The sequence below is a fragment of the Zea mays genome, chromosome 2, assembly GCF_902167145.1.
Source record: "Zea mays cultivar B73 chromosome 2, Zm-B73-REFERENCE-NAM-5.0, whole genome shotgun sequence".
Lineage (NCBI taxonomy): Eukaryota > Viridiplantae > Streptophyta > Magnoliopsida > Poales > Poaceae > Zea > Zea mays.
Window position 1 is genome coordinate 127,441,776 of NC_050097.1, and position 288,358 is coordinate 127,730,133.

Genomic DNA, 288,358 nt, shown 5'->3' on the forward strand with positions numbered 1-288,358 from the left:
GCGAGACTTTCCCTCGTTTCTTTCTAACCAAGGTAAATTCATTATCGTATGTGGTATTCTGTGCATATTTGCTTTACTTGTTCTCTTGTATGGTGTACTGTTGGTTTCCTAATTTCAATGGATGGATGTATGTATGTTTGCACCCGCTTAGAGAACGATCCGGTTGAAGAGCCCGAGGAACTCGCAGGAGAAGCCCCTGAGCAGCAGTCGGTTGGTGGAGGCAAGTGTCCCTTGACCTATCTCTGTCCTATTCATTCTTTAATTCACCTCCCGCTTTACATATTTATACCTAAGGTTTGACTAGCTTTTGTTATCCCTATCCTTGCTTACCTATTTGGGTTGGATTATTACTGTTTAGCTTTATGCTATTGCTCAACTCTAATCAATGAACATGATGAGATTATCTATGATACGCTGTTTTCCCTTCTCTTATGATGATGTTATGCTTGTGAACTTCAAGGGGGCTCGAGCGGTTTCTCGAGTGCCTCTCCGTAAGGACCTGTTCTATGGATGACCGCCCGGGAAAACAGTGCAACCATGAGGGTAGAATGGGGTGCCCTTAGCTGAATAATTAGAGGATCCGGGGTGTAGTTCGCTTAGCCGTCGTGCCGTCAATGGGGCTCGGTGTATACGGCTCGCTCTGCCAAGGTTGATTTGTCCCTTGGGGAGGAGTGCGATACATTTAGGAAACCTAACGGGTGGCTACAGCCCCGGGGAATCTTTGTAAAGGCTACGTAGTGATGCCCTGCTGGGTCACCTTGGTAGTGATCAATGGAGAGTCATGATCTCCGGGCAGAATGGGAATCACGGCTTGTGGGTAAAGTGCACAACCTCTGCAGAGTGTTTGAAAACTGATATATCAGTCGTGCTCGCGGTTATGAGCGGCCAAGGGAGCTCCAGTGATTAGTGGTACTTGATCAGAGACATTGTGGTACAGGTGGCTATGAGATCGATGGTTTTGGTTATGACTATGGTGCTGGTAAGTGGTATTCTTTCCGTTTGGAAAGGGTACATCGGGTTAATAACTTGGGTTAATGCTAAAACTTGGCTTTCTACTAGTAAGTAATAATCTGACCAACTAAAAGCAACTGCTTGACTTATCCCCACATAAAGCTAGTCCACTACAGCCAAACAGGATACTTGCTGAGTATGTTGATGTGTACTCACCCTTGCTCTACACACCAAACCCCCCCCCCATCCCCAGGTTGTCAGCATTGCAACCACTGCTCAGGCGAAGATGAAGCTGTGGAAGGAGACTTCCAGGAGTTCCAAGACTACGACGAGTTCTAGGTGTGGGTTAGCGGCAACCCCCAGTCGGCTGCCTGTGAAGGCCGCGGTTATCTACGTTTCTTTTCTGCACTTTGATTTATTGTAAGAACTATATGGATGTCTCAGACGTATGATGTAATCGACTATTTCCCTTATTAATACTATTTTGAGCACTGTGTGATGATGTCCATGTTATGTAACTGCTGTGTACGTGAATAACTGATCCTGGCACGTACATGGTTCGCATTCGGTTTGCCTTCTAAAACCGGGTGTGACATAAGTGGTATCAAAGCCGTGCTGACTGTAGGACCGCTAGCCTAGAGTAGAATGGCTGTTCTAAGGACTATAGACCTCTGTCCCTTCCTTGACTTTGATATCCCTTCAAAAGTTGGTCATACCGACCAAACCTATGTTCTACTATATATTATACCTTGCTGAAAATCATGTTTTAATTCTAATCCTTCATTCACTTATGATTCATTATTTGCTGGTCATATTGATTCTGTTCTTACCCTTTTGCTTGCGATGTCTTTTGTAGATGGCTCGACTTAGACACACTGCACGAAAGTCAGTCATCCCCTTCTTACCCTCCCGCCTTGTTGAGCGTCCGCTTCGCCGTCCAGTGGCCGGACAGTCCAGCCACTTGGAGAGACTACACCACCGCCTGCGTGAGGAGCAGGAACGTCGACGACAGGAGCAGCAGGGCTCTTCTTTCTCGCTCCACCAGGAGATAGAGTCTGTGAGGAGCTGCTCCCCTGTGCTTCCTCTGGAGGCGCCCCCTGCACCACCACTAGGCGTCCTAGCTTCTGGAGTAGCTGCTGGAGGAGACCCAGACGACGGAGGAGGCGACGACAGCTCGAGCCACGACACCGATTTCTCTGCTAACCTTGAGCCGGAAGGATGGGTTGCTCGACCCATCACTCGCGACGCTGCTCGCGGGTGTCACTTCCACGATGCGCTCGACACCCTGCTACGTCGGGCATTTAACCGGCATACTTGGTCCGTCGAGTATCGCTGTGTGGTCTACCAGCATAGTCGCGGGGTCTACCCGGACCGCTGGGAGGCAACCTGCTTGGTGCGCTGTCCGGAGAACAGTCTCCAGGGTGCAGAGGCCTGCTCAGAGCACTATTCTATCTCTGAACGGGACTCAGCTGAGGCAGCCATGCAAGATGCTGCACGGCGTGCGCTTTCGCACTACTACTCGGTTTTCGGTGGGGCAGCTGACGGTCTTGACCTGAAGTATTACCCCCGCCGTCCATCTGGCAGCACAGGAGGCGTGATTGTCTCACCTATTGGTGAGGGCAATCCTAGGTTGAGCAGCACAGTCAACCTAGCCGCCGTGCTAAACACGGAGCTGGACCATGCATTAGACGAGCTGAGTAGGGCTCGTGCTGAGATCGCCCTGTTGCGGGCTGAGCGCGCGGAACGTCGTCACCTGGATGGTGGTTCCCCCGCTCCCGTTGGGACTCAGCACCCGTACCGCTCACCTCAGCGTGGACACCAGCCTTATGGCAATCCCGACTGCAAGACCAAGATAACTCTAGAACCATAGATCGTTAGAGTTGGATCTTGTAATTAATACGAAATATATACGTAGAAGCTTCAGTCTTAGCGTTAGTCTCGGTCTTAGTTAGTCTTAGTTAGACAGGGTAGTTTGCTATATCCTGTGCATTTATGTTTGTCATGATGAACTATGTTTGGTTTGGATCTTTGTAATGACTGTCACCAGAGTGTGGGTATCCCCTGCATTTTGGTTTGTCTATTATGTTAATAAAGTTAGTTATATAATTGGGAAACCTTTTATTCCACTTTCCTCTTTATCTGAGAAGTTGTGTGGTCTGTGTTGGAGATCAGTGAAGATGCTCATCTGTTTAGTGCTGTTGAAGAATTCTATTCTCTTTCCTTATGCTGCAAGATTTGCCAGATCAGTTCTGATGTGTGGTTGCATTCTGCAGATGTCAGAGAACAGGCGCAGAGGAGGAAGGCGTGCTCAGCAGGAGCGAGCCGCTCAACAGGAGGAGGTGCCCCAGCAGCAGCACCTGCCGCCCCCGCCCCCGATGTCCATCGAGCAGATGTTTCTGATGCAGACTCAGGCAGTTCAAGCCATCGGTCAGACTTTGGCCGCCATTCAGCAGCAGCAGCAGCAACAGCAGCAGGCCCCACCTCAACCTCAGATGCCTCAGATGCCCAGAGACAAGCGTGCTGAATTCATGAGAGGTCATCCACCAACGTTCGCTCATTCTTCTGACCCTATGGATGCTGAAGATTGGCTGCGCACTGTGGAGCGGGAGTTGCATACCGCTCAGTGCGATGACAGGGAGAAAGTTCTGTATGGTCCCCGTCTATTGAGAGGAGCAGCCCAGTCATGGTGGGAGTCTTACCTCGCCACCCATGCCCACCCTGACGCTATCACTTGGGAAGAGTTCAGAGGAAGCTTTCGTCAGTACCATGTTCCTGCAGGTCTGATGACAGTGAAGAAGGAGGAGTTCCTGGCTCTCAAACAAGGGCCATTGTCTGTCAGTGAGTACCGAGACAGATTTCTGCAGCTGTCTCGCTATGCTCCTGAAGATGTCAACACCGACGCCAAGCGGCAGTACCGTTTCCTGAGAGGCTTGGTTGACCCTCTGCAGTACCAACTGATGAATCACACCTTCCCAACATTCCAGCACCTGATTGACAGAGCAATCATGACGGAGAGAAAGCGCAAGGAGATGGAAGATCGTAAGCGCAAGATCAGTGGACCCCAGCCTGGAAGCAGCAATCGTCCTCGTTTCTCAGGCAATCAACCTCAGCAGTTCAGGCAGAACCAGCGTCCACCTCAGCAGCATCAGCAGTTCCAAAGGCAGTATCCTCAGCACCAGTACCAGAACCGTCAGAGCAATCAGTCAGGAGGTCAGTTTCAGAAGCAGAATCAACAAGCGCCTCGTCTTCTTGCCCCAGCAAACCAGCAGAACGGTCAGGCAGCACCAGCTCAGGTTGGAAACAGAGCATGTTTCCACTGTGGAGAGCAAGGCCACTGGGTGATGCAATGTCCGAAGAAGGCAGCCCAGCAGCAGTCAGGCCCCAATGCCCCAGCAAAGCAGAATGCGCCTCCGCCTGGAGCAGGCAATCGCTCTCAGCCGCGTTATAATCATGGAAGGCTGAACCACTTGGAGGCGGAAGCAGTTCAGGAGACCCCCGGCATGATAGTAGGTATGTTCCCAGTCGACTCCCATATTGCAGAAGTGTTATTTGATACCGGAGCAACGCATTCTTTCATTACTGCATCGTGGGTAGAAGCACATAATCTTCCAATTACTACCATGTCAAACCCCATTCAAATTGACTCAGCCGGTGGTAGAATTCGAGCCGATAGCATTTGTTTGAATATAAGTGTGGAAATAAGGGGGATAGCGTTTCCCGCCAACCTTATAGTAATGGGTACTCAGGGAATAGATGTCATCCTAGGGATGAATTGGCTAGATAAGTATCAGGCGGTTATCAGTTGTGATAAAAGGACAATCAAGTTGGTGTCTCCACTAGGAGAGGAAGTGGTGACTGAGTTAGTCTCGCCTGAGCCAAAGAAAGGAAGTTGTTATCAGATAGCTGTTGATAGCAGTGAAGCAGACCCAATTGAGAGTATCAAGGTTGTGTCCGAGTTCCCAGATGTGTTTCCAAAGGACTTACCGGGTATGCCACCAGAGCGGAAAGTTGAGTTTGCTATAGAGCTTCTTCCTGGAACCGCCCCTATCTTCAAGAGAGCTTACAGAATATCTGGACCAGAGTTGGATGAACTTAAGAAGCAAATTGACGAGCTGTCAGAGAAAGGTTACATTCGGCCAAGCACCTCGCCTTGGGCCGCCCCTGTCCTATTTGTGGAGAAGAAAGATGGCACCAAGAGGATGTGTATCGATTATCGAGCTTTGAATGAGGTCACGATCAAGAACAAGTATCCCTTGCCCAGAATAGAAGATCTGTTCGACCAGTTGAGAGGAGCCAGTGTGTTCTCCAAGATTGATCTGAGGTCAGGTTATCATCAGCTCAGGATCCGACCTTCGGACATTCCGAAAACGGCATTCATTTCCAAGTATGGTTTGTATGAGTTCACAGTGATGTCTTTTGGTTTGACCAATGCGCCAGCGTTCTTTATGAACTTGATGAACAGTGTATTCATGGATTATCTCGATAAGTTTGTGGTGGTATTCATTGATGACATTCTGGTTTATTCTCAAAGCGAAGAAGAGCACGCAGATCATTTGAAGATGGTATTGCAGAGATTGCGAGAGCACCAGTTGTATGCAAAGTTGAGCAAGTGTGAGTTCTGGATCAGTGAAGTCCTGTTCTTGGGTCATATAATCAACAAAGAAGGATTGGCTGTGGATCCGAAGAAAGTGGCAGACATTTTGAACTGGAAAGCGCCAACAGATGCTAGAGGAATCAAGAGCTTCATTGGAATGGCCGGATATTATCGGCGATTCATTGAAGGGTTTTCGAAGATTGCGAAACCAATGACAGCGTTGCTAGGCAACAAAGTTGAGTTCAAGTGGACCCAGAAATGTCAAGAGGCCTTTGAAGCGCTGAAGGAAAAATTGACTACAGCGCCTGTCCTAGTCTTGCCTGATGTGCACAAGCCCTTCTCGGTGTATTGCGATGCTTGTTACACAGGCTTGGGATGTGTGTTGATGCAAGAGGGAAGAGTTGTGGCTTACTCGTCCCGACAGCTGAAGGTTCATGAGAAGAATTATCCAATCCATGATCTAGAGTTGGCAGCAGTGGTTCACGCACTGAAGACATGGAGGCACTATTTGTATGGACAGAAATGCGATGTTTACACAGATCACAAGAGTCTGAAGTACATATTCACTCAGTCAGAGTTGAACATGAGGCAACGAAGATGGTTGGAGTTGATCAAAGATTATGAGTTGGAGATCCATTACCATCCAGGCAAAGCAAACGTAGTGGCAGATGCTTTGAGCAGAAAGAGTCAAGTCAATCTGATGGTCGCTCGTCCGATGCCTTATGAGTTGGCCAAGGAGTTTGACAGGTTGAGTCTTGGATTTCTGAACAATTCGCGAGGAGTCACAGTTGAGTTGGAACCTACCTTGGAGCGCGAAATCAAAGAAGCGCAGAAGAATGATGAGAAAATCAGTGAGATCCGGCGACTGATTCTAGATGGCAGAGGCAAAGATTTTCGAGAAGATGCAGAAGGCGTGATATGGTTCAAGGACCGTTTGTGTGTTCCCAATGTCCAGTCTATTCGGGAGTTGATTCTCAAGGAAGCTCATGAGACAGCCTATTCGATTCACCCTGGCAGTGAGAAGATGTATCAGGATCTGAAGAAGAAATTCTGGTGGTACGGAATGAAGAGGGAAATCGCAGAGCATGTGGCTATGTGTGATAGTTGTCGAAGAATTAAGGCAGAGCACCAGAGACCAGCTGGATTGTTGCAACCGCTGCAGGTCCCTCAGTGGAAATGGGATGAAATCGGTATGGATTTCATAGTCGGATTGCCTCGCACTCGAGCCGGCTACGATTCCATTTGGGTAGTAGTGGACCGTTTGACCAAGTCAGCCCACTTCATACCTGTCAAGACCAACTACAGCAGTGCAGTATTGGCAGAGTTGTATATGTCTCAGATCGTTTGTCTTCATGGTGTGCCAAAGAAGATAGTGTCAGACAGAGGAACGCAGTTCACCTCTCATTTCTGGCAGCAGTTGCATGAAGCCTTGGGCACGCATCTGAATTTCAGTTCAGCTTATCATCCGCAGACAGATGGCCAGACCGAAAGGACCAATCAAATTCTTGAAGATATGTTGAGAGCCTGTGCGTTGCAAGATCAGTCCGGATGGGATAAGAGATTGCCTTATGCAGAGTTTTCCTATAACAATAGTTACCAGGCCAGTTTGAAGATGTCACCATTCCAGGCACTTTATGGAAGGAGTTGTAGAACTCCGTTGCAATGGGATCAGCCTGGAGAAAAGCAAGTGTTTGGGCCAGACATTTTGCTTGAAGCCGAAGAGAACATCAAGATGGTCCGAGAGAATCTGAAGATAGCGCAATCGAGGCAGCAAAGCTATGCAGACACAAGAAGAAGAGAGCTGAGTTTCGAAGTCGGAGACTTTGTCTATCTGAAAGTGTCACCGATCAGAGGAGTCAGAAGGTTCGGAGTGAAAGGCAAGCTAGCACCCCGCTACATTGGTCCGTATCAGATTCTTGCAAGACGTGGAGAAGTGGCCTATCAGCTCAGTTTGCCCGAGAATTTGTCTGCTGTGCATGATGTCTTTCATGTGTCTCAGTTGAAGAAGTGCTTGCGTGTGCCAGAAGAGCAGTTGCCAGTGGAAGGTCTTGAAGTCCAGGAGGACTTGACCTACGTTGAGAAGCCTGTGCAAATCCTTGAGGTTGCAGACAGAGTCACCCGAAGGAAGACCATCAGAATGTGCAAAGTCAGATGGGATCACCACTCAGAGGAAGAAGCAACCTGGGAGCGTGAAGATGATCTGATGGCTAAATACCCTGAGCTCTTTGCTAGCCAACCCTGAATCTCGAGGGCGAGATTCTTTTAAGGGGGATAGGTTTGTAACGCCCTGAATTTGGGGGTAGAATTTTTTTTCTTCTTGTCTCTCACCAAATTCAGGCGTTACCCCTTTTCTTTTCTCGTTCCCTCGCTAAACCTTGATATTTTCCAAAGTTATAGCGGGGTTTGGCTTGGATTTCCCGTGTAAAGAAAAAAACCTAAATTACTTTATTTTGTGTGAAGCATCATGCCGAACCATGCATATTTTTTTGGGTGTTTGAAATGTGAAAGCATTCATCCCGAGAAAATTAGATTTTAGAAAAAAAGAAAACCTTTTTCTTTTTGTCTCCCTCCCTCTCTTTCCCATTTCGGCCCAGCCCCCCCCCTTCGGCCGGCCCAGCCGCCCCCTCCCCCCTCCCCTCCCGCGTGGGCCCCGGCCGGCCCAGCCGCGCGCGCCCCCCCTTCCCCCACTTTGGGCCCATCCGGCCCAGCCGCCCCCCCACCCTTTTCTTTTTTCCCAAAAATCCCCCCCGCGGGCCCCGCCCGTCATTCTCTCGCTCTCTCTCTCCCCAAACCCTAACCGCGCCGCCCTTGCCCTAGCGCCGCCGCCGCCGTCGCCTCTCCCCTCCCCGGCGCCGCCGCCGCGCCGCCCCCCTCCGGTGAGGCCCCCTCCTCCCCTCTCCTTCCCCCCTTCTCCCTCCTCCTCCCTCGCCCGCCCGTCCACCCGGTTCGGCCGCCCCCGCCTCGGCGTCCCGCGTCCGGCCTCCCCCGGCCGCCCCCGCACCGTCCTCGGCCGGCGCCGCCGCGCCCGCCCCGCCTCGGCCCCGGCGAGCCCGCGCCCCGACCTCCCCCGGCTCGGCCCCGCCCGCGCCGCCTCTCCCCCGGTTGCCCGCGGCCTCCCGCGCCCGGCCGCCCTCGCCCTCGTCCGCCCCGGCCCCGGCGACCCCGGCCGCCCGGCCCGTCCCCGCCCCCGGCCGCTCGGCTCGGCCGCTCCGACGAGCCCGCCCTCGCCTCGCCCGGGCGCGCCCCGCCTCGCCGCCCCGGCCGCCCCCGGCGAGCCGCCCGGCCCGTCCCCGACCCCGGCCCTTCCCCGCCCTCGCCCGTCCCCGGCGAGCTTGGCTGCCCCGCGCCGCCCCGCCTCGCCTCCGGCGAGCCCGCGCCCGGCCGCTCCGGCGAGCCCCCGCACCGTCCCGCGCTCGGCCGCGCCCCTCGGCCCCGCCCCCGGCGAGCCCCGCATCCGCGTCGGCCCCGCCTCGCTGCCCTCCGGCGAGCCGCCCTCGCCCGGCCCCGCTCGGCCCCGCCCGCGCGCCCGCCTCCCGGCGAGCTCGGCGCCCCCCCCCGGTTCAACCGCCCCGTGCCCCGGCTCGGCCGCCCGTCCCCGCGCTCGGCCTCGTCCGGCCGCGTCCTCGCTCGCTCGCGCTCGCTGGCCCCGGCGTGCTTGCCCGCCCGCCCCGCCGTGCCTTGCTCGCGTCGTGTCGGCCCCGGCGTAGCCTTGAGTTCGGCCCAGCGTGCCTATGGCGCGCGGCTTTGAGCTCGGCTAGCGCACGACCCCGACGTGCGTACGGTTAGTCCGTGGCGTGTGCGTGCGGCCTCGCGTGCGTGCCCGCGTAGTGCGCGTGCCTTGGCACGACTCGTCGTGCCTCGTCTACCCCCCTAACCCCTCGTCTACCCCCCCCCCCCCCCCGTCTCCTATATGCGCTAATCACGTCGTTTATATTAATAAGGTAGGAGTCTTAATTTGGAAATTGGTTACGATAGTTAATTTGTATATTCAATCGTCTATCTTATTCTATGTTAATCTACTAAAAGTGATCGCGTTTACAGTAGTGCATGTAGCTAATTCTTTTGTTAGAACTGATTAAAACTAGAGCACGTGACGTCTAGTCTTTCATTTACCCGTAGTGTCCCTCGAGCATAAGCCTCAACCCTTGCGAGACTTTCCCTCGTTTCTTTCTAACCAAGGTAAATTCATTATCGTATGTGGTATTCTGTGCATATTTGCTTTACTTGTTCTCTTGTATGGTGTACTGTTGGTTTCCTAATTTCAATGGATGGATGTATGTATGTTTGCACCCGCTTAGAGAACGATCCGGTTGAAGAGCCCGAGGAACTCGCAGGAGAAGCCCCTGAGCAGCAGTCGGTTGGTGGAGGCAAGTGTCCCTTGACCTATCTCTGTCCTATTCATTCTTTAATTCACCTCCCGCTTTACATATTTATACCTAAGGTTTGACTAGCTTTTGTTATCCCTATCCTTGCTTACCTATTTGGGTTGGATTATTACTGTTTAGCTTTATGCTATTGCTCAACTCTAATCAATGAACATGATGAGATTATCTATGATACGCTGTTTTCCCTTCTCTTATGATGATGTTATGCTTGTGACCTTCAAGGGGGCTCGAGCGGTTTCTCGAGTGCCTCTCCGTAAGGACCTGTTCTATGGATGACCGCCCGGGAAAACAGTGCAACCATGAGGGTAGAATGGGGTGCCCTTAGCTGAATAATTAGAGGATCCGGGGTGTAGTTCGCTTAGCCGTCGTGCCGTCAATGGGGCTCGGTGTATGCGGCTCGCTCTGCCAAGGTTGATTTGTCCCTTGGGGAGGAGTGCGGTACATTTAGGAAACCTAACGGGTGGCTACAGCCCCAGGGAATCTTTGTAAAGGCTACGTAGTGATGCCCTGCTGGGTCACCTTGGTAGTGATCAATGGAGAGTCATGATCTCCGGGCAGAATGGGAATCACGGCTTGTGGGTAAAGTGCACAACCTCTGCAGAGTGTTTGAAAACTGATATATCAGCCGTGCTCGCGGTTATGAGCGGCCAAGGGAGCTCCAGTGATTAGTGGTACTTGATCAGAGACATTGTGGTACAGGTGGCTATGAGATCGATGGTTTTGGTTATGACTATGGTGCTGGTAAGTGGTATTCTTTCCGTTTGGAAAGGGTACATCGGGTTAATAACTTGGGTTAATGCTAAAACTTGGCTTTCTACTAGTAAGTAATAATCTGACCAACTAAAAGCAACTGCTTGACTTATCCCCACATAAAGCTAGTCCACTACAGCCAAACAGGATACTTGCTGAGTATGTTGATGTGTACTCACCCTTGCTCTACACACCAAACCCCCCCCCCCCCCATCCCCAGGTTGTCAGCATTGCAACCACTGCTCAGGCGAAGATGAAGCTGTGGAAGGAGACTTCCAGGAGTTCCAAGACTACGACGAGTTCTAGGTGTGGGTTAGCGGCAACCCCTAGTCGGCTGCCTGTGAAGGCCGCGGTTATCTACGTTTCTTTTCCGCACTTTGATTTATTGTAAGAACTATATGGATGTCTCAGACGTATGATGTAATCGAATATTTCCCTTATTAATACTATTTTGAGCACTGTGTGATGATGTCCATGTTATGTAACTGCTGTGTACTTGAATAACTGATCCTGGCACGTACATGGTTCGCATTTGGTTTGCCTTCTAAAACCGGGTGTGACAATTGCCTTGGAGGAAAGATATTATTTCAGTTCTCCAGTCTTCACTTTGTACTGGAGAAATAGTAAGCACTACTCTCTCCATGAGCTCAACCGAAGGTGCTTTTATTGTTTCAAAAAATACTTCCGAGGGTAGGGGGAGCCTGTGAGCCGCTCATTTGGCTAACAAATCTGCATGCTCATTTTCACCTCTTGGAATATTTTTGACAGAAAAACCTTCGAAGGAAGCTTCCAGCCTTCGAACTGTATTCAGATATCTTTCAAGCTTCGGATCTCATGCCTTGCTACTTTTGTCCACGTGGCCAGCAATAACTTGAGAATCAGTATTTAGGATGGCCCTTCTTATTCCCATTGCCCTTAGTTTCTGAAGCCCCAATAGAAGTGCTTCGTACTCAGCAATATTATTTGTGCAACTGAAATCCAGTTTGACTGCATAACATGTTTTGACTTTTGAAGGTGCCACTAGGACAGCAGCTACTCCTGCACCGAAGGCTCCCCAAGAACCATCGCAAAACACTATCCAAGCTTCAGCATCTTTGCTTGTCCCCTCTTCGTGAGCCCTTGGCGTCCAATTAGCGATGAAATCTTCTAGCGCTTGGGATTGAATTGAAGATATGTGTATGTAGTCAATAGTGAATTCATTAAGCTCCACGGCCCATTTTCCAATCCTTCCAGTAGCTTCTCTATTCCTCATGATATCCTTCAGGGGCTATGATGAAGGAACAATTATGTGATATGCTTAAAAATAATGCCGAAGCTTCCTAGACGCCATTAACACAACATACAACACCTTCTCCAATTCTGTATAGTTTTTCTTTGATAAACTCAAAACTTTGGAGACAAATTATACTAGGACTTGCTTTTTAGCTTGTCCTTCAAGCTTCTCTTGTACAAGCGCCGCACTTACTGCAGAGTGCGAAGCTGCCACATACAATAGCAATGGAGCCCCTAGCACGGGTGGAGTTAATGTTGTTAAATCGATTAGGTATTGCTTCAGCTCTTCGAAAGCTTTTTGTTGAGTTGGGCCCATTGAAAAACTTCAGCTGACTTTAGTACTTCAAAGAATGGTAAATTTCTTTCTGCTGATCTAGATATAAATCGATTCAAAGATGCCAGTCTTCCTGTCAGCCGTTGGGCTCCCTTCTTTGTGCTTGGCGGCTCCATTCGAAGGATAGCTTTGATCTTACTTGGGTTAGCTTCGATCCCCTTCGTTGAAACTAGACAGCCAAGAAACTTGCCCTTCTTCACTCCGAAGACACATTTTTCTGGATTTAATTTCAGGCCAGCTTGCCTAAAATTAGCAAATGTTTCCTACAAATCAGTAATATGGTTTTCTTGCTTCGTGCTCTTCACTATGATATCATCAACATATGTTAATACATTTCTGCCTATCTGAGAATGAAGAACCTTGGTTGTCATCCTGCTGAAGCTTCCTCCAGCATTCTTGAGCCCCTCAGGCATCCGAAGATAACAATATGTGCCACTAGGGGTTATGAAGCTGGTCTTTGGCTCATCTTCCTTTTCATCCAGATTTGGTGGTAGCCTGAATAACAATCTAGTAGGCTCATGAGCTCTGACGAAGCTGCTGCATCTACTAGAGAATCTATTCTTGGTAATGGGGACTCATCCTTTGGACAAGCCTTATTCAGATTAGTAAAATCAATGCACATTCTCCATTTACCATTAGCCTTCTTCACCATAACAGTGTTGGCTAGCCATTCTGGGTATTTTACTTCTCTGATGACACCAGCACTGAGAAGTCTTTTTACTTCATTCCGAGCACCTTCGGCTTTATCATCAGACATTTTCCAAAACTTTTGCTTCCTGGGTCTGAAGGATGGATCGACATTGAGTGAATGTTCAATGACGTCCCTGTTGACACCACAGAGATCGTTGGCTGACCATGCAAAAACATCTTTGTTGTTGAATAAAAATCTTATCAAGGTTTTCTCCTGCTCTTCAGATAATTGGGACCCCAGCAATACCTTCTGCTCTGCTATGTCTTCACATAAAAGCATGGGCTTCGGCTGATCAGCCGAAGCAGCCTTTTCTCTTCTGTACTTATACTGTTCACAAGCTTCAGCTCCATCTATATTGTGGATTGCTTTTGAGTCTGTCCAATTTCCTTCAGCCTTTCTAGCAGCTTCCTGAATTCCATGAATAACAATAGGCCCCTGATCCGAAGGTATCTTCATGCATAGATATGCTGGATGAAGAATTGCTTCGAATGCGTTGAGTGTTCCACGACCAATGATTGCATTGTAGGGGTATTCCATGTCAACAATATCAAATACAACCTGTTCAATTCTTGTATTGTGGACAAATCCTAAGGTCACTGGCATCGTGATCTTGCCAAGTGCTACAATCTGCCTTCCTCCGAAACCACAAAGAGGGTGTGTAGCATCATGGAGCTTATCCTCTGGCTCTTGCATCTGTCTGAAGGCCTTAGCAAATATGATATCTGCTGCACTGCCTGTATCAACGAGAACATTGTGGACTAGAAATCCCTTGATGACACAAGATATAACCATAGCATCATTGTGAGGGTAATCCTTGAGCTGAAGGTCCTCTTGGGAGAAGGTTATTAGGATGTGGGACCATTTTGACTTGATGAAGGGTCCCTGCACCCCAACTTGTTGTACCCTTCTATGGGCCTCCTTCTTCTGCTTCTTGTTGGCCGGCTCTGAGCATGAACTGCCTGTTATCGGGAGCACCAGCTTCGTAGTCGAAGCAACTTCGGATTGATTGTTGAACGAAGCCATCAACTCAAAAAGTGGAAGTGAGTTCACCAGAGGTGGGCGCCAATGTTGGGGACTTGTTCTCAAATGCTATGAAATAAGAACAAGGAAACACAAAAGTTAATGATTAAAGACCTTTCATCCTTTGAAGCATTATTTCCCTTAGGATATAATGATCTTCAGACGAAGGTCATGAAGGACGTACCTTCATCATCTCAATATACAATGGAAAGTAGAATCATATGACACATAGAAAACATGAATAATCATATGATATCATTCAAGCATTTTTATTATATAATCATGAATTAACATGGATAATATTGAATTACATTTATACCTTCGGCTTGACAGAAGGTGAGAATCCGAGTGTGACGTGCGAGTGAATACAAGCCAGCGTGAACAGTACGGGGATACTGTTCATCTATTTATAGGCACAGGGCACGGCCTGTGAGATATTACATTCATGCCCTTTACAAAAGATTACAATTATGACACAGACTATCATGGATCAATCGGTCATTTCATCTTTAAGTCGGTGCAGTCCTTCGTCTTGAGACATGCCACTATGCCGAAGCTTTATGGATGATAGCTTCGGCACTGCTTTTGAGAGGATCTGCCAAAGGTGTTTCTTCTTACAGGATCTTCAGCGACGAAGCATACCCCCAACATTTTTGATTAAACTTCCTTACTATATTTTGTAGCTTATTTAGTGTACTTCAACTTTGTTAATTGGTCCAAATTATGATTTTATGTTTTTCATAGTCTTTTCACTAAATTCCCTTTTTGTGCTCAAATGGCTTACTTAGGGTAGTTCAGGGTTTTGAATATTTTTCCCAGTTGAGGTGCATGATGTGGTTATGGTATGCTTCTTGAGATGAAAAAGACATGTTTAAGTTTTTTATTTTAAATTTTGGTGCCTTTTGCTCAATTTAATTCACATGTGATAATGTTCACAATTGTGGGTGTGGAGGGAAAAATCCTGAGTAACACCTGGGGTGTTACAAATACCATTTTTTGTTCAAGTTCTGCAATGCTTATCTTCTGTGTCTAGCCATTTATTAGGTAAGATATGGTTAGAGAAAGTCTAGAATGAGGTGAGATGGATTAGGGCAAGAAAAACTTCTGTCCCGGATGGTGGATCTTAATGCTTCTGGGGATCGGTGTTGTCTCTTATCCTTCCTTGTCGAGGTTGATATTCTCCTTTCCTTCGGTCTTGGTGTTTCCATCCAGGCTAGAGACATATGGCTAAGATAGATTTCAAAAGGTAGATTGGGCAGAATCTCTATTTTGTTGTTAGGTTGAAATAGAGGAGTTATATAAATCACTAGGATCACGTAGGTCAGGTTGGTAGGTTAGAAATGACGTTTTGAAATAGATAAATTAGGCAACCTATCAAGAATATATAGGTTGTTTGTGTATGGCCGAGTTGGTCTAGGGCACCAATTTAGGTTAAACATGTGCTATAGGAGTAGGGTTTTAATTTATTCCACTAGTATTAATTAACTTGTTAAGTAACCCACATTAGATTAGGTTTAGATTAGATGGGATCTAGATTAGGTTGGCATGACTAGATTAAACTAGATAAGACCTAATTAATTGGGATTAGATCATGGTTGCTACTTTAGGATAGGATAAGTATGCTTTATTAGGACAAGATGAATCTATGAGGATGAGATAGAATTTTTTAAGATAAGATGGGTCTATTAAGCTAGATATATTTTAATGGGGAACGATCTGAGTTGTCTAGCTATGTTATAAACATATTTTTATACCTAAATATGCAGATGCATTTGTGGACATTACTCCACAACTCATCACACTCAATCAAGGAACCAAATCAAACATGTATCATAAGAACAAGCATTCAAGCGCATATATATCTATAAAAATAGTTTTGTTTTTGTTCCGGAGATTGGGCCTCCTATTCCTAAGGGTCACTTTTGGTACAGGATTTCAAAGTGCGGAATCCACTTTTGTCTTTAGAAGAGAAAAGGTAAGAATAATCAGAGTACAACAACAATGGATGAGAAAAGATTAAGGTAAGTTTAGACAGAATCAGAGTAGCAAAGGTAAGTAGATAAGGGTTGTCCAGTTCTATCTAGGTTATGTCCTATAGTCAACATTATCTGATACCACTTCTGTCACACCCGAGTTTAAGGGGCAAACCCGGGCGTGAATCAAATATGTGCTAGGATCAAGTCTCAAACATATGATGACTCGTGGTACAGAAATGAATGTCACATCTTTACTATATAATAGGAGTTCTATACAAAATAGTTAAATAATTACATCATATGAAGACAACGATCCAGCAACCATAGTTAACTGGGAGACGACGACCTAGACCTCTCACGAACTCATCGCGACATCCTTCATGCTCCTCATCCTGCGGTACCTATTCTTGACCTGGGGGGATGTGTGTACAGCAAGGGTGAGCTCACATACGTTCATCGCTCAACAAGTTATGGGGAACAATGTGCATGAGCTCACTTACAGTGGGGGCTCATGTGAAGTGTAAGGCTTACCAAAGGAGAAGGTTAAAGCTGAGCGTTGCTTTTAAAGTTGGTCAAAGTTTTATTAGCAGTTACTAAGTATAAATAAATACCAACCCAAAAAAATAAGAGATCACAATTAATAATAACACCCACAATGCAATGCATATGACAAATTAAGTTTATTTCCATAAATTACTCATGTGAGGGTCTGAGCCGCTCATGACCATGAGCATGGTTGATATACCAGTTTTACACTCTGCAGAGGTTTCACATCTTTACCCACAAGTCGTGTTACCCAATTTTCACGGGGTCATGAATCCTATACATCTCTACCTAGGAGGTGAGGCAGGGTAGCACTACGAGGCTTTTACAAAGTTCCACTAGCTTCAGAAAACTCGCTACGGTTTTTGAGAAGGGCGATATAAGAATCCCTCGTCCGAAAAGCCATCACGGCATGACTGACCTGAGAACCTCCCTATACCACAGCTCCTCTACTGCCCTTGCCCCTTTCGGGTAAGGTAGTCCTCCACTAGCTTTCCTAATTAGTCAGCCAAGGGCGTCCCATACCACCCTTGTGGTAGCACTGTTTTCCCCGGTGGTTCTCCCTGTTCCAATTAACACAATAATCTTGTCATGAACAATAATTAAATCAACAACAAAATTAGAACATGATCATAATTCAGTATTGCATTAATCCCAAAATTAGGTAGAGCAATAGCAAATCTACCTAATAGTTCATTTGTTTGTAAGGTGTGGGATAAACAATACTAGGGATACCTATTAGGTCCCATCAAATTAACCTGAGCATGTCATAGTGATTAACATAGAACATTATTAGGTACATAAAAGTGATCAAGGGCATAGCTTGCCTTAGACTTGAGATCTCAGGTACCAAGTTGGTCTTCAGATTCTCATGACCTCACCGCTATTCGTAGCAATACATACAAATAGACAAGGATCACATAAAAATAACAGTACACCAAACATGAGAACAAACAGCGTAAAAAAATATTCTACGCGATGCTACGAGAGCGTAGGTTCGAGAACCACTAAAATTAGAGTTACAGTTAAGAAGGTATGATTTTCAGAAGATTTTCATGATTGAATAATTAAAAGTAGGCCTTGGCATGATTTGATAAATCATGTGAGATATACATTAAGGATTAACTTTAATATAAGTCATATCTTAGTTAAAGATCATCTTCTATTCACATTATAATTATAAACATGTTACTTTAATTAGATAGATTAATCTACTATAAATAGCATGAACACATATCTGATTATAAAAGTATGTGATATGACACATTTAAGGCTACTACCGCGTAGGCAATTTTATTAGAAAGCTATTGCAACTTGAACGAACCAAATCGGAGTTAAAATGAACAAGATATGGATATTCCTAGGTTTTGTGCATTTTTGTATTAATTTTGTGCCTAAAAATAAACTCTAGGGGCTAATACACAAAATCTTCATTTATTTTTATTTTCTTGACACTGAAAATGGACGGCAGGTTAGTTTTTGAAAAGCACGGGGTCCTTTTTGCATTTTTTCGCACGACTGAAGGGGTATATGTTCATGTGAGTCGTTGGATCAGGGTTGGATTAGCGAGATTAAATCAAATCCTTTGTGAACCGGTATGCACTTGTGGTCGTCTAATCGTGATCCAAAGGTTCAGATCTTAAAGGGATGCGATCTAATCTTACCTGCCCGATCAGAGTTGGACGGCTACGACACGATCCACCCTATTCTAATCTCAAATGTCCATACCCGGATCCACGGCCACAACACGCTTAGCTGAAACGGTATGTTACTTCTAATCGTGACCGGATCAGTGGCCACACGATTGTCTCTCCCCCACGCCCAATCCCAACGACGGCATAGTGATCTCCCACGGCGGCGTTGCCTCGGCGAACACCTGCTCAGGTGATCGTGTGAACGAAAACGAGTGAAAAGCATTGCTGCTTGATGCGGCAGCATGGAGTTAAGGGGTCCAGGGTTTCCTACCGGGTCTGGATGTAGCAGTGGGTGCGGCCACGGTGCATGGCAGAACTATGGCACTCCATAATGTCACGGAACCTCCCAAGTCATTAGGCCCACCTACAGATGTCCTTTGTCCTAAGGACCTCAAATAGTCATGCAGGTGTGCATAATGACTCGGCAAGTTTAGTCATCTGTATCTCCATCACATCACCCAAGAGTGCTTAACCCATCACACAGACATCACACAATAGCGGAGTAAAGAGTAAGCGGAAAAGATTACAATAACATAATTTACATTCATAAGAAAAATATAGAAAGAGTGGTTATTACATATCCGGGTACTTGAGTGCGTAAACTTATTATTACATCACAGGAAGGCAAAACACCTTCCCCGAATTTAACTTAGTTTTCATCCTCCTGCTTGGGGACCACCTTGGAATAGAAACAACAGAACTCAGCCATTTCATCACCTACAACAACATGGGTTTGGAAATCCAGAGTACGGAGTGTACTTTTGCAAGTCTTACCATCAAAGGAAAAAGACTCTCAAGGGTATGCTGGCCTTTGGGAATCAAGGTAAAGCTTATAAAGATTCAAAGACTCCTTTTTGCAGAAAAGCTTACTATGAGTGGATCCTTAAAAATTCATTTTATTTATCAGGTTAAGTAGTTACCTGCATCTAGATTTCTTTCTATTCTAGATCAAGCACTTGGCCTATACTAGCCACCTTTTATCATCCCTTCATTTCACTTGATGCTACGTGTAGGGCAGTGACCATGTCTTCATGTCCGAGAAGTAACAGCGATCCGAATCGATTAATACCCACCTGGGGATCTCCAACCACATGACATATGTAGCACTTAACCCTTGCATATGTCAACTCGCACCAAGGTTTCTCAAGACCAGAATGGGTTCATGCCAACCGAGAGCACAGATACTCCACCGTCCAGCCTCTTGCCACGGAGGGTACATGCTACTCTCGCCATCTGTCCACTCTCATTGTGTGGTGGCCTTTCTGGTATTGGTCCGACCGAGGTAAAGCTTACCCATGATGAGGCATGTGGCCAGTTAAAAGGTCCTCTATCATCAAGCCTACATCGACTCGGTCCTTAAACGACTCAGACGGAGATACTACACCGAGACTTCCTTCTCGTGCATGTCACCGCCAGGTCTCGTCTTTATCATTTAAAACCCAAAGTTTGGTACCTAGCAGAGGTACTCTTTTCGGATGTTGAATCCATCATGGCTGTGATGGTTCCACCATCATCAGTCTTTTCTTTGTAAAAAATTCTCATCCCATGTGAAGCATCATCTTTTGGAAACAAAAACATTTTGTTTTCTATAGCAGACTAAGCATTATAAAACTTGTTTAAAACAGGTAAACTAAGAATGGTAACAAATGCCCAAGGAAGGAAAATGCATCAACTATTTATCGCACAATTCCTATCACCTAATGCATCATATAAGGTGATAAAGATATTAAATCAACAAGGAAAAAGGGATAATGCACCAGGGCTTGCCTTGTGTTGCAGGAGGTTCTGGTTCCACACCGTAGATGTCAAAGTAAAAGTTATTCTCCGCTGCAGGATTCTTAGTCTGGGAGACAAGCTCTTCTACTACGGTTTCTTCCTTGTGTTCTATACATGATAATACATGTACATGAATGCTTATGCTATGTCATGAGTATGCAGTTACAAAATAAAAATATAACAAGTTGCATCTTGAATAGAACTTTCCTTCATGGTACAAACTAATCACTAAGGTTTTCTAATTAGATATTCCTTAAGGATTAGTATTAAGTAATTAACCTTATGAGGCTAGTTATTGGGTTTCTGACCAAACAGTGTCCAAATCCTTTCAAACTTCACTCAAGGGCTCTAATCATTATATTAAGCTTACTTAAAAAGTTTTATGATTTTTGGAATTACTTAACTATTTCTAAAATTCTAAAAGGCTGGCTTTAAGTATCTTTAAATGCTACACAATTCCAGGTTTGGGATAAAAATCTTGGAAGTATTTTTATTAAATACTACTTGATTTTAGGAATCTAGCAAACTTAGTGTCATGATTTTATTATTTTTCTACTATTTTCTACAATTTTTTCAAGTTGGTAACAAAAAGAAAAGGAAAACTGATGAATAGCACCGGGCCGAATTCGGCCAAGCGAATCCAAGCCCACGTCGAAGTCGCGTGCGCCCGCGACCGCGCTGGCGGTTTTGCGCCGAGGTCCCTGGTGTTTCGAATATCCAGTAAAGAGTCTGTGGTACTATTTACGTGTCTTACTGACAGTTTCACCTAAGCCCTCCTACTTCTATTTCATCAAGGTGCTAGGTCCCCAACGACGGCGCGCTCGCCATCAGCCACCCATCGCTGGGACTCGCTTCAAACGGCGATGACCGTTGAATCCGAGCATCAAATCATCATCCCTGATCCAAGACGACCCTAATCCATGTACTAATTGGACTAATCTAACCCGGGATCCCCCTGTCCACAACGACGGTGGACACCGAGGATCGACAAAGTTGTTCCCATCAACCCAGCGCAGTAGCATTCAAATTGGGAGTACAATAAGCTTCAGTAACTCACTAGGACTTAAGGACGACGGTCAGGACGGTGGGTGAAGGCACAAAGCAGTGGGTCGACGGAGGGAGTGTCCACGACGGCATTCTCGGCGACGATGTGGTTTTCTAGGAGTTTTGCGGCAGTAGTATTCAATCGGCCGATACGGTAAGCAACTAGAGGCTAAAGGCATAACGAAACAAGGATTAAATGGGTATGAACAGACTCGAGTGAGGCTGGCCACGGTTGGGTTCTTCACGGCGGCAACGATGACCGTTTCCAGGAAAATCCAATGACTATGAGCTATGGTGAACGAGGGGAGGTGTTTGCGGGTGGAATGGACGCGCGACAGAGAGGCGGAGCGAGGGAAGCACTCAATTTAAAGATATGGGATGTGACTTTGTTCAATTTTGGATGAGAGTGAGACTCATTGCCACGGCGGAATGATTACCGAGACCCACCGTGGAGCTCATGCATTCAATGGTCGACGGGCACAACTCAGAGGGTGCCGGGGTCATGAGACTATGGTGAATCGAGCAGCTACGTGGCGTTTACAGAGAACGACGGCGAACTCCGCGACGACATCTACTTAGCCAAGTGGGTACAGCGAACCGACCACTGACAGGGCTCGAGTTCGTCTCGACGCCGAGATCTTTTACCCCCTGGTGTTATCCACTTCATACCACACACGATTCTTACCAGCGACGCAGATCACGGTGCAGGGTTCACCGGCGGCGGGTGCACTGCACCTGCGATCTTTTTCAGACACTACTCCTTCTGAATAGCTTGTTTACTAGTCTGACAGAGCAATTTGAGGAGCCTTGTTCTCCGATTTTCATGTGACGAACTGCTAATCCGACTGCATCAAAGTTGTTGCCCTATATACCATCTTCAACTTTGTTATAAGGTTCTTGATCAGTTACCCACTAGATCAAGCGTAATCTGGCCCCAAAGTTGACTAGAAACCACTGACAGTCTCTGTTCAGTGTAAGGCCCGACTTACAACCCAATATCTAGGGCATTTTGCTCCAATTTGTGTATAGTTCTAGGGCTCAATCCTTTAATCAAACCTGGACTACTATAGTAACTCCACAAATTTGTTGTAGTGACCCATGACAAAATCCTCATAGATCAGGAGATATTAAGGATTGAACATGGCCTGATAACATTGTCTTCACGGTTAGTCATATGGGTACTCTTTGACCTTTTTGCAATTTACCCCAATTTTCTCCACAAAACATGGAAATCCCCAAACATGAAAGTTACTTAACTTTTGTTACTCTATCACTTTGATATATACACTTTTGTCCAAAAGTGCATAGAAATTGAACTCATCCAATATGGCACTAATTAGGGTTTTAGGGTTTCAATTAGGGTTTTGAGTGTTCTAGGGTTTAAGTGGTAATTAAACTCTCTAAGTTTAGTCTTTCTTGAACATCTCTACTAACCTTTGGGATCATAATCTAGTTCTGATCTCACACATCCCAATGCTTCTAATCCTTGGGAAAATATCCTATCATAGGATCAAGGACCTCTCTAACCAAGTCCAATCATCACATCACATGTTCGTTTTGAAATTTTTAGCCTAGTGAATGCACTCTAGGTGTAAAATACATAATGAAATGTCAATGCATATGATGTCATGCCAAAGTTTTAGTTTTTGTAATACCAGGGGTGTTACATCCTTTCCCCCATAAAAGAATCTCGTCCCGAGATTTAAGGCTCTAGTGTAAGTAATGGAAAAGGAAACACATCACAACTTTATTTCATATTTTCAGAGCATGAGTGGGTGTGGGGGTTTGTTCTACCTTTACAACAATGTACATAAACATTAATGAATACAGGAAGCTAAAAACTTGGGAAAATGTTTTTCTAAGGAATCTTCAGACTCCCATTTAGCTTCTTCTTCTGTGTGTTGGTTCCACTGTACTTTGTAAAACTTGAGAGTCCTTCGAGTAATTCGGTCTTTCTAATCTAAAACTTGAATGGGATGTTCTGAATAGGTTAAGTCCGGTTCCAAATTAACATCAGCCACATAAATAGTTCGATCAGGAATCCGAAAACACTTCTTTAATTGAGATATGTGGAACACATTCTAGCCACCAAAGTCTGTACGCAACCTGCCCACATCGTTCAAGAATAGGGAACGAGCCAATGTATCGGGGTGCTAACTTTCCTTTGACCCCAAATCGACTAACACCCTTCATCGGTGATACTTTCAAGTACACATGATCCCCGACTTGAAAAATCAATGGTCGACATTTATCCGCATAATTTTTCTGCCGGGCTTGAGCTTCTCTCAAGTTATGTCTTATGCGTTGGACCTTTTCTTCTGTTTCTTTAACCAAATTAGGCCTGAAAAACCACCATTCTCCTGGTTCTGACCAATTCAAGGGTGTTCTGCATCGCCGTCCGTACAGAGCTTCAAACGGTGCCATTTTAATACTCTCTTGGTAACTGTTATTATAAGAAAATCCTACCAGCGGCAGACAATCATCCCACTTTTGTGGAAACTCCAAGACACATGCTCATAGCATATCTTCCAGGATTTTATTTACCCTTTCAGTTTGTCCGCTCGTTTGAGGATGATAGGCCGAACTGTGGAGCAATTTAGTGCCCAAAGATTTGTGCAGCTCTTCCCAAAACTTGGATACAAATTGTGGTCCTCGGTCCGACACTATCGTCTTTGGAACTCCATGCAAACTGAGAATACGAGCAATATAAAGTTCTGCATACATAACCACTGGATATTTCACCTTAACAGGGAGAAAATGAGCAGTTTTTGTAAGCCGGTCCACTATGACCCAAATATGGTCATATCCTTTAGATGTTTTGGGTAATCCCACAACAAAATCTATACTGATGTCTTCCCATTTCCAGGTTGGAATCGGCAATGATTGTAAAGGTCCAGCAGTTTTCATATGCACTGCCTTAACTCGTCTACAAATGTCACATTTCGCCACATAGCAAGCGATTTCAATCTTCATCTTAGTCCACGAGTAATGTTGTTTCAAATCTTGATACATCTTAGTACTTCTAGGGTGAATGGAATATCGACTAAGATGAGCTTCATCCAAGATTTGTTGACGGAGTTCAACATCCTTAGGCACCACTATGCGGTCTTTAAACCATAACACTCATTGGTTATCTTTTCTAAAACAAGTAGCTTTGTCGGCCTTGTGGGGGACAGATATCCCCTGGGTCCACTGGAAGGATAAAAGACCTCACGAAAGGCCCAAGGGCACAATAAATCGTAAGGTCATCCCTTCGTGGGCCTGGGGAGGAACGACCAGTGAAGCAGATTGGCATAAGGCCGGATCGGTGCAAGCCCAGACGACCCAATGACTTCGAGCAAGTAATCATAACAGTGACCCGACCTTCCCGCGCTGGAACCCCGTACAACGGAACCAAGCGAGGATGGGTCGGTGGAACTATAGGAAGATAGACTCAATTGGTTCACTATCATTTAGGCGCATACTGTTATCATATTTGCATGTAATGCCCCACGGTCGAGTATATAAGGCCTAGGGGGCACCCCTTCAGAATGATCGAACTCACTACTCAGCCATCCACCTCAACTCTCTACGTTTCCCGCACTAGAGAGCTCCCTTGTAACCAGTCACATAAAGCATTCTCGCTAGGACGTAGGGTACTACGCATTTCAAAGCGGCCCGAACCTGTAAACCATCGTCTACTGTTTCTCGTGCATCCGGCATGAACCATTGAGCTACAGTTGGTAACACCGTCCTACTCCTAAAAAACACCTTGAGGGGCAACCCCGGGTGTGCGGTCGGACCCAAAACATCGACAGCTGGCGCCAGGTAGGGGGTGTGTCACCGATTTAAGCTATCTCAATGGCCGTCACCTTCCAGCACAAGATCATCCTCCACCCCGGATCCGTGTTCTGCTTCGGAACTATCTCATCTATAGCGGATGAGGAAGGAACTCTACATCGCATCGCAGATCCGCCAAGGAGGAAGTCTCCTCCAACAACCTCCGAAAATATCAGGGTGAAGCAGGGAAAAGCGCAACCTTCAGCGCTCTGAAAAAGATTGCCTTCAGCAAGCCAGGAGCCGAGGGCCCGCTGACCCAGAGAACTCCACTATCTACCTCTCCGACGAAAGAATGGACACAAATCGCAAGGAAGAAAGAAACAAATAAAACCGGGAGGAAGCAAGTTGTTCTTTCTGTGCCTCTGCCCTCAAAGGAGAACAGAAAGAAGATCGCCATGACAGCTGCACCATTCTACCCCGATGTCCTCTTCATCGAGAGAGTGGAGTCGCCCCCCATCTCCGACGACGAACCGACTGCACCCGGAGAGGAACCTCCTCAGCAGGAATCCCGCCGATGAAGGAACCGACGCCGAAATATCCGGCGACATCACGAGGCCGGAGAGCGGGACCCGGAGCAGCCTATATCGTGAGACGAGGTCTCAGAGATAGGAGAAACTTCGGAGGAACGTGTCTTCAGGGAACGAAGGAATTCCCGACGGCGTGATCGCCGACGGGCTCAGGATATGATTGGACCTTTCAAGAAAGCTCAAGGAGGATACACTCATATACTGGTAGCAATCGACAAATTCACTAAATGGATAGAGTTCAAACCCATTGCTTCTTTAACTTCAGCTAAGGCCGCGGAATTCATACAAGACATAATATTCAGATTCGAAATACCGAATAGTATCATAACTGACCTGGGATCCAACTTCACAAGTTCAGAGTTCTTCGATTTCTGCGAACAAAAGAGCATTCAGATCAAATATGCTTCGGTGGCACACCCAAGAGCCAACGGGCAGGTTGAAAGAGCTAACGAGATGATATTGGAGGCACTCAGGAAAAAAGTCTTCGATAAAAATGAAAAGTTCGCAGGAAAGTGGATAAGGGAGTTGCCCTACGTCGTTTGGAGCCTAAGAACTCAACCTAGTCGAGCTCTGCATGGAAATACTCCTTTCTTCATGGTCTACGGTTCAGAGGCAGTACTACCTGCTGATCTCAAGTTTGGGGCACCAAGGTTGATCTTTGAAAACATAGCAGAAGCCGAGGCTACTAGGCTGGAGGATGTTGATGTACTCGAAGAAGAACGGCTGAACATGATAATTCAATCAGCACGGTACCAACAAACTCTGAGGCGCTATCACGATAAGACCATGCGACATCGATCCTTCGCAGTAGGAGATCTTGTCGTCCACCAAATTCTAACGGGGGAGGGATGGCACAAGTTGTCACCTCTATGGGAAGGACCATTCATAGTAGCAGAAGTCACTCGGCCGGGATCATATCGCCTCACTCAGATGGACGGCACGGAAATTGGGAACTAATGGAACATAGAACACCTCAGGAAGTTTTACCCCTAGCTGTATTTCAAAAGTTATTGGGACGACAATGTACTCTGTAAACTAGGAAATATATCATCAATAGAAAGGCTTCAAGAGCACTCAAATTATTCATTGTCGACCTGCATTCTTACTTAGCTCAGGGTGACCACTATACCCTACTAACGGAGCAATCGGCTTAAGTCGGCGATGACTTAAGACGGTGCAACATGCTCGCGCGTACTTAACTCAGGGTGACCACTATACCATACTAACAGAGCAATCGGCTTAAGTCGACGATGACTTAAGACGGTGCAACATGCTCGCGCTTACTTAACTCGGGGTGACCACTATACCCTACTAACGGAGCAATCATCTTAAGTCGGCAACGACTTAAGACGGTGCAACATGCTCGCACTTACTTAACTCGGGGTGACCACTATACCCTACTAACGGAGCAATCAGCTTAAGCCGGCAACGACTTAAGAAGGTGCAACATGCTCGCGCTTACTTAACTCAGGGTGACCACTATACCCTACTAACGGAGCAATCGGCTTAAGTCGGCGATGACTTAAGACGGTGCAACATGCTCGCGCTTACTTAACTCGGGGTGACCACTATACCCTACTAACGGAGCAATCAGCTTAAGTCGGCAATGACTTAAGACGGTGCAACATGCTCACGCTTACTTAACTTGGGGCGACCACTATGCCCTGTCAACGGAGCAATCGGCTTAAGTCGGCGACGACTTAAGACGGTGCAACATGCTCACGCTTACTTAACTCGGGGTGACCACTATGCCCTGCTAACGGAGCAATCGGCTTAAGTCGGCGATGACTTAAGACGATGCAACATGCTCGCGCTTGCTTAACTCGGGGTGGCCACTAAACCACACTAACGGAGCGATCAGTTTGAGTTAATACTAACTTAAGCTGGCACAGCACACTCGGCGCGCATACGGTTACTCATCCTGGGGCGGCCTCTATGTCCCATGAAGAAGTCTCGAAACCATCACGCTGCATTTTACTTCTACAAATGTAGATACTGCTGAATTCTAAACAATAGGAGAACAATAGTAGCATTCAATACTAAGAAGGTGTCCTCTAACAAAATATCCGAGCGCGTTAACCGCGCGCTCAAAGCATGCAATGTTTTTCTATTTTGCAACATTCTTCTCAGGAGCAACCGACGAAGAAGGGCGACTTGAGGAATCAGGAGCAGCGTTCACATCAGCCCTTATGTCTTCGGGGACAACCACACCAGGTCTCCTCATCAAGATCCGCCCTGCGCGAATGGCTTTATCTATAGCTCTATCGCGCTAGGCCCTAAGAGTAGCGGAAGTTTCTTCAGCAACCTTGACAGCCAACTGAGCGGTCTCTAGCTCCTGGGCGACGGATTTCTTGGAAGCACGCAGTTCCTTGATGACAGCATCTTTAGCCGATATCAACTGCCTAAGGCGAATCACGTCATCCAAGGATTCCTGCAGCTTATAACGATGATTGTCTAACTCCTCCCTGGTGAAGCGATGACTCCTCTCCAAGATGGTCAACGAGTTGCTGGAGTCACGGTATAGCCTGTCAAGATTGTCACGAGAAGTAACAAGGGCACATTTTTCTTCCTGCAAACAAGAATCAGCTTCTTCAAACGTCAAGCAAGCAATAAGAACACGGCAAAACAAAGCCCGGATTCACAGGTCACCTTTTCAGAATCGAGCTGAGCGCGGAGAGTAGAGTTTAGCATGTTAGCATCAATCAGAGAAGCAGAAACCTGGGCCAGCTCAGTCTGACTTTGGGAATACTTTTCCTCAAGATCAGAGCACCGCCGGACCAGTTCAGCCTGACTTTGAGAATGTTTTTCTTCAAGAACAGAATACTGCCGAGCCATATCTAGAGAGAAACAGTCAAGCAAAAGGGTTAAAGTAAGAAGCAGTTTAATAAAGTAGCCAAAAGGAAGCAGAAGAGCACTAACCAGCATTCGCCGCCTCTAAGTCAGAAACACGCTGCTGAAGCAGCACCGGATTCCAACGCGCCAGAGACAAAGCTCCTTCTGGAACAGAAGCACCCTGCAACTTCAGCTGACTAGCGATCCCGTCCACCAATGCCTGACATTAAGAACAGATGAGTATAATAATAGCAGTCTATCCGGTGTAAAAGTCAGACTAGGATAAACCACAATACCTGGAGGTTGGAGAAGAATGAGGGGACCCCCAAATCGTGAGAGATCAACTGATGGCTTGGCGACGAATCACCACCCGGAGCAACTTGCAACGAATCAGCAGGAACCAATTCAGTGTCATCAACAGAACCCAAAACTTTGTCGTCGGGTACGCTGGCCTCTAAAGTGACTCCTTCACCAAAGGCTTGGGCTATGACCATGCAACCAGAGTGTGGAGGAGAAGACCCTATGTGAACATCCATGGAAGTGCAAGAGGGAGAACCCGCTCGGACACCCTCGGGGGCTGGGTCATAGTTTGCACTACCCATTCGAGCCGGATCGTCTCCGGCAACACCCTCGGGGGCTGGGTGGCAGCTTGCGCTACCCATCCGAGCCGAATCATCCCCGACAACACCCTCGGGGGCTAGGTGAGCGCCAACACCATCCTTGAGGGCCGAGTTCTCTGCAGCAGCCACCTCTAAGGCTGAAGGTCCCTAAGTCACTTCCATGGGAGCAGGGCAATCCAAGTCAGCTTCCTGACCCTCAAGACCGCGCTCCAAGGTCGATGAGGCGCGGGACGCTGCCCGAGATGACCCCAACCCGGCGTCGAGCACATCAACACAAACATCCATCGCGCCACCATCTACCAGCTCTGATAACAGATCTTCTGGAACCATGTCTTCAAGAGTTTGATCAAAGTTCGCCAGAGATAATTCTTGCAGACCAATGAGGGCAGACAAGGCAGGAGAAGGAACACCACTACTTTCCCCACTAGCTACGTAACGCCGGCTGTTCTTCTAAATCAGAGGGATTTCGTCCTCTTCTTCATCATCCTCATCAACAACACATACAGCACACCCATTAGGGTCAGCGTCAGACGGGTCACACCCATTGGGATCAGCGTCAGTAAATTCAGGCACGGGCACTTCCTCAGCAGCAGGAGGAGAAGGACCAGCATCCCGATCCAAGCTAGACACTCGCCGAAGACGTCTCTTCTTCTTTTTCTGCCCATCAGCAGGAGAAGCAGGCTTATTGGCTCGGCAAGGGCGCTTCGGGCGAACATTGTCAGGCCTCTGAATATCCAAGGCTTTACTAGCTTCCGGGAGAGGCGCCACCACCGATGTTCTAGCAGGAGCGGCATCAGAAGAATCCTCGGCTAACATATCAAGCATGGCACTTATCTCTGCATCACTGGGATCCAAAGGCACCTCAAAGTGAACCTGCCGTTCATCATCAGGAATTTCTTCAAGCGAAGCAACCAAAGCACTAACTTCTTCGGCAGAGGGTCGCACTCTAAGGCCCAAACCGCCATCACCAGTAGGAGGATTTGACACGAAATGAGTAAAGGCCTTGGAAGGAGGCTGGTTCTAGGCCGAGTATGCAACAGGGGCACCAACATTTGATACCTTGCCTCTGAGTATCATTTCGAGCCGACTCACCAAGTCCACAACAGGAATTCTTCTGTTGGTGACCCGGGTGGAGTCAGCTAGGCCTCGGTACAGATAGGCCGGGTATGCCCTATCCTTCAATGGCTGAATATTCTTGAAGACAAAGTCAGCAACCACAGCCTCTGCAGTCAGACCCCTCTCCTTCAACAATCCAACTTCAGCTAGCAGAACCCTTGTCTCAGCCACATCCTGGTCTGTGGGGGATTCGGTCCAGCTCGGAGTGCGAACATCCAGTTGTCTCCCTGACCATGGGGGGAGAGAATTTCCGTGATTCTCAACGATAAACCACTCCAGGCGCCATCCTTTGATGCTGTCCTTGAGGGGGATGTCGAGATAATCAGTCTTCCTTCCGCGGCGCATCTCCAAGCTCGCGCCCCCCACCAGCTGATGCTGTCCTTCGGCCATCCTAGGGCGACAATGATACAAATATTTCCACAGTCCAAAGTGTGGCAGGATGCCAAGAAAAGCCTCACATAAATGAACAAATAGGGAGATTTGCAGAATGGAATTGGGGTTCAGATGGGTCAGATTCAAGTGATAGAAATCAAGAAGACCGTGGAAAAAGGGGGAAATCGGAAGAGCAAGACCGCGGAGAAGAAAAGGAACATAAACAATGGATTCGTGGGTGTCCTCTGTTGGAACAGTGACCCCATGGCAAATCCACCAAGAACAGAGCTCCTTCGGAGGAAGAACTCCGATGGACACGAGATGGAGAAGGTCAGACTCAGAAACAACAGACATATGGTTACCTGCGAAAGGCAACTGGCTATTGGGATCGATGGGGGGAATGACAGCAGCGGATGAACTTGATGCTTTCCGCTTGGGCGCCATCTCAATCTTGCTGGCGAGCGGAGCGGAAGCAGTATCGCACGAGCGCAAAGAAGGCTTGGATACAGAAAAGCAAGAACTAGGGCACGGAAAGCAGAGGCGCGCAACAATGCAGTACATATGGGATTTTCCCAGGCCAGATACCGTTTCCAAAAAGCGCTCAGTCATCACCCGGCGGTTATTTCTAAAACGCTGGCGTGCCATGTCATCACTCAGCTGCTATTCCTAAAAAAGCTGGCGTGCCATGTCATCACTCGGCCGTTGTTTCCAAAACGGTCGACGCGACCCGTTCTAACTCGGATGTTACCTCTAAAACGCCGACGTCACCATCAGTCACTCGGCCATTACCTCTAAAACAACGACGTTGCCGTCAGTCACTCGGCTGTTACCTCTAAAACGCCAACGTCACAATCAGTCACTCGGCTGTTACCTCTAAAACGCCGATGTTGCCATCAGTCACTCAGTGGTTACCTCTATAACGCTGATATCACCAGTAACCACTCGGTCGTTAATTCTAAAAACACCGATGTGGCCCTGCCATCATTCGGACACTACTTCAGAAGCGCCAATGTTGTCAATAGTAACTCGGCCGTCACCCCAAAAAGCAACAATGTGACCCCGAGTGACTCGACCACTACCGCCGAGGCACCAACGTCGCAGTAATCGTCAACTGACCGGGAGGCAAAGTAATTAACACAGGAGGAGACAAAATCATTCTTCATAAAATGGAAGCTACATAATTTCCAAATCAACTCGTTATGAGTTGATGACCTCCCTACTACTACATTACACTTCACTACTCTATACTACTAACTACTACTACATTATTTCATTATACTACTTCTAATCTATACTAACATTTAAAAAACCAGTGGCATCTAGCCACTGGCCTTGTTGCTACCCTTGCTGCTGCCCTTGCTGCCGCTGCCATTGCCGCCCTTGCTATCGTTGTCGCCGCCCCTGCCGCTGTCGCCGCCGCCACCACCGTCACTTCCGTCGTCGTCATCATCACCGCCATCGCCGCCGCTGCCCTCCTCGGACGAGTCTGAGGAGTCCTCCTCGTACGAGGAGTACTCCGACTCATCCGAGCCCTCGAGCCCGGAGCGCTCGACGGCCCGGATGTAGGTCCAGACCTCCGCGGCAATCCCCTAGGAGTCGTCTGAATCATCAGATGACGCCGGGGGAGAGACGGGAGCCAGAGATCCCTCGAACTCGGAGGAGAACTCCTCCTCCGAGTACTCCGAGTCACCGAAGTCCTCCGAAGGAGGAGTCGGCTCACGTTTGCGCTTGTCACCAGAGCGAGGAGAAGAACCGCTACCTTTCTTACTCTTGCCCATGGTGGCAGTGGAGGGAAGAAGAGGAGAGTAAACAGCAGCAAGGGATGTGAAAAAACCGGAGAAGCAAAGGCACTATTTATAGAAGAAGAAGGCAACCGCTCACCTCCTACCACGGCCACTGAACAGTCGCAAAAATTCAATATGCACTTCAAACCGTCAGAAGACACGTCAGGCGGCTGACGCCGCTTCACGCAACACAACACCCATTGGGACTCCAGTCAACTGCACGGGCGATATGATTACACCCGCGGTCACATCAAATTACTACTCAGAAGCAGTTTGCTAAAACACTCAGCGTACCAAGCCGTCCCTTGCCTACACCCATTGGGGGGACGCCCAGGAATTATCAGTATATTTTTCAAAACTATCACATCTGTGCAGTGCATGCAATGAATACCTCAAGACAAAAGTGAGATATCAGCAAGGATCAAAGGAAAGCCAAATATAGCCGGTGAAGTACAAGTCTGACCGACAGAAGCGACATGAAGACTAGCCAGGGGACGTCTATCGAACGTCCAATCAGTTGCAGATCAAATAAATTGCACTACCTAGCAAGATATGGGCAGATCATGAACTCGGCCTCAAAGACAAAATATACGCTAACCTCTAAAGCATAATATCAATAACATAATGCTGACCTCTAAGGCATTCAGCAAAAAGAAAGGATGATTCTCGGAAAAAGGGCATGAAATTAAGACCTTCGAGTGGATTATTTTCAAAAATCCACTCGAAGCTCGGGGGCTACACCCATTGGGCACACCTTCGGTGCACCCAATGAATCGTCATCTCAGATCAAGACAATGCTGACCTCTAAAGCATAAGGTAAGATCAAAACAAGGCTGACCTCTGACAAAGTACAAGTGGAAAATAAAAGTAATTTCTGATAATACTCGAAGTGAAGACCTTCGGGTGGATTGTCTGCAAAAATCCACTCGAAGCTCGCGGGCTACACCCATTGGGTGCACCTTTGGTGCACCCAATGAAGTTCGAAGTCCTACAATACGAAATGCTAACCTCCGAAGCATGAGTCTGAGACAGAACACCAATTTTCGAGTGATAAAAGCAGAAGGAGACAATAAGAAATCGTTTTTACCGGATTATCCAGAAAGCACTTCTTGTTACAAACAAAGACCGCAAGCTGGACCTAGGATCTTTGGGCCGATTATTTCAAAATCAACCCAAAGATCGGGGGCATGTGGGGGACAGATATCCCCTGGGTCCACTGGAAGGATAAAAGACCTCACGAAAGGCCCAAGGGCCCAATAAATCGTAAGGTCATCCCTTCGTGGGCCTGGGGAGGAACGACCAGTGAAGCAGATTGGCATAAGGCCAGATCGGTGCAAGCCCAGACGGCCCAATGACTTCGAGCAAGTAATCACAACAGTGACCCGCACTACAGGAAACACCTAAATTTTCGTGGGTCGGGATATTTTCGTCGGCCGGCCCACAAAAATACGGAAGTAATTTTCGTCAGTCCCTAGGCCGACGAAAATAAGGAGTATTTTCGTGGGCCCGTCAATATTTTTGACGGCGGGCCCACGAAAATACAGAAATTATTTTCGTCGGCCACTAGGCCGACGAAAATAATAGGTGTCTATTTTCGTCGAACTTATTTTCGGCGGCTATTTTCGTCGGCAGGCCGACGAAAATATTCTATTTTCGTCGGTTTAGGCTTATTTTCGTGGGTTTTTGGCCCACGAAAATTTAGGTGTTTCCTGTAGTGCCGACCTTCCCGCGCTGGAACCCCGTACAACGGAACCAAGCGAGGATGGGTCGGCGGAACTATAGGAAGATAGACTCAATGGGTTCACTATCATTTAGGCGCATACTGTTATCATATCTGCATGTAATGCCCCACGGTCAAGTATATAAGGCCTAGGGGGCACCCCTTCAGAACGATCGAACTCACTACTCAGCCATCCACCTCAACTCTCTACGTTTCCCGCACTAGAGAGCTCCCTTGTAACCAGTCACATAAAGCATTCTCGCCAGGACGTAGGGTATTACACATTTCAAAGCGGCCCGAACCTGTAAACCATCGTCTCCTGTTTCTCGTGCATCTGGCACAAACCATTGAGCTACAGTTGGTAACACCGTCCTACTCCTAAAAACACCTTGAGGGGCAACCCCGGGTGTGCGGTCGGACCCAAAACACCGACAGGCCTCCATTTTCTCATGGATATATTTCATACCGTTATCAATTCTTTGAGCATCAATAACCTTTTGTAGAATAATTGACTCAAGCTTCAAATGCATCAAGGTTCCTTGTTGCACTATCCCCAGATTTAATCTTTCCATTTCCTGACATAAGGTGGTGTTGGGTGATCCCACCGTGAGACAACGACAAAAGGCTTTACGAATTAAAGCTTCTGCCACCACATTAGCCTTTCCTGGGTGATAATGAATTTCTAGATCATAATCCTTGATCAGTTCGAGCCACCTTCTCTGTCTCATGTTTAACTCTGACTGGGTGAAAATGTACTTTAAACTCTTGTCATCAGTATACATATGACATACATTCCTAGTAGATAATGACGCCAAATTTTAAGGGCATGAACTACTGCGGCCAGTTCCAAATCATGTGTTGGGTAATGTTCCTCATGCCAGCGCAGCTGCCTTGAAGCATACACTATTACTCGTCCTTCTTGCATCAGAACACATCCAAGCTCAATGTCTGATGCATCACAATATACATCAAATGACTTCTCAATATCCTGTTGAGCGAAAACCGGTGCAGTGGTCATCAATATTTTCATTTGTTCAAAGGCCTCGTTGCACTTGGGAGACCATTCGAACTTAACATCATTCTTCAGTAACTCAGTAATAGGTTTACCGATCTTGGAGAAATCCGGGATAAACCTACGGTAATAACCAGCCAATCCAAGGAAACTTCTAACTTGATGCACTAAGGTAGGAGATTTCCATTCCAGAATATCCTCAACCTTGCCGGGATCAACCACAATCCCTTTAGTAGATAAAACATGTCCTAAAAATTGGATTTCCTCCAACCAGAACGCGCACTTGCTGAATTTCGCATAAAGTTGATGTTCTCTCAAGCGCTTTAAAATAATCCGCAAATGTTCTGCATGCTCTTCCTTATTCTTGGAATAGATCAAAATGTCATCAATAAAGACCACCACAAACTTGTCTAATTCGGGCACGAATACCGAATTCATTAAGTATGTAAAATGGGCTGGAGCATTTGTCAATCCAAAGGACATAACCAAATACTCAAATAACCCATACCGAGTGGTGAAAGCTATCTTGGGTATATCCTCGGGTCGAATTCTGACCTGATGATAGCCCGATCTGAGATCAATTTTAGAAAATACCCGGGCTCCAGTGAGTTGATCGAATAAAAGATCGATACAGGGAAGATGATTCTTATTTTTAATAGTCCCTTATTAAGGGGTCTATAGTCCACACATATTCGTAGGGTTTGATCCTTCTTCTTGACAAAGATGGCTGGAAAACCCCATGGTGATGAACTCAGTCTGATAAATACTTTTTCCAATAAGTCTTGTAATTGCGTATTGAGTTCTGCCAACACATTGAGAGGCATACAGTACGATCTTCTAGAAATAGGAGCCGTACCGGGTTTCAGTTCAATCACAAACTCCACATCCATCTTCGGAGGTAGTCCAGGTAAATCTTCAGGAAATACATCCGGAAACTCACACACAACTGGAATGTCTTGTATTTCTTTCACCACGGCTTCAAAAACTTGTCCAGATACTTTAACTGGGATAGATACAGGTATGGACAACTTGACTTCTTCTTGTCCATGGCTTAGCTGAATAGTCCTTTGATCAACGTTAATAATAGCCTTATTCTGGGCTAACCAATTCATACCCAAAATCACATCTACGTCTTGCCCCTTTATAACATCATATTGGTAGGGAATTCATGTCCAGATAAACTCACGGGTACGTGGAAGATTACTTCCTTAGTAAAGATTTGATCCCGAGGTGATTGAATAACAAAACCCTCCTTTGATTCAATAGTAGTTATGCAATGCTTCTTAATTAAAGTCTTGCTCATAAAAGTATGTGATGCACCAAAATCAAAAAGGATGATAGCGAGATGAGTGGCAATGGAAAACGTACCCATCATCATAGTCTCTCCTTCTGGGGTGGTAGCCACTTGAGTGTAGTAGACTCGCCTAGTTTTCCTTGTATTTTTGCGTGCATGAGTGCTGGCCAAATTTTCCTTGCCTTGAGATGGGCTCCCAGACGTCTGCTGGAAATTAGATTTATTTTGCTTTGGATAGGGGCAGTCCTTGATGAAGTGTCCAGACTTCCCATAATTGATACAGCCACTAGATGAACTGGGTAAGGCGGGGAAACGAGTACCAGGGGCACTCGGCTGATTATTTTGAGTGGGGGCATGAGTGGGACGGATAAAAACTGGTTGCTTGAAGGGATAGGCAGGTGGATGAGGAAAAGAGCAATTTGGGTTAAAAGGACGAATCACCAACCTCGACCGCTTCTCAGATCCTTAAGAGGATCCTTCACCCCCTTCACGCCCATATCTTTTTGTCTTTCTCTGCCCCAAATTCATGGCTTCCACTGAAAGCGCTGTGCTCACGGCCCTGCTATAAGTGAGGTCCAGGCAAGTGGCCATCTTTCGCTGCAGTCGATCATTTAGAGCTCTCATGAAGCAATTCTTCTTCTTCAGGTCCGTGTCAACTTGTCTATAGCATAATGGGAGAGATGGTTGAATTTGGCGAGGTATTGCATCGCCGAATCTCCTCCTTGCTTTAAGCGCACATACTCTTCAAGTTTCATTTGTAAAACACCATCTGTAATGTAGTGTTCCCTGAATGCTTGCTTGAATTCTGCCCACGTGACAAGATGTCCTTTAGGTTGTATAGTTGTAAAGTTTGCCCACCAGGTGCTGGCGGGACCTCTCAGTTGCTGGGCAGCGAACATGGGCTTCTGGGTCTCTGTACACCGAATCAATCCAGATTTCTGCTCCATAACCCGAATCCATTCGTCCGCCTCCAAAGGTTCCTCCGCTTTAACAAAAAGAGCTGGACGAGTTTCTGAAAATTCTAGGTATGTGGTGTCTTTGGGGCCTTGGGGTTGACCTCTGCCTCCTTGCTGATGAAACTGATTCCCAGCCATTTCTTGAAGGAAGCGAGTGTTATCAGCAGTGGCATTGATTAAGGCAGCGATAGCCTTAGCCAACGTGGGAGGTACAGGCGGCGGGTTCGGAGTTCCCTCCCCACCACGGGAAGTTCCTGCCCCATCTTGATCACGAGTTCTGGACGACATCTGAAGAAGAAAACATACTTGATTATTACATGCCACAAGTACACCACCTTTGTTACATTATTCCAAACTAGTACTAATAATACACACTCAACTTGTACAACTCAGCTTTCCTTATTTAAATTACATAAGGAAACAACCTACTACTGTAGTACTCTAGTTGCGTCCTTGGCTGCTCTCGCTCCATTGCCAACTTCAGGAGAACGATCATCTATGAGGTTCATGGAAGGAGGGGCTCCAAAGAGATCCAACTCCCCATAAGGTCCTCCGCCAGCTGCTCCTGATGTTCCAGCTCCCATTGCCGCAACCTCCGGTGGCACGTTCGGATGCAACTGGTCATATAGCACATGCACTTCCTCATGTAGAATGTTATTGTACGCTTGTAGATTTTCCAGGGCTACGCTTAGCTCCTCCACCTAGGCTCGGGCATTCGCCTCACAATCCCAGGCTATAGATCGTGAATTTAAAGCCCAGTCTATAGCCCTGTCTCGCTCCACAATCTCCCGCTGCAAACGGTCAATCTCTGCTAATAGCTCAGCAATACGATGGCTATCACGTGCACGCTCCCTGTTTCCATGGCGGAGTTCTGTCGTTAGTCGTTCAATTCTGACCTCTAGATCCCTTATGGGATCATTACTTCCGCTACTTCTCCCCTCATGTCGAGGAGCCAACTACTGCCGAGGCACACCTCGAGGTCTGGTCGCCTTCCGCTGGGTAGCCTTGGTACGTGCCATACCTCTATAAGAGGGGAAGATTACTTAGTATTATTTAAATATGATACATGCATGACCTACGATTATGGAATCAACCTCTCGTTGATCCCATACTTCCTACGCATAGACTATTATTTGGCACTCTATTACCCGACTTCAAAATATAACTTGCTACAAGAAAGGATCAAGATAAGAGTGAAAGAATATTCCAAGGTAAGTATTTTAAAATGTTTTGAAGTACTAAGTAATGTCCAAAGAAATAGGCTTTGCTCCGATACCAGCTGTCACGGAACCTCCTAAGGTATTAGGGCCACCTATAGATGTCCTTGTCCTGAGGACCTCAAATAGTCATGTAGGTGTGCATAATGACTCAGCAAGTTTAGTTATTTGTATCTCCATCACATCGCCCAAGAGCGCTTAACCCATCACGCAAACACCACATAGCAGCAGAGTAAGGAGTAAGCAGAAAAGATTACAATAACATAATTTACATTCATAAGAAAAATATAGAAAGAGTGGTTATTACATATCTGGGTACTTGAGTGCGTAAACTTATTATTACATCACAGGAAGGCAAAACACCTTCCCCAAATAAAACTTAGTTTTCATCCTCCTGCTTGGGAACCACCTTGGAACAGAAACTGCAGAACTCAGCCATTTCATCACCTACAACAACATGGGTTTGTGTAACACCCTAAATCCATCATAAAAAGCAAACCAATTTAAGTTATTTGTTTCCAATAGAACAAAAAAAATATTTGTGTTTTCAAATGATGGAATGGTGATAAAATTAAATCAAGTAATTTCTTGAATAGATAAAATTTTACTAATTGATCGACGCATTAATGTGAATCATAAATTTTGTTAATTTGATTTGCGAATCCAAATTTTGAATTTAATTTGGTGTGAAAAAAATCATTTTACAAAATAATAATAATTTGTTAAAATAATGTTTCCTGCAAAACAAGTATTTAGTTAATAATATTCTTGGATTTATTATGATTCTAGAAATATGTATGTGCTTATACATTAATTAAGATTTATTTCTTGGTGTGAATCTTTCCATAAAAATATAATACAATTTTATTATGAAAATATGCATTTTAAATATGTTAATAATATTAAAGATTTTATTCTGAATTTTTGGAATATATTTATTTATTATATATATATTCTGCTATTTAAAAAAACAAAAAAATAATTTCGAAATTAAAAAAAAGGAAGAAAAAAAACCACGCCCAGCCATTCCCATTTTCTCAACCCGGCTGACCACTGGTAGCCTCTCCCACTATTTGTATCACTTGCGCATGGGTCCCAGTTATCAAATCCTAGATCTATCTCCTAACGCCTCTCTCTTGCTTTGTTCGCAGGAACGTCGGCGCGCTGTCGCTCGGCTCCTGCCCATGGAGAGTCGTTCGCCCGGGTTCATGCTGCCTGCTCGTCTCCTCGTAGTGAAGCCACCTCACTGTATGTTTCCCTGCCGTGGCTCGTCCTCTTCCTCCCACTACAGTGTTTCTTCTTCTGCTCGCCATTAATGGCGATGTTTGCAACAGTTTCTCTTCCTTGCGCGATTCAATCGTCTGCCAGTCTTTCTTCTACCATTAGCAAACTTCATTAATGGTGTGATTGTTTCTTCGAATACAGTGCAGCAAATAGCATTCAAGGCGCGTGAAGTCGTTCGATTCCTCCTCCCATCATCGGCCTATTTAAGCACAACCGTCATTGCTGCGTCGTCGCTTGCCACCAACGTAGTTCCTGCTCCCGTCGCGCTATTGCGAAGCCGCGCCCACAATCGCCTCCTCGCCGTAACTGCGCACGTGCTCTGCTCTCCTCTATTACTTGCCACCAAGTTCCCTGTCAGCATCGTTGCTCTACAGTCGCTCGCAGCTCGCTGGAATTCACCGTCGCGATGTCGCCGAAGCCTCTGCTCCCTGCTGCTGTGCGCTGGGTGTCTGTTCATGTCATCGTCGTGCTTCGCTCGCCGGCCGTGATTCCCCGGCCCACGCCCAGTTCCCCGTCGTTTGTTGACTTCAGCTCGACGTTGATTACCGAGAGAACGATCAATCAATCGAGTATTGAAGAAGAACAGTGTAAAACAGAGGATTTTCTTTGGACAGGCCAAACCAGGCGACCTGCCTCCTTTTTGTGCTTTTCTATTTATTCACTGGACTACACAACGCATTACAATTACTCAACTCCAAACTTCCCACGATCTCCATACTCACGACCCTGGAAACTCGGAACACTCTCCCACGATCACAGACACTGTGTGGCACAGGACATGCCCCTGGCTCGCGCTTAACACTGACTCTACAGCAAAAAACTCCCGCCGAGAGCCTAACTGAGAAGCTGAAGTATCTAACAATCTCCCCCTACTTCTGCTTCCCATAATCCGGAATCCTAAACGACTCCAATCTTCCTGCGAATCTCCTAGAAACGCAGCCTGCTTAAAGCTTTGGTGAACGTATCTGCAAGCTGTTCATCAGTCCCAATCTGCACCAATTCAATATCACCACGTTCCACACATTCTCTGGTAAAATGATATTTCACAACAATGTGTTTGCTTCGATCATGGTGAACCGGGTTCTTTGCCAACGCAATAGCAGCCATGTTATCCATGAGAATAATTGTTGGCTTAGCAGGAATACCAACGACCTCCTCGAGTAGCTTCTGTAGCCATACTGCCTGAGCTGCCGCGGCTGCGCTCGCCATATATTCTGCTTCACATGACGATGTGGCCACTGCCTTTTGTTTCTAAGACATCCATGACATTGGACTCCCCCAAGAAAAAATATAGCACCTGTAGTACTGCGGCGATCATCAATGTCACCGGCTAAGTCACTGTCTGAATACCCAATCAATTTTAGACTGCCTCTTCCTCGACTGTACTCCATAACCTGTTGTCGCTGACAGATAACGTAAAACACGCTTCAATGCGACCTTGTGATCATGCCTTGGAGACTCCATGAACCGGCTCAGAAATCCAACACTGAAAGAGAGGTCTGGTCTTGTATGAAGCAGATATCTGAGACTACGAATTATACTTCTATATTCAGTTTTGTCAACTGCTAGAGCTTCACTTCTCTTAGATAGCTGAATTCTAGACTCCATTGGTGTTGCACATCCATTACAATTTGCCATCCCTGCTTTCTCAAGTAATTTCTTTGCATATGTTTCCTGTTTTAATTCCAGTCCTTCAGCTGTTTGGCATACTTCAATTCCGAGATAATATGACAACGATCCTAAATCTGTCATTTCAAACTCCTTCTTCATCTCCTTCTTGAATTCAGTTATCTGTGCGTCTGATTCCCCTATAATTAACATGTCATCTACATATACTCCAACAACAACTCTCTGACCACCTTTCTTTCTAGTATATAGTCCATGATCTGTTTTGCATCTTGTGAAACTAAGTTTACCTAAACTTTTGTCCAGCTTCACATTCCAAGCTCGAGGAGCCTGTCGAAATCCGTATAGAGCTTTGTGCAATTTTAGAACATTTCCTTCCTCCCCTTTTGCAGTGAACCCAGGAGGTTGTGTGACATATACCTCCTCAGCCAAATCGCCATTTAAGAATGCTGATTTCACATCCATGTGATGGATTGGCCACCCATTATGTGTTGCGACTGCCAATAGTACCCTGACAGTCACCATTCTAGCAACTAGAGCAAAAACTTCTTCAAAATCAATACCTTGCTGTTGCACATATCCCTTAGCTACCAGTCTAGCTTTGTGCTTGATCACAGCTCCTAATTCGTTACGCTTCAGCTTATACACCCATTTCAGACCTATGGCACGATGTCCTTTTGGTAAATCAACCAGTGACCATGTCTTGTTCCCTTCAATTGATGCCATCTCCTCTAACATTGCCTTTCTCCAATCAGTAACCTTCAGAGCCTTAGTCACTGAATACGGCTCCTCACCGATGGCTATCAACAATTCTTCAACAGCAAGCATTTCAGCTTGCTCTGGGACATTATCTGTTCCCAACACACTTTCCAACATACGATACCTCCGTGGCGCATCATCTTCATGGTCAGCATCAAGATCTGGGGTTTCAGTGGGAGGTGCATACTCGGTACCCATTATCCCAGGTGTGGGCACCTGCTGTTCATCCTGAACATCCCGGCCACCAGGATGAGTGGGAGGCCCAGAACGACCACTACTTGACATGCTTGGTGACGAGGACGAAGAACCCGGCTTGTCCATCAAGCGAATGGTGCTCTCGACAGGCACGAACTCAGCACCAAATGGGACATCTGTCCCAGTCTTCTCCTCATTCCAATCCCAGGCACGATCCTCTTCAAACACGACGTCATGCGACACATGTACGCGTTTTGTGCTTGGATTGCAGAAACGCCAGGCCTTGCTGCCACTTTCATACCCAATGAACACCATTTGTGTACTTCTATCTTCAAGTTTTGTTAGATGCTTGTTGCCTTGCTTAACATGTGCAACACAGCCAAATGTACGAAGATGACTCACGGTAGGTTTTGTTCCATGCCTTACCTCATATGGAGTGCTCCCATCATTTCCTTGCTCCCATCATTTCCTTGTGAGGGTGATCTATTCAGTATGTATACAGCCATTGCCACAGCCTCCCCCAGAACCAGTTAGGGAGATTCATGGCTTTTAGCATGCTCCGCGCCATTCCCATGATGGTTTGGTTTCTCCATTCCACCACTCCATTCTGCTTCGGCGTGTACGGTGCTGTCAAGTGTCTCTTGATCCCTTCACTGCATCAATGCTCGATGATAGCTTGTGCTGTGAACTCTCCGCCTCGGTCCGTACAGAAAGTTCCCACTTTTCTTCCAGCTTCCACCTCAGCTCTTGCCTGAAAGGACTTGAACGTTGACATCGCTCCCTCCTTGGAACGCAGAAGAGACACCCACATGTACCTACTCAGGTCATCCACCAAAAGAAAGAAAAACATGTTACCGCTCGGTGTCGATGGGGTCAGAGGCCCGCAAAGATCCCCATGGATCAGCTCGAGCTTGCTCGTCGCACGATAGCCTGCCTCTCCTAGGAAGGAAAGTCGACGCTGCTTCCCGGCGAGACAGCTATCACAGACATGATCAGCGTGATCAATTCGTGGCAGCCTGCGCACCATTTCTTCTTTGGCTAGACGTCTCAAGCTTCGAAAATTAAGGTGTCCAAGGCGTGCGTGCCACCTCCATGCTGCGCTGCCTCCTTGCGCAGCGAGGCAGACTGGCTTTGGAACATCGAGATCCAGCTCGTACAGCCGGTTCACCGACCGCGACACACTTGCCAGTAGCCGACGCTGAGTATCCCAGATCTTCAGACGCCCGTTCAGCATTAGAATCTTGTGTCCACCTTCTTCCAATTGTCCAAGGCTCACGATATTCGTGGTGAGCCTTGGAATGTAGTAAACTCCTATCCGAGTCTTGTGGTCACCATTCCGGCAGTGGAGAAGAATGAATCCGCGACCACAAATGGCCATGACTGAACCATCGCCGAATCGCACTGTACCTTGGACCTTCTCATTCAGCGAGGAGAACGCAGAGCGCTCACCTGTCATGTGATTTGTGGCTCCCATATCTAGGATCCACCGCGCCTCTTCCTTCACTTTGTCACCAAGCTGAATGTACAGCTTGTCCTCCCTGAGATGAACGACTTGGTGCGGCCCCAGCGAAGCCGAGGCGTCGTCGAGGTTCTCTTGTATGTCGATGACGCTGGTTCTCGCCAGTAACAAAGCTTCGTCCACCTCTTCAGTATGCACGGCGTGGGATTGCTCATCGCGCTTCTTCTTCCTGCAGTCTCGCGCCCAGTGTCTAGTATTTTTGCAATAACGACATTCGTCGTTCGCGACCATCTTTCCTCCACGACCGCTGTTGCGGCCACTATGTCTCACACCGTTTCTTCCGTGCCCGCGTCCTCGGTCACGGAAATTTCCAGACACCGACGAGCTCCCACCAAAACCTGATGGTTTATCACCTGCAATCTTCAGACGTGAAGTTATCTTGGCAATTAACTCATCCTCTGTGAGATTTAGTCGGGGCAGGGCCACTACGCGCTCCTGGGCGAGTCGCTCCTCAGCTGCCTTCAGACGCCCGATTAGCTCATCAACGGACATCTCGCTCAAGTCAAGTAGCGTCTCAATTGAAGCCGCTATCTGATCAAACCGAGATGGCAGGGCCTGCAGAAACATCCTAACAACTTCCTCCTTAGTGTATTCATCACCAAGCACCGCCAGTTCACCCGTGATGCGTGTGATCCATACACCGAAATCATCGACGCTTTCACCGTCATTGAACTTGAGGGCGTCGAAATCCCTCTTCAGTGTACTCGCCTTTGCCTTCCTGACGCGGTCGACTCCGACGCTGCGCAGTTAAAGCATCTTCCATGCATCCTGCGCCGTTGCCTTCCTAGCCACGACTCCCATCAGCTCCGGAGGAACCGCCTTGGAGAGTATCTCCAAAGCATTCAGGTCGTCGACGTAAGTCGTCGTGCCTTCACTCACCGCGTCCCACAGGTTCCTCGCCTACAGCATCACGCGCATGAGGGCCGCCTAGTCATGGTAGTTGGTCTTCGTCAAGATCGGGTAGTTCCCCGACGGATCAGCACGCTCCACAACGACGTGCTCGACCACGTGCTCATAACCGCCGCCTCCCCGATTGTCGCGCGTCCCCCAGCGTGGCGGAGGTGACCTCCCTCGTCGCTGGTGCCGCGGTGGAGTGACCGACCGGTCAAAGCGTCCTCTTGCCAGCATGCTGGTCGCCATATCCGGCTCTAATACCACTTGTTGACTTCAGCTCGACGTTGATTACCGAGGGAACGATCAATCAGTAGAGTATTGACGAAGAACAGTGAAAAACAGAGGATTTTCTTTGGACAGGCCAAACCGGGCAACCTGCCTCCTTTTTGTGCTTTTCTATTTATTCACTGGACTACACAACGCATTACAATTACTCAGCTCCAAACTTCCCACGATCTCCATACTCACGACCCTGGAAACTCGGAACACTCTCTCACGATCACACACACTGCGTGGCACAGGACATTCCCCTGGCTCGCGCTTAACACTAACTCTACAGTAGAAAACTCCCGCCGAGAGCCTAACTGAGAAGCTGAAGTATCTAACATCGTCACCCTCGTTGAAGCTACTGCTCTTGGCTGCTATGCACAATCATCATTCGTCGTCACATTCTCGACGTTTCCCCGCCATGCCGAAGCCACCTCGCCATCCACTTGCCATCGACGTTGTCCGTCCTTGCTCGTCGGTCGTTGCCCTCATGGGAGCTCCACGACGAAGCTTCACTCCTCGTGCCGTTGACATCCCACGTCTGAGACCCTGCCACCGGAGGCCTCCCGCCTCCCTGCGGTGTGCTTCCACCGACGCTTGTTCTGTTGCCGTGATAAAGGGAGAAGACGACATTTTGTGAACTAACCCCTACCGGTTACAGTTATTAGTAAGATAGCCCCTGCGACAATTTTTGTTTAATAAAATAATTATTTAGAGTGCAAATAATTTGATAACGGTGTTGTTAATTTCATAAGTTTATGCAAAATACTTTATACTATTGTTTACAATTATTCACATGTTCTTGTAAACTAATTAGAACCTTGTTTCGTACAATCGATTTATATGTAGTTTTCAAATTAGGAAATTATAGCCTTATGCTTTTATAACAAAGAAAAAAAAGAGATAATTATTTACAATGACGTATATATACAAAAATGTAAATTTATTAGCTACCCCTCCTAGTGTATCTTTATTTATGTGTAGGTCCATGTTACAGTATAAAATGTATATTAGGAACCCAATTAAATAGAAATGGACTTTTTAGTTTAATAATTATGTCATAAGAATTTTAATTAGTGTTTCTAATAGCTCACGTGATTTCATATTTTAATTTGAATTAAAGTTGTTATTCAAGAAATATTAAAGTGATCTTTTCAATAGATATCATGTTTTCATAATTTAATAATGTTCATTATTGATGTTTAATTATAGCTTTCTTAAATATAAATTCAAAATAAAAGTAACCATATGTTCCTCAATCAAAAAAATATAATTACCTTTTCGCTTGAAGTAGTTTTATATTCGAGTTCTCATAATTATACGTAATGTGCCTTACAATATTAACTTGACATATAATCTTTCTAAAAAATGTTAAATGACTTAATTGAGTGCTCATATTTTCTTAAGGATAAAGAAAAGGATAGTTTATATATTGTTGAAACATAATTTATTTAGTAATGAACTAGATCATTTGTTCCTAATTTGAAACTAAAAGATAATTAATTAATTAATTAGCCTTTCTCATAATTTATTAATTAAACTTATATCTCAATTTGTTCATAACTAGTTATATAGGCTTGATTAATCATCACATTTAGTCCATGTTATATATATCACTTAGTTTTAACTAAAGGACAAAATAAAAATAAATTAGTGTTTATGTTTATTGGGGTCTGCTTCGTCGCCGAAGGTCCTGTAAGAAGAAATACCTTCGGAAGATCAACACAGAAGCAACGCCGAAGCTACCATCCAGGAAGCTTCGGCATAGCGACACGCCTTGAGACGAAGGGTTGCACCAACTTAAAGATGAAAAGATCGATCGGCCCATGATAATCTGTGTCATGATTGTAACCAGTTATAAAGGACATGAATGTAAATCCACACAGGCTGCGCCCTGTGCCTATAAATAGATGAATAGTACCCCCATACTGTTCACGCTGACTTGTATTCGCTTGTGCGTTACGCTTGGATTTTTTGCCTTCTGTCAAGCCGAAGGTATAAATGTAATTCAATATTGTTCTTATTCATCCATGGTGATATAAGAAAGATACATTAACAATGTCATATGATTATTCATGTTATTTCTCATGTTTCATATGCTTCGTCTTTCATTAATATATACTGCGATGATGAAGGTGTGTCCTTCATGACCTTCGTCCAAAGATCATTATATCCTAAGGGAAATAATGCTTCAAAGGACGAAGGGCATTAACCATTAACCTATTTTTGTGTTGCCTTGTTCTTAATTCATAGCATTTGAGAACAAGTCCCCAACATTGGCGCCCACCTCCAGTGAACTCACTTCCACTTTTGAGCTGTTGGCTTCGTTCAACAACCAAGCCGAAGTACCTTCGACTACGAAGCTGGTGCTTCCGATAACAAGTGGCTCAGGTTCAGAGCCGGCTAACAAAAAGCAGAAGAAAGAAGCACAGAGAAGGGTACAACATGTTGGGGTGCAGGGTCCCTTCATCAAATCAAAATGGTCCCATATCCCAATCACCTTCTCCCAGGATGACCTTCAGCTCAAAGATTACCCTCACAATGATGCTATGGTCATATTTTGTGTCATCAAGGGATTTCTGGTCCATAATGTTCTGGTTGATACAGGCAGCACAACGGATATCATATTTGCTATGTCCTTCAGACAGATGCAAGAACAAGAGGATAAGATTCATGATGCTACACATCCTTTATGTGGCTTCGAGGGAAGGCAGATTATAGCACTCGGCAAAATCACAATGCCAGTAACCTTCGGATTCGTTCATAACATAAGGACTGAACAGGTCGTATTTGATATTGTTGACATGGAGTACCACTATAATGCAATCATTGGTCGTGGGACACTTAATGCTTTTGAAGAAATACTTCATCCAGCATATATATGCATGAAAATACCTTCGAAACATGGGCCCATTGCTATTCATGGGAGTCAAGAAGCTGCCAGAAAGGCTGAAGGAAACTAGACAGATTCAAAGGCAATCCATAATATAGATGGAGCTGAAGCCTGTAAACAGTATAGATACAAAAGAGAGAAGGCTGCTTCGACGAATCAGCCGAAGCCTATGCTTCTGTGTGAAGATATAACAGAACAAAAGGTACTGCTGAGGTCTCAGTTATCTGAAGAGCAGGAGAAGAATTTGCTAAGATTTTTATTCAACAACAAAGATGTCTTCGCTTGGTCAGCCAATGATCTTTGTGGTGTCAACAGAGATGTCATTAAACATTCACTCAATGTGGATCTATCTTTCAGGTCAAGAAAACAAAGGCTTCGGAAAATGTCTGTGACAAAGCTGAAGGTGCTCGGAACGAAGCAAAGAGGCTTCTTAGTGCTGGCGTTATTAGAGAGGTGAAATACCCAGAGTGGTTAGCCAACACTGTTATGGTGAAGAAGGCCAACGGTAAATGGAGAATGTGCATTGATTTTATAGATCTTAACAAGGCTTGTCCAAAGGATGAGTTCCCATTGCCAAGAATAGATTCTCTAGTAGATGCAACAGCTTCGTCAGAGCTCATGAGTCTACTAGATTGTTACTCAGGCTACCACCAAATCTGGATGAAGAAGGAAGATGAGCCGAAGACTAGCTTCATAACCCCCAGTGGAACATATTGCTATCTTTGGATGCCTGAGGGGCTTAAAAATGCTGGAGGAAGTTTCAGCAGAATGACAGCAAGAGTCCTTCATTCTCAAATAGGCAGGAATGTGTTGACTTATATTGATGATATCATAGTTAAAAGCACGAAGCAAGAAAAATCATATTGCTGACTGTCGGTGTTTTGGGTCCGACCGTACACCCGGGGTTGCCCCTCAAGGTGGTTTTAGGAGTAGGGCGGTGTCGACGACTGTAGCAAAATGGTTCGTGCCGATTGCACGAGGGACAGTGGACAAGGTTTACAGGTTCGGGCCTCTTAGAGATGCGTAACACCCTACGTCCGGGTGAGTATGCTTGGTGAACGTGGTTACAAGAGAGCTCTCTGGATTGAGAATACAGAGAGTTGGTGTGGGTGGCTACGTAATAGGGTCGATCGTTCTGAAGATGTGCCCCCTAGGCCTTATATACTCGACCGTGGGGCAATACATGTGGATATGATAACAACGTGTAGCTAAAATATAGTGAACTGCTTGAGTTTATCTCCTTGTAGTTCTGCCGACTTATCCTCGCATGGCTCCGTTGCATGGGGGCTCCAGCGCGGGAAAGTCAGATCTCTGTTGTGGTCACTCGCTCAACGTTGTGGGTCGCCCGGGTTTGCACCGATTCGGCCTCATGTCGATCTGCTTTGCTGGTTCTCTCCCCCCAGGCCCACGAAAGAATGACCTTACGATTTATTGGGCCCTTGGGCCTTTCGTGAGGTCTTTTACTCTTTTAGTGGACCCGGGGGATATCTGTCCCCCACAAGCCCCCGATCTTTGGGTTAATTTAGAGGTAATCAGCCCAAAGATCCCAGGTCCAGCTTGCAGGTGATTTGAAGAAAACGACTTCTTATTGTCTCCTCCTGCTTTGATCACTCGTAAACCGAAGCTTTGTTTCGCGCTCGTGCCTTAGAGGTCGGCATTTCAATTTGTAGGACTCTGAACCTCATTGGGTGCACCGGAGGTGCACCCAATGGGTGTATCCCCCGAGCTTCGAGTAGATTTTAGAAAATAATTTACTCGAAGGTCTTCCCCAGAAATTATTTCCATTTGTGCTCCTGCGTTTTGGTTGAGGGTCGGCCTTGTTTTTAATCTTGTCCCATGCCTTAGAAGTCGGCACTATCTTGGCTTGGAATGATAATCCATGGGGTCCACAGGAGGTGCACCCAATGGGTGTAGCCCCCGACCTTCAAATGGATTTTTGAGGACAATCGATTCGAAGGTCTTCCTTTTGTGTCTCTTTGCTGAAAATTATCCTTTCTTTTTGTAAAAATTGGCATGAAGCTATCCGCATTATGCTTTGGAGGTCAGCATTATGTCATCAATATTATGCTTCAGAGGTCAGCATGTATTTTGTCTTTAGCAGCCGAGTTCACAATCCATCCATATCTTGCTAGGTAGTGCAATTTATTTGCTCTGCGACTGATTGGACGTTTGATGGACGTTCTCTGTCTAGTCTTCACGTCGCTTCTGTCGGCCATATTTTGTACTTCACTGGCTATATTTGGCTTTCCTCTGATCCTTACTGGTATCTCATTTTTGTCTTGAGGTATTCACTGCGTGCCCTGCACAGATGTGACCATTTTGAAAAATATACCGATAATTCCTGGACGTCCCCCCCCAATGGGTGTGGGCAAGGGACGACTTGGTACGCTGAGTGTTTTAGTCGGCTGCTTCTGAGTAGTAATGTGATGTGACGGTGGGTGTAATCATATCCTCCGCGCTGTTGACTGGAGTCCCAATGGGTGTTGTGTTGCGTGAAACGGCGTTAGCTGCCTGACGCGTCTTCAGACGGGTTGGAGTGCTTATTGAATGCTTTTTGCGACTGTTCAGTGACCGCGGTTGGAGGTGAGCGGTTGCCTTCTCCTTCTATAAATAACGCCATTGTCTCTCTGGCTTTTTCACATCTCTCGCTGTTCTCTGTTGCTTCCCTTTCTTCTCTCCCTTTTGCTTCCAACATGGGCAAGAACAATAAGCGCAAGCGTGAGCCAACTCCTCCATCGGAGGAGTTTGGTGACTCGGAGTACTCAGAGGAGGAGTTCTCCTCTGAGTCTGAGGGGTCTCTGGCTCCCATCCCCCTGCGTGAGTCGTCTGACGACTCAGACGACTCCCAGGGTCTCGCGGCGGAGGTCTGGACGTACATTCGGGCCGTCGAGCGCTCCGGGCTCGAGGGCTCGGATGAGTCGGAGTACTCCTCGGATGAGGAGGACTCAGACTGCGGCGGCGAGGATGAGGACGACGACGACGACGACGACGGCGGTGGCGACGGTGACGGTGACGGCAGTGGCAAGGGCGGCGACGGCGGCAGCAAGGACGGTGATGGCGGCGGCAGCAGGGGCAGCAACCGGGGCGGCAGCAGCAGGGGCAGCACCAGGGGCGACAGCGGCGGCGGCAGCAACAGGGCCAGTGGCTAGATGCCACTGGTCTTTTAGATATTAGTATAGTATAGTTAGAATAATGTAGTAGTATTTAGTAGTGTAGAGTACTATAGCGTAGTGTAGTAGTAGTAGCAGTAGTGTAGTAGTAGTAGGGAAGTATCAACTCATAAAAATGTTGATTTGTAAGTATGTTATCTTCCCTCTAATGAAAGAATGATGTTGGCTTCTCCTTGATGATTGTCCTGCTCATTTGTGAAGCTGATTCCTTTGAGACAGTAAGTGAATAACTCGGGCATCAAACTGATGCTTTTAGAAATAGCTGCCGAGTAACTTGTAGATGGTGTCGGCGCTTTAGAGGTAACTGCTGAGTGACTGAACACAATGTCGGAGTTTTAGAGATAACTGCCGAGCGACTTGAGACGATGTCAGAGGGCGACGTCAGCGTTTTAGAGGTAACACCGAGCGACTGAATACGATATCAGCGTTTTAGAGGTAACGCCGAGCGACTGGAGGGCGACGTCAGCGTTTTAGAGGCAACGCCGAGCGACTGAACACTATATCAGCGTTTTAGAGGTAACGCCGAGTGACTGGAGGGCGACGTCAGCGTTTTTAGAGGTAACGCCGAGCGACTGAACATGATATCGGCGTTTTGGAGGCAATGTCGAGTGATTGGGAGGCGACGTCAGCATTTTAGAGGTAATGCCGAGCGACCGAACACGATATCAGCGTCTTGGAGGCAACGCCGAGTGATTGGAAAGCGACATCAGCATTTTAGAGGTAATGCCGAGCGACTGAACACGATATCAGCGTTTTAGAGGCAACGCCGAGTGATAGCAGGCCGCGCGGGCCACTTTGAGGATGATAGCCGAGTGATGAGGTGGCGCACCGGTGTTCTGGAAATAACTGTTGGGTGACCACGTGGCACGGCAGTGTTTTGGAAATAACCGTCGGGTGCTGACTGGGCACTTTTTGAAACGGTATCTGGCTCGGGAATATCCCATAAGTGCTGCGCTTTTAGCCGCCTCTGCTTTCCGTGCCCTAGTTCTTGCTTTCTTGCTTCCAAATCCCCTCTGCAATTCGCCTTCCACTCTGCTCGCCGGTAGAATCGAGATGGCGCCTAAGAGGAAAGCCTCGAGTTCGTCTGCTGTGGTGATTCCTCCAATCGACCCCAACAGCCAGTTGCCTTTCGTAGGTAACCACATGTCCGTCATTTCTGAGCCTGAACTTCTCCACCTCGTATCTATCGGGGTTCTTCCTCCACGGGAACTCTGTTCTTGGCGGATTTGCCATGGGTTTACTGTTCCAACTGAAGATACCCATGAGTCCGTTGTCTATGCCCCTTTCCTTCTCCGCGGCCTTGGCCTTCCCATTTCTCCCTTTTTCCGCGGCCTCCTTGATTTCTACCATCTTAACTTGACCCATTTGAACCCCAATTCTATCCTGCAAATCTCCATTTTCGTTCATTTATGCGAGGCCTTTCTTGGCATGCTGCCGCATTTCGGTCTGTGGAAGTACTTGTATCACTGTCGCCCTGGGATGGCCGGGGGACAACATCAATTGGTTGGGGGTGCCAGCTTGGAGATGCGCCACGGGAGGAAGACTGAGTATCTCGAGATCCCTCTCAAAGATAGTATCAAGGGATGGCACTTGGAGTGGTTCATAGTTGAGAATTACGGGAATTCTCTCCCCTCCCGGTCGGGAAGACAGCCGGATGTTCGCACCCCAAGCTGGACCGAGTCTCCCATAGATCAGAAGGTAGCTGAGGCAGGTGCATTGTTAGCTGAGGTTGGATTGCTGAAAGAGAGGGGTCTCACTGCTGAAGCTGTGGTTACTGATTTTGTTTTCAAGAATATTCAGCCATTGAAAGACAGGGCATACCCAGCTTATCTGTATCGAGGGCTAGCCGACTCAACTCGGGTTACCAACAGAAGAATTCCCTCTGCAGACTTGGTGAGCCGACTTGAGATGATCCTTAGGGGCAAAGTGTCAAATGTTGGTGCTCCAGTGGCATACTCGGCCTAGAACCTGCCTCCTCCCAAAGCCTTCACCCTTTTTGTGTCGAATCCACCTGTCACTGATGGCAGTTTGGGCCTTAGAGTACGACCCTCTCCTGAAGAAGTTAGTGCCTTGGTTGCCTCGCTTGGGGAGATTCCTGATGATGAACGGCAGGTCCATTTTGAGGTTCCCATAAACCCTAGTGATGTAGAGATAAGCGCTATGCTTGATTTGCTGGCTGAGGATTCTTCCGACGCTGCTCCTGCTGGGGCTTTGGTAGTGGCGCCCCTCCCAGAGGCTGATACAACTTTGGATACTCAGAAGCCTGTCAGTACTCGCCCGAGGCGCCCTTGCCGAGCCAATCAACCTGATCCTTCTGCTGATGAGCAGAAAAGGAAAAAGAGACGCCTTCGGCGAGTATCCAGTTTGGATCGGGATGTCGGTACCTCGGTTCCTACTGTTGAAGAAATGCCTGTGACTGAATTTGCTGATGCTGATCCCAATGGGTGTACCCAACCCGCTGCTGATCCCAATGTGGGTGCTCCATCTGTTGCTGATCCCAATGGGGGTGTTGCTTCTGTTGCTGATCCCAATGGGGGTGCTGTTTGTGTTGCCAATGTAGATGACGAGGAGGAGGAAGATGAAGTTCCTTTGACTCAGAAAAACAGTCGGCAGTTCATCGCTAGTGGTTAAAGTAGTGGAGTTCCCTCTCCTGCTTTGTCTGCTCTCATTGGTCTGCAAGAATTGTCCCTGGCCAACTTTGATCAGACTCTTGAGGATATGGTTCCAGAGGGCTTGTTATCGGAGCCAGTGGATGATGGTGTGATGGAGGTTTGCGCTGATGTGCTCGATGCTGGGTTGAGGTCATCACGTGCCTCGTCGACCTTAGAGCGCGATCTCGAGGGTCGGGAGACTGACTTGGATCGTCCTGGTCCTATGGAAGTGGATGAGGGCCTGTCGACCTTAGAGGTGGCTACTGCAGAGAACTTGGACCCCAAGGATGGTGTTGACACATGCCCAGCCCCCGAGGATGTCACCGGGGATGACTTGGCTCGGGGTGGGAAGTGTAAGCCACTGCCCAGCCCCCGAGGGTGCTGCCGGGGATGATCCGGCTCATGTGGGCAGTGCAAACTATGACCCAGCCCCCGAGGGTGCCCGAGCGGGGTCTCCCTCCTGTACTTCCATGGACGTTCATGCGGGGTCGCCTCCGCACTCTGGCTGTATGGTGGTAGCCCAAGCCTTGGACTAGGGAGTCGCTTTAGAGGGCAGCGTCCCCGCTGACTGAGTGTTGAGCTCTGTTGATGGTACCGAGCTGGTTCCTGCTGGTTTGTTGCAAGCTGCTTCGGGCGGTGGCCTTACACCTGGTTATCAATTGATCTCTCATGATTTGGGGATCCCTTCGTTCTTTTCCCACATCCAGGTACTGTGATGTATTTTAGCTTGATTTTCACATTGCATGAACTGCTGTCATTAGACTCATCTGTTCTCCTCATCAGGCTTTGGTGGATGGGATGGCTAGCCAGCTGAGGTTACAGGGTGCTTCTGTCCCAGAAGTAGCTTCGTCTCTTGCATGTTGGAATCCAGTGTCACTTCAACATCGCGTCTCTGAATTGGAGGCAACCAATGCTGGTTAGTGCTTTTTTGCTTCTCTTTGCCTTCACTGTGGACTGCTTTACATTCTGACCCCTTTTTGTTTGATTATCTCCCGCTAGGAATGACTCGGCAGATTTCAACTCTTGAGGAAAAACATTCCCGAGATCAGGCTGATTTGGTCCAGCGGTGTACCGACTTTGAGGAAAAGTACTCTCAGAGCCAAACTGAACTGGGTCAGGTCTTCGCTGCCTTGGATGACGCCAATGCACTGAGTTCTTCTCTTCATGCTCAGCTCAATTCTGAGAAGGTGATTTACAAAACTGTGCTTTGCCTTGTTGTGTTCCTATTACTTGCTTGGTTTTTGAGGGGGTTGACTTTTGCTTGCAGGAAGAAAAACGTATCCTTGCTGCTTCTCGTGACAGTCTTGACAGATTGTATCGTGATTCTAGCAACTCGCTGACCATCTTGGAGAGGAGTCACCGCTTTACTATGGAAGAATTGGACAATCAACGCTGTAAGCTGCAGGAATCCGCGGATGAAGTGACCCGTCTCAAGCAGCTGATATCAGCGAAGGACGCTACCATCAAAGAACTCCGAGCTTCCAAGAAATCCATTGTCCAGGAGTTAGAAACTGCTCGACTGGCTGCCAAGGTTGCCAAAGAAACTTTTGTTACTCTCAGAGCCCAGCGCGATAGAGCCATGGACAAGGCTATTCGGGCGGGGCGAATCTTGATGAGGAGACCCGGCGTGGTTGTTCCTGAAGATATAAGGGCTGATGTGAATGCTGCCCCTGATTCCTCGAGTCGTCCTTCCTCGTCGATCGCTCCTGAGAAAAATATCACCAAGTAGAGAAACGTTTTGCGTGCTCTGAGCGCGCGGTTAGCATGGCAGACATTTAGAGGACGTCATTTCAGTACTTAAACGACATTGTTATTCCCGTATTGTTTCAGAATTCATCAGTCTATAAATTTGCAGTAGTAAAACAATGCGCGATGGTTATGAAATTTGTTTGCAGGATATAGAAGTCATCCTTATATGAGTAATGGTAATCTCGTCAGATCGCCTTAAGTCGCTGCTGACTTAAGTCGCTTGCTTTTGTTAATAGGCGTAGTGGTCACCCTGAATTGCGTAGTCGTGAGCATGTTGCACCGGCTTAAGTCGCTACTGACTTTAGCCGATTGCTCCGTTAGTAGGGCATAGTGGTCACCCCGAGTCAAGTGAGCGTGAGCATGTCGCACCGCCTTAAGTCGTTGCCGACTTAAGCCGATTGCTCCGTTAGTAGGGCATAGTGGTCACCCCGAGTTAAGTAAGCGTGAGCATGTTGCACCGCCTTAAGTCGGCAACGACTTAAGCCGATTGCTCCGTTAGCAGGGCATAGTGGTCACCCCGAGTTAAGTAAGCGTGAGCATGTCGCACCGCCTTAAGTGGTTGCCGACTTAAGCCGATTGCTCCGTTAGCAGGGCATAGTGGTCACCCCGAGTTAAGTAAGCGTGAGCATGTCGCACCGCCTTAAGTCGTTGCCGACTTAAGCTGATTGCTCCGTTAGCAGGGCATAGTGGTCACCCCGAGTTAAGTAAGCGTGAGCATGTCGCACCGCCTTAAGTCGTTGCCGACTTAAGCCGATTGCTCCGTTAGCAGGGCATAGTGGTCACCCCGAGTTAAGTAAGAATGCAAGTCAATCGTGAACAAACTGAGTATCTTTGAAACCTCTTTTTTATTGATGACATATTTCCACTTTACAGAGTACATCGTCGTTCCGATAGCTTTTTGAAATACAGCTAGGGATAAAACTTCCTGAGGTGTTCTATGTTCTAGGAGTTCCCGACTTCTGTGCCATCCATCTGAGTGAGACGATATGATCCTGGCCGGTTGACTTCTGCTACTATGAAGGGTCCTTCCCATAAGGGTGATAACTTGTGCCATCCCTCCCCCGTCAGAATTCGGCGGAGGACGAGATCTCCTACTGAGAAGGATCGCTGTCGCACAGCCTTGTCGTGATAGCGCCTTAGAGTCTGCTGGTACCGTGCTGATTGGATTACCGCATTCAGCCGTTCTTCTTCAAGTACATCAATGTCCTCCAGCCTGGTGGCCTCGACTTCTGCTATGTTTTCGAAGATCAACCTTGGCGCCCCGAACTTGAGATCAGCGGGCAGCACTGCCTCCGACCCATAGACCATGAAGAAAGGAGTATTTCCATGCAGAGCTCGGCTAGGTTGGGTTCTTAGGCTCCAAACGACATAGGGCAACTCCCTTATCCACTTTCCTGCGAATTTTTCATTCTTATCGAAGACCTTTTTCCTGAGTGCCTCTAGTATCATCCCGTTAGCTCGCTCAACCTGCCCGTTGGCTCTTGGGTGTGCTATAGATGCATACTTGATCTGAATGCTCTTTTGCTCGCAGAAGTCGAAGAACTCTGAACTTGTGAAGTTGGATCCTAAGTCAGTTATGATGTTGTTTGGTATCCCGAATCTGAATATTATGTCTTGTATGAATTCCACGGCCTTAGCAGAGGTTAAAGAAGCAATGGGCTTGAACTCTATCCATTTAGTGAATTTGTCGATTGCTACCAATACATGAGTGTATCCTCCTTGAGCTTTCTTGAAAGGTCCAATCATATCCAGTCCCCAGCATGCGAAAGGCCAAGTTACTGGTATGGTCTGCAATTGATGTGCTGGCAGATGTTGTTGCTTTGACAAGTATTGGCAAGCTTCGCACCTCTGAACTAACTCTGCTGCATCATTCTTTGCTGTTGGCCAATAGAATCCTAACCTGAGGACCTTCCCGACTAGTGTTCTGGAGGCTGCATGTATTCCACATTGCCCAGCATGGACCTCCTCCAGAAGTTGCTTCCCAGCAGATGAGGGAATGCACTTCATGAGGACGCCCGATGCACCCCTTCTTTACAATGTCTCCCCAATGAGTGTGTAGTGAGCCGACTGTCTGGCAATGCGCTCGGCTGAGTTCTTGTCATCTGGTTCTTCTTCATTCTTTATGTACTTGATAATTGGCCTTCTCCAGTCATCAGAGTCTGACTCAGGTTGACCTATAATGTTGCACTCTTCTGCTTGATCCACTGAGATGCTTGGCTGTAGTATTTCTTGCACAAAGACTCCAGATGGGACTCGAGTTTGACTGGATCCTAGCTTGGACAATACATCGGCTGCTGTGTTCCGATCTCTTTCTACGTGATGAAATTCCAGACCCTCAAATTTATCTTCCAGCTTTCGGACGGCAGTGCAGTATTTTCCCATTGAATCGCTTGAACAATTCCACTCTTTGTTTATCTGGCTAATGACTACTAGAGAGTCTCCGTATACCATCAATCTCTTGATGCCCAATGATATGGCGATGTTCAATCCGTGGATCAGAGCTTCATACTCGGCTGCATTGTTGGAGGCCGAAAACAGCAACTTGAGGGCATATTTGAGGTGCTCGCCTCCAGGTGCGGTGAAGAGAATCCCTGCTCCTGCTCCCTGCAGCTTCAGCGAGCCGTCAAAATACATTCGCCATACTTCTGCAGTCTCTTGGTTATCTGGTACTTGCTGTTTAGTCCACTCTGATACGAAATCAACCAGTGCTTGAGTTTTGATGGCAGTGCGAGGTCAGAACTCGATGTCATGAGATCCCAGCTCGCAAGCCCACTTGGCTATTCGGCCAATGGCCTCCTTGTTATGAAGAATATCCCCTATTGGAAAACCAGTGACTACTATGACTTTGTGGTCATCAAAGTAGTGACGTAGCTTGCGGGCAGTTAGAAGTACTGCATATAATAGCTTCTGAACTTGAGGATACTTTTTCTTAGAGGGGCCTAGAACTTCACTGATGAAGTAAACAGGATGTTGCACTGGGTAGGCATGTCCTTCTTCTGCTCGCTCGACTACCAACGCGGTGCTTACCACGTGAGTCGTGCAAGAGATATACAGTAGCAGATCTTCAGCTGGTTGAGTTGACGTAGCTCGTCGGGGTGGCTTCAGTACTAGTGGTGTTGTCAAGAATTTCTTCAGTGCATCTAGAGCCTCCTGTGCTTCTGAAGTCCACTGAAACTTATCCACCTTCTTGAGTAGCTTGTAAAACGGCAAACCTTTTTCCCCCAGCCTGGATATAAATCTGCTCAGAACTGCCATACATCCAGTGAGTCGCTGAACCTTCTTTTGTGATCGAGGTGCTTCCATCTTCATGATAGCTTCAATCTTATCTGGATTAGCCTCAATTCCCCGGTGGCTGACGATAAACCCGAGTAACTTTCCTGCGGGTACCCCGAAAACACATTTTTCAGGATTAAGCTTCCATCTATACCGTCTCAGACTGTTGAAAACCAGCTGTAAGTCTTCGATGAAGTTCTCCGAATTCTCTGTTTTGATTACCACATCATCTACGTAGGCCTCCACACGCTTGCCCCAGTGATCGGCTAAGCACGTTTGGATGGCTCTCTGATAAGTCGCTCCAGCGTTTTTGAGGCTGAACGACATGGAGGTGTAACAGAAAGCACCAAACGGAGTGATGAACGCTGTTTTTTCCTCGTCTTCCTTCGCCAAACTAATCTGATGGTATCCGGAATAGCAATCCAAGAAAGACAGCACAGAACATCCAGTGGTGGAGTCCACCACCTGATCTATCCTTGGGAGCCCGAAGGGATCCTTCGGATAGTGTTTGTTGAGATCAGTATAGTCGACGCACATGCGCCAATCCACTTTATTCTTTTTGAGTACAAGAACAGGGTTGGCTAACCACTCGGGGTGTAACACTTCTCTAATAAATCCGGCCGCGACCAAACGAGCTAACTCGGCGCGAATGGCCTCTCTTTTGTCGGGCGTGAAACGACGTAGCATTTGCCGAATCGGCCTTGCCTGGGGATAGACCTTCAGTTTGTGCTCGACCAGTTCTCTTGGGACTCCCGGCATATCCGCAGGTTGCCATGCGAATACATCTCGGTTATCTTGCAGAAACTGGACGAGCGCGCTTTCCTATTTGTCGTTCAAGCTAGAGCTAATGATGGCAGTCTTGCGTTCATCAGTGAACCCCAGGTTGATCCTCTTGGTTTCTTCAGTCGGTCGCATAGAGGTCGCGGCCTGAGCTTCGTTTGCTGGTACTGCGAGGTCCTCCTCAGGCTTAGAGTTCGCCTGTGCTGAAGAGACCGTCGACGGCTTGGTGGTGAGGGCTGCTTGGATGGCCACTCGGAAACACTCTGCGGCGCCTTGGAAGTCGGCGCGCACAGTTATGATTCCTTGCGGTCCTGGCATCTTCAGTATCATGTATGTGTAATGTGGAATGGCCATGAATTTGGCCAATCTCGGCCTCCCGATGATGGCGTTGTACCCTCAGTCGAAGTTCGCCACTTCGAACCTCAGGAACTCGGTTCTGTAGTTCTCCAGAGTTCCAAAGGTGACAGGCATGTAGATGTGGCCCAGCGGGTATTCCCCTTCCGTCGGCATGATGCCGAAGAAAGGAGTGTCCGACTCGTGGAGCTCTTTGAGGTGAACTCCCAAGTCTTGGAGTGTCCGGGGGAAGGTGACGTTGATGCTGCTCCCCCCGTCCACTAGCACCTTCTTCACCCGGCTCTCTTGGATCACCGGATCGACGAGGAGCGGGTATTTGCCTGGATGGTCGAAGTTGAGCCATTGATCTTCCCGAGTGAAGGTGATCGGGTGCTCCGACCACCGGTATGGGGCGGGAGGACCGGTGGTCGCCACCAGTATCTGGCGGTCGTTGAGCTTTTGTTGCCTTTTGTTCTCCTGCGACCCGTGTCCACCGAAAATGACGTTGACCTCCCTATCAACGCGCGGGAAAGCTCCTCCTCCTCCCTCCTCCTGCTGATGGGGTTGTCGTGGTTCATCTGGTCCTCCCCTCGGCGGAGGAGGAGGTAGAGGTTGGAAGGGTCGGCCGTGCCCGACGGAGTGCTTGAAGTCCCAGTAGTTACGAAGAGTGTGGCGCATGTCTTTGTGGTACGGGCACTGGGCATCGAGGATGTCGTCCAGCGTGCGCTCGCTTCCACGAGGTCCTCCTTGGGCGCGAGAGGCAGGTGGTCCGGCGGCGTGTACTTCTTCGCGAGGCCTCTTCTCCCATCGTTTGTCGGGTTGCTGGTTCGCGTCGCGTCGTGGTGCTGCCGGTGCGGGCTTTGCCCCTCCGATGAGGTCCTGGGCCCGCTCGTCAGCGGTGATGCAGAGGTCGGCTTCCTGGAACAGCTCCTCGGAGGTAGTCGGCGCCTTCTATAGTATGGCTCGGACGAAAGCCGAGTCATTGGATCCTCTGTAGAAGTCCTCGATCACGGCCGCCTCCGTGACCTCGGGGATACGATTTCTCATGGTCTGGAACCTTTTGAGGTACGACCGAAGAGTTTCGTCCCCCCGGCGCTTGATGGATTTGAGGTCCCATGGTTGCGCCAGTTTGTCGGAGAGGGACTAGAAATTGGCGGTGAAGCGTCGACTGAAATCGCCCCAGTCGTCGATGCAGTGTCGGGGTAGATGTCGCAGCCATTGCAGCGCGTCTTGCCCAAGGACAATGGGTAAGTACTCGGTCATCACGTCTTCGAACACCCCGACAGCTCGAGCAGCGGTGGTGTAGACGGCTAGCCAACCCCCTGGATCCTGCTTAGGTTCATATTTGTCGACATTGGATACCTTGAAGTTGGGAGGCCATTGGATGGCCCTAAGGCGTGGAGTAAGAGCAGACACTCCGCATGTGTCCTCCTGTCGTCGGGGATGATGTCTGTCCCGGGGAGGGGAGTAATTGTTGTGGTTCCTCGACCGTCCCCGGGTGGTACCGCCAGTTGAGGCCGTTGCCGACATAGTTCTGGTGGCCTGGCTCCGAGCTGGGATGCCATGATCCCTGTCGTACTCCTCCCGGCGGCGGATCTCGTTCTCATGCCGCCGTTCACGCGAAGCATTGATGGAGCTTCGCGCGTCTCGACGACTGTTGATGGCGTGTCGTAGATCGTTCGACGGGTGAGCAAGCGGTAGAAGATGGTTGGCCGCCTGGGTGAACAGTTGTCGGTAGCCCTCGGCGTCGGGAGTCCGAGGGAGTCCATCGGCTATCCGAGCTAGTACTCCTCCGACTTCGCTCGGCGTGTTCATGGCTCGGGCGAAGTCGGGGTTCAGGTTGCGCCCGAAGAATGGATTCTCCCGGTGTTGCCTTGCGTCTTGCTCGGCTTGTTCCTGAGCTCATCGGCGATCACGTCGTCGGGAGTTCCTTCGTTCTCTGAAGACGCGTTCTTCCGGAGTTTCTCCTATCTCCGAGACCTCGTCTCGCGAGACAGGTTGCTCCGGATCCCGTTCTCCGGCCGCGTGGTGTCGTCGAACGTTCCTGCGCCGGTTCCTCCGTCGGCGGGATTCTCGTTGAGGCGGTTCTTCTCCGGGTGCGGTCGGCTCGTCGTCGGAGACGGTGGGTGACTCCGCTCTCCCGATGAAGAGGACGTCGGGATAGAACGGTACTGCTATCGTGGCGACCTTCTTTATGTTCTCCTTTGAGGGCGGAGGAACGGAAAGAACAACTTGCTTCCCCTTGGTTTCCTTTTTCCTCGCGATCTGTGTCCATTCTTTTGTCGGGGAAGTAGACAGTGGAGTTCTCCGGGTCAGCGGGCCCTCGGCCCCCGACTTTCCGGAGACGATCTTTTTCCGGAGAGCTGGAGGTTGCGCTTCTCCGGCATTTTCGGAGTTTGTTGGAGAAGACTTCTTTTCCGGCGGATCCACAATGCGGTGTAGAGTTCCCTCTTCATCTGCTACGGATGAGATTGTTCCGAAGTAGAATATGGATCCGGGACGAAGGGTGATTTTGCTGTAGAAGGTGACGGCCATTGAGCTAGCTTGGATCGTCGACACACCCCCTACCTGGCGCGCCAGCTGTCGGTGTTTTGGGTCCGACCGCACACCCGGGGTTGCCCCTCAAGGTGTTTTTAGGAGTAGGGCGGTGTCGACGACTGTAGCAAAATGGTTCATGCCGATTGCACGAGGGACAGTGGACAAGGTTTACAGGTTCGGGCCGCTTAGAGATGCGTAACACCCTACGTCCTGGTGAGTATTCTTGGTGAACGTGGTTACAAGAGAGCTCTCTGGATTGAGAATACAGAGAGTTGGTGTGGGTGGCTACGTAATAGCGTCGATCGTTCTGAAGGGGTGCCCCCTAGGCCTTATATACTCGACTGTGGGGCAATACATGTGGATATGATAACAACGTGTAGCTAAAATATAGTGAACTGCTTGAGTTTATCTCCTTGTAGTTCTGCCGACTTATCCTCGCATGGCTCCGTTGCATGGGGGCTCCAGTGCGGGAAAGTCGGATCTCTATTGTGGTCACTCGCTCGACGTTGTGGGTCGCCCGGGTTTGCACCGATCCGGCCTCATGTCGATCTGCTTTGCTGGTTGTCTCCCCCCAGGGCCCAGGCCCACGAAAGAATGACCTTACGATTTATTGGGCCCTTGGGCCTTTCGTGAGGTCTTTTACTCTTTTAGTGGACCCGGGGGATATCTATCCCCCACACTGACTTGCAAGAGACATTCGCCAATTTCAGGCAAGCTGGTTTGAAAATAAATCCAGAAAAGTGTGTTTTTGGTGTAAAGAAGGGCAAGTTCCTTGGTTGTCTAGTATCAACAAAGGGAATTGAAGCTAACCCAAGCAAGATTGAAGTTATCATTCGGATGGAACCGCCAAGTACAAAGAAAGGGGCTCAATGGCTGGCAGGCAGATTAGCATCATTAAACAGATTTATATCCAGATCAGCAGAAAGGAATTTGTCATTCTTTGAAATACTGAAGTCAGCCAAAGTCTTTCAATGGGGCCCGGCTCAGCAAAAAGCCTTCGAAGAATTGAAGCAATATTTGATTGATTTAACAACATTAACTCCACCTTTGCGAGGGGCTCCATTGCTCTTATATGTTGCAGCTTCGCATTCTGTAGTAAGTGCGGCACTTGTGCAGGAGAAGCTAGATGGCCAAGTCAAAAAGCAAGCTCCAGTGTACTTCGTCTCCAAAGTTTTAAGTCTGTCCAAGAAAAATTATACAGAATTGGAGAAGGTGCTATATGTTGTGTTAATGGCCTCCAGAAAGCTTCGACATTATTTTCAAGCATATAGCATAATTGTTCCTTCATCATAGCCTCTGAAGGACATTATGAGGAACAGAGAAGCTACTGGAAGGATTGTGAAATGGATTGCAGAACTTAATGAATTCACCATTGACTATATGCATAGATCCTCAATTCAGTCCTAGGCCGAAGCTTGGACGGTGTTCATTGCTGATTGGACGCCAGGGGCTCAGGAAGAAGAAATAAACAAAGACGCCGAAGCTTGGACGGTGTTCTACGATGGATCCTGGGGAACCTTCGGTGCAGGAGCGGCTACTGTCCTAGTGGCACCTTCGAAAGTCAGAACATGTTATGCAGCCAAGCTTGACTTTAGTTGCACAAATAATATTGCTGAGTATGAAGCACTTCTATTGGGGCTTCGAAAGTTAAGGGCAATGGGAATAAGAAGGGCCATCCTGAAAATTGATTCTCAAGTCATTTCTGGTCATGTAGTCAAAAGTAGCAAGGCAAGAGATCCGAAGCTTGAAAAATATCTCGATACAGTTTGAAGGTTGGAGGCTTCTTTCGAAGGTTTTTCTGTCAAGAATATTCCAAAAGGTGAAAATGAGCATGCAGATCTGCTAGCCAAATCAGCGTCTCAGGGGCTTCCTTTACCTTCAGAAGTATTTTTTGAAACAATAAAGGCACCTTCGGTTGAACTCATGGAGAGAGCAGTGCTTGCCATTTCTCCAGTACATAGTGAAGATTGGAGGACTGGAATTATATCTTTCCTCCAAGGTAATTGCCTTTCAGATGACAAAGCTTATAATAAGAGGATGGAGGCAAGGACAAGACCGTATGAGATAATAGAAGGGGAATTATACAAACATGGAGTTTGTTCTCCAGTTCTCAAGTGTTTATCAAGAGCTAAAGGTGTTGAATTAATGAAGGAGATACATGCAGATCTATGTGGATCTCATATTGGGTCTAGGCCACTGCTAGGAAAAGTGTTTAGACAAGGATTCTACTGGCCGAAGGCAGCTTCAGATGCAGCAGAGTTAGTTCAAAAATGTGCAAAATACCAGAAACAACCTTCATCTCTCACTCAGTTAATACAGCCCACCTGGTTGTTGCAAAGACGGGGCCTGGATTTGCTAGACTGACTTCCACTAGCGCAAGGCAATTTGAGATATGTTGTGGTGGCCGTAGAATATTTTTCTAAGTGGATTGAAGCAAAGCCTTTGGCAACAATAACTTCGGTTACAGTCCAGAAATTCTTCTGGCAGAATATTGTTTGCCGCTTCGACGTGCCGAAGGCTATAACTGTGGACAATGGAACACAGTTTGATGCCCAAACTTTCAAGGATTTCTGTGATCAGATTGGCACGAAGATTCATTTTGCATCAGTTAGGCACCTGGAGTCAAACGGGCTGGTCGAAAGAGCAAATGAAATTATAATGACAGGAATAATGAAGCTAATCTTCAATCAGCCAGAGGAAAGTGGCCAGATGAGTTGATTAAAGTGGTGTGGAGCCACAAAACAACCATATCAAGATCAACAGGTTTTACACCGTTCAAATTATTATTTGGCGATGAAGCTATAACCCCAGAAGAAGCTAAAGCGGGGTCAATAAGAATAGCAGCTTCGGCAGAAGACGAAGCTGATTATCACGTGGCAAAAGATACTATAGAAGGGACCAGACTTCAGGCTATGAAGAATATCAATAAATATCAAGCCAAAACAATAAAATGGCCCGATAGAAAAGTTTGGTTGAAAAATATTAAGCCAGGGCATTTGGTGCTTCGGAGAGTGGCTAATCCGGACACAGTAGGCAAATTACAGCCGAAGTGGAAAGGACCTTTTCTGGTGGTATCTTCGTTAAGGCCCGGTTCTTACAGATTGAAGGATATGGACGACAACGATATTCCTAGAACTTGGAATGCGGATGAGCTTCGACGATATTATGTGTAATATGATGTAATCTTTTTTCATTTTTTCCTATGGCACCCTTTTCCTTTCCAAAGGGGGAGAAAGGTTTTTAATGGGGCCATAGCTTGTAATTTTTCTTTTCTTATTCATCTCTACAAAAGCAAAAGCCCCTAAAAAATGTAAAATATAAAATCTGAGCATGCACCATCGAGTGCAGAAAAAGGAAAAAAACCAGGGAGAAGCTCAAAAGTCGTCCCTAAGGGGATGCAGAGCATGACGAATCTACAAAAAGTCGTTCCCAAGGGAGTGCAGTGTAAGTTTTCTGCTCAAAAGTCGTTCCTAAGGGAATGCAGAGCCAAATACCACCGAAATATAAGGCGAAGAAGTTCAAAAGACGTTCCAAAGAGGATGTAGAACTTATACCACCGAAATAGAAGGCGAAGAAGTTCAAAAGACGTTCATAAGGGGATACAGAACTTACACCGAAAAGTCAATGGTGAACACCGAAAATTAAACGGTGAACAAGACTCCAAAGTCGTTCCCAAGGGGATGTAGTCTGGGTGTGGCTTCGTAAGCTTGTGTTTGGACATTCATTTGCACATTACATTACATCACATCTTTCATTGCATTCATACACATTCATTTAGACATTCGTAGGATCATCATCATCATATCATAGTGTACAGATAGTTGCTTCGGCTCTAATGACAAGGCTTCGACGAGTACAAAAGAAGCAAATTTACGCTTCATTGTGTACGAAAAGAAAGGAAGGTGTTTTTCGCCTTCGGCTCAAAAAATACAAGTTTCGTCCACATCAAAGCAGTTCATACATGAATGGAAAGGTAAAAATATATTACAAGGTATGGACAAATTTATAGAGTAGTGTTTGATTCCTAAATTCCAATATCTTTTACAAGGTTAATTCAAAAATTTCTCTAGAGCTTTTTCGCAGTAGTGTCTTCAGCTTCATCACTATCCGCCAAGCTTCGGATCATTGCTCTTCGGCTTCGGCATCCTGTACATAACAAAGCGGTATAAGGTAAACACAAATCTCAAGGACAAGGTAAGCAATAGGTACAAGTGTATTACCGGCTTGAGATGACTTCGAGCTTCGTCACCAGCTAAGTCTCGCCCACCCTTCATCCAGATTTGAGTTATGAATCTATTTCCAATGCTTTGGGCTAGACTAGGGATGTCAGTTAAATCCGCTGGTGACGGGCTGAAGTTTGGCCTATTCACGATCTTCCCATGCGTACAACCAGTCTTCATAAAAGCAACAGCTGTGCCCCGAGAAGCTAGCAGGGCACAGAATTCACTGTGCCCAGCTATAACTTCGTCAAATGCATCAACTTCGCCCTCAATATGTTCGAAGGTACCTGGCAGGTCTTCAACTGAAGGTTCAAATTTTTCAGAACTGGCTCCAACTGAGTTGAAGACCTGCTTCAGCCATTGCACACACCGGTTACCGAAGCTTAGGCATTTGTCTTGAAGCTCTTTCAAGCATTTTTGCAAATTTGAACTCTTTTCGACTTCGGCTTTAAGCTTCGTATCGAGATTCTTCTTTTCTTGCTCGAAGTTTTCTGATTTCAGGAGGAGTTCACTGTTTAATCTGGCAATCTCGGCTTGGGCCTCTGCCAGTGAACCCTCCATCGTTTGAAGAACAAAATCTTTCTTTTCAAGAGCAGCTTCATGATCTTTAATTTTGCTTTCCAAGCCTTCAATTATAACCTCATTTTTCTTATCTTTGAGGTCCTGTTGCATCCTCAATGCTTTACTTAGTAGCATACTCTGTGCAAAATAACCTTCATCAGCAATCACCTTCATCGTAAAACAATGAAAAGCTGAAGGAAAAAATTTTACCTTGAAATTAGAATAGAATAAACTACCGACGATATGCTGTCGTCGATAGCGACTGATGTCAGCTTCAAGCTTCGGGAAACCAACACTCTTCGACAGAGTACTGATAACCGTCGCTCCAGTTCAATCTCGGATGCATCCTAGACTTTCTTCGTTAATGCCGCCGAAGAGTAACGCTCCTAGCTGGTAGCCACAGGATATAACATAATCCCGCAGCTCCTCTTTCTCAGCCTTAGATAACTCTTGACCAAATATGTTTTGAAAATTGAAGTCTTTTTCCTCCGAAATATCTTCGGCAATCTCCTTCCCTTTTCCAGGCACTATGGCTAGGGTTTCTTCAGCAGCTGCAGCAACTTCTTCTGCGGCCATATCCAAGAGTATTCTATCAATATCAGATAATGTGCTCTCCAGATTTGTCGCTTCGGCCATTGTAGCTTCGGCAGTTGTAGCTTTGGTGGGAGCAGCTTCGGTAGCTGTAGCAACTTCGGCAGCTAGTGTTATTTTTGACACTGAGGCCGGCGGTGGCGTTTCTTCAATTGCTTGCATAACAGTAACAATCCTTTGTTTTTTCGCCCAACCGCCTTCTTCGCTGCCGAAGGCTCGTCCTACTTCTGTAAAAGCTTTGTTAGTTCTAGCCCCAGGGGACTTAGCAGCTTGATAGGTAAGGATTCGGTCATTACCTTTAAAATTTCTTCCACTTCGGTAGCAGAAGGTGTCGAAGGAGCTCCCTCTTCTATCTCAGCCATCTTCGGCTCTGGAGTTGTTGTTTTCCTCTTCTTCGAGGTTGTCACCTTCGGCTCAGGACTAGACTTTTTCTTTTTCAAATTTTTTTCATCTTCTTGTATCATCCTAGCAGCCTGTCTATTCATAACACTAACAACCCTTTTTCGCTTTGACCCTTAGGCACCCTTGCTTAATCCTTCATAGTCAGGGTATTCAAAGTTCAGCGCATCCATTACTCGATTCAGCCTTCGCTTCGGTCGGGTGCCGAAGGCCGCAGTCATCAGTTGATCTTCTTTTTTAGTATAGTTGCCCAAAATCTCATTGCATATAGCCTCAATTACTTCTAGCCACTCTTGGCAAGGCTCTTTGAATTGTTTCTTGAACTTGAAATGATAGGGCAGTCGAACAAGTTCATTCTTTTTCTTTTCTCCTTTCAGCATCAGCATATTCCATTCACTCAACGTCGGAAATACCCCATAGGCTAAGAATTCTTGCACCAGATCTCTAGTGTCGATCTGCTTAGTCACAACTCTAAATTCTGCCACAACCTGTTGGCATGGTGACCCTGACGACATACGTCTCAGTACTAACGTCTTCAGCTTCTCCCTTTTCTTCTCATCAGCTTTAACATAGAACCACTCACTTTTCCAGCCAGTTGGCCACTTGGTGTGGTAGCTTAGCACCGAGGCCTTCATATCCTTGCGGTAAGCGAAGTTGTAACAGCCAAAATTCTCATGAAGCCCATCCTCTCTAGCCTTCGTATGATAATGTAGCTCATGTACTCGGCAGAAGGCTTCAGCATTTGGATCCATTGACTGGCTTCAAAGTGCCCAAATGAAGATGCTGAGCCTAATGATAGCATTAGGAGTCAGCTGATGAAGATAAATTTCATAATTATTCAAAACTTCCCCAATCATCTCATGAAGCGGAAACCACAATCCAGCTTTGAAAAAGCTTTTGAAAACCACCACTTCGTCATCTTTTGGCTCTGGGATGGTTTCTTCTGCGACAAAACAAAGAAGCTTCTTCTCTGTCTCCCCGAAGTAACCGAGCTTCATCATCGTCGGCACATCAGCCTTAGAGACAGTAGATTTTTCAAAATCTAAGTGGCTGGGTTTTGATGGGACTAGAGTGTTGTAGTCTTCCTCTTCATCAGCATTTTCTACCTCAATATCAGCTTCTTCAGCCTTAGCTGTATGTACATCTTCGTCAACAGTCCCCTCTGTCACAACCAATCCAGATTGCTTCATAACTTTGGAAATCGGGGCTGTTTCGGTAGCTTCGGCCTCCTCTCCGTCACGGGTCACTCTAGCAGTTGAACGTACTCTGGCCATCAGGTGTTGGATTTCTTGCAATTCTTACGAATGTTGATGATTTTTATAGTTTTGACGAAGCTCCCTATTATGCCGAAGCTAAATAAAAATGATGCTTTGCTTGAGAATGCGATGAGAAAGCATCGGCTATGGTTAAATTTTTCAGCAGCACAACAGTGCAATGGCAATGAATGCTGTGATAACTTCACACCTACCCGTCTGTTTATATAGTGCTACAGGTGTGAAGGTGAATCGTCAAGTCGCCCGCGCCCGCCCAATAGTCACCCGCACCCACTGAACGGTGGACCATGACGCATGGGAGATGAATCGCTAGATCGCGTGTACCCGCCGCATGGTGGGGCCACCTCGCGCTCATAATATTTTAATCGTTTCTCGGCAACGAGCTCAAGGAAGGTGTTTTTCGACCTTCGGCATTCCGAAGCCTAGGACAATTTTTCACGGATCAAGCTCGTTACGAAAAATGATCTAGCACCGCGAAGGGGCTACTGTTGGGGGTCTGCTTCGTCATCGAAGGTCCTGTAAGAAGAAATACCTTCGAAAGATCAACACAGAAGCAACACCGAAGCTACCATCCAGTGAGATTCGGCATAGTGACACGCCTTGAGACGAAGGGTTGCACCGACTTAAAGATGAAAAGACCGATCGGCCCATGATAATCTGTGTCATGATTGTAACCAGTTATAAAGGACATGAATGTAAATCCACACAAGTTGCGCCCTGTGCCTATAAATAGATGAACAGTACCCCCATACTGTTCATGTTGACTTGTATTCGCTTGTGTGTCACGCTTGGATTTTTTGCCTTCTGTCAAGCCGAAGGTATAAATGTAATTTAATATTGTTCTTATTCATCAATGGTGATATAATAAAGATACATTAACAATGTCATATGATTATTCATGTTATTTCTCATGTTTCATATGCTTCGTCTTTCATTAATATATACTGCGATGATGAAGGTGTGTCCTTCATGACCTTCGTCCGAAGATCGTTATATCCTAAGGGAAATAATACTTCAAAGGACGAAGGGCATTAACCATTAACCAATTTTTGTGTTGCCTTGTTCTTAATTCATAGCATTTGAGAACAAGTCCCCAACAATGTTCTTTATATAATTAAAATGTTAGTTTATATATTGACCTTGAATATAGCCTTCTTAATAATAGTATAAGTTATAATCTTGTGAACACATAACCTTACATATATAACATATATCTTTTTTTAAAAGGATAAAAAGGTTTAATAAAGTTATAATGTGATTTATCATCTTATGAACCCTTAGTCTTAGACATACCAATATGGCTTTAATAAAAGATTAATATGGTAGACCTAATATTTGTATATTTATAATTAAGATATTTTCAAGCTTAGGTCTTGTTTTGTAAAATATGACCAAACCATTTCGAAAGAGCGCATTTTTGTTATAATCATGGCTTGTGATGTTTTCGAATAGCGAATGCTCTTTTCGTTATGCTTTCTTTTAATTTTGTCTATGGTGAATGTTGTATGTTATTGAGTGGTGTTTGTTTCTTATTTTTTGTTATGTGATATTTAGATGTTGATCTAGTAGTTGAGAATCAAGATTCAATTTTGAAGAAGAACCTCAAGTTTTCTACAAGCAAGGCAAGTTGACTTCCCCCTCTGCATTTTCTGTCTGATCCCATACAATACATTTAATAAAGTTTACATTCATGATATGCAAAATTTGATGGGTTACCTATTCAAATACACCTAACCTTTCCAACCTTATTCCTTGATCAAACCTGGGTATTGTACTTTACTTTAGTAGCTATGTTATTGCTACAACTTTAACTTTATGCAGTCACTCCTGTTTATGATATTAATGTTCCAAATAGTAAGTTTACATTATTGTTGTTAATCCGATGATTAAACAAGATCATATGATTTAATTGGAACATGGAGTGACCACCTAGGAAAACAGTGCTACCATGAGGGTGGTATGGGGCGCCCTTGGCTAAATAACTAGGGAAGTCTTATGTTGGGTGTTTGTCTTGGTCGACTGGAACAGGGGCATCTTCCAAGCGCTTATATTTCTGGCTTAGGCAGATTGGATACGGGCATAGTTCCCAAGCTTTACCCTGCAGACTGGACTATAAGTTGGGTTACGTCAGATGTGCTCTATGCAGTTTGACCATTTTCAACATCTGCATATTGAGGACTCTAGGTAAAAGTCACGTAGTGAGACCCTAGCCAGACACCTGGGAAGTGAATACGGGACTTGCAAACCTAGACTAAAAGTGAATCGCGACTCATGGGTAAAGATGTGCCACCTCTGCAGAGTGTAAAACTGATACATCATCCATGCTCATGGTTATGAGCAGCTTGTACCCTCACATGATAATTGAACTTGAAGATGAAAATAAATCATGGTTGTTGGGTGCCTTCGTCTTCTAAAGGTCCTCAAAAACATGATTTAACAATGTTTCCCGAGTGTAATATATGAATAGGTGCCTTCGGACATGGATCAAAACCACGCAGTATGAAAAGCACGAACAATATGAAGGTTGACGCAGCGCCGAAGCTACACACAAGGGAGCTTCGGCATAACGGCAAAAAAGGGAACCGACTTAAAATGGAAAAGGCTATTTAGACCTCGGTGGACTACCTTAAAGTCATTAGCAAATGTGAAGGGCATGGATGTAATTTGACACGGGCTGTGTCCTGTGCCTATAAATAGATGAACAGTACCCCTGTATTGTTCACGCTGACTTGTACTCGTTTTTGTGTCACGCTTGCACTTTCATTTTCTATCAAGTCGTAGGTACAAATGTAATTCAATATTGTCATTATTCATTTGTTCATTTATGATTATATAATAAGAAATGTGTATGATGATGTTATATGTTTGTTCACATTATCTCTTATGTTTTACATGTTTCATCCGCCCTTGATATGTTTATATATATAAATATATCCTGAGATTATGAATGTATGTCCTTCATGACCTTCGTCCGAAGATCATTATATCCTTAGGGAAATAATGTTCCGAAGGACGAAGGGCATTAACAAATGATCTGTTTCTGTGTTGCCTGGTTATCAATTTATAGCATTTGAGAACAAGTCCCCAAAATTGGCGCCCACCTCCGGTGAACCCTTTTTCGACCACCTTTGGCAAGCACTGACCTTCGTCATGCCGCCGAAGAAAGCTTCAGCGCCAGGGGCTGCCGCACTACAGCCGATGGATCCAAATCAAGAGACCCTTTCTCTTCGAGAGGCCCGAAGCCAGAAGAGGAAGGCCACTAGCCCAACACTCCAGGAGGAGTTGGACCAAGAAATCAGAAACATGGAGATAATCCATCAGCAAGTACAAAGGAAGAAGGAGAAGATGGCCCGACTGGCTGATCTTCAAAGGCACATTGACGAAGCCACTGAGGAAGTATGTCATCTTGCTCAAGACGAACAAGATCGAAGGCCTCAACACAGGGAGCTTCATCAAGAAGGCCTATTCAATGAGGATGCATGGTATGATGATTTTAATCATGATACCTTTACCTTTGATGATGCTTCTCCTTTGGCAGCAGAACTGCAGGCTATCCCATGGCCTCCATCATACAAGCCACCTCAGCTCCCTATGTATGATGGGCATTCGGATCCAAAGCAGTTTTTGATGAGTTATGAAGCAACCATATCTTCATATGGAGGCAATGCAGCTGTCATAGCCAAATCTTTCGTCATGGCAGTTCGGAATGTGGCCCAAACATGGTATTCTTCTCTTCGGCCAGGGACTATTACTTCGTGGCAGAAGCTCAAGGATATGCTACTAACAAGCTTTCAAGGCTTTCAGATGAAGCCGGTCACAGCTCAGGTCGTGTTTCAATGCACGCAAGACCATGAGGAGTATCTTCAGGCGTATATCCAAAGGTTCTTGCGTCTCAGAGCACAGGCGCCTACAGTGCCCAATGAAATTATCATTGAGGCCATGATCAAGGGGCTTCGTCCAGGACCTACTGCCCAGTATTTCGCCAGGAAGCCTCCACAGACTCTAGAGAAGCTGCTCCAAAAGATGGATGAGTACATCAGGGCTGACAATGATTTCCGCTAAAGAAGGGAGGAAGCTTACAGGTTCTCTGAGATGACCAGGGGCTTCGAAGGAAGAATCCACCCGAGGCATGTCAGGTCAATTCATAACTCCACTCAGAATGATGACAGAGGAAGTCAGCTGCAGAGGCCGCAGTATTCTTCACAATCTTTGGGGCAGCAACAAAGCTCCTTTCGGCCACCAGCTCAAAGAGGCAGAGGCGCCAGGGGCTTCAGAGGAAGATATTGGGACCAACCCAGGAAGATTTACTGTCTATTTTGTGGTGAAGACAAGGGCCATACTACAAGAATGTGCCAAATTACCATCCAAAAGCAGAAGGAGATCACAGAAGCCGAAGCCCGGCAAAGTCAACCGAAGCAGGTCCTACACACTGCTTCGTGTCACTCACCTTACATACCAGAATATGTAGGTAATCATCCTGCAGCTTCTGTTGCTTCGGCTAGTCAGCCACAGGCTTCTTGGCCACAGCTTCCACCTCCACCGCCACTACAACCTTCCTATTCACGAGGTCAGCAGCCAGAAGGGAGCCATCAGACTCATCAGCAGCGAGATCTCAGGGAGGAATCCGAAGCTCGCACAGTCAATAGTACTGTGCCAGAGTCAAAACACATCTATTGAGAGATATCCTACCTCTGAAGCATTTTTACATTCATTGTCATTTTCTTTTAATAAGGAACAATTGATGTAAATCTAGTCTTCTTGTCACTTTTAATTTCTTTTAATAGCTTTGTTCTTGTCATAATGAAATATATCTTTCCTACAGACTTACGAAGCTCAAAAACTGCCGAAGCTCAAAAGTTGTTCCTTAGGGAATGCAGAGCTAAAAATTGCATTGCAAGTTTTACCGAAGCTACAAAAGTCGTTCCTAAGGAGCGCAGCGTAAGTTTGCCGAAGCTACAAAAGTCGTTCCCAAGGGAGCATAGTGTAAGTGTTCTGCTCAAAAGTCGTTCCAAAGGGAATGCAGAGCCAAATACCGCCGAAATATAAGGCGAAGCGCGAAAAGTCAACGTGAATACCACCGAAATAGAAGGCGAAGAAGTTCAAAAGACGTTCCTAAGGGGATGCAGAACTTACACCGAAAAATAAGCGGTGAAGCCGAAAATAACGGCAAAGAGATTTTTTGATGGTTCCTAAGGGAACGCAAATATTGTGTTTTAGCGTGGGTATGTGTCTTCAGCATTAGCATCATTCTTTGCATCATATCATCGCATCATATCACATAGCATTACATCATACATCATATCACATAAATGACATCAAATGGAAATGAGGCCGATCTTCGGAGAATGCTTTACAAAAAATGGAAGGATGCCAAGGCACAAAGTAGCCTGAGAATTACAGCTTCATCAGTTCTGATGTGGAAAGAGGAATCTCTTGTTTACGAAATATTGATGATTTTACAAAATGTGGATGATTCTTACGAGGCATAAAAACTCTTCTTTACGAAGCATGAAAAGAAGGGAAGGTGTTTTTTCGCCGAAGGCTCAAAAATGGTATGTACATAAAGTTTCATGCATCGCAAAGAACTGAATTACAAACGATTCGTATATTACATTCAAATCTATAAGTACTAAATATTACAAACATAGTTCAGCAAATGTTACATTAATATTCTAGAAATGTTTTTACAATAGCTACTCTTCTTCCTTTAGAACTTTTTTTGCAGCTTCGGTTAGCAGTTTGGTAACAACTTCGTCTACAATAGCTTCGGCCATATTAATAATTTCTATTGCTTTCTTTGTCTCTGGGTTGGCCAGTGGGTCGAATGGCTCTAGGGGAGGAGATAGTTCAGCTGCGGTAGAAGACACAAATTAGTTCGAAGTCACAAAAATAAACAACAAAGCTAAAAGCCATTAAGTAATACCTATCCGTCTTTCGAGTTCCGCAGCTTTTTCAGCTTCTTTCGTTGCTGCTCGAGCGTCATGAATATCTTTTTCGCTCTTCTTCATTATTTCATGAGCCATCCCTCGGCCACCATTTTCCCAGATATCAGTGAAAATTTTTCTACCTATTGAACTCGCTTAGGCCGAGGGGTCCTTCGTATCGTCGACGGAGAAGGCAGCTTCGGCCTGGGCCAAGGTTTTAACATGTTCACAACCTGCCTTCTCCAAAACGGTTGCAACCCCCTCGCACCAGAGAATGCACACACGTCCCCGCTGTCACTCAAAATATCCTCAAAAGCTTCGGCTTCATTACTAATCCACTCCATGACGCCCTCAGGGTCGCCCCGTATGAAGTTGTCTTTGCTTGAGCAGGCGCCCACGTTGGCGAAGCTAGTCTTTATCTTTTTTACGCATTCCACAGATTTTTCAAAACATCTTTCTGTTGATGCGCGAAGCTCTACAACTGTTTTTTCAAAATAATTTTTCCAGTACTCACTGGCATCTCGATCAGCTTCGGCAACAGCGTATTTTAATTTGGCCTCAGCTAATTGTATCCGAAGATCTTCAATTTCGCTCTTTTGGGCCTCAGCTTGAACTTTGGAACTAGCCTCATCTTCTTTTATCTTGTTTACCAATGAAATTAATATTTTATCCTTTTCAAGGCCTTCGTTCCTTAGTTCAATAACCTCTGAACGAAGGTTGTTTAGAGCCATTGTGCACCCTTCATCTTCGATATTTTTCTGTGCCCTGAGGGCATTGCTAAGGATCAAGCCCTGCAAAAGGAGTATAGTATTAAGTATAAACAAGTGAAATAATTCATTTTTAAATACAAAAATTGATTTTCGCACCTTTATGCTATTATATGCCAAACTGTCGGCCAATTCATCCTTCGACAGTATTGAGAGGCCATCTTCTAACGTTGGGAACCCGAAGCTCCTACCCATCTCCCGGCAAACAGATATCTCTTTGCTATCCAGGAGACAGTACAAAAAATCTTCTTCTCCGCTACCGTTAAACACTAATGCCCCCTTCGGATATTTCAGCTTCTAGGCATAGTGTTGAGCTTTTCGTTCTTCTTCTCTAGAGAGTCTCTTTCCTAAAGCATGACGAATGATATATTCAATACTTTCTTTTAAAGCTTCGGGAGCAGGAGCAACAGCTTTTTCAGGCAAAGTCTGTTCTATAGCCTCTTTCTCCGCTGCCTTCTCTTCAATTTCCGAGGGTTTTTTCTTAGCAAGCTCTGAAGGCCCACCTTCGGCACTAGCCTGGCTCATTGCAGCTCCGACTTCGGTCAGTTTTGTTTTAGCTTCGATCTGCATTTTCGAAGCCTCGGCAATTTTCTTGAAGGAATAGAGCTTGAAGTCTTTACTGATTCTAAAACATCTAGTACACTTGCCATCCTTTTTCTTTTAGGAGTTGCCGCAAGACCTTTTTGTGCCTTCGGCACTGTCACTTCTGCCGAAGGGCTTAAAACTTCTACTATTTTTGTTCCTTCGATTCTTGGCTCCTCAGTTTTATCAGTCTTCGGCTTAGCTAACTCGGCTGAGGGTACCTTCGGCATTACAGCCGGCTCTTCAATCTTTTGCGTGGGAGGAGTAGGTTCTTTCGCTTCAGTAGCTGAAGAAGTTTCCCCGCCAAACTCAGGCACTATGGCCGGTTCAATATAGCGTGGTCGGTGGGTAAGGACCTTCAACTTTTTACTCTTCGGCGCAGGCTCGCTTGGAGCAGCCGAAGCAACAACCTTTCCAGAAGTTGCACCCTTTCTTTTCTGCCCCTGTGGCGGGTAGCGATAGTCAGGGTACACAAATCCAATAGCATCAAAAACCCTATTTAATCTTTTCTTTTTTGGCTCCCGAAGGCCGCAGATAGTGCATTATCTTCGGACTTGGAATATGCTCCAAGTAGCTCATCGCTAGTATTTTCAATACACTTCAGCGAGTCATCATTTGGTTCGACAAACTTGTCCCCAAACCTGAAGGTGTATTTCAATCGAACCAGGTCGCCTTCGCTTGGGTCAGTGATGGTTTCTTTTAGCATTTCCCAGCTATCTATAAGTGGCCATATCTTGTAAGCTATATGTTCTTGAAGTAAGTCTCTTGTCCCAATAAAAGAGCAAACTATGCTGAAGGCCCTTCTGTAGGCTTCGGCTGCCTCGTCAATCTCTACCTTCGGTTTCCGGAGGCCAAAGCGGGACCAGATGGGACGCACGATGATCTCTTTAATGTCTTCTCTCGCCTTTAAATCATTTTTTACATAGAACCACTCCGTCATCTAGGCTCCGGGCCATTTCTTTCGAAACACTGGCACTGGGTAACTTGCGCCGGAGCGAGCAACGAAGCTATAGCAACTGAAATTGTTATGATATTGTTCTTTACCCCAGGCCTTCGTCTCATACGAAAGTTCATGCATACTGCAAAAACATCTTGCACTTGGCTCTAGACCTTGACTTCTCACATCCCAGACGAAGATCCCCATTCTAATAATTGCTTCAGGAGTGATCTGGTGAAGGAAAATCTGGTATGTCTTTAAAACTTCAACCACAAATCTGCTCAACGGGAACCGAAGTCTAGCTTTGAAGAAGCTTCGGAAGATCACAACTTCGTTTTCTTCGGGAGCAGGAATGACCCTATCTACGTTAGCCCTCACAATAGACATATCTCGAAAATACCTTCCTCTCATATTATCAAGATGACTCTGTTTGATAGTTGATTTCCCGAAACTGCATGACTTGGTCGCCAGGGCCGATCTTCAGAGTCTTCTCCTCCACTCTCCACATCATAGATGTCGCTATCATCAGTATCTTCAGACAAGCCTTCCAGTATATCTTTGGTAATCTTCTCTGTATTTGTTTTTGCTATTGACTCAACAAATCCAGCAGTCTTCTCCTTAAGAAGCTTCTCCTCTTCGGTTAGCTTCGTCTCAGCAATTGTCTTCTTGTCTTGAGACATCTTCTCTTCGGAAATGATGAAAACGTGTCCTTCAAACCGAAGCTCAAAAACTTGAGAACTATCAAGCGCTAGTAAGCACAGGTTATAAAATTGAGAAAATAAGGCAAATGGCACAAGCAGTGTATCAAGTGCAGTCGATGTGAGTTCCTATTTATACGCCCAGTGCGCTCCAAGTTGGAGGGCCCCGTCTGTCATTGACTGTTGCTATTCTAGCAAAGGGAAGGTGTTTTTTCGGACCTTCGGCTTAGAGCCTTCGTCCATGTTGCAATATGAATTCGTCATTCTAACAAATTAATATTGCGAGGGGCTACTGTTGGAGGCCTTCGTCTTCCGAAGGTCCTCAAAAACATGATTTAACAATGTTTTCCGAGTGTAATATATGAACAGGTGCCTTCGGACTCGAATCAGAACCACGTAGTATGAAAAGCACGAACAATACGAAGGTTGACGTAGCGCCGAAGCTACGCGCAAGGGAGCTTCGGCATAACGGCAAAAAAGGGAACCGACTTAAAAGGGAAAGGGCTATTTAGACCTCGGTGGACTACCTTAAAGTCATTAGCAAATGTGAAGGGCATGGATGTAATTTTACACGGACTGTGTCCTGTGCCTATAAATAGATGAACAGTACCCCCATATTGTTCACGCTGACTTGTACTCGTTTTTGCGTCACGCTTGCACTTTCATTTTCTGTCAAGTCAAAGGTACAAATGTAATTCAATATTGTCATTATTCATTTGTTCATTTATGATTATATAATAAGAAATGTGTATGATGATGTTATATGTTTGTTCACATTATCTCTTATGTTTTACATGTTTCATCGCCCTTGATATGTTTATATATATATATATATGCTGAGATTATGAAGGTATGTCTTTCATGACCTTCGTCCGAAGATCATTATATCCTTAGGGAAATAATGTTCCGAAGGATGAAGGGCATTAACAAATGATCTATTTCTATGTTGCCTTGTTCTCAATTTATAGCATTTGAGAACAAGTCCCCAACAATGGTCCTTTATGGTTCAAGTGGTTCTGAGCATATGCTGGTGATTATTTATGTTGATGATATATATATGTTGAAGATTATCGCGTATGCTTAAATGGGCTTAGTATATACTTATACCTAGTAATCAGGTGTTGATAATAAAATATTGACCAACTAAAATGCTAACCGCATTAAACTTTAGCCTTACCTTGTTACCTTGCATCTTCACCCCACTTGCTGAGCCCTGACTATAAGTGAGCTCACCCTTGCTTAATTTTGATCAGAAGTTTGCAGATGAAGATATGATGGTGAACTTGATGGATGCTAGTTTAGTGATACCAGGGATGTTAGTCTAGTGATACCCCGGTCATCTTCCTGTGGAAGAATGTCCATGTTTTGCTATACTTTGATGAATAAAGGTTAAGACATTACGTCTACTCAACGTGTAATATGTTAACATAATCTTTATTTACACTTTTATGCATTGTTCTTTTGATATATTACACTTGTGACGTCAACATATGTGTGAAAATAGATCCCGGCACACATATGTTATGCATTCGGTTTTGCCCATAAAATCGGGTGTGACAGTTTAGAAACCTGAGTAGGGAGTGTACTTTCGCAAGTCTTACCCGTCAAATAAAAAAGCTCTCAAGGATATGTTGGCCTTTGGGAATCAAGGTAAAGCTTATCAACATTCAAAGACTCCTTTTTGCAGAAGCTTACTATGAGTGGATCCTTAAAAATTCATTTTATTTATCACGTTAAGTAGTTACCTGCATCTAGATTTCTTTCTATTCTAGATCAAGCACTTGCCTATACTAGCCATCTTTTATCATCCCTTCAGTTCACTTGATGCTACGTGTAAGGTAGTGACCAAGCCTTCATGTCTGAGAAGTAACGGCGATCTGAATCGATTAACACCCAGCTGGGGATCTCCAACCACACGACATATGTAGCACTTAACCCTTGCATATGTCAACTCGCACCCGGGTTTCTCAAGACCAGAATGGGTTCACGCCAACCGAGAGCACAGATACTCCACCGTCCAGCCTCTTGCCAATGAGGGTACACGCTACTCTCGCCATCTCTCCACTCCCATTGCGTGGTGGCCTTTCTAGTATTGGTCCGACCGAGGTAAAGCTTACCCATGATGAGGAATGTGGCCAGTTAAAAGGTCCTCGATCATCAAGCCTACATCGGCTCAGTCCTTAAACGACTCAGATAGAGACACTACACCGAGACTTCCTTCTCGTGCAAGTCACCCGCTCGGTCTCGTCTTTATCATTTAAAACCCAAAGTTTGGTACCTAGCAGAGGTACTCTTTTCGGATGTTGAATCCATCATGGCCACGATGGATCCACCATCATCAGTCTTTTCTTTGTAAAAATTCTCATCCCATGTGAAGCATCATCTTTTGCAAACAAAAACCTTTTGTTTTCTATAGCATACTAAGCATTAGAAAACTTGTTTAAAACAGGTAAACAATGAATGGTAACAAATTTCCAAGGAAGGAAAATGCATCAACTATTTATCACACAATTCCTATCTTATAATGCATCATATAAGGTGATAAAGATTTTAAAGCAACAAGGAAAAATGGATAATGCACCGGGGCTTGCCTTGTGTTGCAGGAGGTTCTAGTTCCACACCGCAGATGTCGAAGTAAAAGTTGTTCTCCGCTGGAGGATTCCGAGTCTGGGAGAAAACCTCTTCTTCTACTACGGTTTCTTCCTCGTGTTCTATACATAATAATACATGTACATGAATGCTTATGCTATGTCAAGAGTATGTAGTTACAAACTAAAAATATAACAAGTTTCATCTTGAATACAACTTTCCTTCATGGTACAAACTAATCACTAAGGTTTTCTAATTAAATATTCCTTTAGGATTAGTATTAAGTAATTAACCCTATGAGGCTAGTTATTGGGTTTCTGAGCAAACAATGTCCAAATCCTTTCAAACTTCACTTAGAGGCTCTAATCATCATATTAAGCTTACTTAAAAAGTTCTATGATTTTACTAAACTATTTCTAAAATTCTGAAAGGCTTGGTTTAAGTATCTTTAAATGCTACACAATTCCAAGTTTGGGATAAAAATCTTGGAAGTATTTTTATTAAATACTACTTGATTTTAGGAATCTAGCAAAATTAGTCTCATGATTTTTTTAATTTTCTACTATTTTCTACAAATTTCCCAAGTTGGTAACAAAAAGAAAAGGACAACTGATGAACAACACCGTGCTGAATTCGGCCCCGCGAATCCAAGCCCACGCCGAAGTCGCCCGCGACCGCGCTGGCGGTTTTGCGCCAAGGTCCCTCGTGTTTTGAATATCCAGTAAAGAGTCCATGATACTATTTACATGTCTCACTAACAGTTTCACCTAAGCCCTCCTACTTCTATTTCTTCATGGTGCTAGGTCCCTGACGATGGCACGCTCGTCGTCGGCCACCCCTCGCTGGGACCCGCTTCAAAAAGTGATGACCGTAGAATCCAAGCATGAAATAATCATCCCTGATCCAAGACGACCCTAATCCATGTACTAATTGGGTAAATCTAACCCGAGATCCCCCCTGTCCACAACGACGGTGAACACCGAGGATCGACAAAGCTATTCCCGTGGACCCAGCGTGGTAGCGTTCAAATTAGGAGTACGATAAGCTTCAGTAACTCATCATGACTCAAGGACGAAGGTCAGGAAGACGAGTGAAGGGACAGAGTAGTGGGTCGTCGGAGGGAGTGTCCACGGCATCGTTCTCCGCGACGATGTTGTGTTCTAGGAGTTCTGCGGCAGTAGTATTCAATCGGCGGCACAATAAGCAACTAGAGGTTAAAGGCATACCGAAACAAGGATTAAATGGGTATGAACTGACCCGAGTGAGGCTAGCCATGGTTGGGTTCTTCACGGTAGCAATGATGACCGTTTCCGAGAAAATCCGATGGCTATGAGCTATGGTGAACGAGGGGAGGTGTTTGCGGGTGGAATGGATGCGCGACAGAGAGGCGGAGCGAGGGACACACTCAATTTAAAGAGATGGGATGCGACTTGGTTCAGTTTTGGATGAGAGTGAGACTCATTGCCCCGACGGAATGATTACCGAGACCTACCATGGAGCTCATGCATTCACCGGTCGACGGGCACGACTCAGAGGGTGCCACAGTCATGAGACTACAATGAATCGAGCAGCTACATGGCGTTTACAGAGAATGATGGTGAGCTCCGCGGCGACATCTACTTTGGCAAGTGGGTATGACGAACCGACCGGTGACAGGGCCTGAGTTCATCTCGACGCCGAGATCTTTTACCCCCTGGTGTTATCCACTTCATACCACGCATGAATCTTACCTGCGACACGGATCACGACGCGGGATTCACTAGCCGTAGGTGCACTGCACCTACGATCTTTTTTAGACACTGTGCCTTCTGAATAGCTCCTTTACCAGCCTTATAGAGCAATTTGAGGAGATTTGTTGCCCTATATACCAGCTTCAACTTTGTTATAAGGTTCTTGATCATTACCAACTAGATCAAGCGTAATCCGGCCCCAAAGTTGACCAGAAACCAATAACAGTCTCTGTTCAGTGTAAGGCCCGACTGACATCCCGATTTCTAGGGCATTTTTCTCCAATTTATGTACAGTTCTAGGGCTCAATCCTTTAATCAAACTTGGACTACTATAGTAACTCTACAAATTTGTTGTTGTGACCCATGACAAAATCCACATAGATCAGGAGATAGTAAGGCTTGAACTTGGCTTGATAACACTGTCTTCAGGGTTAGGCATATGGGTACTATTTGACCTTTTTGCAATTTACCCCAATTTGCTCCACAAAACTTGGAAATCCCCAAACATGAAAGTTACTTAAATTTTGTTACTCTATCACTTTGATATATACACTTTTGTCCAAAAGTGCATAGAAATTTAAATCATCCAATAGGGCACTAATTAGGGTTTCAATTAGGGTTTTGAGTATTCTAGGGTTTAAGTGGTACTTAAACAATCTAAGTTTAGTCTTTCTTAAACATCTCTACTAACCTTTGGGATCATACTCTAGTTCTGATCTCACACATCCCAATGCTTCTAATCCTTGGGAAAATACCCTATCCTAGGATCAAGGACCTCTCTAACCAAGTCCAATCATCACATCACATGTTTGTTTTGAAATTTTTAGCCTAGTGAATGCACTCTTGGTGTAACATACATAATGAAATGTCAATTCATATGATGTCATGCCAAAGTTTTAGTTCTTGTAATACCAGGGGAGTTACACATAATTCCGGCGAGCGATTTCGATCGCTCACGACCGTGATTCCTCTTGAAGACATGATGAGCATCACCCACGATGGTCGAGGAGTGCAGAGCACAACGCGGTTGGGATATTGGCCCCACACGTCGGCACCACACGTTGGCGCTAGTGTTTCCCCCATGGGCTGTGTGGTTTGGTTGGGCCAACTGGTAATTGAGCCGCGCAGCAGCAGGGGAGAAGTGGAGTCACTGGGCTGGGAGAAGGAGACGGCCCAGATGCAGGTTATTCCTTTTTCTCTTTTTTTATTTTATATTTCCTATTTTGTTTTCAAATTCAAGTTTCAAATTCAAACCAATGTTAACTTCGAATATACATCAGCAAAAACTCCAACAGGTATGCAAATATATAACTTTATTTATTTACTTGTTTTTTAGAAATGTTCTTATAGAGCATAATATAAAAGAATAATTAAATCTCTCTGTTTTTTAATATCAATGTCTAGTATTCAAATATGACCATGTTGTAATCCAAAGCTGTAACACCCTGAATTTGGGGTATAAAATTTCTTCTCTAAATGCCTACCAAATTCAGGTGTTACCCATTGTCTCTCTCTCTCTCGAGTCTCTCTCTCTCTTCCTTTTGAGTAGAATTAGGTTAATTTAGTGAGGGGTTTATTATTTATTTTGTCAAACTTATGTGAGTCATGAATTGTTGCATCATGTTGAGCCCAAAATATTCTTTGAATTGATGCACATGTTTGATTTGGTTTGAATTTGAAACTTGGTTTGAATTTGAATTGAAAACCCTAGAGAAAACAAAATGAAAAGCAATTAGAAATTCGGAGAAAAAGGGAAACCTCAATTCAGCCGAGCTGGCCCAGCCAGGCCGCACGCGCTTGCGTCGCTTGACAGGTGGACCACACCTGCCAGTAACCGCCTGCGTTCGCACACGCGCGCTCTCTCTCCCTCTCTCCCTTCCTCTGCACAGTGGGGCCAATGTGTCGACGCCAGTCGCCCTCGCCCTCGCGCCCGTGTTCTCTCTCTGCCTCATGGGCCCAACCTGCCAGCACACTGAGTTGTTCCTTCCTCACGCTCGCTTTCCCTCGCTGCGCCGTGGGGCCTACCTATTAGTTCTGCCTTCCCCGCGAACTACCATGGACCAGCGCGCATGCACGCCGAGAACCCCGGCCACGTCGCCTGCCCACGTACCACAACTCCCTTTTGAGCACCGCCCGCACCCGCACTCTCTCCCCTGCCTCATTTCGTGCAAGCTCACCCTCTCTCATGCTCTGCTCTCACCTCTCGCGCTTGCCGGAGTTGCGCCGCCACGCTGCCGACCGTCCAACCCGCTAGAAGCTGCGACAAGCCGTCCTGAGCACTGTCCTGAGGTGAGACATCTGTTCCCGTGCTTGGTTTTCCTTATTCACGCCTGACCATAGCCAATTTGGCCTTGCCGGAGTTTGGCCGCGCCCGCGCAGTGACTAGCCCTGCCCTATGTCCCTGCTTTGGTCCGTACTGTTCCCCACACCCTGCTGGAACTAGTCCAGGCCTTAGCGCGCCCTAAACCCCCTCCCCTTGGCTGGGATTCCTCGCCAGAGTTGCCAGATCCCCTCGGAGCACCTCCCCTTCGTCGTTCTCCGGTCTCCGGTCCTGTTCTTGCGGCCTGAAGCGTGCCAGTGAGTTCGCTAGACCTTCTTCACCTGTTCAAGCCCTTACCGGCGACCCTAGACCCCCGGCGACCATGTCTACCTCACCTTCGACGACCTCACCGCCGCGGAGGGAGGAACGCCGGTCACCAAGCGGTCAAACTCCCCACGCACCCTATCGCAACCGTCTGTCCCTGATCCAACGGTTCAGATCTGTGGATATCGATTCGCGTCCACGCGCTCTACCCCAAGGCCCCACCTGTCAGTGCCTGTGCCCCCTAGCGCAGGGCCCGGCTGGTCAGCCTGCCTCCCTCCCCAGTCACTGGCACCCTTGGCTCGCTTGTTAGTGCTTGCCTGCTCGCCCCCGCTTGCACTCGCGCTCAGATCTAATCCTGGCCGTTGTTCCACAATCGTGCGGTCGCGTTTAGTCGATACCCCTTCGTGTGTGATTTTGTTAAAGAAACCCTCAACCTTTTAGTAATCAACCCACCGTCCCTGGTTTTCGCGCGCAGGCCCCTGTAATCTTGTAGATTGAACCCTGGACTTTTGTTTAATCACAGATTTAGGCCTAATTTTGTATTTTTAAACTTCAAAACTTGTTTATTTCATATCTTTTGCATATGAACTCCAAATTGAGTGATTCAAATTGCAAAATGTTCATAGAATTATTCTCTGTTAAAATAAATAAGGATCATTCACTGTCTATGCATTATAATTTTATGCCTAGGTTGTAGGTTAGTTTATGTGATAATTTATTTGTTTAATAAGATAAAAAAAAGGAAACCCTAGTGGTAAATAGATATTTAACCTTATGAGATTAATAATATGTAGTATATGGATTTATCCCTGATTTAACTTTTATGTCTCATTAAAATGAGTAGAATGAGATTATGTAATCATGGAGATAGACAACACTTAGAGAATAACAAACTACTAAATGTGATTAGTTCACTCTATAACCTAAACTCCTTTATGAGTTTATACTTTTCCTTTCGAGATGTGTTCCATTGTTTGTACATGATTGGTGTGCTGTTCATTTGTCATTTTTCAAATGTATTGAATGTATGATCACTTTATTTAGACGACGAGCATCCCGTGGTTCCTGAGTGTGTTGCTGAAGATCTTCCTGAGCAACAAAATGGTGAAGGCAAGTGTCCTCTGACCTATTATGTCCTACTTACTTTATAATTCACCGTCCCGCATTACTTTATGGTAACCTAAGGATTGACTAGTCTGTATTTACCTTATCCTTGTTTACCTTTTGGGTTATTATGGTTAGTTTATGCTATTGCTTTAACTTAATCAACGAACATGATGTGAATACTTATGATAAGATGATGTTATCCTGATGATGATCTTGTGATATTTTAGGGGACTCAGGCCATTTTCCTGAGTACCTCTCTGTAAGGACCTGTTCGTTGAGTGACCACCCGGGATAACAGTGCAACCATGAGGGTGGAATGGGACGCCCTTATCTGAATAATTAGATGAACCTAGGGGTGTAGTTGGCTTTGTCGGAGGGCCGTCAATGGGGGCTAGGGCGTAGTGCTCGCTCTGCCAAGGGGGGCATGCAGAGGTTCATTCGATTTGGTTTTGTTAGTCACTCACCTTGGGGAGATTGTCACACCCGGTTCTAGGGGCAAAACCAAATGCATAGCATATGTGTGCCAAGATCCATTTTCCACACATATGTTGACGTCACAAGTGTAATATATCAAAAGACAATACAATAAATGCGTAAAGAGAGTAGAGTAGTTTTTATTACAACATCCAGATAATAGTATCTTAAACAGTATCATCAAAGTATAGCGGAAATAACATGGGTAATCTCCCACAAGAAGATGACCGTCACATCGTTAGACTCAGTATTCATCGAAATCTCCATCAAGGTCTTCTTCATCACCCTCTGATCAAAATATTAGCAAGGGTGAGCTAGCTTATGGTCGAGGTTTAGCAAGTGGGGGTAAATTAATGCAAGTTTAACAAGGTAAGGCTAAGGTTAAGCGATAAGCATTTTAGTTGGTCAATATTTTATTAGCAACACTTGTCTTACTAATAAAAGTGTGTCCCAAATATCCCAATTAATCAAAGGCATAAGATTATATCAAAAACAATTAAGTGAAATCACTTAAGGAAACTAATTGTGAATCATCGGATCACGATTTATTCTCCATCTTTATGTTCAATTATCATGTGAGGGTCCAGGTTGCTCTTAACCGTGAGCACGACTGACATATCAGTTTTACACTCTGTAGAGGTGGTACAACTTTACCCACAAGACATGTATCCCATCTAGCCTGGTTGTACAAACCCTTAAACACTGCCGAGGTGAATGGCTAGGGAACCACTATGAGGTTTTCACAAAATACACTTAATAAAAAGCAACCTGCTAAGGTTTCCAAGTCGGTGTGGAGGTCCTCTGGGCAAGGTACCTTAGCCAAGAATACGTCCCCATGTTAACATAAGCTGCCGCCACTACCGCTCCCCCTCTTGCCCATATTTCAGGTAAGGTTGCTATGTACTAAGCATATAAAGCTAATTACCAAAGCTAGAGCCATGATAGCACTCGTGGTTGCACTGTTATCCTGGATGGTCACTCCATGTTCCACTTAATATGAAATAATCTTGTTTAACCATCGGGTTAACACCATAATACAAATTTCATTTCTGGAACATTAATATCAATAATGAGTGACATCATGATTATTAAGTTGAGCGGTAGCACAAATTTGCAAAGCATAGTATTTTCCCAGGGTAATCAAGGAATAAAGTTGGTAAATCTAGGAAATCCTTAATTAGGCAAATCCCATCAAATTATGCAATATATCCAAAAAGTAATCATTATTATATGCATTAATTGGGTACAAATAGAATATGGAGAAGGAGAATCCACATGCCTTGCTCGAAAGTGTCCTGTGGGTCGTCCTCGAACAGGTTTGGTTCGTCTACCCCACAGTCAACTTCTAGCATCGATTTGCGTATCGTACATACAAAAAGAATATGTACGATAAACATACACCATTACAGGAGTAATTATTCACCATTACATACACATTCATACATCACACAATTATCCTCATAAATATGTCTTAAAGAGTAAATACTTATTAATCCATTATGACCATTACTTGAATCAATATTGGTGAAAATATGAGTAGGTGGCTATAACACTAGTTTTATCTAGTATAATATGTATTAACAATCTTTATGGAAAATAAATGCTAATTATTTTCTTTATTACTAATAATAGACTTTTAAGTTTTATCCCTTTTATTTCTAAATAGAAATTATGCCTATAGCCAAAAATTGTTTATTTATGATTCTTCTAACATTAGTATTCTAAGAATTAATGTAAATCACTAATTGGACTTTTAATAACATATTCATGGTTATTATGACATAAACAAATATTTTACTAATTCTAATTAATTTAGTGCTATACTTATGAACACATGTATTCTGACTAATAAAAATCTATTTTCATCTGACCGAAAACATGTGGTCTAGTATTTTCTTCTACTTCTTCATATAAATAAATTTACACTTAAAATACTACTAACAATTATCATTCCATATGCTAGAGCGAAGTTTAATTTGTAAACGTTTCTAGTATGGAAATCACCGAGGTAGTGAATAGTGACATTATTCATTTTTAAAATTATAAAATCATACACATGTCCAAAATATTGTTGTGGGGTTTGATTATGGCTACACGTATACATCGGAATCTCTTTTCGATAATCTCTAAACTGGAAATCTCGAAATTAATTTAATTTACAAACCAGGGAGTAAATCGCAAAATTGCCTTCTTCTACCTTGGGAGCTCTTGCTGAAACGCAGGGAACTCGACGAGTAGGGAGCACGGCGGGTCGGTCGTGGCAAGGGAGTAGGGCAGGGGCGGTTTCGGCGTCGGGGTGGCCGGGGTCGGGCGCGGTGAGGTCCGGCCGGGGTGCCGTGCGGATGGCGAGCTTGGATGGTGGAGCTCCGGCGACAGCGAACGATGGCGTGGGCGCGGTCTACGGCGAGTTCGAGGGCAAGGAGAGCGAGAGAGAGAGGGCGAGCTCGGGGAGGGAGAGAGAGGGAGAGGCTCGGCTTTTATAGAGAGGAGAGGGGAGAGGAGAGGGCGCCAGGGGGAGAGAAAATGGCCGGCAAGGAACTCCATTGATGGCCATCAATGGAGGTCTTCATTGAGGGAAAGAGAAGGGGAAACGCGGGGAGAAGGAGAAGGGGCGGTCGACGGTTTCCGGCTCCGTGGCCGAACGAACGCGGCAGGGGTGGCACGATGGCGGGCCCGCGGGCCCGGCGAAGGGCGAGCGGCGCGGCTTCCTGGTGGCGGCGGCTAGGAAGGGGAAAGGGGAGGAGGGAGAAGGGGGCCTAGTGGTGCCCACCTGGCGGTGAGGGGGCGGGAGGGGAATAGGGCGGCGGCGGCGGCTTGGCTCGGCTGGGCCGCAATGGGCCGAAATGGACGGTTAGGTTAGGGTTTGCTGTTTTTTCCTTTTTTTTCTTTTCTATTTAAAAATGTAAATAAATATTTTTAAATAATTCAAAAAATCATAATAACTATATCAAAATTATTTATAACTAAAATATTTATTTTTGGACCAATAATTCTATATTATTTAATTTGATTTTCATTAAGAAGGAATTTCTACTAAACATCCAAAATCAAACATGAACAAACCAAAAATTATTCTAGATGCAAATAGAAATAAATCCTTAGAAATAAAATTTATTACCATAATTATCATTAATAAACTGAATGCATTATTTTTAGTTGATGGTTTTTATAGTGTTACAAACCTAACCCTCTTAAAAGAATCTCGTCCTCGAGATTAAGGAACTTCCGAGAATAACTGGGGGAATTCTGCCTTGAGTTCATCTTCTCTTTCCCAAGTGGCCTCATCTTCTAAATGATGACTCCACTAAACTTTGCACATGTTAATAACTTTACTCTGAGTAATCCTACGAGATGTTTCTAGAATTCTGATAGGGTACTCCGAATAAGTCAAATCCTCATTAACATTCAGTTCTTCCATAGGTAACTGTTCCTCCGGTACTCTTAAGCATTTCTTGAGTTGTTACACGTGAAATACGTCATGCACATCTGACAAACTATCGGGTAGTTCCAACTGATATGCTACTTCTCCTTTTCTTTCCAAAATTTTGAATGGGCCAATGTAGCGAGGTGATAATTTTCCCTTAACCTTAAATATTTTCATGCCTCTCATTGGTGAAACTTTAAGGTATACGAAGTCTCCTACTTCGAATATCAACTCTCTTCTTCTATTATCAGCATAGCTTTTCTGTCTCGATTGTGCCGTATTCAGATTCTCTATGATAATCTGCACTTGTTTTTCTGCATCTTGGAGAATTTCTGGACCAAATACTTTACTTTCTCCGGCCTGATTCCAATAAAGTGGTGTTCTACACTTTCGTCCATAAAGCGCTTCAAATGGTGCCATTTTTAGACTTGCCTAGTAACTATTGTTATACAAGAACTCTGCATAAGGCAAACTTCTATCCTAGCTTCTACCATGCTTTAGAGCGCAAGCTCTTAGCATATCTTCCAACACTTGGTTTGTTCTTTCCGTTTGCCCATCCGTTTGCGGATGGTAAGCTGAACTAAAGTTTAGCTTGGCATCCATGGACTCATGTAGTCTTTTCCAAAAGCACGAGGTAAATTGGGTTCCTCGATCCGATACGATCTTCTTTGGTACTCCATGCAGACAAACAATCCTCGACATGTATAATTCTGCTAACTGGGCTCCTGAGTAAGTCGTCTTCATAGGTATAAAGTGTGCCACTTTAGTCAACCTGTCTACTATGACCCATATTGAAGCATAGCCATCCTGAGTACGTGGTAGTCCAACTATGAAATCCATACCAATTTCTTCCCATTTCCATTCCGGTACTCTGAGAGGTTGTAGCAATCCTGCTGGTCTTTGGTGTTCGGCTTTAACTCGCTGACACATGTCGCACAGTGCAACATGAGTAGCCACATCTCTTTTCAAACTGTACCACCAATACTTTTCTTTTAGATCCTGGTACATCTTTGTGCTTCCAGGGTGAATAGAGTATGCCGAATCATGAGCTTCTCTCAAAATAAGTTGGCATAGGTGTTCAATTTCTGGTACACAAGTTCTCTTTTTAAACCATACTGTGCCTTGTTCATCTTCCATGAAATCTGGGGCTTTACCCAAACTTATCAGAGTTTTAATTTCCTTAATTTTCTCATCATATCCCTGTCCTTTATGAATCTTTTGTTCCAAAGTAGATTCAACTTCCATAACTGTTGCTTCCATATTATTGAGCATACCAAGGTTGAGTTGTTCCATTTCCCAGCAGAACTCCTGTGACATCAAATGAGTAGTGATGTTGTTCACTTGTCCTTTACGGCTCAAAGCATCAGCCACTACATTTGCTTTTCTTAGGTGATATTGTATTTCCAAATCATAATCTTTGATCAACTCAAGCCATCTTCTCTGTCTTAGGTTGAGTTCTTTCTGAGTGAATCTGTATTTCAAGCTTTTGTGTTCCGTGAAGATTTTGCACTTGTTTCCAATCATATAGTGTCTCCAAATCTTCAAAGCATGCACTATGGCAGCTAGTTCCAAATCATCCGTAGGATAATTCTTCTCATGCTTTCTGAACTTCCTTGAGGAATAAGCTATTACTTTTCCTTCTTGCATTAGCACACATCCAAGTCCAAGGTGTGATGCATCACAATACACATCAAATCCTTTATGAATGTCTTGCATTACCAATATTGGTGCAGTGGTTAACCTTTTCTTGAGTTCCTCAAAACATTTCTGGCATGCTTCATCCCACTTAAACTCTTTACCTTTCTCCAGTAGTGAGGTAAGAGGTTTCACTAACTTGGAAAACCTTCAATAAATCTTCTGTAGTATCCTGCCAATCCAAGAAAATTTCTGATCTTGGACGCATCCTTCTGTTGCTTCCAATTTTGGATTTCGCTTATCTTTCCCGGATCTACTTTAATTCCACCATCGGTAACAATATGTCCTAGGAAAGCAACTTCCTTTAGCCAAAAATCACACTTCAAGAACTTTGGATACAATTGGTTGTCACGAAGCTTTTGTAGGACTAGTCTTAGATGATCTTCATGTGTTTCTTCATTCAGAGAGTATACCAGTATATCGTCAATGAATACGACCACAAACTGATCCAGATATTCCATGAATACTTTATTCATCAAGTTCATAAAGTATGCTGGTGCATTAGTTAGTCCAAACGACATGACCAAAAACTCATATAACCCATATCTCGTAGTGAATGCTGTCTTGGGTACATCTTCCGCTCAAATCTTTAGCTGATGATATCCTGACCTTAGATCTATCTTCGAGAATATCTTATCTCCTTTCATCTGATCAACAATCCGAGGTAAAGGGTATTTATTCTTAATTGTTACTTCAATCAAACTTCTATAATCAACACACATTCTTCTCGAACCATATTTCTTGCTCACAAATAAAACTGGGGCTCCCCAAGGGGATGAACTTGGGCGAATGAAACCTTTTTCTAGTAATTCCTCTATTTGTTTCTTCAGTTCAACTAAATCTTTGACATCCATTCTATAAGGTTTTTTCGAGATAGGTGCAGTTCCGGGTAATAATTCAATAGAAAACTCTATATCACGATCAGGTGGCATACCTGGTAATTCCTCCGAAAATACGTCTGGGTATTCACACAGTACCTTGATATTTTCCAGGGGCTTTTCTTTCAAGTGATTTACCATTGTCTCTCCTTCTGCATTTGTTGACATGTCTGTGCTAACTTGGATTCTTTCACCTTGTGGACTTGTTAACATAATTGTTCCTTTGGCACATTGTATCACTCCATCACAACTTTTCAACCAGTCACATCCAAGAATCACATCAATACCATTAGATCCTAGGACCACTAGGTTGACTAGAAAATCTATTCCTTGAATCTTGAGATTAACATGGAGGCATGAGTGTGTGGCCTTTATATCACCTCCTGATGAACTAATATGTAACATCTTCTTAAGAGGGTACTTTGGTATGTTATGTTTTCCATGAATGACTCAGTTATAAATGAATGCGATGCTCCAGAGTCAAATAAAACTGAAGCAGGTATGGAGTTGATAAGAAACATACCATACACCATGTCGGCATCCTCAGGAATTGATTCTGCTGTCACGTGATTAACCCTTCCTCTATTCTAGTTCTGCGGCGTTTTGTTCTACGCAGATCCACGAGCGGGTGTGTTCTGGTCAGTTCTCTGACTGCTGTTCTTCTCGGGTGTCTGTTGGTTGCGCCTTGGGCAGTTGTTAGCATAGTAGCCAAGTTCGCCGCACTTGAAACAACCTTTGGGTTCGACTGGTGTGTTGTTGTTGCTTTTGGCCTGTGTGTTTACGGCGCTTCCTTGACGAGTTTGCGAATTACCACCAGACCTTTGGTTGGTCTGAGAGTTATTCCTCTGATGGTTCTGAGTTTGATTGCTTCTCTGACCTTGTTGTCTAGAGCGTTGTATTTGATAGTTGTTTCCACCCTGATTTCCAGAGCAAAACTGAGAACCCTTCGAGTTGTTCTAGCGAGTATTTCTGCTAGACTGACCTTGAAACTTCCTTTTATGATTAGACATTTCCCTTCCTTTGCTCTCAAGGCCAATTGCCTTGTTCAGCAGAGTCTGGAAGTTGGGGAATGTGTGACTCTGTAGCTGATAGTTTAGCGGTCCAATCAACCCTTCCAAGAAACGCTCTTGACGCTTCTCGTCAGTATCCACTTCGTCCAGTGCGTATCGAGAAAGTTGGGTGAAACGATCCCGATACTCACTAACGGCCATACTCCCTTGAGTGAGGGAAAGGAACTCCTTCTTGAGTTTCATTATTTCCGAGGGAATATGATGAGCGTGAAAGTTCACTTGGAACTCCTGCCAGATTATAGTATCCGCATTTGCATGGGCCACTATAAAAGCATCCCACCAGTCAGACACGGAGCCTTCGAGTCTTTCGGAAGCATATAAGACCTTCTCCCGGTCATTACACTGGGTGATGTCTAACTTCTTCCCAATGACCTTTAGCCAGTCATCGACATCTAAGGGATCAACCGCATGAGAGAAAGTAGGCGGGTGATGGCTCATAAAATCTCGATGCTTGTCTCTAGCCTGGGGTACATTCTGTTGTTGCTGCTGGTTCTGTTGGTTTTTGTTGGGGGCCTTCGTCCTCCGAAGGTCCTCAAAAACATGATTTGACAATGTTTTCCGAGTGGATTATGTGAACAGGTATTTTCGGATCCAGAATTATGAATATGGAGCACGGCCAGGACGAAGCCTGAACCAGACGAAGGTCGAGTGTAGCCGAAGCTGTGCGCAGGGAAGCTTCGGCGCGATGGCAGAAGGGGGAACCGACTTAAAGATGAAAAGACTTCGGGGGCCTCGACAGATTTCCATAAGCTGTTAACAAATGTAATGGACATGGATGTAATTTTACGTGGGCTGCGTCCCGCGTCTATAAATAGATGAACAGTACTCCCGTACTGTTCACGCTGACTCGGCATTTGCTTTTGCGTCACGCTTATACTTTCTACCTTCTCTCAGGACCGAAGGTACATTTGTAATTTGAAATCATTTCTATTTTTCCATGTTAATAAAATAGAAATGATTCTGCGATGATGCTTATATTATATTTCATGTTTTATATACGTCCTTCGTCATTATCTGTCATGTTTGCGAAGGTATTTCTCTTATGACCTTCGTCCCAGACTCATTATTTCCCGAAGGGGACATAATGCTTCGAAGGACGAAGGACTTTAACACTTAACACTTTTTATGTTGCCTTGTTCTTAACTCTTAGCATTTGAGAACAAGTCCCCAACATTGGCGCCCACCTCCGGTGAACTCACTTCCACTTCGAGTCTTCGTGAACACCCTCGGAAGCTATAGACCTTCGCTATGGCGCCGAAGAAAGCTTCAGCGGCTGGGGCTGCAGCACTACAACCGCTGGACCACAACCAGGAGACCGTCTCTCTTCGGGAGGCCAGAAGCCAGAAGAGAAAAGCTGTTAGCCCGACGCTTGAGGAAGAAGAGCTAGACCAAGAAATCAGAGAGATGGAGATGCTACATCAACAAGTGCAGAGAAAGAAGGAGAAGATGGCCCGCCTAGCTGAGTTGCAAAGGCAAATTGACGAAGCTTCTGAGGAAGTTCGCCATCTCACTCACGATGAGCAGAACAGAAGGCCTCATCAGAAAGACCTCCATCAGGAGGGCTTTGTCAACGAAGACGACTGGTATGATAATTTCCATCAGGGAAATTTTGTTTTTGATAACGCTTCTCCTCTGTCTGCTGAACTGCAGGCTACACCTTGGCCCCCATCCTATAAGCCACCCCAGCTCCCCATGTTTGACGGCCACTCCGACCCGAAGCAATTCTTGATGAGCTACGAAGCAACAGTGTCTTCGTACGGGGGCAACGCTGCAATCATGGCGAAGTCTTTCGTCATGGCTGTCAGGAATGTTGCTCAGACCTGGTATTCCTCCCTTCGGCCAGGAACAATCACTTCATGGCAGAAGCTGAAGGATATGTTACTGACCAGCTTTCAAGGATTTCAAACGAAGCCGGTTACAGCTCAAGCCCTCTTCCAGTGTATTCAGGATCACGAAGAATACCTTCAGGCGTATGTCCGAAGGTTCTTACGATTGAGGGCGCAGGCACCAACGGTGCCCAATGAAATCGTTATCGAAGCCATGATCAAGGGGCTCCGTCCTGGACCTGCAGCTCAATACTTTGCTCGGAAGCCTCCTCAGACCTTGGAGAAATTGCTCCAAAAGATGGATGAGTACATTCGTGCTGACAATGACTTTCGCCAAAGAAGGGAGGAGGCCTTCAGATTTTCTGAGATGACCAGGGGCTTCGGAGGAAGATACTACCCGAGGCATGTCCGTTCCATTCACAACACTCAGAATGATGATAAGGGGAGTCAGCAAAACAGGCCGCAGTGCTCTTCACAGGCTTCGGGGCAACAACAAACTTTCTTTCGGCCACCAGCTCCAAGAGGCAGAGGAGCCAGGGGCTTCGGCGGAAGATTCGGAGATCAGCCAAGGAGACTGTTTTGCCTATTCTGTGGAGAGGGCAAGGGCCACACCACTAGGACGTGCCATGTTACAATCCAGAAGCAAAAGGAACTAGCCGAAGCTACATCTCAACAAGCTCAGTCGAAGCAGGTTATGCATACTGCTTCGTTTCATCCGCCTTATGTCCCACAATACATAGACAACCACCCTGCGGCTTCTGTAGCTTCGGCAAGTCAACCTCAAGCTTCCTGGCAGCAGCTTCCGCCTCCACCTCCATTGCAGCAAGGTCAACAGCCAGAAGGGAGTCAATACGCTCCACATCAGAGGGACTTCAGAGAACAGTCCGAAGCTCGCACAGTCAATAGCACTGTGCCAGAGTCAAAGCACATTTATTGACATATCCTACCTTTGATAGCAGTCTTTTCTATTCAGTTTTATTTTCTGTGAAGCAAAAAACGTTGATAGTTTTCATGTAATAATTTCGTTGTTTCCCACGAGGAAAATCTATTTGCTCCACAGGCCTAAGTTGCTGAAGCCTACAACTTTTTCCGTTACCAAGGAGGACCTTCGGATTAAAAATCCTTCGGAGTAACAGAAAGTCGTTCTAAGGAACGCAGAGTAAGTTTATGAAGTCACAAAAAGCCGTTCCAAAGGGAGCGCAGTGTAAGTTTTCTGCTCAGAAGTCGTTCCTAAAGGAATGCAGAGCCTACAGCGAAAAGTCAACGCTGATACCGCCTAAGTAAAAGGCGAAGAAGCTCCTAAGGGAGGCTTACAGCGAAAAGTCAACGCTGATACCGCCTAAGTAAAAGGCGAAGAAGCTCCTAAGGGAGGCTTACAGCGAAAAGTCAACGCTGATACCGTCTAAGTAAAAGACGAAGAAGCTCCAAAGACGTTCCCAAGGGAATGCAGAGCTTACGAATATATTTTATGTGTATCTCCGGAACAAATGTCACATGCATAACATAACATCATCACATCATTTTGCATAGCATAAGCATCATACATCATATTGCATTTGGCAAGAGAAGGAGATACTCTCAACCTTCGAAAGGATGCTTTGAGAAAATGACATCGAAATTGTACAGTTTCGGAATACAGCTTCGGAGAATATTTTTACGAAACATGGGCGAGCTTTATCAGATCAATATCGAAGTTGTATAGCTTCGGAGTATAGCTTCGAAGAATGTTTTGACGAAGCATGGATGTGATTCATCAGAATAATTTTAACGGAGAATGTCTTCTTCACGAAGCATGAAAAGAAGGGAAGGTGTTTTTTCGCCAAAGGCTCAAAAATGGTATGTATTTAATGTTTCATGCATCGTAAAGAATTCAATAATGAAAGGAGATTTGTATATTACATTCAAATGCACAAAGTCTTACATAGATTACACTTTAAATGATTTTTCCAAATAGCATCTAATCTTCTCTCAATACTTCTTCGGCGGCCTCATTTAGAAGTTGGTCAACAACCTTGCCCAAGATAGTTTCGGCCATTTGTTTAATTTCTTCGTCGACATTTGATTCAGCAGTTTCTGAGGGAAGAGAACATTTCTCCATTACTTTTGCAAACCTTGAGCAAACTTTGGAATAAAAATTACAACACAATAAGAGCGATTAATTGGTACCTAATTGCCTTTCGGGCTCTGTACTCCTTTCGGCAGCTTCTGCCACTTTTCTGGCGTCATGAATGCCTTTTTCGCTCCTTTGGATGATCTCTTGCGCCATTCCTCGGCCGCCGTCGTTCCAGATATCAGTAAAAAATTTGCCACCAACCACGCTTGCTTCGGCCGAGGGGTCCTTGACGTCTTCGGAAGATAAGGTAGCTTCGGATTGAGCTAAAAATTTTACATGCCCGCAACCTTTCTTCTCTAAGACAGAAGCAATTCCTCTGGCGCCCGAAAAAGCGCATATGTCGCCACGACTGTTCAGAATCTCTTCGAAGGCCTCTGCTTCGTGGCTAATCCATTCCAGCGGACCTTCGGGATTGCCTCGAGAGAAATTCTCTTCGCTGGAAAAGGCGCCTACGCTGGCAAAGCTGGATTTAATTTTATTCACACATTCTACAGATTTGACATAGCATTTCCTCTGAGATGTGCGAAGCTCCTTAACTTTTGATTCCAATTTGCTGACCATAAAATCACTAAGTTCTCGTTTCGTTTCCTCAAGCGCGCGCTCTTCTTTAGCTCTAGCCAGCTGTTTCTGAAGATCTTTAATCTCGCGTTTTTGAGCTTCGGCCTGGGCCTTTGAAGCAGCTTCGTCTTTTTTCACTTTATCTACCAGTATAAGCAGAATTTTATCTTTTTCCAAAGCTTCGTTTCTCAGTCTGATAACTTCGGAGCGTAAATTATTAAACGCAATTTCATAGCTTTCATCTTCGGCGCTCTTTTGGGCTCTTAGTGCGTTGCTTAGGATCAGGCCCTATACGGAAAAGAATTCATATAAGAAAAAAGGAACGAGTTGCGTAAAAATAAGGGGGTTTTTCAAGTGTTTAATTCCTATACCTTCAGGCTGTTGTACGCAAGACTGTCTGCGAGATCTTCTTTCGTCATGGCGCTTAATCCAGATTCAAGCTTCGGGAAACCAATACTTCTGGCCATTTCTCGGCAGACAGATAGCTCTTTGTTGTCAGGCAGGCAGTATAAGAAGTCATCTTCATTCGTTCCATTGAATATTACTGCCCCCTTCGGATATTTTAGTTCCTTTGCATAATGGATGGCTTCATGAGTTTCTTCTTCAGATAGCTTCTTCCCCGAAGCATGTCGTATCATGTAATCACGCATGCTGGCAGGTGCTTCGGGGATGGCGGTGTCAGTTTCTTCAACTAATACTGGTTCTGGAATTTTTATTGCTTCGGCTTCAAAAGGTTGCTCCTTGTAGGGCTCTGAAGGCCCAGCTTCAGCTTCAGCTTGTTGAGCCGAAGCTTCAGTAGAAGCTTCAGCAACTTCAACACTCTTTTTTGGAATTATGCTTGAAGACTTAATTGTCTCCAAGACGTCTAGTACATTTACCATTCTTTTCCTTTTTGGGGTCACTGATGGCCCCTTTTGGTTTTTTGCTGTTTCAATATTTACTGCAGGACTCAAAACTTCTAATGTTTTTTCCTTAGTCGGCTTTTTCGCTTCTTCCATTTTTTCTGTGGATGGTGCTTCGGCCATCTCTGCAGTTTCTGGCAGCAAGGTTGGCTGTTCAGCTTCGGTGGCCGAAGAAGCTTTTCCGGTGAACTCAGGCACCGAAGCTGGTTCAATATAACGCGGCCGATGCGTAAGAACCTTTATCTTTTTCCTTTTCGGTTCTGGCTCGCTAGGAGCAGCTGCAGCTTCTTCTTTTGCAGAGATTGTGTTTTTTCTTTTCTGCCTTCGAATGGGATATCAGTAATCAGGGTAGACAAACCCAATGGCATCAAATACCCGATTCAGTCTCTTCTTTTTTCGGCCTCCGAAGGCTGCTGACATTGCATTATCTTCAGCCTTCGAGTAGGTCCCGAGTAGCTCATCACTTAAATTGTCAATGCTTTTCAACCACTCATCATCTGGCTCAATAAATTTATCTCCAAATTTAAAAGTGTACTTAAACCTGACAAGTCCACCTTCGTCGGCCTCTTTAATGGTTTCTTGTGGCATTTCCCATTTCTCAGCAAGCGGCCACACCCTGAAGGCGATATGTTCTTGTACTAAGTCTCTTGTTCCTATAAAAGAACAGACAACGCCGAAGGCTCTTTGGCACTCTTCGGCGGCTTCGTTCATTTCAACCTTCGGCCACCGAAGGCCGAAGCTTTGCCAAATAGGACGCATAATTATACCTTTGATGTCTTCTCGTGCTGATAAATCATTCTTCACATAAAACCATTCTGTCATCCAATCCCCGGGCCATCTCTTCCGAAAGGTTGGTACGGGACAGCTTGCCCCGGACCGAGAAACGAAGCTGTAGCAGCCAAAGTTGTTATGGTACTGTTCCTTGCCCCAAGGCTTTGTTTCATATAATAATTCATGAACATTACAGAAGCTTCTTGCGTCAGGCTTCAGACCTTGGCTCCTCGCGGCCCACACGAAGATATTTAGCCTTATAATTGCCTCGGGAGTAAGTTGATGAAGATAGACTTCGAAGATTTTCAACACCTCCACGACGAAGCTGCTCAAGGGGAATCGCAATCCAGCTTTCAAAAAGCTTCGGTACACCACAACTTCATTTTCTTCAGGGTGTGGACAAGTTTTTTCCCCTTCGTCCGCCCTCACAATGGACAGATCCCGGAAATACCTTCCTCTCATATTAACAAGATGATTCTCTTTGATAGATGATTTACCATAAACTGAATGGCTTGGTCGCCAGGGGCGATCTTCGGAGTCCTCGCCATTACTGTCTATATCATAACTTTCACTGTCACCAGTATCTTCAGACAGCCCCTCCAGAATTTCCTTGGTAACCTTTTCTGTGTTGGACTTCGACATCGCTATAAGAAACCCTAGGTTCTTCTCTTCATCAAGATTCAGCTTCATCTCAGCAGCAGCCTTCTTAGCAGCTTCAGACATCTTCGGAAGCGCTAAAAAACTGTTTTTAAAAGCCGAAGCTTCAAAGCTAAGAGACCAGCAAATCTTAGTGCGCAAGAGCTAAAAATTTTAGTGGGCCGAAGCAGAGGGCAAGTGTGCGTACCAAATCAGTTCGCGATGTGATCTTATTTATACGCCTAGGGCGTTGGAAATTGAAAGGCCCCGCTTGTCAGTAGATGTTGCTATTCTAGCAAAGGGAAGGTGTTTTTTCGGACCTTCGGCTCAAGGCCTTCGTCCATATCGCAATCTGAATTTATTATTTACAAATTAATATTGCGAGGGGCTACTGTTGGGGGCCTTCGTCCTCCGAAGGTCCTCAAAAACATGATTTGACAATGTTTTCCGAGTGGATTATGTGAACAGGTATTTTCGGATCCAGAATTATGAATATGGAGCACGGCCAGGACGAAGCCTGAACCAGACGAAGGTCGAGTGTAGCCGAAGCTGTGCGCAGGGAAGCTTCGGCGCGATGGCAGAAGGGGGAACCGACTTAAAGATGAAAAGACTTCGGGGGCCTCGACAGATTTCCATAAGCTGTTAACAAATGTAATGGACATGGATGTAATTTTACGTGGGCTGCGTCCCGCGTCTATAAATAGATGAACAGTACTCCCGTACTGTTCACGCTGACTCGGCATTTGCTTTTGCGTCACGCTTATACTTTCTACCTTCTCTCAGGACCGAAGGTACATTTGTAATTTGAAATCATTTCTATTTTTCCATGTTAATAAAATAGAAATGATTCTGCGATGATGCTTATATTATATTTCATGTTTTATATACGTCCTTCGTCATTATCTGTCATGTTTGCGAAGGTATTTCTCTTATGACCTTCGTCCCAGACTCATTATTTCCCGAAGGGGACATAATGCTTCGAAGGACGAAGGACTTTAACACTTAACACTTTTTATGTTGCCTTGTTCTTAACTCTTAGCATTTGAGAACAAGTCCCCAACAGTTTTGCTGAATCTATTGCACAGATGCAGTGAGTCCCTGCAGAAGCTGCATTTGAGCTGCGATAAACTGCTCCATATTGCGGTTCGGTGGCGGTGGTGGCAACTGCTGACCACGCTGGTTTCTGTTGTTCCTGGGACCTGAGCGAGCGTTCACCATCTGGTTGGTTAGAAAGTGCAATTCTTAGGTAAGTGAGGAGTAGGAAAGATTCTAGACGGAAATAGCTTATTATCAAAGTTAAGTTTGTTTTTTATATGCTCTTATGGCCATCATTCCATAAGACCATTGCACTCAAGCAAAAATCCAAATCAAACATTGCAACCAACACCATCACATGGTTGTTATTATTATAAGCATAAATTATAAAAGAGGTGTTCATCATCTGGCGCTAAAACTATCTTATTACTATTATAACTTAAAAATTTAAAGCAGCCTGGTGATGGATCCTGGTTCCCCATAGCGAATCCTCTTACGGGGAGGGGACAACGCCATGGCGGGGACTTGGGCTTCAGGGGGATCCCTTCCTTGTAGCTGAGCTTCTAGGGCTGCAATCCTGGCGTGGGCATCTTCCAGCTCCAAGTGCACCCTAGAGATATCCAGGGTGGCACTGTCCAGGTTGTTGTTAAGACCTGCCACTACACCAGCTAGGGTGTTGAGGCGATCTTCTCCAACTCCACCTGGAACGATGCTGGTCTGGCTCCCTCCACTCAGACGCAGAGGAAGATGCTTGTATTTCGTGTCACGTAGCTGCTGTCGGTAGGTGTGGCTGAGGGACCACAGAGTCCGCCTAGCAGCATCGCTGACCGAAGCAGCATAGGTGGATAGCGGTGTTAGGGACTCATGAGCTGATAGAGTCCTGAATCCTTTATCCCCTGCATCCATCACCCTGACATGAATGCGAGTGATGTAGCAAGCCCGAGGAGGCTCGCACACTCGCCTTGTCTCCTACAAGGGTCGGACGTAGGTTCCCAACGCATGCAGAACGTCTTGTAGCAGGTTAGGGAAGTGCCCTGTCTAGAACATTGATGTATAATGTTAGGTGATCGGCCCAAACCCCATAAAGTAATCCTGCTGAACACCATTGGCTTCTTCGTTGACGTTCTCCTCATCATCTTCGTCGTCGTCGTCATCTTCATCCTCGTCCCTAGAGTCGTTCGGGTCGTCGCCTCGAGGATTAGGGGCTTGAACTGTTGGTGTAGGCGGTGCTGAAGCTGACGATCTAGCTGTGAAGGCCAGTGACTCTACCAACGGCGTGGGTGTCACACCCAGTTTTAGAAGGCAAACCGAATGCGAACCATGTACGTGCCAGGATCAGCAATTCACGTACATAGCAGTTACATAACTGGACATCATCACACAGTGCTCAAATAATAATATAAAAGGGGAAATAATAGTCGATTACATCATAATGTCTAAGACATCCACATAGTCTTTAACAATAATCAAAGTGCGAAAACGAAACGTACATACACGCGGCCTTCATAGGCAGCCGACTAGGGGTTGACGCTAACCCACGCCTAAAACTCATCGTAATCCTGGAACTCCTGGAAGTCTTCCTCCACAGCTTCGTCTTCTCTTGAGCAGTGGTTGCAACGCGGACAACCTGGGGAAAAGGGGGGGTTTGGTGTGTAGAGCAAGGGTGAGTACACATCAACATACTCAGCAAATGTCCTGTTTGGCTATAGTGGACTAGCTTTATGTGGGGGTAAGTCAAGCAGTTGCTTTTAGTTGGTCAAATTATTATTACTAGTAGAGAGAGCCAGATTTTAGTATTAACCAAGTTGTTAACCCAAAAGTACCCTTTCCAAACGGAAAGAATACCACTTACCATTACTGTCGGCGTTTCGAGACCGGGGGGTCCCTGGGCCGACGAGTGAAATGTCGCCGTGTGCCCCAGCCCAGATGGGTCGGCGCGAGACAGAGCGCGAAGGGGGGAAAAGGCAGCCGGAGCGAGAGAGAGAGGTGGAAATCCCGCGGCCTTCGTGTTTGTCCCGCGCCCAGGTCGGGTGCGCTTGCAGTAGGGGGTTTCAAGCGTCCACGCGGGAGAGGGAGCGAGCGGCCTTGCGCGTGCGCCTGTCCCGTCCTCTTCCCCGCGCGGCCAACCTTCTGTAAGAGGGCCCTGGTCCTTCCTTTTATAGGCGTAAGGAGAGGATCCAGGTGTACAATGGGGGGTGTAGCAGAGTGCTAACGTGTCTAGCGGAGGAGAGCTAGCGCCCTAAGTACATGCCATCGTGGTAGTCGGAGAGGTTTTGGCACCCAGTTCGTGTGGTGTCGTGGCCGTCGGAGGAGCGCTGGAGCCTGGCGGAAGGACAGCTGTCGGGGCTGTTGAGTCCTTGCTTCCGTAAGGGGGCTGAGAGCCGCCGTCGTCATAGAGCGTGCGGGGTGCCATCATTACTTGTCTGGCGGAGCGAGCCAGATGGGACGCCGGTCTTGTTCCCCGTAGCCTGAGTCAGCTTGTGGTAGGGTAATGATTGCGCCTCCTGTTGACGTGGTCGGTCCGCGCCCTAGGTTGGGCGATTTGGAGGCTCCTCCGAGGTCGAGCTCGAGTCTGTCTTCCGTGGCCGAGGTCGAGTCCAAGCCCCTGGGTCGGGCGAGGCGGAGACCATCGGCTGAAGCTAGAGCTGAGTCTGAGCCCTGGGGTCGGGCGAAGCGGAGTTCGTCGTCTTCCGGGGCTGAGCCCTAGTCCGAGCCCTGGGGTCGGGCGGATCGGAGTTTGCCGTCTTCCGGGGCTGAGCCCAAGTCCGAGCCCTGGGTCGGGCGGAGTTCGCCGTCTTCCGGGGCTGAGCCCGAGTCCGAGCCCTGGGGTCGGGCGGATCAGAGTTCGCCGTCTTCCGGGGCTGAGCCCAAGTCCGAGCCCTGGGTCGGGCAGAGCGGAGTTCGCCGTCTTCCGGGGCTGAGCCCAAGTCTGAGCCCTAGGGTCGGGTGGATCGGAGTTCGCCGTCTTCCGGGGCTGAGCCCGAGTCCGAGCCCTGGGTCGGGCAGAGCAGAGTTCGTCGTCTTCCGAGGCTGAGCCCGAGTCCGAGCCCTGGGTCGGGCGGAGTGGAGTTTCCTATGGTGCTTGAGGCCGGGCCTGACTGCCTGTCAGCCTCACTCTGTCGAGTGGCACAGCAGTCGGAGCGGCGCAGGCGGCGCTGTCCTTCTGTCAGGCCGGTCAGTGGAGCGGCGAAGTGACTGCGGTCACTTCGGCTCTGTCGACTGGAGGACGTGTGTCAGGATAAAGGTGTCAGGCCGCCTTTGCATTAAGTGCTCCTGCGATTTGGTCGGTTGGCGTGGCGATTTGGCCAGGGTTGCTTCTTGGCGAAGACTGGGCCTCGAGCGAGCCGGGAGTTTGTTCGTCGCTGGAGTGGGGCCTTAGGCGAGACGGAGATACTCCGGGGTCGGCTCCCCTTGCCCGAGGCTGGGCTCGGGCGAGGCGTGATCGAGTCCCTTGAATGGACCGATCCCTGGCTTAATCGCACCCATCAGGCCTTTGCAGCTTTGTGCTGATGGGGGTTACCAGCTGAGAATTAGGAGCCTTGAGGGTACCCCTAATTATGGTCCCCGACAATTACCATAGTCAATACCAAAACCACCATTCTCATCGCCACCTGTAATCCGAACATCTCTGATCAAGTATCACTAATCAATGGAGCTCCCTTGGCCGCTCATAACCGCGAGCACGGCAGATATATCAGTTTCATAACACTCTGCAGACGTTGCACACTTTACCCACAAGCCGTGATTCCCTTTCTGCCCGGAGATCATGACTCTCCATTGATCACTACCAAGGTGACCCAGCAGGGTATCACTACGTAGCCTTTACAAAGATTCCTCGGGGCTGTAGCCGCCCGTTAGGTTTCCTAAATGCACCGCTCTCCTCCCCAAAGGGCGAACCAACCTTGACAGAGCGAGCCGCATACACCGAGCTCCATTAGCGGCACGACGGCGAAGCAAACTACACCCCGGTTCCTCTAATTATTCAGCTAAGGGCGTCCCATTCCACCCTCATGGTTGCACTATTTTTCCGGGCGATCATCCAACGAAAAGGTCCTTACGGAGAGGTACTCGAGAAACTGCTCGAGTCCCCTTAAATGCCACAAGTATATTATCATAATAAAGAAGGGAAATAGCGTATCATTGATAAATCTCATCATGTTCATTAATTAATGTGAAGCACTAGCATGAAGCTAAACTAGAATAATCCAACCCAAATAGGTAAGCAAGGACATGGATAACAAAAGCTAGTCAATCCTTAAGTATAAACTGTGTAAATGCGGAAAGTGAATTAAGGAATGTATAGGACATAAGTGGGTCAAGGGACACTTGCCTCCACCAACCAGCTACTGCACAGGGTCTTCTCCTACGAGTTCTTCGGACTCCGCAACCAAACCATTATCTATGCAAGCGCAAACATACATCCATCTCTTTGAATTAGGAAATAAACAGTACACCATACAAGAGAGCAGATAAACTGAGTATGCATAAGATATGACATATGATTTGCATTCGCAATTGCTAGAAAGAGAAAAAGAAAGGTCTCGCAGTGGTTAAAGTTATAGTCGAAGCGTATTACGTGTAGGCGTGGAATTAATCATTACTTCATCTAGCTCTACCTAGTCATACTAACAACTATTAATCACATGCACTAATAGAGTTACAACTATTTCCAATTGGTCGACATTAAACAAAATCGATGATTAACTATGTGAGATAATTAATGTATCAATTTTAAGTAGAGGGGCAACTACATAAAATAAACGACACGTTCCATGCGCATATAATACACGGGGGGGTAGACGGGCACATCTAGGGGTAGACGGGCACGTCTAGGGGCGTGGCGGGGCGCTACGCGTCGCGCTGAGAGCACGGCGAGCCGCGCCAAGACACCGGGCACACCACGCGAGCACGCGCGCGCGCAAGGCCGCACTAACGCGCCGCGAACGAGCCACACCGGGGCCGAGCCACGCGCACACCGCGCTGGTCGCCGCGAGCAAGGCAGCGGGGCCGCGCGGGACCGAGCTGGACCACGCGAACAGCGGTGCCACGCTGGGGGCCAGCCACGTTGCGCGGGGAGGGGCGGGCGAGCCAAGGAAGGCCGCCGCGGGCAGGGGCGGGCGAGCCAAGGAAGGCCGCCGCGGGCAGGGGCGGGCCGACCGGGGCCGCTGCGCCACGCCGGGCGAGCGAGTCAGGGCGGGCGCGCCGGGGCTGGGTGGGGCGAGCGCGCCGGGACCCGCGTGCCGAGGCAAGCGGGCGCGCCTGGGAGGGCGAGGGTGAGCGTGTCGGGCGGGATGGGGCGGGCGCGGGTGAGGGCGAGCGCGCCGCGCCGAGGGGTGTCGAGGCCGGGCCACGCCAAGGCCGGGGCAAGCCGCGCGGGGAGGGCGCGCGCCATGGCCGCGCCAAGGGGGCCAGGGCCGGGGAAGAAGAGGGGGTGAGGGAGAGGAGGGAGAGAGGCTCACCGCAGGGGACGAGGACGGCGTCGAGGGGGATCCCGGTTCATGACGAGGTGGACGAGGAGGGGGAACGAGCTGCACAGGGGAGAGGGAGACGTGCACGAGGGGTAGAGGAGAGAGAGAGAGAGAGGCGGTTTAGGGAGGGGGTGGGGTGACGGGTGGGCCCCACCAGGGGGTGGCGGCGGCGGTGGTTCCAACCGTCCGCACGCTACACACGGGAGGGACGCGAGGGGGGCGCTGGGGCGGCTGGGCCGCGCGCCAGCCGGCCCAAGGCGGGGTGGGCTGCGTGGGGGGGCTTGGGTGGGCCGCGCGAGCCCAAGAAGGAGAGAGGGGGAAGCCATGGCTGGGTCGCGCGCCTGGCTGGGCCGAGGGGGAGGGGAGCTGGCTGGGCCGCGCCATGGAGCCGGCCCAAGAGGGGGGGGTCTTCTATTTTCCTTTTTAGCTATAAACTTCAATCCAAAAATACTTTTCACAACTCACTCAACCTAAAGCAAGAAAATCATGATCCGGCATGATGCAACAACTGAGGAAAATATTTCTAGGGTTTACTTACACAAGGTCTTGAGCTAAATCTCACTGGAATCTTTGAAAAAGAACAAGGCATAGCAAGAAGAAATAGAAAGAGGAAAGGTAACGCCTGAATTTGGTGAGTGCTGGAGAAAAAAAATTCAACTCTCAAATCCGGGGCGTTACAAACCTATCCCTCTTAAGAGAATCTCGCCCTCGAGATTCAAGGTTGGCTAGCAAAGAGCTCAGGATATTTAGCCATCAGATCATCTTCACGCTCCCAAGTTGCTTCTTCTTTGGAGTGATGACCCCATCTGACTTTGCACATTCTGATAGTCTTCCTTCGGGTGACTCTGTCTGTAGTCTCAATAATTTGGGTTGGCTTCTCAATATAGGTCAAGTCTTCTTGGACTTCAAGACCCTCCACTGGCAACTGCTCTTCTGGCACACGCAGGCATTTCTTCAACTGAGACACATGAAAGACATCATGCACGGCAGACAAATTTTCTGGTAGACTGAGCTAATAGGCCACTTCTCCGCGCCTTACGAGAATCTGATACGGACCAATATAGCGGGGTGCTAGCTTGCCTTAGACTCCAAATCTTCTGACTCCTCTGATAGGCGATACCTTCAAATAGACAAAATCTCCAACTTCGAAACTCGGCTCTCTTCTTCTTGTGTCTGCATAACTTCGCTGCCTTGATTGCGCTATCTTCAGGTTCTCCCGAACCATCTTGATGTTCTCTTCAGCTTCAAGCAAAATGTCTGGCCCAAACACTTGCTTTTCTCCAGGCTGATCCCATTGCAACGGAGTTCTACAACTCCTTCCATAAAGTGCCTGAAATGGTGACATCTTCAAGCTGGCCTGGTAACTGTTGTTATAGGAGAATTCTGCATAAGGTAATCTCTTGTCCCATCTGGACTAATCTTGCAACGCATAGGTTCTCAACATGTCTTCAAGGATTTGATTAGTTCTTTCAGTCTGACCATCTGTCTACGGATGATAAGCTGAACTGAAATTCAGATGGGTGCCCAAGGCTTCAGGCAACTGCTGCCAGAAATTAGAGGTGCAATGTGTTCCTCTGTCTGACACTATCTTATTTGGTACACCATGAAGACAAACGATCTGGGACATGTACAACTCTGCCAATACTGCACTGCTATAGTTGGTCTTGATAAGTATGAAGTGGGCTGACTTGGTTAAGCGATCCACCGAACCACTACCCAAATGGAATCATAGCCAACTCGAGTGCGAGGCAATCCGACTATGAAATCCATACCGATTTCATCACATTTCCACTAGGGAATTCGCAACGGTTGCAACAACCCAGCTGGTCTCTGATGCTCTGCCTTGATCCGTCAACAGCTATCACACATAGCCACATGCTCCGTGATTTCCCTCTTCATTCCATACCACCAAAACTTTTTCTTCAGATCTTGATACATCTTCTCACTTCCAGGGTGTATCGAAAAAGCTGTCTCATGAGCTTCCTTGTGGATCAATTCCCGAATAGACTAGACATTGGGAACACACAAGCGGTCTTTGAACCATACCACACCTTCTGCATCTTCCCAAAAATCTTTGCCTCTTCCTTCTAGAATCAGCTACCGGATTTCACTGATCTTCTCATCATTCTTCTATGCTTCTTTGATTTCTCGCTCTAGGGTTGGCTCTAAATCAACTGTTACTCCTCGCATATTGTTCAGAAATCCAAGACCCAACCTGTCAAACTCTTTGGCCAACTCATAAGGCATCGGACGAGTGACCATCATATTGACTTGACTCTTCCTGCTCAAAGCATCTGCCACTATGTTCGCTTTGCCTGGGTGGTAATGAATCTCCAATTCATAGTCTTTGATCAACTCTAACCATCTTCGTTGCCTCATATTCAGCTCCGACTGAGTGAATATGTACTTCAGACTCTTGTGGTCTGTGTAAACATCACATTTCTGCCCATACAGATAGTACCTCCATGTCTTCAGTGTGTGAACCACTGCTGCCAACTCTAGGTCATGTATTGGGTAATTCTTCTCATGAACCTTCAGCTGTTGGGACGAGTAAGCCATAACTCTTCCCTCTTGCATCAACACGCATCCCAAACCAGTGTAACAAGCATCGCAATACACCGAGGAGGGCTTGTGCACATCAGGCAAGACTAAGACAGGTGTTGTAGTCAACTTCTCTTTCAGCGCTTCAAAGGACTCTTAGCATTTCTGGGTCCACTTGGACTCAACTTTTTGCCTAGCAAAGCTGTCATTGGTTTCGCAATCTTCGAAAACCCTTCAATGAATCGCCGATAATATCCGGCCATTCCAATGAAGCTCTTGATTCCTCGAGCATCTGTTGGCGCTTTCCAGTCCAGAATGTCTGCCATTTTCTTTGGATCCACAACCAATCCATCTTTGTTAATTATGTGACCCAAGAACATGACTTCATCAATCCAGAAATCGCACTTTCTCAACTTTGCGTATAGCTGGTGCTCTCGCAATCTCTGCAAGACCATTCTCAAATGATCCTTATGCTCTTCTTCGCTTTGAGAATATATAAGAATGTCATCAATGAATACCACCACAAATTTATGGAGATAATCCATGAATACATTGTTCATCAGATTCATGAAGAAGGCTGGTGCATTCATTAGGCCAAAAGACATAACAGTGAACTCATCCAATCCATACTTAGTAATGAATGTCGTCTTCGGAATGTCGGAGGGTCAGATCCTGAGCTGATGATAACCTGACCTCAGATCTATCTTTGAGAACACGCTGGCTCCTCTCAACTGGTCGAACAGATCTTCTATTCTGCGCAAGGGGTACTTGTTCTTTATCGTGACATCATTTAGAGCTTGATAATCGATGCGCATCCTTCTGGTGCCATCTTTCTTCTCCACAAATAGGACAGGGGCGACCCAAGGCGAGGTGCTTGGCCTTATATAACCTTTCTCTGACAGCTCATCGATCTGCTTCTTGAGTTCAACCAACTCTAGTCCAGATACCCTGTAGGCTCTTTTAGAGATGGGGGCGGTTCTAGGAAGAAGCTCTATGGATAACTCAACTTTTCGCTCGGGTGGCATGCCTGGTAGGTCCTTTGGGAACACATCTGGGAACTCGGACACAACTTTGATAGTCTCAAGTGGATCTGCTTCACTGCTATCAATAGCCATCTGATAACAACTCCCTTTCCTTGGCTCAGGCGGGACTAACTCGATCACCACTTCCTCTCCTAGTGGGGACATCAACTTGATTGTCCTCTTATCACAACTGATAACTGCCTGATACTTATCTAGCCAATTCATCCCTAGGATGACATCTATTCCCTGAGTACCCATTACTATGAGATTAGCGGGAAACACTATCCCCCTTATTTCCACACTTACATTCAAGCAAATGCTATCGGCTCGAATTCTACCACCAGCTGAATCAATTTGAATGGGTGTTTACAAGGTAGTTATTGGAAGATTATGTGCTTCTACCCATGATGTAGTAATAAATGAATGTGTTGCTCTAGTATCAAATAACACTTCTGCAATATGGGAGTCGACTCGAAACATACCTACTATCATGCCGAGGGTTTCCTGAACTGCTTTAGCCTCCAAGTGATTTAGTCTCCCATGGTTGTAGCGTGGCTGAGAGCGGTTGCCTGCTCCAGGCTGAGACACATTCTGCTTTGCTGGGGCACTAGGGCGTGACTGCTGCTAGGCTGCCTTCTTTGGACATTGCATCACCCAATGGCCTTGCTCTCCACAGTGGAAACATGCTCTGCTTCCGCCTTGAGCTGATGCTGCTTGACTGTTCTGTTGGGTTGCTGGGGCAGGAAGACGAGGTGCCTACTGATTCTGCCTCTGGAATTGACCTCCTCCTGACTCATTGTTTTGGCGATTTTGCTGTTGGTGCTGGGGGTACTGCCTTTGAAACTGCTGCTGCTGAGGTGGGTACCGGTTCTGTCTAAACTGCTGAGGTGGGTTGCCTAAGAAACGAGGGCGATTGCTGCTTCTAGACTGAGGTCCATTGATCTTACGCTTGCTATCCTCCATCTCTTTGCGCTTCCTCTCTGTCATGATCGCTCTGTCGATCAGGTGCTGAAACATGGGGAAGGTGTGATTTATCAGTTGATACTGCAGAGGGTCGACCAAGCCTCTTAGAAAATGATACTGCCTCTTGGCGTCGATGTTGACATCTTCAGGAGCATTGCGAGACAGCTGCAGAAACCTGTCTTGGTACTCACTAACTGACATAGGCCCTTGCTTGAGTGCCAGGAACTCCTCCTTCTTCACTGTCATCAGACCTGCAGGAACATGGTACTGACGGAAGCTATCTCTGAATTCTTCCGAGGTGATGGCGTCGGGGTTGGCATGGGTGGCGAGATAGGACTCCCACCAAGATTGAGCTGCTCCTCTCAATAGATGGGGACCATATAGAACTTTCTCCCTGTCGTCGCACTGGGCGGTGTGCAACTCCCACTCCACAGTACGCAGCCAATCTTCAGCATCCGTGGGGTCAGAAGAGCGAGCGAAAACTGGAGGATGACCTGTCATGAATTCAGCACGCTTGTCTCTGGGCATCTGAGGCTGAGGTGGTGGCTGCTGCTGCTACTGAATGGTGGCCAGAGTCTGACCGATGGCTTGAACTACTTGAGTCTGCATTAGTAACATTTGCTCGATGGTCATCGGGGGCGGTGGTGGCAGCTGCTGACGGGGTGCCTCATCCTGCGGGACTGCCTGCTCCTGCTGAGCACGCCTTCCTCCTCTGCGCCTATTTTCTGACATCTGCAGAATGCAATCACACATCAGAACTGATCTTGCAACTTGTAGCATGAGAAAAGAGTATAGAATCCTTCCACAATACTGAACCGATAAACATCTTCGCTGACTTCCAACATAGGCAAACACAACTTCTCAGATAAAGAGGAAAGTGGAATAAAAAGGATTCCCAACTAGATAGCTAACTCCATTAATATTTAACAGGTAAACCAAGGTACATGGGATGCCCACACTCTGGTGACAGTCATTACAAAGATCCAAATCCAACATAGTTCATCATGACAAACATAAGAGCATAGGATATGCAAACTACCCTGTCTAACTAAGACTAACTAAAAGTAAGACTGAGGCTAAGACTAAGACTAAAACTTCTATATTTAAGCATTTATTACAAGACCCAACACTGACGATCTATGGTTCTAAATTTATCTTGGTCCTATAGTTGGGGTTGCCATAAGCCTGGTGTCCACGTCGAGGTGAGTGGTACGGGTGCTGAGTCCCGATGGGAGCGGGGAAGGCATCCTCCAGGTAACGATGCTCCGCGTGCTTAGCCCATAGCTGGGCGATCTCAGCACGAGCCCTACTCAGCTCATCTAATGCATGGTCCAGTTCTGTGTTTAGCACGGCGGCTAGGTTCACTGTGCTGCTCAACCTAGGATTGTCCTCACCAACAGGTGAGACAATCATGCCTCCTGTGCTGCCAGATGGATGGCGGGGGTAATACTTTAGGTTGAGACCATCCGCTACCCCGCCGAGCACTGAGCAGTAGTGCGAAAGCGCACGTCGTGCGGCATCTTGCATGGCCGCCTTAGCTGAGTCCCGCTCAGAGATGGAATAGTGCTCTGAGCAGACCTCTGCACCCCGGAGACTATTCTCCGAACGGCGCACCAAGCAGGTCACCTCCCAACGGTCCGGGTAAACCCCACGATTGTGCTAGAAGACCACACAGCAATACTCGATGGACCAAGTACACCGGTCGAGTGCCTGGCGTAGCTGGGTGTCGAGCACGACGTGGAAGTGACACCCGCGAGCAGTGTCGCGAGTGATGGGTCGGGCAACCCATCCTTCCGGCTCCTAGTCGGCTAAAAGGTCGGTGCTGAAGCTCGAGCTGCTATCGCCGCCTCCGTCATCTGGGTCTCCTCCAGCAGCTACTCTAGCGGCTAGGGCGCTCAGTGGTGGTGCAGGGGGCGCCTCCAGTGGGAGCACAGGGGAGCAGCTCCTCGCGGACTCTATCTCCTGCTGAAGCGAGAAAGAGGAGCCATGCTGCTCCAACTCCTGTCGTCGACGCTCCTGCTCCTCGTGCAGGAGGTGGTGCAGCCTCTCCAAGTGGCTAGACTGACCAGTCACTGGACGGCGAAGCGGACGCTCAGCAAGACGAGAGGGCAAGAAGGGGATGACTGACTTCCGGGCAGTGTGTCTAAGACGAGCCATCTACAAAAGACACCGTAAGCATAAGAGTGAGAACAGAACTAATATGACCAGCAAGTAAACCATAAATAAATGAGGAATTAGAATAAACAAAAGATTTTTAGCAAGGTATAATATATAGTAGAACATAGGTTTGGTCGATATGACCAACTTTTGAAGGGATACCAAAGTCAAGGTGAGAATAGGGGTCTATAATCCTTAGAATGACCATTCTACTCTAGGTTAGCGGTCCTACAGTCAGGACGACTTTGATACCACCTATGTCACACCCGGTTTTAGAAGGCAAACCGAATGCGAACCATGTACGTGCCAGGATCAGCAATTCACGTACATAGTTGTTACATAACTGGACATCATCACACAGTGCTCAAATAATAATATAAAAGGGGAAATAATAGTCGATTACATCATAATGTCTGAGACAACCACATAGTCTTTAACAATAATCAAAGTGCGAAAACGAAACGTAGATACACGCGGCCTTCACAGGCAGCCGACTGGGGGTTGTCGCTAACCCACGCCTAAAACTCGTCGTAATCCTGGAACTCCTAGAAGTCTTTCTCCATGGCTTTGTCTTCTCCTGAGCAGTGGTTGCAACGCGGACAACCTGGGGAAAAGGGGGGTTTGGTGTGTAGAGCAAGGGTGAGTACACATCAACATACTCAGCAAATGTCCTGTTTGGCTGTAGTGGACTAGCTTTATGTGGGGGTAAGTCAAGCAGTTGCTTTTAGTTGGTCAGATTATTATTACTAGTAGAGAGAGCCAGATTTTAGTATTAACCCAAGTTGTTAACCCAAAAGTACCCTTTCCAAACGGAAAGAATACCACTTACCATTACTAGTCAATACCAAAACCACCATTCTCATTGCCACCTGTAATCCGAACATCTCTAATCATGTATCACTAATCAATGGGGCTCCCTTGGCCGCTCATAACCGCGAGCACAACTGATATATCAGTTTCATAACACTCTGCAGAGGTTGCGCACTTTACCCACAAGCCGTGATTCCCTTTCTGCCCGGAGATCATGACTCTCCATTGATCACTACCAAGGTGACCCAGCAGGGTATCACTACGTAGCCTTTACAAAGATTCCCCAGGGCTGTAGCCGCCCGTTAAGTTTCCTAAATGCACCGCACTCCTCCCCAAGGGGCAAACCAACCTTGGCACAGCGAGCCGCATACATCGATCCCCATTAACGGCACGACGGCGAAGCGAACTACACCTCGGTTCCTCTAATTATTCAGCTAAGGGTGTCCTATTCCACCCTCATGGTTGCACTGCTTTTCCGGGTGGTCATCCAACGAACAGTCCTTACGGAGAGGTACTCGAGAAACCACTCGAGTCCCCTTAAATGCCACAAGTATATTATCATAATAAAGAAGGGAAACAACATATCATTGATAAATCTCATCATGTTCATTGATTAATGTGAAGCACTAGCATGAACCTAAACTAGAATAATCCAACCCAAATAGGTAAGCAAGAACATGGATAACAAAAGCTAGTCAATCATTAAGTATAAACTGTGTAAATGCGGAAAGTGAATTAAGGAATGTATAGGACATAAGTGGGTCAAGGGACACTTGCCTCCACCAACCAGCTGCTGCTCATGGTCTTCTCCTGCGAGTTCTTCGGACTCCGCAACCGGACCGTTATCTATGCGAGCGCAAACATACATCCATCTCTTTGAATTAGGAAATAAACAGTATACCATACAAGAGAGTAAATAAACTGAGTATGCATATGATATGACATACGATTTGCATTCGCAATTGCTAGAAAGAGAAAAAGAAAGGTCTCGCAGTGGTTAATGTTATAGTCGAAACGTATTACATGTAGGTGTGTAATTAATCATTACTTCATCTAGCTCTACCTAGTCATACTAACAAGTATTAATCACATGCACTAATAGAGTTACAACTATTTCCAATTGGTCGACATTAAACAAAGTCGATGATTAACTATGTGAGATAATTAACGTGATCAATTTTAAGTAGAGGGACAACTACATAAAATAAACGACATGTTCCATGCGCATATAATACACGGGGGGTAGACGCGCACGTCTAGGGGTATACGGGCACATCTAGGGCCGTGGCGGGGCGCTACGCGTCGCGCCGAGAGCACGACGAGCTGCGCCAAGACATCGGGTGCACCACGCGAGCACGCGCGCGCGCAAGGCCGCACTGACGCGCCGCGAACGAGCCACACCGGGGCCGAACCACGTGCACGCCGCGCTGTGCGCTGCGAGCAAGGCAGCGGGGCCGCGCCGGGCAGGACGCCACGGCCGGGTTGTGCCATGCCGGGGGCCGCGCCGCCGCGGACGTGCGCGCCGCGAGCGGGGAGGGGCGGGCGAGCCGGGGAAGGCCGTCGTGGGCAGGGGCGGGCCGGCCAGGGCCGCTGTGCCGCACTGGGCGAGCGAGCCGGGGCCGCCGCGCCGGGGCTGGGCAGGACGAGCGTGCCGGGACGGGGCCACGGCCGCGCGCCGAGGCAGGCGGGCGCACAGGGGAGGGCGAGGGCGAGCGCGCCGGGACGGGGCGGGCGGGCCGCGCCGAGGCCGGGGCAAGCCGCGCGGGGAGGGCGCGCGCCATGGCCGCGGCAAGGGGGCCAGGGCCGGGGAAGAAGGGAAGAAAAGGGGGGGGGGGCGGGGGAGAGGAGGGAGAGAGGCTCACCGCGGGGGGCAAGGACGGCGTCGAGGGGGCGATCCCTGTCGGCGACGAGGTGGAGGAGGAGGGGGAACGAGCTGCATGGGGGAGAGGGAGATGTGCGCGAGGGGTAGAGGAGAGAGAGGCGGTTTGGGGAGGGGGTGGGGCTGACAGGTGGGCCCCACCAGGGGGTGGCGGCGGCGGCGGTTCCAACCGTCCACGCGTAGCATGAGGGAGGAACGCGGGGGGGGGGGGGGGACTGGGGCGGCTGGGCCACGCGGGGGGGGGCCTTGGCTGGGCCGCGCGCCAGCCCAAGAAGGAGAGGGGGGGAAAGCCGCGGTTGGGCTGCGTGCCTAGCTGGGCCAAGGGGGAGGGGAGCTGGCTAGGCCGTGCCAGGGAGCCGACCCAAGAGGGGGGTCTTCTATTTTCCTTTTTAGCTATAAACTTCAATCCAAAAATACTTTTCACAACTCACTCAACCACAAGCAAGAAAATCATGATCCGGCATGATGCAACAACTGAGGAAAGTATTTCTAGGGTTTACTCGCACAAGGTCTTGAGCTAAATCTCGCTGGAATCTTTGAAAAAGAACAAGGCATAGCAAGAAGAAAAAGAAAGAGGAAAGGTAACGCCTGAATTTGGTGAGTGCTGGAGAAAAAAATTCAACTCTCAAATTCGGGGCGTTATAGTGGGCGTAAGCAGAAGTTCCTCCGAGCTGTCCTCCAAGATGACTCCATGCTCCACTCGAATGCGAGGGAGATCCACAGGAATTTCCTCAACTACCACTGGGTAAACAAGAACTTGCCGTGGCGGAGGGGCATAGTTGACGTTGACTCGGGTGGTTTGAAGAGTGCGAACCATCTACAAGAGAAATTGTCAACTCAGTTGAATTTTTAAAGAGGTGAGGCTAATAAAATAATTTTATAAGAACGAAATTAGCAAGTTTTGGACAAACTAGGATTTCCATTTCTAACTAGTCTAACGACCTAGGGTCAGCATAGCTTTGATACCACTTCTGTCACACCCGGTTTTGGGGGCAAAACCGAATGCATAGCATATGTGTGCCAAGATCCATTTTCCACACATATGTTGACGTCACAAGTGTAATATATCAAAAGACAATGCAATAAAGGCGTAAAGGGAGTAGAGTAGTCTTTATTACAACATCTAGATAATAGTATCTTAAACAGTATCATCAAAGTCTAGCGAAAATAACATGGGTAATCTCCCACAGGAAGATGACAGGCGCATCGTTAGACTCAGTATTCATTGAAATCTCCATCAAGGTCTTCTTCATCACCCTCTGATCAAAATATTAGCAAGGGTGAGCTCACTTATGGTTGGGGCTCAGCAAGTGGGGGAAAATTAATGCAAGTTTAACAAGGTAAGGCTAAGGTTAAGCGGTAAGCATTTTAGTTGGTCAATATTTTATTAGCAACACATGTCTTACTAATAAAAGTGTGTCCCAAATATCCCAATTAATCAAAGGCATAAGATTATATCAAAAACACTTAAATGAAATCACTTAAGCAAACCAATTGTGAATCATCGGATCACGATTTATTCTCCATCTTTATGTTCAATTATCTTGTGAGGGTCCAGGTTGCTCTTAACAGTGAGCACGGCTGACATATCAGTTTTACAATCTGCAGAGGTGGTACAACTTTACCCACAAGACGTGTATCCCACCTAGCCTAGGTTGTACGGACCATTAAACACTACCGAGGTGAATGGCTAGGGATCCACTATGAGGTTTTCACAAAATACACTTAATACAAAGCAACCTGCTAAGGTTTCCAAGTCGGTGTGGAGGCCCTCTGGGCGAGCTACCTTAGCCAAGAATACGTCCCCATGTTAACATGAGCTGCCACCACTGCCGCTCCCCCTCTTGCCCATATTTCAGGTAAGCTTGCTAGGTACTAAGCATATAAAGCTAATTACCAAAGCCAGAGCCATGATAGCACTCGTGGTTGCACTGTTATCCTGGGTGGTCACTCCATGTTCCACTTAATATGAAATAATCTTGTTTAACCATCGGGTTAACACCATAATAAAAATTTTATTTCCAGAACATTAATATCAATAATGAGTGGCATCATAATTATCAAGTTTAGCGGTAGCACAAATTTGCAAAGCATAGTATTTTCGCAGGGTAATCAAGGAATAAAGTTGGTAAATCTAGGAAATCCTTAATTAGGCAAATCCCATCAAATTATGCAATATATCCAAAAAGTAAACATTATTATATGCATTAATTTGGTACAAATAGAATATGTAGAGGGAGAATCCACTTGCCTTGCTCGAAAGTGTCCTGTGGGTCGTCCTCGAACGGGTTTGGTTCGTCTACCCCACAGTCAACTTCTAGCATCAAATTGCGTATCGTACATACAAAAATAATATGTACACCAAATAATAAACATACACCATTACAAGAGTAATCATTCACCATTACATACACATTCATACATCACACAATTATCCTCATAAATACGTCTTAAAGTGTAAATACATATTAATCCATTATGACCATTACTGTGAATCAATATTGGTGAAAATATGAGTAGGTGGCTATAACACTAGTTTTATCTAGTATAATATGTATTAACAATCTTTATACTTTATTACTAATAATAGACTTTTAAGTTTTATCCCTTTTATTTCTAAATAGAAATTATGCCTATAGCTAAAAATTGTTTATTTATGATTCTTCTAACATTAATATTCTAAGAATTAATGTAAATCACTAATTGGACTTTTAATAATATATTCATGGTTATTATGACATAAAGAAGTATTTTACTAATTCTAATTTAATTTAGTTCTATACTTATGAACACATGTATTCTGACTAGTAAAAATATATTTTCATCTGACCGAAAACACGTGGTCTAGTATTTTCTTCTACTTCTTCATATCAATAAATTTATACTTAAAATACTACTAACAATTATCGTTCCATATGCTAGAGCGATGTTTAATTTGTAAACGTTGTTTATACTACTAGCGGTGGCGGCTGGGAAGGGGAAAGGGGAGGGAGAAGGGGGCCCAGTGGGGCCCACCTAGCAGTGAGGGGGTGGGAGGGGAATAGGGCAGCGGCTTGGCTCGGCTGGGCCGCAATGGGCCGAAATGGATAGTTAGATTAGGGTTTGCTGTTTTTTCCTTTTTTTGTTTTCTATTTAAAAATGTAAAAATATTTTTAAATACTTCAAAAAATCATAATAATTATACCAAAATTATTTATAACTAAAATATTTATTTTTTTGACCAATAATTCTATATTATTTAATTTGATTTTCATTAAGAAGGAATTTCTACTAAACATACATAATCAAACATGAACAAACAAAAATTTATTCTAGATGCAAAAAGAAATCAATCCTTAGAAAGAAAATTTATTACTATAATTATCATTAATAAACTAAATGCATTTTTTCTAGTTGATGGTTTTTATAGTGTTACAGAGATGTACTGCGTTTGTACGACTAGCGAAACCTAATGAGCAACTATGCACAAGGGGAGTCTTTGTAAAGGCTACGTAGTGAGACCCTGCGAGATCACCTTGGTAGTGATCAAAGGGGAGTCATGATCTCTGGGCAGAATAGGAATCACGACTCGTGGGTAAAGTGTGCAACCTCTGCAGAGTGTTAGAAACTGGTATATCAGCCGAGCTCACGGTTAAGAGCAGCCTTGGGATCCTCTTTGATTAGAAGAACTTTGGATACTTTTATGATGATGGTTATAATTATGATCTCTGGTATTCCCTCTTGGAGGGAGTACTTTTGGGTAATAACTGGGTTTATTACTAAAATTTGACAATACTATTAGTAATAAATACTTGACCAACTAAAGCAACTACTTAACCTTAACTCCACATACAGCTAGTCCACTTTAGCCAAATGGGACATTTGCTAAGTACGTTGACGTGTACTCAACCTTGCTTTAAAAAGCACCCCACCCCAGGTTGTCCCCACTGTATTCAGTACTCAGGAGGAGATGCTGGCAACATGGAAGACTTTGAGGAGTTTCAAGACTATGACGAGTTCTAGTTATCTTAGTGGCAAACCCCCAATCAGCTGCCTGTGAAGGCCTTATCTACTACGTTTTGTATTCCGCACTTTGATGATATTAATGACTATGTTATAGACTCTGTTGATGTCTTGGACATCTTGATGTAATAAAGTACCTTTCTGCTACTTAATTTGAGCAATGTGTGATGATGTCCAATTATGTAATCGTTGTGTACGTGAGTTTCTGATCCTGGAATGTACATGGTTCGCATTCGGTTTGCCTTCCAAAACTGGGTGTGACAAAAGCATGCCATTATTATCTTACTTATCATGTTATTTTATTATTACTATTACTTTAAGGTAACACAATCCCTATTAAAAATATTTTTTAATTGCAATCGTTTTGGGTGAATCTTCCTAAATCCCAATATAGGATTTTGAGGTTACAAAGACCTACTGGAGAAGGGGTTTATCAGACCAAGTTCTTTGCCATGGGGTTGTCCAACCATTTTTGCGAAGAAGAAAAACCAAAATCTACGGATGTGTGCGGACTATCTACCCCTTAATGAGATTACCATTAAGAATTAATTACCACCTTCCCAGGATCGATCTTTTATTCAATCAGCTTACTGGAGCCCGAGTATTTTCTAAGATTGATCTTAGGTCAGGCTATCATCAGATAAGGATTTGACCAGAAGATATACCTAAGACGACCTTTACCACTCGATATGGACTATTCGAGTATCTGGTTATGTCCTTTGGGTTAACAAATGCCCTAGCCCATTTCACGTATTTGAAGAATTCGATGTTCATGCTAGAATTGGACAAGTTCGTAGTGGTCTTTATTGATGATATTTTAATCTACTCCAAGAATAGAGAGGAGCATGCAGAGCGTCTCTGGATTGTCTTAACACGCTTAATGGAACATCAACTTTATGCTAAGCTTAGCAAGTGCACGTTTTGGTTGGAGGAAATCCAATTCTTGGGGCATTTCCTATCAGCTAAAGGAATTGAGGTTGACCCCAGCAAAGTCAAGGATATTTTGGAATGGAAATCTCCTACCATAGTTCATCAAGTTACAAGCTTTCTTTGACTAGCTAGCTATTACCGTAGGTTTATCCCATATTTTTGCATGATTGTTAAACCTATTATAGAGTTGCTAAAGAATGATGTTAAGTTTAATTGGTCTCACAAATGTAATGAGGCCTTTGAGTAGCTGAAGAAATTGTTGCCTACTGCACCGATCTTGGCTCAACAGGACATTGAGAAGTCGTTTGACGTATACTGTGATGCATCAGGCATTGGCCTTGGATGTGCTTTGTTGCAAGAAGGTCGAGTTATAGCTTATGCCTCAAGACAACTACGTCGACACGAGGAGCATTACCTGACGCATGATTTGGAATTGGCAGTTGTAGTGCATTGTGGTAGAACCTCCCAAGTTATCAGGCCCACATGCAATTGTCCCTGTCTCAAAGACCTCAGACGGTTGTACATGTACACCAGGTAACTTAAAAGGATCCGTTCGAGTTTCCCTAGGACCCCAGATAAACCACTTACAACCAAGATCGCAGGATTAAGTAAACACAAATCATACACCAACATTTGCAGCGGAATTTATTTATGACAAAAGTTACAAATTACATTAAGATTTCATTATACAAGATCGGAGTGATTGTAAAGTAAATCCAAAGTATTTCACTTTGAATGATGTATAATTTTCATAAGTTTGAAATACATGCTAGCTTAAGTGATCATCCTCAATAAGAAGTATAGAAGAGCTACTTAGACCTATAAGAAGGTCGTGCCCACTGTCGCTTAGCACCATCCACAGCAGCACAAATCTAGTGCCTGCAACAACATGGGTTCAAAAACCTTGAGTACGAAAGTGTACTTTTGCAAGTCTTACTCATCTAAGGAAAGACTCTCAAGGATATGCTGGCTTTTGGAAATCAAGGTAAAGCTTATCAAGATTCAGTGACTCTTTTGCAGAAAAACTTAGTAGGAGTGGATCCTTAAGCCATCTTTTAATTAGCAAATTAAGTTCTTTCCTAATTCAAGATTTACCTAATCTAGATCAATCACTTGTGCTAATTCAGCTTCCTTTACCAAAACCCTTGTTCCACTTGTTAACTACAGTGCAGGGCAGTGACCAAGTCTTCATATCCGAGAAGTAATGGCGATTCGAATCTATTAATACCCAGCTGGGGATCTCCAACCACACGACATATGTAGCCCTTAACCCTTGCATATGTCAACTCACACCCAAGTTTCTCAAGACTAGAATGGGTTCACGCTAATTGAGAGCACAGATACTCCACCGTCCAGCCTCTTGCCACAGAGGGTACATGCTACTCTCGCCATCTCTCCACTCCTATCGCGTGGTAGCCTTTCTGGTATTGGTCTGACAGAGGCAAAGCTTACCTATGATGAGGCTTGTGGCCAGTTAAAAGGTCCTCAATCATCAAGCCTACATCGACTCGGTCCTTAAACAACTCAGACGGAGACACTACACTGTGACTCCCTTCTTGTGTAAGTCACCCGCCCGTTCTCGATTTTAACTTGTTTCCCAAAACTTGGTACCTGTTAGAGATACTCTTTTCAGATGTTGAACCCATCACGCCCGTGATGGATTCACCATCATAAGTCTTTTCTTTGTAAAAATCCTCATCTCGTGTGAAGCATCACCTTTTTCAAACAAAACATTTTGTTTTCTAAGCAAGGCTAAGCATCATAAAAATATTTTTCATAAACGAGGTATCAAGGAATGTTAATCAATTTTCCAAGGAAGGAAATGCAACAATTATTTAGCACACAACTCCTATCACCTAATGCATCATATAAGGTGATAAAGATTTTAAAACAACAAGGAAATGGGTAAATGCACCGGGGCTTGCCTGGGATAAACACTACGTTAGTGTTTTTAGACAACGATCACTTGTCGGAATCCTGGCAATTGTTTAGACCCTCCGTCTTCAAGTTGGCCCGACTAACGACATCGTCTTGCGGAGATGTCCACTCTCTGCATCATCTTGGGGGATAACTTGGCTCTGATCCTCTACTCCACGTGGCCAACTAGTGTACCTAATGAGATGCATGGTGCACATGTTTCAATATCAAGAGAAATAGCACAAGATGTTACAATGCTACATCGAAGTGGATTAAACAGTTAACAACAAGGCACCACAAACAATCATAAGCTAGCACTAGATACTAACTCACTAAGTACAACAGTCACACCTTTACAGTTCACGAGATCTAACGTAACATCACGAAATATTAAACTATGCATAAGTTCTATATTTTTTAAGCTAGCACATATATCAAAATATTACCAAAATCTAGGTTCATCAATCTAGAACACTAAAAACTCGAATTAAGAATAGAAGTAACTTAACTAATATTTCTACACTATTCACCCAAACTAACTTGCATATCTTATCAATTAATTAAAACATCTACTATATTTAGTAAGAAAAGCATCATCAAACATTATTCTTAGATCTAATGGACAATTCATTATCAACTAGTAGTCTTGTAAAATTGCATTCTGACCACTTTAAATACCTAAAGCACTTGTACAACTCTTTTGTCATTCATATCGCAGATTTTAGTGGAAACAAACTTATCAATGTGGCTCGATTCTAAATACTCGGAAGCACAAGTAACATCTAACCATGACATTTAATCGACCACTACATATAGGATATAAAGACGACTAAAACAGTCTATCGGCTTCACTATATAAATACATTTAGTGTGTCACTATATAAATACATTTAGCACAATCAACAATATCAGGACTTAACAGCTAATCGCTTAGAATACTAAATCTATCCTCCGTGATATTAATTAAACTACACACCGCAAAAACGCGACATTTTAACAAAATTCTAATACAACCACAATGCACATGCTGCAAATAAGATAATCGTTGGCTAATATTTATATAACCAATTCAAGCATCGAACTGATAGCAGAACGCTTCTTCATAAATTGACTCTTAACTTTAAACTTCACCAAGCAAATACCTCTATTTTGTAAATATACTGACACCCACACTGCATAAACGAGGCATTTCAACATCTAATACAACTATATTAGACTTACACCACAACAAAAGAATCATCGCAGCCAACACACTTCTATCTAATCTGTTCATCAAACCAACTAACAAAATAATCAACCAGCTCACCATATTACAGGCCCACTCAGATTTCGCAAGAACTACGACGATAACCAGTTCAAGCATATCATCAAACACCTAACAAGCGTCGATTAGGATCTTGAGTGCCTACACTATCTAGCCATCTATGCCAGTCGCATACTACTACACCCACGCACCATCATAAGAAAAACACGGATCACTAAGGCCTTGTTCGGCTGGGCTGGAATTGGCCTGTATGATGATCGAATCCACAGGTGTTATCCATGGCTGGATTAAATACAAGCCCAAAAAAAATACCTGTTCGTTTAGCCCACGCCTGTTTGCAAACTAGGCCCAATACCCACGAAAAAACTCAATACCGGCCTGGAATCAGTCCACGACTCCACAGCCGTGGAACCCTATCCCGGCCATGGTGTAGAAGCGACGGCGGCGCGTGATCTGGAGGAAGTGACGACGGCGACGCAAGGGCTCTTCCGCCATCGGTCGCCCTCTTCGTCGGCGAACTTTTCTCCTATGAGTTCGTCCTTTCCTTTGTTCTCTTCTCCTCTTCCAAATCTGTGCAAATCTGGCTGGACGGATCTAGCTCCAGCCGCACCATGGTCGAGCGAGCCTGCTCCTCGCATGGTTGTTGGCTACATATATTTCCCCACAAAGCTTTTGTTGTTTGTAGTTGGCGCCATGGTCGAGCGAGCCTGCTCCTCGCATGGATGAACTGATCCTTATTTCCAAGTCAAGTCTGCCCACTCCGGCGACATGGCTGCTGCTGCCCAAAAGCTAGACGCACACATGAACTGATCCTTTACTCCTGTTGCCCAAAAGCTAGATGCGCACATGCTCTCTGCCCAAAAGTTGGACGCACACATGCTCCCCTGACAGCGCCCCACCCTTCACTTTACTCCCTTGTTCTCATGTTAGTTCATGTTAGTTGATGCCGCATTCTTTATTTAACTGAAACTAGTTCTCATGGATTATGATCATAAATCTTCTATGCATTTTGCAGTACTACAGTCTCCCAATCTTCTGTTCTGTACATTGTGTATTTCATTGCAGTGCAGAAGCAAAAATAAAAAGACTGATTTGTATGCATTGTTTTGCTGGTAGAGACAACATTAGTTCCTTTGTTTATTGTAAGCAGTATTGTTGCTTTTGCAAGGCTCTAAACTTTTCTACAGTATATTCTCCCTATTTTTATCTAGCCACAGGTTGTGTGTTTATGCACGTCATGTCATGCTATGTTGTTTATTTGTGACGTGCATTTCTCTTTTAATATGAAAATAGTACTTCAGTTCCACTTATTCAAAAATATTACTAATTTGAATATTCTACCTTTTCTTTGTAGATTGTACCTGCACCGGTTAGAGTTGGAGAAGACCAACCCCCACCGTCTTGGGACCCGGTACCATCCCCGAGAGGTACTTTTTGGGACCTGGTACCCCCATTTTTTGCAATGAGTATGGGGTTAATGGAGCACATTAGGAAGAGAAGACAGGAGGATGATGATGATATGATGATGTTATTCCTTCCTGCATTACATTTGCTGCATTCTAGTTCTCTTAAAGGGAGGAGAGTTAAGAAACGACGACACACATCCAAGCTAAGTGGCGAGGAGCATGTTTTAGAGTTGCTTGAAGGGCATGTCAAGAACTGTCGAGTAGCATTCAGAATGGAACCTGGAATTTTTAGAGCCCTAGCCAGCTATCTTAGGAAGGAAAGGTTGGTACGTGACACAAGGATAAAAGTTGAGGAATCATGTTGAAAGGACTTTGGGGGTTGTGAAGAAGCGCTTTCCCATTCTAAAAGCTGCCACATTTCACAAAATAAGGAATCAAGTGAAAATACCAGTAGCAGCTACTGTACTTCACAATATTATTCGGTCACTCAAAGGGGATGAGGAATGGTTAGATAATCAACCAGATAATATCTCGCCACAAAACTTTGTTGATCTACCGCATGGCGATCAAGGCAACGATCAAGTAAATGTCCAAGGAAATAATCTTAGAGATGCAATAGCACAAGAAATGTGGAATGATTACCAAGTGCATAGAAATTAGTTTGGAATATTAGCCCTCATGTATTCTGGCACATCTATTAGCCCTCATGTATTCTGGTTTAGTTTGGAATAGACCATATGTTGCTCTATTTTCAGCTAACTGTTTTCAGCTAACTGTTTTCAGCTAACTGTTTTCAGCTAACTGTTTTCAGCTAACTATTTTCAGCTAACTGTTTTCAGCTAACTGTTTTTAGCTAACTGTTTTCAGCTACCTGTTTTAAGCATAGAAATTTCAGCTAACTATTTCTCATTGTGTTATATAATATTAATTAACATGTTTGGAAGGGGTTCTCCATGAATCAACATGCTCTTATCAAAAAGTGCAACAAAGAAGCCTTCTCCTAAAGCTGTTGATCCAAGAAAACATGGAGGTTCTCCAAAAGGTATGCAACTAGACTTAAGAGATATTAAGCGCCTCTTGGAATTCTACAACTAATGTTTCTTCCTTGTCTTGTGTAGAGAAATTAAGAGCCTCTTGGAACTCAACTCTAGAGAAGACTCTTGTGGACCTGTTGCATGAGCACAAGATAGCTGATTATAGGGGTCAAAATGGATGGACAACAGAAGCATGGAACAAAATTGTCAAGGAATTTCATCAGAGGGAACAATATGTCTATTTCACAAAGACACAAATACAAGATAAGGAAAGAGAATTGAAAAGGGACTATAGGTTGCTAAAGGATGCAAAGAATCAAAGTGGAGCTCATTTTGATGAGAAGACAGGGAGGATTACGGCTGACCCAGCTTTATGGAAAAATATACTGACTTCTCATCCTAAGGCTAAAAAGTTCCGCAACAAGTCTTTTCCTCTATATGAGGCCTTGGGGGAGCTTTATGATGGTTAGTCTCATTACAACGTCCATTTTTCCAATATGTTATGTTGTCTACCCTTTTTAGTAAAACTTAATTGTGCAGGGCAAACAGCTGAAGGGACCTACAACTACACCTCCACCCAACTTCCCGATCTTACTCAAGTAGGAAATAGAGATGAGTTTCTCAACATACAACATGAACAAGATGAAGTGGAAGAAACCTTGCCGGCACATGAAGAAGATGATGTCCATGTTGTTGAGGCAGGAGATGCAACAGGTGAAAGGCATGATCCGGTGCCGCAGAGAAGGACTACTGCTACAAGAGGGAACAATGAAGAAACAAGGACAAAGAGGCATAAAAAGGGCGATAACCTAGAAGGAATAATGGGAAGATACATTGACATGAGAATGAAGCAAGCTGAGGAAGAAGACACACAACTAGCAAAAGAGAGGGAGGAAAAGGAAGTGAGTCAAGCTGCAGACTTCTCAATCAAGAAGTGCATATCCATTATTGGTACAATGGAAGTTACAAAGGAGGAAAAAGCGAAAGCCTACAATGTCTTCAAGGACCTTGACAACAGGCAAATTTTCTTGAGTGCATGCGATGATGATGTCGAGTCTGCACTGATTTGGCTGAGAAACGAGATGGCTTAGCTGGTATGCTCTCGTCCTTTCCCTCTTCTCTTCCCACTAACTTTTTGAGGCTTGCATCTCTTCCTAGGTTGACTACTAGCCTGCAAGCATCCTTGGGCATTTCCTTCTGCTATGCAGTCACTAGCTAGATGCTTGAACATTTCCTATTTTCTCTTAAAATCTATTTGAACACCATAATAATAATGAATTGCTTATGGTTTATTTGAGCATTTCCTATTTTCCCTTATGATTTATTTCCTATTTTCCTATTTTAGTTGCAAACAAAGCACAATTCTTTCGTGAACTGCTTTCTTTTTAGATTATTAGACATGTTTGTCATTTCCCTATCAATCTTGGGCTATGAGCAAATATGTGATTTAACTCGAAAATACCAATATGGTCTAGCATGTTTATGTTTGATATGAAATTATTAAAATGCGTGGAGAAATTCTAGCGTTTAACAGTTGCATTCCCTTGCAGGTGGAGTCCTCTGAATTGCTTGTTGGATAGACAGTATGTTATATTGTTCAAATGAAACATTAGCTATCTCCCTTTGGTTTGTTCTTAATCTAAATGCACACACTCTATTGTAATGTAATAAGAGACAATGAGTGGCCAACTTCTGATTTTGATGCTTCAAATTTCATCCGCTTCACAGACCTAATACGATGGGCACTGATCTTTTTATATGCATGCAACAAATTAATGTATCCATGTGGTGTAACCAAACAATGGAAAATTAGCCATGTATTAAATTCCAGCTGTAATTGAAACACACATGGTTTAAGTGACATGGGATGGATTCACTCAATCCCACCGTGTATTGGATTCCAATATGTATTAAATACTAGCGTGTCGAACAAGGCCTAACATGGATTTATATGACGTCGATCACAATCTATTTTCCGAACATCATACCTGTTGTCCTGACCGCTGACGTCGGCCGCATGGTTGCTGACGTGAAGCCGTTCTGGCGCCATGGGGACAAGCAGATGTGAGATCACGGCGTGAGGGCAGAGTCAAGCAAGAAGAGATGCGTCCGTAGTGCAGCCCGATAAGCTCGTCGGCGTGGAGACGAGCTAGCGACAACGGCTAGCCCGACCACGGAAAGGTGAGGGGATGCGACAACCACGGCCATCGGCCCACGCGATGGAGTTAGGCTCATGGCCTGGCGCGCGAGCACTAGCACGGTGGCAAGGACGCCAGTGAGGAGTAGTGAGGCACGACGGGGCATCATGGCAAGGAATAGCGGTCCGGTAAGGTGATGAAGGTGGCGCGCTAGGCTGGGATAGACAGAGACGAGCTCGAGATAGAGCTCACAGCGGCCGGCGGCACACCGGCATAAAACACCACGGCGGTCGGAGATGCTTCAGATGGCTGTGGCCATGGAGTTGAGAAAGAATAATGCCGGGCAGGAGATGGAGATACTGGAGGTTGAAGACGCCTGGGCGCATAGAGCGCGGGCCAAGCGACACAAGCAAGGGAGATGTGTGCGCCAAGGAACAGCGATGGAGAGCTCGACGACGGGCAGCTGAAGCACTCACGTTCAGGGAAAAACGCGATGACAGGAAGAGGGCACGAGCACGGCGTCGACACATGGACAAACGTGCGGCATGGGGCAGGCAAAGCTAGCGCGCTAGTGCTAGGGATGATGGCCGAGATGGAAAGGCTGGGAGATGAGCACCTGCGCTTAGGGCTGGACAAAATACTCGTGGCTCATGAGCTCACTCGACTCGTGGCCAGCTCGGTTCGGCTCGACTCGGCTCGTTTCAATTTTATCACGAGCTGAACTAACATCTCAGCTCAGTTCGTTAACGAGCTTGACATGAGCTCGAGTCAGCTCGTTAGTTCGAATGAGCTAGCATTTATCTGTATAACAAAGTCTATACTTATATTGGATAAATTAATAAGTGATGAACTATGTGAGTTTAGGGTTTAAATGATGTGATATATAAAATTATGAGTATTGTTAGTCTTTTATAGTGTTAAATTAGTATGAAGTTAACTAGCAATTGATTATATTGATGTATATATATATTTGTATTATTTTTTGTTGTGTCTTGTGAGCTAAACGAGCCAGCTCGAGCTTGCAAACGAGCCGAACTGGTTCTCTAGATCGGTTTCTTAACAAGTCGAGCCGAGTCAGCTCAAGAAACGAGATTTTTTCCAAAGAAAAGTGCATGCTCAGTATAGCAACGGAGGGAGGAAGACGTGAATGAATTTTCCAGCAAAATATCCATACTCGCATAAGAGAGAAAGATATTTTTTCCATTTTATTTTCCTATTCTTTCTTTTATTTTAACACAAACGTGTGCATATATCCGAGCTCCACGGTAAGTTTTAAGAAATTTTTAATGGGCCAGATTTAAACGTTATCGTGATAGTTTAGATTGTATTTAATTAATCTGAAACTAAACAAAAATCCGCTCGCTACCCGAACAGTTGGATCAGAGCGTAAAACAAACAGACCAAACCAAGGAACATCAGCTTTGATATTTAGATGGGGTTTGATTTAGTTAAAATCAGATGAAAATTTATCTATTCTCCGAACACCATTGATTTCTTTGCTGAGGACAACACACTGGAAAAAGAAACCCAATTATTACTCTTGCACACGTTTTTCTTGGCAATGTGCGCATTCCAGATTGCATAAATCAAGCGTATCTGAAATTCATCTTCGCAAAACCGAGCGGCTTAACGACTCAGGTCCCGGCGTCTTATACGACAATTTAATTTCTAGTTACAAAATCTTTTCACTTCAGACAGAAGTCGCGAGAGTAGGTCGAGCTTCTAAATTCGTATTCGCTTTAGATGAGCAACTCAATCGGCATAGGATTCACCGCATCATGAGATGGGTAAATCCCAAACTCCGAAGGATCTTTCGGATAACCGTGATAACAAAGATGAATATGATATATAGAGCTTGATTTTTACTTGATATATTCTGCTTAAATCCATATTCACTGTTGAACGTGCAATAACACCTAGGGTGTTACATATGCATGCCCTTAAAATCTAGCGTCATTATCTGCTGCGAAATGTATGTCATATATATACTGGTCATAAGAGTCTAAAGTACATTTTTACCCAGTCAAAGTTGAGCATGAGACAAAGAAGATGGCTCGAGCTAATCAAGGATTATGATCTAGAGATTCATTATCATCCGGGAAAAGCTAATGTAGTGGCTGATGCCTTAAGTCGTAAAGCGTCTTGCCATAGCCTTACTGTGAGGTTCCCTACCACTACCTTATGCCAGGAAATGGAAAGACTAAATTTGGGTATAGTACAACAAGGGACTTTGATGCAGCTAAAGCTTGATTATATCCTTCAATAGAGGATTGTAGATGCTCACAAGATTGATAAGGGTATGAAGGATATTCAAGAGAAAATGGAAGTTGGTAAAGCCACTTGTTTCAGGAAGGATGACCAAGGGGTGCTATGGTTTAAAGACCGTATAGTGGTGTCTAAGGATGTTGAACTTTGTCAACAGATCTTGGATGAAGCCCATCTCAGTCGGTACTCTATTCATCCCAGAAGTACAAAGATGTACCAATATTTGAAACAACATTATTGGTGGACTAAAAAGAAGATAGAAATTGCCTGTTATGTGGCAAAGTGCGACACTTGTCAACGAGTGAAGGCAGTGCACATGAAGACTGCTGGACCCCTACAATCATTACATTTCCCAACATTGAAATGGGATGACATAAGCATGGATTTTGTTATCGGATTACCCCAAACATCCAAAGGATATGATTCTATTTGGGTTATAGTGGATCGGCTTACAAAGACAGCTCATTTTCTTCCAATCAAAACATATTATCTAGTTCTTACATATGCTCAATTATATGTTGCTCGTATTTTGAGTTTGCAAGGAGTGCCAAGGACAATAGTGCCGGACCGAGGACCACCATTTGTATCCAAATTTTGGGAAGAGTTACACAAGTCTTTGGGTACTAAATTGCTCCATAGTTCGGCCTATCATCCCCAGTGTCACACCCGGGTTTTAGGGGTCCAAAACCCGAGCGCAAAATAATCACCAAGTGTCGTAGGATCAAGTCTCACACATATGATGACTCATGGTACAGAAACAAATGTCACATCATTTATATATAATGGAGTTCTGTACAAAATAGTTAAATAATTACATCATGCGAAGACAACGATCCAGCAACACAAATTTGGCTGGGAGACGACGGCCTAGACCATTCACGAACTCATCACATCATCTTTCGTGCACGTCATCCTGTGGTACCTGTTCTTGACCTGGGGGATGTGAGTACAGCAAGGGTGAGCTCACATACGTTCATTGCTCAACAAGTTGTGGGGAATAATGTGCATGAACTCACCAAAGGTGGGAGCTCATGTGAAGTGTAAGGCTTACCAAAGGAGATGGTTAAAGCTAAGCATTGCTTTTAGAGTTGGTCAAAATTTTATTAGCAGTTACTAAGTATAAGTAGATACCAACCAAAATAAGTAAGAGATCAAATTAATAACAACACCCACAATGCAATGCATTTGACGAATTAAGTTTAGTTCCATAGATTAATCATGCGAGAGTCCTGAGCTGCTCATGACCGCGAGCACGAAAAATAAACTAGTTTTACACTCTGCAGAGGTTGCGCCCTTTACCCACAAGTCATGTATCCCGTCTAGCCAGGGTTAGCTAGACCCTTAGACACTTCTGAGGTGAATGGCTAGGGATCCACTATGAGGTCTTTACAAAGTTCCACTAGCTTCCGAAAACCCGCTACGGTTTCTAAGAAGGGCAATATAGGAATCCCTCGTCCGAAAAGCCATCGCAGCATGATCGACCCGAGGACCTCCCTATACGCAGCTCCTCTACCGCCCTTGCCCCTTTCGGGTAAGGTAGTCCTCCACTAGCTTTCCTAATTAGTCAGCCAAGGGCATCCCATTCCACCCTTGTGGTAGCACGGATATCTCAAGTTAAGCACCATGTTCTAATTAACACAATGATCTTGTCATGAACAATAATTAAAACAACAGTATAACTGGAACATGATCATAATGTAATATTAATCCCAAAACCAGGTACAACAATAGCAAAAGTACCTAAAAGTTCAGTAGTAAATAAGGTGTAGGATAAACAAGTCTAGAGAAACCTTTTAGGTCCCATCAGATTAACCTGAGCATGTCACCGTGATTAACAGAAACATTATTGGGTAAAGAAAAGTGATCAAGGGCACAACTTGTCTTGGACTTGAGATCCCCAGGTACCAATTTGGTCTTCAAGATTCTCGTAACCTCGCTGCTAGTCGTAGCAATACAAACAAACATGGTATGGGCAAAATTAACATCACACCAAACATAAGAACAAACTTCATAATAATGTTCTATGCATCCAAACGAGATTCTAGGTTCGAGAACCACTAAATTTGGAGTTACGGTTAACGAGTTATGATTTTCTGAAGATTTAAATGTATGGTACAAAAGAAATTAAAGTGCATAATTTTAACTTATGTTTCATAACAAAATAAAATTACTAGATGATAAAAAATATTATTATGAATCTAATGCAACTGGAATGGATCAAAAAGGAGTTAAAATGGATTAAATATGAATTAAACAAGTTTCTAGAATTATTTTTATACTAAAAATCATTTTCTTTATTAAATTTACTCATTTTTCTTTAATCCTTGCACTGTGGGCATTAATTCCCGAAAACATAGGGGCTAAGGCATAATTTTCTGGGTTTGGTTGCAATTTGTTTTGACTTGTGAAGGACGGCGGGTTCATTTAGCATAAAGCCATTGCGAAAGGGTACCAATCTATATTAGTCGTTGGATTGCACAGATGGCCAGGATTAGATCTGGCCCATTATGAACCAGCGAGCGCCCTAAACCGCACGATCACGATTCAATGTCCTAGATCCGTAGTGGCGAAAGGGTATGTGCGCTAAACGGAACCGTCCAAACCGCGATCAATGGTTGATAGCTCGCCCTACATTCCCATTCTCCCCACAGTCAGCCCGTGGTGGCGCTCGGTGCCTCCGTGGTGGCGAGCTTGCTGGCGACGGCCAAAATGGCCCGTTGGCGAACAAACTCCCCACCCAAGACAACCTAAACAGCGTGCACACAATGGCGAACACAGTGAGGTGGCTTACCGAGCAGGCAGAACTATGGCGGAAGCAAGCCACGGGGAGGTGCGGGAGAGAGATTGGGCGCAAGCTCCAGCGAGGAATTCCCGGACTCCCCCGCCTGTGGAGTAACTCGTATGCGGGGCTACACCTTCCACTTGGCACAGTGACGCTTCTAGGACAACCTTAGAGCTCCGAACGGTGCGGTATGTCGATGGCGAGCAAGGGGGTGGCGCGTGGCGTCGATGTCACTCACCACAACGGCAATTACAGTTCCAAGCGGCTCTTAGGTGCTAGAATTGGGTGCATCAGGGAGCGCGAGAACTCGATATTTATACACCCAGGCCAGAGAACGGTACAGCGAGATCCGTGCAACCCACGGAATCCCACGGTTCCGAGTCCGTCGCTGCGCAGGGAGGAAGAAGATCGAGCTAAGCAACGGGGCCCACCTGGCGGTGATGGCGCGCGGCATAGTGATGTCTGCTGGCGCACGGGCCCCACACACCAGTGAACGCGGCGCCTAGGCTTTTCTAGCTGGGCCGCGAGAGGGGACAAGTGAGGTGGGCCGACAGTGCTGCCACTACCCAATACGAGTGCTTTTCCATTTTTCTCTTTTTGTTCTTTTATTTTCCATTCTCTTTTCAATTCAAATTTGAATTCAAATCTGTTCTAAATTTAAGTTCAAGTCTAATGCACAAATGGAACACCAACCTGATGTGCAATAAATATATTAATCTATGTAGTTACTTTATTTATTATTATTATTTTATTTTAGGTAATGCTTTCAACATGAAATACACACCACATTTATTTCGATATAATATTATTTTGGGTGTGTAGTCAAATTAAAGGTATATTCTAAAGTTCATATCCCTTTGTTTTGATAGAAAACTTTTTCCAATGTCTAATCTTCATTCTGTTATGATTTAGCTAATATTATTCTATTATGAGCGTTTATCTTATAAAAGGGGGGATTCTAAAGTTCAATCACTTATCAAGGGCACTTATTTTGATGATTATATTTATTATTATTATTATTTTCTAAAGGATTTCCTTAACTCATAGGTTAAGATTTTGGGTGTTATACCCAAACAAGTGGGCAAACATAAAGCGTGAATAAATTTTTGGAAGTTATGTTGCAAGCGTGTGTTTTGGAATTTCCGAAAAAGTGGGACGACTCTCTGCCTCTCGCAGAATTTTCCTACAATAACAGCTATCAAGAGAGTATCAAAATGGCACCATTTGAAGCTCTATATGGTCGATGATGTAGGACACCCTTGAACTGGTCAGAGCTAGGAGACTGATGATTTTTCAGACCTGATTTGGTCAAAGAAACAGAAAAAAAAGGTTCAGCACATGTGGCACAACTTAAGAGAAGCTCAAGCACATCAGAAGAACTATGCAGATAAACGACACCGACCATTAATCTTTCAAGTTGGGGATTACGTGTACTTAAAAGTATCACCAATGAAGGGAGTTAATCATTTCAGAGTTAAAGGAAAGTTAGCATCCTGATACATTGGTCCATTCACTGTTCTCGAACGATGTGGGCATGTTGCGTACAAACTTTGACTACCAGAGTCATTATCTGATGTGCACAATGTGTTCCACGTATCACAACTGAAGAAGTGTCTTCGAGTCCCCGATCAAACCATAGATATATCAGAAGTTAATTTGGAAAAGGATCATGTTACTCAAAAAAGGACACTCAAGTTCTATAAGATATAGTGAAACCAACATACGGAAGAGGAGGCTACTTGGGAATCTAAAGGTTTTTTACAAAAGCATTTTCCTAAGTTTCAAGCTTTTGTAACCTTTAAGGTTTGTGTACTTTGTTGTAAAGCTAAAGCAGACCCACACACCCACCCCTGCCTTGTAAGAGAAATTAGGAAATAAAGTTGTGACACATTTATTTTTCCATTACTTACCTAGGAGCCTTAAATCTCAGGACGAGATTCTTTTATGGGGGGAAGGATGTAACACCTCTAGTGTTACAAGAACTAAAACTTTGGCATGACATCATATGCACTAGCATTACATTGTGTATGATATACTTAGAATGCATTCACTAGGCTAAAACTTCAAAGCAAAATATTTGATGTGATGCTTGAGGGATGGTATGATGTGGTATAGGGAATTCTTAACCCTAGGTTGGAGTGTCTCTCTCCAAGGACTAGAAGCATGTGACTTTATGTGGTGGACACTAAAGAGTGATCTTAACAAGTTGGTAGAAATGTTCAAGAAATACTACCTTAGAGAGATTAAGCAATTAATGTACCCTAGGACACTCAAAACCCTAACTTGGAGCCCAAATCCCTAATTAGTGCCTTATAGAGTGATTTCATATTTTATGCACTTTTTGCCAAAAGTGTATATCAAAGTGATAGAGCAACAAAAACTAAGCAACTTTTATATTTGGAGATTTTCAAGTTTTGTGGTGAAACTTGGAGTAATTTGCAAAAAGTCCATAAGCATCTCTACTCTCAGTGTAGATGTGCTAACTTTGGGCTCTTGCATTTCTTGAACCATGAGGAGTTTGCTATAAGTCACCATAACAAAGTTGTAGAGCTACTATAGTAGTACAAATTTGATAAAGTGACTTAGCCCTAAAACTATACGGAACCTAGTGTAAAATGTTCCCAAAGTCGGGTTGTCAGTCGAAGGGATACTCTGAACCTAGACTGACGTGGCACTAGTCCGACTTTGGAGTCAAATTAAGGATGATCCAATGAGGTTAAGCCCATGATCTCTGTGGCAAAGTTGAATATGTTATATAGGAGAACAAATTTGCTGAAGACAGAGGGGTATGTTGCGATTGGGAAATGGAAGTAAATTGCCCCCAAACTTGCTCTGTTAGACGGGTGAACGAGTGATGGCATGGTACAATACCTAAAAAAGATCATAGAAGCAGTGCGCCTCGCCGCCGATCCCCATGTCGTGATTCGCGCTCGCCGGTAAAGATCGTGCTAAGCTCGGCGTGGATAAACGTTGGCGTGAAAAGATGGGGGAGGTGAATGTGGTCTCTAACACCGGCTCGACGACTGTGATTCACTTGCTCCGCAACGTGGCCGAGCGGCCAATAGCGTCATGGCTGTCATTGATCCCAGTCATGCCATGCCATAGGCTAATTCACCACGTACCCGAGACGGTGGTGAGCAGTAAGTAAGCATTCCCGAGCCATTGCGCCTTTGCGTGTCACAACGACTGACCTCAGTGAAAAATCTGAGCGTTGCCGTGGGCACTTCTGTCCCAAATTAGCGAAGCAAGCGATCAATCCTTTTAAATTGAGTGCCCTCCCTGCTCCGCCCTCTTGTTACGCACCTAGCGCACCACTTCTCACCTCAGATCATCAACCATAGCTCGTGAATTCCAGATTTCCCTAGAATCGGCCGGAACGACGTCATGAGACATCTCGTCGTGGCTAGCCTTTCCTAGGTCAGCTTGTGTCCCTCTAGTTCTCAGTTTAGTACCTCTTTGACCCCTAGATGATCCCGGTCTTGGTCAATTGAACGGTACCGTGCTATAGCTCTTAGAACACGATGTTGACACAAGGAACGCCGCCGTTGACACTGCTCACGTCGACCGACCACTCCGAATTGTCTCTGTCCAAATTCACATAAGCACCATAGCCTTAGTAGGTCACTGCTTCTTTTCGAGTCATTTGATTGAACGCTACCGGCTCATGTAACCCAGAACGGGCTCGCTGGAGTCCTTGTTCTGCCATTGTCGCGGACAGACACATGTTAGTGGCAAGTTAGTCAAATTAGTCCATAGGATGTGCTCGGATAGCTTTAGAGATGGAGCTTTTGTACTCGCTACCGCCAGAATAGGTCGCCGGCGATGGGAACCCACGACTCCGGCCAGGGGTTCGACCGGAGCGGCGTTGAGGATTTGGAGCCATGAAGAAATAGAAATAGGATGACTTTTGTGTAGTTGTTAGTGAAACATATGAATAGTGCCCCAGGATTATTTTCTAGTTATTCAAATGCCTAGGGGCCTCCGCGCAAATCAGCGAGCGCGGGTGTGGGCGCAGCCGCGCACGTAGTTTTCTGCGTGGACTTAGGCCTTTTGGGCTGAATTCGACCCAATATTATTCATGTTTTATTTTTTTCTTTTTATTGCTTGCTTGCAAAATCTGTAGAAAATGGTAGGCAAATGGTAAAAATATGAGACCAATTTTGTTAGACTCCTAAAATCAAGTAGCATTTAATAAAAATATTTCCAAGATTTTTATTTCAAACTCTAAATTATGTAGTATTTAAAGGTACTTAAATACGGCTTCTCAAAATTTTAGAAATATTTTAGTAATCCCAAAAATCATAAAATTTTATGCGTAAACTTAAAATGTTGGTTATAAATTTTGCATGAAGTCTAAATTGGTTTGGACACTATTTGTCTAGAAAATCAGTAAACGGTCTAATGGGGTAACCATTTTAATACCAAAGGAATTAGAGGTATTTTTGTAAATAAAAATTTAACTTAGTACACTTACCTTCACTTGTTAGCCTAAAAATGTTAGTAAGTTAATCTTAGAAGGGGTATCTAGCTAGGAAGTCTTTATAGATGATAAGCACCGTGAAGGAAAGTTGTATTCAAGACACAACTTAGTATCTTTTGTTATACAGTTGCATATCCATGACATAGCATAAGCATTCATATAGCTGTATTGTTACGTATAGAACATGAATAAGAGTACATAGTAGAAGAAGAGATTGTTTCTCAGACCAAGAATCCTCCAGTGGAAAATAACTTTTACTTCGACATCTGTGGCGAGGAAGCAGAAACTCCTACAACATAAGGCAAGCCCCGATGCATTTACCTTTCCTTGTATTTTAAAGTTTCACCAACTTTGAATGATGCATTAGGTGATAGGAATTGTGTGATAAACTATTGATGCATTTCCTTCTTTGAGAAATTGAATACCATTCCTTGTTGTTGATCACTCGTTTTCGATCGCCATACATTATCAAAAACAAGGCAACACAGTATTAAAGAGATATATAACCTTCGTCATGAAGGAGTTAACCCTTTGGGGTAACCCCTTCAGTAATGAAGGTAAGTATTGAATGTATAAATGAACGTATAAGTACAAAAGAGTTCAGATATGATAACTCAATCAAGATATCTTCCAGATATATTCCTCTTATCTCAAATTAACTTTACAAGTGTACCTTTGGTAGTTGCAGGAAGAGTTACAACAAATATGCCATGGGGAGAGAATTACACAACAATTACATCGTCCGTAAAAAAGGTACTTTATGAAGGGCACTGTTCATCTACTTATAGTGAGTCGTACAGCTTCGTACGATATTACATTCATGCCCTCATAGATTACACACAAAGTTTACAAATATCACAGGAACAACATTGTCTTTTGACTTAGCAACTTGGATAACACCTTGTCCTTGTATCGGCTTCCTGTGTCGTTGTGACGAAACTAACTTCGTTATGCTTCCACCGTTCTGCGTTGAAGCTACTCTAATTCCGAAGCTCTTGTAACACTTAGTAATATGCTGATAAAAAATGGTTAGTCGTGTTTTTGAGGACCTTCAGAAGACGAAGGCCCCCAACAATATCCCCTCGTATTATTAGTTTGTTTCTTTGTAACAAATTCAAACTGCAAAACGAACTAAGGCCTTTAGCCGAAGGTCCAAAAAAACACCTTCCCTTCGCTAGAATAGCGAAACCTTCTGAACCATGCGGGTCACTTTGTAGTAGTGCTTTGCATATATATATATATATATATATATATATATATATATATATATGAGGGTTGTGATAAAATATGTTTTCGTGCTATCAAGGTTCTGTTGGCTTTGTTGTTTAGCTTGCTACCACTGTAACCGCGACTGTTTTCGAGCTTCGGCCTTTTGTTTTAACCAAAGCTGAGACGACCGAAGACAAGAGGAGTGAGGACCCCGCACTGGCTGGGTTTTACGAATCCATGGAGAAGACTAATATTGAAAAGATAACCAATGAGATTCTAGATGGATTATCTAAAGATTCTGAGGGCAGCGATGACCTTGATTTCAAGAGTGGTGCAGAGGACGCCGAAGATCGGCCATGGAGGCCGAGCCATATTTTTTTTTGGAAAATCCACTATTAAGAAAGGGCATATTGAAGCAATGAAGGGCAAATATTTCCATGATATATCCATAGTGAGGGCTGGAGGAGAGAACTTTGTTCCTATTCCTGAAGCAGACAAAGTGGTAGTATTCAAAAGTTTTATGAAGGCTGGCCTTCACTTTCCCTTGCATAAAATGCTAGTTGGAGTGCTAAAGAGATTCGAAATATACCTTCATCATCTTACTCCCGAAGCTTTGATTAAAGTTGGAGTTTTTATTTGGGCAATGAGGAGCCAAGGGCTGGAACCAGACGACGTCTGCTTCTGCAATATACACGAATTATCCTGCCAGACGAAGGCAGTTGGGAAGGAACAATATCATAGCAACTTTGGCTGTTACTCCTTCGTATATCGTTCCGACACGAGATGCCCTATTCCAATATTTCGGAAAAAGTGGCCAGGGTCCTAGATGAAGCAGTGGTTCTATGTTAAGAATGATTTAGTTGAGAGGAAGGATGTGAAGGATGTAATTCAACGACCTATACAATCACGCTTCGACATCAGAAGGCCTTTGATCGTGAATAGCGAAAAGGCTCAAGCATGCCTGGTGGCCTTCAACACTGTGTGTAGCTACATTGGTACTAGAGACTTGGTCCAAGAGCACATAGCCTTCAAAGTGTGGCCCCTTGTAACGAATGGGAGATGCCGAAGGAGATGACTGCTAGCTCAAGCGAAGGTGGCCTATGTTACCTGAACTATACCTATCGCTATAGAAGTCAATTTGGTGAGCCAGATGATGAATGGCTTGATGCTATTGAAGCGACTAGTGAGGAGTTGTTGGGGGCTTATACAAAGGCTGAAGATGAAGCCATGAACACTGCCTTTGGTGCTCGCGGAAAAAGAAGGTTGAATAGAGTGTTTGATGTTATTGGGTTTGTCTATCCTGACTACTGCTTTCTCGCACGGAAGCAGAGGATAAAAAGGAAAATTGAAGAGACGACTTCCTCCACCGCGTCGAAGCCAAAGAAGACAAAAATTCTAACCCACCGGCCGAAGTCATACTTTTTAGAAATGGCTGTAAAACTACCTCCTACAGGGACTTCAAAGATAGAAGTTGCCAAAGCAGCTGAAGTGACCCTCCCAGCTTTGAAGGTAATACTTTTTCATTGATTTGAATCAAAAACACTTCTGGTCTAATGTTACTTTTGCAATTGTTGAGCGTGAGATGAAAAGAATCGAGGCAACTGGGGTGAGTGCCCCACCACCCATTCATTTGGGATTAGCTTCGGAAAAGAGCCATGGGCAAGAACAGCTGAAGGTACAAGCGCTATCAAAGATAGCAACCGCTCCAGCGGGAACTCCTAGGAAAGGAAAAAAGAATGGCCAATGTGCATGAAGCAATTTTGAGGCCCTTAAAGGTAACGACCTACGCCGCTGAAGGTCTTTGTCACACCCGGGTTTCGGGGGCTCCAAGACCCGGGCGCGAGATAATCACCATGTGAGCTATGACCAAGTCTTACACATATGATGACTCATGGTACAGAAACGAATATCACATCTTTATTATATAATCGGAGTTTTGTACAAAACAAATAAATAATTACATCATATGAAGACAACGATCCAGCAACCCAAAGTTGACTGGGAGACGACGGCCTAGACCACTCACGAACTCATCGTATCATCCTTCATGCGCGTAATCCTGCGGTACCTGTTCTTGACCTGTGGGGGGTGTGAGACAACAAGGGTGAGCTCACATACGTTCATCGCTCTACAAGTTGTGGGGAATAATGTGAATGAACTCACCAAAGGTGGGAGCTCATGTGAAGTGTAAGGCTGACCAAAGAGGATGGTTGAAGCCGAGCATTGCTTTTAAAGTTGGTCAAAATTTTATTAGCAATTACTAAGTATAAGTAGATACCAACCCAAATAAGTAGTAGATCAAAATTGATAACAACACCCACAATGCAATGCATATGACAAATTGAATTTAATTCCATAATTTAATCATGTGAGGGTCCGAGCTGCTCATGACCGTGAGCACGGCTGATATACCAGTTTTACACTTTGCAGAGGTTGTGCATCTTTACCCACAAGTCATGATACCCATCTGCCAAGGAATCGCGACTTCCCATACACCTATATAAAGGAAGCGAGGCAGGGTAACACAACAAGGCCTTTACAAAGTTCCACTAGCTTCAGAAAACCCACTACAGTTTCTAGGACGTCCAATGCAGGGACCCCTCGCCTGACCGCCATCACAGCAAAATCAACCCAAGGGCCTCCCTACACTGACCACTCCCCTACTGCCCTTGCCCCTTTTGGGTAAGGTAGTCCTCCACTAGCTTTCCTAATTAGTCAGCCAAGGGCGCCCCATACCACCCTTGTGGTAGCACTGTTTTCCCGGGTGGCCAGTCCATGTTCCAATTAACATAATGATCTTATCATGAACAGTAAATAACAAACTGATAATAAAAGTATGATCATGAATAATGTGTATCTCCAAACCCAAAACCACATAAAGCAATAGCAAGTACTACCCAAAAATTTAGTGGTAAACAAGGTATAAAGATAGCCACACTAGGGTAACCTATTGGGGTCCCATCAAAATTAACCTATGCAGATCATTATGATTAAGAAAAACATTATTGGGTAAAAAGAAATGTTCAAGGGCACAACTTGCCTGGGACTTGCGATTCTAGGTACCAGGATGATCTTCAGATGACTCGTAACCTCGCTCCTAGTCGTAGCAATACAAACAAACATGGTATAGGAAAAATTAAAATCACACCAAACATAAGAACAAACTGCATAATAATAATCTACGCGTCGCTACGGGATCGTGGGTTCGCGAGCTACTAAGATCGGAGTTACAATTAAGGAGTTATGGAAGATCTATGTGATTTAGATATTAAACTATATTATAAATTGATTAGTATATGCCATATGAGAGAAATATTCTATAAATAATTAACTCAACTTTAATCATGATTATAACTTGATTAGAAATCATATTTTAATCAGATTATAATTATAGATATGTTATCTTTAATTGGCAAGCTTAACCCACTAAACATAGATTAATCAATATCCATTTATAAGAATGTGTTATGATGAAACTAATGTTGTTATTGCATAGACAATGTTTTTACGAGGCTAACAAAACTTGAACGAATCCAATCGGAATTAAAATGAACAACATATGAATTTTCTAATATTTGAGAATTACTGTATACATGAAAATTGATTTCCATATTTTCTTTTATTATTGTCCGAACCATATTACCGTGGATATTATTTCTTAGGACTTCAGGGTCTATTCCGCAAAAATCTGGACCTAATAGATTGTAATGGTCTTATGCCTTTGGTGGATGGCGAGTTAGTTATGGAATTCTGTGGGGGCTCTTTTGAAAGATGGCTATGGCGAAGGGGTACACAGAGATTCTAGCCGTCGGATGAAAAATCTGGGATCCAGATTAGATCGCATCTCACTGAACTGACATGCGATCAAAACCGTCCGATCGACGACCGACGCACTGGATTTTAAAATGCTGGGATCTATTCCCTACCAGTCAAACCTAGATCGTCGGTCGAGATGACCCCATGCCAAAATTGATACGCAGATCAAATCTTAGGCGTACACCTTCGATCCAATGGTCCCTGATCATCAACCCATCCATCCCCTACACACGATAGAACCGTCGCCCAACCAACGGCGGGGCCATCACTGGAGGGTCTTAACTAAGGCTCTGATGCTCCAAACTCCAACCCAATCGGCCCTAAATGAAGTGGTGACAAAAGCGAGTTCGGGAAAGCGACCATTACCGAGAATAGAGTGGAGGCGAGACTCACCCACGGTGTGATACGTCCTGAGTGAACTCCTCAAACTCCGACGAGGAATCAGTGGTGTATCCGTCAATCTCCCTACGCCATTGTGCCGCCGACACAACCGCCCGGCTCAGGCGACCCCCTCGGCTATATTTTTCATCGCGAGATGCCTGGTGCATGGGATCCATAGCGACGACGCGGACTACGCTCTGCCCCACCCCGATGTTGCGCTTCTAGTGGCGATTTAGGCCTAAAAGTCAGGTGGCTAAGCTCGAGGGATGTAGCGGAGAAGCAAGTGCTTAAATACCCGATCGAGGAGGGGAGGAGGGATCGAACCGTACCGGCCATTCGCAGTCCTTCAAGGAAAACTCGACGAGTTTGTTACAAGGGAGGAGACGAAGCTAGCAAGCCAAGCCCACACATCAGCGACATCGAGTATACGCGGGCGAGTCTAAAGGCGGGGCCCACCAGCCAGTGGCACCTTCATCACTGGGCTGGCAGACGTGCAAGACTGGGTCGACACACAAAGGATAAAGGGAAAAGGGATGGGCCTCGTGGTGCATATCAGCCCAACAACCAACTTTTTTCTTTTTCTTTTTTCCTTTATTCTATTTTGAATTCCTTTCTCCATTTCCAATTTCAAAACTTGAATTTGAGTTTAAATTCTTACCTTGAATTTTTAGGCTTCCAAATGTCCAATACCATCCTAATTGTGAATATAAACTCTACAATTTTTTAATAATATTTATTATTAATTCTCCCTCCCTTTTCCAATTGTAGAAGCAACAAGTTACTATTACTATTTGTCCTCTCATCTTCTATTTTATAGTTCCATTGATAATTTGAGGTCAATTTTATGTTTTTAATAAAACATATCACAACAAAGTTATCATCAAGAGATCAACCTTTTCTTTATCTATTCATTAGTTACTTAACTAATTTAATATTGTTGTTTGAATATGAGGGGGAAGAGGCCTAATAGAATTTCAAAGGTCTTCAAAAATTTTCACAACATTATTATATATTTTTATTCTTTATTTTATGATATATATTTTTTCTCCTACCAATTTTTTTAGGTCTTACAAATCCTACCCCCTTAACAGAAATCTCGTCCTCAAGATTAGTAAGAGGAAGGGATGTATCTCTTTTTGTCTCAAAACATATGTACAAACTAAAACCTTGTCATGATGCATAACTCATTAGCAAAGCATAGGGTCAAATAGACCTTATTATTACTCCTAAAATAGTAAAATCCTAACTACTAACTAAAGTATTATTTAGGTCTTACAAATAGTACTCTAAATATATATATATATATATATATATGTTTATGTTAGGGGCCTTCTTCCTCTGAAGGTCCTAAAAAACGTGACTGACTATATGTTTTTAGTATGATATGGATCATTACAGGGAGGCTTCGGCTTTGGGATGAAGGATTTCTCTTATAACAGGATAAAGATGTAACCCGAAGGTGATAAGAATGGGCAATGAAGTTGTAGCCGAGGAGCGTCGGTTTTGATGAGATGACAAAGGTCAAGTATGATGATGACTAAAAAAGGACAAAGTCTATTCAGTCCCTAATATTCTGTGTTATAATAATAGATGAATGTAAAGGAAATAAATGTAATTTTACCAGGGCTGCGTCCCGTGCCTATAAATAGATGAACAGTAACAACGTACTGATTTGTAATCGCTCCCGCATTCACGCCTTCGAGCAAGGCGAAGGTACCAATCTAATATTAATACCATTGAATATTCATTTATGCTTTATGGAATACAAATATAAATGAATTAATAAGATCTAGTCTTCATCTTTGTGCCTTCGTATTCTTATTCGTGTACTAAATAATGAAGGCAAATCTCTCTTGATCTTCGTCTGATGAGTATTATCTCCACGTGGAGATAATACTTCGGAAGACGAAGATCCTTAATCTTTAACAATTGTGTTGCCTCGTTCTTGATTCATAGCATTTGAGAACAAGTGACCAACGGTTTATATAATTGTATTTATTCTAATTTTGTTGTTCATTGCCTTCTTCACGAACTTCTTCATCTTCAACGAGCACTTCTTCTTGGTTTTTAGGTTCACCAGGTTCAGCTTCTACTTCTGCATGGTTGACCTGCCCCCGATTGACGGATGAGGGTTGACTCTTGCCTCCCGAGGCTTGACCCTGCTTCATCGGAGCCAGAGTAGTATAAGCATCCCTATTGGGATAGTAGTTGGCATAGTGTCCAAACTGTCCACACTTGAAGCATGATCTGTTGGTGGATGTATTAGGAGCAACAGGTCCTGCTGGGGTGCTTGCTTAAGGAGGAGCAGTTTGTGTCTGTTGAGTTTGTTGCCCGGGACTGCCACGAGCAGGTGTACTTTGGGTAGTAGCATAACAGGGACGGAAACTACTTCGAGCCTGTCCCTAGTTGGCAGCCCTTCTCTTTTCTCCAAACTCAAACCTCTTATTTTCCACAGCAATGGCTTTGTCTAGTAGTCTTTGGGAGGACGGGAAGGTATGCGATACCAGTTGGTATTGTAGCGGTCCAATCAAACCTTCCAGAAAGAGTTCCTGCTTCTTCTCATCATCCTCAACATCCCTAGGAGCATATCAAGATAGCTGGATAAATTTGTCTCTATATTCGCTCATTGACATACTTCTCTGCTTAAGGGATAGAAACTCCTTCCTCTTAATCTTCATAAGTCCAGCAGGAATATGGTAATTCCTGAATTGAGTGGAGAATTCTGCCCAGGTAATTGTGTTGACAGCAGTGTGAGCAGCGCAATATGCATCCCACCAATCCACAGCGGGGCCGGTAAGGCGACCCGATGCATATAGCACCTTCTATCTGTCTGAGCACTAAGCTATGTTGAGCATCTTGTCCACAGACTTTAGCCAGTCATCTGCTTGTAGTGGGTCCGCTGAGTTGGAGAATGTCGGTGGTTTGTGGCTCATAAACTCCCGGTGCTTATCCCTGGGTGGAGCTGGTGGTGATGGAGGTGGTTGTTGTTGTCTTTTCAGTCGTTCTTGCCTCATCTCTTGACGCATTTCCAGCCGTTCCTGACGCATTTCCTGGCGTTCTTGCCTCATTTGAGCTTGCATTTCATTCATCGTGTTCGCCATCTGTGTAGCATCTGCATCTGTGCGACAACCACTGGATCTGTTCCGGTCGGTGGAGGATTCAGAGGATTCATTTCTAGTTGTGGTTGTCTAACAATCCTCTTGCTATGGTGGTTAGTAGGTAGAGCGATACCGCCTCCCTTCCTGGTATTGACCATCTGGGTTAGAGACATATGGTAAGACAGTTTTGCAAGGGAAATTACTTAATAGGCAACCAGATCGGCTAATACTTGGGCATAAATGGAAGGTTCTTTGGCAGGGCTTTGATCTGTTGTTTTATGTTAATATTGGGATATGTAGGCTTACAAGGTGAATGTCCAAAGGTAAGATAGAATCTGTCGAGATGAGATAGATATGAGATACTAGTTGTATTCTAATGGAGAGATAATATAGGTTGTCTAACTATTTTATAAACATTTTTTGCCTAGGTGTATATGCAGATGCAATTGTGGACATTACTCCACAACTCGTCACACTCAATCAAAGATCCAAATCAGACAAGTATCATAAGAACAAACATTCAAGTGCATAGATACCTAGAAAAAATAGTTTTGTTTTTGTTCCTAAGATGAGGTCTCCTATTCCTAAAAGTCACTTTAGGTGCAGGATTTCAAAGTGTGAAATCCACCTTTGTCTTTAGAAGTGAAAAGGTAAGAGTAATCAGAGTAAAGCAGCAGTGGATGAGAAAAGATTATGAAAAATTTAGAAAGAATCAGAGTAGCAAAGGTAAGTAGATAATGGTTGTCCAGTTCTATCTAGGTTTCGTCCTATAGTCAACATTCCTCTGATACCACTTCTGTCACACCCGGGTTTCGAGGGCACCAAGACCTTGGCGCGAGATAATCACCATGTGTGCTATGACCAAGTCCTACACATCTGATGACTCATGGTACAGAAACAAATGTCACATCTTTATTATATAATCAGAGTTCTGTACAAAATAAATAAATAATTACATCATATGAAGACAACAATCCAACAACCCACAGTTGACTAGGAGACGACGGCTTAGACCACTCACGAACTCATCGTAGCATCCTTCATGTGTCTCATCATGCGGTACCTATTCTTGACCTATAGGGGGTGTGAGACAGCAAGGGTGAGCTCAAATACGTTCATCGTTCAACAAGTTGTGGGGAATAATGTGCATGAACTCACCAAAGGTGGGAGCTCATGTGAAGTGTACGACTTACCAAAGAGGATGGTTGAAACTGAGCATTGCTTTTAAAGTTGGTCAAAATTTTATTAGCAATTACTAAGTATAAGTAGATACCAACCCAAATAAGTAGTAGATCAAAATTGATAACAATACCCACAATGCGATGCATATGACAAATTAAATTTAATTCCATAATTTAATCATGTGAGGGTCCGAGCCGCTCATGACCGGGAGCACGGCAGATATACCAATTTTACACGCTGTAGAGGTTGCACATCTTTATCCACAAGTCATGTCACTCATCTACCAAGGGATCGCGACTTCCCATACACCTCTACCGAGGAAGCGAGGCAAGGTAACACTACGAGGCCTTTACAAAGTTCCACTAGTGTCGGCGTTTCGACCCCGGGGGGTCCCTGGTCCGACGAGTAAAATTGTTGCTGCGTGTCCCAGCCCAGATGGGTCGGCGCGAGATGGAACACAAGGGGGGAGAAGAACCGTGGCTCGTGTTATCCTGCGCCCAGGGCGGATGCGCTTGTAGTAGGGGGTTACAAGCATTCGCGAGGGAGAGAGAGAGCCTGTTCGTTGGCCCGTCCTCCCTCGCGACCACCCTCCCGTTTGAGGGCCCTGGACCTTCCTTTTATAGATGTAAGGAGAGGGTCCAGGTATACAATGGGGGTGTAGCAATATGCTAATGTGTCCGGTAGACAGGAGCCAGAGCCCTATGTACATGCCAACGTGGCTGTCGGAGAGGTGCTAGAGCCCTGTGCATGCGGTGTCATGGCCGTCGGAGGAGCGCTTGAGCCCTGTAGAAGCACAGCTATTGGGGCTGCCGGGACCTTGCTGACGTCTCCTTGCTTCCGTAGGGGGCTTGAGAACCGCCATCGTCATGGGCGCACGCGGGGTGCCATCATTACTTGTTTACCGGGGCGAGCCAGATGGGACGCCGATCTTGTTCCCCGTAGCCTGAGCTAGCTAGGGGTAGGGTAATGATGTACCCCCTGTGGCGTGGTTGGTCCGAGCCTAAGGTCGGGCGAGGCAGAGACTCCTCCTAAGGCTGAGGCCGGGGTGGGGTGAGGACGTGATTCCTTCTAAGGTCAGGGCCGAGGCTGAGACCTGGGGTCGGGCGAGGCGGAGACCATCCTCCGGGGCCGAGGTTGAGGCTGAGCCCTGGGGTCGGGCGAGGTGGAGATCGTCTTCCGAGGCCGAGGCGGGGGCCGAGCCCTGAGGTCGGGCGAGGCGGAGACCTCCTTCTGAGACCGAGGCCCAAGGTCGAGCGAGGTGGAGCTTCCTGTTGCGCCTGAGGCTGGACTTAGCTATTGTCAGCCTCACCCTAGCGGGTGGCACAACAGTCGGAGCGGGGCAGGCAGCGCTGTTTTCCTGTCAGGTCAGTCAATGGAAGGGCGAAGTGACTGCGGTCACTTCGGCCCTGCCGACTGAGGAACGTGCGTCAGGATAAGGTGTCAGGCGATCCTTGCATTGAATGCTCCTGCGATACGGTCGGTTGGCGAGGTGATCTGGCCAAGGTTGCTTCACTGTGAAGCCTGCCCGAGCTTGGCCTCGGGCGAGTCAAGGGTGCGCCCGTTGCTTGAGGAGGCCCTCGGGCGAGGCGTGAATTCGCCTGGGACTACTGTTCCTGCTCGAGGCTGGGCTCGGGCGAGGTGAGATCGCATCCCTTGAGTAGACGGAGCCTTGACCTGAATTGCGCCGATCAGTCTCTGCAGCTTGTGCTGATGGTGATTACCAGTCGAGTTTAGGAGTGTTGGGGGTACCCCTAATTATGGTACCCGACAGTAGCCCCCGAGCCTCAAAGGGAGTGTTGGTACTCGCTTGGAGGCTTTGTCGCACTTTTTTGCAAGGGGACCGGCCTAACTTGGTTACATTTTGTTTCGGTGGGTGCGCGCGAGCGCACCCGCCGGGTGTAGTTCCCGAGGCCTCGGAGGAGTGGTTTGACTCCTCTAAGGGCTTAACGCCTTTCGTGATGCCTTGGCCGGTCTGGTTGCTCCCTCGTGCGATCTGATGGTAGCCCGGGTGCATGGTCGGGTTCCAAGTTTTCAGGCTGGTCTGTTGACGCTGTCAACGGTTTGGCCGTAGCTAGGTTTGCGAGAGCAGCCCCGAGCCTCTGCATGGAGCGAGAGGACGATCAAGGACTGACTCGACTTTTATCATACGCCCCTTCGTCGCCTTTCCGCAAGGAGGAGGGGGGGAAAGCGCCATGTTGCCCTCGGAGGGCGCCGAACATGGTGTCTCCAGTGAGTTGCTAACGGGTGATCCGAGTGGATGCCCGTGCCCCGTTCGATGAGGGTCAGCTAGTGGCCCAGAGGCGCGCTCCAAAAGTACCTGCAGGTGATTTGCCGGACCCGGTCCCGTTCGATAGGGTCCGAGGGCTCGATGCCTCCCTCTGGTGGGATTCCGTTACAAAATCGCTCCTGCTGGTCTCAGAAATGTCCTAGGGTACCTCGGGAGCGTAGCCCAAGCCTCGGCCATGTATCGGACGTACCCAGAGTCATCCCTCGCTCTGCGTGCTCTGGGGCGACTGTCGAACCCTTCGAGGGGCCAGCCTTCGAACCCCTGATCAGTAGTGGGCGCGGAGCCCGAGTGCTCTGAGGCGGCTGTCGAACCCTTCCGAGGGGCCAGCCTTCGAACCTCTGATCAGTAATGAGCCTGAAGCCCGAGTGCTCTGGGGCGGCTGTCGAACCCTTCCGAGGGGCCAGCCTTCGAACCCCTTATCAGTAGGAGGGCTCGGGGCCCGCTTCCTTCGCGGAGAAGGATCCCTTTCAAAATATCCCCTTTCCTAGTCCCTGTAGCAAGAGAGAGAAAGGGGAAGAGGAAAAGGATATGAATTTAATCGGTGTGGCGCACCTTTTTTGACGCGGTCATCATGGCGGAGGTGAAACGTCGCCCGCTTCGCCTGCCAAAGGCGTCGTTTGCCCTGCCGCGGAGTTAATGCGACGGGACGAGTGGTTCGCGGGGCGGTTGTTGCGCGAGCCATTCGAGGGACGGAACACGGGCGCATCGTCTTCACGCCGTGGGAGAGGGCTCCCCTGCTGCTCTAGGAGGGGACATGAGCCTGCAGATGATTTGACTGCTGCTTCCGCTCGCCTACTACCGCCATTACTGCCGGCCCACTTTTGGCCGTATCGACCATCGCGCCTTCTCCCGCGGCTGACTGACCCGTGACCGATGTGCTCGGTTGGCACTGTTGGGCCATGCACAGGGTTGCCTTGAGTCTCGGCACCGGTTCCGCAGTCGAGAAGGCGCGACATTGGCGCAAGTGGCGGTGCAGTTTTTCGCTCGTAGTAACCGGCGCGTCGGTTACATGACGTGTGGACCTGGGCCTCCATGCTGGATGTGTCGAAGTCGAAGGGGTGCGTCCTCGTGGTGCAGGTGCATGCCACCTGCATGGCGGTCCGCCCTTTCAACCGCTAGTTTCGGCGAGGATGGAGGAGTGCTTGTAACCGCGGGGCGGTTACACGCTCCGCGCGCGGCGGTTTGGCTTCTTCTGTTCCGGGCCAGCTCGCATGATGTGTGGGACCCAGCCCCCGTGTCATAGGGGGAGGGCCCTAGAGCACGTCGGTGAAGACTTAGTCCATGACGCCTGAGGACGCGAGTGGGGAGAGCTGCCTTTAAAAAGGGATTGATCCCCCGGGCGGTAGCCATGCCTTCGCACTCCCCTCATGCATTGCGCCCCTCCTCCTTGCGAGCCCTCGGATGGGGAGCACCCGCGTTGCATTCGTCTTGCTGCTGTTGGAGGAGCGCAACCTTGCGGAGGTTGGCACCCTTCAGCCATCGTTCGGCTTCAAGGATTTTCATCAGGCAGCCCGGCTGCATTCCCCCACCAATGGTCACGCAGGATGGTGACCACCGGTTCGATGGTGGGGAGAAGCAAGCCGGGCTGCGGCCTCTGCCCCGCCCTCAGCTTCAAGGATCTTCATCATCCTTGCTGCGGCGGGGGGCGAGCTGAGCCGGAGCTCTACCTCCCGCACGGGTCGGCGGGCCACCTCTTCCTTCAGCATTCAGGGGAGAGGGCGCTCATTGGCCTAGCGGAGGGGCGGACTTCGACAACGCGGGGCCGGTCGGCCGCAAGCGTCGTTAGTTCTAGCGTGCCTGGCTCGCTGGCTCAGCTGGCTCTAGCGCTGCTTCCGGTGCCACCTCCCACCGCTGGGGCGGAGCGCGGCTGCCCGCCCACCGTACGGGCGCACCGGGGGACCGTCCAAGACGTCGCACGCCGCTAGGGTGGCGTTCGTGTTCTTGGATTGTCTTGTCCTCGCTCCGGCACGACGCCTCCGCACGGAGGTCGGTGCCTGCCCGTCCGCGAGGACTTGAGTGGGGATCTGCCGGCGCAGGCTGGGGGCCACTCGCGGACAGACCTCTGTCTCTTTGGCTTTGACGGCTTGTCCTCGCCCCTCGTGTGGGGACGTGGGCGAGGGCCCTCCCACAACAGCATTTGCCTTGAGGTCATCGCTGCTGCTGTTTAGCCGCCTGAGACGAAGGTCGTTGTCGCTGCTGCTGCAGAGGTCGCCGGCGAGCCACACGGAGTTTGTCATCCCGCAGGCCCTCCGATGTGGAGGTTATTCGTACCCACGGGAGTGGAACCGGAGTTCCATTTGTAATGGCACCTTGAGTGCCGGTGTACGTTCATTGTGGCTGTCGGGGCCTGAACATCTGTGTATTTGGGCGTAATACCGTGTTTCTTCCTCATTTTGAGCACTAGGACTCGTCTGTCGGCTAGCTGAACCACTTAACCGAGTGTGAGTTGCCCTGTGCGGAAGGTGACGAGTGAGGTATCCGTATCCCGGAGGCGTAGGAGTCCCTCGGCTCGGTCGGCCTTACCACTCAAGGCTTCTCTTGCTCAGTTACGGAACCCTCGGCTGCTCTGTGATGAGCCGGAGCCGGGGGCAGCGGTGTCAGCATGGACAGAGGCGGAGTCGGCTTGAAAAGGGGCTTCGTCGGCCCAGAAGCAGGTGGCTTCCCAGGCCGAGGAGGTGCAGCAGCGGCGGCCGGAGCCTGGCCGGGTCATCCGTGAGCGAGACCATCTTCGGAGTCACGCTGCCGAGGCCGTGAGCCGGGCTGATGTCCTCAGGGGACAGCTGGCTGAGGCTACGAAGCGGCCAGCCGAGCCGTCTGCTCGGGCCGGGATCCTGGAGGAGACCCTGGCTGCGATGGCCCAGGCGCGGTGTTGACATCTTCCTTCGAGGTGGAGATCCTTCCACCCGTGTTGCCGTCCGAGGCCGGGCCAGATCCCGCCGAAGGTGGAAACAACGCCGAGGGTGCTGCTGTTCCTTCTATCGATGTCTGAACCTGCAGGAACAGTTTGTCTATAGTATGCGTATGTTTTTTGCGGCTGCTGAGGCCCAAACATATTATCGTCGTGTTGTAGAGCTGCGTTTTCTTTCCTCTTGTTTCGAGCATCAGGACTTGTTTGTTGGTAGCAGAATCACTTATCCAAGCGAGAGTTACTTATCACGGAAGGTGATGAGTGAGGTATCCGTATCCCAGAGGCGTAGGAGTCCCTCGGCTCGGTCGGCCTTGCTGCTTACGTGTACTCTTACTCGTCCGCAGGATTCTGTTATCGATATAGTCAAGAAGGCACGAAAAATCGTTCTGCCAGAAAGGTTTTTGAGCGTTAAGACTTGTTCGGCAGCAGAATCGCTTATCGAGCAAGAGTTACTTATCGCGGAAGGTGATGAGTGAAGTATCCGTATCCCAGAGGCGTAGGAGTCCCTCGGCTCGGTCAGCCTCGCCGCTTACGTGTAATCCGTCGTTTTCAGGACCCCGCTATCAAAGCAATCGAAAAGCGCGAAAGATGTTCTGGCAGAAAGATTTTTTCCGAGGAAAATTTTGACGCAGAGGGGGTTCCCCCTTCTAGCCCCCGAGGGAAGGTCGGGCTTTGCCGAGGCAAGGCTGACCCTTCCTTGACGGTTAGACTTTATTTGTGTATGTAAAGAGAACGAAGTATATGAACGACTTGAAAACATCTTAAGGGTAAAAGAGACGTAGCTGTCGGATGTTCCAAGCGTTGTTGTAGACCTCGCCTTGACTGTTGGCCAGCTTGTATGTTCCGGGCTTCAAAATCTTGGCGATGATGAACGACCCTTCCCAGGGAGGAGTGAGCTTGTGGCGCCCTTGGGTGTCTTGCTGTAGCCGAATGTAAAGCCCAAAATTGGTATAAAAAAATAATAAAATGAATAAATAAATAAATTTATAACAAGGTGTTTTGGGGATTCCTTGAATTCCTTTTTATTTCTCTTTGCATACTCAACTAATGGCATTAAAATTATGCAAATAAAATAAATAAATAAATATGCATTTCATCCTGAACTCTTTTGGTTTTTATAATCACTTTAAGTTTGAAATTTTGAAACCAGATTTAAATTTATAAAAAGAAACTAGAAAACAAAATAGAAAAGAAATAAAAAAAAGAAAGTAGATCACCTGCGCCTTGGACCCAAATCTCCAGTCGGCCCAGGTAGCCATCCCTGCCCGCGAGCGCCCCCTTGGTCAGACTCCAGGCGCGCGGCCCATCTCTACGCCTTCTCTTTCTTTCCTTTTTTCTGAGCAGCTGGCACGTGGGACCCAATCGCCATCCGGTCTTCTTCTTCCCCGCGAAGATAGAGCGGCACGAACAAACCTCACCGGTTCTCCAGGATCTGCGCTGACCTTGGGCCTGATGGAAGGTTCTTCCCCGTTTTCTCGTGACAAGAGCTGGGAGTCCGCGACCGCCTCCACCATATCCGCTGGAGAACTCCTCTAGATCGAAAGGATCTGTTTTCTGTTGAGGGCCATGACCTCCGTGGACTCCGCTACGGGTGCATCCATGGCGCTGACCGCAACAACCGACGCGGAATTCCGAGCAGACTGGCCGATTCTTGCGGGCGCACCTTGCTGTCGTGGCAATAAAAAGGGTCGCCGCGCTGGGTCCCCTCCGTTTCAACCAGAGACCTGCACCGTCACCTAAACCCAGTGCGCACCGAGAGAGAGAGAGAGAGAGAAACAAAGAAGAGTGCACCGCCATAGGTAAAGACCCCGGCCATACGCAGCTGCGAATCAAGGCCACTGTGGGCGCCGGGCGGACCTCGACGTGGTCTTCCTCAGTTGGGCGTGTTGCAGCCTGTTGGGGACTTGTTCTCAGATGCTATGAATTAAGAACAAGGCAACATAAAATGTTAAATGTTAACGTCCTTCGTCCATGAAACATTATTCCCTTGAGGATAATGGGCCCTGGACGAAGGTTGATGAGAATATAGTTACGAAGTTCAAGTCTTCGTAATAAAATTTCAGTAAATTGTATAAAATAACATAAAATAAAGGGTACGAAAGGGTAAATAAATCGTAGATGAATTATATTATATTTATTTAATAGATTGAATTATTGAATACAATAATACCTCTGCCTTGGCAAAGGTTGGTTCCCGAAAGATGCGATTGCAACCACTAGAATGCGTGAACAGTAAAGGAATACTGTTCACTTTTTATAGGCACAGGACGCAGCCTGTGAGGAATTACAAGTATGCCCCTTATAAAAGCTTACAACATTGACTCAGACCTTTATGGACTAAAAGGTCATTCTATCTTTAAGTCGGTTTGTAATACCGAAGCTTCACGAAGAGGAACCTTCGGCCATCTTATACAAACAGCTTCAGCCGAAGACCGCTTCTTCCTATAAGACCTTCGGCGACGAAGCATAGACCCAACAGTAGCCCCTTTCGCGGTGCTAGATCATTTTTCGTAACGAGCTTGATCCGTGAAAAAAGTCTCTTAAGCTTCGGAGCGCCGAAGGTCTAAAAAACACCTTCCCTGAGCTCGTTGTCGAGAAACGATTCAATTTCCCAGCGTGTAGCGGCCCCACCTTGCAGAGTTACTGTTCGGTCTCTGCGGTCCACCACGCAGCGAGTGCGAGCGGGTGTCCGCCTGGTGTAAAAATCCTGGCGCTTCGCCTTCTTACCTGCAGTACTATATAAACAGACGAGTAGGTGTGAAGTTACCACAACATTCATTGCTATTTGCACTGTTTTGCTGCCAAAATTTTTAACCGTCGCCGAAGCTTGTCTGTCGGAATCGAACGAAGCTCCTGTTTGAAGCCTGCTTCGTCAGAAAAAACTTCGGAAGAAGAAAGTATTAAATTTCCACAAATTCATAATTAAATGGCCAGAGTGCGTTCTACCGCCAGGGTTGAGCGTGAGGGGGACGAAACTGAAGCTTCGGAGACTGTTCCCATCTCCGAAGCCATGCAACGATCCGGGCTAGTGACTTCGGAAAAGATTCCTAGTGATGATGCAGAACAAGCAATCGCTAAAGCAGAAGAAGAAGATATTGAGGAAACTGATCCCGAAGATGATTATCGCATTGCCATGCCAAGCAAACCCAGCCACTTGGATTTCGGGAAATCTACTGTTTCGAAGGCTGATCTCTCCAAGATGGTGAAGTCGGGCTTTTTTACTGAAAATCAGAAGAAGCTATTACGCTTCGGGGGAGAAGAGACTACCCCAAAGCCGGAGAAGGATGAAATTGTTATTTTCAAGAGCTTTCTAAAGGCTGGATTAAGATTCCCCCTGCATGGGATTATTGCAGAGGTACTGAAGAGGTTCGGTATCTATTTTCACCAGCTTACCCCTAACGCTATCGTTAGGCTTAGTGTTTATATCTGGGCACTCCGAAGCCAAGCAGTGGAGCCATTTGCGGACAGCTTTTGCCGGGTTCACGAGTTGCATTATCAGACGAAGGCTACAAAGGATGGATTACACGACAATTTTGGTTGCTATAACTTCGCCTATCGGAAAACCACAAAGTTTCCTGTAATCAGCTACCGAAGCAAATGGGCAGCAGGCTGGAAGTCAGAGTGGTTCTATGTCAAGGTTGATGATGATAAGGAAAAGCTTGTGCAAAGTCCACTCGAACTAATCTTTGGAGAAACCCGACCTCGCTGCAACATGACACCCGAAGGTCCAACACAACAAGCAATGAATGAATTCAGAATTATTGCAGAGCATATCAGCACAAGGGACCTGGTTCAGGAGTTTTTGGCTTTTAAAGTTTTTCCCAGTTTGAAAGAATGGGAAATGCCGAAGCTAAAGGGGGAAAAGAAAGAAGGTGAACTTGTACGTTTACCTTACTATTTCAAGTTTAAAAAGTACTTTAAAGCACCATGCCAAGAGTGGCTAGATACAATTGAAGTAATGTGCAATGAAATACTTGGCAATTATTCCAAAAAAGAAGATCAATTGATGACCGCAGCCTTCGGCACCCGTCCGAAGCGAAGGCTAAATCGAGTGCTGGACGCCTTGGGTTTTGAATACCCTGATTATGAAAATCTGAACAAAGGTGCCGGAGGCCAGAAAAGGAAAAGGACAACCGAAGCCTCAAATGAAGATGAAAAAGAGACACCAAAGAAGAAAATTCCAAAGAAGAGGAAAGCGTCTTCTCCGAAACGAAAAATATCCGACGAAGAAAAATCTCCCGCATCACCCTCTGCCACTGATGTGGAAGCAATTTTGAAGGTAATGACTGAATCCCTGCCTGCGAAGCTAAGTCCATTGGGGCCTCAACTGACAAAATTTTTTCAGAAGGAAAAGGAGCCCGAAAAAATGAAGAAAACGACTAAAGTAAAGAGACAGAGGATCATCGGTGTGACAGAGGTAATTGACAAGACACCGCCAAGAGCTTCAGCTCAAAAAACACCAAAGGCTGCGGAAGGGACAGATATTGAAATTACACCTTCGGAGGTCGCGGCTGCCGAAGCTGCCTCAGCTGAAGATTTGAACCTGGAGAGCACAATCGAACATATTGACAGAATACTGCTAGATATGGCTGCAGAAGAAGCTACCACCGCCGCCGAAGAGGCCGTGACCGCAGCGTCGGGGAAAGGGAAGGAAATTGCTGATGAAGCTTCAGAAAACGAAGCTTTCATGTTCCAGAATTTAGTTGGAGAAAAACTGTCAAAAGCTGAAATAGAAGAGCTTAGAGAGTATGCCAAATCCTGCGGATACAAACCTGGAGCACTCCTCTTCGGAGGCATTGATGATGAAAAATTAGATTGTATTCGAGATCAAACTGGAGCCAAAGTTATCGGTACTCTGTCAAAGAGTATCGGTTTTCCGAAGCTAGAAACAGACATCAGCCGCTACCGACGACAACATATCGTTGGTAGTTTATTTTATTCCAATTTCAAGGTTAACTACTTTTCCCTTAACTTTTATTGTTTCTAATAATGAAAACATGTCTGACGAAGGTTGTTTTTGTGCAGAGTATGCTGTTGAGCAAAGCCTTGAAAATGCAGCAAGATTTTGAAGATAAGAAGCACGAAGTTATAATTGAAAATTTGGAAAGCAAAATAAAGGAGCAATCAGATGCTATCGAGAAAACGAACTTTGAGCTCCAGGCAACCGAAGGTTTATTGGCGGAAGCTGAAGCAAAAATAACAGAACTGAACACGAAGCTTCTCCGCCAATCTGAGCAGTTCGAACGAGAAAAGCATGATCTAAATGCAAAACTTGAAGCCGAAGCTCAACAGAATTCAGATTTGAGAAAACTATTGACGAGCCTTCAAGAAAAATGTTTGGAATTTAGCAACAAATGCATTCAACGATTAAGAAAAATTTTCCACTCAGTTGGAGCCAGCAGTGAAAAATTCACCCCCTCAGCTGAAGATCTACCGAAGACCTTCGAACACATTGAGGGTGAGATTGACGAGCTCGACGAAGTCATAGCTGGGCACGGTGACTTCTGTGCCTGGGTGGCTTCTCGGGGCACTGCTGCAGCTTTCCTGAAAGCTGGCTGCGATCATGGAAAGATTGTCAATAGGCCAAATTTCACTTTATCACCATCAATCCTAGATGACATTCCTGATCTTGCCCGAAGTATCTCAAATAGATTTGTAAAAATGATATGGACAAAAGGTGGGCGAGAAAAGGCTAGAGACGAAGCTCGGAGTCATCTTGAACCAGTAAGAAACCATACCTTGTGCTTACCTCTTCCTGCAAGCTCGATTTTGACTTACAACAACCTTATTCATGTAGGATGACGAAGCCGAAGCCGATGATTAAAAAATGACGCCGAAGCTGAAGCTCCTTGGAGATTAAATAGTAGACTGTAGACAGTACTTGAGAAACTTTTGAGATAATTTTTGTAAATGTAACTAAAACTTGTCTTTAATGAACTCTGTTCATACCTTGTAATATATCCTTATCCTTCCATTGATGTATGAGAAGTGCTTTGTTGTGGACGAAATTTTCTTTTTTGAGCCGAAGGCAAAAAAAAACACCTTCCCTTCTTTTCGTACGCAGCGAAGCATAGAAAACAACATTTCCCTTCTTTCCGAAGCTCTCCTTTTTGTACACGAAGCTCTTTCTTCCTTTTTTTTCTTTTTGCCGAAGCAAGCACTTATGCTATGATGATGATTGTCCTACATATGCCTGGATGGATGTTTATGAATGCAAATGCTATGATGTAATGTGATGTGCAAATGAATGTCCAAACGCGTATCCGAAGCCATACTCATAGCCATTATTTCCTTAGAGACAATCACACATCAGCTCTGCATTCCCTTAGGAACGACTTTGGAGCTTCTTCGCCTTTTACTTTCGGCGGAATCAGCGTTAACTTTTCGCTGTAAGCTCTGCATTCCCTTAGGAACGACTTTGGAGCTTCTTCGCCTTTTACTTTTGGCGGAATCAGCGTTGACTTTTCGCTGTAAGCTCTGCATTCCCTTAGGAACGACTTTGGAGCTTCTTCGCTTTTTACTTTTCGGCACTCGATGGTGCGTTCTCAGCTTTTACATTTACATTCCTTGGGGGATTTTGCTCTTATAGAACTAAAAAAGGAAATTACATATGATGGCCCCATTAAAAACCTTTCTCCCCCTTTAGAAAGGAAAAGGGTGCCATAAAAAAGAAAAAACATAAAAAATTACATCAAGTTACACATAATATCGCCGAAGCTCATCCGCATTCCAAGATCTAGGAATGTCGTTGCCATCCATATCCTTCAATCTGTATGAACTGGGTCTTGACGAAGATGCTACTAAGAAAGGTCCGTCCCATTTCAGCTGCAACTTGCCCACTGTGTCTGGGTTGGCCACTCTCCGAAGCACCAAATGTCCTGGCTCAATATTCTTTAGCCGAACTTTTCTATCTCGCCACTTGATTGTTTCGGCTTGATATTTATTGATACTCTCCACAGCTTGAAGCCTGATCCCTTCTAAAGCATCTTTTTCCACAGAATAAGTATCTTCAGAACCTGATTCTGCCGAAGCTACTACTCTTATTGATCCAGTTTTTGCTTCCTCCGGAGTTATTGCTTCGTCATCGAATAATAACTTGAATGGAATAAAGCCTGTAGACCTTGATGTTGTTGTGTTGTGGCTCCACACCACTTTGGTTAACTGATCTGGCCACTTTCCCCTGGGTTGATTGAAGATTAACTTCATTATTCCTGTCATTATAATGCCGTTGGCTCTTTCAACGAGCCCATTTGACTCCAGATGTCTGACTGATGCAAAATGGATCTTCGTACCAATTTGCTCACAGAAATCTCTGAAAGCTTCGGAGTCGAACTGTGTTCCATTATCCACAGTGATGGCCTTTGGTACTCCGAAACGACAAACAATATTCTGCCAGAAAAACTTTTGAATGGTGGCCGAAGTTATTGTGGCTAAAGGCTTTGCCTCAATCCATTTGGAAAAATATTCCACAGCCACTACAACATATCTTAAGTTCCCTTGGGCCGGTGGTAGTGGACCTAACAAGTCAAGGCCCCACCTTTGCAATGGCCAGATGGGTTGTATGAGTTGTGTCAAGGATGAAGGTTGTTTTTGATCTCTTACACATTTCTGACAACCTTCGCATTTTTGAACTAATTCCGCTGCATCCGAAGCTGCCTTCGGCCAATAAAACCCTTGACGGAAAACTTTTCCAAGTAACGGCCTAGATCCAATGTGAGATCCACACAGGCCTGCATGTATTTCTTTCATCAACTCTATGCCTTCGGTTCTAGATAAACACTTGAGTAGCGGAGCACAAACTCCATGCTTGTACAACTCCCCTTCTATCATGACATATGGACGAGCTCTTGCCTCTATCCTTCTGTTATAAGTTTCGTCATCTGAAAGGAATTTTCCCTGAAGGTAAGAGATGATCTCAGTTCTCCAATCTTCGCTATAAACAGGAGATATATTGAGAACTGCTCTTTCAAGGAGTTCTACCGAAGGTGCTTTTATTGTTTCAAAAAACACATCTGAAGGTAAGGGCAGCCCCTGTGCTGCTGACTTAGCTAGCAAATCAGCATGCTCATTTTGTCCTCGAGGGATATTTTTGACAGAAAATCCTTCGAAGGAAGCTTCAACTCTTCGAACCATATCCAGATATTTTTCAAGCTTCGGATCTTTAGCCTTGCAACTTTTGTCAATATGACCCGAAACAACCTGGGAATCAGTTTTAAGTATGGCCTTTCTGATTCCCATTGCTTTTAGCTTCCGAAGACCCAGAAGCAGGGCTTCGTACTCGGCAATGTTATTTGTGCAACTAAAATCAAGTTTTGCCGCATAGCGAGTTTTAACTTTGGAAGGTGAAACCAACACAGCAGCCGCTCCCGCTCCGAAGGTTCCCCAAGACCCATCGCAAAACACTGTCCATGCTTCGGCGTCTTTATTTGTTTCTTCCTCCTGAGCCCCTGGCGTCCAGTCAGCAATGAAGTCTGCTAACGCCTGGGACTGAATCGAAGATCTATGAACATATTCAATACAAAATTCGTTGAGCTCTGCAGCCCATTTTCCAATCCTTCCAGTAGCTTCTCGGTTCCTCATAATATCCTTCAGAGGTTGTGATGAAGGAACAATTATGTTGTAAGCTTGAAAATAGTGCCGAAGCTTCCTGGATGCCATCAAAACAGCATATAACACCTTCTCTAATTCTGTGTAATTTTTCTTTGATATACTAAGAACTTCAGATACAAAATACACTGGGACCTGCTTCCTGACTTGGCCATCAAGCTTCTCCTGGACAAGTGCTGCACTTACCGCTGAGTGCGAAGCTGCCACATATAATAACAAAGGAGCCCCTGGCGTAGGTGGAGTTAGTGTTGTTAGATCTATCAAATACTGTTTCAGCTCTTCAAAGGCCTTCTGCTGGATTGGTCCCCATTGAAAGACTTCGGCTGACTTCAGCACTTCGAAGAATGGTAAATTTCTCTCTGCTGATCTGGATATGAATCTATTGAGAGATGCCAACCTCCCTGTCAATCTTTGAGCCCCCTTTTTTGTAGTTGGTGGCTCCATCCGAAGTATAGCTTCAATTTTACTTGGATTAGCTTCAATTCCCTTTGTTGAAACCAAGCATCCAAGAAATTTCCCCTTCTTTACTCCGAAGACGCATTTTTCTGGATTCAACTTTAAGCCAGCTTGTCTGAAACTGGCGAAGGTCTCCTGCAAATCAGCAATATGATTCTCCTGTTTCGTGCTTTTTACAATGATGTCAACAACATAAGTTAGCACATTCCTGCCTATCTGAGACTGGAGAACCTTCGCAGTCATTCTGCTGAAACTTCCTCCAGCGTTTTTGAGCCCCTCAGGCATCCGAAGATAGCAATATGTGCCACTTGGGGTTATGAAGCTAGTCTTCGGCTCATCTTCCTTCTTCATCCAGATTTGGTGATAGCCTGAGTAACAATCTAGCAGACTCATGAGCTCTGAAGAAGCTGCTGCATCAACTAAAGAGTCTATCCTTGGCAATGGGAATTCGTCCTTCGGACAAGCCTTGTTGAGATCTGTAAAATCGATGCACATTCGCCACTTGCCATTGACCCTTTTTACCATAACAGTGTTAGCTAGCCATTCTGGGTACTTTACTTCTCTGATAACTCCTGCACTGAGGAGTCTTTTGACTTCGTTACGAGCACCTTCGGCCTTATCATCTGACATTTTCCGAAGCCTCTGCTTTCTGGGTCTGAAGGATGGATCAACATTGAGCGAGTGCTCAATAACATCCCTATTAACTCCGCAGAGATCATTGGCTGACCATGCAAAAACATCTTTGTTGTTGAACAAAAACCTTATCAAGGTTTTCTCTTGTTCTTCGGATAATTGAGAGCCCAACAACACCTTCTGCTCTGCTATGTCCTCACATAAGAGCATGGGCTTCGGCTGATCTGCTGAAGCCGCTTTCTCCCTTCTGAATTTGTATTGTTCACAAGCTTCAGCTCCATCTATGTTATGGATTGCTTTTGAGTCAGTCCAGTTTCCTTCGGCCCTTCTGGCAGCTTCCTGACTTCCATGAATAGCGATGGGTCCTTGATCCGAAGGTATCTTCATGCAGAGATAAGCAGGATGAAGAATTGCCTCGAAAGGATTGAGGGTGCCACGACCAATAATTGCATTATAAGGGTATTCCATGTCAACAATGTCAAACACAACTTGCTCAGTTCTAGTATTGTTGATGAACCCAAAGGTCACTGACATGGTGATCTTGCCCAGTGCTACAATCTGTCTTCCTCCGAAGCCACAGAGAGGATGTGTAGCATCATGAATCTTATCTTCTGGCTCTTGCATTTGTCTGAAGGCCTTAGCAAATATGATATCAGCTGCACTACCTGTGTCAACCAAGACATTGTGGACCAGAAATCCTTTGATAACACAAGAGATAACCATGGCATCGTTGTGTGGGTAATCCTTGAGCTGAAGGTCCTCTTGGGAGAAGGTAATAGGAATGTGAGACCATCTTGACTTGATGAAGGGTCCTCGCACCCCAACATGATGTACCCTTCTCTGTGCTTCTTTCTTCTGTTTCTTGTTGGCTGGCTCTGAGGACGAACCACCTGTAATCGGGAGCACCAGCTTCGGGTCCGAAGCAGCTCCAGCTTGATCATTGAACGAAGCCATCAGCTCAAAAAGTGGAAGTGAGTTCACCGGAGGTGGGCGCCAATGTTGGAGACTTGTTCTCAGATGCTATGAATTAAGAACAAGGCAACATAAAATGTTAAATGTTAACGTCCTTCGTCCATGAAACATTATTCCCTTGAGGATAATGGGCCCTGGACGAAGGTTGATGAGAATATAATTACGAAGTTCAAGTCTTCGTAATAAAATTTCAGTAAATTGTATAAAATAACATAAAATAAAGGGTACGAAAGGGTAAATAAATCATAGACGAATTATATTATATTTATTTAATACATTGAATTATTGAATACAATAATACCTCTGCCTTGGCAAAGGTTGGTTCCCGAAAGATGCGATTGCAACCACTAGAATGCGTGAACAGTAAAGGAATACTGTTCACTTTTTATAGGCACAGGACGCAGCCTGTGAGGAATTACAAGTATGCCCCTTATAAAAGCTTACAACATTGACTCAGACCTTTATGGACTAAAAGGTCATTCTATCTTTAAGTCGGTTTGTAATACCGAAGCTTCACGAAGAGGAACCTTCGGCCATCTTATACAAACAGCTTCAGCCGAAGACCGCTTCTTCCTATAAGACCTTCGGCGACGAAGCATAGACCCAACACAGCCGGAGCAGGTGCGGGGCGTGTCGTGCGCGGCGGCCGGACCTCGCCGCGGTCGACGTTTCGTCGCAACATCGGCTAGCGCCATTTCAGGTTTGAATCCCTCTTCCGAGTTCGCACTCGACTCTAGACCGCGTAGCACCTGAGTTTGTGGAGTCTGGGACATGGAAACAACGCTGGGGCGTGGGCTGGTGAGACCTCAGCCACGGGCGATGGCCGTCCGCCGTGGCCGGTCGTCGGAGTGGCGCACGTACGCCTGTGCCGAAAGTAGACGATAGGCTCGGGGCCATTGGATCCGGCTTGTACGGCCAGGATCAGATTGCGCCCTTGGTATTTCCCTACCGCATAGATGTAGATCAACGGTCAAGATTGAGCGCAGGATAACTCTTCGGCCTAAGTGGCCATAGCCGTAAATCTAGAATCCAAGGGTCGCGTGTTGATCTCAGTGAGTCAGAATTGGAGCCGTTGATCTCTGATCGGAGGCTCAGAATCACACATACCGATTCGTTTTGGGTACATCTAATCTGGGCCCTCGGTTTTGATCGAACGGCCCAAATCTCTCTATACCCCTTCGCCCTGGCCTATTTGCTAAAGAGACCCCGTAATCTTTATAAATTAACCCGCCATCCACCGCGGGGTAGATCTGTGTCTTGGGACTTTTTGCGCATTAACCCCTGGACTTTCCTGTAATTGAGGCCCAGTCCAGAGAATTATAAAATCTAGAAAAAGGAATTAGAAAATGATTTTTATGCAAAAATAAATGCTAGAATTTGTTTAATTCATAGAAAATGCATATTTAGTCCAAATTAATTCATTCCAATTCCTATAATTTTATAAAATCATTGCTTATCATTTGGTACCATTGTTTTGACATAAAAGTCACATTAAAATTGTTATCTTAATTAATTTTGTACTAAGCACATAGAATCTTTGGAAAATCCATAACTTAAAATCTATAACTCCAAAATTAATAATTTCTGTTCCTCTGATCTTATTTCAATGTGTAGATTATTAATATGTATTTTGCATATATGTTTGGTGTAATGTTAATTTGGCCTATACAATGTTTGTCTGTATTGCTACGACTAGCAGTGAGGTCACAAGTCATCTGAAGATAATCCTGGTACCTGGAATCTCAAGTCCCAGGCAAGTTGTGCCCTTGATCACTTATTTTACCCAGTCATGTTCTGATTAATCATAATGATCTGCATAGGTTAATTTTGATGGGACCCAATAGGTTACCCTAGTTTGATTATCTTTATACCTTGTTTACCACTGAACTTTTTGGGTAGTACTTGCTAGTGCTTTATGTGGTTTTGGGTATGAAGATACATTTTATTCATGATTATACTTTTATTATCAGTTGTTATTTACTGTTCATGATAAGATCATTATGTTAATTGGAACATGGAGAACCACCCAGGAAAACAGTGCTACCACAAGGGTTTATGGACGCCCTTGGCTGATTAATTAGGAAAGCTAGTGGAGGACTACCTTACCCGAAAGGGGCAAGGGCAGTAGGGGAGTGGTCAGTGTAGGGAGGCCCTCGGGAGGATTTTGCTGCGATGGCGGTCCTGCAAGGGATTCCTGCATTGGAGCTTCCTATAAACTGTAGCGGGTTTTCTGAAGCTAGTGGAACTTTGTAAAGGCCTCGTAGTGTTACCCTGCCTCGCCTCCTCGGTAGAGGTGTATGGGAAGTCGCGATCCCTTGGCAGATGGGTAACATGACTTGTGGGTAAAGATGCGCAACCTCTGCAGAGTGTAAAACTGGTATACTAGCCGTGCTCACGGTCATGAGCGGCTCGGACACTCACATGATTAAATTATGGAACTTAAATTCAATTTGTCATATGCATTGCATTGCAGGTGATGTTGTTACTTTTGTTCTACTACTTAATTGGGTTGGTATTTACTTATACTTAGTAATTGCTAATAAAATTTTGACCAACTTTAAAAGCAATGCTCAGCTCTAACCATCCTCTTTGGTAAGCCTTACACTTCACGTGAGCTCCCACCTTTGGCGAGTTCATGCACATTATTCCCCACAACTTGTTGAGCGATGAACGTATGTGAGCTCACTCTTGCTGTCTCACACACCCCCACAGGTCAAGAACAGGTACCACAGGATGAGGCGCGTGGAGGATGCTGCGATGAGTTCGTGAGAGGTCTAGGTCGTCGTCTCCCAGTCAACTTTGGGTTGCTGGACCGTTGTCTCCTTATAATGTAATTATTTATTTTGATATAGAACTCCTGTTATATAGTAAAGATGTGACATTCGATCTTGTGCCATGATTCATCATATGTGTGAGACTTGGTCCCAGCACACCTGGTGATTATGTTCGCGCCCGGGTCTTGGTGCCCCCGAAATCCGGGTGTGACACCGAAGTACCAAGTCCCCCACCTGGAGGTCTCGGGGCTGAACCCCTCGGGCGTGGTAGCGTCGCAGAGACTGTTGATATCGTGCCGAGTGTAGTAAGGCCATGTCCCGAGCCTCTTCTAGCTGGTCCAGTGAGTCTTCTCGGCTGGTCTGATTGCTTTGGTCGTCGTACGCCCTTGTCCTCGGGGAACCGTATTCTAAGTCTGTGGGCAAGACATCCTCGGCCCCATAGACTAGAAAGAACGGCGAGAAACCCGTGGCTCGGCTTGGCGTCGTCCTCAGACTTTAGACCACCGAGGGTAGTTCCTTCAACAATCGCTTGCCGAACTTGTTGAGGTCGTTGTAGATCCTCGGTTTTAGTCCCTGCAGAAGCATACTGTTGGCACGCTCTACCTGCCCATTCGTCATGGGGTGAGCTACGGCGACCCAGTCCACACGAATGTGGTGGTCCTCGCAGAAGTCTAGGAACTTCCTGCCAGTGAACTGGGTGCCATTGTCGGTGATGATGAAGTTTGGGACCCCGAAGCGATGGATGATGTTGGTGAAGAATGCCACCGCCTGCTCGGACCGGATGCTGGTTAGGGGTCGGACCTCGATCCACTTGGAGAATTTGTCGATGGCGAACAACAGGTGCGTGAAGCCCCCAGGTCCCTTCTGCAAGGGATCGACGAGGTCCAGACCCCACACAGCAAACGACCAGGTGATGGGTATTGTTTGCAGGACCTGAGCGGGCAGGTGCGTCTACCTTGCGTAGAATTGACACCCTTGGCAGGAGCGTACAATCCTAGTGGCGTCAGCCACCGCGGTCGGCCAGTAGAAACCTTGTCGGAAGGCGTTTCCAACGAGGGCTCGAGGTGCTGCATGGTGACCGCAAGCCCCCGAGTGTATTTCTTGCAATAGCTCCTGACCTTCGGCAATGGATATGCATCGTTGGAGGATGCCTGAGGGGCTGCGGTGGTAGAGCTCCTTTTCTTCACCCAGTAAGACGAACGACTTGGCGCGCCGCGCCAGTCACCGAGCTTCGGCTTTGTCGAGGGGTAGCTCTCCTTGGTGGAGATATTGCAGGTATGGGGTCTGCCAGTTTCGATTAGGCGTGACCCCATTCCGCTCTTCCTCGACGCGCAGTGCCTCACCCTCGGCGGCCGAGGATGCCTCAGGCTGGGCCGAGGCTTCCTCGGGCTCGGGCGTGTCGTCGGTCTTGACGGAGGGTTGATGTATGTCTCGGGAGAAGACGTCCGGGGGAACCGTTGTCCGCCCCGAGGCTATTTTAGTCAGCTCATCCGCAGTCTCGTTGCACCATTGAGCGACGTGGTTGAGCTCGAGCCCGTAGAATTTGTCTTACAGGCACCAAACCTCGTCGCAGTAAGCCTCCATCTTCGGGTCGCGGCAGTGGGAGTTTTTCATGACTTGGTCAATGACAAGCTGCGAGTTGCCACGAGCGTCGAGGCGCCGAACCCCTAGCTCGATGGCGATGCGCAACCCGTTAACCAGAGCCTCGTACTCGGCCACGTTGTTTGACACCGGGAAATGGAGGCGCAGCACGTAGCGGAGGTGCTTCCCGAGGGGTGAGATGAAGAGCAGGCCCGCACCTGCTCCTGTTTTCATCAGCAACCCATCGAAATACATGGTCCAGAGTTCCGGTTGGATCGGAGCTGTTGGTAGCTAGGTGTCGACCCATTAAGCCACGAAGTCCGCCAAGACTTGGGACTTGATGGCCTTCCGAGGAGCGAACGAGATTGTCTCGCCCATGATCTCCACCGCCCACTTTGCTATCCTACCCGAGGCTTCTCGGCACTGGATGATCTCCCCCAGGGGGAAGGATGACACCACAGTCACCGGATGAGACTCGAAGTAGTGTCGCAACTTTCGTCGCGTCAGAATTACCGCGTACAATAGCTTCTGAATTTGCGGGTAGCGGATCTTGGTCTCGGATAGCACTTCACTGATGAAGTAGACTGGCCTCTGGACGAGCAATGCATGCCCTTCTTCTCGTCTCTCGACCACGATTGCGGCGCTGACCACCTGAGTGGTTGCGGCTACGTAGATCAAGAGGGCTTCTCCTACAACGGGGGGCACCAAGATGGGCGCGCTTGTAAGGAGCGCCTTTAAGTTTCCGAGGGCTTCCTCGGCCTCGGGGGTCCAAGCGAAGCGCTCGGTCTTCCTTAAGAGGCGGTACAAGGGTAGGCCTCTTTTGCCGAGGCGCGAGATGAAGCGGCTCAGAGCCGCAAGGCATCCCATGACCCATTGTACTCCTTTCGAGTCTTTGATAGGCCCCATGTTGGTGATGGCCGCGATTTTCTCCGGGTTGGCCTCGATGCCCCGCTCGGAGACGATGAATCCCATGAGCATGCCTCGGGGGACTCCGAAGACACACTTCTCGGGATTGAGTTTCACGCCCTTCGCCTTCAGACACTTGAATGTCATTTCAAGGTCAGAGAGGAGGTCGGAGGCTTTCCTTGTCTTGACTACGATGTCATCGACGTAAGCCTCAACCGTTCGGCCGATGTGCTCTCTGAACACGTGGTTCATGCACCTTTGGTATGTCGCACATGCATTCCTCAAACCAAATGGCATAGTAATATAGCAGTACATGCTAAAAGGTGTGATGAAAGAAGTCGCGAGCTGGTCGGACTCTTTCATCTTGATTTGGTGATAACCTGAGTAGGCATCGAGGAATGACAGGGTTTCGCACCCAGCAGTGGAATCCACGATTTGATCGATGCGAGGCAGAGGGTAGGGAACCTTCGGACATGCTTTGTTTAGACCAGTGTAGTCTACACACATCCTACATTTCCCCCCTTTCTTTTTCACAAGCATAGGGTTGGCTAGCCATTCGGGATGGAATAACTCTTTGATGAACCCTGCAGCCATCAGCTTGTGGATCTCCTCGCCTATGGCTCTACGCTTTTCTTCGTCGAATCGACGCAGAGGCTTCTTCACGGGTCGGGCTCCAGCTCGGATATCCAGCGAGTGCTCGGCGACATCCCTCGGTATGCCGGGCATGTCCGAGGGACTCCATGCAAACACCTCGGCGTTCGCGTGGAGAAAGTCGACGAGCACTGCTTCCTATTTGGGGTTGAGCTCGGAGCCGATCCGGACTTGCTTGCAGGCGTCATTGCTGGGGTCGAGGGGGACGGACTTAACCGCCTCCGCTGGTTCGAAGTTGCTGGCGTGGCGCTTCGCATCAGGCACCTCCTTGGAGAGGCACTCCAGGTTGGCGATGAGGGCCTCGGATTCGGCGAGGGCCTCAGCGTACTCCACGCACTCCACGTCGCATTCGTACGCGTGTCGATACGTGGATCCGACAGTGATGACCCCGTTGGGGCCCGGCATCTTGAGCTTGAGGTAGGTGTAGTTGGGGACGGCCATGAACTTGGCGTAGCATGGTCTCCCCAGCACTGCATGGTAGGTTCCTCGGAACCCGACCACCTCGAACGTGGGGGTTTCCTTTCAGAAGTTGGAGGGAGTCCTAAAGCAGACGGGCAGATCGAGTTGTCCAAGGGGCTAGACGTGCTTTCCGGGGATGATCCCGTGAAAGGGCGCCGCGCCAGCCCGGATCGTGGACAGATCAATTTGCCAGAGCCCGAGGGTCTCGGCGTAGATGATGTTGAGGCTGCTGCCTCCGTCCATGAGGACCTTGGTGAGCCTGACGTTGCCGATGACGGGGTCGATGACGATCGGGTACTTTCCTGGGCTCGGCACGCGGTCGGGGTGGTCGCCTTGGTCGAAAGTGATGGGCTTGTCAGACCAGTCTAGGTAGACTGGCGCCGCCACCTTCACCGAGCAGACCTCCCGGCGCTCCTACTTGCGGTGCCGAGCCGAGGCGTTCGCCACTTGCCCACCGTAGATCATGAAACAGTCGTGGACCTCGGGGAACTCTTCTGCCTTGTCGCCCTCCTTCTTGTCGTTGTCCTGGCCTTTGCCACCTTCCGCCGGGGGCCCGGCCTTATGGAAGTAGCGCCGAAGCATGACGCATTCCTCAAGGGTGTGCTTGACGGGACCCTGGTGATAGGTACACGACTCCTTGAGCATCTTATCGAACAGGTTGGCCCCTCCGGGAGGCTTCCGATGGTTCCTGTGCTCAGCGGCGGCGACAAGATCTGCGTCGGCGGCGTCGTGTTTCGCTTGCGACTTCTTCTTGGCCTTCTTCTTCGTGCCGCGCTGGGCGAACGCCTTGGGGACGTCTTCCTGCTGGTGTCCCTGAGGCTGCTTGTCCTTCTGGAAGATGGCTTCGACCGCCTCCTGACCAGAGGCGAACTTGGTGGCGATGTCCATCAACTCGCTCACCTTGGTGGGAGTCTTGTGACCTAGCTTGCTCACCAGGTCACGACAAGTGGTGCCGGCGAGGAACGCCCCGATGACATCCGAGTCGGTGATGTTGGGCAGCTCGGTGCGCTGCTTCGAAAATCGCCGGATGTAGTCTCGCAGGGATTCCCCTGGCTGCTGGCGGCAGCTTCGGAAATCCCAAGAGTTCCCAGGGCGCACGTATGTGCCCTGGAAGTTTCCAGCGAAGGCTTTGACCAGGTCGTCCCAGTTGGAGATCTGCGCAGGAGGCAGAAGCTCCAGCCAGGCTCGGGCGGCGTCGAAGAGGCATAGGGGAAGGTTGCGGATGATGAGGTTGTCATCGTCCGTTCCACCCAACTGGTAGGCCAGCCGGTAGTCCGCAAGCCACAGTTTTGGCCTTGTTTCCCCCGAGTACTTAGTGATGGTAGTCGGGGCTCGGAACCGGGTCGGGAACGCGCCCGTCGTATGGCCCGGCTGAAAGCTTGCGGACTAGGTGGTTCGGGCGAGGGGCTCCGATCCTCCCCGCTGTTGTAGCGTCCCCCATGCCTGGAGTGGTAGCCTCGGATCACCTTCTTATCGAGGCGGGCTCGACGGTCACGGTGGTGGTGCTCGTTGCCGAGGCGATCCGGGGCTGCAGGCGTTGCGTCCCGCGTGCGCCCGGTGTGGACCGAGGCTTCCTGCATGAATCGGAAAGTCGCTGCGCGATGCTCCAGGGGGCAGCCTTGCCTTCGGGAGGCAGAGCTCTCGGCCCGTCGGACCGCGGCATCCTCCAGGAGATTCTTGAGCTCTCCCTGGATACGCCGCCCCTCGGTGGTGGATGGCTCCGGCATCGCTCGGAGTAGTATTGCCGCTGCAGCCAGATTCTGGCCGACCCCGTTGGAGGCCGAGGGCAGCCTTGCCCTGGCATCGTCGGTGATACGGTGTTGGATGCCCCGGGCCTGTTGACGCGCTTCTCCGGCAAGTGCTCGGCCTGCCTACTCCTGCTCGATGTTTTGTCGGAGCTGCACAAGTTGTCCTGCTTCCTCGTCGAGTTTGGCCTGCATCTCGCGGATTTGCTCGAGCTGTGTGTCCTGACCCCCCACAGGGACTGGGACCATAGCTAGCTCCCGCAGGATGTCAACGCGAGGCGCAGGCCTAGGGGGATCGTCGTCCTCCGGCATTCCAAGGTGGGGTTGCCTTCGTCGAGACCCCCTAGATCGACGTGGAAACATTCACGACTTGGGCCACAACCCTCGTTGTCAAGGCTATGGCCATCATCAGAGCAATCGGAGAAGCAGTAGTCACATGCGGTCATGAAGTCCCGCATGGCACTAGGAGCACGGAGCCTGGAGAAATCCCAACCAGAGTCGGGCACGTCTTCTTCCTCGGAACCTGGGGGCCCATAGGTCGAGACGGCCGTCAGTCGGTCCCAGGTTGACCACATATGGTACCCCAGAAGGTTAGGATATGCCTTTATGAAAGCGCTCACCGAAGCGAGGTCGCTTGGTGGATCAAAGCTGAATCTAAAAGGCACAGGGTGGAAAACGGACGGTACCTCTTGATCAACGGACGGTGACGAAGTCGCATAGGGGACGGACTGCACCGTTATCTCTGGTACGAGGCCAACGCCCAGCAAGTCCTCCGCGAGGGTGCTGGCATCATCTGTCCGCTTGGGGTTGGCACGTTGCGGGAAAACGACACTCGCCGTCGTCCCGGGCGCGAGGTCAACGCCTAACATGTCCCCCGCTGGGGTGTCGACGCCGTCGACTCGCTCGACGGCCGGCGAGGTGCCGCCTCCTGCTTGGCCACGGTTGCCCCGCCTCCTCCTCCTGCAGCGAGGAAGGTGGCGGGATAGACCCGGATGCTGCTCTTCCGCCATGGGGGAAGACGTCGTCGATTCCGCCGCCGCCGGGCGGGCTGACGGCCGCCGTTGTCGCTGTCGCGCTGCGGAGGAAGGAGTACCATGTCGTAGTTGCCGTCGAGGAACATGAACTCGAGACTCCTGAAACGGAGCAGCGTCCCAGGCTGAAGAGGTTGCTAGAGACTACCCATCTGGAGCTCGACGGGAAGTTGTTCGTCAACACGCAGCAGGCCCCTACATGGCGCGCCAACTGTCGGCATTTCGACCCCGGGGGGTCCCTGGACTGATGAGTAAAATTGTCGCTGCGTGTCCCAGCCCAGATGGGTCGGCACGAGATGGAACACAAGGGGGAGAAGAACCACGGCTCGTGTTATCCTGCGCCCAGGGCGGATGCGCTTGCAGTAGGGGGTTACAAGCGTTCGTGAGGGAGAGAGAGAGAGCCTGTTCGTTGGCCCATCCTCCCGCGCGACCACCCTCCCGTATGAGGGTCGTGGACCTTCCTTTTATAGATGTAAGGAGAGGGTCCAGGTGTACAATGGGGGTGTAGCAATATGCTAACGTGTCCGGTAGAGAGGAGCCAGAGCCCTATGTACATGCCAACGTGGCTGTCAGAGAGGTGCTAGAGCCCTATGCATGCGGTGTTGTGGCCGTCGGAGGAGCGCTTGAGCCCTGTAGAAGCACAGCTGTCGGGGCTGCCGGGACCTTGCTGACGTCTCCTTGCTTCCGTAGGGGGCTTGAGAACCGCCATCGTCATGGGCGCACGCGGGGTGCCATCATTACTTGTTTACCGGGGCGAGCCAGATGGGACGCTGGTCTTGTTCCCCGTAGCCTGAGCTAGCTAGGGGTAGGGTAATGATGTACCCCCTGTGGCGTGGTCGGTCCGAGCCCAAGGTCAGGCGAGGCGGAGACTCCTCCTAAGGCCGAGGCTGGGGTGGGGTGAGGACGCGATTCCTTCTGAGGTCAGGGCCGAGGCCGAGCCCTAGGGTCGGGCGAGGCGGAGACCATCCTCCGGGGCCGAGGTTGAGGCCGAGCCCTGGGGTCGGGCGAGGCGGATACCGTCTTCCGAGGCCGAGGCAAGGGCCGAGACCTGAGGTCGAGCGAGGCAGAGACCTCCTTCTGAGACAGAGGCCCAAGGTCGGGCGAGGCGGAGCTTCCTGTTGCGCCTGAGGCTGGACTTAGCTGTTGTCAGCCTCACCCTGGCGGGTGGCACAGCAGTCGGAGCGGGGCAGGCGGCGCTGTTTTCCTGTCAGGTCAGTCAGTGGAAGGGCGAAGTGACTGTGGTCACTTCGGCCCTGTCGACTGAGGAACGTGCGTCAGGATAAGGTGTCAGGCGATCCTTGCATTGAATGCTCCTGCGATACGGTCGGTTGGCGAGGCGATCTGGCCAAGGTTGCTTCACTGCGAAGCCTGCCCGAGCTGGGCCTCGGGCGAGTCGAGGGTGCGCCCGTTGCTTGAGGAGGCCCTCGGGCGAGGCATGAATTCGCCTGGGACTACTGTTCCTGCCCGAGGCTGGGCTCGAGCGAGGTGAGATCGCGTCCCTTGAGTAGACAGAGCCTTGACCTGAATTGCGCCGATCAGTCTCTGCAACTTGTGCTGATGGTGATTACCAGCCGAGTTTAGGACTGTTGGGGGTACCCCTAATTATGGTACCCGATAAGTAGCTTCAGAAAACCCGCTATAGTTTCTAGGAAGCTCCAATGCAGAGACACCTCGCTTGACCGCCATCGCAGCAAAAGCAACCCAAGGGCCTCCCTACATTGACCACTCCCCTACTGCCCTTGCCCCTTTTGGGTAAGGTAGTCCTCCACTAGCTTTCCTAATTAGTCAGCCAAGGGCGTCCCATACCACCCTTGTGGTAGCACTGTTTTCCCGGGTGGTCGCTCCATGTTCAAATTAACATAATGATCTTATCATGAACAGTAAATAACAAACTGATAATAAAAGTATGATCATGAATAATGTGTATCTCCATACCCAAAACCACATAAAAGCAATAGCAAATACTACCCAAAAATTCCGTGGTAAACAAGGTATAAAGATAGCCAAACTAGGGTAACCTATTGGGGTCCCATCAAAATTAACCTATGCAGATCATTATGATTAATAAGAACATTATTGGGTAAAAAGAAGTGTTCAAGGCACAACTTTCCTGGGACTTGAGACTCCAGGTGCCAGGATGATCTTCAGATGACTCGTAACCTCGCTACTAGTTGTAGCAATACAAACAAACATGATATAGGCAAAATTAACATCACACCAAACATAAGAACAAACCGTATAACAATAATCTACGCATTGCTACGAGCTCGTGGGTTCACGAGCAAGACCAGAGTTACGGTTAAGGAGTTATGGAAGATCTTTGTGATTTAGATATTAAACTATATTATAAATTGATTAGTATATGCCATATGAGAGAAATATTCTATAAATAATTAACTCAACTTTAATCTTGATTATAACTTGATTAGAAATCATAATTTAATCAGATTATAATTATAGATAGGTTATCTTTAATTGGCAAGCTTAACCCACTAAACATAGATTAATCAATATCCATTTATAAGAATATGTATTATGATAAAACTAATGTTGTTATTGCATAGACAATGTTTTTACGAGGCTAACAAAACATGAACGTATCCAATCAGAGTAAAAATGAACAACATATGAATTTTCTAAGATTTGAGAATTACTTTATACTTGAAAATCGATTTCCATATTTTATTTTATTATTTTTTGAATCATATATACCACGGATATTATTTCTTAGGACTTCAAGGTCTATTCCGCAAAAATCTGGACCTAATCGTAATGGTCTTATGCCTTTGGTGGATGGCGCCATGGCGGGTTAGTTATGGAATTCTGCGGGGGCTCTTTTGAAGATAGCTATGGCAAAGGGGTACGCAGAGATTCTAGCTATCGGATCAAAAATCTGGGATCTAGATTAGATCACATCTCACCGAACCGACACGCGATCAAAACCGTCTGATCGACGACAACAAATTGGATTTTAAATTGCTGGGATCTAATCCCTATCGGTCAAACCCAGATCGTTGGTCGAGATGACCCCATGTCAAAATTGATACGCAGATCAAATCTCAGGCGTACACCTTCGATCGAACGGTCCCTGATCGTCGACCCATCCATCCCCTACACCCGACGGCCGCCGCCCAACCCACGGTGGAGCCATCACCGGAAGGTCTGAACTAAGGCTCCGGTGCTCCAAACTCCAACCCAATCGGCCCTAAATGACGCGGTGACAAAAGCGAGTTCGGGCAAGCGACCATTACCGAGAATAGAGTGGAGGCGAGACTCACCCACGCGCGATACGGCCCGAGCGAACTCCTCAAACTCCGGTGAGGAATCAGTGGTGTATCCGTCAATCTCCCTACACCACCGTGCCGCCGACACAAGCACCTGGCTCAGAGAAACCCTCCTTGGCTAAATATTTCCTCACGAGACACTTGGTGCGTGGGATCCACAGTGACGGCGCGGACTCCACTCCGCCCTGCCCTGATGTTGTGCTTCTAGCGGCGATTTAGGCATAAAAGTCAGGTGGCTGAGCTCGAGGGATGTAGCGGAGAAGCAAGTGCTTAAATACCCGAGCGAGGAGGGGAGGAGGGATCGGACCATACCGGCCATCCGCAATCCTCCGAGGAAAACTCGGCGAGTTCGTTACAGGGGAGGAGACGAAGCTGGCAAGCCGAGCCCACACATCAGCGACATTGAGTACACGCGGGCGAGTCCAGAGGCGGGGCCCACCGGCCAGTGGCGCCTTCCCCCGCTGGGCTGGCGTACGTGCAAGAATGGGCCGGCGCACGAAGGATAAAGGGAAAAGGGATGGGCCGTGTGGTGCATATCATCCCAACAACCAACTTTTCTCTTTTTCTTTTTTTTTCTTTATTCTATTTGTAATTCCTTTCTCCATTTCCAATTTCAAAACTTGAATTCGAGTTTAAATCCTTACCATGAATTTTCAAGCTTCCAAATGTCTAATATCATCCTAATTGTGAATATAAACTCTACAAATTTTTAATAATATTTATTATTAATTCTCCCTCCCTTTTCCAATTCTAGAAGCAACAAGTTACTATTACTATTTCTACTCTCATCTTCTATGCATAGGGCAATCTAAAATATGCCGTCGTCGGAGTTGAATACTTCACTTAATGGTTAGAGGCAAAGGTCATCTCTGTCATATTAACTCGTCGGCCAACCTAGCGGCAACTGGGGTTATGTAATCCTCATGGGCCACTCTGCAAAGCCAACAAAATTTAATTAACTCTCGTCGGCCAACCTAGCCAAAATGGGGTTATGTAATCCCCATGGGCGACTCTGCAAAGCCAACAAAATTAAATTACCTCTCGTCGTTTGCCAGGCAGGCTGACGGGAGTTAATTTAATTAATTTCCCTGGATAGTTTGATCGACACAGATTACTTAACTTCAATCCGTTTGGTCAAAAGCCGGCGGAAATATTTCAGATTATTGTTGTGTAGTATCTTTTGCATAGTTGTCCAGATTTAAAACCGACACTAGTCTCAATACCGGTTTTAAATCAATCGGAATAAAGGTTGTTACGCCAGAGCCCCATTCCCCAATAGTGTGAGCTAGCTCCGAGCTCTCCATGAACCGAGGTAAATTAAACCATATATCAGATCGTGTGCAATACGATATAATTTCATCGTCAAGAACTGTGCATCTACCTAGATATTATTGTTGCGTAGAATTAGAGTGGTCCAATGACTCCAAAGGTAAGCACTGTACATGTGACCTATATGGATAGCTCCATTTCTCCACGGCACCACTGGCAAAATTTGGTGTTTCCTATGAGCATCATTAACAGGCTCCACATATTCGTCTGGATTTTTGGCATGTGCCTTTGCTAGCTAGCTACATACAAGTCAATTCATTATCTGGGTGGTAAACCTCCTCGATCGTACGTGCGTGGATTCCATATATGCAGTCTCTCTTATCTCTATCTATATATATATACCCTCCATGCGCAAGAGAACAGGGATCATTTCGATTCTCACTGCATGCATGCACGGTGTGAGATGGTACTGCAACGACGATAGATGAGCTAGGTAGTTAACCTATCTAGTAATAACAAGGCGTAATGAGGTGGTGGAGATGAGGTAGGAGTAGGCTAAGACGACCTCGAGTGCAGGGCGGATGTAAGGTATTGTTTGGTTTGGTATGACTAGAGTTTAGTTACTCTAGAGTTTAGTTACTTTTGGTCTCTAAAGAAGTAAATATGGCGACTAAATAAAGTGACTAAATTTTAGTTCTTCAGTCACAAAGGGATGACTAAAAGGGACTAAAGTAGGATTTTTAGCTCACTCGCTCTCTCCTCTTTCTTTTATAACAGACAACCAACCACTTATTAATAGGAGTAATACAGTCGTCGTTCGCACCAATTAATACTCTTTAGTTAGGTTTAGTCACTGAAACTAAATAGAACATTATTTTAGTCACTAAAGTTTATACTAAAGTTTAATCTGGTGACCACGAGACATAATAGTGGCAAGAGAAGAGAAAAAGGGAACGGAGAAAGAACTAGAGGAGCTCGCTGCAATCAAAATCATAAATGAGAGAAGACCGGTTGAAGGAGAGGCAGAGAAAGGAACGTGGAGAGGCCATGTGGGCAAACCCTGTCACATAGGAAACCGTGGAGCAAAACCAAAATTTCCATGTGAATGAGGCTCCGCTCATCGTTTGTAGTAGTTTCTAGTTAGATACTGCTATTAGGCGAAGTTGACACTGTCTACTGTTTTTATTACTATATATACAGTAGTATCAAACCAACGTAAACTAATTCGCCCCGATCGAGTCTAGCTAATTAAGAGCTGCATGCATGCATGTGTGTAGAAACCATAATTACCGCCGGCCTACGGGTCCGCGCGCATGCGCATGACGACCCTGCTCGCGGTCGCGGCACAGCACAGCACACGGTTCCGTGTGAAGCTACGGCACATCGAGATTGCGATGGCGATGCGGTTGGCTTGGCTGCTATTTTCTGCACGTGGTCCATGATGCATCTTGGAACCAACGCGGAATAATCTCATTTCTCTATTCCGGGCAACGTCAAACATGATGGAACCTTTCGTTCGTTGCTCGCTCAGCTCACGTGGCCTCATGCTTTCTCTCCCTCCCTCCTGCTTGTTGGTCATGTTTCCTTCCACCGTGTGGCCGGTTCCATGATGTGATTTAATTTGTATATAGGATCCTATAATAGAACACGTTGGATCGGAGTCGTCGTCGTCTACTAGATAGAGCTTGCGATACAGTACTTTATATTCATCATGCTTTTGCCTTGATCAGCAAACTCGTTACGTCTTCTCTAAGTTCATCGATCTTACACCCATATGATCCATCCGATTCACGATGTGGACAATATATATTTATTTTTATATATATTAATATATACGAGTAGATAGATACATACAAACTGAGTGTTTGTGAACAGAAATAAATAGCTTGGTGTATATACATGCGAGCGAGGGCGTATAGCTGCAAATATGTATCCTCCTGTGTATCTCTTTCATATGATCATGATCGACATGGTACAAAAGTGTACACTGTTGTCTGCAATCTACGCAGCTAATAAAACAGTACGTGGTCCTCATGAATTTCATAGCTAGTAGTAATAACGAAGCAGTTTTCATATAGTAGTAGTAACTAAATAAATAATCCTGGTTTTAATTTGTCGTACTACTTACATGAGGAGGCCGGGTATAATACTCAATTCCCAGACGACGCAGCAGAGGCAACGTGTTCCCCTGATCTGCTCCTCACCGTCACGTTGAGCCCGTCCCCCATGTGTGCCGTCATCAGGGGCAGGAACACCGGCACACGCCCCTCGTCCACGGGGACGAGCTCGAACCGCCGGAGCACGGTGCTGGCCACGAACTTCATCTGCACGAAGGCCATCTCCTTGCCGAGGCACGTCCGCGGCCCCGCCTGGAACACCGGGTACTTGAACGGCGACAAGCCGGCCACCGCGGCGGGTGGCGCTGGCGCCGCGTTCTCCTCCGGAATAATGGACAGCCAGCGCCGCAGGCTGAACTCGCCGGCATCAGCGCCCCAGATGGACTCCATCCGCCCCATCCCGTACTGGAAGTAGGTGACGCGGTCGCCGCGCTCCACGCGGGTGCCGTCGGGCAGCACGTCGCCCGCCGCCGCGTGCTTCGAGTCCCACGCCACCGGCGGGTACAGCCGCATCGTCTCGCACAGCGCCGCGTGGAGCGCGCGCATCTTGCCCTGCCCGCCGGCGGCGGCGTGGCTCGCGCCGCCGCCTGTGATCTCCCGCAGGACCTCGCGCTCCACGTCGCGGTGGCGGGTGAGCAGCCAGAAGAACCAGGTCAGCGCCGACGACGTGGTGTCCCGGCCGGCCATGATGAAGCTGATGACCATGTCGCGGATCGCCTCGTCCGGGTACCCGCATTCGATCATCCGCGACAGCAGGTCGCTCCTCCGTCCGTCGCCGCCGTTGACCCGCAGCCCGCACTCCTTCTTGCGGATGTGGATGAGGTCCATGACGGCCTCGTGGATGACCGCGATCTCCTCGCGCAGCTGCCGCTCCGAGCCCACGTCCAGCGCGCGCTTCGCCTTCCACACGGCGGCCACGGGCGCCGCGCCGCGCCTGGCGATGATCCCCGCCGCCGCGTCGAACGCCGCGGCCAGCCTCGGCGCCGGCAATGCAGGGTCCAGGCACCCGGGGTCAACGCCCAGCGACACGCGGCAGATGACGTCGAACGAGAAGCGCCGGAGCAGGTCCTGCATGTCCACGACGTCGCCGCGCGCAGCCGCCAGGCCCAGGGCGGGCACAAGGCGCTCCCGCGCCTCGTCCTCGAGCACGGCGAACTCCAGCTCCCGGAGCGCGCGCGCCGAGAACTCGTGGCTCACCAGCTTCCGCTGCGCGTACCACAGCTCGCCGTCGACGTTGAAGATGCCGGTGCCCAGCAGGTCGCCGAGGATGTCGGTGAAGGGCTTCCCCTTGGGGTAGTTGCCGAAGTTGCTCTTGAGAATATGCTCAACGTTCACGGGGTTCGCGGTCACCACGGTGCGCCGGGCGCCCAGCCGGTCCACCACGATCGTCTGCGTCGGCGACGCCGCCAGCAGCTCAGTGTACCAGTCCAGCAGCCGCCACCGGTTCTTGTAGAAGTCGACCAGGCACCCAATCACGGGGTAGCTCCTGGGGCCGTTGCCATGGCTCCAGCCGGACCTGAATCGAACGCTGTACAAGAGGAGGAGGCAGCATGCCGCTAACCACAGCATGTAACAGATCATGGTGTGTGCTTGCGACAAGAATTCTAGTGAGGGGCCGGGGTTGGAGGAGGCAGGCAGAGAACACCTACCAAGAGAAAGCATGGGAGAGACAGTGCACACTGTTCTGCGATATCTATAAGCGTGGGATATATGAGGGGCCAGGCCGGTGCGAGGTCGGCAGGGTCGCCATTGGAGGTCCATGCCTCCATGGGGGCGTCCTTGTTAATGCCCACGTTTTAGTAGAGGGGCAGGAGAGCGCCAGATAGGTGGGGGAAGCCAGGCCAGGTCTCCACTTGTTTGTCTGGCTGGGGATTGTGCGGAGGTCTTTGCCTATGTCATCGCCGTTTGGACCGGCTGTTTGCTCTTTTGGAAATCGGTTTCACAAATAATTGCTCGTATATAGTTGATATCGACTTTGATTTGTGTTGTACCCGGCCGGGCTGCTTGGATTGGACTCGAGATGGAGAGAGTTTTATTTTTTTTGAATTGCGAGGTTTAAATGTTAGGCATAGCTTGAAATGTTAAACCATATCCCAAGATAAAATTATGTACAGCGGATCGGATGACTTATTACTACTCTGTTTTAAAATTATAAGATGTTTTGCAATTTCTAAATTTATAATGCAGTCTTATGTATTTACACGTTATGTGCAAATACATAACAAAACATTGTTTATCCACAATCTTTTTCGCTCGTCCTTAGTCTTCTACTCTTCTGCCTAGTCTCGCTACGAGGAGTTTTCTCTCTCCTCCCCTCTTTTACATCTTACATTTTGTTGAATTGCGACAGCTAGTCCTTGATTTTCAAGAAAGTCCACAAAATCATTTATTCGAAATTTTCTCTTCTAGAAAGAAAATCAAGTGACGATGACCAGGCGGGCTCCCGCCACCTTAAGAGCTGGTACAAGAAAATTGAAAGAGTTTTATGAAGGAGAAAATCTGTTACTATTCAATTTCAAATAACAATAGATTTTCTTCGAAATGGACCGTTCAATTCTATTGTCTCCAAACCAATCTTAAGACTTAGGACGTGTTTGGTTTCTAGAGACTAATTTTTAGTCCACTATTTTATTATATTTAGTCTCTAAATTGTCAATTACGGAAACAAAAAATCTATTTTAGTTTCTGTATTTGACAATTTATGAACTAAAATTGAATAAAATGGTGAGATTAAAAATTAGTCCCTAAAAACGAAACAACCTCTAAAATTAATTCTAGGGTGTTGGGAACCAATGCAGGTGTATGGTTTGCCTAGGTGACATTTGATTACTTTGGATTTTGAGCAGAAATAGTATTTGGCTCAGTTCCAAATTTGGTAAAAAAAATCAAGCTAAGATGCCAATCAATTTAATTAGTTGGAAAGCCAATATGTGTAGTGTTGGAAAGCCAATATGTAGGGTAGGAAACAATGACATCTAAGAGAGGGTGTATTAGTGAAAGGAAAACCAGGTTAACCTTTTCCTACAATTAATTTTGGTGGTTGAATGTCCAACACAAACATATGTACTAATTAGTTTGCTCTAGAATTAATGTATTACACGTGCATAAGGTTCAACACAAACCAATAAATATTCAAGTTAGGGACCCAATTCAAAAGGAGCAAAAAGGACTTGAGTGTGCTGTGGACTGGCGCAGGTGCACCAGGGCCGTACAGGATCCAAGCAGCCACTCTCGGAAAAACACATGCGCGCTCCGCTATAATTCACTGGACTGTCCGGTGTGCCACCGGACTGTCCGGTGAGCCAGCGGGGTAACGGGTACCTGCACGCAACGGTCGACTCTGACAGCGCTACAGTGTCGCGGCAGAAGTCAGAGCAGCGAGTCAGAGGGGCACCGGACTGTCCGGTGCACCACCAGACAAAGGTGTCAACGGTCAACTACTCCAGAACCCTAACGGTTGGGTGACGTGGCGGCGCACCGGACAGTGCACAGTGCATGTCCGGTGCCGCACCGGACTGTCTGGTGCACCCATCGACAGCAGCCTCCCCAGCGGCTACTTTGGTGGTTGGGGGCTATAAATACCCCCCAACCACCACAACTCCAAGTATCCAAGGTTTCTGAGTATCACATTCAATACAAGAGCTCTAGCATTCACTCCTAGACACAATTCAAAAGATCAAAGCCTCTCCAAGTCCCAAATTCATCTCAAACACTTAGTGACTTGAGAGAGAGAATTTATGTTCTTTTGAGCTCTTGCTTCTTGGATTGCCTTTCATCTTTTCTTTCTCTTATTCTCAAGTGCTTTGTAAGCGAGGCAAGAGACCCCAAGTGTGTGGTGGTCCTTGCGGGGTCTTAGTGACCCGTGAGATTAAGGAAGAAGGCTCACTCGGTCTAAGTGACCGTTTGAGAGAGGGAAAGGGTTGGAATAAACCCGGTCTTTGTGACCTCCTCAACGGGGACTAAGTTCTTTGGAACCGAACCTCGGTAAAACAAATCACCGTGTTCACTCGCCTTATTTCTTGGTTGATTTGTTTTCCCTCTCTTTGCGACTTGAGCTTAACTCTAACACTAACCCCCGACCTTAGTGCGTGTTTAAGTTTATAAATTTCAGGTTTCGTCTATTCACCCCCTCTAGGCGTCTTTGAATTGGTATCAGAGCCCGGTGCTTCATTAGAGTCTAACAACTCGAAGTGATGTCGGGAGATCACGCCAAGAGGGAGATTATGACCGGCGAAAAGACTGCAAGCTCGGGGAGGACTCTTTCGAGAGAGTTCGGCAACAAGAACAAGGAGGAATTCTCTTCCTCCATCAAGTCACTTCGGAGAGGTGACAAGAAGAAGGAGATGAAGAAAGTGGTCTACTACGAGACCGACTCTTCGTCACCCTCCACATCGAGCTCTGAGTCATCCGTCGCTTCTAAGCGCCATGAGCGCAAGAAGTATAGTAAGATGCCCCTATGCTATCCCCGCATTTCTAAACGCGCTCCATTACTTTCCATTCCCTTCGGCAAACCACCATATTTTGATGGTGAAGATTATTGTATGTAGAGTGATAAAATGAGGCATCACCTAACCTCACTCCATGAAAGCATATGGGACATAGTTGAATTTGGAGCGCGGGTACCACAGATGGGGGACAAGGATTATGACTCGAACGAGGCCGCCCAAATTAGGCACTTTAACTCCCAAGCCACGTCTATACTCCTCGCCTCCTTGTCGAGAGGAGTATAACAAGGTGCAAGGATTAAAGACCGCCAAGGAAATTTGGGATGTCCTCAAAACAGCGCACGAAGGGGACGAGGTGACCAAGATCACCAATCGCGAGACGATCGAGGGGGAGCTCGGTCGATTCGTCCTCAACAAAGGAGAAGAGCCGCAAGCTATGTACAACCGGCTCAAGACAATGGTGAACCAAGTGCGCAACCTCGGGAGCACCAAGTGGGATGACCATGAAATGGTCAAGGTTATTCTAAGATCCCTTGTTTTTCGTAATCCTACTCAAGTTCAATTAATACGTGGGGATCCTAGATATAAACTAATGTCTCCCGAGGAAATGATTGGGAAGTTTGTGTGCTTTGAGCTAATGATCAAAGACTCCAAACACATCGTCAACTTGGAGCAAGGCGCCACCTCTACACCGGCGGTGCAACCCGTCGCATTCAAAGCGATGGAAGAAAAGAAGGAGGATTCTATATCTAGTAGGCTTCCAATCGACGCCTCCAAGCTCGACAACGAGGAGATGGCGCTCATCATAAAGAGCTTCCGCCAAATCCTCAAGCAAAGGAGGGGGAAGAACTACAAGTCCCACTCCAAGAAGGTTTGCTACCGGTGTGGTAAGTCCGGTCACTTTATAGCTAAATGTCCTATTTCTAGTGAAAGTGACAGGGATGACGACAAGAAGGAGAAGAAGAAAGAAAAGAAGAGGTATTACAAGAAGAAGGGCAGCGATGCCCACATATGTCGGGAATGGGACTCCGATGAGAGCTCCACCGACTCCTCCTCCAATGAGGACGCCGCCAACATCACCGTCAACAAAGGCCTCCTCTTCCCCAATGTCGGCCACAAATGTCTTATGGCTAAGGACGGCAAGAAAAAGAAGGTACAATCTAGAACCACCCCCAAATATACAACATCTAGTGATGAGGGTAGCTCGAGTGATAGTGAAGACAATTTAATGTCTCTTTTTGTCAACCTTAGCATGGACTAAAAGAAGAAAATAAATGAGTTAATAGAAGCTATTAATGAGAAGGATGAACTCTTGGATAGCCAAGAGGACTTCCTAATTAAAGAGAATAAAAAATTTGTTAAATTGAAAAATGCTTATGCTCAGGAAGTAGAGAAATGTGAAAATTTATTTAAGGAGCTTAGCATTTGTCATGATTCAATTTTTAGCCTTAGAAATGAAAATGCAAGCTTAATTTCTAAGGTTAAAGATTTAATGTTTGCAATGATTCTGTTTCCAGTCTTAGAGATGAGAATGCTATTTTAAATGCTAAGATTGAGGAATTAAATATATGCAAACCCTCTACATCTACTGTCGAACATGTTTCCATTTGCACTAGATGTAGAGATGTTAATACACCTTGCCATGATTAAGAAACAAAATGATCACATAGCTCAATTAAATGCTAAAATTGCCGAGCATGAACTTGAAAATGAAAAGTTTAAGTTTGCTAGAAGCATGCTCTATAATGGGAGACGCCCTGGCATTAAGGATGACATTGGTTTCCAGTAGGGAAGCAATGTCAAGCTTAATGCCCCTAAGAGATTGTCTAACTTTGTGAAGGGCAAAGCTCCCATGGTTCAGGATAATGAAGGCTACATTTTATATCCTGTTAATTATCCTGAGCACAAAATTAGGAGAATTCATGCTATGAAACCTCACACTATTTCTCATCATGCATTTATGTATAAAAATGAGGCTTCTAGCTCTAGGCATTCTACACATGTTAAAATGCCTAAAAAGAAAACTCCTGCTGCATCAAATGAGCATAACATTCCATTTAAGACTTTTGATGCATCATATGTTCTAACTAACAAATCAGGCAAAGTAGTTGCCAAATATGTTGGGGGAAAACACAAGAGATCCAAAACTTGTGTTTGGGTACCCAAGGTGCTTGTTTCTAATGTGAAAGGACCCAAGACCGTTTGGGTACCTAAGAACATGGCCTAAAATTGTTTTGTAGGTTTATGCATCCAGTGGTTCAAGTTGGATAATCTATAGCGGGTGCACAAACCACATGACATGGGAGAAAAGAATGTTCTCCTCCTATGAGAAAAACGAAGATCCCCAACGAGCTATCATATTCGGGGATGGAAATCAAGGTTTGGTTAAAGGTTTGGGTAAAATAGCTATATCTCCTGACCATTCCATTTCCAATGTTTTTCTTGTAGATTCTTCAGATTACAATTTGTTTTCTATTTCTCAATAATGTAAAATGGGCTACAACTGTCTATTTACAGATATAGGTGTCACTGTCTTTAGAAGAAGTGATGATTCAATAGCATTTAAGGGAGTGTTAGAGGGTCAGCTATATTTAGTTGATTTTAATGAAAACAAAGCTGAACTTAACACTTGCTTAATTGCTAAGACTAATATGGGTTGGCTCTGGCATCGCCAACTAACCCATGTTGGGATGAAGAATCATCATAAGCTTCTAAAGGGAGAGCACATTTTAGGACTAACCAATGTTCATTTTGAGAAAAACAGGGTTTGTAGCGCATGCCAAGCTAGAAAGCAAGTTGGTGTCCATCATCCACACAAGAACATCATGATGACTGACAGTCCACTCGAGTTACTCCACATGGATTTATTTAGACCGATAGCTTACATAAGCATCCGCGAGAGTAAGTACTGACTAGTTATTGTGGATGATTATTCTCGCTTCACTTGGGTGTTCTTTTTGCAGGAAAAATCACAAACCCAAGATACATTACAGGGATTCTTGAGATGGGCTCAAAACGAGTTCGGATTAAGGGTCAAAAAGATAAGAAGCGACAATGGGACGGAGTTCAAGAATTCTCAAATTGAAGGCTTTCTTGAGGATGAGGGAATCAAACATGAGTTCTCTTCTCCCTACACACCTCAACAAAATGGTATAGTGGAAAGGAAGAATAGAACTCTACTGGACATGGCAAGAACCATGCTTGATGAGTACAACACACCGAACCGGTTTTGGGCCGAGGCGATTAACACCGCCTGCTACTCCATCAACCGGTTATATCTTCACCGAATCCTCAAGAAGACATCATACGAACTCCTCACTGGTAAAAAGCCCAATGTTTCATATTTTATATTCTTTGGGAGTAAATGCTTTATTCTTATTAAAAGAGGTAGAAAATCTAAATTTGCTCCTAAGGTTGTAGAAGGCTTTTTACTTGGTTATGACTCAAACACAAGGGCATATAGAGTCTTCAACAAATCCACTAGATTAGTTGAAGTTTCTTGTGACATTGTGTTTGATGAGACTAATGGCTCCCAAGTGGAGCAAGTTGATCTTGATGAGCTACATGATGAAGAGGCTCCAAGCGTCGTGCTAAGGAACATGTCCATTGGGGATGTGTGTCCTAAGGAATCCGAAGAGCCCACACAAGCACAAGATCAACCGTCATCTTCCAACCAAGCATCTCCACCAACTCAAGATGAGGATCAGGCTCAAGATGATGAAAATGAAGATCAAGAGGATGAGCCACCTCAAGAGGAGGACAATGATCAAGGCGGAGATGAAGTTAATGAAGACAAGGAAGATGATCAAGAAATTCAGGGTCAAAGACCACCACACCCAAGAGTCCACCAAGCAATTCAACGAGATCACCTCGTCAACTCCATCCTTGGTGACATTCATAAGGGGGTAACCACTAGATCTCGAGTTGCACATTTCTGTGAGCATTACACTTTTGTTTCCTCTATTGAGCCATACAGGGTAGAGGATGCACTAAGAGATCCGGATTGGGTGCTGGCAATGCAAGAGGAACTCAACAACTTCATGAGGAATGAGGTATGGCATTTAGTTCCACGTCCTAATCAAAATGTTCTAGGTACCTAGTGGGTATTCCGTAACAAGCAAGATGAGCATGGTGTGGTGACAAGAAACAAAGCCCGACTTGTGGCCAAAGGTTATTCACAAGTCGAAGGTTTGGATTTCGATGAAACTTATGCACCCGTAGCTAGGCTTGAGTAACTTCATATATTACTTACCTATGCTACTTACCATGGCTTTAAGCTCTATCAAATGGACGTGAAAAGTGCATTCCTCAATGGACCAATCAAGGAAGAGGTCTATGTTGAGCAACCTCCCGGCTTTGAAGATAGTGAGTATCCTAACCATGTCTATAAACTCTCAAAGGCGCTTTATGGCTCAAGCAAGCCCCAAGAGCATGGTATAAATGCATGGGAGATTTTCTTATCACTAATGGGTTCAAAGTCGGCAAAGCCGATCCTACTCTCTTTACTAAAACTGTTGCAAAAGATTTGTTTGTATGCCAAATTTATTTTGATGATATTATTTTTGGGTCTACTAACAAATCAACTTCTGAAGAGTTTAGTACGATAATGATACAGAAATTTGAGATGTCTATGATGGGGGAGTTGAAGTATTTTCTAGGATTTCAAATCAAGCAACTCCAAGATGGCACCTTCATCAGCCAAACAAAGTACATTCAAGACATACTTAAGAAGTTTGGGATGAAGGATGGCAAACCCATCAAGACACCCATGGGAACCAATGGGCATCTCAAACTCGACACGGGAGGTAAATCTGTAGATCAAAAGGTATACCGGTCGATGATAGGATCTTTACTCTATTTATGTGCATCTCGACCGGATATTATGCTTTCTGTATGCATGTGTTCAAGATTTAGGCCGATCATAAGGAAATTCACCTGAGGGACATGAAGACAATCATGAGATACTTAGTCTACACTCCTAAGTTTGGGCTTTGGTACCCCAATGGATCCACTTTTGATTTAATAGGCTATTTTGATGCCAATTGGGCAGGGTGTAAAATTGATAGGAAGAGCGCATCAGGGACTTGTCAGTTTCTGGGGAGATCCCTGGTGTCATGGGCTTCAAAGAAACAAAACTCCATAGCTCCTTCCACCGCCGAAGCCGAGTACATTGCCGCAGGCCATTGTTGTGCACAATTACTTTAGATGAGGCAAACCCTCAGGGACTATGGCTACAAATTGACCAAAGTCCCTCTCCTATGTGATAATGAGAGTGCAATCCGCATGGCGGATAATCCCGTTGAACACAGCCGCGCTAAGCACATAGACATTCGGTATCACTTTCTGAGGGATCGCCAACAAAAGGGAGATATCGAAATTTCTTATGTTAATACCCAAAACCAATTAGCCAATATCTTTACCAAGCCATTAGATGGAAAACCTTTAGAAAACTTAGGAATGAGCTAAATATACTCGATTCTCAGAACTTTGATTGAAACATTGCACACATAGCTCATTTATATACCTTTGATCATGTCTCTTTCGTTTTGTTACAAATGCATATTTCTTATTATTCTTGTACCAAAGATACGACTAATGTGCTTTCAAGTGTATTTCTATACTAAGTCGTAGATTGAAAGGGAAATGGAGTATTCGGCGAAAACAAGGCTTCCACTCCACTCTAACGGTATCATTTACCCTTCGGCGTTACTCCACACACCCTCAATTGGTATAATCCTTCACTCTTATTTACTTGTACCAATGGGGAGAAAGTAACAAGGGCTCTCCAAGTCTCCATTTTTGGTGATTAATGCCAAAGGGGGAGAAAGTATTAAGCCCAAAGCAAAAGGACCGCACCACCATTTCAATTTTTTCAAAAAAATTAAAGTTTTAATTGATGATTTTTGCATTGGTATCCTCACAATGGAAATCTCTTGAATTGGTATCTTTAAAGATAGATTTTCAAAATTGGTACAATCAATCCTCTATTAGCATCTTTAGAAATTCATTTTTAAATTCGTATCTATTTTAAAACCTTCTTGAAAGCTAAGAGGAGAATTTCATTCAGGGGGAGTTTTATTTAGTCAAAGGAAAAACATTTGAAACAGGGGGAGAAATTTCAAATCTTGAAAATGCTTCTTGCAATCTTATTCATATACCTTTGACTATTTGCAAAAGACTTTGAAAACATTTTACAAAGGGATTTGCAAAAACAAAACAAGTGGTGCAAATGAAATGTTAAAGAAAAGAAAAGCAATCCATTCATATCTAGTGAAATATTCAATTGGTTTAATTCCAAGTAACCTATGCACTTACCATATGCAAACTAGTTCATTTCTGCACTTTATATATTTGTTTTGGTCTGTGTTGGAATCAATCACCAAAAAGGGGGAGATTGATAGGGAAATAGGGTTAACCTTTTTCTACAATTAATTTTGGTGGTTGAATGTCCATCACAAACATATGGATTAACTAGTTTGCTCTAGAATTCTTGTATTACAGGTACATAAGGTTCAACACAAACCAATAAATATTCAAGTTAGGGAACCAATTCAAAAGGACCAAAAAGGACTTGAGTGTGCTGTGGACTGGCGCACCGTATTGTCCGGTGCACCAGGGCCGTACAAGATCCAAGCAGCCACTCTCGGGAAAACACAGGCGTGCTCCGCTATAATTCACCGTACTGTCTGTTGTGCCACCGGACTATCCGGTGAGCCAACGGCGTAACGGCTACCTGTGTGCAACGGTCGACTCTGACAGCTCTACAGTGTCGCGGCAGAAGTTAGAGCAGCGAGTCAGAGGGGCACCAGACTGTCCGGGGGAAAAGAAGACAAAGGCGCGAACGGTCAACTGCTCAAGAACCCTAACAGTTGGGTGACGTGGAGGCGCACCGGACAGTGCACAGTGCCATGTCCAGTGGCGCACCGGACTGTCCAGTGCGCCCATCGACAGCAGCCTACCTAATGGCTACTTTGGTGGTTGGGGGCTATAAATACCCCCAACCACCACAACTCCAAGTATCCAAGATTTCTGAATATCACATTCAATACAAGAGCTCTAGCATTCACTCCTAGACACAATTCAAAAGATCAAAGCATCTCCAAGTCCCAAATTCATCTCAAACACATAGTGACTTGAGAGAGAGAATTTGTGTTCTTTTGAGCTCTTGCTTCTTGGATTGCCTTTCTTCTTTTCTTTCTCTTATTCTCAAGTGCTTTGTAAGCGAGGCAAGAGACACCAAGTGTGTGGTGGTCCTTGCGGGGTCTTAGTGACCCGTGAGATTAAGGAAGAAGGCTCACTCGGTCTAAGTGACCGTTTGAGAGAGGGAAAGGGTTGGAATAGAACCGAACATCGGTAAAACAAATCACTGTGTTCACTCGCCTTATTTCTTGGTTGATTTGTTTTCCCTCTATTTGCGACTTGAGCTTAACTCTAACGCTAACCCCCGACCTTAGTGTGTGTTTAAGTTTATAAATTTCAGGTTTCGCCTATTCACCCCCCCTCTAGGCGTGTTTCAATTAGGACTTCTAAAACTTCTTTCTAAACAAGGCCATAAATAAATCCCTAGAAGAAAACATATGCAAATAACTTAACTAGATTGTGCAAACTAGGTTTTGTCTATGTGTTGCTATCTCTACCGCAAATAGGAGTTATGCAACCTAAGTTACAATCCTATATATTCTACACTAACAATAGTAAAGATTGTAACTTAAGTAGAGAAAGTAAATGCGAAAGATTAAAGAGCTAGTAGAGAAAGCAAACTCTCAAGGATGACGTTTGTATTTTTACCGATGTATCTAGAACCACGCAGGGTCCAGACTAATCCTCGTTGGTGCCTCTATGCAAAGGGTAGCCCACGCGAGGCCAAGCACCACGGTCGAGTAACTCCGTAGAGAGCCACAAGCCTTCTCCACGTGCAAGTGGTGCTCCACTTTCGGCTCGGACGCTCCCCACCGTCTCCACTATCGAGCTTCCGACCGAAACGTCATGGACCTCGTTTCCTCCGGTACACGGTGGCCATTGTGACATAAACTCGGTCGTCACAGTCTAGCAAGACTCTCGCCCACTCGGTACAATATTACAACGACTCACACTAGAGCCGATGGGTTTTGTGGGTTTTTCTAAACTCACTCAACTAACTAGGAACAACATATAGTAAGCACATATGTGGTCTAACTAACCTAAGCACTTCGCAAAGCATCTACGCTAATCACCGAGTGATTCTATTAAGCACTTGGGTGTTTGAGCACTTGGAAATGTCTATAACATGTGTTGGTATGTTGCTTGGGCTCCCACACCTTCAAATGGTCGGTTGGGTGAAGTATATATAGGCTCCAACTCAAAACTAGACATTGTAGAAAAGCTAGTGCTCTCTACGGCACACGGGACAGCCGGTGGTAGGCACCAGACAGTCCGGTGCCTTGTCCAGTGCCACATAGCTGTTGGATTTGACTGTTGCCACGTGTCAGTCTTGCACCGGACAGTCCGTTGATTCAACTGACAGTCCGGTGGCTCTACTCCACAGTGCCACTAGAACTAGTTGTTGGGCTACTATTCCCTGGTGCACCAGACAGTCCGTTGTTCTCAGCCGGACGGTCCATGAGTGGCTACACTCTGTTCAAGCCTTGTACTTTTCTTGATACTTGTTGATCTTTACTTATGGCCTTCATAATGTCTTCTTTTGAGGTGTTGCTTCCTCAATGCTTTAGTCCAAGTCACTTTAGCATCCCTTGAACTACAATAGCAAACACATTAGTCCATAGGTTATGTTGATCATCAAACACCAAAATCATTTAGTCCAATGGGCCAAGGTCCATTTTTCTAACAATCTCCACGTTTTTAGTGATTGATGACTACACAACCAAAGCAAGCAAATATAACAAATATTTTGATGAAAATATGCAATCTACTTGCTAGGATGCATAAATGTCCCCACAATGTGAGATTATGGACTTAAGCCCCCCCTAACTCCATAATCCACATTCTTCCTATTTTAGACCCAAAATACTTGCAGAACCGAAACCACTTGTAAGTTCTTGATTATAAATTTTTAAATTTGGTGGTGTTTGGTATTTGATATATTTTGAATTGCTTTGGTCCCTAAAACTTCTCACCCTTTGGAATCAAACACCGAAAAGGAAGACATTAAAAGCATATATGAAGTAATTAAAAGACTTGCCCTCTAAAAGGATTACTCCCCCTAAAAGAGTATTATCTCCTTTTGAAGGAATATTCTCCCCTTTGTATGAAGGAAGACATACTCCCCATGTCGGAGATCCTCTTTTTAGGAAAAGCACATGAAAACGAGAGGAAACAAGAAATCATTGAATAGACTAACTCCCCCTATGCATAGGTAAAAGGTATATTTTAACAACATATGCAACATGGGAAGCATAAGATATGAAATATAGTCTAATAAAAATCTTGAGGAGACATGTAAATGATACCGATAGTGGAATGAAACCACTTGCAGAACATGAAAATACTTGTGGTCTTGCAGTGGAAGTTTATTGTCTATCTCCGGAGACTCCATTTTCCTTCAATGAGACTACTACACATATAGTAGACTTGGAAACAGGTGTTAGTCTCAAAGACTTAGATTATAGAGTAACCTCCTCCTGAGGATGTGCATACAAGTTTTGAATACTTGTAAAAGGCATACACTTCGATTTTGAGAACAAGAGGGGCAAATTTTCTATAATCCGAGCTGTTGGTCACTTGTTCTCAAATGTTGTGAGTCAAGAACAAGACCACACAATGGTTAAGCATTAAGAACCTTCGTCCTCTGAAGAATTGCCTCCTCTCGGATATAATGATCATGGCACGAAGGTCATGAAGGACATGCCTCCATCATTTCATGGATAAATAAGAATACATAAAGTTGAAGAATATAATTCATTGGTTCATTCACATTTATATTTCGTAATATACACATGAATACTAACAAAGTTTATATTACATTGATACTTTCAGCTTGCTCGAAGGTGCTGACGTGTGAGTGATTACAATGCAGCATGAATAGTAAAGTGCTACTGTTCATCTATTAATAGGCCCGGGACGCAGCCCGGGTAAAAGTACATTTATGTCCTTGACATTTACTTGTGACCATAACATAAATCATTAAGGGCTAGCTGGTCTTTTTCCCTTCCAGTCAACATCATGTTTGGTCTTCATCACCATTTTAAGCTGAAGCTATTACTCTTCGGATATACCTTCAACGTCCATTCTTATCATCTTCGGGTTACATCTTCACATCGTATGCCTTTGCCAAGGGAGAATACTTCCATCCTGAAGCCCAAGCTCCCCATAATAATCCATATCATGCTGAAAACATATGGTTAGTCATGTTTTTGAGGACCTTCGGAAGAGGAAGGCCTCCAACAGTAGCCCCTCACAGTGTTAATTTGTTTCTTTGTAACAAATTCAAACTGCGACGTGAACGAAGGCCTTTAGCCGAAGGTCCGAAAACACCTTCCCTTCGCTAGAATAGCGAATCATTCTAAATCGTGGGACTCACCGAGCTATGGGGCTCTGAGTATATATATAGAAGGTTGTGTCGTGAATATTTTTTGTGCCATCTAGATGTTTGCACTATGATTGCCATCTTAGCCATCTCTTTTGCAAGCTCGATTGACCTTTGAGCTTCGGCATTTGCCGCAACCATCATCCGAATGGTTGAGGACAAGAAGATTACATACCCCACAATGTCTGGGTTTTACGAAGCTATGGGTAAGAGCAACACAGAAAAGATCACCAATAAGATGCTGGCTGGGTTGTCTGAGGATTCCAGCGATAGCGATAGTTTTGACGTGGAGAGCGGGAATGAAGATGTCGAAGATTGGCCATGGAGGCCAAGCCATGTTGTTTTTGGGAAGTCAACTATCAAACAAGGGCAAGTCGAAGCGATGAAGGGCAAATATTTTCATGATATTTCTATAGTGAGGGTTGGGGGGGAAGCACCATTCCCCTTCCCAAAGTTGACGAAGTGGTGGTCTTTAAGAGTTTCATGAAAGCTGGGTTTCGCTTTCCACTCCACAAGATGTTGGTTGATTTTCTAAAGACATTCGAGATATATATATATATCTTCATCAACTTACCCCCGAAGCTCTTATCAAAGTTGGGGTTTTTATATGGGCTATGAGGAGTCAAGTACTAGAGCCAGATGCTAGGTGCTTCTGCAATATTCACGAGTTATCTTACCAGACGAAGGCAATTGGAAAAGAACAATACCATAACAACTTCTGCTGTTATAGCTTCGTGCCCCGCTCTTAGGCAAATTATCCTCTGCCTACATTTCGAAAGAAGTGGTTGAGCTCTTGGATGAAGCAATTGTTTTACATGAAGAATGATTTGAATTAGAGGGAGGATGTGGGGGCATCATTCAACATCCCATATGGTCACATTTCGGCATTAGGAGGCCATCAATCGCAATTGGGAATGAAGTGCAAGCGTGCCTAATGGCTTTCAACACCGTATGTACCTACATTGGTACCAGAGATTTAGTTCAAGAACACATCGCTTTCAAAGTATGGCCTCTTGCAAACGAATGGGAATGTTAAAGGAAGCTGCCACTAGCTCCAATCAGGGTGGCTTGGTTTATCTTAAGTACACCTTCCGGTATAGAAGTCAATTTTACGAGCCAAATGATGATTGGCTAGGCGCTATAGAGGCAACGAGTGATGAGCTACTTGGAGCCTACTCGAGGACAAAAGATGAAGCCATGATAGTTGCCTTTGGCGCTCGAGGGAAAAGGAGGCTGAATAGGGTTTTCGATGTTATTGGTTTTGTTTACCCTGATTACTGTTTTTCTATCCGAAGGCAAGGGGGAAAAGGAAAGTTGCTGCTTCAACCTCTTCTAGTGCGCTGAAGGCAAAGAGGGCCAAGGTCTTGACATGTAGGCTAAAGCCTATTGGGACAGTCGAGGTGCCGAAGCTTATTGAAAGTGCAGAGGGTGCCCCCTCAGCCACAGGAACAGCTCATGCGATGTCAATCGAAGCTAGTACAGGCCCGATAAAAGAACCGGAATCAGAAAAGGCAGTAGATTAGCCAAAGGTGTTGAGCCCTCCAGTTGTAACAGGGCTGTCGAAGCCATTGAGCATTACAACGGCGACTCCAAGGAAAGAAGAATGTCTAGTGTTTTAGATGTTGTTTTGGAATCCGTGAAAGCGCTAGTTTCTGCTTTTGCCGAAGCATCTAGTGAGAAATCTGAAAATGCAAGAGAAGCGATTACTGCAAGCACGACTACTGTTCTTGTCGAAGCCGAAACTTCGAAAGTTGTGCCAATAGGGCTGGTGGAAGAGAGTGTTCCTGAAAAATCTAAATCTCCTGCTCCCGAAGCACCTCCCCATGGTGACATGGAATACATTGTTCGACACGCTTTGGGAAAGTAGCTATCATTAGATCAAATTGCCAAAATACAACACTATGCCAAGGACCTGAAATACCCCCAAGGGTCCTTGGTATACGGAGGGGATGACGAAGACGACTTCCTCTACTGGCTGCCTAACAGTAAGGAGGTCAATGTTTGTCGTGAGATGATGAATAACATGGGATTTCCGAAGCTCGAGCTTGGTTTGTCCACTATGACAAAGGATCAGCTTGCGGACAACCTTGCTTAGAAGTTTGAATGAAGTAATAATTAAGAACAAATACCCGTTACCTCAGATTGAAGATTTGTTTGATCAGATGAGAGGATCTAAAGTATTCTCAAAAATAGATTTAAGATCAGGCTATCATCAGTTGAAGATTCGAACTAAAGACGTACCTAAGACAAAATTCACTACAAGATATGGATTATATGAGTTTTTGTTTATGTCATTCGGATTAACCAATTCACTGGCTTATTTTATGAACTTGATGAATAAAGTATTCATGGAGTATCTTGACCAGTTTGTGGTTGTATTTATCGACAACATACTAGTATACTCTCAGAATGAAGAAACACATGAAGATCATCTCAGACTAGTTCTGCAGAAGCTTCGTGACAATCAGTTATATGCAAAATTCTCAAAGTGTGTTTTTTGGCTGAAGGAAGTCGCTTTCCTAGGTCATATTATCATAGATGTAGGAATCAAGGTAGACCCCGGTAAAACAAGTGAAATATTAAATTGGAAGCAACCAATCGATGTGTCCAAGATCAGGAGTTTTCTTGGGTTAGCAGGATACTACAGAAGATTCATTGAAGGCTTCTCCAAAATAGTGAAACCCCTTACTTCACTGCTGGAGAAATGTAAAGAATATAAGTGGAATGAATCATGTCAGAAATGTTTTGACGAATTAAAGAAAAAGCTAACCACTGCACCAGTTTTGATAACGCCTGATATTCACGAAGGATTTGATGTGTATTGCGATGCATCACACCTAGGACTTGGATGTGTGTTAATGCAAGAAGGAAAAGTAATAGCTTATGCCTTAAGATAGTTGCGGAAGCATGAAAAGAATTATCCTACGCATGATTTGGAATTAGCTGTCGTACTGCACGCTTTGAAGATTTGGAGGCACTACATGATTGGGAATAAGTGCAAAATCTTCACAGATCACAAAAGCTTGAAATACATATTCACGCAGAAAGAACTCAACCTGAGACAATAAAGATGGCTTGAGTTAATTAAGGATTATGATCTAGATATACAGTATCACCCTGGAAAAGCAAATGTAGTGGCAGATGATTTGAGCTGTAAGGGTCAACTGAACATTATTACTACCTACTTGATGCCACAAGAATTATGTTGGGAAATGGAACAACTCAACCTTGGTATGCTTAATAATATGGAATCCACAGTTATGGAAGTGGAATCTACTCTGGAACAGGAGATTCATAAAGGACAAGAATCTTATGAGAAAATCAAAGAAATTAAAGCACATATTAATTTGGGAAAGACCTCCGATTTCACAGAAGATGAACAAGACACAATATGGTTTAAAAAGAGAATATGTGTACCAGAAATCGAGCACCTACGCCAACTTATTTTAAGAGAAGCTCATAATTCGGCTTATTCTATTCACCTAGAAGTACTAAGATGTACCAGGACCTAAAGAAAAATTTTGGTGGTTTTGAAAAGAGATGTTGCTACTTATGTTGCACTATTTGATGTGTGTCAACGAGCAAAGGCAGAACATCAAAGACCAGTAGGTTTGCTACAATCTCTCAAAGTACCTGAATGGAAATGGGAAGAAATCGGTATGTATTTCATAGTTGGATTACCCCGTACTCGTGATGGTTATGATTCCATATGGGTTATTGTTGATAGGTTGACTAAAGTTGCACACTTTATAGTTATGAAGACAACTTACTCGGGAACCGAGTTAGTAGAACATACATGTCAAGGATTGTTTGTCTGCATGGAGTTAGCTTACCATCCGCAAACAGATGGACAAACAGAGAGAAGAAATCAAGTGCTAGAAGATATGTTAAAAGCTTGTGCTCTATAAAACATGGTAGAAGTTGGGATAAGAGTTTGCCCTATGTAGAATTCTCATACAAGAATATTTACCAAGCAAGTCTAAAGATGGCACCATTTGAAGCACTCTATGGACGGAAATGCAGAACACCTTTATATTGGAATCAAACGGGAGAAAGTCGAGTATTTGGTCTAGAAATTCTCCAAGAAGCAGAAAAGCAAGTGCAGATTATCAGAGAAAATCTAAAAACAACACAGTCAAGGCAGAAAAGCTATGTTGACAATAGAAGAAGAGAATTGCTCTTTGAAGTTGGAGACTTCGTATATCTTAAGGTTTCACCAATGAGAGGAATGAAAAGATTTAAGGTTAAAGGCAAATTATCTCCTCCTTATATCCGTCCATTTAAAATTTTGGAAAGAAAAGTTGAAGTAACATATCAGTTGGAGCAACCCAACAGGTTATCGGACCTACATGACGCATTTCATGTATCACAACTTAAGAAATGCTTAAGAGTACCGGTGGAACAATTACCTATGGAAGAACTCAACCTTAATGAGGATTTGACATATTCGGAGTATCCTATCAGAATTTTGGAGACATCTCACAAAATTACTCGAAGTAAAGTTATCAACATGTGCAAAGTTCAGTGGAGTCATCATTCAGAAGATGAGGCCACATGGGAAAGAGAAGATGAACTCAGAGCAGAATTCCCCCAGCTATTCTCAGAAGTTCCTTAATCTTGAGGACGAGATTCTTTTAAGGGGGTAGGTTTGTAACACCTTAAAACCATCAACTAAAAATAATGCATTTAAATTATTAGTAGTGAGTATAATAAAGAATTTTTTAAAATCAAGTGTTTGATCTTATTTACCTTCAGAAGATTTTTTGCATGCTCATAACTGTTTGATGGTTGTTTTTATAAAATTCTTTTATATTGAGAAACCAATTTATTAAAATAAGAACTTTGGTCCAAAAATAAATTCTTTAATGAAAAATATTGTTGGTATAATTATTATGAATTTTTAGAAATATTTAAAAATATATTTATTTATATTTTTGGGATATAAGGATAAAAGAAAAAGAAAAATAAGGGAAACCCCGAGCCTCTGCGCCCGACCCCTCACCTCCCTGCCCTGCAAACCGCCGGCTCTTCCTCTCCCCACTCATTTCACCCATCAATGGAGCTGCCATCTCTTCCTCTTCCCCATTCACTCTCCCCTTCTGTAACTTCCGCCATCAATGGAGTCATGGAGCCGCCACAACCCTTCTCCTCCCTGGCGCCCTCTCACCTCCCTCCTCCCCTCTATAAAAGGCAGCCAAGCCCCTCTCTCCCTCCCTTTCCCAAGCTCTCTCCCTCACCTCACCTCTCTCTCCCTCGCGAAACCGGCCGCCGGAGCTCGCCGTGCCCGGCCGCGCCGTGCTCACGTCGCGCCGAGCCCTCGCCCGAGCTCTTATCACCCTCAACCGCATTCGCCCGAGCCCCGATGCCCTCGGCTGCGCCTCGCCCGAGCCCTGATGAGCCCCACCGAGCCTCGTCCTCGCTCGCCCGAGCCTCTCTTGTCCGATTTGAACGAGCCTCTCTCATCCGCCCCGGCCAAGCCACAGCTGTGCCGACCGCGCCCCACCTCGCCGCCGTCTGTCATCGCAAGGTTAAAATAACACAGATATTTTATTAATTTTTGAAATCACGTTTGAGTTAGTTTATGAATTATGTAATTATTGTTGTAATATTGGAATGTTGTGAAATGGAATTCATGTGTATGCGAATTATTGGGTAGATATATATGCGTGAATTATTATTAGTCATGTATTTTATTGACAATGATTTTAGAATATTGGAGTAGAAAGAAGTATGGCAAAATTTGATAGACATGTGTTAGTAGTAAAAATACTAGATAGATGATTTCATAATTCTGTTTACGATGAATTTTAGAGTTTACCTAGAAGTTATAATCAAAGGTTCATTTAGGCTCACTAAATAAATAATGGAAACTCCTTAACACAGAATTAGTAAGGGGTGTAGAATTCATCATAATGCAAGAATTGTAGGTTAATCAGTGGTCTAATTTATTATTAAATGTTTTGACCTCTGATTATTATAATAATGTCTTCTTTTAGAAAGAAAGGGTAAAACTAAAAGGATATCATTATTCATAATAAAAATAATTAGTTGGTAATTTATATCTGTAGAATTGCTTAAGTCATTACATCTAAGCTATGTTAGGTAAAATACTTTCATAGTCGCATGTCCATATAAGTTTCACCAGTGACAATCCAAAGTAGAGATTTTAGTGGATTAATAAAACAAATATGAATTAAGTTTTATTTTAGGCACTATTTATAGGTATAGTTTGTGTGGTATATGATTGTTCATGTAATGGTGAATGTTACCCATGTAATGGTGTATGTTTACTTTTATATGTACGATATGCAAATCTATATTAGAAGCCGACTGTGTGGTAGAAGAACCAAACACGTTCAAAGACAACCCGCAGGACACGTGTGAGCAAGGCAAGTGGATTCTCCCTTTGCATTTCTATTTGTACCCAAGTAGTGCATATAATAATGTTTACTTTTCGAATATTTACATAATTTGATGGGATTTTCCTAAATAGAATTTCCTAGAAATACCAACCCTATTTCTTGATTACCCTAGGATAAATATTATGCTTAGCAATTTGTGCTACTGCTCAACTTGATAATTATGATATCACTCTTTCAATGATACGACTGTTTCAGAAATGAAATTTGTTTTATGATGTTAACCCGTTGGTTAAACAAGATCATTTCATTCTAAATGGAACATGGAGTGACCACCTAGGATAACAGTGCAACCACGAGTGTTATAATGGCTCTAGCTTTGGCAATTAGCTCTATAGACTTAGTGCTTAGCAACCCTACCTGAAAGATGGGCAAGAGGGGGCGGCAGTGGTTTGGTGGCAGCTCATGTTAACATGGGCTGGTAGTCTTGGCTAAGTTACCTTGCCTAGAGGGTTATCAATACTGACGTGGAAACCTTAGCGAGTGGCTTTGTACTAAGGATATTTTGTGAAAGCCTCATAATGGATCCCTAGCCATTCACCTCGGCAGTGTTTACAGGTCCGCACAACCTAGGCTAGATGGGGTACATAGCTTGTGGGTAAAGTTGTACCACCTCTGTAGAGTGTAAAACTGATATGTCAGCATGCTCATCGTTAAGAGCAACTTGGACCCTCACATGATAATTGAACTTAAAGATGGAAAATAAATCGTGATCCGATGATTCATAAATGATTTGCTTAAGTGGTTTCACTTAAGTGTTTTTGAGATATACTCATGTACTTATGTTTAATTGGGAATTTTGGGATACACTTACAATTAGTAAGTCAGGCGTTGTTAATAAAATATTGACCAACTAAAATGTTTACCGCTTAACCATAGCCTACCTTGTTAACCTTGCATTACTACTCCCACTTTCTGAGCCCCGACCATAAGTGAGCTCACGCCTTGCTAATATTTTGATCAGAGGGTGATGAAGAAGACTTTGTCAAAGATGTTGACGAGTACTAAGTCTAATGATGCGCCAGTCATCTTCCTATGGAAGAGCATCCATGTTTTGTCTATTGTACTTTGATGATGATACTATTTAAGACACTTATGTCTAGATGATGTAATAAAGTTAGTATACTCTCTTTACGCCTTTATTGCAATGTCTTTTGATATATTACACTTGTGACGTCAACATATGTGTGGAAAACGGATCATGGCACACAAATGCTATGCATTCGGTTTTGCCCCCAAAACCGAGTGTGACAAGATGCATGGGCGGTATTGGATTGCCGACGGGGCAATCGACTCGTCGTTCACTCCCACTCTGTCTCAGGTGCGAGCAAGGAGCACGAGCTCGAGCCCAGCCATATGACCTTGGCTAGTGCTTCTGTAATTCATCATTCCTTGAGTTATATACTTTATTTTTGAGTTATTATAACATTGGGTTGAAATATTATAGGCCCAACTAGAAGAAGAGAGGAGGGAACGATAGGAGATGGAGGCAAGGATGGTGGAGATGTTCCGGTACATGCAGAGCCTTCGCGCCGCATAGGGTGTTGCTCCAGCACCTCCGCTGTTCCCTACAGTTGACCCTGCTCAGTTCCATACTCCTGTGAGTATCAAAATTCTAGCATTGTATGATATATATTTATTTGGTATTCACATGCAATCTCTTCTCTATGCAGAGACAATCTGGGGCAGCATCCAACAACCTTCATGGATCGTCCAGCCCATCGCCACACCAGTCCAGCCGCCCACCTCGCTAATGATCTCTTAGCTTAGTTGTGATTGTGAGACTTGTGTGATAAACTTGTCCTAAACTTATGTTTGAGATTTGGTAATACTTTGTTGGTGAAACTTGGTAGGAACATAGACTTGTTTGTGAAAAACTTGTTAGATTTTTTGTTTTTGTGAAATATGTGGTCTCTATTATGTATGTGATGATTATGTGATACTTGTGATGTATATGTGATGATTATATGATATATGTGATGTATATGTGATATATCTTTTGTTTGTTTGGATGGAATAGAAAAAACAAATAAAAAGGGGTATACTGGTCACTTTGCCGAGTGTAATACTCGACAAAGTACCTCTTTGCTGAGTGTCAAGGTCATAGTACTTGGCAAAGAAGCACACATGGGCACCAGTAAAGCTCTTTGCCGAGTGATGTGGCCTTGTTGGCAAAGAAGCAAGCTTTGCTGAGTGCCTCCTAGTGCACTCGAGAAAGGAACTGACAAAGGGGCCCGCTGGCGATCTCTTTGCCGAGTGCTAGTCCGGCTGACACTCGGCAAAGAGGGAGTCTTTGCCAAATACTACCTAATATGCTCGGTGAAGGACCTGGTAAAGGGGCCCACAGAGAGCTTCTTTGCCGAGTGCTCAATAAAAAGTACTCGGCAAAGAAGCCGTTGCCGATGTACAGTTCGACGAGCTTTCTTTGCCGAGTGTTTTCCAGGCTTTGCCGAGTGCTTCAGACACTCGACAAAGAAGCTAATTCAGGTAGTGTACCCTATATATATCATATTCATGTCACATTAGCATCATATTATGATTTATAATTTACATATAATATGAAAATAATACTTTAAATGTTTTATAGTTCACTACATTTTAATCAGAAATCTCAGTCACGTTGTATAATCCTCTTAATTATAGTTGCTCCTTGTTTTGATCTTGTCATCCCCGCCAAGTTGCTCTTGTGGTTCAAGCATGTTCTGTTTTGATGCACATATTGATACATGACCAAGGAACATATGTCTGCTATTGTTCTCATTATGCACATGTCATCGATCCATCTCTTTTTGAACCATCTTTGTGAATTCATTAGTACCCTATAGCTGAGGGTGAATTTCTTAGACTCTCTAAGGTACTCGGTAGTATAGAATCTACAAAATATTGTCTCGTAGGTTTTTAGGCAATATACAATATAATACACAACAAATCGAAACAAATAAAGAGCATGCACAATATAATACCACATACAACTCGATACACACCAAAAAGTTATGGTTGATGACTCTATTGGTGGCCATACTTTGTCTTATTCTTGTCACTTCTTAAGTATAAAGGATTTGAGATGCTTGATCTACTTCTTGTATGCATTGTAAGAAACTAATGGAAGTCAACCACAAATTCAATATGATTATTGGTGTAAAAAATAAGTATTGTCGCTTACAAGTTCAATACATTCCCAAAGTTCTTGTATGACTATTTTGGTAATCCAAAGATTCCAATACTACGCAATTCCGTGATGAGCATAAATTATAAATACAATCTATTGACCACTGCTACCTAGGATGCAACATTTATATAGTACAAGATTCAAAATGTGAAATATAAAATGGGTAACCCTATGGTAACTAAATAAATGTTTGAACGAGTCTGACTTATCAGAAGTAGTAGGGGCAAGTAGACACCCATGTTCCTTGGTAGACATTATTTATGTATAAACAAAAATTGCCACTTGATATTTATGACTCTTGGTTGGAGATTTTCTAAGTTGTTGTCTCTATTCTATGTTCACATCCTTAACCATATAGCATTGTTTAACAACTTGAAACTGGTGATGCATCTCATGGCTTATGGATCCGAAGATGAGCCCCCAAATGAGGCCCCACTCACGAGAGCCCAAGGTCTCCACATCACAATAGTTCCTCCTTCCAGGAGCTCGACGGTCGCTGGATCATCCCAAGCCTGCTGGACCTGCTCTAGCAGGCCTGAAGGTGATATATTTGTGTCCTAATCTAAAAAATATATACAATTATAGAGGTATAATTGTTGACAACAATTATTTTAATGCAATATTTCCAAATCATGAGATTATTGGGCTCCAAGTGTTTAGGTCACTAAATAGTACCAATGACCAAGTGCTTTCTGTGAGCTAGTTCTTCACCACTCTAGCATGATAAACCTCTCATGACCGTGTACATGTCCTAAGCTAATGCACCCACCACCTCTCTAAGTGATCATCACACTTTGATTGCCACCAAACTATCTACGTGATCCCTATCACCAAGAGTAATAAGCACAAACTCTCACTTGAATTTCTCAAGACTAATGAGAATAGGTGTACACTAATTACTCTTGTTTGCACTAATGAGACTCTTAAGTACTTCACTATGTAATGGCTCATTATCTCACAATATATGGGTTGCTTTGACTATTAAATGGGGTAAGAGCTAGTGTGTTAGTTTGTTGGTGGGGTATTTATATCCCACAACAAGCGAGCACACCATTTCTACAAACTCAGGATGAGTTTGTGAAACCAAACCATAGGGTCAAACTAGACACAATAGTAATTATTGTACTCTCTGTTAGAACAAGATGTTTAAAACATAGCCTTATGCACATGCTCTAATGCCTACTATCAGACCAGTCTGACACCCACTAGAACATCTCTAGTTACTTTTTAGCGTTTGTTGCACCAATCCACTTTGGTCCAATGGGTCAAGTATTTATAGGGTTCGATGACCCTATAGCCAAAACCCTAGCTAAACTATGCAATTGCTGAGTCTGACACACTCCTCAAACTATCGAGTTTGATCACATATACGGTCAGACCCAACACATTGGTTCGATGAGATACTACTCATAAGGTCTGACAATAGGACACTCATGGGATGTCTAGGTGGAGGTGTCAGACCGATCCACTATGCTTAGGGTCTGATGCCTTGATAACTCTTCTAACATGTCCAAATTTGAAGCTTCGGAATAGGGTTTTGTTCCTTAATTATTTTGGGTTGCTCCTAAGCCACCTAGAGCTAAAGACAACTACTATGCACCATATCAAATTCATTAGATTTCTCTAGGTCAAGCTACTAGTCCATACCCCCTTTATAGTATAGTTAAAGGAAAATCAAAGTCCTATACTATTCCTAGTGTCTCTCAACTCCAATCGACACTTAGAACTAGTCCATCCTTAACCTTGTCTTTCATCCTTTCAAAAACCGCAATCAAATGCATAACTAGGGGCATAAGAGCCATATTTCGCCTAAATAATTCTCCATCATTGTGACCTAACTCAAGTTTTCCTCTTCATAATACACGTTAGTCATAATAATCATATTTTAGCATTAACCACCAAGACACTTGAGGGCCAAGATGCTTTCTGTCTCCCAATTGATGACAACACTATCTCAAGTGATGAGTAAGGTTTTTGAAAGACTTTGTATGAACTAAGTTTAAGCATAATATGTTAAGATCAGTCATATAATAAAAAATGTCTATAATCATATACCATGTAAACTTTTGAAACTTAGCTCATCTAGGTGACAAGTTAGGCTTGTTGTTTAAGTTAATGATTATAAGCTTGGATTCTATGACATGTTATAGAACATGAATTTGAAACACGAGTCTATGTTACTATGCATATTAATCAACAAGCATAAGAGTTTTAAAATGCAGGATACACATTACTCATTGAGTATTTTATGCAGCAAGTATAACAAAGTATTAACCTCTAGTGTATCAAAGCATTAATGACAAGTGCATTAAATAATTTCAGTTTACCTTTTATCAAAGTATGAAATCAATACCCGATATATTTTATCAAAGCACTTTGTCCAAAATAGATATAAATCTAAGTGAATTTGAGGATCAAAGGTTCATAGAAAGACAAATGTCTCAAAGGATGTATATCACACAACATAAGAGTATCAAAGCATAATAAAGTTATGATAGGCAAACATATCATATAGACAAACTCTAAAAGTATAATATAGACTTCCCTCACTCCTAATCTCCCCCATACTCAAATAGTTTTGCTCCCCTTTAGCATCAAGTACCAAAACCTAAGGGAAAAACTTAAGGCTAAAGCAATGGAGAAGACACATGTGTCAGTAGCTATGGCACATGTAAGTTAGCTTGAACTAATGAATGTGTGGTGTATCATGGAGTCACTTTCTATTCGAGGCTAAACAAGGGGTAGTAGGGGTTGAATAAGTGGTTAGAGTGGTGTTCTCTAAAACTATTGCAAGAGTAATGAAAGCATCTATTCCCCTAGTTGTTTTTAGTAATTAATGACATCATAAGATTATTGTGACTAACGTATGTTTTGCAGACTACATGATAAGTTAATTCACAATGTCCTCTAGTAGGGGAAAATCTTCTCTCATCTAGTTGCCATAATGTCCTCTAGTGGACAAACTCTATGTGCTCACAAGGAGATCCCACTATGTCATGGTTGAATGGAATTCCTCATGCATCATAGTGTACGAACCCTTAGAAACTCTAGGATCCCTCTTGGTCAGGAAACACTACTCCCACAGACAAACTATAGATCCTATACCCTTAGTATACTAGTAGCACTTGAGGTCAAAGTGAAATGATCAAGACCTACTACCCTCTATGTGTCTTAGTCTTGCATCATGGGGTGTGAGTGGTATTCTAGCATAAGTGGACCAACATATGGTGGGTGGTTTTGTCTGCTTTATCTCTACCTAAGGTGGCTCATCTACCACGTATATGATGTTAATAGAGCCTGATATGTCACTAAAACCTCTCTTGTGGGTTTTGGTGGTTTGGATGACAACACAATTAAAGGACTGATAGGTGTGTTAAGTGTTGAACATGTGCTTAGTATAAAGCTTGTAAAGTTTAACACAAGTGTTGAAAACTGATGGTCCAAAGGTTAAGTTGATTATGGTTGTGGACATCATGAGTGAAGAAGAAAATTGCTTAAGTGAGTCTCGTTGTTCATACATTGGAGACAGTTGCTCAAGCCAAGGATGGTAGCAAGAAGAGCTTCAAGGTACATAGTGCATGGGACAAGGTCAAGGAGGCCGAGGAACCCAAAGCTAGAGGTGAAGAAGAAGACTTGCAAAGTCAAAGCTGATCGAGGTTAGAAGAGCTATGGTGCATCGAAGATCACTACTTAAAGACACGACTTACAACTAATGAGGTAACACTATAATAATGTGGTGTTAGTCATAAGGCTCAAGATCAAGCTCAAATTGTAGAGCAAGATCACTAGAACGAGGAGTGCTAAAGCCAGAGCCTAGAAGCAACCCAAAAGAGCTAAGTTCATTCTGACTATTAGTTTGGGTTATTCCTGTGTTTGGATATGTTATGTGGACCTTCATAGGATGTTGGAGCTCATAAATGGCAAACTAGATCAAGTCATGGAGATTTGGAGTTTTGGAGTCCAACATCGAGCTCAAACAGGACAAAAGAAGCAAAACTGTGAAGAAGGATAAGTATGCAGGTTTGAGTGTTCAGATATGTTGCATACACCTTCTACTATGCATATGGCACGTTGGTTTTGCTCTCTAACCGTGTTTATAGGGAAAGTGTCATCTGGAGCTCTGTTTGAGGTGAAACAGAGAAGCTAGGGCAAGATTTGAAAAAAGGTAATCTTCTGGGACTCACTCAATTGGATTATACTCTAAATGTGTTTGTCTAAATCATAGGAAGGTCTTCCTAAGAGTTGAAATCAAGTGGTGGAGAAAAGGAGGAAAAAGCGAGTTTGTGCTGTTGTGTGTATAGGACCGAATAGTCCGGGGCACATCACCGGAAAGTCCGGTGCCCCCGCAACTGGGGCAACTTTTCAACAACTTCTATTTGGAAAGGGCAATGGCTAGGGGCTCTCTTGGGGCTATAAAAGGGACCCCTAGGCGCCCATTTGGAAAAAACAAGTGCAGCAAACAAGTCCATACATCAAGTGATCATATTCTTTCTCTCCCTCTCTTGTGTATTTCTCTAGTTTGTGTAGAGGCGTAGTTATAAACCATTAGAAAGAGACGGGGGGAGTGCTGTGAGAGCAAGAGCAAGATCTTGAGCGTTGTTACTTTGCCGGAGTGCTATCAAAAAGATTATAAGCAACCGCGACATCATTGTAACTAACAAGTGATATAGTGGAAGGCTCTATCTGTCACATTGAAAGATCTAAGCAAATAGAGGAAGGAGTTGAAATAGACTCTAAGACATGGTGTGGCTAACTCTAATAAGGACTAGGCAAGCATTTTAGGCTTGGCCGAACCACGGGATAAATATATGTGTCTGCATGCAAAACTCTGTGTTGTGTGTTGTGTTTCTATCTTGTTTGCTTTTAATACTTGCACTTCAATACTTACCTGTGGTATAAACTGTCTTTGAAGTGCAGTATATTTTGAGACAGGAACTTGATTTCTGCTGCAACCTATCGGAAGTGTCTTACACTCCACTGCGATCCAATCTTTGAGTAAAGTAAGAATTTCCAATTTTAAGTGATAATTTTTATTCGCCTATTCATCCCCCTCTAGGCGACTTCCAGATCCTGTTCCTGGGCATAGAGAACTTTCAATTGGTCTGTCTTTATTTATAATGCTTTCATGTATATTGATCCTGATTTGAGATAGATTTTTAGTAGAAGTATTTTTCACTCTGATATTAGTAAAAATCCTTCTAAGGAAAAACTAAGATGTTTATCTCTCAATCACCATGCTTGCAACATCTTCATTGACTCTCTGTCTAGAAATGCTTATTTTTCCATCATGAGTAGTGATAGTGATTTATTTGTTGATGCTCATGATCTATGGACTAGAATTAAGTTGAAAATTTTTAAGTCCACATGCACTGCTTCTGCTCCCTCCATTGCTTGTGCTACTAACTTATCCAAGGGAGAAGAACAAGAACGATGCAACCAAACAATGAATCCATCTCACCCATAGGTTTGTCTCCCACTAGTGTTGGGGAGTTGTTCTCAAATGCTATGAATTAGGAACAAGGCAACACAAAATGTTAAAGGTTAATGCCCTTCATCCTTCGAAGCATTATTTCCCTTAGGATATAACGATCTTCAGACGAAGGTCATGAAGGACGAACCTTCATCATCGCAGTATACGTTAATGAAAGGAGAAGCATGTGAAATATAAGAGACAACATGAATAATAATATACCATTATTAATTCAACTTTATTATATTATCATGTATAAAAAGGAATAATATAGGATTACATTTGTACCTTTGGCTTGACAGAAGGAAAATGTACAAGCGTGACACACGAGCGAGTACAAGTCAGCGTGAACAGTACGAGGGTACTGTTCATCTATTTATAGGCACAGAGCGCAGCCTGTGTAAAATTACATTTATACCCTTCATGTTTACTATTGACATTAGGACAATCTATCGAGGACTAGATAGGCTTTTTCTCTTTAAGTCGGTTCCTTTTCTGCTACTGAGCCGAAGCTTCCTTGCACGTAGCTTCGGTGCTGGTTTGACGTTCGTCCTGACCATGCTTTTCATATTGTGAACAGCTTCATCCCGAGTCCGAGGGTTCCTGTACATATATTATACTTGGGAAACATTGTTAATCATATTTTTGAGGACCTTTGGAAGATGAAGGCCCCCAACAGTAGCCCCTCGCAGTATTAATTTGTTAAGATAACGAATTCAAACTGCGACATGGACGAAGGCCTTAAGCCGAAGGTCCAAAAAACACCTTCCCCTTGCTAGAATAGCAATAAACAATGACAGATGGGGCCCTCCACTTTGCAGCGCGCTGGGCGTATAAATAAGAACTCACACCAGCTGAATTTGATACGCTGTTTGTGCCATTTGCATTATTTTCTCAATTTTATAGCCCTTGTTCACTAGCGCTTGCTAGTTTTTCAAGCTGTCTGAGCTTCGGTTTAAAAGACGCGTTTTCACCATTTCTGAAGAAAAAATGTCTCAAGACAAGAAGGTTGCTGCTGAGACGAAGCTGTCTAAAGAGGAAGAGTTGTTTGAGGAGAAGAAAATTGTTGATACTTATATTGCTGGATTTGTCGAGTCGATTACAAAAACAAATACAGAGAAGATTACTAAAGAGATATTGGAAGGCTTATCTGAAGATACTGGTGACAACGATAGCTATGATGTGGAAAGCGGAGACGAAGATTCTGAGGATCGGCCCTAGAGGCCAAGTCATTCAATCTTCGGAAAATCGACCATCAAACAGAGTCATCTTGAAAACATGAGAGGAAGGTACTTTCGGGATATGTCTATCGTGAGAGATGGCGGAGACAACAATGTCCCTGCCCCTGAGGAGAACGAAGTTGTGATTTTTTGAAGCTTCTTCAAAGCTGGGCTTCGGTTCCCTTTGAGTAAATTTGTAGTTGAGGTGCTGAAGACCTATCAAATCTTCCTTCATCAGATCACACCCGAAGCCATAATAAGGATGGGGATTTTTGTCTGGGCAGTGAAAAGTCAAGGGCTAGAGCCAAGCGCCAAGTGCTTCAACAGTATGCACGAACTTCTATATGAGACGAAGGCCATGGGTAAAGAACAGTACCACAACAACTTCGGTTGTTATGGATTTATCGCTCGCCCCAACGCAAGCCACCCGGTGCCAACATTTCGAAAGAGATGGCCCGGAGCTTGGAAGAAGAATGGTTTTATGTAAAGAATGATTTGAAAGCGAGGGAAGACCTTAAGGAAGTCATTATGCGCCCCATCTGGTCTCGCTTCAGCCTCCGAAGGCCGAAGGTCGAAATTGATGACGCCGCCAAAGCGTGTCAAAAGGCCTTCAGTACTGTTTGCTCCTTCATTGGCACAAGAGATTTAATTCAAGAACATATAGCCTTCAGAGTATGGCCGCTTGTAGAGAGTTGGGAAATACCGAAGGAGACCATCACTAACTCTAGCGAAGGTGATTTGGTCCGGCTAAAGTATACATTTAGGTTTGGGGATAAGTTCGATGAACCAAACGACGACTCGCTAAAGTGTATCGAAGCTACAAGTGATGAACTGCTTGGAGCATATTCCAAGGCAGAAGATAATGCACTGTCCGCAGCCTTCGGAGGTCGGGGAAAAAGAGACTGAACAGAGTTTTTGACGCCATTGGCTTTGTTTACCCCGACTACCGCTATCCGCGCGGGGACAGGGGAAAAAGAGGAAAGCTGCTACTTCGGACACCCCAGTTGGGCCTGTGCCAAAGCGAAAAAAGTTGAAGGTTCTGACTCACCGGCCGCGTTACATCGAACCGGATGTGATTCCTGAATTTGGCGAAGGGGCCTCTTCGGCTGCCGAAACAAAAGAAACTATTCCGCCTGCGCAGAACACTGGAGAGCTGGCCATAATGCCGAAGTTACTTTCAGTTAAGCTAGTTGAGGCGATGGCTGATAAAGCTGAGGGGTCAAAAATTGGAGAAATAACAAAAATGCCAGAAATTTTGAGCCCTTCAGTAGAGGCAATAGTGCCGAAGGCACAAAAGAGTCTGCCACAACTCCTAAGAGGAGAAGGATGGCAAATGTGCTAGATGTTGTGTTAGAAACAACAAAAACCTTGAGTTCTATTCCTTCAAGAAAAATTGCTGAAGCTTCGAAAGCGCAACCCGAAGCTGAAACAAAGCAGGTAGAAGTCGAAGCTGCAACAATTCAAGCTGAAACCGAAGCTGGGCCTTCAGAGCCCTCCAGGACAGAGCCTATCGTAGTTGAAGAAAAGGTGGTAGAGCAAATTGCGTCTGAAAAGGTTGAAGCTCCTGCTACCGAAGCTTCAAAAGAAAGCATTGATTACATCATTCGTCATGCTTTGGGGAAGAGACTTTCTCAAGAAGAAAAGCTAGAAGCACTACACTATGCCCAAAAATTAAAATACCCGAAGGGGACATTAGTGTTTAATGGCAGTGGGGAAGAAGATTTTTTGTACTGTCTCCCGGATAATAAAGAGATATCCGTCTACCGGGAGATAGGTAGAAGCATCAGATTCCCGAAGCTGGAAGATGGCCTTTCAATCTTATCGAAGGATGAGCTTGCTGACAGCTTGGCGTATAATAGCATAAAGGTATAAGAGTTACATTTGAATTTAAAAATGGGGTATTTTATTTGTCATACTTATTCTTTCCTTCACTTGCAGGGCCTGATTCTTAGTAATGCCCCCAGGCACAGAAAAATATTAAAGATGAAGGATATACGATGGCTCTGAACAATCTTCGTTCAGAGGTAATCGAATTAAGGAACGAAGGTCTTGAAAAAGACAAAATCTTGATTTCATTGGTAAACAAAGTGAAAGAAGATGAAGCTAGTTTCAAGGCTCAAGCCAAAATCCAAAAGAATGAAATCGAAGACCTTCAGAAACAGTTGGAAGAAGCCAAAGAAAAATGCGCTCTCACAGAAGCTAACCGGGAGATTAGTGAATACTGGAAAAACCATTTAGAGAAAATAGTTGAAGAACTTCGCGCATCCAAGGAAAGATGCTTTGAAAAATCTTTGGGTTGCATGGAGAAAATAAAGGCTAGCTTCGCCAACGTGGGTGCCTATTCTAACGAAGATAATTTCATACGAGGCGACCCTGAAGGTGTTATCGAATGGATAAGTGGAGAGGACAAAGCTTTCGAAGAAATTCTAAGTGATCGCGGGGATGTCTACGCGTTCTCCGGTGCAAGGGGAATTTCAGCCATCCTGGAGAAGGCGGGATGCGACCATGTCAAGACTCTGGCCCAAGCCAAAGCTGCCTTCTCCGTGGATGATACAAAGGATCCCTCAGCTGAAGCAAGTTTAATGGGCGAGAAATTTTATAATGACATCTGGGTGAATGGTGGCCGAGAGATGGCCCACGAAATTATGAAGAAAAGTGAAAAAGACATCCATGACGCTCGAGTACAAGCAAAACAAGCTGAAGAAGCTGCAGAGCGCGAGAAACGCATAGGTATTGTTTCGCGGCTTTTAGCTTCGACATTTGTTTTTGTGGCTTCAGACTGATTAATTTTTCCACTGTAGCTGAATTATCTCCGCCACCGGAACCGTTCGATCCCCTGGCCGATCCAGAAATGAAGGAAGCACTAGAGATCATTAATATGGCTGAATCTATTGTTGATGAAGTCGTCAATAAATTGCTGAATGAAGTTGCGGAGAAGATCCTAAAAGAAGACTAGCACTTTTTGAATAAACATTTTTTAAATGGTCGATGTGGCTTTGTTGTAACAAGACTGTAATATTCGATGTACATATCTTTGAATCTAATATGTAAATTATTTGTAATTCACTTCTTTGCGATGCATGAAACTTTATATACATACCGTTTTTGAGCCTTCGACGAAAAAACACCTTCCCTTCTTTTCATGCTTCGTAAAGAAAAAGATCTGTGCTTCGTGAAAATATCCATACTTCGTAAAGACATCCATGCTTCATAAAAATATCCATACTTCATAAAAACATCCATGCTTCGTAAACAAGGGATCCCTTCTTTTGCAACAGAGCTGATGAAACTGTATTTCTCAGCTTACTTTGTGCCTTAGCACATTTTCATTTTTTTTGCAAAGCATTCTCCGAAAATCGAGTTGGTATTCAATTCGTGTCATTGGTGCGATATGATGTATGATGTGATGCCATGCGGGATGATGTGATGATATGATGCAAAAAAATGATGCTAATGCCGAAGACACACACCCACACTGAAACACACAATCTCTGTGTCCCCTTAGGAACGATTGGTATCTCTTTGCCGTTTATTTTTTGGCTTCACCGCTTATTTTTCGGTGTAAGTTCTGCATCCCCTTAGGAACGTCTTTTGAACTTCTTCGCCTTCTATTTCGGCGGTACAAGTACTGCATCCCCTTAGGAATGTCTTTTGAACTTCTTCGCCTTATATTTCGGCGGTATTTGGCTCTGCATTTCTTTTGGAACGACTTTTGAGCAAAAAAAACTTACACTGCGCTCTCTTAGGAACGACTTTTTGTAGCTTCAGCAGAACTTACACTGCGCTCCCTCAGGAACGACTTTTTGTAGCTTCAGCAATTTTTAGCTCTGCATTGCCTTAGGAATGACTTTTGAGCTTCGCAAGTCCGTGAAGAAGATATATTTCATTCTGATAAAAGTGAAACTATTACATGGAATTAAAACTAGATTTACATTGCTTGTTCCTTATTGGAAAACAAAATAACATAGAACATAAAAGTATTTCAGGGGTAGGATGTCGCTCAATAAATGTGCTCTGATTCTGGCACAGTACTGTTGACTGTGCTAGCTTCGGATTCCTCCCTGAACTCCCGTTGCTGTTGGGTGTGGTGGCGCCCTTCTGACTGCTGGCTTCGGGAATAGGTCGGTTGCAGTGGTGGTGGTGGTGGGAGCTGTGGCCAGGAAGCCTGTGAATGACTAGCTGAAGCAACAGAAGCTGCAGGATGATTGCCCACATATTCTGGTATGTAGGGAGAGTGGCACGAAGCAGTGTGCAAGACCTGCTTCGGCTGATTCTGCCAAGCTTCGGCTTTCGCGATCTCCTTTTGCTTCTGAATGGTGATTTGGCACATTCTTCTAGTATGGCCCTTGTTCTCACCATAGAATAAGCAATAAATCTTCCTAGGCTGATCCCCATATTTTCCTCCGAAGCCCCTGGCGCCTCTGCCCCTTGGAGCTGGCGACCTGAAAGAGCTTTGTTGTTACCCCGAAGATTGTGAGGTGTATTGTGGCCTCTGAAGCTGGCTTCCTTTGTCATCATTCTGGCTGGAATTGTGGATTGACCTGACATGCCTCAGATGAATTCTTCCTCCGAAGCCCCTGGTCATCTCCGAGAATCTGTAAGCTTCTTCCCTTCTTTGCCGGAAGTCATTGTCAGCCCGAATGTATTCATCCATCTTTTGAAGCAGCTTCTCCAGAGTTTGTGGGGGCTTCCTGACGAAGTACTGAGCTGTGGGTCCTGCCCGGAGACCCTTAATCATGGCCTCAATGACAATTTCATTGAGCACTGTGGGCGCTTGTGCCCTCAGTCGCAAGAACCTTCAGACATATGCTTGGAGGTATTCCTCATAGTCTTGCGTGCACTGGAACAAGGCCTGAGCTATGACTGGCTTCATCTGAAAGCCTTGGAAACTAGTCACCAACATGTCCTTGAGCTTTTTCCACGACGTAACTGTCCCTGGCCGAACGGAAGAATACCATGTCTGGGCCACGTTCCGGACTGCCATGACGAAGGACTTAGCCATGACAGCTGCATTGCCTCCGTATGAGGATATTGTTGCCTCATAGCTCATAAAAAATTGTTTTGGGTCTGAGTGCCCATTGTACATGGGTAGTTGAGGTGGCTTGTAGGATTGTGGCCATGGGATAGCCTACAGTTCTGCTGCCAAGGGAGAAGCATCATCAAAAGTAAAGGTATCATGATTAAAATCATCATACCATCCATCTTCGTTGAATAAGCCTTCCTAACGAAGCTCCTTGTGATGGGGCCTTTGGTCTTGTTCATCTTGAGCGAGATGACACACTTCTTCAGTAGCTTCGTCGATCTTTCTTTGAAGATCGGCCAGCCGAGCCATCTTCTCCTTCTTCCTTTGCACTTGTTGATGGATGATCTCCATGTCCCTGATCTCTTGGTCCAACTTATCCTCCTGGAGTGTTGGACTGGTGGCTTTTCTCTTCTGACTTCGAGCTTCTCGGAGAGAGAGAGAGAGAGAGTTTCCTAGTTTTGTCCAGTGGATGTAGTGCAGCAGCCCCTGGCGCTAAAGCTTTCTTCAGCGGCATGACGAAGGCCAGGGCTTGCCGAAGGTGGTCGAATGAGTTCACCAGAGGTGGGCGCCAATGTGGGGGACTTGTTCTCAAATGCTATGAATTAAGAACAAGGCAACACAAAATGTTAAAGGTTAATGCTCTTCGTCCTTCGAAGCATTATTTCCCTTAGGATATAACGATCTTCAGACGAAGGTCATGAAGGACGAACCTTCATCATCGCAGTATACGTTAATGAAAGGAGAAGCGTGTGAAATATAAGAGACAACATGAATAATCATATATCATTATTAATTCAACTTTATTATATTATCATGGATAAACAGGAATAATATAGGATTACATTTGTACCTTCGGCTTGACAGAAGGAAAAGGTACAAGCGTGACGCACGAGCGCTGTTCATCTATTTATAGGCACATGGCGCAGCCTGTGTAAAATTACATTTATGCCCTTCATGTTTACTATTGACATTAGGACAATCTATCGAGGACTAGATATGCTTTTCCTCTTTAAGTCGGTTCCTTTTCTGCTACTGAGCCGAAGCTTCCTTGCGTGTAGCTTCGGAGCTGGTTCGACCTTCGTCCTGACCATGCTTTTCATATTGTGAACAGCTTCATCCCGAGTCCGAGGGTTCATGTACATATATTATACTTGGGAAACATTGTTAATCATGTTTTTGAGGACCTTCGGAAGATGAAGGCCCCCAACAACTAGTTATAAATGTCATATTGCTAACAATGATAGTGGAGACGAAAGCGATGATGAGGAGGAACATGATGATAGCGAGGATGAATCTACATCGTCATAAGGTACATTTTCCTAGATTTCTTCCGCTAATGATGATGGCAGGGAAAATGAGACCAATCTCAACAAAGGAGACATGATGATACCGATGCTGTGGGAGAAGAGGAAATTCAGTAGTTCTATGCCAATCTCAACAAAGGAGACAAGATGATCTTGATGAAATTGTTGAGAAGAAATAAAGAACAAGGCGAGTCACTTCTTAGGCTGGAGGAAATACTGATGAAGACAAACAACCGTCTAGAGAAGACAACCAAATAACATGAGGAGCTAAGGCGCTCTCATGATGATCTAGTCCAACGCTATGATTCAGTTTTAATTGAGCAAAGAAATAATGATTATGCTTTATCTTGTGTTGCTCAATTTAAAATGGAAAATGCCATGCTTAAGAGTCAAGTAGATTGCTAAACCTTGAGAAACTTGCTCTTAATGAAAAATATGATACATTATCTTGCTCTCTTGATAATCTTTTAGATAGTCATACCATGCTTAATGTTGCTCATGAGGTTGTTATTGATAGTTTAATTTCATATGAACCTCATTCTTGCTCATATGTGAATCTAGATAATATGTTGTCATATGCTAACCCCTGCTACTCAAAGAAAGGCCAACCTTTTATTGAACAACAAGTTGTAGGATTAAAATAAAAGTTGCTTGGGAACAAGAAAATGAGACAACTAAGGAGAAGATGTCATGCTCATCCTCCTCAAGATATCCAAGGACGCATGGTGAAGAAGCTTGAGAAATGCGAAATTGCAGCAAGCATCAAACTCCATAAGAAGAAAGTTCCTAAAGCAATAAATAAAGAAAACAACATGAATAAGGAAAAAAAGTAAAGATTCAATTAGTCATGTTGTTTGCGCTAACAATTCCTCTATGTCCTCCAAGCACAAAAAGGCAAGCAGCAAAAGGAGATGCTTCAAGTGCAAGGAGCTAGGCCACTTCATTGCGTCTTGTCCACACAAAGACAAGGAGGAAAGGATGAGGAGATGCTTTGGATACAACAATGATACCATGTGGTCCCTTCATGCCTGCTCATGAAGAATCAAGGACGTGCATCCCCCACGATGACCCTCACCAAAAACAAGAATGAACAACATCATACCAAGCTGAGCGACGTTTCTACTACAAGTGTGGTGAACAAGGTCATCTATGTAAGGTATGTAAAAGGGTAAGGTTCCTAAGCAAACAAATTCATCTCGTTCTTATTCGCTTAGGAGATCCAAATCATACACTTGTGCTAGACCCATGCTCAGATCACCTAGAACTAGAAAAAATGCTTTTTGAGTACCCAAGGCACTTTTAAATAATCTCTATGGACCGATCCCGAGATGGGTACCAAACTATGCCAACTAGACCATACAGGTGCCCTGGGATGGAGTAGAGACCTTGGGAGAGCTTAAGAAAATTAATTTGAACTCTCATACTTAAGCTGTCAATTTTATTATCTAATTATTGACCCAAGGTTTAATTATTGTGTACTACTAATCCCTTATTCATCTCGAGTAAATAAGATGTACATGTCTATAATCTTTATTAGTGAATCAAGCAAAGGACTTTGATGAAAATCTACAACTTGCTCTCCAAAGGACAATAACGTTGTATCTTAAGTGCATTATTTTCAATTGGTATGCTCTTAAGTTGGCTTGTCTTGCTTGATCTATCCTTGGTGTAATTAAGTTTTTGAGATTGCTTGAGATTGCTTTTGAGATTATTTTCAATATGAGAATCATGCTTGATTAATCATGGTTGTGTGCTTTATAGCTTATTTCTCTTGAATCTTTAAATGGGTAGCTTTTCATTTGATATATCTATCTGCCATGATTAGCTCCTTTAGTCTATATGGCTAAACCTATATCTCTTTGTATAAATCATGTTGTGTTGTTTTGATAATGATCTATGTGCAAGCATGATAGTGTTGTTTAGTCCATCTTCACATAATTTTGTTGTCTTGGTACTTTGTATGTACCAAAATAAGAAATCCTTGTTTGTGTCGCTAATGCACTCCTTTGAGCTATATCAATGTGTTCTTAAGGAAGGAGATGTATGAACAAGCAAAATGAGCCCTCAATTGGTGATAACAGCTACTCTCACTCCATACTACCTAGAAGAATTGATCTCATGGCATTCAGGTAAAAGGCAAAGGTATGGAAATGGAATTGTGCAAATTCATTCAATATCTTGAAATTCCATTGATTGTGATTATGGCTGGTTTCTTGCCTTTCAATTTGTAGTATCATGGATTAGGATCTTGGGGTTTTAATGTGGTATTTTCTTTCTATAGGTGTACCTAAGAAATTTCTTTTTAATCATAGTGTGCCAAGATTCTATGCTTAGATGTTGTTCTTTCAATGTATGATCATGCCTTTTTCAATTAGTATATCTGTTTGCCATGATCATCATGTGTGTAGCATGCCTAGGTTGCTTTTAAAGTGTTATATCTCTTGAAGCATGCTTTGTTTCCACTAGGGATTGGTTGAATTATGTCATTTTTTCAATTGGTATCTTTTTTGATGCAATCGATATATTATATCTAGACCAAGGTATGTTATGATCCCCTCTAGTTCTAAGGATGCTAGAATGTGGAGGGTGCAAGTCATTCAAAGACTTGATGCACATCTTTAGGGGCAGCACACATAACTTATGTCTTTTGAAACTAACTATTTCTTATGTGATCCTATATAGTCTTAAGGTGAAAAAAAGAAGATGAGAAAGATATGATAATTCTTGATAAAAGTTTTACATTACTTTATCCTAAAGTAAATAAGTAATTTCATTATTTTATTTAACTTTTAATCACACATTCAAAATAATATCCTTCTAAAGGAAATAATGTGTGTACTCCATAATTGAAGCATTTGACTAAATAAATATTTAATATACAAAAAACGACTTGCTTCTCGTGCTGGAGTTTTTTTTGTGCATATGATAGATGTAACACCCCGTCCAATCCCTGCACCAGCGGTACTTACTCTTGGCAGCTCTCTAGGATCATATATTGTCGCCACAGACCAACACTTTATCCTCACTCATGCGCACCCGAGAAAACTTCCCGGTCGGCTACCCATCCCAAATTGCTCCAAACCAAGCACGCTTAACTTGGAGGTTCTTTTGAGATAGGCTTCCGAAAAAGAAGATACACCTTGTTGGTATGGATACACTATTAATTCTATTAAGCCTTGGGCCAGGATATCCCATCCCAGGGGCAAGGATATCACAATCCACCCCCCTTAGAAGACAGACGTCCTCGTCGGTCAACCCCAATCCAGGAACCTCCCCTCTTAGCCACGTCTGTGTGTCTAGTGTCGTCATAAGCCATGCCATGTGACCACTCCGGGCCCACATGCGTCATGCGCCATATACCCGAACCCCCTAGCCCACACACACCTGTGAAACCTCGAGGGTTGGCTCTGATACCACTTGTAACACCTCGTCCAATCCCTGGACTGGCGATAATTACTCCTGTTAGCTCGCTAGGATCATATATTGTCCCCACAGACCAACACAAGTCTTTTGTGCGCACTTTGTCCTCACTCATGCGCACCCAAGAAAACTTCCCAGTCGATCACCCATCTCAAATTGCTCCAAGCCAAGAACGCTTAACTTGGAGGTTATTTCGAGATAGGCTTCCAAAAAAGAAGATGCACCTTGTTGGTATGGATACAATATTAATTCTATTAAGCCTTAGGCCAGGATATCCCATCCCAGGGGCCAGGATATCACAATAGAAATGAAACCCACATTGGGATTTGGAAACTGAACTAGAAAATGAAAAAACTAAATAGAAACACAAATGCAAAAGGAAAAGGAGAAATGAGAGCTACGTACGGCCCAAACTCTCTAGCGTGCAAGCCCACATCTTACTTTTTTATTTCTTTATTATTTAACCGGTTGCCTATGTCACCATGACATCATGGATGATGTCACCCTAGCTCAATGACATGTGGGACCATTGGGAGGAGCTTTGTTCTTCCTCCAGTACGTGCGTAACGATCGCTCGTTTTTGTTAATTCGCCAAACTGGCTTGTACGCCTTTCTTCCGCGATCGTCGTGAGTAGTAACCAACCAACCACGAGCCCGCTGGCATAACCTCCATCCCTGATTGCTACTCCTTGTACACCGGGAAAATTTAGTGGTTCTTGAGCTAGAGTCTAGCAGTTATAAATTTATATTAAGTTAAATCACAAAATTAATTGTTAGTAATAAAAATAACCCAAAAACTTAGATAACTCATATCTCCTTCGTTTTAGCTCCGATTTGACATGTTCAAGTTGTGTTAGACTCGTATTAATATTTCTTACACTTTAATAACCTTTTCTTTATGATGTAATATGTTCTAAAAAAATAACTAACTAATTTGTTTGACCTATGTTCATTGGATTATCTTTTCTAATTAAAGCTAAAGTAATATTCTAATGTGGTCTATAATTATAATCTGACTAAAATATGATCTCTAAATAAGTTATAACTTAGATTGAAGTGGAATTTGTTATTTATTTGGAATATATTTATTCACATGGTTTATATTAATCAAAATAACATAGTTTTATTATTTAATCACCTAACACTTCGAAAAACTATATCTTTTTAACCGTATCTCCGATTTTAGTGGTTCTTGAACCTATGATCTCGTAGCGGCGCGTAGAATATTGTTATGTACTTTGTTCTCATACTTTGGTGCAATGTTATCATAGCCATTATTTGTTTTTTTTGTATGTATTGCTACAAGTAGTAGCGAGGTCACGAGAAACCCGAAGACCAACTTGGTGAAGTACCTAGAATCTCAAGTATAATGCAAGTTGTGCCCTTGATCACTCTTCTTTATCCAATAATGTTCTTGTTAATCACTTTGACATGCTCAGTTAATTTGATGGGACCTAATAGGTTACCCTAGTTTTGTTTACCTGACACCTTGCAAACAAATGAACTATTGGGTAGGCTTGCTATTGCTCTACATGGTTTTGGAATTAACGTTATATCTAAATTTGATCATGTTCCATTAGTACTGTTGGTTTATTTATTGTTCATGATAAGATTATCATGTTGATTGGACCATGGAGCGACCACCCAGGAAAACAGTGCTACCACAAGGGTTGAAATCTTGGGTCTGACTGTCTTTTTAGCTTTTCGAACGAGGGATTACTACATCGCCTTCGGCCCAGAATCCATAGCAGGTTCTCTCCTCTAGTGAAACTTTGTAAATGCCTCGTAGTGGATCTCTAGCCATTCACCTTGGGAGTGTCTAAGGGTCTTTCAAACACTAGCTAAACGGGAAACACGTTGTTGGTCACTTGTTCTCAAATGCTGTGAGTCAAGAACAAGGCAACACAATTTTTAATTATAACAGACCTTCGTCCTCCGAAGTATTATCTCCTCATGGGTATAATACTCATCAGACGAAGGTCGAGAAGGACATACCTTCACCATTTACTATATGAATAAGAATGCAAAAGGATGTAAACAATAATTGTATCTCATTGATTTATCTATATTTGCATCCCTCAAAACATGTATGAATATTAACAGATTCTATATTACATTGACACCTTCGGCTTGCTCGAAGGTGAGGATGCAAGAGAGTGATTACAATCCAGCGTGAATAGTACGGTGCTACTATTCACGTATTTATAGGCACGGGACGCAGGCCGAGTAAAAGTACATTTATGTCCTTGTCATTCGTCTACAATTATAATACGAAACATTAAGGACTAAATAGTCTTTATCCTTTTGGACATTGCTGTATTTGGTCTTCGTCATCAACCCGAGCCAAAGTCCTTTTGACTATACCTTCGTCGCCCATTTTTGTCACGTTCGGGTTACACCTCTACTCTTGTCATAGGAGAAGATCTCAATTCCAAAGCTGAAGCTTCCTACAATAATCTATGTCATGCTGAAGGCATATGGTCAGTTACGTTTTTGAGGACCTTCAGAGAAGGAAAGCCCCCAACACACGTCTTGTGGTTAAAGATGTGCAACTCTACAGAGTGTAAAACTAGTATATCAGTCGTGCTCACGGTAATGAGCGGCTCGGACCCTCACATGAGTAACTTATGAAATTAAACTTAATCTATCAGTTGCATGGCATTGTGGGATATATTATTAATTGTGATCTCTTATTGGATTGGGATGGTATCTACTTATACTTAGTAACTGCTAATAAAATTTTGACAAACTTATTAAAAGCAACACTCAGCCTTAACCATTCTCTTTGGTAAGCCTTGCACTTCACATGAACTCCCACCATAAGTAAGCTCATACATTATTTCCCACAACTAGTTGAGCGATGAACATATGTGAGCTCACCCTTTCTGTACTGACCCCAATAGGTCAAGATCAGGTACCGTGAGATAAGGAGCATGAAGGATGCCGCGATGAGTTCATGAGAGATCTAGGTCGTCGTCTCCTAGTCAACTATGGTTGTGGAGGATCGTTGTCATCATATGATGTAATTATTTAGCTATTTTGTACAGAACCTCATTATATAATATAGATGTGACATTCATTTATGTACCATGAGTCATCATATGTGTGATACATGAACCTAGCACACATTTGATTAGCACCAGGTTTTCCCTTAAATCTGGGTGTGACACTACAACGAGGACTAGTCAAGCATTCAGACTTGGCCGAACCTCAAGATAAATATCTATATCTGTGTGCTCTGCTCTGTGTTGTGTGATGTCTTTTTATATTGTTTGCTTTTAATACTTGCACTTCAATACTTACTTATGGTATTAGATGTCTTTGAAGTGCAGGATATTTTTGAGACATGAACTTCGTTTCTGCTGCAACCTACTCAAAGTGTCTTTCACTCCACTACTATCCATTCTTCGAGTACAGTAAGATTTTCCAATTTTGAATGATAATTTTTATTCGCCTATTCACCCCCCTCTAGGCGACATCTAGATCTTGTTCCCGAGCAAAGGGAACTTTCACTCACCTCACTAAGCTGCCTCTATTGTCTATGCCACCTCTAAGGCTTTCTAATCCTCTCTATTCACAAGCTTTTGCTTGAGAGAAATTCTCATGTATATAGCTTTGCTATTCTCACAAGCAAAGGGCGACGATGCCCTCTTGTCTATGTCATTGTTTCTTGGGCCACCATCGACATTGTTTATCATAGCCATAGATATCACAAGCAATACTGACTGAACAACCCGCAATATCTATCAAACACTATCCTTATCATAGAAAACTACCACCAACACTTGTGAGGCCTTGACCTCAATTCATACTCGAAGCATAGCTTTGAGTTGACTAACCAAATGTCACAACCCACTATCACTACCAACACGAGGTATAGAGAATAGAATAGAAATATTAATAACCAACATATTTTCTATGAAGGGAAAATTGTGATGGAATCAATCGGGTTAGGATGAGTGAGAATTGAGGCTTGAACTACTTGAAATGGTGGTCATAAGAATTTATCAAAACACTCAACATGCTATCTAGGAGTCCACAAATATTAAGGAAACTCCTCAAAAGATTAAGGAAGAGTTTAGAAGAAACATTCTTTAGGGCAAAACATCTAATAGGTTTTGGACAAAGAGGTCACTAGAGGGCCAAACCCTATAATCAAAAGGGATATTTTAAATGGAGCTTTGAGGAGTGGAAGAAGTTGTAGATAGATGGTGGACGGTTGTCATCGGCTTCTGGTAGGACCGTGAAAATAATGGCTAGCGACAAGCATATGAAGGGAGAAGGATTGGTAGTGCGCTGGGAGGCAAAATCATGGGTGCAACCAGAGATGAGGACAAAGAAATGTTCTAAGGTGACAACCCAACACTAAGTCGAACAGCGAATACAATCATGTGAATTGGTCATCGGATAGCCCGATGAGGCGCCATCTAACCATAGAGTAGGGTCGGACGTGTACATAATAAACTCCTAGGAGCACCTTCATACAATCGGACTGGTCTGATGCGCACCATCGAGGTAACTTTTTAGAGGGTCTGACAAACCTATCATAAAACCCTAGCTAAAACAGTTTCACTATTTGTTTCAAAACATGTTCTTGGACCAATCCAACATAACCCTAGAATTCTTAAGTCATATCTCATGGATCATTGGAACTAACACACTAATCCGATGAGATATAATTCATAGGGTCTGGTGATCGTTGGAACTAACACACTGTTAGGCTATCTATGTGGAGGCATCGAATCGATCCACTATGGTTCGACAACCTAGAAACACATGGTCTAATGCCTCAAAACTCATTTTATTATTTCCATTTTTGAAACTTTGGATTTGGGTTTTGATCGTTACTTATTTTGGACTTCTCCTAAGCCACCAAGAGTTAAAGACAACTAGTCTACACCACACTAATCTAATTAGACTTATCTAGGTCAAGCTACTAGTTCATAATATCTTTCATATTATGGTCAAAGGAAAGGCAAAGTCCTAGACTACTCCAAGTGTCACTCAACTCCAATCAACACTTGGAACTAGTCCAGCCTTAACCTTTTCTTTTATTCATTTAGAACTCAGAGTAAAATCCATAATCAGGGATATAAGACTCATACTTTATTCAAACAACACTTTATTGTTGTGACCTAACACCAATTTATGTATGCAAAACACATGTTAGTCATAATTTTCATTAATCACCAAAGAACTTGAGGTCCTATATGCTTTCACTTGGCAATAATGAAGTCTTCATTATATTCAACTCATTCATCATGAGAAGTGAAAATAAGTTTGATTTTAACATAAAATGAAGTAAGAAGTGATAATGCAAGCGAGTTTAGAAACTTAAAAATGGATGAGATTTGTGGAAAGACAATCTCTCTTTTCATACCAAGTTCTTACAAGTGCTTTTACGAAGTAGAATAGTAGATAGTACAACCAATGTTTTGATTAGATATCTATGAGGGAGTGGCACCAAGTTGCAAGGTTATTTTTCTGTACTAATTTGATGCTTTTAATTGCAAAGTAGATTGGATATAAATTAATCCAATAAATATTTATTTAAATAGATAAAACCTTTAACATTGTAAAACTAAATAACACTGCTATGAATCCAATGAAACTTAAATAGGGTACTTGCATCATGGTCATCCAAGAAGAAACATTTTGTTGCACTATAGAAGATTACATAGCCCGCTAGGACTCTAACAATTATACTAAATCTTAGGCATAACACATGACTCCACAGTAGACTTAAACCAACACTATGTAGGCATGGTGACCATGCCTACTACATGTCATGGCCTTCATAGCCATGATTAGCGGGTCTAGTTAATCACCATCAAAGGGAGGTAAATAAAGTTTTTATTCATTTTCTTGCAGATGTAGTACTACAACATGCAAGAACAAATGATGGCATTAGTTTCTTGCTAAAGTAATGATGAAATGGATCGAAACATGCAAATAAGTTACAGGGCAATAAAGGTGACTTGGGCTTTAATAAGGTCACTACATGGTACCAGCTTATGCATGTCATGGGAATATACAATGATTTTGGCATCATTTCCCAACTTAAGCTCTTCACTCAGGATACATATAATGAAGGAGTGTAGACATGCTTCTCATTAGAGCTTCTGAATTTTATGGTTACACCATTGATCGCCCATTGCACCATGGCGCACAACTGTTTTCCATGATTATGTGGTAGTCATGACACATCAACCCGAAAAACTTATCGGCCTTCACATTCACAAATCTTCTAAAGCCCACCGAGTAACCTTCAGGGAACATTAGGTTTTTCATCCACCTCATCAATTCTTTCTTCTTTTTAGGTTTCAAACTATAAGGAGCACATGGCTTCTTCTCTCTTTCTCCCAGCTCCACAGGTGGTTGACTACAAATTAAGGCTAAGTATTTTCTAGACAAAAGGGTTGTCTTTTTTCACGGATATTTAAGTAAGTGCTGATAAGGCATTCACCAATACTTTGTTCCTGGTGCATGATGTCAATGTTGTGCATTAGAATCAAGGCTTTCACATAAGAGAGATCCCATAGTCTAAATTTGTGAGTCCAATTATGCTCAGTTTCAAAACCTTCAAATCGATTTTTACGTTCATTTAGTTTCAAATCATTAGACTCGCAATAATCTCTAGACCACTAAGATGCTTGGGTGGTCTCCTCAGAATCATGCCCTTTCTGAAAGTATTTCTTTAGAACCTAAACGGATGATCCTAAGGCAAAAAGCATCTATGACAATCAAAGTTAGAGATCTTTCCACCAAACTTAAGTCAGAAACAAACATTGTCTTCAACACATATCAGACATGTAAAAATTGCATGACAACTTCATCCAGAAAATATACCATAAGCCAGAAAATCATGACTCGACCACAAATACGTAGCTCTCATGTTGAACTTCTATTTCTTATAACAATCGTATGCTTTGACTCCATCCCACAAAAGTTTCAAGTCTTTGACCAGGGGTCTCATCATTATATTGATCTTTATTCCAGAATGATCTAGATCGGGTATTACAAGACATAAGAAAAATCAAAACTAATGCAAAGAGGTGGCATAAGGTTGTATGGAATAGCAAACACGGGCCAACATGAGTACGATGACACATTTAGATTGAAATGCGAGAAACCATCTATTACCAAACCGATGTGTACATTTCTTGCTTCGCTACCAAAGCTGGAATCGAAGGCATCTATCGGAGAGGAAATCTCCAGCCGGGTGGTGGAGTGCACCCGCCCTAAATCCTAAGATGAGGAGGGGCCTAAGCATTTTGCTTGTTAGTTGGAAACTGGGAGGAAACACAAGAACACACAAGGATTTAGATTGGTTCGGGCCGCCGAAGCGTAACACCCTACTCCACTGTGTGATGTATTTCTTGAGAGCTTGTATGAACTTGTGAGCGTCTGAGTGAGCCTAAGATTGGATGCCCCTTGTAACGTTGCATGCCTCCCCCTTTTATAGCTAAAAGGGGGCATGTACAAAAGGACTCTGAACCCCGACACGTGGGCTCAGAGACATAATGGATGGGATAACCGGAGCAACTAATGCCGGTCACCTTGCACCATCTCCCTGTGCCCCGACATCCGCCGCTCGAGTAGAATTGGCGTGCTGCAGAAGGTTCCTCAGTATCGTTTAAGTCATGATGACCACTTCACGCGTGCAGCGGTGTGGGCGTACTGCCCGTTGCCTGATTGGACAAGCACGCCGCCTGGTCTGGTCGCCGCATGCCATCAGAGTGGACGGGGCGCATTAAATGCCGAGTCGGCACATCGCCTGCCCGCAGGGCGGTCAGGCGGCGCACGATCTCCAAAATAAATGCAGAGATCGCGTGGCCCCGAGGCCTTACGCCAGGCTCTGCTCTCCGTCTTACGTCACAGGCCGCAGGCCACGTGGCAGCACCGGGTCCTCGCCTGAGTGGGGAGCGCAGGCATGCCTGACAAGACCCAAACAAGTGTTTGTGCCAGACCCTTGTACGCCTTTGACTTAGGACAGGGTGTTCCTTGCCCCGAGGTCTTGTCATGGGAGGTTCGGACCTCACTTAGGGGGGTCCGAGTCCGGGTCCTGCTGAGGCCCCGGTTAGGTATGCTGGGGTCCGGCATTCTCTCATGGGGGTCCGGATCCACTGATGATATTACCGTATATGTTATCTACTCCGAGGTCACCTGGTGGCCTCAGAGTTGCCCACGTGGTGGGGTAAGGCACGGTTTACCGCGCCTTCTTACTATAGTAAGGGGTACCCTGTCCCAGGGTAGTGATAGTGGCCCCTGGGCCCGCCTCAGGGGAGGTTACAAGCCTGTAGGTGGGGCCAAAGCCTGGTTGGCATGCCATTTTCGGGCACTTGCCGACGTAACCGTCGCCAATCCATCTTCTGTCATGCCGCTTGCCACGTCTGCCCCCGTAGTTGGCAAGTACGTGGCCCCCGCTCCCGCCGGTTTCGTCGGGGTGCGCGTGGGGCGTCTTATTGCTGCCGCCTAAAAAATATCTTCCAGCGGCCCCTAGGCGACATGCGGTCGTGCGTGACGGTTCGCTTCCGAGAGGACGGCCCATCTTCCATACACTCGGAGGCTGGTTCTCCAGGTGTGTGTCATGTGGACCTAGGCCCCCATGTCGGGGACTAGGTCACTGCGAGTACTAAGTGCGCGCTGGATGGGGTTGGGACGCGCGCGCGGGAGAGCCCTCTTTGGGAAAAGGGGACTCATTCCGCGGCCAGCAGTTTCGCATCCGCACTTTTTTTAAGTACCACGTCCTGTCTCCTCTGAGTCCTCTGCGCTTCTGTTGCACTCGCATTCCTCTGCTTTTCGCCGCCGTAGCAGCCATGGCTTCACTGGTTCATCCCGAGCGTTACCAGATCGAGAGAAGGCTCGACACGGTGCACTGCCTACTCGGATGGAGCGCACCGTCGCACGCCCGGAGGATCCGGGCCGGTGCTTCCCCCCTTGGCGATCTCACCGCTGGGGAATTTGTGCTCTTTGTCTCCTACATCTCGTGCGGGCCGGCGTTGCCGATCTCCCCCTTCTTCATGTTACTGTTGGAGGAATTCGGTCTCTAGCTGCAGCACCTCACACCCCACTCCATCCTTCAGGCAGCCATCTTTGCTCACCTGTGCGAGATGTTCGTGGGGGTGGCACCATGCACCTCTCTCTTCCGCCACTTTTTCGTGCTGGTGAAGTTCGGGAAGGCTAAGGACCATCTCGGTGCGTATTACTACCAGACAAGGGCGGATTCGGCCGGTGCCTATATCTCCTCCCTCATCGGCGCGAGTTGGGAAAACTGGCGGGCCGAATGGGTGTTCGCTAGTACAGAGGCTAGCGACCGCCTCACACTTCCGAGTGACGGGCCAAGGCTGGAGAGGAAGCAATGGAGAGCTAAGTCATCGTTGGTGCCGGAGTTCGAGTCCGTGTTGGGCAGGATCGAGTCTCTGGCGACCGGTGGTCTGACGTCAATGCATGTGGTCAGCGATATTTTGCAGCGCCGGATCGCGCCGCTGTAGGCGAGGGCACGCTTGAGCTGCTGGTTCACTGGCTCGAATGACCTCGGTCGGATCCAACGTGGGCCAGGCACCGACCTGTCATGGGAGGAGCTAGAGCTCCTAGTGAAGGGGATCACTGGTGAGCCCTTCGTTGCTGAGTCCTTGATTCCTCCCGAGGGCATTCCTCCGCTTTGCGACGACCAATGGTTGAGGGCAGCGATCTTGGGCTAGCTGCCAACCCTTGACGAGAGAGGCGTAGCGGTTTGCTAGACCGGCGGTCGGGACCCCCACCGCGGGATTCAGATCCCTAGTGTACTGGACGGAGGTTCTCGGCCCGCCGATGCCGGCTCCAGAGCTCCCCCGGCAACTCTCAGCCCCTCTGACAAGGGCAAGGGAGCCGCGAGCAGTTCTTCCGCTCCGGGTGGTTCCGGGAGGTCGGAGGGAGAGAGGCGGCACCGACTGCGTCGTGCCGACAGATCTTTTGTCGCAGATCCGTCCCTTGATTCGAGCCTCCCTCAGAAGCGCTAGAAGACAGCTGGCGGGATCGGGGAGGCTGGCTCCCTAGCTCAGGGCTTGCAGAGGCGCGCCAGTCCTCCACCAGCACCACCATCAGTCCCGCCGTCATCGCCGCCACCATCATCTGGCCTGCCGCCGCCACAGGGGCCGCAACATCAACAACAACAGCAGCAAGGGCAGCGGACGCCCTGCTTCCAAGGTCATTGGAAAGTCTAGGGCCCCAAGTAAGTGTACCCCTTCTCATTTCCCTCATTGGTCTAGTTACCATGTTGATGGATATTAACCCGTCCCTTGCTTGTCAGGGCCTCTTCTTCCTCTGCCTCCAAAGTCACTCCCACTGGCGAGTCTGGCTCCTAGCAGCAGGTGTCTGCTGGCTTTGATGCCGGTGACCTGCCTCCGACTGCCACTGTTGAGGCGGTGCCATCGGGCCCCCAGGCTCCGCCTGCCACTGTCGATGTGACGCCGCCATGCCTCCAGGTTCCGGCTGCTGTCGTGGTAGCGCCGTCGAGCCTCTAGGTTCTGGCTGGCATTGCCGAGGCAGTGTCGTCGGGTCCCCAGGCTCCCGCCGGGGGTCTAGTAGCAGCGCCGCCGGGCCCCGAGGTTCCGGCTGGCATTACCGAGGCAGTGCCATTGGGACCCCAGGTTCCAGCTAGGAGTCCAGTAGCTGTAGCACTACCAATGGCTATGGCAGACCCAACGGCGGCGGCGACATCGAATATACCTTCGGCAATGGCGGAACCCATGTGGGGCGTGCCCGATTCCATCCCACCGCCCGTTCTGGAGGAGCCAGAGGTCGTTCTTGGGCGGCGGCTCCAGACCGGCGCCATGCTAGAAACAGCGCCGCCTCCCCTCCCTCAGGTGCTGTCCCGCGCTCGTCAGGCTCTCTGGGAGACTGAGGCGGTGATCCTCCGGGAGTGGGAGGCGCTCAAGACTGAGCACCAGCGCCTTGGCGATTGACACACCCAGTTGGAGGAACGTACCAAAGCCGCATCCTGTCAATTTGCTTCGGAGCGGTCTGAGCTTGAGCAGGGGCGTAAGGACCTCAAGGAGGACCTGGAGGAGGTGATCAAGCGGAAACGGAAAGCAACCCGGGAGGAGGGGATGCTGGTCAAGAAGAAAGAGCGCTTGGACCAACGGGAGGTGGTCATCACAGAGTTTCATGAGAAGTTGAAAAATGCAATGCTGGAGAAGCAGCGGGATAAGCAGACCGCGACCGAGGTGGCACTGCAGAAGCTGCAACAGGAGCTTGATGACAAGGCTGGCAAAATCTCTCTTGCCGAGGAAAACCTTAAGGCGAAGGATGCCTCCCTAGAGGAGCGGGCGACGAATCTCATCCAACAGGAGAAGGACCTCGCCTGGAGGGAGGAGATGTGGGAAAGGCGGGACAAGTTGCTGGCCGAGCACGAGCTCGAGGAGGAGGAGAAGGAGAAGAACTTGGAGGAGCGGGTCCGCTGGTTCATGGCAGCGCAGGCGGCGCAGGTAGCCTAGATGGCGCAGGCGGCTCTGGTTTCTCAGGCGGTAGAGACAATGAAGAAGACGCTAGAGGATCTTCAGGCGGAGCATCGCATCGGGGTCTAGCGTATCACCGCATGAGCCGACGAGGCGAGCTCGGCTCAGGTGCCGCTAGGGGTGAGCCCCATCCCAGTGTTGAAGGAGTCGGTGTCCATTTCCGACGCGCTCCCGGTGCTGGATTCCGCTACTGACCGCCTCCGATGCCTGGATCAGATCCTTGGCGCCCGCTTGGAGGCTGAGGACAGCAGACTCTATCGGGTGGTGATAGAATACATCCTGACGTGCTTCCGGAGCCACGACCCGACCATCTCCTTGGGACCGGTGATTGCCGGTCCGGTGGCCGATACCGAAGACGCCGCCCGGGAGAGTGTGCAGGACGCTGTAGACGTGGTGGCCAAGCGTTTCCAGTGAGATCCCACTGATGAGTAGTCGGATCTGTGGAAAGAAAGCAAGGATTTTGCTGAGAGTGGCTTATCATAATCTGGTTTTGTAAGATACATTTAAGTATTTCTTGCCATGCAACATTATAACTTATCTGTATGCTACTTTCCTTTTGCTATGTGTGTTGTTGTCAACTTCTTCCCTGGTACTTGGCCCCTATGGGATGTGGTCTCGACTTGTCGAGGCTGGATGCCAGTAAACTTAAGAAGGAGTTGGTGACCTGGCCCCTAGCGGGATCCGGACCTGCACACAGTCTTAGCTAGGGAGTTTCAGTAGTGCACCCATCTGACCCATTAGCTGGCATCCTTCATCCTTTGACTTATGTAACATGACCTGTAGGGCCTGGACTGGGGGCCGACCCGTGTGTCTGGACCCCCGGGGTTACGGCTTCCAATTACTAGGGTACTCGTGGCATGGCGATGGAGTGCGTAGGCTCACGGTACGGGACCGGGCTAAGCAGTCATGCAGCTCCGATCCTCCCCATGAGATGTGTGCCCTTTCTTTGGAGCCGTACCTTGGGTTTTTGGACCTACAAGACTTATAGTTCCGGGTACTAGGACACCCGCCATGGGGTGGTGGGGTGAGTGGGCTTAGGGTACTGGACCAAGCTAAGCGGCCACACGGCCCCGGACCTCCCCGTGGGCGATTATCCATTCTGTTGGACTGGCCCCAAGCTACACGGCCTGGCTATTCAATCCAGATGCGATATACCAGTAATAGAGGGAATCCGAGTGGGTGGGTTAGATAAAAATAATGGTTGCAAGATTGAACAGGATAGGACCACCATAAAGTAAATCTGGGGGTGGGATGAATTTTCTCTTCATAGCTTCATGAGCGTAAACCGACAGACCTAGTTTGTAAGGGCGGGCCTTACCGGGCTGGCGTACATATGTGTGCTACCTAGCTACAAAGGAAGAAAACTATATCCCCCAACTTTTCTTTTATGGGAAGAACTTACGGAGGTGTTCTATGTTCCAAGGGTTGGGCAGAGACTCTCCTTCGGTTGTGGCGAGGCGGACGCATCCGGGTGGACTTACTTCTGTGACTTTGAAGGGTCCTTCCCAGCTGGGGGAGAGTTTATGGATCCCTTCTCGGTTCTGTACTCGCCTTAGGACTAGGTCCCCGACCCTGAGCTCTCTACTATGCACAAACTATTGGTGGTAACGCCTGAGCGCTTGGTTGTACCGTGCATTTCTGATGGCTGCCCACCACCTACACTCGTCGACGAAGTCCATGTCTTCACGCCATAGTTGTCCCTGCATAGATTCCTCGAAGGCTTGGACCCGAGGGGAGCCCATGATGATTTCCGGGGGGAGACAGGCTTCGGCCCCGTATACCAGGAAGAACAGGGTCTCGCCGGTGGCCCGGCTGGGTGTTGTCCGGTTCCCCCATAGGACGGAGGAGAGTTCACTGACCCAATTCGCACCATGCTTCTTCAAGGAGTCATAGGTGCGCGTTTTGAGTCCCCTGAGGATCTCTGCATTTGCCCTCTCTGCTTGGCCATTGCTTCTGGGGTGGGCCATGGATGCAAAGCAGAGCTGGGTGCCAATGCCCTCACAATATTCCTGGAAGATCCGACTTGTAAATTGGGTTCCGTTGTCCGTAATGATATGGTTTGGGACCCCAAATCTACAGACAATGGACTTGAGGAAGGCGACAGCGGCACCCTGGGTGATGTTGACCACAGGGGTGGCCTCTGGCCATTTGGTGAACTTGTGGACGACGATGAAGAGGTACTGGTACCCGCCAACAGCCCTGGGAAATGGTCCTAGGATATCCACCCCCCATACGGCGAATGGCCAAGAGGGTGGAATCATCTGCAGCGCCTGAGCTAGTGTGTGTATTTGTTTTGTGTGGAACTGACACGCTTTGCAGGACTTTACCATCTCAGCTGCATCCTAGAGAGCGGTTGGCCAGTAGAAGCCATGCCGGAAGGCCTTGCCGACCAATGTGCGGGATGATGAATGACGTTCGCACTCTCCTCCATGGATCTCCGTGAGCAAACCATGACCCTCCACCTGGGTAATGCATTGCATGTGAATGCCGTTGGCGCCGCGGCGGTAGAGATCCCCTTCCACCACCGTGTAACGCTTAGCCAACCGCACTATGCGCTCTACGGACGCATGGTCTTTAGGAAGGATATTTTCCTTCAGGTAGTCCCGGATCTCAGAGATTCATGCATCGGGACCACTCTGAGATATTGGCTGCGGCGCTAAGGGGCTGGCAGGCCCCCTGTAGTGCACACAGTCTTTGGTGGGTACTAGGACGCCACCAGGACCGCTAGCTTTGAGGTGCTAGTCTCGCCCCCTTCGCCTAGTTTGGCAGGTTGGGCGGTGGGTCTCAGCAGCCGTCTTTCGAAGACGCCCTTGGGCACGGGTGCCCAAGTTGATGCCTTCACAGAGAGGTCATCTGCCGCTGAGTTGTCGGCCCGAGGAACATGTTGTAGTTCCAGGGCCATGAAGTCTTTCTCTAGTTTCCTTACGTGAAGAAGGTAGGGTGCGAGCCTGGGCTCATTGCTGCTACACTCTCCGCGCACTTGCTTGATGATCAGCTGGAAGTCTCTCTTCACTAGGAGCTAGCGGATCCCCAAGGATAGGGCCGTCGATAAGCCGAAGATCAGTGCCTCATAATCTGCCATGTTGTTGGTGGCCTTGAACTCAAGGTGCACCATGTACTTCACTTGATCTCCGCTTGGATCAATGAGGATCACTCCAGCCCCGCCAACTTGCTAGCGGGCAGATCCATCGAAGTAGAGCATCCAGTGGGGCTCGGTGAAGACTGGTCCCCTAGGTTCCACAGGCGTGGGGTCCAAATCAGGGCCCAGACCCTTAGGGACGCTTGCGGGGGGCGTCCACTCTACGATGAAGTCAGCCAGGACCTGACTCTTGATGGCGTGGCGTGGTCGGAAATCTAGCTGGAACTCAGCGAGTTCCGCATCCCACTTAGCGATGTTGCCTGTGGCGTTGGAGTTGTGTAGGATGGTCCTTAACGGGAAGGATGTCACCACCACAATCCTGTGCGCTTGGAAATAATGGCACAGCTTCCTGGATGCGACAAGCACATCATAGAGGAGTTTGTGCGTCTCAAGGTACCTGGTTTTAGCCTCATGAAGAACCTCACTGACGTAGTAGACTGGCCTTTGAATGGTTTGGACCCCCGCAGTCAGTCTCGAGCCCCTAGGTTCCTGGCTTTCTGGTGCCGGTCTCTCGACGACCAACACCATGCTTACTGCTTCTACGACCGCCGTGATGTATAAATATAGCGGCTCCTCTGGTTCCGGAGCTACCAATATTGGTAAGGACACCAAGTGCTGCTTCAGCTCCTGGAAGGCTTGTTCCGCCTCTTCGGTCCAAGAGAAAGACCCGGTATTCCGTAGCAGCTTAAAGAAAGGCAACGCTCTCTCAGCCAACCTTGAAATGAAGCGGCTCAGGGCGGCTAGCGATCCTATAAGCTTCTGGACGTCCTTGACTTGGGCTGGGGGCCTCATTGCCTCGATTGCTCTGATCTTCTCCGTGTTCACTTCAATGCCTCAGTACGAAACCAGGAATCCAAGCAACTTCCCGGCGGAAATGCCAAAAACACATTTGTCCAGGTTCAGCTTCGTGCGGGTGACCCACAGCTTGTCGAAGACTAGGGTTAAGTCTTCCACTAGGGTCGACCCTCTCTTAGTCTTGACCATGATGTCATCGACGTAGACCTCTACTTTGTCCCTAATTAGGTCCCCGAAAGTCTCACTCATCGCCCGCACAAAGGTTGGCAGGGCGTTTTTCAGACCGTACGACATTACAACATAGCAGTACAGCCCATCCACTGTTACGAAAGTAGTATGCTTTCTATCTTCCCTAGACATCTGGATTTGGTGGAAACCAGAGTAAGCGTCTAGGAATGATAACAGATCGCACTCGGAGGTAGAATCTACGATTTGGTCTATACGTGGCAGTGGATACGGGTCCTTGGGACAGGCCTTATTTAGGCTGGTGTAGTCGATACACATCCGAAGTTTTCCATTCGCTTTGGGGACGATGACTGGGTTGGCCAGCCATATTGGATGATGAACCTCTTCGATGAAGCCAGCGTCCAGCAGTTTCTGGACCTCCTTTCGTATGAAGTCCTGTCGCTCAACAGACTGTATGCGAGGCTTCTGGCTCACTGGCTTGGCGTCGGGGTTAATCTTCAGGCAGTGCTCGATCACCTCCCTGGGGATCCCAGGCATCTGCGACGGCTCCCATGCGAATACGTCGGCAATTGCCTAGAGGAAAGCGATGAGCGCGAGTTCCTATTTCTTGTCCAGATCACCCGCAATGCGAGTGGTCTGGGTGGAGTCCGCAGCGAGCCGGATGGCGTTGACGGGGACACCATCCATTCTAGATGGTTGTACCTTTGGCGCCTTGAGGGGCGCCTTGGTGTCGGAGTCGAGGGGTCCCTCCTTCCATCGTCTGGGCGAGCAGTCTCTGCCGCCATGTCTTGCAACTTCTCTACGGCTGCAAGTGCGGCGACACGGTCACCTTGCACGGTGAGGACCCCGGATGGGGATGGTATCTTGAGGACCAAATACCCGTAATGGGCAATGGCCATGAACCGGTACAGGGCCGGCCTGCCAATGATGGCATTGAAGGGGAGGTTGACTTCCGCCACGTCAAAGACAATGTTCTCTGTGCGGAAGTTCTCCTCAGTTCCAAATGTAACCGGGAGTGCGATGCTCCCCAGGGGATACACCGGCTGCGGGCCCTCTCCGGAGAATGGGCGTGAGGGTCCCAGACGGGATCCCAGGATCTGCAGCTACTTAAACGCAGCATGGCTGATGACGTTGAGGCCTACTCCACCGTCAATCAGCACATGGTGCAGTCACATGTTGGCGATGACAGGAGCAGTGATGAGTGGCAATATGCCGACCCCTGCCATGTTGTCAGGGCAGTCGGGTGCCCCAAAGGAGATGGTGGTGCTCCTCCATCGTTGGTGGGGGCAGCCTTCAGGACCCCTAGAGTTACCGATAGGAACTCATGGTGTAGGGACTTGACATTCCTGTGGGAGGTCAGCTCCCAGCTCCCGTTGTACATGACGTACAATTTCTTGCAGCAGTCGTTGTCATCCCCGGAGTCGGAATCTTCAGTGAGGACGTCCTTGAGGTCCTCCTCGGGTGATTGATACCATAGTTCTCGTTCTCCCGTGGCTACTTCACCGTGGTGATCGTTGGGATGCACGGGGCACGAGCTGCTATTGCCTCCCTGTGGTCGGGGGCGCTTATTGCGCTCGCCCCGCCCCCTAGCCGTGGCTGCGACAGTCGGGTGGCAAACTGCGGCCTCTTATAGCCGCGGTTCTTCTTCTTTTTTTGTCGTCCTGGGAGATGGCACCCGAGCCACCCGACTGGGCAGCCCCGGTTTGTGGGGCCGAGTGCCATGCACGACCCTCGGCGGCTCTGGCGCATTTGTCGGCCAGAGCGAAGAGTGTGGGGACAGTTTCCACGTCGTGCGTGGCCAACTTCTCCAACATCTTCTCATCACGTACTCCCTGACAGAAAGCCGTGATGATGGAAGCATCGGAAATGCGAGGTATAGTACCTCGCACCTTAGTGAAGCGGGAGATGAACGTCCGGAGAGTCTCCCCGGGCTCCTGCCTCACCGCATGGAGGTGAGCCTCCACACCATGCTGCTGGTAAGTACTGGCGAAGTTCGCTACGAACCGCGCGTAGAGTTCTTCCCAGGAGTAGATCGACCCTGGGGTGAGGTTCATGAGCCAAGTCCGGGCTGGTCCAGTCAAAGCGACATGAAAATATGTTGCCATCATAGCGGTGTTTCCACCTGCTGCCGTGATGGCGGTGACGTACACCTATAGGAACTCCGACGGATTTGACGTTTCATCGTACTTTTCTGGCAGATGTGGCCTGAACTTGGGCGGCAAAGACGCTGCGCGGAGATGCTCCGCGAGAGCGACGCAGCCCACGCCAGCCAGGGGGACACACACTTGGGACCGGGTGCCCATTGGTGTCCGCGGTGCTGCCGCAGCGAAGTCTTGATCGAGGTTGCGGCCCTCGATGTTTTGGTGGCGCTCGTGCGCCCTTTCCAAAGAGATCCGGGCATCCTCTCCCGCGCGTCTGCGGTTGAGCTCGGCCGGAAGGTCGTTGGTCTGTGCGCCCCTTACTGAGGGCGAGCGCACAGATGCCGACGCCTCATGCTGGCGCCGAGATGACCGTGGCCTTGACCTGGTTGAGGTAGAATGCGCCATGCCGAGCAGTCGGTCGACGTCGTCCCGCCACTACTTCATAGCCCCTGGTGAGGCTGTGGAGCTTGGAGGGTGACGCAGCAACTCCCTGGCTGCTGACAATGCTCTCGGAGCCGCCCTCGACGGAGTCCGGGAGGTCTGCGCAGTCATATGCTGCCGTGCAACATGCACAGCAGCGACGCCCGGCATTGGGCGGTTGGAAACCTGTGGCGTGGAAGAAACAGCTTCTTCTTCCACCAGAAAATCCGTGGAAATCTCGGCGCGGTGTTCAACGATTTGCACCATCATGCCGAGCGAGGAAATAAGCAAAAACCTAATGCCTAGCCCCCTACCTGGCGCGCCAAATGTCGGAGAGGAAATCTCCGGCCGGGTGGCGGAGTGCACCCGCCCTAAATCCTAAGATGAGGAGGGGCCTAAGCGTTTTGCTTGTTAGTTGGAAACTGGGAGGAAACACAAGAACACACAAGGATTTAGAGTGGTTCGGGCCGCCGAAGCATAACACCCTACTCCACTGTGTGATGTATTGCTTGAGAGCTTGTATGAACTTGTGAGCCTCTGAGTGAGCCTAAGATTGGATGCCCCTTGTAACGTCGCATGCCTCCCCCTTTTATAGCTGAAAGGGGGGCATGTACAAAAGGACTCTGAACCCCAACATGTGGGCTCAAAGACATAACGGATGGGATAACCGGAGCAACTAATGTCGGTCAACTTGCACCATCTCCCTGTGCCCCGACATCCGCCGCTCGAGTAGAATTGGCATGCTGCAGAAGGTTCCTCGGTATCATTTAAGTCATGATGACCACTGCGCGCGAGCAGCGGTGTGGGTGTACTGCCCGTTGCCTGATTGGACAGGCACGTCGCCTGGTCTGGTCGCCGCCTGCCATCAGAGTGGACGGGGCGCATTAAATGCCAAGTCGACACATCGCCTGCCGGCAGGGCGGTCAGGCGGCACACGATCTCCGCAATAAATGCAGAGATCATGTGGCCCCAAGGCCTTACGCCAGGCTCTGCTCTCCGTATTACGTCATAGGCCGCAGGCCACGTGGCAGCACCGGGTCCCCGCCTGAGTGGGAAGCACAGGCGTGCCTGACAAAACCCAGACAAGTGTCTGTGCCGGACCCCTGTACGCCTTTGACTCAGGCCAGGGTGTTCCTTGCCCTAAGGTCTTGTCGTGGGCGGTCCAGACCTCACTTAGGGGGGTCCGGGTCCCGCTGAGGCCCCGGTTAGGTATGCTGGTGTCCAGCATTCTCTCACGGGGGTCCAGATCCACTGATGATATTACGGTATATGTTACCTACTCCGAGGTCACCTGGTGGCCTCGAAGTTGTCCACGTGGTGGGGTAAGGCGCGGTTTACCGCTCCTTCTTACTATAGTAAGGGGTACCCCTGTCCTAGGGTACTAACAGCATCTATTTCCTTCCATGCATATGTATCAGCTGGGTGTACCATCACATCAGGATTGTCACATACACCTTTTTTGTGCCATCTCATGTATCTAACTGTATTTTTCGAGATAAACGAATGTTAGAACCGAGGTACAAGAGGCATGTAATGAAGATTCTTACATGCTACCTTGATCGTTATAGTCACACCATCATCGTTTACAACCTCTACAAATCTTGTCTCACCACATATTGCACACTTCGTCTCATTTACATTCTCTTTCCAAAAAAGCATACAATATATGTCACAGACATCAATTTTTCGTAGTGCATACCAAGACCTGGGAGCAACTTCTTTGACTGGTACATGTCTTTGGGAATCTTGTAATTCTTTGGAAGAACATCACTAATCAAGTTCACAAGCTCCTTGTAGTAGTTGTTTGAGAATGCAAGCTTGGACTTAATAGACATAAGCTGAGTCACAAATACAAGGACAATCACTTTCATGTGCTCGTGCAAGGGCTCTTTGGAAACCTTAAGGAGCTTGAAGAATGTTAGAACCTCAGCCTTAGGAGGATCCTGAGAATCAGGGGTCGAGGTGGATTCTCAGAATGATCAGGTAGAAGCTCATGTCGTATTTCGTCAAGCATCTCTTAGTTAGATAGATTGCGAGGAGGTGGGTCCTCACTGTGGTGCACCCACACCTCATAGCCAGACATATAGCCGTTCTTACAAAGATCTATCGACATATAGTCTGCGTGTCAAGGAAATAAATGTTCCGACACTTGCTACAAGGGCACCTAATGCTAGTTCCGGTTTCCGACCTAGCAAAAGCGCGGTTAAGAAATGTGTTGGTCTTGGCGTCCCACTCACTTGATAAAGACCCTCTCTTCTTTGAACCATCATATATTCATCGATGATCCACCACCATAATAGATGTGAAATCTTAACATAGTTAAGTAATTCACAAACCATTGGTTATTACGAAGAAATCATGCCCCTACATCTATAGGAAAGGATAGGTCCTACCCACCGAAAAGTGACTGACGAAATACATATTTATTACAAGGCATGAGCTCAAGCAAAATTTTGATAGCATAACCTCGTTGTTCTCCATTTACTTGCGTTAAAATGGTGCAACGAAAAACATAAGGGTTATGCTACTGAAATTACGCACGAGCACATGCCTTCTCATAAATACGGGCCCTGTTAGTCACTCCGAGGCTTTCCAATAAAGGGACAATTATAGAGCAACAAATCTCACATGCATCGCATGCGAGGTATGTCGGTACGAATGGGTGGCGCATAAGCCCCATTCCGTTTGTTAACACTACAATACATGCGTTTACTCTACAATAGATTCTGTTTGTTAACACACTACCATACATGCATTTACGTTACAATCATCAATGTGATTACATAATAAACTTTAATTTCCAATTTTAAATAAACCACTGATAGAATATTTTAAACTAAATAACATTATTTCATGTGAAAATAATATTAAATAACAATATTTTCCGAGGGTTTAATAAATATCCTCGGAAATTAAAAATTTAACTTGACTAAGCACCTCTAAATGAACTAAAACAATATAAATAAATTGAATAATCAATTTCTGTCCATTAGAAATAACTCACTACACAAATTTTAACATACTAAACAATTATGTGTACGTAAAAAACTACAATAAATCAACGCTTACATACAATTCCACAAATAGTGTGATTAGCGGAACCGCGATGTCAGACCACAGGCACGTCGGGTGGCGACGGTGGGCAAGGGCGCGAGGTGTGCGGTCGCGGATGCTTGGGTGCACGGAGATGTCACAGGTGCGGTGATTGACGGTGTGGATGGCATTGGTGCAGCGATCGATGAGGTGTGTGGAGACAACATGGATGACGAGGGCGCGGGAGTGGTGTCCGAGCATCGTTGGGGAGCCTGCGTGCAAGGTGGAGGTGGCGGCGTTGGGTAGGCGGCAATGGCGGTGCGATACAGTGGCACGACGAGAGGGAGCGGAGAGAGAGAAAATAGGCATGTCGGAGAAAGTGAAGTGAAACGGTGTCCGAACGTCATTTCCTTATAATGGATTATGCCCGACGGTGTGTCTAACCGACGTCGGACGTAAGGTTTATATCCGACGGTTTGTGTGACAACCGTCCAATTTTGCATAATGTCTGATGACCCTAAGAAGGATATTATTGTTATTTTTGACGGACCCCTGAGGCCGACGAAAATATAGGTGTTGTCGGAATGTCGTCTTTTTCATGTTGTCGTGTAACTATTTGTCTTTTGATCTTTGAACTTTCTGACTACCCATTGACCTCTTGTTGCACCATGGGGTTGGTTTATGATCCTTCACCTGCATTACACATCATGCAGCGAGTGAATGTTGTGATCCTGTTGGGGGCCTTCCTCTTCCAAAGGTCCTCAAAAACATGACTAACCATATGTTTTCAGCATGATATGGATTATTATAGGGAGCTTCGGCTTCAAGATGGAAGTTTTCTTTCATGGTAAAGGTATATGATGTGAAGATATAATCCAAAGATGATAAGAATGGACGCCAAAGCTATAGCCAAAGAGTAATAGCTTTGGCTTAGAATGGTGATGAAGACCAAACATGATGCTGTCTGGAAGGGAAAAAGACGAGCTTGTCCTTAATGATTTATGTTATGGTCATAAGTAAATGTCAAGGACATGAATGTACTTTTACCCAGGCTGCATCCTGTGTCTATCAATAGATGAACAGTAGCACCGTACTGTTCATGATGGATTGTAATCACTCTCGCATCAGCACCTTCGAACAAACCGAAGCATTTGAGAACAAGTGACCAACATTGGCGCCCACCTCTGGTGAACTCACTTCCACAACCTTCGGTAAGCATTCACCTTCGTCAAGCTGCCGAAGAAGGCAATAGCACCAGGGGCTGCCCTGCAGCCATTGGATACCAAACAAGAGACACTCTTGCTGAGAAAAGCTCGGAGCCAGAAAAGGAAGAATACCAGGCCAACACCACAGGAAGAGGAGTTGGACCAGGAAATTAGAGACCTGGAAGCCAAACATCAACAAGTGCAGAGGAAAAGAGAGAAGATGCTTCGGCTAGCCGACCTTCAGAGGAAGATCGACGAAGCTGCTGAAGAAATGTGTCACGTCACCCAAGATGACCAAAGACGAAGGCCTCAACAGAGAGAGCTTCATCAATAAAGTCCAATCAATGATGATGAATGGTATGATGACTTTCATCATGGTAACTTCGCTTTTGATGATGCTTCGCCCCTAGCAGCAGAGTTGCAGGCTACCCCATGGCCACCAACTTACAAGCCACCATAGCTTCCCATGTATAATGGACATTTGGATCTGAAGTAGTTTCTCATGAGTTACGAAGCAACCATATCTTTATATGGTGGCAACACGGCTGTCATGGCGAAATCCTTCGTCATGGCGGTCAGGAGTGTAGCTCAGATGTGGTATTCTTCCCTTTGCCCGGGAACAATCGCGTCATGGCAAAAGCTGAAGGGCATGCTGGTAACTAGCTTCTAGGGTTTTCAGACGAAGCCAGTAACTGCCCAAGCCTAGTTCCAGTGTACGCAAGACCATGAAGAGTACTTGCAGGCATATGTCCGAAGATTTCTGCGACTCAGAGCCTAGGTGCCAATAGTGCCAAATGAGATTGTCATAGAAGCTATGATCAAGGGGCTCCGGCCAGGATCGATAGCGCAGTATTTTGCTAGGAAGCCACCACAAACTCTGGAAAAGCTCCTCCAGAAGACGGATGCATACATCCGAGCTGACAATGATTTTCGCCAGAGAAGGGAGGAGGCTCACAGGTATTCTAAGATGACTAGGGGCTTTGGAGGAAGATTCCACCCCAAGCATGTCAGAACAATCCACAATCCTGGCACAAATGATGACAGGGAAACCACACTCAAGGCAGCCAACAAAGCTCACAATCTTTATGAATGCAACAAACCTTTTACAGGCCACCAGCTCCAAGAGGCAGAGGAGGAAGAAGCTTCGGAGGAAGGTTCAGCACTCAACCCAGGAGATTGTTCTGCTTATTCTATGGGAGGATAAGGGACACACAATAAGGACGTGCCAAGTCACGATCTAAAAGCAAAAGGAGATAGCTAAAGTTGAAGCATGGCAGAATCAGTCGAAGCAGGTGCTGCATACTGCTTCATGTTATTCGCCATATATCCCTGAGTATGTGGACAACCAGCAACCCAGGACATCAGTTGCTTCGGTAAGTCATTCTCAAGATGCATGGGCTCAGTTACCACCACCACCATTGGCACCTACCTTGGTTCATAATCAGTAGCCAGAAGGACATCGCCAAGGGCAACAATAGCACGACACTCGAGAGGAGTCTGAAGCCCGCACAGTCAACAACACTATGCCTGAATCGAGACATATTTACTAAAGCAACACAGGGGCTCGACCAGAAAGTTTCCAAGTTCAATGTATTTTTACTTTTTTGTATTTAAATTTTCCCTTTCGGAGACAATATAAGAAGATTTAACCTTCGGCCTATTGTAATAAATCTGTGGTTACACCATCGAGTGTAACAAGGGTGACAAAAGCTCCAAAGTCGTTCCTTAGGGGATGCAGAGCTAAAATACCACCTAAGTGAAAGGTGAAGAAGCTCCAAAGTCGTTCCTAAGGGGATGCAGAGCTAAAATACCACCTAAGTTGTAAGGCCCAAAATTTGTATAAAAATAAAAATAATAAAAAATAAATATATGAAGAAATAAAATAGAAAATTCAGGTATCTCAAATTACACTTGAGTATTGAGAATTGAGGACAGAATCTTGAAAACCAAGAACTATTTTAGAAAAGGAGTAACAGAAAATTTTTCTATTCAACTAAATGATTATGCATTTGATAAAATGATGCACCATAAGCAATTATTTACATGAATATTTAATTTTGAAGTAACTTTAATTTCTATCCCACAATCAAAATACTATTTTCCTAAAAAGAAAGAAATAATAGGAGTGTGTTTCAAATTTCTAACATCTATCAAATAAATAATTAAAATAAACATATATCTATTGCATCATGTTGGAGTTTATTTATGTGTGTATTTAACAATAATAATAATAAAGTTAGTAGAAATACATTAATGTTCACATTTGGATTTAAGACCTAGTTTACAAATTAGAATTTGGAGAAGGAAAAGGAAAAAGCTATACAAATTGGATACACTATATATATATATATATATATATATATATGAATTAAATTTTGGTTCGTACTATTATTAGAATATAAACATTTAACCCAAGTGTGAACTCCAAAGACATGAATTTAAATTTGAAACCTAAATTTGAAAAGGGAAGAAAAGAGGAAAGAAAAGAAAAGAAAAAGAATACACCCTATAATAAATAAAGATATATATATATATACACACGAATAATTATATCTATTTATGTTGGCATTTATATTTTTAAACTTAGTTTTTCTGTGGAATTCACCAACAAATTTGAATTTAATTACTAGAGTTTGAAATTTGGAAAGAATTGCAAACCAGGAAATATAAATGAAAAGGAAAGAATTTTTTTTAAAAAAAGAAAAAGGGGCGTGTGGGCCCAAACATGCGCACGTCGGCCCACCTATCCGCTTTCTCTGCGCACACCCGGCCCAGACACCACCCACCACCGGCCACCGTGCCTACTTCATGGACAACTAACAGGTGGGGCCAAGTAGTCGGCGCCTCCCAAACCACTTCATGCATGTCGCTGCGAATGACATGTGGCCCCCGCCGGTCAGTTCAGTCTTCCCCCTTTTCGCAGGCGATCTGTTGCAACACCTCCGCGCGGAGCGGCCGAGGAAGCTAGTGATGGTGTCTGCCGCGCCTTGGGATAAAGTTGTGGCCCTTGGCTTTTCGCCTTACGCCTCCTAGATCAACCACCCTCAGGATTAGCCGCCATCAGCCCTCTCAGTCGCGGGCGGCTTCGGGACCGATTCGCCAGGGACGACTGCCGTTGGTGTTACCTGGCTACCGTCGGCGAGGCTTTATTGCGGATCAAGGGACCTACTAGGTGCGCCAAGATCCAAACCAAGACACCCACGCACGCGAAGATTACCTACGGCGCCGAGGAATTTCTCACCAGCGCGCTGCTCCACCGCGGAATCCACCCCAGCATGGACTGGATATTCTTCACGGCAAACTACGGTAATAACCCCCCTGTAGGCTCAACATGTTCTACTCTCATTGTCGCACAGTCGGGGTGGAGGATTCGGGCTTTAGCACAACAGGAGTAGCTCGCCGGATATCTTAGCGCCGCCGTGGGCCGCAATGCTCCGTGGCGAGAGCTCATCACGGTTCCATAGTTGGTATGGATGCCACGATTGGGTTCGCCTGGGTTCCTTCTTGAGTGGTACCTACCCAACTGTGTGTGGGCTCGCAAGATGGCCGGACGATGGGCGATGCTGCGTCCTCCGCCGCGGGGTCAGGGCGGCGTCGCCGTCTTGTTCAGCCGGGGTAAGGGAAAAGGCGTGGACCGTTGATTCAGGGGTGTGCAGCCACGATTAGATATTGTGCATAGCCTTTGCCTCGTTAAATCGTGACCACCGATCTGTAGGTCAAGGGCTTGGGTTGGATCTGGGCGTGGGGTGTTGCAGTCCATGGACCTCGGATCCAAGGGCCTGAAGTGTGTGCCGCTTCATTAACAGGTGTGACTTAATCCAAGGCATACAGATCTAATCCTACGGCTAGGATCCAAGGATACCCCTTCGCGGTGTCTATTTTTCTAAAGAGCTCCTCCGTTTCTAGCATATGAACCCGCAATCCACTTACTGTGTAAAGTAATTACACACAGGCCCTGGAACATTGTAAGCAAGCCCTGTGTTTATCTGTTTTTATGAGCTCGGTCCACAGAATTTAGAAAATTGATTATAGAAATTGATTTTTAACTCAAGAATAATTCTAGAAACTTGTAAAATGCATATAAAATTCATTTTAACTTCTTTTTGACTCATTCTAGTTCCTATAATTTTGTAAGATTATTGTTTATCATCTAGTACCATTGTTTTGACATGAAAGCCCAATTAAAATTGATCTCTTAATTAATCTTGTATCAAATACATAAAACCTTTGGAAATTCATAATTTCCCCGTTTTAATTCCAAATTGATCCATTCCAGTGGCAATAATTTTGTTTTAATATTGTTTATCACCTAGTAACTCTGCTTACCCATGATACTTGAACTAAAATTATCCACATGAGTTATGCTACTCCAAGTACTTGATAACTTTAGAAATTCATAATTAAATAACCATACCTCTGAATTTAGTGATTCTAGTTCCTACAATCTCGTTACACAGCGTAGATTGTTATTATGCAGTCTGTTCTTATGTTTGGTGTGATGTTAATTTTGTCTATACCATGTTTGTTTGTATTGCTACGACTAGCAGTGAGGTCACCCAAATCTGAGGATCATCTTGGTACCTGAAATCTCAAGTGTAAGGCAAGTTGTGCCCTTGACCACTTCTATTACCCAATAATGTTATTTATTATCACTATTCAATGCATAGGTTTAATTTTGATGGGACCCAATAGGTCACCCTAGTCTGTTTATCCTTTTTACCTTGTTTACCCCTGAATCATTTGGTTAGTTTGTTATTGCTTTATATGGTTTTGGGTTAAATATTACATTATGTCCATGTTCCAATTATTCTGTTATTTTATTTATGTTCATGTTAAGATAATCATATTTTTTTTTAATTGGAACATGGAGCTTAACTTGAGAAACACGTGCCACCACAATGGTGGAATGGGACACCCTTGGTTGACTAATTAGGAAAACTAGTGGAAGACTACCTTACCCAAAAGGGGCAAGGGCAGTAGGGGAGTTGCATGCAGGGAGGTTCTCGGGTTGATTTTGCTGCGATGGCGGTTAGACGAGGGATTCTTGCTGCGATGGCGGTTAGACGAGGGTTTTCGGAATCTAGTGGAACTTTGTAAAGGCCTCGTAGTGTTACCCTGCCTCGCTTCCTTGGTAGAGGTGTATGGGATTCATGACCCCTTGGTAGATGGGTAACATGACTTATGGGTACAGGGTACAACCTCTGCAGATTGTAAAACTGGTATACTAGCCGAGCTCACGATCATGAGCGTCTCAGGACTCTCGCATGATTAAATTATGGAACTAAATTCAATTTGTCATATGCATTGCGTGGGATTATTTATTAATTTTGTTCTATTATTCTTATTATGGTTTGGTATTTACTTACATTTAGTAACTGCTAATAAAATTTGACCAACTTATTAAAAGCAATGCTCAGCTTTAACCCCTATTGTTGATCAGCCTTACACATCACATGAACTCCCACCTTTGGAGAGTTCATGCACATTATTCCCCACAACTTGTTGAGCGATGAACATGTGTGAGATCACCCTTGTTGTCTCACACCCCACCCCCACAGGAGAAAAACAGGTGGTTTAAGAGGAGCCACACGGCGAGGAGTTTGACTTGATCTAGGTGGCGTCTTCCAGTTGACTTTATGGCGCCAAGGATGGAGTTAGTTCATTTTATATTTATCTTTTATTTTGTAAGACTTCCACTATGTAATAAGTACTCTAATTATATTGTGACATTTATCTCTATACACTCTGTTATTATATGTGTTGTCTTCTTTGGCACATATATGAGATGCACCTGGCTTTGTCCCTTAAATCCGGGTGTGAAAGATGTGGTGTCAGAGGAATGTTGACTGTAGGACAAAACCTAGATAGAACTGGACAACCATTGTCTACTTACCTTTGCTACTCTGATTCTTTCTAAACTTTTCTTAATCTTTTCTCATCTATTTCCGCTTTACTCTGATTATTCTTACCTTTTTCGTTCTAAAGACAAAAGTGGATTTCACACTTTGAAATCATGTGCCTAAAGTGACTTTTAGGAATATGAGACCTACTCTTAGGAATAAAAAACAAAACTATTTTTATAGATATCTATATGCTTGACTGCTTGTCCTTATGATACTTGTTTGATTTGGATCTTTGATTGAGTGTGATGAGTTGTGGAGTAATGTCCACAATTACACCTGTTTATACATATAGACATAAATAGAATTTATAAGATAACTAAACAACCTAGTTTATCCTCCATTAAAGTGTATCTATTTTAAATAGGTCTCTCTTAAATTAAAGGATTCTAGCTTATCCTAATAGGTCCATATTATGTTAAAACAATTATCCTCATAAATTGTTTATAAGATACACTAGACCAACTAAGAGTACCCCCACTAGAATATATCAAATAGATCCATCTTATCTTGAAAGGTTCTCCCTTATCTTAATAGATCCATCTTATCTCGATAAGATTCTATCCTATCCTAATAGATCTAACTAATCTCAAAAGATTCTATCTTATTCTTAGAGACTCTGGTCCTAATAAGCATACTTATCCCCACCACTTTGCTTATCTCATAATAGTGTAACAAACATGATCTATTCTAAAATAAATTAAGTAGATCTTATTTAGTCTAATCTGATTACACCAATTTAATTCTGATCCCATCTAATCTGATCAGATCTAAGTTATATTTGTGTGACTAAAACCACTTGATTTATCCCACCATGATCATGATCTAACCCAAATTAATTAGATCTTATCTAGTTGAAACTAGTCATACCTAGATCTGATCTAATGTGATAGATTAATCTAACCTAACGAAAGCTAAAGTGGAGCTAATCTAATGTAAGTTGCTTAACAAGAAGGATAATACTGATGAAATAAATGAGACTCTACTCCTATAAACTATGTTTTAACTTAAGAACGACAGACCAACTTGGCCTTCTGCAACTACCTTAACCACTAGATAGCTGCATATTCCCTCTATCCTAACCTAACAGAGAATCTAACTTACAAATGTCATATGATCTGTCATATTTCAAAAGGTTCTAACATGTCCTAATTGTTGGGGACTTGTTCTCAAATGCTATGAGTCAAGAACAAGGCAACACAGAGAATGTTAAACATTAAAGTCCTTCATCCTTTGAAGCATTATTTCCCTTGGGAGATGTTGGGACTTGTTCTCAAATGCTATGAATCAAGAACAAGGCAACATAAAATGTTAAATATCAAAGCCCTTCGTCCTTCAAATCATTATTTCCCTTCGGGTATAACGAATTTAGGACGAAGGTCATGAAGGACATACCCTCATGATTATGATAAAATATGGAGAACATTCAAACAAAGTATAGAAAGTAACATAATTACTATAAACATTATTATTAATGTATTTCCATTCATATTACTTATGTAAACAACGATAAACTACAAATGTACCTTCGGCTTGAAGGAAAAAGAATACAGGCGTGGCGCAAAAGTGAATGCCATGTCAGCGTGACCAGTACGGGAATACTGTTCACCTATTTATAGGCATGGGTCACAGCCCATGCAAAATTACATTAATGCCCTTTACATTTATCAATAACTCTATAGTAATTCTTCGAGGTCTAATCTGGCTTTTCATCTTTAAGTCGGTTTCCCTTTTCGCCGTTATGCCGAAGCTCTTCTGCGCATAGCTTCGTGATCGTCTTATCCTTCGTCGAGATTGTCGTCCCAGTTAAGCTTCGTCTTAACCATGCTTTTGTATACTCGCAACTTGACTTCAAAGGTACCTGTTCACATATTTCTTTTGGAAAACATGGTCAAATTACGTTTTTGAGGACCTTCGGAAGCCGAAGGCCCCCAACAGTAGCCCCTCGCAATATTAATTTGCTGTAAAGATAAATTTATATTGCGATATGGACGAAGGCTATGGGCCGAAGGTTCGAAAAAACACCTTCCTTTTGCTAGAATAGCAACAGTCATTGACAAGCGGGACCCTCCGGTTCTCGACATAATGGGTGTATAAATAGGGGCTCACCACAAGTTATTTGGCACGCTCTCTTGCCATCTGTTTTACTTGCTCAAATAGCTTTATGCCCACAAATATTTGGTTGCCTCCCTAGTTTTAAGCTTCGGAAGCGAGAGGCAGGAATTCCGAAGGGATGTCTGAAGAGAAGAAAGTTGCTGTCGAGATGAAGCTGAGCCTTTCTAAGGAGAAAAATCTGGGCTTCATTGAATCAATAGCAAAAACAAATACAGAGAAAATTACTAGGGAGATTTTGGAAGGCTTATCTGAAGATACTGGTGAAAGTGATAGTTATGATGCAGACAGTGGGGGTGAGGATTCCGAAGATCGACCATGGCGACCAAGCCATTCAGTCTTCGGAAAATCAACTATTGGGCAAAGTCACCTTGAAAACATGAGGGGAAGATATTTTCGAGATATGTCCATCGTGAGGGCAGATGACGGAGAGAAGACTGTGCCGACTCCCGAAGATAATGAAGTCGTGATCTTCCGAAGCTTTTTTAAAGCTGGGCTACGATTCCATATAAGCAGGTTTGTGGTAGAAGTTCTAAAAATATATCAGGTTTAGCTTCATCAACTTACCCCTGAAGCAATAATAAGAATGGGAATCTTCGTCTGGGCTGTGAAGAGCAAGGGCCTAGAGCCAAGTGCGAAAAACTTTTGCAATATACATGAGTTATTATATGAGACGAAGCCCTGGGGTAAAGAGCAATATCATAACAACTTTGGTTGCTACAGCTTCGGTGCTCGCTCTGGATCAAGCTGTCCCGTGCCAACCTTTCGGAAGAGGTGGCCTGGAGAATGGATGAATGAATGGTTCTATGTAAAAAATGATTTGAAGGTTCGAGAAGATATTAAGGATATCATCATGTGCCCTATCTGGCAGCGCTTCGGACTCCGGAAACCGAAGGTAGAAATGGATGAAGCAGCCAAAGAATGCCAACGGGCCTTCGGCGTAGTCTGCTCTTTTATTGGGACAAGGGATTTAATACAAGAACACATTGCCTTCAGAGTGTGGCCTCTTGCAGATAACTGGGAAATGCCAAAAGAAACTGTTAAAGAAACTGACGAAGGTGGGCTAGTCAGGCTGAAGTATACATTCAAGTACGGAGACAAGTTCGTTGAACCAGATGATGATTGGTTAAAGAGCATTGAGACTGTAAGTGATGAATTGCTTGGGTATATTCGAAGGCTGAAGACACTGCATTGTCAGCGGCCTTCGGAGGCCGAAAAAAGAAAAGACTCAACCGAGTATTTGATGCAATCGGGTTTGTCTACCCCGACTACCGCTATCCAGTGCGGGGGCAAAAAAGAAAAGGCACAACTTCTGCGAAAGAAACTGCTTCAGCCGCTCCTAGCGAGCCAGCGCCGAAGAGAAAAAGGGTAAAGGTTCTCACACACCGGCCACGCTATATTGAACCAGCCACGGTGCCTGAGTTTGCCAGTGAGACCCCTTCGGCCACCGAAGCTAAAGAGCCAACCCTGCTGCCAGAAGTCAAAGAGTTGGCCGAAGTGCCAGCGACAGAAAAGATGGAAGAACCAAAGACGGAAGAAGTGAAAGCATCAGCTGAGGGAGTTAAAATATCAGAAATTTTAAGTCCTTCAGAAGAAATTGAAGCAGCAAAAATTAAAAAGGGGCCAACAGTGACCCCGAAAAGAAAAAGAATGGTTAATGTGTTAGATGTTTTGGAAACAATTAAATTTTCAAGCATAACTCCAAAGAAGACTGCTGAAACTTCTAAAGCGTCCGCTGAAGTATCTGTTGCTGAAGCTCCGAAGCAACAGACTGGAGTTGAAACCAGGCCTTCAGAGCAAACCAAGGTAATACCTTTGGAAACAGAAGAAACGAAAATTGCAAAGGCAACCGAAAAAATGAAAATGTCAGAGCCAATTTTGGTTGAAGAAATTGATACCGCTGCCCCCGAAGCATCTTCCAAAATATACGATTATATCGTGCGACATGCTTCGGGGAAAAAATTATCCGAAGAAGTTTTTGAAGCTAATCACTATGCCAAAGAATTGAAATATCCGAAGGGGGCACTAGTGTTCAATGGGACGAACGAAGAAGATTTCCTATACTGCCTCCCAGACAACAAAGAATTGTCCGTCTGCCGGGAGATGGCTAGAAGTATGGGGTTTCCGAAGCTTGAAGCTGGATTATGCGCTATGACGAAGGACGATCTTGCGGATAGTCTTGCGTACAATAGCCTGAAGGTATGAGAACTGCGCGTTTGGAAATTTTATAATTCGCAACTCATTCTTTTATTCTTATACCAACTCTTTTACATATAGGGTTTAATACTAAGCAACACGTTGAGAGCGCAAAAGAATGCCGAAGACGAGAGCTATGAAATTGCTTTCAACAACCTACGATTAGAGGTTATTAAACTGAGAAACGAAGCTCTGGAAAAGGATAAAATTTTGCTTACATTGGTGGACAAGGTAAAAGAGGACGAAGCTGCCTCAAAGGCCCAGGCTGAAGCCCAAAAACGCGAAATTAAAGATCTTCAGAAACAGCTAGCTAGAGCTAAAGAAGAACGTATACTTGAAGAGACAAAACGAGAGCTTAGTGATCAATGGGCCAATCATTTAGAAATAAGTGTTAAAGAGCTTCGTGCATCCCAGAGAAAATGCTATGTTAAATCCATAGAGTGCGTTAAGAAGATAAAATCCAGCTTCGCCAACGTTGGCGCATTCTCTAGTGAAGAGAATTTCTCAAGAGGCAATCCCGAAGGTCCAATGGAATGGATCAGTCACGAAGCAGAGGCCTTCGAGGAAATCCTGAATAGCCACGGTGACATATGTGCTTTTTCGGGTGCTAGAGGAATTGCTACTGTTTTGGAGAGGAAAGGTTGCGAGCATGTAAAATTCTTAGCGCAGTCCGAAGCTACTTTGTCCTCGGAAGACATTAAAGACCCCTCAGCCGAAGCAAGCATGGTCGGCGGAAAATTCTTCACCGATATCTGGGACAACGGCGGCCGAGAAATGGCGCAAGAAATTATTCAAAAGAGTGAAAAAGGCATCCACGATGCTAGAAAAGTGACAGAAGCTGCCGAGAAAAGTACAGAGCCCGAAGGGCAAAAAGGTATTAATTAGTGGTTTCTATTATGTTGTAATTTTTAATTCCAGACTTTGTTCACGGTTTGTAATAGTGATATAGCCGTATCTTCTCTTCCCTCAGAACCTGCTGAGGCATCTCCGGGCCCCCACCCGAAGGGGGACGATGAAATTAGAAAAATGGCCGAAGCCATTATGGACAAGGTTGTCGACCAGCTACTGAACGAAGCTGCAGAAATAGTTCTTAAGGAGGATTAAACGCTATTGTAGAAACATTTGGAACGTAACATGTGTAATACATTGTAACTTTGAATGTAATATATAATCTATTTATAGTTTAATTCTTTACGATGCATGAAATTTTGCATACATACCATTTTTTGAGCCTTCGGCGAAAAAACACCTTCCCTTCTTTTCATGCTTCGTGAAGAAAATCTTTTCTATATCACAAAAAATTGCATACTTCTCTGATGAAGAATATCCAAGCTTCGTGAAATATTCTCCGAAGCTATAAAAAAGTTTTATGTTGCCTCTCTAATGAAGCTACACTTCGTCTCGATTTATCTTGTGCCTTAGCACGATTTTCTCTTTTCCAAAATATTCTCCGAAGATCAACACTGTATCCCTTTCTTGTTCCACATGCAATATGTTGTATGATGCTTATGTTATGCAAAAATGATGTGATGATGTTATGTTATGCAAAATGATATTTGTGTCGCAGATACATGTCCCTGTAATAGAGCACACACACTTTTTATATCAGCGCTGACTTTTCGCTGTAAGCCTCCCTTAGGAGCTTCTTCGCCTTTTACTTTCAGCGGAATCAGCGTTTATTTTTCGCTGTAAGCCTCCCTTTGGAGCTTCTTCGCCTTTTACTTTCAGCGGAATCAACGTTTATTTTTCGCTGTAAGTGTCACACCCGGTTTTAGAAGGCAAACCGAATGCGAACCATGTACGTGCCAGGATCAGTTATTCACGTACACAGCAGTTACATAACATGGACATCATCACACAGTGCTCAAAATAGTATAAAAATGGAAATAATAGTCGATTACATCATACGTCTGAGACGTCCATATAGTCCTTACAATAAATCAAAGTGCGGAAAAGAAACGTAGATAACCGCGGCCTTCACAGGCAGCCGACTGGGGGTTGCCGCTAACCCACACCTAGAACTCGTCGAAGTCTTGGAACTCCTGGAAGTCTCCTTCCACAGCTTCATCTTCGCCTGAGCAGTGGTTGCAATGCTGACAACCTGGGGATGGGGGGGTTTGGTGTGTAGAGCAAGGGTGAGTACACATCAACATACTCAGCAAGTATCCTGTTTGGCTGTAGTGGACTAGCTGTATGTGGGGATAAGTCAAGCAGTTGCTTTTAGTTGGTCAGATTATTACTTACTAGTAGAAAGCCAAGTTTTAGCATTAACCCAAGTTATTAACCCGATGTACCCTTTCCAAACGGAAAGAATACCACTTACCAGCACCATAGTCATAACCAAAACCATCAATCTCATAACCACTTGTACCAAAGTATCTCTGATCAAGCACCACTAATCATTGGAGCTCCCTTGGCCGCTCATAACCGCGAGCACGGCTGATATATCAGTTTTCAAACACTCTGCAGAGGTTGTGCACTTTACCCACAAGCCGTGATTCCCATTCTGCCCGGAGATCATGACTCTCCATTGATCACTACCAAGGTGACCCAGCAGGGCATCACTACGTAGCCTTTACAAAGATTCCCCGGGGCTGTAGCCACCCGTTAGGTTTCCTAAATGCACCGCACTCCTCCCCAAGGGGCGAACCCAAACTTGGCAGAGCGAGCCGCATACACCGAGCCCCATTGACGGCACGACGGCTAAGTGAACTACACCCCGGATCCTCTAATTATTCAGCTAAGGGCATCCCATTCCACCCTCATGGTTGCACTGTTTTCCCGGGCGGTCATCCATAGAACAGGTCCTTACGGAGAGGCAATCGAGAAACCGCTCGAGCCCCCTTGATGACCACAAGTACCACATCATAATAAGAGAAGGGAAAACAACGTATCATAGATAATCTCATCATGTTCATTGATTAGAGTTTGAGCAATAGCATAAAACTAAACAATAATAATCCAACCCAGATAGGTAGACAAGGACATGGATAACAAAAGCTAGTCAATCCTTAGGTATAAATGTGTAATGCGGGAGGTGAATTAAATAATGAATAGGACAGAGATAGGTCAAAGGACACTTGCCTCCACCAACCGACTACTGCTCAGGGGCTTCTCCTGCGAGTTCCTCGGGCTCTTCAACCGGATCGTTCTCTATGCGAGCGCAAACACACATATATCCACACATTTAATACAAAAGAACAGTGCACCATACAATAGAATGCAATAAGTAAACAGACGTTCCACGCGGGCTCGCGAGTACGGTTAAGAGAGAAAGAGGAAAAGACAGTCGAGAAACGATCACGTTACATGATTATAAATTAACCACTCGCTTAATGGAAGGAAATTTAATGTAGACACTATGTTTAGCGTAAAGTAAAGTCATGTTTCATGTCTAATTATTATAAGCAGGTGGAGATAAATAAAAGGGTGGTCACGCAGCGAGACGCGCGACAAAGCTCTCTAAAACAAATTAAGAAGTTAACGACTCGTCGCGCGACCGGGCACGCAACGAGACACTTCGCCTTAGTTATGAGGAGACGTTAAGCGTCGCGCGACGAAGCGCACGACGGCATACGTCGACTAAACTGAGTCCAAAGTGGAACGTCGCGTGAATACACACGCGGCGTTACACCTTAAACAACCTGAAACAAAAATGGATGGTCGCGCGACGAAGCGCACGACGCAACACAAGATAGAATCTGAAATTAGACAAATCCGTCGCGCGGCGAAGCGCGCGACGCAACACGCTAATTAACAAATAATCACCGCGAGCGCGGGCGAGCGGGGATACGGTCGGGCGAGGCCGGGACGGGGGCAGGGCGACCGGGCCGGGGCCGGGGCGGTTGAACCGGCTAGGGGGGCGGTTGAACCGGCCAGGGGCGGCCGAGCTCGCCGGGAGGCGGGCGGCCGAGCCAGGGGCGGGCGCGCGCGGGCGAGCGTGGCTCGCCGCGCCGCGGGTGGGGCAGGGGGCGCGCCGAGCGCCGCCGGGGGCCGGGGCGGGGCCGAGCGCCGCCGGGGGCCGGGGCAGGGCAGGGGGCGGGGCCGAGCGGGGGCCGCGCCGCCGCGCCGAGGAGGCCGGGTGGGGGCCGCGCCGAGGGGGCCGAGCGGGGGTCGCGCGCGGGCAGGGGGAGAGGGAGGGCGCGCGCGGGGGGAAGAAGAGGAGGGAGAGAGAGAGAGAAGGGAAGGGGAGGGGAGCTCACCTCGGGGTCCAAAATCCGGTGATCGCCGTCTCCAAATCCTAGGGCACCACGGGGGGAGAGAGGTGGAAGAGGGAGAGGAGAGGTTGTTGCGCGGGAGATCCAAATGAGAGAGAGAGAGGGGAGGGGGGCGCATGGGGGATTTGGGCGCCAGGGGCGCGCCGGCCGGGGCGGGCCGGGCCGGCTGGGCTGGGCTGGACTAGATTGGGCCGGGCCACTTCGCGGATCGAAAACCCACAACGTGCACGACCACTAAACGGAATTAAATCGCGAACCGAAATCCGGAACGGAACGAGACGAACACTCAACATCAGACAAAGAAATGTGCTTCGGCATGATGCAACACCCATGACACTTAGGTTTTGGTTTATACATGACATGGACACCTGCCGCTATACTGGTTTGAAATTGGGAAGAAGGAGCAAACGGGGAAAGAGAAAAGAGAGTAACGCCCGAATTTGGTGAGAGAAAAGAAGAAAAAATTCTACCCCCAAATTCAGGGCGTTACAAACCTATCCCCCTTAAAAGAATCTCGCCCTCGAGATTCAGGGTTGGCTAGCAAAGAGCTCAGGGTATTTAGCTATCAGATCATCTTCACGCTCCCAGGTTGCTTCTTCCTCAGAGTGATGATTCCATTTGACTTTGCACATTCTGATGGTCTTCCTTCGGATGACTCTGTCTGCAACCTCAAGGATTTGCACTGGCTTCTCAACATAGGTCAAGTCCTCCTAGACTTCAAGACCTTCCACTGGCAACTGCTCTTCTGGCACACGCAAGCACTTCTTCAACTGAGACACATGAAAGACATCATGCACAGCTGACAAATTCTCTGGCAGACTGAGCTGATAGGCCACTTCTCCACGTCTTGCAAGAATCTGATACGGACCAATGTAGCGGGGTGCTAGCTTGCCTTTCACTCCGAATCTTCGGACTCCTCTGATCGGTGACACTTTCAGATAGACAAAGTCTCTGACCTCGAAACTCAGCTCTCTTCTTCTTGTGTCTGCATAGCTTCGCTGCCTCGATTGCGCTATCTTCAGATTCTCTCGGACCATCTTGATGTTCTCTTCGGCTTCAAGAAAAATGTCTAGCCCAAACACTTGCTTTTCTCCAGGTTGATCCCATTGCAATGGAGTTCTACAACTCCTTCCATAAAGCGCCTGAAATGGTGACATCTTCAAACTGGCCTGGTAACTGTTGTTATAGGAAAACTCCGCATAAGGCAATCTCTTATCCCATCCGGACTGATCTTGCAACGCACAGGCTCTCAACATATCTTCAAGAATTTGATTGGTCCTTTCGGTCTGGCCATCTGTCTGCGGATGATAAGCTGAACTGAAATTCAGATGCGTGCCCAAAGCTTCATGCAACTGCTGCCAGAAATGAGAGGTGAACTGCGTTCCTCTGTCTGACACTATCTTCTTTGGCACACCATGAAGACAAACGATCCGAGACATATACAATTCTGCCAATACTGCACTGCTGTAGTTGGTCTTGACAGGTATGAAGTGGGCTGACTTGGTCAAGCGGTCCACTACTACCCAGATGGAATCGTAGCCGGCTCGAGTGCGAGGCAATCCGACTATGAAATCCATACCAATTTCATCCCATTTCCACTGAGGGATCTGCAACGGTTGCAACAATCCAGCAGGTCTCTGGTGCTCTGCCTTAATTCTTCGGCAACTATCGCACATAGCCACATGCTCTGCGATTTCCCTCTTCATTCCGTACCACCAGAATTTCTTCTTCAGATCCTGATACATCTTCTCACTGCCAGGGTGAATCGAATAGGCTGTCTCATGAGCTTCCTTGAGAATCAACTCCCGAATGGACTGGACATTGGGAACGCACAAGCGGTCTTTGAACCATATCACGCCTTCTGTATCTTCTCGAAAATCCTTGCCTTTGCCTTCTAGAATCAGTTGCCGGATCTCACTGATTTTCTCATCATTCTTCTGCGCTTCTTTGATTTCGCGCTCTAAGGTAGGTTCCAACTCAACTGTGACTCCTCGCGAATTGTTCAAAAATTCGAGACTCAACCTGTCGAACTCTTTGGCCAACTCATAAGGCATCGGACGAGCGACCATCAGATTGACTTGACTTTTTCTGCTCAAAGCATCTGCCACTACGTTCGCTTTGCCTAGATGGTAATGAATCTCCAACTCGTAATCTTTGATCAACTCTAACCATCTTCGTTGCCTCATGTTCAACTCTGACTGGGTGAATATGTACTTCAGACTCTTGTGATCTGTGTAAACATCGCATTTCTGTCCATACACGTAGTGCCTCCATGTCTTCAGTGCGTGAACCACTGCTGCCAACTCTAGATCATGGATTGGGTAATTCTTCTCATGAACCTTCAGCTGTCGGGACGAGTAAGCCACAACTCTTCCCTCTTGCATCAACACACATCCCAAACCTGTGTAACAAGCATCGCAATACACCGAGAAGGGCTTGTGCACATCAGGCAAGACTAGGACAGGCGCTGTAGTCAACTTCTCTTTCAGCGCTTCAAAGGTCTCTTGACATTTCTGGGTCCACTTGAACTCAACTTTGTTGCCTAGCAACGCTGTCATTGGTTTCGCAATCTTCGAAAACCCTTCAATGAATCGCCGATAGTATCTGGCCATTCCAATGAAACTCTTGATTCCTCGAGCATCTGTTGGCGCTTTCCAGTTCAGAATGTCTGCCACTTTCTTCGGATCCACAGCCAATCATTCTTTGTTGATTATGTGACCCAAGAATAGGACTTCATTGATCCAGAATTCACATTTGCTCAACTTTGCATACAACTGGTGCTCTCGCAATCTCTGCAACACCATCTTCAAATGATCTGCATGCTCTTCTTCGCTTTGAGAGTAAACCAGAATGTCATCAATGAATACCACCACAAACTTATCAAGGTAATCCATGAATACACTGTTCATCAAGTTCATGAAGAACGCTGGTGCATTGGTCAAACCAAAAGACATCACTGTGAACTCATACAACCCATACTTGGAAATGAATGCCGTCTTCGGAATGTCCGAAGGTCGGATCCTGAGCTGATGATAACCTGACCTCAGATCAATCTTGGAGAACACACTGGCTCCTCTCAACTGGTCGAACAGATCTTCTATTCTGGGCAAGGGATACTTGTTCTTGATCGTGACCTCATTCAAAGCTCGATAATCGATGCACATCCTCTTGGTGCCATCTTTCTTTTCCACGAACAAGACAGGGGCGGCCCAAGGCGAGGTGCTTGGCCGAATGTAACCTTTCTCTGACAGCTCATCAATTTGCTTTTTAAGCTCAACCAACTCTGGTCCAGATATTCTGTAAGCTCTCTTGAAGATAGGGGCGGTTCCAGGAAGAAACTCTATGGCAAACTCAACTTTCCGCTCTGGTGGCATACCCGGTAAGTCCTTTGGAAACACATCTGGGAACTCAGACACAACCCTGATACTCTCAATTGGGTCTGCTTCACTGCTATCAACAGCTAGCTGATAACAACTTCATTTCTTTGGCTCAGGCGGGACTAACTCGGTCACCACTTCCTCTCCTAGTGGGGACACCAACTTGATTGTCCTTTTATCACAACTGATAACTGCCTGATACTTATCTAGCCAATTCATCCCTAGGATGACATCTATTCCCTGAGTACCCATTACTATAAGGTTGGCGGGAAACGCTATCCCCCTTATTTCCACACTTATATTCAAACAAATGCTATCGGCTCGAATTCTACCACCGGCTGAGTCAATTTGAATGGGGGTTGACATGGTAGTAATTGGAAGATTATGTGCTTCTACCCATGATGCAGTAATGAAAGAATGCGTTGCTCCAGTATCAAATAACACCTCTGCAATATGGGAGTCGACTGGGAACATACCTACTATCATGCCGGGGGTCTCCTAAACTGCTTCAGCCTCCAAGTGGTTCAGCCTTCCATGATTATAGCGCGGCTGAGAGCGATTGCCTGCTCCAGGCTGAGGCACATTCTGCTTTGCTGGGGCATTGGGGCCTGACTGCTGCTGGGCTGCCTTCTTCGGACATTGCATCACCCAGTGGCCTTGCTCTCCACAGTGGAAACATGCTCTGTTTCCAACCTGAGCTGGTGCTGCCTAATTGTTCTGCTGGGCTGTTGGGGCAGGAAGACGAGGTGCCTACTGATTCTGCCTCTGAAACTGACCTCCTGACTGATTGCTTTGATGGTTCTGGTACTGGTGCTGAGGATACTGCCTTTGGAACTGCTGATGCTGCTGAGGTGGACGCTGGTTCTACCTGAACTGCTGAGGTTGATTGCCTGAGAAACAAGGACGATTGCTGCTTCCAGGCGGGGGTCCACTGATCTTGCGTTTACGATCCTCCATCTCCTTACGCTTCCTCTCTGTCATGATTGCTCTGTCAATCAGGTGCTGGAATGTCGGGAAGGTGTGATTCATCAGTTGGTACTGCAGAGGGTCAACCAAGCCTCTCAGGAAACGGTACTGTCGCTTAGCGTCGGTGTTGACATCTTCAGGAGCATAGCGAGACAACTGCAGAAACCTGTCCCGGTACTCACTGATAGACAATGGCCCTTGCTTGAGAGCCAGGAACTCCTCCTTCTTCACAGTCATCAGACCTGCGGGAACATGGTACTGACGAAAGCTACCTCTCAACTCTTCCCAGGTGATGGCGTCAGGGTGGGCATGGGTGGCGAGGTAAGACTCCCACCATCATTGGGCTGCTCCTCTCAACAGACGGGGACCATACAGGACTTTCTCCCTGTCATCGCACTGAGCGGTATGCAACTCCCGCTCCACAGTGCGCAGCTAGTCTTCAGCATCCATGGGGTCAGAAGAGTGAGCGAACGTTGGTGGATGACCTCTCATGAATTCAGCACGCTTGTCTCTGGGCATCTGAGGCTGAGGTGGGGCCTGCTGCTGCTGCTGCTGCTGAATGGCGGCCAAAGTCTGACCGATGGCTTGAACTGCCTGAGTCTGCATCAGAAACATCTACTCGATGGACATCGGGGGCGGGGGCGGCAGGTGCTGCTGCTGGGGCACCTCCTCCTGTTGAGCGGCTCGCTCCTGCTGAGCACGCCTTCCTCCTCTGCGCCTGTTCTCTGACATCTGCAGAATGCAGCCACACATCAGAACTGATCTGGCAAATCTTGCAGCATAAGAAAAGAGAATAGAATTCTTCAACAGCACTGAACAGATGAGCATCTTCACTTGTCTCCAACACAGACCACACAGCTTCTCAGATAAAGAGGAAAGTGGAATAGAAGGTTTCCCAACTATATAACTAACTCCATTAACATAATAGGTAAACCAAAATGCAGGGGATACCCACATTCTGGTGACAGTCATTACAAAGATCCAAACCAAACATAGTTCATCATGACAAACATATATGCACAGGATATAGCAAACTACCCTGTCTAACTAAGACTAACTAAGACCGAGACTAACGCTAAGACTGTAGCTTCTATGTATATATTTCGTATTAATTACAAGATCCAACTCTAACGATCTATGGTTCTAGAGTTATCTTGGTCTTGCAGTCGGGGTGACCATAAGACTGGTGTCCACGCTGAGGTGAGCGGTACGGGTGCTGAGTCCCGACGGGAGCGGGGGAACCATCATCCAGGTGACGACGTTCCGCGCGCTGAGCCCGCAGCAGGGCGATCTCAGCACGAGCCCTACTCAACTCGTCTAATGCATGGTCCAGCTCCGTGTTTAGCACGGCGGCTAGGTTGACTGTGCTGCTCAACCTAGGATTGCCCTCACCAACAGGTTAGACAATCACGCCTCCTGTGCTGCCAGATGGACGGCGGGGGTAATACTTCAGGTCAAGGCCGTCAGCTACCCCACCGAAAACCGAGCAGTAGTGCGAAAGCGCACGCCGTGCAGCATCTTGCATGGCTGCCTCAGCTGAGTCCCGCTCAGAGATAGAATAGTGCTCTGAGCAGGCCTCCGCACCTTGGAGACTGTTCTCCGGACGGCGCACCAAAGCAGGTTGCCTCCCAGCGGTCCGGGTAGACCCCGCGACTGTGCTGGTAGACCACACAGCGATACTCGATGGACCAAGTATGCCGGTTAAGTGCCCGACATAGCAGGGTGTCGAGCGCATCGTGGAAGTGACACCCGCGAGCAGCGTCGCGAGTGATGGGTCGAGCAACCCATCCTTCCGGCTCAGGGTTAGCAGAGAAGTCGGTGTCGTGGCTCGAGCTGTCGTCGCCACCTCCGTCGTCTGGGTCTCCTCCAGCAGCTACTCCAGAAGCTGGGGCGCCCAGTGGTGGTGCAGGGGGCGCCTCCAGAGGAAGCACAGGGGAGCAGCTCCTCACGGACTCTATCTCATGGTGGAGCGAGAAGGAAGAGCCCTGCTGCTCCTGTCGTCGATGTTCCTGCTCCTCATGCAGGCGGTGGTGCAGTCTCTCCAAGTGGCTAGACTGTCCGGCCACGGGACGGCGAAGCGGACGCTCAGCAAGGCGGGAGGGTAAGAAGGGGATGACAGACTTTCGTGCAGTGTGTCTAAGTCGAGCCATCTACAAAAGACATCGCAAGCAAAAGGGTGAGAACAGAATTAATATGACCAGCGAATAATGAATCATAAGTAAGTGAAGGATTAGAATAAAACATGATTTTCAGCAAGGTATAATATATAGTAGAACATAGGTGTGGTCGGTATGACCAACTTTTGAAGGGATATCAAAGTCAAGGCAGGGATAGAGGTCTATAGTCCTTAGAACGACCATTCTACTCTAGGTTAGCGGTCCTACAGTCATCACGGCTTTGATACCACCTATGTCACACCTGGTTTTAGAAGGCAAACCGAATGCGAACCATGTACGTGCCAGGATCAGTTATTCACGTACACAGCAGTTACATAACATGGACATCATCACACAGTGCTCAAAATAGTATTAAAAGGGAAATAATAGTCGATTACATCATACGTCTGAGACGTCCATATAGTCCTTACAATAAATCAAAGTGCGGAAAAGAAACTTAGATAACCGCGGCCTTCACATGCAGCCGACTGGGGGTTGCCGCTAACCCACACCTAGAACTCGTCGAAGTCTTGGAACTCCTGGAAGTCTCCTTCCACAGCTTCATCTTCGCCTGAGCAGTGGTTGCAATGCTGACAACCTGGGGATGGGGGGGTTTGGTGTGTAGAGCAAGGGTGAGCACACATCAACATACTCAGCAAGTATCCTGTTTGGCTGTAGTGGACTAGCTGTATGTGGGGATAAGTCAAGCAGTTGCTTTTAGTTGGTCAGATTATTACTTACTAGTAGAAAGCCAAGTTTTAGCATTAACCCAAGTTATTAACCCGATGTACCCTTTCCAAACGGAAAGAATACCACTTACCAGCACCATAGTCATAACCAAAACCATCAATCTGATAACCACCTGTACCAAAGTATCTCTGATCAAGCACCACTAATCACTGGAGCTCCCTTGGCCGCTCATAACCGCGAGCACGGCTGATATATCAGTTTTCAAACACTCTGCAGAGGTTGTGCACTTTACCCACAAGCCGTGATTCCCATTCTGCCCGGAGATCATGACTCTCCATTGATCACTACCAAGGTGACCCAGCAGGGCATCACTACGTAGCCTTTACAAAGATTCCCCGGGGCTGTAGCCACTCGTTAGGTTTCCTAAATGCACCGCACTCCTCCCCAAGGGGCGAACCCAAACTTGGCAGAGCGAGCCGCATACACCGAGCCCCATTGACGGCACGACGGCTAAGTGAACTACACCCCGGATCCTCTAATTATTCAGCTAAGGGCATCCCATTCCACCCTCATGGTTGCACTGTTTTCCCGGGCGGTCATCCATAGAACAGGTCCTTACGGAGAGGCACTCGAGAAACCGCTTGAGCCCCCTTGATGACCACAAGTACCACATCATAATAAGAGAAGGGAAAACAGCGTATCATAGATAATCTCATCATGTTCATTGATTAGAGTTTGAGCAATAGCATAAAACTAAACAATAATAATCCAACCCAGATAGGTAGACAAGGACATGGATAACAAAAGCTAGTCAATCCTTAGGTATAAATGTGTAATGCGGGAGGTGAATTAAATAATGAATAGGACAGAGATAGGTCAAAGGACACTTGCCTCCACCAACCGACTGCTGCTCAGGGGCTTCTCCTGCGAGTTCCTCGGGCTCTTCAACCGGATCGTTCTCTATGCGAGCGCAAACACACATATATCCACACATTTAATACAAAAGAACAGTGCACCATACAATAGAATGCAATAAGTAAACAGACGTTCCACGCGGGCTCGCGAGTACGGTTAAGAGAGAAAGAGGAAAAGACAGTCGAGAAACGATCACGTTACATGATTATAAATTAACCACTCGCTTAATGGAAGGAAATTTAATGTAGACACTATGTTTAGCGTAAAGTAAAGTCATGTTTCATGTCTAATTATTATAAGCAGGTGGAGATAAATAAAAGGGTGGTCGCACGGCGAGACGCGCGACAAAGCTCTCTAAAACAAATTAAGAAGTTAACGACTCGTCGCGCGACCGGGCACGCAACGAGACACTTCGCCTTAGTTATGAGGAGACGTTAAGCGTCGCGCGACGAAGCGCACGACGGCATACGTCGACTAAACTGAGTCCAAAGTGGAACGTCGCGTGAATACACACGCCGCGTTACACCTTAAACAACCTGAAACAAAAATGGATCGTTGCGCGACGAAGCGCACGACGCAACACAAGATAGAATCTGAAATTAGACAAATCCGTCGCGCGGCGAAGCGTGCGACGCAACACGCTAATTAACAAATAATCACCGCGAGCGCGGGCGAGCGGGGATACGGTCGGGCGAGGCCGGGACGGGGGCAGGGCGACCGGGCCGGGGCCGGGGCGGTTGAACCGGCCAGGGGCGGCCGAGCTCGCCGGGAGGCGGGAGGCCGAGCCAGGGGCGGGCGCGCGCGGGCGAGCGGGGCTCGCCGCGCCGCGGGTGGGGCAGGGGGCGGGCCGAGCGCCGCCGGGGGCCGGGGCGGGGCAGGGGGCGGGGCCGAGCGCCGGCGGGGCCGAGCGCCGCCGGGGGCCGGGGCAGGGCAGGGGGCGGGGCCGAGCGCCGCCGGGGGCCGGGGCGGGGCAGGGGGCGGGGCCGAGCGCTGCCGGGGGCCGAGCGCCGCCGGGGGCCGCGCCGCCGCGCCGAGGGGGCCGAGCAGGGGCCGCGCCGCCGCGCCGCCACGCCGAGGAGGCCGGGCGGGAGCCGCGCCGAGGGGGCCGAGCGGGGGTCGCGCGCGGGCAGGGGGAGAGGGAGGGCGCGCGCGGGGGGAAGAAGAGGAGGGAGAGAGAGAGAAGGGAAGGGGAGGGGAGCTCACCTCGGGGTCCAAAATCCGGTGATCGCCGTCTCCAAATCCTAGGGCACCACGGGGGGAGAGAGGTGGAAGAGGGAGAGGAGAGGTTGTTGCGCGGGAGATCCAAATGAGAGAGAGAGAGGGGAGGGGGCGCATGGGGGGTTTGGGCGCCAGGGGCGCGCAGGCCGGGGCGGGCCGGGCCGGCTGGGCTGGGCTGGACTAGGTTGGGCCGGGCCACTTCGCGGATCGAAAACCCACGACGTGCACGACCACTAAACGGAATTAAATCGCGAACCGAAATCCGGAACGGATCGAGACGAACACTCAACATCAGACAAAGAAATGTGCTTCGGCATGATGCAACACCCATGACACTTAGGTTTTGGTTTATACATGACACGGACACCTGCCGCTATACTGGTTGGAAATTGGGAAGAAGGAGCAAACGGGGAAAGAGAAAAGAGAGTAACGCCCGAATTTGGTGAGAGAAAAGAAGAAAAAATTCTACCCCCAAATTCAGGGCGTTACAGTAAGCCTCCCTTAGGAGCTTCTTCGCCTTTTACTTTCAACGGAATCAGCGTTTATTTTTTGCTGTAGGTTCAGAAAACTTACACTGCGCTCCTTAGGAACGACTTTTCACTGTTTTGAACAATTTGCACTGTGTCCGTTAGAACAAATTTTTGATAATATAAAGGTCCTTCATGCCACCATAAATTTGTATGCTTCGGCAACTCAAGCCTATGGAAAGGACATATTTTTATTATGGTAAAAGACGAAAGTGTTACAAGAAATTGAAAAACGATAAAAGACACTTAAACTTCTCATAATTGTTCCTTATTAACAAAAAGGTAATACTGAATGTAAAAATGCGAAAAAACTGCTGTTGAGGTAGGATATTTATCAATAAATGTGCTTCAACTCTGGCACAGTGCTATTGACTGTTCGAGCTTCGGACTCCTCTCTGAAGTCTCTCTGAAGGTGATTGTGCTGACTCCCTTCTGGCTGCTGTCCTCGCTGCGTCGGCGGTGGTGGTGGAGGCTACTGCCAAGATGCTTGGGGTTGGCTTGCCGAAGCAACAGAAGCTGCAGGATGGTTGCCTACATATTCTGGAATATAAGGCGAATGATACGAAGCAGTATGCATGACCTGCTTCGGCTGACTTTGTTGCGCAGCTGCTTCTGCTATCTCCTTCTGCTTCTGGATGGTAACGTGGCACATCCTGGTGGTATGGCCCTTGTCTTCACCACAGAATAGGCAATAAATTTTTCTTGGCTGATCTCCAAACCTTTCCCCGAAGCCCCTGGCGCCTCTGCCCCTTGGCGCTGGCGGCCAAAAAGAACTTTGCTGCTGCCCCGAAGCTTGTGAAGAGTATTGTGGCCTTTGCTGCTGGTTCCCTCGATCATCACTTTGAGTAGAGTTATGAATTGACCTAACGTGCCTCGGGTGAAATCTTCCTTCGAAGCCCCTGGTCATTTCAGAGAACCTGAATGCTTCCTCCCTTCTTTGGCGGAAGTCATTGTCAGCTCGAATATATTCGTCCATCTTCTGGAGCAGCTTCTCCAAAGTTTGTGGTGGCTTCCTGGCAAAGTATTGCGCTGAAGGTCCCGGCCGAAGCCCCTTAATCATGGCCTCAATGACAATTTCATTGGGCACTGTTGGTGCCTGTGCCCTCAGACGCAGAAACCTTCGGACATAGGCCTGGAGGTATTCTTCGTGGTCCTAGGTACACTGAAATAGAGCTTGAGCAGTGACTGGCTTCGTCTGAAACCCTTGGAAGCTAGTTATCAACATATCCTTCAACTTCTGCCAAGAAGTGATTGTCCCTGGCCGAAGAGAAGAGTACCAGGTCTGAGCAACGCTCTTGACGGCCATGACAAAAGATTTTGCCATGACTGCAGTATTGCCACCATACGAAGATATGGTTGCTTCATAGCTCATCAAGAATTGCTTCGGGTCTGAATGACCGTCATACATGGGGAGCTGGGGTGGCTTGTAAGACTGGGGCCATGGTGTAGCCTACAATTCTGTTGAGAGAGGAGAAGCATCATCGAAAGCAAAATTTCCATGATGGAAATCTTCATACCAGTCGTCCTTGTTGTGAAAGCCTTCCTGATGGAGCTCTCTGCGTGGAGGCCTTCGGCTCTGGTCATCTTGAACAAGATGACGAACCTCTTCGGAAGCTTCGTCTATCTGTCTCTGAAGGTCAGCTAGACGAGCCATCTTCTCCTTCTTGCGTTGCACCTGTTGCTGAAGGATCTCCTGATCCAAGTCATCTTCCGGAGGTGTTGGACTAACAGCCTTCCTCTTCTGGCTTCGGGCCTCTCTGAGAGAAAGGACATCCTGATTGGGATCCAGCGGATGTAAAGTACCAGCCCCTGTCGCTGAAGCTTTTTTCGGTGGCATGACGAAGGTGATGCTTGCCAAAAGTGTTCAAGACTCAAAAAATGGAAGTGAGTTCACCGGAGGTGGGCGCCAATGTTGGGGACTTGTTCTCAAATGCTATGAATCAAGAACAAGGCAACATAAAATGTTAAATATCAAAGCCCTTCGTCCTTCAAATCATTATTTCCCTTCGGGTATAACGAATTTAGGACGAAGGTCATGAAGGACATACCCTCATGATTATGATAAAATATGGAGAACATTCAAACAAAGTATAGAAAGTAACATAATTACTATAAACATTATTATTAATGTATTTCCATTCATATTACTTATGTAAACAACGATAAACTACAAATGTACCTTCGGCTTGAAGGAAAAAGAATACAGGCGTGGCGCAAAAGTGAATGCCAAGTCAGCGTGACCAGTACGGGAATACTGTTCACCTATTTATAGGCACGGGTCGCAGCCCATGCAAAATTACATTAATGCCCTTTACATTTATCAATAACTCTATAGTAATTCTTCGAGGTCTAATCTGGCTTTTCATCTTTAAGTCGGTTTCCCTTTCCGCCGTTATGCCGAAGCTCTTTTGCGCATAGCTTCGTGATCGTCTTATCCTTCGTCGAGATTGCCGTCCCAGTTAAGCTTCGTCTTAACCATGCTTTTGTATACTCGCAACTTGACTTCGAAGGTACCTATTCACATATTTCTTTTGGAAAACATGGTCAAATTACGTTTTTGAGGACCTTCGGAAGCCGAAGGCCCCCAACAGAAGATAATGATTTTGCTTACTCAACTTTTAGCTCTTTGTGCACCAACACTTGCTTGGCTTTTTAGGTTTTTTAAGCTTCGGCTTTGAGAGCAGTTTTTTAGCATTTCCGAAGATGTCTGAAGATAAAAAAGCTGTTGCTGAAACGAAGCTGAGCCTTTCTGAGGAGAAGAATCTTGGCTTTCTTGAGTCAATAGCAAAGATGAATACAGAGAAGATTACAAGGGAGATTTTAGAAGGTTTATCTAAAGATACTGGTGATAGTGACAGTTATGATGTGGAAAGCGGCGGGGAAGACTCCGAAGATCGACCCTGGCGACCAAGCCATGCAGTTTTTGGAAAATCAAATATTAAACAGAGCCATCTTGACAATATGAGGGGGAGATATTTTCGGGATATGTCTATTGTGAGAGCTGACAACGGAGACAAGACTTGCCCTACTCCCGAAGAAAATGAAGTCGTGATCTTCCGAAGCTTCTTGAAGGTTGGGCTTCGGTTCCCACTAAGCAGTTTCGTGGTTGAGGTTTTGAAGATATTCCATATTTTTCTTCACCAGATCACTCCCGAAGCCATTATAAGGATGGGAGTCTTCGTATGGGCTATGAGGAGTCAGGGCTTGGAGCCAAATGCTAAAAGTTTCTGTAGTATGCACAAACTTTTATATGAGACGAAACCCTGGGGTAAAGAGCAGTATCACAACAACTTTGGTTGCTATAGCTTCATTGCCCACTTTGGGTCAAGCTGCCCTGTGCCGACCTTCCGGAAGCGATGGCTCGGGGATTGGATGAAGGAATGGTTCTATGTGAAAAATGATTTAAAGGCATGAGAGGATATTAAGGAGATTATCATGCGCCCTATCTGGCAACGCTTCGACCTCCGGAAGCCGAAGGTGGAAATTGATGAAGCAGTCGAAGAATGCCGAAAGGCCTTCGGCATAGTTTGCTCCTTCATCGGGACAAGGGACTTAGTTCAAGAGCATGTGGCTTATAGGATATGGCCATTGGTAGCCAACTGGGAGATGCCAAAGGAAACTATCAACAACCCCCACGAAGGTGGTTTGGTTCGACTAAAATACACCTTTAGATTTGGAGACCAGTTTGACGAGCCAGACGATGATTGGCTGAAGAGTGTCGAAGCTACAAGTGATGAACTGCTTGGGCCGTACTCCAAAACAGAAGATAATGCACTATCAGCGGCCTTCGGAAGCCGGAAAAAGAAAAGACTCAACAGAGTTTTCGATGCTATTGGGTTCATGTACCCTGACTATCGCTACCCGTTACGGGGGCAAAAAAGAAAAGGTGCAACTTCCAGTAAAGATGATGCTTCAGCTGCTCCAAGCGAGCCTGCGCCGAAGAGGAAAAAGGTGAAGGTCCTTACTCACCGACCGCGCTTTATTGAACCGGCCATAGTGCCCGAGTTTGTCGGTGAGACCTCTTCGGCTGCTAAAGCCAAAGAACCTGCGCTTGCGCAAAAAACTGAAGAGCTGACTGCAACGCCGAAGGTTGAAAAAATTGAAGAGCCGAGAGCTGAAGGGACAAGAACATCAGAAATTTTAAGTCCTTCGGCAGGAGTTGAAGTGCCAAAAACCCAGAAAGGTCTAGCAGTGACCCCCAAAAGAAAAAGGATGGTTAATGTTCTAGATGTACTGGAGACAATAAATTCTTCAAGCTCTACTCCGAGGAAAATTGTCGAAACTCCAAAAACGCAAATTGAGACAACAGCCTCTGAAGCCGAAGCTACAAAGCGCCAGGCTGAGACCGAAGCTGGGCCTTCAGAGCCCGCCAAGGAGAAATCCTTGGAAACCAGAGAAAAAGAAACAGAAGCGGTAGAGCAAATTTTGGCTGAAAAAACTGCCACTGCCACCCCCAAAGCATTTTCCGAAGCTCTCAATTATATTTTACGACATGCTTCGGGGAAAAAGTTGACTGAAAAAGAAAAACGAGAAGCTCAGTTCTATGCCAAAAAATTGAAATATCCAAAGGGGGCATTGATTTTCAACGGCAGCGGAGAAGAACACTTCTTGTATTGTCTCCCAGACAGCAAGGAGATTTCTGTTTGCCGGGAGATGAGCAAAAGCTTCGGATTCCCGACACTAGAGGACGGGCTCTCGGTGCTATCAAAAGATGAATTGGCCGACAGCTTAGCATACAATAGCTTAAAGGTGAGAAAATGAATTTTACTGAAAAGCAAAATTTTTCCATTTGCTTATACTTAATACCGTATTCCTTTTTCAGGGCCTTATTCTTAGCAACGCCCTCAGGGCGCAAAAAAGCGCTGAAGACGAGGGATGTACCATGGCCTTGAACAACCTTCGTTCCGAAGTAATCGAACTAAGGAACGAAGGTCTTGAGAAAGATAAAATATTAAACTCATTGCTAAATAAAATAAAAGAAGACGAAGCTACTTCCAAAGCCCAAGCTGTAGCCCAGAAGTGTGAAATTGAAGATCTTCAGAAACAGCTGGCTGAAGCGAAGTTAAAGTGTGCAATTGCCAAAGCTGACCGAGACACCAGTAACTATTGGAAAAATTATTGGGAGAAGACAGTTGTAGAACTTCGGTCTTCAAAAGAGAAATGCTACGAAAAATCCATAGAATGTGTGCAAAAAATAAAATCTAGCTTCGCGAATGTTGGCGCATTCTCTAGCGAGGACAATTTCGTATGGGGCGATCCTGAAGGCCCAATTGATTGGATCAGCAACGAAGCTGAAGCCATTGAAGAAGTTTTGAGTGGTCGCGGGGATGTCTGCGCCTTCTCAGGTGCCAGGGGAATCGTGGCTATTTTGGAGAAATCAGGCTGTGATCACATGAAAGCTTTGGCTCAAACCGAAGCCGCCTTATCTATTGAAGATACAAAAGACCCCTCGGCCGAAGCAAGCTTAGTTGGCGGGAAATTCTTTACTGACATCTGGGAGAATGGCGGTCGAGAGATGGCGCACGAGATAATAAAAAAGAGTGAAAAAGATTCTCATGATGCAAAAGAAGCGACGAAGGCAGCCGAGAAAGCTACGAAACTTGAAAAGCGGATAGGTATTGCTTAATAACTTTTAACTTTATGTTTTATTTTTGTGACTTCGGACTTATTTATGTTTTCTATCGCAGCTGAGCTATCTCCTTCCCCAGAGCCCTTCGAGCCAACGGCCGACCCAGAAGCAAAGAGAGAGGAAGAAATCACTAAAATGGCCGAAGCTATTTTGGATGAAGCTATTTCTCGACTGTTAAACGAAGTTGCGGAAGTAGTTTTAAAAGAAGAATAGTTGTTATTGTAAAAACATTTGGAATGTAATATTTGCTGAACAAAGTGTGTAGTATTTTTATAATTTTGAATGTAATATATAAGCTGCTTGCAACTTAATTCTTTACGATGCATGAAACTTTACGTACATACCGTTTTTGAACCTTCGGCGAAAAAACACCTTCCCTTCTTTTCATGCTTCGTGAAGAATATCCATATTTCATAAAAACATCCAATCTCCGTAAAGACATTATGCTTCGGAAGCAATAGATCTCCTTTTCATATTAGAGTTGACGAAGCTGTACTTCTTCAAAACTTATTTTGTGCCTTGGCACTGCTTCTTCGAAACAATCTCCGAAGATCAACATTGTGTCCCCTTCTTATGCCATTGATGCAATATGATGTATGATGTTATGCTATGCAAATGATGTGATGATGTTATGCTATGCAAAATGATATTTGTGCCAAAGATACACACACATTTCCACAGTAGAGCACACAATCTTTTTGCCGTTTATTTTTTGGCTTCACCGCTTATTTTTCGGTGTATCAGCGCTGACTTTTCGCTGTAAGCCTCCCTTAGGAGCTTCTTCGCCTTTTACTTCGGCGGTATTCGTGTTGAGTTTTCGCGCTTCGCCTTATACTTAGGCAGAATCAGCGTTTATTTTTCGCTGTAAGCTCTGCATTCCCTATGGAACAACTTTTGAGCAGAAAACTTACGCTGCGTTCCCTTAGGAACGACTTTTTGTAACTTTGGCAAACTTACGCTGCATTCCGTAGAACGACTTTTTTGTAGCTTCGGAGATACTTTCTGTAGCCACGAGCTCTTAAGAACGAGTTTTCATGCTTCGACAACTTTTTGGATTCCATAAGTCTGTGGAAAAGATATATTTTCACTATGGCAAAAACGAAGCTATTACAAGAAATTGAAAACGACAAGAAAAACTTAAGCTTTCAATGATTGTTCCTTATTAAAAAGAAAAATGATAATGAATGCAAGAACTATTTCAGCAGTAGGATACCTTCTAGTAGATGTGCTTCGACTCTGGTACAGTACTATTGACTGTGCGAGCTTCGGACTCCTCTCTGAAGTCTCGTTGCTGATGAGTGTGTTGGCTCCCTTCTGGCTGCTGGCCTCGTTGTATTGGTGGTGGAGGTGGAAGTTGTTGCCAAGATGCCTGAGATTGGCTTGCCGAAGCAACAGAAGCTGTAGAATGGTTACCCACATACTCTAGAATGTACAGTGAGTGGTACGAAGCAGTATGCATAACTTGATTCGGCTGGCTCTGTTGGGCTGCAGCTTCTGCTATCTCTTTCTGTTTCTGGATGGTGACATGGCACATCCTGGTAGTATGGCCCTTGTCCTCACCGCAGAATAGGTAATAAATTTTCCTGGGCTGATCCCCAAACCTTCCTCCGAAGCCCCTGGCGCCTCTGCCCCTTGGAGCTGGGGGCCGAGGATAGCTCTGTTGCTGCCCGAAGCCTGGGAGGAATATTGCGGCCTCTGTTGCTGACTTCCCCTGTCGTCATTCTGAGTGGAATGAATTGATCTGACATTCCTAGGGGGGACTCTCCCTCCGAAGCCCCTGGTCAGTTCGGAGAACCTGTAAGATTCCTCCCTTCTTTGACGAAAGTCATTATCAGCGCGGATGTATTCATCCATCTTCGAAAGCAATTTTTCCAAGGTCTGAGGGGGTTTCCTGGCGAAGTATTGGGCCGAAGGTCCTGGCTGAAGCCCCTTGATCATGGCCTCAATGACAATCTCATTGGGCATTGTTGGCGCTTGTGCCCTCAAATGCAAGAACCTTCGAACATATGCCTGAAGGTATTCCTCGTGATCCTGCGTGCACTGGAACAAAGCTTGAGCAGTAACCGGCTTCGTCTGAAACCCTTGGAAACTAGTGATCAGCATGTCCTTCAGCTTCTGCCATGATGTGATTGTTCCTGGCTGAAGAGAGGAGTACGAGGTTTGTGCAACATTTTTGACTGCCATAACGAAGGATTTCGCCATGAATGCAGTATTGCCACCATATGAAGATATGGTTGCTTCGTAGCTCATCAGAAATTGCTTCGGATCTGAGTGTCCGTCATACATGGGGAGCTGAGGTGGTTTGTAAGACGGGGGCCAAGGTGTAGCCTGCAGCTCTGCTGACAGAGGAGAAGCATCATCAAAGGCAAAATTTCCATGATGGAAATCCTCATACCAGTCATCTTCGTTGACGAAGCCCTCTTGGTGAAGCTCTCTGTGCTGGGGCCTTCGGTTTTGTTCATCTTGAGCAAGATGACGAACCTCTTCATAGGCTTTGTCAATCTGCCTTTGCAGGTCAGCTAGCCAAGCCATCTTTTCCTTCTTCCTTTGCACTTGCTGATGAAGCATTTCCATATTCCTGATCTCTTGGTCCAAATCGTCCTCCTGAGGCGTTGGACTGGTGGCTTTCCTCTTCTGGCTTCGGGCCTCCCGAAGAGAAAGGGTCTCCTGGTTCGGGTCCAGCGGCTGCAAAGCGGCAGTCCCTGTTGCTGAAGCTTTCTTTGGCGGCATGCCGAAGGTCGATGCTTGCCGAAAGTGGTCGAAAAGGGTTCACCGGAGGTGGGCGCCAATGTTGGGGACTTGTTCTCAAATGCTATGAGTCAAGAACAAGGCAACACAGAGAATGTTAAACATTAAAGTCCTTCGTCCTTTGAAGCATTATTTCCCTTGGGAGATAATGATTTTCGGACGAAGGCTGTGAAGGACGTACCTTCGTCAAAGCAACATATAAATGAGGAAAGAAACATATGGAATGTAAAAGATAATACAAACAGTTATTTATTACCATCAATTCATTTCTATTTCATTATTTAAGGAAAAATAGAAATGATAACCAGTTGCAAAGGTACCTTCGGCTTGAAAGAAGGTAAAAGTACAAGCGTAGCGCAAAAGCAAATGCCAAGTCAGCGTGAACAGTACGGGAGCACTGTTCATCTATTTATAGGCACGGGACGTAGCCCATGTAAAATTACACCCATGCCCTTTACATTTGCTAATAACTCTATAATAATCCATCGGGGTCTAAATAGCCTTTTCCCCTTTAAGTCGGTTCCCTTTTCTGTTATCACGCCGAAGCTCCCCTGCACATAGCTTCGGCTCTGCGCCATCCTTCGTATTCTTTGTGCTTCTTCACACTGTGGTTTTGACCTAAGTCCGAAGGTACCTGTTCATGTATCATACTCCAGAAATATTGTTAAATCATATTTTTGAGGACCTACGGAAGCCGAAGGCCCCCAACACTAATAATATTTATTCTACCCTGGTAGATCTATCCAACTTTAACAAGTCTAATCTAGTTATATTCAATCTAATCTAGACCCTACCTAATCTAATATGATCCAATCTAAAGGGAGTTACTCAAACAAGTTAATTAATACTGGTAACATAGATTAGACCATATTCATATGAATGGGTTTTAAACCTAAATTGGTGTCTTAAACCAACTCATCCGTGAAGCCACAACATAACCTATGTTATAGGTTGTTCAACCCAATCATCCCAAAAGCAAAGTAAAACTCTGTTTACTCCACCTACCGTGTGTACCCGCAATTGTTATCCCAACTTGGATATTGGCATCTAACACCACGACCGATGGTCCCTAATTCAGACCCCCTAAGGAAGCTCGATTATGCCATAGTACACTCATTCTATGTCAACACTCACCAAATAGCTAAAACATGATGTACCCTTGTTTCTATACCACACCTGCTAATGGCATAAAAAGAATTTCAGGTGTATAAAAAATATAATACTAGAATTTCATAAAGATAAAGTCAGCTTGTTATGCTTAACTAAGTGGTATTCTTAAATGGGATTATAGAATCTAATGTGACCTAAGCTAATATGACCTAATCTAATGTGGTCTACTTAAACAAATTATTAAACAAATTAGTGATACTGGTAGAAGAGATTAAACCCTACTAGCCAGGTGTTAACTTAACTTAGTGCATTAAACCAACTCAACCAAGAGCAAAAAGATTTAACTCAACGAGTAGAGTCATGATGAATTGTATAATCTGACTATCGCCACCTAACATCAAACAAGATTTTGACCTACATCATGTAGTCTGTTCCACCCATATCTATCTCATCTTGGCCAATTCTATCTTACCTTTGGATATTCACCTTATACGACTAGTTACCCTAATCCGGATATAAAACAAAGATTAAGCCCTGCTAAAGAATCTTTAGATTATGACTAGCTACTAGCCTATTCATTCTGCTCTCCAAAGTACTTTTCATTGCAAAACTATCCTACCATATACTTCTAACTCTCATGGTCAATACCAGGAAGGGGAGATTATCAGGCAACAACAAACAGAAATGAATCCTCCAGATCCTCCACCGGTTGGAATCGTCAAGTGGTTGCTGCCCAAATGCTGGTAATAGAACAAATGCCAGAAGTGGTTACCGAAATGCAAAATCAAATAAGACAAGAACACCAGAAAATACGTCAGGACCTGCTGGAGATACGACAAGCAATAAGACAAGCACGGTTGGAAAGACAACAACAAAAAACACCCACTACCTCCACCACCACCACTAGCTCCCCCAAGCTACATAAATATATACATATTAATATTTTAGTTAAATGTTAGTTTAGTTAGTGGTTGGTATGATACTATTTTAGGAGGAATAATAAGGTCTAATTGATCCCATGTGTTGCTAACAAAGTATGCATCATGCTGAGATTTTTGTTTGTGCATATGTTTTGAGATAACTTGGTTATACACCCTTTTCTCACAAATCTCAAGGACGAGATTTCTGTTAAGGGGTGTAGGATTTGTAAGGCCCAAAATTTGTATAATAATAATAATAATTGTTGGGGACTTGTTCTCAAAAACTATGAATTAAGAACAAGGCAACACAAAAAGGGGTTAAATATTAATGCCCTTCGTCCTTCGAAGCATTATTTCCCTTAGGACATAACGATCTTTGGACGAAGGTCATGAAGGACGTACCTTCATCATCACAGTACATATTGATGAAAGACGAAGCATATAAAACACGGGAAATAACATGAATAATTATATGACATCATTCATATATCTTTATTATATTATCACGAATGAATAAAAAACATTGAATTACATTTGTACCTTCGGCTTGACAGAAGGCAAAAGTACAAGCGTGATGCACGAGCGAATACCAGTCAGCGTGAACAGTACGGGGATACTGTTCATCTATTTATAGGCACAGGGCGCAACCTGTGTAAAATTACATTCATGCCATTTATGTTTACTGTTGACTTAAGGACAATCCACCGAGGATTAGATGGCCTTTTCCCCTTTAAGTCAGTTTCTTTTCTTGCCATTGAGCCGAAGCACCCTTGCGCGTAGCTTCGAAACTGCATCAACCTTCGCCTCGACCATGCTTTCCACATTGTGTATAGTTTTATTCCGAGTCCGAAGGTACCTATATGTATATTACACTTAAGAAACATTATTAAATCATGTTTTTGAGGAGCTTCGGAAGACGAAGGCCCCCAACAGTAGCCCCCCGCAGTATTAATTTGTTATAACAACGAATTCAGACTGCGACATGAACAAAGGCCTTAAGCCAAAGGTCCGAAAAAACACCTTCCCTTTGCTAGAATAGCAATATTCAATGACAAAAGGGGCCCTCCAAGTTGTAACGCGCTGGGCATATAAATATGAATCCACGCCGACAGCATTTTTCACGCCATCTCTGCCGTTTGCAATATTTTCTCAAACTTTTAGTTCTTGCTCACTAGCTCCCGCTAGATTTTCAATCTTTTTGAGCTTTGGCTTAAAGACGCACTTTCACCATGTCTGGAGAAAAAATGACTGAGGAGACGAAGCTGACTGCGGAAACGAAGGTAGCTGAAGAGACGAAGTTGTCTGAAGGAAAGAAAGTTGCGAATCCTTATATTGCTGGATTCATTGAGTCCATGGCAAAAACAAACATAGAAAAGATTACTAAAGAGATACTAGAAGGTTTGTTTAAAGATACTGGTGACAGCGATTGCTATGGCATGGAAAGTGGGGATGAAGACTCTGAGGATCGACCGTGGCATCCAAGCCATACTATCTTCGGAAAATCAACTATCAAGCAAAGTCATATTGATGCCATGAGAGGGAGATATTTTCGCGATATGTCTATTATCAGAGTTGGTGGAGACAACACTGCCCCTGCCCCTGAGGAGAATGAAGTTGTTATCTATTGAAGCTTTTTTAAGGCTAGCCTTCGATTCCCTTTAAGCAAATTTGTTGTTGAAGAGCTGAAGATATTCCAGGTTTTCCTTCATTAGATCACCCCTGAAGCTATAATGAGGATGGGGATTTTTGTCTGGGCAATAAGGAGTCAAGGGCTAGAGCCAAGCGCGAAGTGTTTCTGCAGTATGCACGAACTTTTATACGAGACAGGCTATTGGCAAAGAACAATACCACAACTACTTTGGTTGTTATGGATTTATTGCTCGCCCCAATGCAAGCCACCCGGTGCCAACGTTTCGGAAGAGATGGCCTGGAGCCTGGATGGAAGAGTGGTTTTATGTGAAGAATGATTTAAAGGCAAGGGAAGACTTTAAAGAAATCAGCATGCGCCCCATCTGGTCCCGCTTTGGCCTCCGAAGGCCGAAGGTGGAAATTGATGACACTGTCGAAGTGTGTCAGAGGGCTTTCAGCACTGTTTGCTCCTTCATCGGCACAAGAGATTTAATTCAAGAACATATAGCCTTCAGGGTATGGCCGCTCATGGAAAACTGGGAAATGCCGAAGGAGACCACCACTAATTCTAGTGATGGTGGTCTGATCCGATTGAAATATACCTTCAGATTTAGGGAGAAGTTTGATGAACCAAACGACGATTGGCTGAAGTGTATTGAAGCTACCAGCGAAGAGCTGCTTGGAGCTTACTCCATGACTGAAGATAAAGCTCTGTCCGCAGCCTTCGAAGGTCGGGGGAAGAAAAGACTGACAAGGGTTTTTGATGCGATCGGCTTCGTATACCCCGATTATCGCTACCTGCTGCGAGGGCAACAGAAAAAGAGGAAGATTGCTACTTCGGTCATCCCAGCTGAGCCTGCGCCGAAGAGCAAAAAGGTGAAGGTTCTGACCCACCGGCCACGTTATATTGAGCCGGACGTAGTGCCTGAATTCGGCGCAGGGTCCTCCTCAGCAGCCGAAGCAATAGAAACTACTCCGATTGCACAGAGCACTGAAGAGGTGACCGTAATGCCGAAGGTATCCATAGCCGAGCCAGTCAAAAATAAGGTTGATAAGGCTGAAGAATCAAAGGCTAAAAAAATAATGCAAGTTCCGAAAATTCTGAGCCCTCCGACAGAGGCAACACTGCCGAAGGTGCAAAAGGCTTCTGCTGCAACTCCCAAGAGGAGGAGAATGGCCAACGTGTTGAATGCTGTGCTGGAAACTATGAAGGTTTTAAGCCCTGCTGTATAAAGAAAGTTACTGAAACTCCAAAAACGCAGGCCGAAGCCAAAACTAGGCAAGCAGAAACTGAAGCTGCACAAACTCAAACTGAAGACGAAGTTGGGCCTTCAGTGCCCACCGAGATGGATCCTGCTGACCCTAAGGAAAAAACGACAGAGCGGATTGCATCTGAAAAAATCGAAGCTCTTGCTCCCGAAGCTTCGAACAAGAGTATTGACTACATTATTCGTCATGCTTCGGGAAAAGAACTATCCCAAGAAGAAATGTTAGAAGCACGACACTACGCCCAAAAATTGAAATATCCAAAGGGGGCATTAGTGTTCAATGGTAGTGACAAAGAAGATTTTTTGTACTATCTCCCGGATAACAAAGAAATATTCGTTTGCCGGGAGATAGGTAAAAGCATCGGATTCCCGAAGCTGGAAGATGGCCTTTCGATTTTATCGAATGATGAACTTGCTGACAGCCTAGCATACAATAGCATAAAGGTATAAAAATTAACTTTGAATTTGAAAATGAGATATTTCATTTGTCATACTCAATTCTTTCCTCCTCTTGCAGGGCTTGATTCTTAGTAATGCCCTTAGGGCGCAGAAAAATATTAAAGACGAAGGCTATACGATGGTTCTGAACAACCTTCGTTCAGAGGTGATTGAATTGAGAAATGAAGGTCTTGAAAAAGACAAAATTTTAATTTCTCTCGTTAACAAAGTGAAAGAAGACAAAACTAATTTCAAAGCCCAGGCCGAAGCCCAAAAAATTGAAAGTGAAGACCATCGGAGGCAACTGGCCGAAGCTAAAGAAAAATGCGGACTCGCAGAAGCTAACCAAGAGATCAGCGAATATTGGAAAAATCATTTAGAGAAAAATGTTGAAGAACTTCGTACATCCAAGGAAAGGTGCTTTGAAAAATCCTTGGATTGTGTGAAGAAAATAAAAGCTAGTTTCGCCAAAGTGGGTGCCTATTCTGCCGAAGAAAACTTCATACGAGGCGACCCCGAGGGCTTTATTAAATGGATAAGCGGAGAGGCCGAAACCTTCGAAGAAATTTTAAGTGATAGCGGGGATGTTTGTGCGTTTTTCCGGTGCGCGGGGAATTTTAGCCATCTTGGAGAAGTCGGGATGCGACCATATTAAAACCACGGCTCAGACCGAAGCTGCCTTCTCCATAGATGATACGAAGGATCCTTCAGCTAAAGCAACCTTGATGGGCGGAAAATTTTACAATAATGTCTGGGTGAATGGTGGCCGAGAGATGGCCCACGAAATTATAAAGAAAAGTGAAAAGGATACCCATGACGCCCGAGCAGAAGCAAGGCGAGCTGAAGAAGCTGCAGAGCGCGAAAAATGTATAGGTATTGTTTTTTGGCTTTTAGCTTCGGCATTTGTTTTTGTGGCTTCGGACTGATTAACTTTTCCTACTTTAGCTGAATTATCTCCACCACCGGAACCGTTCGATCCCCTAGCAGATCCAGAAATGAAGGAAGCGCTAGACATTATAAACATGGCTGAATCCATTGTTGATGAAGTTGTTAACAAATTACTGCACGAAGTTGCAGAGAAAGTCCTTAAAGAGGAATAGCACTTATTGTAAAAACATTTTGAGATGGTCAATGTATGAGACACTAGAATGGACATTGTACTTTTATTGTACCAGAACTGTAATATTTGATATTTGTAGCTTTGAATCGAATATGTAAATTATTGTAATTCATTTCTTTGTGATGCATGAAACTTTACATGCATAACGTTTATTACAACAATAATAAAATAAATATATGAAGAAATAAAATAGAAAATTCAGATATCTCAAATTACACTTGAGTATTGAGAATTGAGGACAGAATCTTGAAAACCAAGAACTATTTTAGAAAAGGAGTAATAGAAAATTTTTCTATTCAACTAAATGATTATGCATTTCATGAAATGATGCACCATAAGCAATTATTTACATGAATATTTAATTTTGAAGTAACTTTAATTTCTATCCCACAATCAAAATACTATTTTCCTAAAAAAGGAACAATAGGAGTGTGTTTCATATTTCTAACATCTATCAAATAAATAATTAAAATAAACATATATCTATTGCATCATGTTGGAGTTTATTTATGTGTGCATTTAACAATAATAATAATAAAGTTAGTAGAAATACATTAATGTTCACATTTGGATTTAAGACCTAGTTTGCAAATTAGAATTTGGAGAAGGAAAAGGAAAAATGTATACAAATTGGATACACTAAATATATATATATGAATTAAATTTTGGTTCATACTATTATTAGAATATAGACATTTAACCCAAGTGTGAACTCCAAAGACATGAATTCAAATTTGACACCTAAATTTGAAAAGGGAAGAAAAGAGGAAAGAAAAGAAAAAGAATATACCCTATAATAAATATATATATACACGAATAATTATATTTATTTATGTTGGCATTTATATTTTTAAACATAGTTTTTGTGTGGAATTCACCAATAAATTTGAACTTAATTACTAGAGTTTAAAATTTGGAAAGAATTGCAAACCAGGAAATATAAATGAAAAAGGAAAGAAATTTTTTAAAAAAAAAAAGAAAAAGGGGCGTGTGGGCCCAAACATGCGCACGTCGGCCCACCTATCCGCTTTCCCAGTGCACAACCGGCCCAGACACCACCCACCACCGCGCCTACTTCATGGACCGCTGACGGGTGGGGCCAAGTAGTCGGCGCCTCCCAAACCACTTTGTGCACGTCGCTGCGAATGACGTGTGGCCCCCGCCGGTCAGTTCAGTCTTCCCCCTTTTCGCGGGCGATCTATTGCAATAGCTCCGCGCGGAGTGGCCGTGGAAGCTGGTGACAGTGTCTGCCGTGCCTTGGGATAAAGTCGTGGCCCTTGGGTTTTCGCCTTGCGCCTCCTAGATCAACCACCCTCAAGATTAGCCGCCATCAGCCCTCTCAGTCGCGGGCGGCTTCGGGACCGATTCGCCAGGGACGACCGCTGTTGGTGTTACCTGGCTACCGTCGGCGAGGCTTTATTGTGGATCAAGGGACCTCCTAGGTGCGCCAAGATCCAAACCAAGACACTCGCGCACGTGAAGATTGCCTGCGGCGCCGAGGAATTTCTCATCCGCGCGCTGCTCCACCGCGGAATCCACCCCAGCGCGGACTGGATATTCTTCCCGGCAAACTATGGTAATAACCCCCCATGTAGGCTCATCATGTTCTACTCTCATTGTCGCACAGTCGGGGCGGAGGATTCGGGCTTTGGCGCAGCAGGAATTGCTCGCCGGATATCTTAGCGCCGCCACGGGCCGCAATGCTCCATGGCGGGAGCTCGTCGCGGTTCCATAGTTGGTATGGATGCCACGATTGGGTTTGGCCTGAGTTCCTTCTTGAGTGGTACCTACCCAACTGCGTGTGGCGCGCGGGATGGCCGGACCGATGGGCGGTGCTGCGTCCTCCGCCTCGGGGTTAGGGCGGTGCTGCCGTCTCATTCAGCCGGGGTAAGGGAAAAGGCGTGGACTTTGATTCAGGGGTGTGCGGCCGCGATTAGATATTGCGCATACCCCTTGCCGCGTTAAATCGTGACCACAGATCTGTAGATCAAGGGCTTGGGTTGGATCTGGGCGTGGGGTGTTGCGGTCCATGGATCTCGGATCCAAGGGCCTGAAGTGTGCGCCACTTCATTAACAGGTGTGACTTAATCCAAGGCATTCAAATCTAATCCTACAGCTAGGATCCGAGGATAACCCTTCGCGGTGTCTATTTTTCTAAAGAGCCCCTTTGTTTCTGGCATATGAACCCACAATCCTCTGACTGTGTAAAGTAATTACACACAGGCCCTGGAACATTGTAAGCAAGCCTTTGTATTTATCTATTTTTATGAGCTCGGTCCAGAGAATTGAGAATTTAGAAAATTGTTTATAGAAATTGATTTTTAACTCAAGAATAATTCTAGAAACTTGTAAAATGCATATAAAATTCATTTTAACTTCTTTTTTACTCATTCTAGTTCCTATAATTTTGTAAGACTATTGTTTATCATCTAGTACCACTGTTTTGACATGAAAGCCCCATTAAAATTGATCTCTTAATTAATCTTATATCAAATACATAAAACCTTTGGAAATTCTTAACTTCCCCGTTTTAGTTCCAAATTGATCCATTCCAGTGGCAATAATTTTGTTTTAATATTGTTTATCACCTAGTAACTCTGTTTACCAATGATACTTGAACTAAAATTATCCACATGAGTTATGCTACTCCAAGTAGTTGATAACTTCATAAATTCATAATTTAATAACCGTAACTCTGAATTTAGTGATTCTGGTTCCTACTACCTCGTTACATAGCGTAGATTGTTATTATGCAGTATGTTCTTATGTTTGGTGTGATGTTAATTTTGTCTATATGTTTGTTTGTATTGCTACGACTAGTAGTGAGGTCACCCAAATCTGAGGATCATCTTGGTACCTGAAATCTCAAGTGTCAGGCAAGTTGTGCCCTTGACCACTTCTATTACCCAATAATGTTCTTTATTATCACTATTCAATGCATTGTTTTAATTTTGATGGGACCCAATAGGTCACCCTATTCTGTTTATCCTTTTTACCTTGTTTACCCCTGAATCATTTGGGTAGTTTGCTATTGCTTTATATGGTTTTGGGTTAAATATTACATTATGTCCATGTTCCAATTATTCTATTATTTTATTTGTGTTCATGTCAAGATCATCATATTTTTAATTGGAACATGGAGCTTAACTTGAGAAACATGTGCCACCACAAGGGTGGAATGGGACGCCCTTGGCTTACTAATTAGGAAAGCTAGTGGAAGACTACCTTACCCGAAAGAGGCAAGGGCAGTAGGGGAGTTGCATGCAGGGAGGTTCTCAAGTTGATTTTGCCCCGATGGCGGTCAGACGAGGGATTCTTGCAAGTGCTCTTCCCATAAACTGTAGCGGGTTTTCGGAAGCTAGTGGAACTTTGTAAAGGCCTCGTAGTGTTTCCCTGCCTCGCTTCCTTGGTAGAGGTGTATGGGATTCATGACCCCTTGGCAGATGGGTAACATGACTTGTGGGTATAGGGTACAATCTCTGCAGAGTGTAAAACTGGTATACTAGCCGTGCTCACGGTCAAGAGCAGCTCTGGACTCTCGAATGATTAAATTATGGAACTAAATTCAATTTGTCATATGCATTGCGTGGGATTATTTATTAATTTTGTTCTATTATTCTTATTATGGTTTGGTATTTACTTACATTTAGTAACTGCTAATAAAATTTGACCAACTTATTAAAAGCAATGCTCAGCATCAACCCCTATTGTTGACCAGCCTTACACATCACATGAACTCCCACCTTTGGAGAGTTCATGCACATTATTCCCCACAACTTGTTGAGCGATGAACATGTGTGAGCTCACCCTTGTTGTCTCACACACCCCCACAGGAGAAGAATAGGTGGTTTAAGAGGAGCCACATGGCGAGGAGTTTGACTTGATCTAGGTGGCGTCTCCCAGATGACTTTATGGCGCCAAGGATGGACTTTAGTTCGTTTTATATTTATCTTTTATTTTGTAAGACTTCCGCTATGTAATAAGTACTCTGATTATATTGTGACTTTTATCTCTATACACTCTGTTATTATATGTGTTGTCTTCTTTGGCGCATATATCAAATGCACCCGGCTTTGTCCCTTAAATCCGGGTGTGACATAAGTAAAAGGTGAAGAAGCTCCAAAGTCATTCCTAAGGGGATGCAAAGATTAGCTCCAAAGTCGTTCCTAAGGGAATGTAGAGCTGAAATACCACCTAAGTGAAAGGTGAAGAGACTCTAAAGTCGTTCCTAAGGGAATGCGGAGTCTTGGTTTTTCTTTGATGATTTGTGCACAAACATCATTTTCATCATACCATCATATCATATTGCATAGCATCGCATCATACATTATTTTGCATCGACAAAAGCAGTGGAGAAGAAGGAAAATTGCTCCTTCAAATATACATGTCGGCTCATGAAAGAACGTACTAATAACACAAGGTATGCCTTTGGCAGATATATTTTTACACAGGGATGATACCTTTGTCAACAATATTGCTATACAATAGCCATGACATGATATTCAGTATTGTATCGGCAGAAGGCGAATTTCTTTCTTCATGAAGCGTGAAAAGAAGGGAAGGTGTTTTTTTGCCAGCGGCTCAAAAATGGTATGTACGAAGGTTTCACGCGTCACAAAGAAATATATTACATTAATATACATGTAAATAGTTGATAATTGTTTCTCACAAAAATGAAAGCTATGTACAAAGACTCTAAACTCTCAAATATACAAAATTTCAGTCTTCTTTCAAGACCTTGTCGGTAGCTTCGTCTAACAGTCTGTTGACAACTTCGTCAACCGCTTCGTTAGCGATTCTAATTATCTCGAGTGCTCCCTTCAGAGATGGATCAGCTTCAGGATTGTATGGCTCTGGAAGGGGAGAAAGCTCGGCTGCATCAAAATACAAGTATTTATTAGTCCCGAAGCTGCAATAAATTATGAAGCTAAGCTGTAATAGGTATACCTATAAGCCTGGCGCGTTTAACAGCCTCTTCAGCTCTCTTAGCTTCTTCTCGGGCGTCGTGAGACTCTTTCTCATTTCTTCTAATAGCTTCTTTAGCTATCTCTCGGCCACCCTTCAGCCATACTTCTGAATAGAATTTCCCGCTTAATGTAGTAGCGTCGGCTGAAGGGTTTTTAATATCATCAGTTGAAAGTGAGAATCCTGGTTGAGTTACAGTTTTCGCATGTTCGCACCCAACTTTCTCTACGATTGATACAGCTCCGCAGGCACCAGCAAAAGCACAAAATCCCCTCTGTCACTAAGGATCTCCTCAAAGGCTTCGGCTTCACCATTAATCCACTGGATAACTCCACCGGGGTCACTTGGGATGAAATTTTGTTCTGAGGAAAATGCACCAACATTAGTAGAGCTATTCTTCGTATTTTTGGCACATTCTATAGCCACATCGTAGCATTTTTCTTTAGCTGCATGAAGCTTGTCAACATTCCTCTATGTCCTTGATCGTCCGATTTAAGATATTTCATGTTTGGGAGCTCCACATTAAAATTTTCAGTTGCTTTGGCAACTTTCTTTTCTAACTCTTGCAGTTCAACTTTGTGCGCTTCTGCTTGAGCGGATAGCTTAGCTTCACTGGATTTCAACCTTTCGACCAAAGATAGCAAAATCTTATCTTTTGCAAGAGCTTCATTTCTCAAGGTTATAACCTCCGATCGGAGGTTTCCAAGTGCTATCTGACAGCACTCGTCCTCTGCATCCTTTTGAGCCTTTAGAGCCTTACTGAGGATTAGACCCTACCAAACAAAAGAACGAACAAAAAATAAAAGTAAGAATTACAAAAAATAGCTCGAAAAGTACTAAATAGGAAGC

At 45.6% G+C, this 288,358-nt stretch overlaps 2 protein-coding genes across 2 annotated transcripts; one reads left to right on the forward strand and one right to left on the reverse strand.

Moving 5' to 3' along the window:
* Positions 1-126,839: 126,839 nt before the first annotated feature.
* On the forward strand, positions 126,840-128,679 carry LOC103646936 (uncharacterized). The gene is made up of 4 exons (XM_008671546.4): positions 126,840-126,976; positions 127,053-127,433; positions 127,509-128,062; positions 128,519-128,679. Exons 1-3 carry the CDS (start codon positions 126,898-126,900, stop codon positions 128,057-128,059), a joined length of 1,011 nt encoding a protein of 336 aa, XP_008669768.1. The 5' UTR covers positions 126,840-126,897; the 3' UTR covers positions 128,060-128,062; positions 128,519-128,679.
* A 51,015-nt stretch (positions 128,680-179,694) lies between these two features.
* On the reverse strand, positions 179,695-181,641 carry LOC100381980 (Cytochrome P450 94B3). Its single transcript, NM_001174750.1, has one exon. It carries the CDS (start codon positions 181,578-181,580, stop codon positions 180,033-180,035), a length of 1,548 nt encoding a protein of 515 aa, NP_001168221.1. The 5' UTR covers positions 181,581-181,641; the 3' UTR covers positions 179,695-180,032.
* Between the last annotated feature and the right edge of the window lie 106,717 nt (positions 181,642-288,358).

Coding starts and splice junctions, on each gene's coding strand:
- LOC100381980 (NM_001174750.1), bottom strand. CDS start 181,580: ATGATCTGTTACATGCTGTGGTTAGCGGCATGCTGCCTCCTCCTCTTG.
- LOC103646936 (XM_008671546.4), top strand. CDS start 126,898: ATGCTCTTATCAAAAAGTGCAACAAAGAAGCCTTCTCCTAAAGCTGTT. Junction 126,977..127,052: donor ACATGGAGGTTCTCCAAAAG/GTATGCAACTAG, acceptor TGTCTTGTGTAG/AGAAATTAAGAGCCTCTTGG. Junction 127,434..127,508: donor CTTGGGGGAGCTTTATGATG/GTTAGTCTCATT, acceptor TTAATTGTGCAG/GGCAAACAGCTGAAGGGACC.